General features: G+C 41.8%; 2 protein-coding genes and 1 long non-coding RNA gene across 7 annotated transcripts; 2 read left to right on the top strand and 1 right to left on the bottom strand.

Moving 5' to 3' along the window:
* The first annotated feature begins 22,776 nt into the window (after nt 1-22,776).
* SLC35G2 (solute carrier family 35 member G2) lies at nt 22,777-70,908 on the top strand. The gene is made up of 2 exons (XM_089671948.1): nt 22,777-23,145; nt 66,368-70,908. Exon 2 carries the CDS (start codon nt 66,384-66,386, stop codon nt 67,620-67,622), a length of 1,239 nt encoding a protein of 412 aa, XP_089528074.1. The 5' UTR covers nt 22,777-23,145; nt 66,368-66,383; the 3' UTR covers nt 67,623-70,908.
* Nucleotides 70,909-99,525: 28,617 nt separating this feature from the next.
* On the bottom strand, nt 99,526-106,620 carry LOC149467272 (uncharacterized). The gene is made up of 2 exons (XR_016311949.1): nt 106,239-106,620; nt 99,526-99,742 (listed from the first exon to the last, which is right to left on the bottom strand). It is a non-coding gene; the product is annotated as an uncharacterized LOC149467272 (long non-coding RNA).
* Nucleotides 106,171-263,688, top strand: NCK1 (NCK adaptor protein 1). 5 transcript variants are annotated; one of them, XM_089671945.1, is made up of 6 exons: nt 106,171-106,557; nt 168,251-168,321; nt 187,763-187,807; nt 205,973-206,216; nt 250,900-251,609; nt 262,813-263,688. In XM_089671945.1, exons 4-6 carry the CDS (start codon nt 205,991-205,993, stop codon nt 263,005-263,007), a joined length of 1,131 nt encoding a protein of 376 aa, XP_089528071.1. In that variant the 5' UTR covers nt 106,171-106,557; nt 168,251-168,321; nt 187,763-187,807; nt 205,973-205,990; the 3' UTR covers nt 263,008-263,688. The 5 variants fall into 5 exon arrangements, with proteins under 5 accessions (XP_089528071.1, XP_089528070.1, XP_089528069.1 ...); XM_089671944.1 differs by lacking the exon at nt 168,251-168,321 and adding an exon at nt 107,538-107,871; XM_089671943.1 differs by lacking the exon at nt 168,251-168,321 and having other exon boundaries at nt 106,172-106,557.
* The last annotated feature ends 24,670 nt before the right edge of the window (nt 263,689-288,358 follow it).

Here is a 288,358-nt window from a genome sequence, read left to right as displayed (position 1 = left end):
CTCTGCCTATGTGAATGACAAGCCGACAGCAGCCGTGGCTGTCCATGGGTAAACACGCATGCAGAGGTTACCTGCGGTTAGGGATGGATGATTGCCGCTGGATGCAGACAGATCCATCCAGGTTTGGACATCCATCCCCAACAACCGGTGACTGCTCCATGTGTGATCAGCATTGGCTTCTCTCAGCATGTCATTGTTTAGTACAGGCTGAGCTGCTGCTGATGTTTGCATGCTCCTGTCATCGAATCTTCAAGTCCTTGCTGTTGGTATCCAGTCCCTAATTGCCCATATGGAGATAGGCGAGTGGTCACTTTATTCAAATATGGATATTTTCATTGAACTACATTGGTATTGTTTGGTTGTACGAGTTGTTCTGTTAGTCAGCTTGTAGGCAGGGACCTAAAAATGCTGCTGTTATGTAGGTTTTTTGTAGAATATTGTATTGTTATGTTCTAAGTAGTGTATGCGAGTGCCTCTTTCACATGGGCGTTCTGTATGTCCGTTTTTCATCTGTCCATTTACGGATGAAAAACGGACACCCATGTATTTCTATGGACTAGCGCATGTAAACGGATGATCATCTATTTACATCTATTAATGTCCGCATCTGTTAACTCCCATTTTTGCGAACGGAAGAAAATTCTCTGTTTCTTCAGTAAAAAAAAAACAAAAAGCAGAATGGACAAAAAAACAGATGTAAACGGATGTAATCTGATGAAAAATGGATGTCAACTGATGAGCGGTCCGTGTTTGCATTGGTAAAGGGTCCTTTCACATGGAGCGGACCTGTTTAGCAGATCTGCTTGCTCAGCAGGGATCTCTCCACTGATCCTCGCTGAGCAAGCGGATGACAGCTCTGTGTCCGCTCTACTGGTGCAGAGCAGACAGATGGGTGGTCGGATGAAAATGGACCACCTGCCTTTTTTCATCCGACCTGATCCAATGGACGGAAGGAGAATTGGATTTCTATCCGTCCCTTTTTGGTGGATCGGATTGGATCAGATGTCGGTGGGTGTAAACAGACATGTCCGTTTATACTTGCTGCGCCATAGAGGAGCATGAATGTTCCGATCGGGTCTGCCTGAACGTCCATGTGAAAGAGCCCAAAGGATGTAAAAAAATGGATGTAAACTGATGAAAAACAGATGAAAAACGTACGTATACTGATTAAAAATAGATGTAAACTGATGAAAAATAGATGTAAGCTGATGAAAAATAGATGAAAAACAGATATAAACTGATGAAAAATGGATATAAACTGATGAAAAACTGATGTAAACTGATGAAAAGCTGACGTGAAATGATCAGTTTTTTCTTGTAAACGTAACTGAACTGATGAAAATAATGGAACACCATGTGAAAGGACCTTTACAGAGTTATTGAGTTTTCTTCTTACTGTAGTTATGTGGATCTCCAGTGTTCACGTGTTCCAGGTTTGGAAACATTTAAAAACATTTAAATACAGATCATCATTGGCAGTGGGATGTGGGTTGGTGTATGGGTAAGGAAAATAACCCCTGCAGTATGTTAGTTTGTTTTCTATGAGGTATCTTCAGCAGGAACATGGCCGGGTTCTGGAGTACGGACTGAACCAGATGTGGATCCTTTATTGATGGACTTTAATATTTTGAAGGTATGATTCTAGAATCTGGGGAAGGGGCACCAGGGACAGCACTACTACTAGTATAATGCAGCACTGTTAGGAAAAGTGATGCGTAGGAGAGACTGTATTTCTGTAATGGATGTAAGGAAGATGTTCATAATATGATATTAAAGGCTTAAATTTTTTGGTTAAATAACAAACGCATCATACCTACCTGCTCTCTGCAGTGGTTTTGCACAGAGCAGTCCAGATCCTCTTCTTGGGTCCCCCGCTGGCGCTCCTGGCCTGTCCTTCCTATCAAGTGCCCCCACAGCAAGCAGTTTGCTATGGGGGCACCCGCTGCTCCTTGTGTCCATTCTCACACAGAGCCGTGGCTTGGCCCCCCGCCCTCTTCTCATTGATTCACTGGCTGTGATTGACAGCAGTGGGAGCCAACGGCCCCTGCTTCTGTTTCAGCCAATGAGGAGAGGAGTCCCAGGATTGCCGAGGCTCCAGTGCACATCGCTGGATCGAGAAGGGGCTTAGGTGAGTATAAAGGGGGCTGGGGGAGCTGCTGCACAAAGAAGGTTTTTGCCTTCATGCGTGAAGGTAAAAAACCTTGAGCATTTACAACCACTTTCCGTTCGAAAGAGAAATCCTGCCTGGTCTGCAGTAATTAACTTCCAAAGGGGTGCATGCAATGTGTACCACACAGTACAGTCACAACCAGAGGGGAAACATTTCCACATTAAGATACGGTACAATTGTTCCATGTGCAGCAGAGTTAACCCATGCAGGTGGTGTCACCATTGCCAGTGAATCAAAGTACAGGTGTCTAATTATATATAGCAGCCAGCCAGCCAGGAAATGGGGTGACTTGGCGAGGGTGATGGAGGTCCCTGGTAGTGAAAGAATTGGGGGTCAATGTGTTCCTTCCCTAGGGGCGGGTACTCCAACATTGGGTCCAACTGCAGTATGGAACATCCTAGAGACCTATCCTTAGTTGTGTAAGAATATGAGGCCTTGGGTAATTGGTGTTTAGGGGCTGATTTACTAAAGGCAAAAAGGCTGCTCACTTTGCAAGGGAAGTTTCCCCAGAGCTTAATGAATTCTGTGAAATTTGCTGCAATGAATACCCAATCACATGCAAGACAAATAAAAAAACATTTTTGCTTGTACATGACTGAACAATTGCAGTAGAGCTTCACTTTGTTTACTACTCTCTGCTTCTCCTGCAAAGTGAAGAGTTAATGTGTTTTTAGTAAATCAACCTCTAAGACACTAAACACCTATTACTCCAAACTTTTCTGTAATGGCTAACTGTTCTCTAGACATAGAGTAACAAAAATATTGTTTGTTAAGCTTTAGAGGCTCCACTCCACATTTATCCCATTAAGTAAGTCCCTAATGAATGGAAGTATCAGAAGGTTTCACCTTCCAAGCAAAAGTCCATCCAAGCAAACCCCACCACTGACTTCTTAGCTGTTCTGGATGAAGGTCTTGACACAACTTATACAGCACAAATTTCCATGCTTGTAAGGTCAGATGTGTCCCAGTCTCAGGGGTAGCTAAATAGGGCAGCACAGTGGATAAATTGTTAGCACTTCTGCCTGGCAGCACTATGGTCGTTGGTTCAAATTCCAGCCACGGCACCACTTGCCTGGAGTTTCCATGTTCTCCCAGTGCCTGTGTGGGTTTCCTCTAGGTACTCCAATTTCCTCCTACACTCCAAAGACATGCTGGTAGGTTAATTGGATCCTGTCTAAATTGGTCCTAGTATGTGTATGTATGTGAGTTAGGGACCTTAGCTTGTATGCTACTTGAGGGTTAGGGATTGAGGTGAATGTACAATATATATAAGTAAAGTTCTGTGTAAATTGATGGTGCTATACAGTATAAGTACCTGTAATAATAAATAAACTACACTCACCACATCCCAGAAAACCTTCAGTCTCACAAGTGCTCAAGGATGAGTACTGCTTATCTTCACAGGCAGCCCCCTTGCATGTTTCTTGGTGTGCCATGATGGATTCTTTTCCAGTAGCTGAACTTTTCTTACAAATGGAGCATGCATGTCCACTTACAGACAACTGTGTCAGTTTTTTGGTGCCCACCCATATTACAAGAGCCTGCTCTTGACTACAGAAACCTAATCAGCTGCAAGGGACAGTTTCCCATACACCTTAGAAGCAACAGGGGTTAGACAAAATTATGGAAACACTAGGTAAAAGAACAAAATCGTTACCTAATATGGTGTTGGACTGCCTTTGGCATGCAAGACAGCCTGAATTCCATGGGAAATGACAATTATACATCTTGGATGGTGGATAATGGAATATGATACCACTCTTCATACAAAAATTGTTCCAGTTTTCACAGAGATGCTGGAGGCGGAAAATGACCCCGAAACATGTTCTCCAAAAGTGACCATAGTGGCTCTATGATATTGAAGTTCCACGACTGCGGTGCCCAGGGAAGGTGTGAGACTTTATCGGCATGCTCGTCAAACCACAGTTTGACAACACCAGCTGTGTGATCAAAGTATTATCGTCTTAGTAAATGGCGCTGTCTTCTGGAAACAATGTCTGCACCATGGGGTGCACATGGTCGGCCAAAATTTGTACATAGACGCTGGCCATAACTCTGTCTTTCAGAGTGATGATGGGGCCTACAGAATACCAAGATATGGGTGCCCAAACTATAATTGCGACACCACTATGCTTTACCATTGGCACAACACAGTCCTGGTCGTAAGCTTGGGACAGTGTTTGCCAGGGGCGGACTGACCATTTGGAAACTCGGGCACTGCCCGAGGGCTCAGGGTCAGTAGGGGGCCCCATGAGATGCCCCTGGTACCTTTTTCATAGGCTTTTTTGAGTTTGGGCAAGGACACAGGGGCCCCATGATCCCCTATTGCCTGGGGGCCCCATGAGTTGTCAGTCCGCCCCTGGTGTTTGCCATATGTAAACATGTCCGTTGGTTGGGAAAGGCAAGAAGCTTGATTCATCGGACCATATTGTAGTCTTGCATTGATTGATAGACCATGATTTATGGGTGTTGCACCACTCTCTCCTCTTCTGAGCATTTATATTGGTCACTAGTGGTTTGGCAATTGCATCTCACCTTTATGGAGTTCCCACTGCACAGTTTTTCAGACACGGGCTTTAGAAGACTGAGATTGAGCTCTGCAGTCACTACTGCAACAGTTGTTTTTTTATTTCAGGTCACAATCCTGCGCAATGTCCTTTTGTCTCTTTTGGCCAGTTGACCATGTCAGCCGCGCTTATGCTTATAAGACAAAGTTTTCCTGGAAACAGTATATACTATCTTAACCTTTGCTACTGCAAAAAAATTGGCAACTTCAGTCACAGAGGCACCTGCTAAGCAGACACCAACAATTTGCCCTCTTTTAAACTCAGTAAGCCCTGACATGACTCTGTATAACTATTAGCTCACACAGTGAACCTCACTCTCATTTTTATTTTGTAATGTCAGTTGTTCCATTTTGCACGTACCTCCATTAATTCCAAAGTTGACCGAAGAGTAATTTTACATGTTACAAAGTTCCCCAAATGTCTACATGCTTCTTTGCTTAGAAGCTGATATCCTGGATTACCCTTTTCTCACCACTCAATAAAGCTTATTGGTTCAGCAATAAATGTTTACTTTTCTTACAGTTCTGCACATTACAATATGCTAATAAAGTGTCTCAGTTCTGTAGTGAAAGCATGTGTTTATTATCCATCGATTACAAAACAACAATATGTACTGTTTTTTTTATTAAGGCTTAATTCTATTTAATACTGCTTGACCCTGAGTAGTGTGAAAATGTACCCATCATCCAAATGTATTCACTTCACCTCACTAACCTCTGCACAGCCTGTCTTAAACCGGCTCTTATTTCTCATTAGGAAACACAAGCACTCTATATATTTACTCTAAATGTATGCAATATGGTAGAACTGCAAAGGGTTAGACTGATGAGCCAAGAATCATATTCTCCTGGGGGTAATGTTAAAATAATGTCAAATTTGTTTCTTGCAAAAAACAGGGTTATTTACGGTGGGAACCAAAGCTAGTTGAAATGCCAGTCTAGTTGTTAATTTTAAACGTATCTCACAAACTAGAGATTCATTGGTTATATAAACTGCAAGCATAGCAAACATTGTGGATCTGCATGGAATACAATATCTTTAAATATAAAATATCAGATGTGGTTAAAATAAACTCTAAAGCTGGATACAAATCTGTGTATTGAGGTAACCCATGGTAAAAAAAAAAAACATATATTTTCAATAGAACCCCAGACCACCAAGCCTGTGTACCACAACATACAGTATAACCATTTCAGTGTACAGAAACACACAAACATGAACCATCTATGCAGTGTGGGGAGCTGCTTAAAAAAAAAAGATGCAAATGCGTAAAAATGTCTATTGCTGTGCAGTTATGGCTGACTAGTTGTGCTGCTATTCCATGATACAATTTCCATTTCTCATCAATTTTTCAGTTTTATACCTATGTAGCACTAACCCCTTGGAAGTCGCTGGCGTTTGGGTCCCCCTATAGTCCTGTACAGCCAGGCAACACACATTTCCTTCATTCACACTTGCATCAGGAAACAGTAACCAGTCCTTGAGCTTTGTTTTGAAGTTTTATTAGGGGATTTGAACTGGGATAGGGGTAAGGGTATACGGGATGCCCAAGGGAACTCTGAACTGAGGACAAACTCCTTAGCAACTATGTACAAGTCCTTTAGTCAGTGAAGTCTCCAGCCCTCCAAGTGTACCACCTCAGTCCCCAGATGAAATCTCCTCTTCACCCAGGTGCCTGAAGGAATCCCTGGACAAGGAAACCCAGAATCTGCCACTTTTAAATCAGTAGTCCCAGATGGGCGCTAGTCAGGTTTCTCACCGCCCTCTCCCCATATCCGGCCCAGGATGTGTGGGATTATTCACTCCTCTCTTGCAAGCATGTGGGTTGGTGGCTGCCTTCAGGCCTTATGCTGGTCTAGCTCCTTCCCTGCTTCCTAGGCTGTCCTCTCTCAGGGAATGGTTGAGGATGAGAGATTCTCCCTTCCAGATCCTCTACCCATAGGTAGGCCCCTCTCCTGGACCTCATCCCAGGCTCCACACTCCATCCTGCTCACTCCATCTTCCACTCAAACACTCCCGTCCTCTGAGCAGGCTCTATCACTCTTAAGCGCTGTCCTGACCCCATGCCAAGCCTCCTGCTTGGAGATTGGTTAGAATGACTTAAGAGTGCAAACCAGCTCCTCCCCACCCCGCCTAATGAATTCTAGAGACTTCTCCAAATCTCTAGATCAGGGGGAGGTATCTGTGAGCTGATCAGCACAGTCTCTCAGCGCTGACCCAAAATGTGACCTTCTGACTATCACCCAGGCTGCTACTCAGCCTTCTAACTAAGAAATATAATAATCTAGCTCCCCCTAGCTAACTAGGAGGGTGCTACACCTATAGCACGGTCTTTCAATACTGTCATTCCTTCTCTTCTAGATATTGCCAACACCTCAAACGTGGGAAGTGCTAACAAAATTGTATAAAGTCTGGTATAAAAGCCAAATTCCAGCATAAAAAAAAAGCTTTTTCCCATCTCCTCTCTGGATCCCTCCTAAACTTTAATATTTGAATTATTAAATTCCATGTACTGTAGTCACTTGACAAATGTTATCCTTTTTCATCCTTTCAGAGTTGAGTTGTGAGTGTTTAAATAGTGCTTACACCTTGCAATGTTTTGGAGTTTGAGTTCTGTTCTGTGTATGTGTAAACTGAGCATGCATGATGCGTGATAACGCTGAGACTAGGGGTGTGTCCATGACACATAGATCTCTCTCATAAAGCCCAGGAGCTGAATGAGAGAAATCTAATAGATTCCTCCATCAACTCTAAAGATGTGATAAAATGAGTTTGGTACTGCTTTTAAAGTGTTTTTGAAAGCACAGATCATAATGCCCCCAAAATTTCAAAAGGTAAACAACATAGACACACTGGGGTTGACTTACTAACACTGGAGAGTGCAAAATCTGGTGCAACTGTGCATAGTAGCCAGTCAGTGCCTAACTGCAGCTTGTTCAGTTAAGCGTTAAAAAACAAACAAACTGGAAACTGATTGGTTTCTCTGTAGAATTACACCAGGTTTTTCACTTTCCAGTTTTAATAAATCAACCCAATAAACTATTTGGAAGTCAGCCATAAAACGTGAATGTCTAAATAGAAAATAGAGACAACCAACAGTTGGTTTTGTAATGCATAGCCATACACACATAGATCGTGTTGGCTGTACGAGAGCAATCTAGTAGTTTCCTCTATCAACTCTAAACAGTATGAATGGAGGAATCTCCCCTGCAGGCTCTTGTATTCAGTCAGCCGCAGTGGTTACTGGACACATTGGACACCCTTGGCTGCCATTGTGCTCTTGCTGGGCTTTTAATGTGTTCCTTTGCCTTTAAGGAGAAATGGGCTACCTCCAGACATACCTGCTTTATATGCTCCAACATGGAGACTTTCAAATATAAGAGTTTGGACCTCATATTACAGAGGAGTCTTGGTAAGGCAGTGCTGCTTCCACATACTGTATATTTGCAAATGTGGCCACTAAAACCTCTGTCTTTAACATAAAATGATAGTGTCATTTTGTTTTTTTTACAGGCTAGCTTGTAAGTGTTCTTGGAAAACGTTTATTTCTTTGTGCTTTGCACCTTCAAAAACTGGTGTGGGCCATTTATGTTTATCATTAAATAGCAGACCTTGAGCTCCCAGCAACAGAGTGTGCCTAGGTCAAAGGAATCTCGAAGACTGATGTCATCAGTTTGCTGCAATCATTAGGAAGCATTTTCTCAGTCTCCTCTTCTCTGGTGATCACCCAGACTGTAATACAGTCATGGCCGAAATTGTTGGCACCCTTGATATTTCTCCAGGAAATCATGTATTTCTCACGAAACGTATTGCATTAACACATGTTTTGCTATACACATGTTTATTCCCTTTGTGTGTATTGGGACAAAACAAAAAAAGGGAGGAAAGAAAGCAAATTCGACATAATGTCACACAAACCTCCAAAAATGGGCTGGACAAAAGTATTGGCACCCTTTCACAACTGCGGATAAATAAGAATGTTACAAGCATGTGATGCTCCTGTAAACTCACCTGGGGCAAGTAACAGGTGTGGGCAATATAGAAATCACACCTGAAAGCAGATAAAAAGGAGAGACGTTCACTTAACCTTTGCATTGTGTGTCTGTCTGTGCCACACTAAGCATGGACAACAGAAAGAGGAGACGAGAACTGTCTGAGGACCTGAGAACCAAAATTGTGGCAAAATATCAACAATCTCAAGGTTACAAGTCCATCTCCAGAGAACTAGATTTGCCTTTGTCCACAGTGCGCAACATTATCAAGAAGTTTGCAACCCATGGCACTGTAGCTAATCTCCCTGGTCGTGGACGGATGAGGAAAATTGATGAAAGATTGCAACGCAGAATAGTCCGGATGGTGGATAAGCAGCCCCAAACATGTTCCAAAGACATTCAAGCTGTCCTGCAGGCTCAGGGAGCATCAGTGTCAGCGCGAACTATCCGTCGACATTTAAATGAAATGAAACGCTATGGCAGGAGACCCAGGAGGACCCCACTGCTGACACAGAGACATAAAAAAGCAAGACTACAGTTTGCCAAAATGTACTTGAGTAAGCCAAAAGCCTTCTGGGAAAACGTCTTGTGGACAGATGAGACCAAGATAGAGCTTTTCGGTAAAGCACATCATTCTACTGTTTACCGAAAACGGAATGAGGCCTACAAAGAACAAAACACAGTACCTACGGTAAAATATGGTGGAGGTTCAATGATGTTTTGGGGTTGTTTTGCTGCCTCTGGCACTGGGTGCCTTGACTGTGTGCAAGGCATCATGAAATCTGAGGATTACCAAAGGATTTTGGGTCGCACTGTAGGGCCCAGTGTCAGAAAGCTTGGTTTGCGTCCAAGATCCTGGGTCTTCCAGCAGGACAATGACCCCAAACATACGTCAAAAAGCACTCAGAAATGGATGGCAAAGAAGCGCTGGAGAGTTCTGAAGTGGCCAGCAATGAGCCCAGATCTAAATCCCATTGAACACCTGTGGAGAGATCTTAAAATTGCTGTTGGGAAAAGGTGTCCTTCCAATAAGAGAGACCTGGAGCTGTTTGCAAAGGAAGAGTGGTCCAAAATTCCGGGTGAGAGGTGTCAGAAGCTTATTGATGGTTATAGGAAGCGACTGATTTCAGTTATGTTTTCCAAAGGGTGTGCAACCAAATATTAAGTTAAGGGTGCCAATACTTTTGTCCAGCCCATTTTTGGGGTTTTGTGTGACATTATGTCATATTTGCTTTTCTGCCTCTGTTTTATATTTGTTCCAATACATACAAAGGGAATAAACATGTGTATAGCAAAACATGTGTTAATGCAATACCTTTTTTGTGTGAAATACTTGATTTTCAGGAAAAATATCAAGGGTGCCAACAATTTCGGCCATGACTGTATATAACATATACGTGGGTGGCTTTAGCAGGGGACTCATCTGTCTCAGACAATTGTAAACTCAACCAGGAACTGCATGTGCATTTGGATTTAGTTGACTGTGTCATTTCTGAGCCAACATTTCAGTCCAAGAAATAGATGCTTACCCCTGAACAAAGTTGGCTCCATTTTTCTGGAAATAAAATCAGATGAAGGCATTGACAGGGAGATTACTGTGATCTGTTGGAGAGGTAATAAATACCTGTAAAGACTTGTACACACAGGCTAATGGGCCACAAGCAGGAGCTGGCCGGCTTTCAGCCTGTGTGTACAGTTGTCTGTTCTACAGAAGCTGATCTCATGACCTGCTTCTGTTGAACAAGCATGCTGGAAAACGAGCATCCAACCCGCATCCAATCAGCGCTTGCAGCCAATGGCTGTGAGGGCTGATCAGTGTCTTCTGGCAGGGGCATGGGGGAGTCCCTCTGTCAGAATACAACAGCACAGCAGGGGAGATTGCCGCACCAACATTGCTTTTGTTGGTATGGTGATCTGTCAATTTTTTATTCATTCAGTCCACTGGGTTGAGTGAGTATGTGTACTCAGCTTTCTTCACATGAAAAATATATATCTGTAGCAAAACACTGTACTGAGATGTGTTAATACATTTATATCAGTACATACAGTACATTGTTATAATACTGAATGGATATTATGGAAGAACATTTTGATTTTTACAAAATTACAAAACTGCAAATTCAAACAGTGGTTATTAGGTATAAACAAAATGAAGAAATTTAATTTGGCCAAACTATAGATGAAAAACAGCTTTTTGATGAAACACTGTGGAGTCCATGGGGGAGGCAAACATTACGTGAGTAGGGAAGGCTGAACGTTATGGTAGGGCAATTTAACTATGCTGACCCTTTTCTTGTACCAAAAAAAAAGCCTTTCAGTAACCTCATGAGTTTACATTTTCTGAAGAAAGAAAAAACTGACAGTGAAAAGTGAAATTTAAAATGACTGTACTCAAACAACAATTAAATACACACAAATAGGAAAAAATAAATACAATGAACCCCCCCCCCCCAAAAAAAAAACACCTTACAAAAATTGCTTTTCATTCAAGCAAATTTTACCTAAAGAGCTCAACAAGCAAAACTGAGAATGTTGTAGATGGTGAAATTGGAAACAATTTTAACAAAACTACTCTGTTCATCCCAGGGGCGGACTGACAACTCATGGGGCCCCCGGGCAATAGGGGATCATGGGGCCCCTGTGTCCTTGCCCAAACTCAAAAAAGCCTATGAAAAAGGTATCAGGGGCATCTCATGGGGCCCCCTACTGACCCTGGGCCCTTGGGCAGTGCCTGAGTTTCCAAATGGTCAGTCCGCCCCTGGTTCATCCTGATTATTACATCTGATGCTTGCATACAATGATATCCAGGGGAATAGATCTCTCATACAATGATGTTCATTTGACAATCCATTGTCACTGCAGAATTGTATTAGTTTGTTTTCTCTTATGTGCGTAACATGCTGATGACGATGATGATGTTACTGAACATTATTCTGGTAGTGCAGTGTTGGATGAAACCTTCTCCTGTTAGTGGATTCAAGGCTGTGATACTATCCGACTCAATCTTCACCCAAACAATGCAGCTGGTCTGATGGAAGCATTCCCAATGATGTCCACACAGAGATAAAGCATTCATGTGTGTCATTCTTGTAATAGGGGTGCCAGTACCAGTATGAATTAGACCTATATGATCGGGTCAGTGTGGCATGTTATAACGTGACAACTATAAAACAGGAGCTTTTTACGGGAAAGAAAAGCAGTTTGTGTGACCTTCCAGAAGCCTGAAGTTACAAGCGTGGCGTTCAATCACACAACAGTAGATATAAAACTGTATGACATTGACTGGAAATTTTGTATTGGATTGCTTTTTAATATGAACTGCTAAACAAGAGATTTGTATCTGTGCAATTCAGTTGCCAATCTCTCATAATCAAGCAATGGCTCAACTCTGCTGCTTCAAAGAAAGTATTTGCAATTAATCTCCTTTGCTCTATAGACATGATTGGGAGAAGAGATTAATCACTCAACAATTGCTCATTTCTGAGATTCATTGTATGTGTAACCCGGCAAGATCAATCTGAGGAGTAATCTCTCAGCAATCACCCCAAAATCTCCTGGAGAAGTACTAAATAGGGATTTTATCTGTAGGAGATTTAATCACACATGAATCCCTAAACTTTAAAAATAATGTATAGTATTTTATATTTCTTATTTTCATTTGTTGATTCAGGATTAGAATCTAACCTTTAAAATACTTTTGATTGGTAATATAAATAGGTACACATGAAAATAGCTTGGTGTTTACAGAGCCAAATAGCTATATTCAAATTACACACAGTTGAATTATTAAGAGTTGTGGAAGATGGGGTTTATGGAAATTATTTTAGACATTCATAAGGTAAAAGCTACTGATGTGCTCTCTCTATATAAAACACAAAATGCTCTGCAAAACAAGTGTCATTGCTTCCTATCCTTGGTTGGCTATATCACTTACTCCACTGTGTCATGGAGCAGGCCAGACTTATCTCCTGATATGGACTATGAACATGTCCTCATCTCTTCATCTTCATTACATGGGAGGCAGGGCAGTTAATAATTTACAGAATAGAGCTTCAGGTAAGCTTGTATAAAATCACAAAGACGCTGCATTTCTGGGAAGATTGATTAGCCAGTTCCTGCCTGCTCATAGTACATTTACTGCAGGTGAGCAGCACAGGCAGGCTGGATCACATACATGTACTTTGAGAGGCCGGGGTATCACGTGATCTAATGATCAAAATGTAAACACGACTGTTATAAATGGGCTTCATTCATAACAGTTGTACTTAGTATTGTAATTCTGTGAGTGGCCCACAGCTATCACATGGTACCTGGGCCAGTCAAAGTACCCTGCACCATGTGATAGCTCTGGGCTAATCACAGCACACAATAGTAATCACATCTGTTATAAGTGTAACCCATTCAAAACAGTTCAAAACATTGCATTTACAGTTATCGCCACTGTAACAGCAATAAAAAAAAAAAATCCCTGATCACTCCCCAGAGTGGTACAGTGTCACTATGGTGACACTGAAGTACTCTGATGGAAATATGTTGAAAAAAAAATGGCAAAAAAAAAAAAAAATTAAATGTTAGCAGAAAGTTTTTTTAAAAAAAGGAATAAATGGAATCCCTGATCACCACCACCACACCAGTTATATAATGATGTACTGCACTGGTGACAGTATGTAAAAAAATGTGAAAAAAACTTTTTTTTATTTAATTTCTTCATTTTCTAAAAAGAGGTCATTTGAGGGGTATTTGTACGGTTCTGACATTTTAATGGCCCCAAGAAATTAGATCAATATCAGTACAAGCAATATCAGGCAATCAGTACATCAGGATCAATTTTCAAACATATACTGTATATCATAGTTTTACACTCTATAACTTTCACACAGACCAATTAATATACACTTATAGAATTTTTTCTTTTTACAAAAGACATGTAGCTGAATACATTTTGGCCTAAACTTATGAATACATTTTCTTTTAATGGATATGTTTTATAACAGAAAGTAGAAAATATAATTGTTCCCCAAAATGTTCAGCCTTCTTTCATTTATATAGCAAAAATTTAAAATCCAGTGGTGATCAAATACCACTCTAAAAAATCTCTATTTGTGTGAAAAAAATGATATGAATTTCATTTGAGTGCAGAGTTGCATGACCTCGCAATTGCCAGTTAAAGTAGCACAGTGCTGAATAGCAAAACATGGCCTGATCATGAAGGGGATAATACCTTGCACGGTCAAGGAGTAAAGAAAATGTAAAAGCAACATTTCATATTCCTGATATGTCCCTGATGTGACATGTACTTGAATGGAAAAGTATCCTGTTCTCTTTGTATTTCTTCCTTTGTGTGAAATACCTGGTGTTACTGCCAGTCCCTCTGCTTTTCTATTAAACACTGACCACACTAGGCAGAAGAGCATAGCATGGTCTGTGTTTTGGCTGTGCTGGAACTCATTGGGTTTTTTTTACTAAAGCTGGTTCACTCAGAATCTCGTGTCTGTCTGCATAGAAACCAGCTTACAGGTTTTATTGCTCAAGCTCAAATGAACAAACCAGGGGCGGACTGACAACTCATGGGGCCCCCGGACAATAGGGGATCATGGGGCCCCTGTGCCTTTTCCCAAAGTCAAAAAAGCCTATGAAAAAGGTACCAGGGGCATCTCATGGGGCCCCCTACTGACCCCAGGCCCTCGGCATGGCCTGAGTTTCCAAATGTCTGCCCCTGGAACAAATTGAGGCTAGAAGCTGAGTGACTACCATGTACAGGTGCACAGGATTCTGAGTGAACCACCTTTAGTAATAAACCCCAGTGTGCTTTCCTCCGATGATCAAACTTCTGCTGACACCGCCCCCCCTGCACAGCCATTCATGGGGAAGACCAGTTGCTGCTGTTTCTCTCCCCTAGGTCTCATGAAGCTGAGAACAAAGAGTATGTGATCACTTTTAAAAAAGAAAAAAAAAGAATTTACAATGTTTCTTGTATACACAATTTTTTTTCCTTTCATATCCATTTTAAACTGAATAGGTGGCTTTACAATGTGATGGTTTACATATTATTCCATTTTTTATGAATAAGTTACATTTGACATTCAAAGTGAATACATACTGTATATCTTTAAACATGCAAATTAGCACAGACTGGCACACAATGCTACGTGTTGTGAAAAGCATCAAATGTCAAAAGGGATAGTTTATCAGTTACATGTGCAAGTCCAGCATTCACCAGTTTTCTATAGCTTTGTATCTGGGGATGGAGGGGGGAATAATAGGGGCAAGCAAAGGAAAGAAGCATACACTTTTGTTTTTAAATTGTTACTGAACCCAGGACCCTGCATTCACTATGTCTGGTCTCCCACAGTACACACAACATGGAAATGCAATTATTTTAGTAAATATAAACTGCTAAATACCTTTTCTAATCAGCTGGCCCTGGGACTCAATCATGTGACTGGACCACAGTGCCCTTAGATTAGCTAAGAATATATATATTCCCTTTACAAGGTAGTAAGTATAGGGCTTAGAATGGCGGTGGGAGTAGGTTTAATTTGGTTCTAAACCCTCAAGGTTTTTACCTTAATGCATTCTATGCATTAAAGTAAAAAACCTTCTGTGTCACTGCCTTGCCCCCTCACCCCCCCTCCTTATACTTACCTGAGCCCTATAGCAATCCAGCTCTGTGCATGAGAGCTGCGGCTCTCCTGGCTTTGTCCTTCCTCACTGGGCAGATCAATAGCAGTGGAAGTCATTAGCACCTACTCCTGTCAATGAGGGCGCAGGGGCAGGGTAGAGTCTGCTGTCTGTGTCAATGAATGCAGCAGCGGGGCTCAAAAGTGAGCCTGCACGAGTGCCCCCATGGAAATCAGCTTCTTATTGGGGGCACCAGCAGGAGGGTAGGAGCCAGGAGCATCGGTGGGGAACCTGAGAAGAGGAGGATTGGAGCCGCTCTGTGCAATTCTAAGTATAGACATGTTTGTTATTTTTAAAAAAATCTCTATCAATGACTTTAAACTTAGTTAGGTTTTCAAGGGACTTCAACTTTAACTCATTCGACCAAAACAGGCATGCAACAGGTAAACTTCAAAAATTGTATACACAGTATATCTGCAGTATTTTCTAGCAATGGGATGCATTTTCATTAGAAATACTTATTAGTTGCCCCATACACCATCTTTCCTGTAACAGGTAACTGAAAAACTGAAAACAGGTGCCTTGAGCCCTGGTTCACACTGATGTGGTGCAGGAAATGCAGTGATTCCTGTGCACTTCCCACACCACATAGCAATCACACTGTTCTGCAATCTGCTGCGGGTGTCAATGGAAAGTTAACGACAGCCCAAATACCGTGCATGTACCTGAATTGGATCACATAGGTATCAACACCCATGCCATCCAGGTCCAGTGCAAACTGAAAAAAGCTGCCTGCATCTTATTGCTGATAAATATGATTCAAAATGAATGAGCTCAAATTGCACTGCACAGAATCGCATTTGATTTGCATAGGAATGCAGTGTGATTCCTGTGCGATTTACATGCTGTTCACAGTGTAAACCTAGGCTGAAATCTGCAGGTGCTGTAGGGCCCTCAGAGATTTTGGAAAGATTTGCTTAACACTTTCTCAAACAATTAAAGTCCTACCATCAGTCAAATGTTCTATTTTCGGTTTGGCAGTTGAAAAGAATTAAAGAGATACTGCCACCTTGCCCATTCAGGGCAAAGTGGGAGTGTTCTTGTAAGGCCCCCCACCCAAAAAACACAGGGTTTCAAACTCTTTCACTATCCAAATAGAAAGAAAAAAAAAGGTTTTGGCTAGAGTTGGGCTTTAATCAGTGAAGCTGCTTGAGATGAAGGTTTGAGCACTAATTATGTTCCTCTACACTTCTCTCTGCATTACATTGCTTTGTAGGCAGTCATGAAAAGCAAAATGAAATAATGCAGATATTGTAAAATTTACAATGTTCCATTTACACCACCATCACTACCAATAGCTGGAAATTCAGATGTTTTCACTCTTTTAAAATAGCTATTGTAGAATGTTGCAGAGAAGCTGAATGGATTATGAGCTCTCAACTCTGTTCCATGGTTGACACAGCAATTATTTAATAAGTCTGTGTCCAGACTGAATATTATATTAACATTAATCTGAACTCTGGCAGCCTTGTGGTAACGTTACTTTATTTGAAGCTGAACTCCAGGAAACTTGAAAATCCTCCCTTGCAGTGGGGCTGTGCCTGCTCTGCAACGTTAACTGCTCATTTAGTCTAGGCTAGGGGACAGTAAGATGATTTTCTCTTACTTGATCCTCAGCATCCCTGGGAGAGGATGCTTCTCCACTCTCTGATGGTGGATTGTCCCTCTGTTTCCTCACATCCAATGCAAGGGTATGGACCCTGCATCAGTCTTGATGATGTAAGTACCTTAGACCAGTGTTTCTCAACCTTTTTTCGGTCAAGGCACTCTTACAATTATGGACAGTCTGAGGCACCCTTTAAAATTATGGACAGTCCGAGGCACCCTTTAAAATTATGGACAGTCCCGAGGCACCCTTTAAAATTATAGACTGTCCTGAGGCACCCTTTAAAACTATGGACAGTGTTCAGGCACCCCATTCTAAAATAGAATGTGAAAAACTATTCTAATAGTTTACATAACACAGCAATATCCACACACATAGAACACTCAACATTAGAGGTGATTTATTCTCCCAAAGCAAGTACACTTTTGCACACTGGTACTGACTAGTATTCCAGTGTTTCTCTTCTCCCTCAGTTATTCTCCATCACTGAGCTAATGTGTCACCAGCACTGATGGAGAGGGACAGGGGAGGGTCAGCTAGGATGCTGTGCACACTGCTGACATTCTCCTTATCAACTGATGATGTCATTGGTTGTCAGGACGCTTTAGCTAGAAGGTCGTAATGGTGCATAATGAAAACCTGTGGCTTTGTGTAACTAAAAGGCAGGCTTGTTCCCCCCGCTGGCTTGTATACGAGTTTTGGTAAATTTTTATATATTTTGCCAAGGCACCCCTGAAGAAACCCCAAGGTACCCCAGGGTGCGTGGGCACCCTGGCTGAGAAAGGCTGCCTTAGACTGTCGGAGCATAGGGGAAAAGAGGTTATGGAGACTGGTTTAACAGCACAGAGGAGCGGAGGATCTGGTAAGTATTGTAAATCTACTTTTCCAAGTCCCCTAGACCTAAATGAGCAGTTGGGGCAGCCCAACTGCAAGTGTTCTGGAGTTCAGTTTCAAACCAGTGCTCTAAAGCTGAACTCCATGTTTACTTTTACTTTACATGATTGTAAATGCTCTTCTTATAAAATGCCAAACAGGCTTATACTTATCTGCTCTGTGCAATGGATACTGATGTCTAAACATTTTTTTACCTTAATGCAAGGAATGCATTAAGGTAAAAAAAAGTTTAGATTTTATAACCAAATGAAATAGTTTGTTCGGGCCAAGCTGGCTTCTTCTGATTGGCTTAGGTGGAGATCAGGGTGGATGAAGTTGCAATCTCAACCTCAGCCAATGAAAGGAATATTCATTGAATATTCATTGATAAAATACAGGGCTTTCTTTGAATGGCTGAGCAGTGCTCAGTTAGACTCATTTTTGTTCTGAAAGCAGACAGGAAGTCTCTACTGCTACTGAAACTCAATGCTGTATAATGTATGTAGCTACATACAGTTTATACAGCGCTGAAAGCAAATGCATCTATTAGTAAAGGAAATAGTTTGTTTGGGTCAAGCTGGTTAAAGCAAACATGGAGTTTGGCTTTACAATTAAACTCCAGGCAGAAAAAAATAACACCAATCGTTGCAGTAATGTATTTGAAACACACTGCATTAATACTGGTTGCAGGATGTTAATTAAACACAAGATGGCAGTGCTCTGCAGTTCAGTCATTCACACTCTATTGAAGAAAAGCCTTGTTGAACTTTTATGCTGACAGCAGGACTTCTGCACTCGGTAACGTAGTGCACAGACTATATTTCCCAGAAGAGCTGGCAAAGGGTCTGGAACATATATATTGAGAAGCCCGGGAACTTTACAGGAAATAGATGCTGTGAGGCAGAGGGTGAGTGCGTGTAGAGAAGGCCATGTGAGACTACGGAGATCCGTTCTGGATCAGGCCATTTTGGGGAGAAGGAAAGAAGGACTGCAGGCGGCTGGTATTACTGACATGCAGGACAGTCAATCCTGCAGGCAGGCGGTTCGTAGTGCTGTCATCAGCATCACTTCTTAATGAAGAGACCAAGAGAGCACGGGGGCCCCCCAACAGAGAGACTACCTCTTACATTGCAAAGGCCACAAACTGGGTGAAAGAGTTCCATAATCCAGATCATCACAAATTGCAAGTGACTGTGTTAATTTCAATTGTTCAGGTCAGAACACCTTACACCACAGATTGTCACAGTGAGACCCAGACTACCTATCCCATTTTGCATTATGGCCTACTACTTTAGTGTCTCACTATTATCTTGAAACCACAGGACATGGCTTCAGCACGTGATCCTGCAGACAGGATTACACTAGTATCTAATTTCAAGCCTCTTCCAGCTCCAAAGGAACTTGCTTCACCAGACTAGTTTACCTTCCATAGGGGTTCAAACTCTGCTGAAATCTGCTTCCACCCCTTTCTTTGATTTTAGCCAATTCTTGCCTTCATCCTTTGTGTTAAAGAAACCTTACCCAGTTTCAACATCACTCAAAGGGGCAATCTTTCTGTGGCTTCACCACCTTGAGGACATCTTGCTCTAACACAAGGAGGGATCTAAACCTTAATGTGCGCCAACTAGGGCCCCATCAAGTACACATATTTGTCACCATTCTTTAAAGAAATACAAAAGGTGGCACTGTTGCTTATAACAAAAGTATTAATCTCAAGAATTAAACCTAGTAGCCAGCAACTGAGAACCCAATAGCGAGTTAACCTGCAATCTTGATAGTTTACTTCAGCTCACTTGAGAGATATATCAGAAGGTGGAATTGATGTTTGAATTATGATACTGCAGTACATTTGGGTTTGCTTAAAGTGATACTGTGCCTTCTTACTTTGTTGAACCTTTTTGGGGCGTTTCATTTTTCTTTTATGCACATCTACTGTCATTCTTGTTGTGTTTGAACTCTTTCTACTTTGACCTCAACACAATTAGAATATTTGCTCACCTTAAACTGTGTTTTTTTGTTTTTTTTTTTGTTTTTATGGTTCAAAGCCAGGGAGTCCCCCTGGTCAAAGTTTCTCAGTGGTGTCAGCAGGGGCTGTATTTCCAAAGTAGGCTCAGAACAGACAGGGAACCCGAAATACTTAGTGGTTCTTAAGGGGGTATCTCTACATATTCATTACAAATATTTCATTTTTTAATGTACTTAGTTTGCGTACTTGAATTGGACTAAGTTTTAGACTCCTGTAATCCTCTGTACAATAGAACTCTAGGAGAAGGAGCAGAGGAACTAGGTTTGCTTCCTGCATATGTGCTAACAAGAGGAGAGGACAGTCTGATGTGCTTGTCAGCCATTGCTTCTTCACTGTCCAGTTTCAGACAGGGGGAAGGGCAGTAATCTGGCTGTACTGCTTAACTAGCTTAGCTTAGCAGAGAAAAGTTAGGTCACCAGCCTGCCTTTTGCAGGACTAGATGAATATAAATATATGTATATCATCCATGGATTTAGCTGTTTTCCTAGAGTTCAGCTTTTTAAGGAAAAGGGTAACTTTGTGTATGCTTTCCTATTTTTATATAGGATCCCCATGTAGTGCTGCTACTCATTTGTAAAAGCAGACCACCCCTTTCCTCCCTCAGACAGGCCTTCATGAGAATTGATGCTGTAGCTGCATGACGTCCTCAGCTGTATATCCTTCTTCCTATAAGAGGGTGGCTATGTTTGTTCTTTATGGTCCCACTGTATGTAGGAACATAGCCACACTCTCTTGCCTTCTCCTGAGATGGACTATGTACTATGCATTTTGGATCATAAGATTTGTAGAGTTCATAGACCAGTATCCATGACTGCAGCTAATGTTCCCTGCTCAATTCAAACAATTGGAGGTGAATGGGGAAAGGTAAGGTGCAGGAGCTTATGGAGGACATTACAGGTAGCCAAAAACCCCAGTAAAATTATTTTCTAAAAAAAAGATTACAGGACCATTGAATAGCGGATGTGTACTGATTATTTTTGGGGAATAAGGATATTGGAGAAAATGGGAAAAAAACACCTTACACCCAGCTTTTGCAGAACAGTGGGTTAAAATTAACATCCATGCAGCAATATCCAAAGACCGTTGTATAATCCAATTCCTAGAAAAAGGCACAGTGCAGAAGCATCATTTTGCAAGATTTAGGATCCTCAGCATTCTGGAAATCTTACTAGATGGACCATGACATCACCCTCTCCTTGGTACCAGGAGTGGAAAATTGGTGAAAGGGAAGTATATATTTTTTAACCACTTAACAACTCTGGAAGGTTTTACCCTCTTCATGATCAGTCTATTTTTTGCTATTCAGCACTGTGCTACTTTAACTGCTAACTGCGCGGTCATGCAATACTGTACTCAAATTCAACTTACATATTTTATTTTCACGCAAATAGAGCTTTTCTTTGATCACCATTTTTTTTTTTTAAATTATTATTATATAAACGGAAAAAGTCCAAAAATTTTGAAAAAAAAATATTTTTTACTAAAACGTATTCTATAAAAACTTTAAAAAAATCAAATTTCTTCATAAATAAGGACAAAAATGTATTCTGCTACATCCCAATAAGTGTATATTGATTGGTTTGTGTGAAAGTTATACAAACTATGCTAACTATACTGTAATTTTTGTTTCTTTATTTATGCTAGTAATGCCTGTGATCAGCAACTTATAGTGAGACTGTGGTAGGGTGGTGGGCAGTCTGACACTAACTTGACACTGAGTGGGAACTGACTAACTGACACTGACATCACCAGTGACACTAATACAGTGATCAGTGATAATACTATACACTGTCATTGTACTAATGACAGGGCTGGGAAGGGGTTAACATATCAGGGTTATCAAGGGGTTAAGTGTGTGCCTAACAAGTGATAATGTGTGTAATGTGTGCTGCTTTTTACTAAAATCTATTTGTTCCTTCTCTCCTGTACAGGGAGGAGAAACAAAGAGATCTATCTCTCTGTACGGAGCACTATGTTGCTTGTCAACACAGGGCTCTGGGCTGTGATTGGACACAGCTGATCAGCAGCTGCCAGCCATTAATAATTGGCCAAGACCTGCTGACAAAATCCCTCGTGCTGTGTCTAATCACAGCTGGAGTTTGCGGGGGGCACCCTGAACCCAGTAGCAGGCAATGGCGTTCAGGTACGTCGTTGTGCTTGTAAGAGCTGCCCATCTGTAGTACAATGTATGCAGGCAGTTCTAAAGTGCTTCAATTTCAACAGCTTTTTGGGAAAAAAAAGCATCTATATTGCACGTGGTTTGCATCAGAATAAGTGGCAGAACAGAAATACCAACGATGTTACCAGTACCTAGGAAACAAGTCAGAAAATAGGATTAATGAAGTCTCTATCTATAGATCAAAAGAGTACATCTGTTGTGTGCTCAGATCCTTCATGAAAATGACTGTCCACAAGTCCACTCAAAATCAACCAGTATCCAGAAAAATACATACACTGAAATGACCATATCCACCAAAGAATACAAAATTAATGTTCTGTGCCCAATAATACAAATAACATAAAAAACCCCAAACTAATAATTAAAGATAACTTGGCATCAATTGTACAGACTATATTTTATTTATGATGGATGTTCTGTATATTTTCTGGTATGATAGTGCCATTAGGTAGGCTCTCCTTTTGCTATCAAGATCCACAAAAGAACAAATGTTATGAAAAATGAGCTCTCCTGAATTTATCTGGTATGTCACTAGTAATCTGGGGTTAAACTGAAAACCGAACAAGAGGAATTAAAGGAAACAGAGCATTTCCATGCACATTAGGACAATAAGGGAAAAACAGCTTATGGCAGGCGTGCCAGATGCCCCTAAGCTCCATGGATCATGCGCAGTTTGCCTTGGTAGCATCCATGCAGCTTTATGGGTTTGTCTCAGTCTCCTTTTCCAGCTGCAACCTCCGTCCCTATTTCCTCCCATGCATGTTTGACAAATGAAATGTGAAAGAAGAGCGAGAGAGACACAAGCTGAGGGAGGGGGAGTAAGAGGTGGGGAGAGCTCACCGCCTTCTTCTAATCATCATTTTCCTTTAGCCAGACCAGCAGCTCCCAGTAGACATATAGAGAAAACAGTGTGGGCTTCCTAAAAACTGCGCCGGTTCAGAGAAGACATTACGAAAAAGTCATTAGAAGATGCCTGTCCTCTACTGCAATCAAACCACGTCCTTGTGAGGCCATCGGACACCTCTACAGGCAGCGACACCTGGTATAAGAGGTAATTGTTGTTTAGTGTAGGCTTAGTCCTTGGTTTAGTAGGGATTTGGTGTATGCTTTCCAATAAATCTCTTCTCTTTTGAGGGCAGGCAGCATGCTGTGTCCTTTTGCAATAGGACAGATAATGGGAGGAATTTTGCCTGGGCTACACAATTAACCTTTTATTCTTGGCATGAATGACCCTTTTGAAATTCCTCTCCAAGTCTACATTGAACAATCTGTTAGCTCCAAAGGGACCCAGTTCCAAGCTGGAGGTCGACATGAGCGATGTCCTTGGTGCTGATATTGATTCTCTGCTGTCCATGGTGCTGAAATGCTACTCACCCATACAAGGTTCAGTGATGGTAGCTTGCCTTCATTAACCACTGCAGATATACAGCCAGTGTATGGGGGTTGATCTTTCTGTATATTCTGAAACTGTTAGAAAGAAATGGTGACATAAATCATATTATTATTATTTTCACATAGGGTTTATATAGCACCGACAGTCTGTACAATGCTTTACAATATAAAGGCAGACAGCTGTGCTACTTTAAGCTTTAATTAAATCATCCATTAAGAAGGGTACAAATAATTATTGAAGAATGAATATTATTTTGGATGAAATCTGTTTTTCTAACAAGGCAAAGGGTGGTGTGCAAAGTGCACAAAGTAACCCTTGGCAACCAGTCCTAAATAATGGTGTTTTTACTGTTCTAATCTGGCCATAGGCAAATTGTGATTGATTGCCATGGTTACTGCACTTTATACCTCATCATTGCCACGTAGACTGCTTTATTAAATAGGTCTAAAGATCTAGTAAATTATGTGTAATTAGCTTTTTATATTTATATACTGTATTTATTACAGTATTATAATTAGACATTATAGTAAAATGTACTGCTGATGTCCAGCCCATGCTTGTTCTAAGCAAGCATTTTAAAAAAAAATAGGTTAGAGTCTCGCTGAGTGTGTTCTTGCTTGTTCTTTTTTTATGAATGAATGAATCACTGTGCTGTTTTTTTTTCACCAAGCCTTAAAAATGGATGAGGCTGTAATTGGAATGTGCTTTCTCTGGGTTTTGCTGTCATCTCAATATTTAGTGTAGCAAATGAGGCTATAAAGCAGTTTTGACGTTATTATTTTCAGCTAGAAGCAGAGCAGGCTGCATAGGCTATAATAATAACAATAATGACATTTCCTTCCAGGTTGAAGCATGAAAACAGGGCAAGGATTAACTTCATCTAAGAGAAAGTAAATCATTTAGCATTTATGACATTGCTCAGTATAGTTTGTAGACCATAATAAAATCAATATGTTGGAATAACATATGGTCATGGACTTTGTTCTAGATTTGTAGAAGTGATGATAGATCGTGTAGTTTGAAGGATTGTTTGAAGTCAGAACATGTAAACGGTAACATTTAATACTAACGTAGGGTAGCAATACACACACAGATCTCTCACTAGAACGGTTGGTGAATAGAAATGTGTCCATACCCAATCTGAACACTGCACCCGAACTGAGTCAGTTTCACAAGGTACTGAACAGGGAAGGCTACTTTTCTTGTCTTTTGGATACAAATTATAAATGAATATTAACAGAGATTTTCCATTGCACTGTAAATTGTGTTTGATAACAGGCATTTGTGGTGAATGCAGTTGCTCATTATTGCTTATCAATTATGTGGTCCAGTTGTCACTGAAATAGAATGATTTGAACAGTGGTAGTGAAAGGCATGCTATGTATTACACAGAGTACAATTAACGTTAAATGCATAGGTCAGGCAAAAATATTGTCCGTCATTCTGGAAAATATATTGTAGTCAATTTTTGTATAGTCCATTCACTGTATATGAACCAAATCCAAGAAGCTGATGGAGATGCTTACATTACTCGTGCACTGCAATCACTTTAAAGAATAGTCATTTCTTTTGTCATTTGCCATTCTTCCAATGTTCTGCAAAGTACAGGTTTCCTAGAATATCCAACAGTCTAAGCCATGAAGTCATGCTGGACATGAGAGGCCAGAAGCAGATTTACAGCAAATGTAGCATAAAGAATTTAGAGCAGCTTCAGCAGACATTGAGGTATGCTGGGTGTCAATGAGCAAATAGCATATAAGGTTTTACAGCTGTTTGCAAAATGACAAGCTGAGTCTGGAGGAGAGTGGATATCATCTGCTTTTACATTATGCGTTTATGGGTATTGTCTACGCACAGCTGCACATATGACGTAAAATGGTACAGTCACAGTATTGCAAACAGTTTCAAATGTTTGCTGTGGTAGGTCAAGCAGGATAGGAAGTTGATGGTTAACTGATTTTCCTATATCTGTTTGTAATATATTCAAAGACTTAACCCTATCAGGCATGACATTTAGACTTACAGTTGGACTTCACAAAAATCATGTTGCTCTTAGAGCTTGTTCACATGTGTGTCAATATAGAGTGTTTAAGCAGCATTTCTTCTGCATTTTTAAAGCTTCATAAAAGCCTTTAAGTGCCTGCCATGAATATTACAATGGGCACCACACAGTGCTGTGCACACAGGAGTGGTAGCGGTGTGTTATGTTAAAACTAAGCAGCATGTCGCTTTCAGGATGCTTTTCAGCCTCCTCCATTGATTCAGTGGTAAAGCTCTATAACTGCACCTTAACCACTTCAAGTCCGGACACTTTCACCCCCTCCTGTCCAGGCCAATTTTCAGCTTTCAGTGCTATCACACTTTGAATGACAATTGGCGGTCATGCAACACTGTACCCATATGAGTTTTGGTTTTCATGTTTGAGACAGATAAAACTTTATTTTGGTGGTATTTATTCACCACTGGGATTTTAATTTTTTTGCTATATAAATAAAAGTCCAAACATTTTGAAAAAGAAGTATTTTTCTTATAAAATTTTGCAAATAAATAATCTTTTTTCATAATATTAGCCAAAATGCATTCAGCTATCTTTTTTAGTAAAAAAAAAAAAATCCAAATTAGTTTATAACCAAGAATAAAACAATTTTTCAAAAATGTTTTTACATTTTTATTTTTTTTTATATTATTATTAACATACTGTCACTCTAGCAGTACAGTGCCACCATAGTGACACTCTACTACTTGTGGGGGGTAATGAAGATTGTTTTTTTTTTACACGGATTGCTTTTACACCCATAAAGGCTGTAAAAGCAATCGGTTCTCCTTCTCTTTGACTGCATTCTTGCAGTCATTGAGAAATACTGTGAGAGCTGTGATTGGTCACATGTTATGAATAGCCTTGTACCATGTGACCTCTGTGATCATTCACAAATTTCGGACGTAGTAAGCAATGATGTCAGGATGTCATCTTGTTTACTACTATTCATGTGATCACTGATTGACTAATCAGTGATCACATGATCGGGACCTCACACAGAGGTCCCGTACAGCGATCGGTGGACACATGGAGCGCGCACAGGCAGTGAATGCGGAAGCCGTTTAAAAACGGCCACCCGCTCCTGCACTGCTCCCGTCCAGCCGTTTATGTACATGGGCTGGATGGGAAGTGGTTAAAGGCTTAGTTTACCTTTTTGGGCAGAATGTCACTTTTCATAATTAATAGAATCTTTTTGCAATATAATTACTGGCACAGCCATTACAATGTACCTATGTCTCACTTACTTCATCCACAGAAGGTTATGAATTTCATGTTTCATGTTTAAAACATTCTTTGTGCTTGCATCACTTCCTGTAGATCATCTCCTTTCATTCACTGTGTTGTCGCATTACAGAAAAGGGTTAGATTGGAGTGCATTACCAGTCTGGACTAGACCTCTCTCATTACTATAACAGCACCTCTTGTTTTATTGTTACCCACTTTCCTACTTCTTCCCTTAAAGTGACCATACACATTACAATCTGATTGTACAAGCTCCTTTAGATCTCCCATCAGCTATGTAGTACAAGGACCTGCCTGATTTGATACAAATTGAATAGATTGTTCAGGTGTGTCCTCCTATTCCATAGTTGTGATAAATCCAAAGGAAATTGTACAGAGATTGTACAAGAAGATTGCATAGTGTATGACCATCTTTATACAAGTACATAGGAGGGAGTGAATGCAGACACTCAGCTGTCAGGCCCCATTCACATCTTCACATAGCGGGAACTCATGTTCCTGCATGTGTTTTTTTGGGGGGCATTTGGGATCATTTCCCCTCGTCACACATAGGGTAACCCATTCACTTGAATGAGCTGGCCAACACACTACTATCTCCCTAAAGAAGCTGCAGAACTTTTTTTAGAGTGGAGCATGGTGTGTTTTTTACTGTGCTTTTTGGGGCGTTTGCAGCGCATTTCTGAAACGCACTGCACGACCTGCATTTTCTGTGCCATTTGCCATGCATTCTGAAACACACATGTGAATGGAGCCTCAATGTTCTTGTGTAAACAAACCAATTTCACTTTCAGGCTCCATTCACACCTAGTGTACTAGAAGCATATGTTTTCTGGCTCCTTTTCCTGTGACATGTATAAGTCAGCGTGTTGATTTCATTGGGCTGCCCTACACATGCCAAAGTAGCTCATGGGACATTTTGATGTGTTGTCGCTCGTTTTTTCATGTGGCAAAATGTGTGTTTGCGTCTATGTTTGGTGTGCCGTTAAGAATTAATGGCAATAACAGAGCAACTAGTTCATTTTAGGTGTATAAAGGTAGCTATACACGATTCAATCTTTGTACAACCTCCTTTAGATTTACCAAAACTTTATAATAGGAGGACACTCCTATCTATCCAATCACTCTGTATCCAAACAGGTAGGTCCTTGCACTACATAGTTTATGGTAGATCTAAAGGAGATTGGAAAATCAGATTGTATAGTGCAGCCTTTCTCAACAAGGGTGCCCAGGCACCCTAGGGTGCCTTCAGGCTTCTTCAATGCCCAAAAAATGTATACAAGCCAGCAGGTGGATCAATTCTGCCGTTTAGTAAACAAAGTTATAGGTTTTCATTGTGCATTTTTATGACCTGCAAGTTATCAGCTTCCTAACAACCAATGACATCATCAGTTGAAAATGAGGACGTCGGGTGCATGCACATCATCCTTGCCTGGCCCTCCCCTGCCCTCTCCGGCAGCACTGGGGTCACATTAGCAAAGTGAGGGAGAGAAAATGAAAGAGACACAATGGAATACTAGTCGGTACCACTGTGCAAAGGTGTATTTGCTTTGGACAAATAAATCACCTCTAACGTTGGGTGTACTGGATGTGTGTAGAATAGTGTTTTACATTTTAGATTGGGATGCCTTCAGATTGTGCAGAACCTTAAAGGGTGCCTTGAGATTATCCATAATTTTAAAGGGTGCCTTGATGGAAAAAAAGGTTGAGAAACACTGCTATAGTGTATGGTGAGCTTTACAGAACCCAGGACATATTTCTCCTGTTTTCAATACTATAGCTCTATATACATAGGCTATCTGATCGCTCAGCTCCTGCACACTCTGCCAAATGAACAATCTATGGCTGTGTATTTAGTGAGAATGGTATTTACTGACTGCACTAGAAAAACGCTCACCTAAGGTGCTGGGTGATAGTGATCTGCTGGAAGGGGGGGGGGTGGGCAGATGCAGGGTGTGTGCTAATGAGGTCAGCTGGCGAACTCCTTCCTGTGTCACATTCTTAGGTCTGTTCAGGAAGTAATGAAAAGTTTTTTTATTTCTGCAATATTGGTACATAAGGGAGCTGAAATTTTGAAAAAAAAAAAAAAGGTAACCTTTGCCTTTAGCCGCACCCTATAGCATTTATGGCAGGTTAGTGAAACATTTAAAAAGTGTTACCTGGGTGCTGGGGGAGAGGCAGTGGGGGTTTCTGTATCCCAGAATGCACTGGGAAATAACAGAGAACTAGGACACAGCAGTTTGGGCCACTTTCTAGTTGTACGGAGCAGTTGTGTGGTAACACCATTTGCTTCTGTGTGCAGGCATCATGCCAACCAGGAACACTGACAATGCCAGGCAGGAGCAGGGACATTAAGCATTATTGTCAGTGGCAAAGTGTTTTTTTGTCTGCAAAGTTGATAGAGAACAAGCCAAGTGTCAGAAATCAATGTATACAAATCCATCTTGCACAGAATTCACAAAAATGTCTGCTATCACACCACAATAGGGTTCCCCCCTCATCTCTTTAAAACTGGACATATATTAACTTCTTCCCTGCAGCACTATAGCTGAAGAACGGCTACAGCACGGTTGTCTAGTTCTGGGACGATGTCCACGGACGTCATTCCAGAACACACCTCCTGCGCGCCCCTAGCGGTGCACACCCAGCGCTGCCAGTGGTCGCTGTGTCCTACAGACACTGCTGATCACGTGATACTGTAAACGGCCAATCACAGTGGCCTTTTACCACGTGATCAGCTGTGTCCAGTGACACGCTGTCACAGCGTAAGCAATTGTCAGAGAAGTGATGATCACTGCCCTAAAAATCAGTGCCCAGCAATGAAACCCACATGTGCCCACCACTGTCACCCACCTGTGCCCTGCAGTGCCACCCATCAGTGCTGCCCAACAGTGCCGTCAGTCAGTGTCACCCATCAGTGCTCATCAGTGCCACCTATCAGTGCCCATCAGTTCTGCCTATCAGTGCAGCATCATCACTGCCACCTATCAGTGCAGCATCGTCAGTGCCAGTTCATCAGTGCTGCCTATCAGTGTCTCCTATCAGTGCACATCAGTGCTGCCTATCCATGCCACCTCATCAGTGCCGCCTATCAGTGCCCATCAGTGCTGCCTATCAGTGCCCATCAGTGCTGCCTATCAGTGCAGCCTCATCAACGCACATCAGTGAAGGAGGAAAATTACCTGTTTGCAAAATTTTATAATCGAAACAAAGAAAACCTTTTTTTTTCAACTTTTTTGGCCTTTATTTTGTTTATAGTGCAAAAAATAAAACATCCAGTGGCGATTAAATACCCCCAAAAGAAAGCTCCATTTGTGTGAAAAAAAATTATAAAAATGTCATATGGGTACAGTGTCCTGTGTCATTCAAAGTACGACAGGCTAAAAGCTGTAAATTGACCTGGGCAGGAAGGGGGTGCCAGTGTCCAGGCAAGTGGCTAATTCCACAGATTCTGTGGCTGATTAAGGTGGTAATTAAACTCACCTAGTGCCTTACCTGCATTAAATTAGCCTCAGAATCTGTGTCCTTATTATGTGTTCAGTTTTAAAGGGATGAGGTGGCAAACCTACATTACAACCTAACCATGCCTCAAAAACATGTCATGAATACTACAGGCACGTTAATAAGCATTGCTTCAATCTTCATAATCATCACATGTGCGAATGCACTCTTAGCTGACCATTGGTGATGGGCCGAACTTACCTGGATTTGATGTAAACAAAAACAGTGGTGGACATTTTCTGGGTTAATATGCTAGGGATTGTCAAACAAATGGCATGAGGGTTTGAGCACTGCCCAGAGGAACACATACTAAGATAGAAAAACTGTTTAAATTCCTTTTAGCGGGGATCAGAAATTTTAATATTGCTTAAAGTGAAATATTTAAAATCCAAAATTGCATTAAATAACATGCCCAGGGGATACCTTAACACTGCCTGTGAAGTGGCACATCTATGTGATGTATATAAGCTACTACAGTAAAAAGTATGTTTAAATAGCTGGAAAAATGACAGCTCCCAGCTGATTTGTTCTGTTCAAAGCAGCCAGGGATTACCTTCAACTACACCTTTATTCTAGATCAGGGTCTGATATAGACATTAATGGGGGACACCCACACAAAACAAATCTAGCATGGAGTCCCCCCACCCCACACACACACACACCAGTTCATACTAGGCCCTTTGGTTCTGGTATGGATTTTAACCCCATGGAAAAATAAGAAAAAAAAGTGTGCCCCTCCCCCCATGCAGCCTGGCAGGCCAGGAAAGGAAGGGGGCAAACTTCCAACCCCCCTTATAAACCATACCAGACCAACATGAGGGGGTAGCTTGACAGGGGGAACTCTGGCAAAGCACCTTGTCCCCATGTTGATGAGGATAACACACTGGCCTTGTGGTTGTGGAAGTCTGGGGGTGGAGGGCTTATTGGAATCCGGAAGCTCCATTTAACAATAAGGGGGCACCCAGATATTGCTTTTCCCCATGTGAATGAATAAGGGGTAGATAATATAATGTATAAATAAAGAAAGACATACTGTTTGACAAGACCTCTAAAACAAAAATGTCCCATGATGTACACCCATTGTCAATCACATCATCCAGCATTGTAGATTCACATCACAATACCCAATGCCCACCGAAAGAATAAAACACACCAACTGCTGACACACATCTGTTCTTGTTGCTTCACTCCGCTTGAACGACAGCTGTTATAAACAAAAGAGTGTGGTCTCCCAGGCTACATCTTTCATCATATATGAATAAATGTATGCATGCTTGGATAAGGGTCCAGTGTGGATATTTGGTGATATCCAAAGGATTTTTTTTTTATTATTGCATTAGGTTCCTCTAGAAATTCATACCAGAGCTGGAGAACCTGCTATGAATTAATGGGGGAACCCTCACACTGTTTTTTTTTAACTATTCCAACCCCTTTTGTTTACATGGTCAGAATTCCTGGCCATCTAACAGTATGGAGTTGGTGACGTCACTTAACCTCTTCCCACCGGCCATATGCATATAAGCAGCCTCTTGGCAGTTGGTCTTTAATGTTGAGCGGCTGCTTATATGCATCTATATGTAAACAGTTTACTGTGTGGAGAGCGCAGTCCCAGCACAGTAACTAAACTGTCATGGAAAGCTCCCGATGCATACTTACGAACAGAAGCTTTCGATCATGTGACTACTGTGACAGCCAATCACAGCTGTCATATGATTGGAATGCCCACCTCTGTCTTCCCATCATTTCTATCTACATAAAGGGCCCAGAGGCGGCAGCAGTGGTGGAAAGGATTAAGGACTTGGTGGTGTCTGCACCTGCCATGTATACTAGCAGTGTAATACCCTTTGAATGGGTAGATGTGTTCGGACTAAACCTGAAGCTCATTTCTAATGAATATTATAATTGTTCCCTGATACATGTAAAAATATGTTTTTAACTGTTTTCTAAGTCGATTTTTCACACACATATTAAAAAAAATTCCGTATTTTTCGCTCCATAAGACACACCTGACCATAAGACGCACCTAGGTTTTAGAGGAGAAAAACAAGAAAAAAAATATTCTGAACCAATGGACTGCAGACACAGTATAGGGGATGACCAGAGACTGCGGACACAGTACAGGAGATGACCAGAGACTGCGGATATAGTACAGGGAATGACCAGAGACTGCAGACATAGTACAGGAGATGACCAGAGACTGTGGACATAGTACAGGGAATGACCAGAGACTGCGGACATAGTACAGGAGATGACCAGAGACTGCGGACATAGTACAGGGAATGACCAGAGACTGCGGACACAGTACTGGAGATGACCAGAGACTGCGGACATAGTACAGGGAATGACCAGAGACTGTTGACATAGTACAGGAGATGACCAGAGACTGTGGACACAGTACAGGAGATGACCAGAGACTGCGGACACAGTACAGGGGATGACCAGAGACTGCGGATATAGTACAGGGGATGATCAGCGACTGCGGACACAGTACAGGAGATGACCAGAGACTGCGGACACAGTACAGGAGATGACCAGAGACTGCGGACATAGTACAGGGAATGACCAGAGACTGCGGACACAGTACAGGAGATGGCCAGAGACTGCGGACACAGTACAGGAGATGACCAGAGACTGTGGACATAGTACAGGGAATGACCAGAGACTGCGGACACAGTACTGGAGATGACCAGAGACTGCGGACATAGTACAGGGAATGACCAGAGACTGCGGACATAGTACAGGGAATGACCAGAGACTCCAGACATAGTACAGGAGATTACCAGAGACTGCGGACACAGTACAGGAGATGACCAGAGACTGCAGACACAGTACAGGAGATGACCAGAGACTGCGGACACAGTACAGGAGATGATCAGAGACTGCGGACACAGTACAGGAGATGACCAGAGACTGCGGACACAGTACAGGAGGAGACCAGAGACTGTGGACATAGTACAGGGAATGACCAGAGACTTCAGACAGTAAAGGAGATTACCAGAGACTGCGGACCTTTGGGGAGGGAAGGGGAACGGGTACCTGAATTTGACAGGTACCCGCTCCCACTTCCACAGAGTTGTCCTTCCTTCTTCCTGTGGCGGCTTCTGTGACAGCCGGGTGCCCACTGCGCATGTACGAGAAGCGCTGCGCTTTGTGAATGTCCAGGAGCCTTCTGGCACCTGTCATGTGTCCCAGAAGACACCGGACCATTCGAAAAGCACAGAGCTTCTCGCCCATGCACAGTGGGCACCTGGCTGTCACAGAAGCCGCCGCGGGAAGACTGCAACGCTGGAGCGAGGAACAGGTAAGGTCCTGCAGGAGAGAAGAGCTGAGCGGCCGGCCCAATATTCTGACATGGTGGTGGCAGAAATACCGGACCGGCTGCTTTACATTCGGCCCATAAGACGCACTGACATTTTCCCCCCTTTTTGGGGGGGAAAAAAGTGCATCTTATGGAGAGAAAAATACGGTAATTTTAGACTTAGGTAATATTCCCAATCATTTTCTATCACCCAATATATTTTCTAAAAGCAAAGACCCTGGAGAATAAAATTGTGGTATCTCTAATTTTTTATGTCACACAAAATTAGCACAACAGTTTATCAAGTGCAAATCTTCAGTAAAAAAATACAACGAGGTTAATTTCAGGGCAAATTACCACAGTATATTACTCCTATGCATATCACTCCTATGCATAGTGTTATGTAACATGTAGCGCAACCAATATTTTTGTATGTAGGTGTCTCTGATATGTTCATTTATATGTGAATGTGCAAGTACAGTATGTAGGAAGGAGGAGGGCTCAAATTTTGTATTGGGGGTAGAGTTAAGTGCTTGGATGTAACTTTCTTTTTTAACTCTTTTGTCACTAAAACTTTATATCACATAGGGGACCAAAAGTCATTATGTGATATAATGTTATGACAGATTCTCTGTAATGAGACATCAGGGGTCTGCTAGATGCTTGATGTCTCACCTGCCCTCCATTGAAGCTAATGAAGTGCAGGTCGCTGTCACTTTCCTTGGCTACAATAGCAGCAGAAACTGGAAGTGAAATTATACCTGTTACTTCCAGATTTTTAATAGGTAGCGAAGATCAGCCATTGGATGCTCGCTGGTTTCCCTACCTGGCGACTCCCACCATGCATGATAGGGGCGGTCCCACTTCCAAGGTTCCATAAAAGTGATTGAGTGGCTGTATATTTGGCTTGTGGGATATACAGTGAGGAACAGAAGTATTTGAACACCCTGCGATTTTGCAAGTTCTCCCACTTAGAAATCATGGAGGGGTCTGAAATTCACATTGTAGGTGCATTCCCACTCTGAGAGACAGAATTAAAAAAAAAATTCAGGAAATTACATTGTATGATTTTTAAAGAATTTATTGAATTTAAAGAATTTATTTGTCTTGCACTGCTGAACATAAGTATTTGAACACCTAAGAAACAGCAAGAATTCTGTCTCTCAAAGACCTGTTACTGTGCCTTTAAAAAGTCCACCTCTACTCCAATCTGCCAATCTGCTTCTAGCTTCAGCTTGTTCAATCAAGCTTTGACAATAAAACCTTGAAACTGATTGGTTTCTATGCAGAAGTGAGCCTGATTTTTCACTCTCCAGCTTTAGTAAATAAACCCCTATATGTGTAAAGCCCTTTGTAGCCACTGATGTATGCCATTGGCAGTAAAAGAGATTAAAACATAAAACGTTCTTTTATTTTTTTACTGGGTAATCCTTTTGGTAACATACTTCCTGTCCTAGGGTGACAATGCCCACTCACTGTCCTGTATCTGTGGAGGAGCAGCATTTTCATCATAGTCTTCTCCATTCTAATTTTGGCCTGCAGCCTACAGACTTGAAAGACAGCCAAGCTGACAATGCTGCTGCTAATTGCAGGGCAGTGGCTTAAAGTTGTCAGTCTGCAACAGAAAGGTTCTGCTAATGGCAGAATCCCCAGGTAAGGTACTTTACAACAGATTTGCAAAAAAAATGATTTGCTTTAGAAAACTGTACACAGTGAGGCATTGTTCCAAACATGCTGAAAAATAGATATAGGGTTTGTATACACTTTGAGTATAGTAGGTACATCTTATTATATTGGGACTGGATACATTCATAGATACTGTAGGAAGTTCTCATTTATTGCAGGCCATAGACGGGCCGTTTATCGGCCGAATTGTCGACCGATAAACGAAAAATCGGTCGGTGCCGTTGCCGATGCTGCCACCAATGTCCACAAAAAAACGGCCGTTTTTCGTGGATTTTCCTGCATGACCGATAAAAATAAATGAGAAGATCTGCGAAAAACGGCCGACGGGCTGGCCCCACTAACGACGTGAATATCGGCCGATTTTTTGTGCGGACGAAAATTCGCCTGTTAAACGATGGCCTGCATAAGGGTTACCATATGCAACCTGCCCGCACAATCAACTTTAGATTTGCCACATTAACCACTTGCCCTCCAGAAGATTTACCCCCCTTCCTGACCAGGCCATTTTTTGCGATACGGCGCTGCGTTATTTAATTGATAATTGCGTGGTCATGCAGTGTTCCACTCAAATTAAATTTATGTCCTTTCTTCCCAAGTATAGAGCTTTCTTTTGGTGGTAATGATCACCTCTGCATTTTTTGTGCTATAAACAAAAAAAGAACCGACAAGTTTGAAAAAAAAACAATACTTTTGACTTTTCACTATAAAAGATATCCAATAAAAAATTTTAAATAATAAAATTTCTTCATAAATTTAGGGCAAAATGTATTCTGCTACAAGTTTTTGCAAAAAAAAAATCCCAATAATTGTATATTAATTGGTTTACATGAAAGTTATAGCATTTACAAATGGCGTATATATACAGGAATCTTTTTTTTTTTAATAGTATTAATGGTGGCGATCAGCAACTTATATCGGGACTGTGGCGGGCATTCTGACACTGGGTGGGAACTGACTAACCGCTGACATTTGCAGTGATACTAATACAGTCATCAGTGCTAATGAAAAGCATTGACACTGTACTAATGACACTGGACAGGAAGGGGTTAACATTAACGGGTTAACAGTGTGCTGTGTTGTGTTTTACTTGGGAGACATGCTGCTCTGATCACCGAGTTCTGGCCAAGAACCCCCAGCCAGGGACCGTTGATTGACATATCCAGCAGCAAATAGCAGCTACCCTACCCAAAAATGCAGAACCACGTATATTTACATGATTTTGCGCAGCGGAGCCGCACAGTAGCAGTATATCTGCTATAGGGTGGCTCTTAAGTGGTTAAAAGAACACACCTGTGATAGCTGTAATATTTTTTTATTTTTTACATATTGATTATCAGATATTTGTCTAGCATTAATATAAATGTGTAAATAGGGTACTATGTGTAATCCTAAACTCTGACCTATCTATTCTGCCCCAAAGCCAATTGCTGTCAAAAGCTTGTAGACTTCACCTCCGTAACATCTCTAAAATGTGTCCTTTTCAACCAAGGAAACCACCAAGCTACTCGCTCACTCCCTGGTTATCTCTCGCCTTGACTATTACAACTCCCTTCTCATTGGCCTACCTCTCCACAGGCTATCCCCTCTCAATCTGTCCGGCTATCCCCTACTCTGGCTGCCTTTAGGCGATCCCTGAAAACTCATCCCTTCAGGGAAGCCTATCACACCTTCGAATAGACATTTACCACTTCCAACAGCTCATCCCCGCAGTTATAACCTTTTGTACCACTTGCCTCACCCTATTAGATTGTAAGCTCTTATGTGTAGGGCCCTCTTAATCCTCTTGTTCTGATTGTATTGTAGCTGTACTGTCTCTCTTTATATTGTAAAGAGCTGTGTAAACTGTTGGCACTATATAAATTCTGAATAATAATAATAAAGAGTGTGGTAATAATAATAATAAAGAGTTTGCTCCAGAATATTTATTCTGAACAGAGAAAGGTGTTTTTTCAACTTTCTCCAGGTTTTGGGTTCTGGAGTTTGGAGAGTTCAAAGAGTTTTGGGAGGGAAGAAATCTCCAACCTAGTGTACAGGTCTTGCAGGAGACCGGCAGGCTGTGAGTGCAGATGCACACAGCCCTTTTATTGAAAAACTTGGGCATAGTTCAGAGCTCCTGTTGGGAGACAGGTGTGCTCCGCTCAAGAGACAGAACGCCATGCTGGTGGAAAGGTTCCTTGTTCATAGTGCTGAGAGAGTTGAGACAGCTAATTGAGTCTGGAAGACTGACAGAGCCTGGCTGACTCTGAGTCCAGGGGACTGAGGGAATCTGGAGGTCTCAGGGGAGTGACAGGGCCTGGGGTGTCAGGAGAACCCCTATCGAGAAGCCAGGGAGTGGGCCTGTGCAGCAGAGTGCTGCAACCAAAAAGCCAAGGTCAAGCCCTAAGCAGTGGTACTGCTGAAGAGAGAGCCAGGTGGTTTGGCATTTTCCTTGACCTGTTTTTGCTTGTATACTTTTATACTAACTGCGCTATGGGCTTCTGGCTATTTTTTTTGTTTGTGTGGCTGTACCTTTGCATGGCCAAATTTTAGGTAAACCTGTCAAGGTGAGAATATGAGGGCTGCAAATAATGACTGCTTCTTCTGGGGCTACCTTCAGTATTTCTGCTTTACTACTTGGTCACTGCCCAGAAACAAGCATGTACAAATAAGGTGTCCTAAAACTCGATATGAACATCAGTCAGTGACTCAGTAAGAAGTAATTGAACATTGCGCAAATCCTTTAGGTTATACATAGAATAACAGGAGTGGATGTACAGTATAAAGACTGCAAACACAGATATGCTTAACAATCAAATGTGCAATTTCAGCCATTTCTTAGATTAATGGTACACAGATACTGATCAGCAGCAAGTTAGATTTCATGTGTAAAATAAATGCTCCATGTTGACTGTAACATAGTCTCTCATCATTGATACAAAACTGAATTTTGCATAATCGTTTTTCATGAATACTTTACTATGATTCATTGCATTGTTACAATGGCCAAAGCTGCATTTCTACAGGCCTAATGCTTGTACAATTGTGGCTTTGTCTACTCTAACAGCTCAGGCATTTGAATAGTCTAAATAGAAGGTATTTATGTCAAAAGTTATTATTCTCAGCTGGTATGAATAGTTTCTTACAGGCTCAGGTTGTATTACATAGAAGAACGCATTATAATTAAAACAGTATTAAACTCAAAAACAAAAAGTTACCATCGTGCAGTTTACCATTCATTAAATGTAGTAACTGCATTTGTTTTCTTTTTAGAGTTATTTTCCTTTATTTTCACCTGGTGAGCTCCAGCCAGTAACATATGTCCTGTCTTAGGGTGTCACCACTCTATGGAGAAGCAATGGAGACACCTTTGGGTAGCAGCATTGTCAGTCTGGGGAGACAGTAGTATTAGATGCACTAGCAGATTTAGATGGAGTTTATTAAAACATTTACAAAATCTACAGGCATAAGGTTTATTTACCTTTATACATTCTATGCATGTAGGCAAAAAAAACATTCCTGATCATCTCCCCCCCAGTCTCCCCCCTAAATACTACCCTGTCTTCTCTTTTGATCTAGCACTGTGCTCGACAGCAGCAGTGCTGCTCTCTCTCCTTGCAGATACAGTGGCAGCAGCGGGAACCATTGGTTCCTGATGCTGTCAATCAAATCCTGTGAGGAGGAAGCAGATGGCAGGGCTGAGCCGCACTGTTTGTCTATTGACAAACAAAGCCCAGCTCAGGAGTGAGCCCACATATCTGCCCCCATAGAAAACACTTACTATGGGGGCAAACACAGAAGAAGAGGAGCCAAGAGCACTGGCAAAGGACCCCTGAAGTGGAGGATCAGGGTAAGGAATACAAATCAATTGCACAGAGCAGGTAAGAATACCATATTTATTATTTTAAGAAAAAAAGCTGAGCATTTACAATAGCTGTAAGACGGGTTCACACCATTGTTCACACCATTGATTTGATGGGTTCACATCATTGATTTGACGGGTTCACACCATTGATTTGTCATGCGATTTGACAGTTTCAAATTGCATGACAAGTCTCACTCTATTGTCCGCAATGGAGCCGTTCATATTGGCACCAATTTTGAAAGTAGTCCCTGCACTACTTTGTGCGATTTCAGGTGTGACTTGCATAGACATCTGTGCATGAAGTCACACAGATGTCTTCCAAGTCACACCTCAAGTCGCACTGACATGTGACTTTGAAATTGTGCAACTTCAAGTGAAGTTTCATGATTTCAAAGTTGGATCCGGTGTGAACCCTGGGTAAAGCTAAACTCCAGCTAATAAGTTTGAAGCAGTTACAGTAACAGTGTTTTTTTCTTTTTAGGATAAAGGTTTCATATAAATGATAAAAACTGACCATTGTAAGAACCCATCAGTGTTAAATGGTTATGATGGCAATTGTCACTTTGTCTGGATAGCTTGGTCTGGTAAAGGAAATGGCAGACTTACTGGCCAGATGACCAGGTGAAAATAAAGGAAAACCAAAAATAAAACTAATACAGCCACCACATCTATGAATTGGGTAAGCTGCAATATAGTATATTTTTGGTTTTGGATTTAATATTGCTTTAATCAGTTATCTCTTTGGCATACCGTAGTCAAGTCTGATGCTTGCTATGACAAAATTATTGGGGCTGATGTACCAAAAGTGTAACTAAAGGCAAAACTTTTTATTTTTTAGTTTTGGATAGAAGGGAGATGGATTAGACCCCCTGGAAGGTTTTTATTGCTGCCTGTCACCTTTAGGGAAATTAACCCTTTCTATTTGTCATGTTTACCATTATTAATGATAGTGAAAGAAAATCTAAAATTTTGGGTTGTCCATAGAAAAGTAAAAGAGAAAATCTTTCAATGAGGACATCATGACAATCCTTTCTGTTTTGGCTATGGGACAGAAGTGAAGGGAAATCTCCCCAATGACAAAGTTGTGGGTTCTTTTGTGAGTTGGCATATTTTTACGCTTTATACCATCTTAGCTCTTTATTACCACTAAAACTGACAGGGGTTCTAATCCATGGAATCTATTCCACTGGATCCTATCATGAAATTAAGGGGTCAATTAACTAAAGGGTACCGCATGCGATAACACTGTCAAGAGACTCATTTGCATAAATTATTGCATTTGGTGACAAATTGTCCAATTCACAAAAAAAAAAACGATTCTGCGGGTGGACGCCATATTGCGTCCTTTCAGGCATGCGCAGTTTGCCTGCCAGCAGAGCCGGACACGGCCGATGACAGATCTGTGTACCGGCTCATGCCATCCATTGTATACAAGTGTGGCTAGCTATGAATGGTCACAGCGATCAAATGCATGAGCTGGGCCAATCACAGCCCAGCTGTGTCATGTGATTAGCTGTGGCCAAATCACAGTTAAGCACAAAAAACGATTTCATTCAGGTAAATGCTTGCTTATAGCGAAGTAATTCTTAAAAAAAAAAATACTGATCACTTCCCCAAAGTAGTACAATGTTACTATGATAACATTATACTACTTTGGTCATAGTGAAATATGAAAAACAAATCTTAAAAAAAGATAAAAAAATGTAATAAAAAATAATAAAACATTTAAAAAAAATTATCAATTTTTTTTTTCGTATTGTCACCAGTCAGTGTCCCTGATCACCGCCATGCCAGTTATATGATGACGCTGTACTGCACTGGTGACAGTATGTGAAAAAAATAGTGAAAATCATTTTTTTTTATTCATTTCCGAAAAATTATGACAAAAAAATTACAACTTCAAAAAACTTGCCATGCCTGTTATGAAATACATCGGACTGTCTACTCTGCAAAAAGGGGTCATTTGGGGGATATCTGTACTGTTCTGACATTCTTGGACCTCAAGAAATTAAATTGGCTGTCAGTACTTCAGGATTGATCAATATTCAGATCTATACCATAGTTTGTGAACTCTACAACTTTCCTACAGACTAAATAATAAATACTTAGTTGGGTTTTTTTCACCAAAGATATGTAGTAGAATACATTTTGGCCTAAATTTATGATAAACAATTATTTATTTGCAAACTTTTATCACAGCGGTGACTAAATACCACCAAAAGAAAGCTCTATTTGTGTGAAGAAAACAATAAAATTTTAGTTTGGGTACAATGTTGTATGACCACGCAATTGATATTTTACTGCAAGATTTATTTGCTGCAAAATTCTTAGTGAATTGCACATTTGTAAAAAATTTACTGTATGTGTTATTTTACCTCATTTTTTCAGTAATTATTTAATTCTTTGTGAATGTCTAAATGTCGAATGGTACCATGAGTAAAATACCTCACATTGTGATGAAATAACTCATGCTTTATTTTAGTAGCATTTCTTTTTGAAAAGCAAAGAGTTATTTTATCTCAGATTTTAAGAGGAAAATAACTCTTTGTGAATTGAGCCTAGGAAGTGAAGGTAAATTTGTAAATTTCCCCAATGGAACACATGGTGACAAATACTGACAGGGGTTATAACCCTCCCTTACTCTACCAAAAATAAAGAATAGCCTATAGTTCTACTTTAATTAAAGCAACTTGAGAAAACACTGGGCATACATTAGCTCCCTCCAAGGACTAGAGGCCCAGACATCCTTATTATAATTCACAACTGACTTTCATACTTTTGCTTAGGACACCTGTATATCAGTGAAGGTTAAAACTTAAAGTGGTTGTAAAGGCTGAAGGTTTTTTTTTTTAAAAAAACCTTCTGTGTGCAACAGTGCCCCCAGCCCCCTCAATACTTACGTGAGCCTCATTGTGACCAAGCGATGTGAATGACAGCCTCGGCTGTCCTGGGTCTCTGCCTCCTCATTAGCTGAGACAGCAAGTGGGAGCCATTGTCTCCCACTGCTGTCAATCACAGCCAGTCAGCCAATGAGGGGAGAAAGAGGGCGGGGCATCCGTGTGTGAATGGGCACATGGAGCAGCAGGTGCCAACCACAGTAAGTTTGCTTGCTGTGGGGGCACCTGACAGGAGGAAGGTGCCAGAAGAGCCTGCGGGGGACCCGAGAAGAGGAGGATCCAGATTGTTCTGTGTTTGTTATTTTCCAAAGAAAAAAAATTTACCTTTAGAATTGCTTTAAATCACAACTATCATTTCTCTAATGCAGACTTTCACAAACTTTTTATCCCCAAGGAAACCCCTGAAAAAATGTTTAGCTCATAAAACCCCTGCTAAAATTAATTCATCAGGGATTAGTGGGAAGAATGCCTCTTGTATTGGTGGGAAGAATGCCTTTGTAGCACCCCTTTGAGACCCGTAGGCATGGTGGCACCTCCAGAGGCAGAGATGGACCAGCATCAGAACATTTATTGGACAGCACACAAGGAGGTGAGGGTTAGGAGTCCCAGATACCCAAGCAGATCACTTACAGAGTCGTCCATGTCCAGCTTCACAGTGTCAGAAAGTGGCACTAAAGCTTCATTTGTTTTTTTAATTAACAAGCTTGTCTATATTTACCTGCTCTGTGCAGTGATTTTGGAGTATCCCTGATCCTCTTCTTTTCGGGTCCCCATCAGCGCTTCTGACTCCTTCCCCTCAAGCGGTGCCCCCAGGGAAAGCCGCTTGCCCTGGGAGCACTGCTGCATGCTCATCCCCGAGCTGCTGCTCTATGCGTCCATAAGACACATAGAGCTGCGGCTTGGCTCTACCCCCCCCCCCCCCCGCACTCTCTCCTCATTGGCTCACTGGCTGTGATTGACAGCAGTGGGAGCCAATGGGCTCTGCTGCTGTCTCAGCCAATGCGAAGGAAGAGTCTCCAGACAGCAGAGGCTGTTGAGAACATCGCTTGATCAGAGGGCTCGGGTAAGAATTTGGGGGGCCGTTGCACACAGGTTTTTTAACTTCATGCATAGAATACATGAAAAGTAAAATCCTTGAGCCTTTAGAACCACTTTAAGCCATTGCAGCATCACTGTAAATAGGACCCTAGATGATGCACAGACTTTGCTGTCTCATTCTAATTCCAGTGCCCTCTGCTTTGTTTTTTAGGCTTCAGTGTGTTCTTCTCCACAGGCCCTTGTGACAACACTGGGTCTTCATCTCAGCTCAGCTTACCCCATGGACAGGCAGGACAGCTCCAGGACCACTTTAGGTCTATTTCATTTTTAGAACACAAGGCAGGCCCCATTCAGGTTACTGGGCTTAATAGATAGTTCAGTCTAGCAGCAAATAGAGAGATCACAAGGCTTGCCCAAATATTTATATCCCCCCCCCCCTCCCCACCATGCATTAGTGGCCCGAACCTCCTAATGGGTTGGCTGACAGAAGTATAAATATTTATAACTCAGTCTTCTTATGATATCTCATACTATTGCCAGTGGAACCAGTGACACCTACTGGCAGTAGTGAGAGATCACAACCCTACTGAGCTTAGGGAAACACCAAGAGAAAAACTATACAAATCAGTCTGAGCTGACTGCTATCCAACCGAAAACTAAATATAGGTAATAGCCCCTGTTGAAGATAGGGTGCTACACCCCCTTCACAATGTGGCTCAGAATGTCACTCTTACAGCCTGCTAAAAAGATCTGCCAAGTGGCATTGTAGCTGGAATTTTGCAGGCAATCAGATGGGAGGTAAATCAGCCACAGTTTAACTTCAGTACAATCAGCCCCTGACAACTTCTGGAGGGACCCTGGGGTTTCACAGAACCCTGGTTGAGATTGGCTGCTCTAAAGCTTTGTTTGATTTGTACAGGCTTGCGGTAAAATGCTAATATAGTATGACCCTAACCAGGGCTTTTTTTCAGCAGGAATGCAGGGGAATACAGTTCTGGCACCTCCAGCACTGAATGTATGTAATGGAAAGGGGTGCTGGGGTGTGCTGGAGGGTCTATTGTTGCTGGCTGCTAGGGTATTTATTGTTGTGGGAGGGTCTATTGTTGCTGGGGGGGTGTATTGTTGTGGGTGGGGTCATAAGTTGCTGGGAGGGATCTACTGTTTAATGAGGTCTATTTTTGCTGGCTGCTGTGAGATCTTTTGTTGCTTCTGGAGGTCTATTGTTGCTTGGGGGAACCTATTATTGAGAGAATACAAATTATTTAGCACCCCAAAATGAATGGTTCTATATTCTCTAAAAGGGGCAGTACTGAGAGGTGGGTCGGGGGTGGAAGCAAGGGACGATGCTCAGAAGTGGGTAGAGACAGGAGACAAGAAGTGACTCGAAGGAGGGGAGTACCTGTACCTATTGCCTGAGAGAAACAACCCTGACCCTAACAGCACATTCAGAATTTCATTTAAAGCCCACATCTAACCAGAACCTTTTTCAAGCTTTGGATAGTGTGGGGAATGATCAAAACTTCGCTTTTTATTTTTGTGTGTGATGCCTATCGAGGAAATTTTCACAAATTTCCTGTACATTTACTGTCATTGGAATTGCCTAATGGGACAGAAACTGCAATAGAAGTTTCAACCCAATGTCTGCCGCCAACCCTTCAGCTGTATCATTATTGTGGAAGTGTCGTTTTTGGTCTAGTGCCATATGTGAACTGGCCATGTAGCAAAGACCCAAAGGATCCCTGATAATATAAAAGAGGCTTTTATTGAGTTGAGTGCTGTTATCTCTATGTCAAAGATCACATTATTTGTCAGAAATAAGTATGATATCACAGCACTTATTTCTCTGCAGTGTTTGTGCTGTAAATCCTTTTAGAAAATAACTAGGGCCCCTTGCCAAGTGTGACTTTGTACAGAAAGAAGCTGAAATGTGTAAATAACACATTTATATCAAGCGTATCACATGCATTATTGATTGGCACTTGATCTATGATATGAAAAAGAGAATTTAAAAAATTGGATGACTGCACTATATATTGCACATTTTTGTAAATCTATACTTCTCTATATTTAATTAAAAGAGGTAAGACAAAAAGGGAAACCGATGGTGTGTTCAGAATAGGCAGATCTCCTTTTCACTCAGAACACTCATCTATTGTTTGGTGTATTTCACAAATGCGGTAATTGTAGGTCCAACCTAATGTGAATGTAGCGCCACCCCCAAAGGAGCTGCCTGGTAACTTTGGGTCCCCTGTTCTGCACCTCAACTCCAAGACCAATCTTGGCCTCTTTAGGCACACCTCATTGAAAAAAAACACTATAGACACAAGTAGCAACACAAGTGTGTATGGTACCTTTCACGTGGCTATAAGATATTGACAATAAATGAACCCACACCAGTTTAGTGGTAAACACTTTTAGTCTATTGATAAGAGTTTAACCCACAGCGGATAAATTAGAGTACAGCCTGCTAAGTGAAACATTTCCTAGGTAATAATGGTAAAGGTACATATTTATATATTCTGTATGTGTGCTTGTGTGTGTGTGTATATATATATATATATATATATATATATATATATATTTCTCAGCATAAATGAGTGCACCCCAACAGATTTGTCAAAACTTTTCCTTTCCATTGATTGCAAACAAGATTTGTTAATTTGCACACAAAAAAAAGTATTTTTTCTAACATTCATTCAAGACCATGTTGTAAAAATGAATACACCCCAATGAAAAATCGTTTAAAGCAAAACTAAATTTTAGACAACAAAATCCTAATTAACAAGAATTCAACAACAGGTAAGTCTAATTATTAACTAAACAGGTGTCCAGCAGACAGTTGATTATAAAAGGACGTTACTTAACAAAGAGAATCCCTTCCCATTTCATGCTGTCAACAACGGCACCACATGGAAGAGAAAATGTCACAAGGCCTGAGAAAGAAAATAATTTCTTTACACAACAAAGGTGAAGGCTACAAGAAGATCAGCAAAGCTTTATTTGTCAGTCAGAATACTGTAGCAAAAGTGATACAAAAATTTCATAAAGATGGAACTGCAACCATTTCACAGAGACATGCCGTCCATGGAAGTTAGCACCTTGACAGGAGCGTCTTCTGATGAGAAGGGTTGAAGAAAATTGTCATGCAAGTTCACTGCAGTTAGCTAAAGATGTAGAAAGTCAAACTGGAATGATTGTTTCCAATGACACAATATGGTGTACAATGCAGAGGAATTACATGCATGGGTGGCATCCAGGAAGGAAGCATCTCCTAAAGCCCATGCACAAACAGCATGTCTAGAATTTGCCAGGGCCCTTGCTGAAAAAGAAGAAGACTATTGGGACTCTGTACTCTGGAGTGATGAGACTAAGATAAATGTTTTTGGAACTGATGGTTTCCAAACTGTATGGTGTCACAAAGGTGGGGAGTACAAAGAAAAATGCATGGTGCCTACAGTGAAACATGGTGGTGGCAGTGTCCTTCTGTGGGGCTGCATGAGTGCTGCTGGTGTTGGGGAGCTGCATTTCATTGATGGTATCATGAATTCACAGATGTACTGCTCTATATTGAAAGAGAAGATGCTACCATCACTCTGTGCCCTTGATCTTTGTGCACTTTTCCAACATGACAATGATCCAAAACACACATCTAAGGCCACTGTTGCGTTTCTGAAGAACAGGGTGAAAGTGATTCAGTGGCCAAGTATGTCTTCTGATCTGAACCCAATCGAACACTTATGGGGAATTCTGAAGAGACAAGTTGAGCATCACTCTCCATCCAGCATCCAGGCTCTAAAAGAGGATGCTCTTTAAGAATGGGAAAAGATTGATACTACAATATGTCACCAACTTGTTCATTCCATGCCTAGGAGACTTGGTGTTGTCCTTACAAATCATGGAGGTCAAACAAATACTAGATGTAGTAGTTTTTGTTGTGGGGTGTATTCATTTTTGCATTATTATTATTACATCGAGTTTATAAAGCGCCAAAGGGTTTGCTCAGCGCTGTACAATAGGGGGGGACAATACATGGCACAGTACAACAATAACAAACAACGTACGAAGGGTAAGAGGGCCCTACTCTTTCGAGCTTACAATCTAGGAGGGAGGGGGTAATGGTTCAGTAGGAAGTGGCTGAGGGGAATGAGGGGTGGGAGGAAAGAGGGAGAATGGCCGTTAGGTGAGGGTGGGGTAGGCTTCCCTGAAGAGATGGGTTTTGAGGGAGCGCCTGAATGTGAGGAGGGAAGGCGACAGTCTGATGGATTGGGGCAGTGAGTTCCAGAGGATGGGGGAGGACCTGGAGAAGTCTTGCAGTCGTGCATGGGAGGAGGAGACCAGGGGGCAAGATAGAAGGAGGTCCTGTGAGGAGCGAAGGGTACGGGTAGGGCGGTACTTGGGGTTCAGGTTGGTGAGGTAGTCAGGGGCAGTGTTGTGAACGGCTTTGTAGGTCAGGGTTAGAAGTTTAAATTTGATGCGTTGGGCAATCGGGAGCCAGTGGAGGGAGAGGCAGAGGGGGGTGGCAGAGGTGGAGCGGGTGGTGAGGTGGATGAGTCTAGCTGCTGAGTTCAGGATGGTCAGGAGCGGGGAGAGCCTGCACTTGGGTAGGCCGGTGAGAAGAGAATTGCAGTAGTCAAGGCGTGAGATGATCAGGGAGTGTACTAGAAGTTTGGTGGTGTCAGGGGTGAGGAAAGTACGTATCTTGGCAATGTTGCGGAGATGGAGCCTGCATGTGTTTGTAAGTGACATGAGGTTGGAAGGAGAGGTTCGAGTCAAGAATGACGCCAAGGACTTTGGCTTGCGGGGCGGGAATGATAGTGGTGTTGTTGGTGATGATGGATAGGATGGGGGGGGTGTGGGCAGGGGCAAAGACAAGGAGCTCGGTTTTGGAGAGGTTGAGCTTGAGGAAATGTAGCGACATCCAGTCTGAGATGTCGTTTAGGAGGTGAGTGATGCGGGGGCGGAGATAGTGGGGGTGAGGAGAGGGGTGGAGAGGTAGATTTGGGTGTCGTCAGCGTAGAGGTGATAGTTGAAGCCGTGGGAGTGTATGAGTGTGCCCAGGGAGGAGGTGTAGATGGAGAAAAGAAGGGGTCCAAGGACAGAGCATCAACCCATTTGCATAAAACTGAAGATTTTGTAATCTAAGTTATACTATTAACCTTACTTTCATGTAATGAGCTAAACAAATGTTCTATAAAACTCAGTTTTGTCAAAATTTTGGAAATTGTTCATGTTCATTGAGATATTGATTAAAATCTTACTTTTCAAAAGGGATGTACTCATTTATGTTGAGTACTGTATGTATATCTATCTCTATATCAATAGCAAGAATCAATACGTAAATACGTAAGTAAATCAGTAATAAGCAACACAAGTGGACTCTAAATGTGTCTAAGTTGATATCAGTTCCCTGGTAGTTTTGAGTGCATTCCAAGGAATGGGAGAAGGTAGGGTACCACTTTAAATAGTAAACACGCTGGGCCTTGGGGTGAGAGGGCAGTCTTTAGCTCTAGGTCTTTACTGGCTAATCGTTGGAGATTGTTGGCGCATTGTCAGGGAGCGAGGAGCCAGACACACAAGGAGGTGCAATTAAATGTAGGTTTATTAATATAAAAATAAGACAAGAGTATTGCAAGTCCAACAGCGGAAATTGTAGCCAAAGCCGGGGTCAAGAGCCAGGAAGAATCGTCGTCAGAGCCGGGATCAGGAGCCAGGAAGAATCATTGCCAGAGCCGGGATCAGGAGTCAAGAAGAATGGTCACCAGAGCCGGGGTCAGAAGCCAGGAGGAGTCTTAGCCAAAGCCGAGCTGGTATCCAGGAAAGCAATGAGTAGCTAAACAGGAGCTTGCTATTGTGCAACAGACAGGACACGAATGCAATGGACAGCCACAAACAGCAGACTTATATGTGATAAGCTGCCATCTCCTGGGGAAGGAGCCGCAGAGGGCTGAAAGCATAAAGGATCCCACAATGCTTTGCAGACACCTAAGATGGATGCCAGCACATGGAGCAGCATAAGGTCTGAGGAAAGGTAGGACCTTGACACGGATGCTGCATCCTTGAATAGGGCCTGCAGGCAGTATTAAGACTAAAGGATAACAGGGTGGGCAGTTCCTAACTTAATCCCTGTTTTGTCAAGCATACTGTTGGACAGGCTGATTCGGTTTGTTTGCAAGCTGGTTTGTAAGTTGAGCTGGGAATTTTTCTCTTTTATTGTTTGACATATATCACCCTTCCATGTGCTCCATGCTGTGAAGGCCAGTTATAGACTGGGGCAGTGGCCATTTTTTGTACTGTTGACTTGTTGGTGAGGGGGCACACTGGATACCTTGGCTGCCGGGTTGGGTGTCCAGTGTGCTCCTGTATGTTTATGGAGGGGTGGTGTCCCTCAGGTTCAACTGTCCTTGGCCTAACCATTAAATACATGTGCCTCTACTATGGGGACTCTCGAATTTGTAGAGTTAGGAACTGCAGAATATTGGGGTGCCGTGAAGAGGTTCTGCAGCTTTTGCATGTATTTGCACATGTGTGCTAACTAAACCCCAGTTTTGTAATGCATACTGTTAGACAGGCTAATTTGGTTTGTTTGCAAGCTGGTTGGTAAGTTGGGAATTTTTCTCTTTTATTGTTTGACATGTGTCACCCCTCCATGTGCTCCTTGCTGTGAAGGCCAGTTATAGACTGGGGCAATGGCCATTTTTTATACTGGGCAGTTCCTAATGGCTCAGTCCCTGGGAGCAGTAGTGGGTGATGGCCGACAGGCCCTCTCACCAGACCCAGAGAAACTTCAGCAGTGATCTATCCTGCATGGACAATTGCTCACTCTTGGTTGCCCGGGGCAATACCGGTCCATGTTGCACCACGTCTGTATCCCAGAAGTGGCTCAGTCTCTCACTGTCTCTGGTGGCTTCCTCTCCCTCTTGGCAGCCCTGGTCTCTGCTGATTGATCCTCACTGCAGGGCAGACTGGGGGAAATGTTATGGGCTGCATGTTTTTGTGACTGTCCCATGATCCTCCTGATTTGTCCCTGGTGTGCTAGGATGAGGGAGGGGGAACGTTAGAGCTGGCAGTGAGCGCAGCAAGAGCGGCTCCTTCTCCCATCTCCCATGCTGCTGACAGGAGAAGAGGGGGAGGTGAGCGGGGAATACAATCTCTGCTATAACTGCTTACAAAATATTAGCTGAAGTTTAGCTTCAATATATTAGTGTATTAAAATACTAGTACATCAAACACTCCTTCCCAACCAGACTGAAAATGCTTCTGCCCAAAGGTGCCCCTGTGCTCCTTCATCCTTAGTGGGGGCACTCTAATACAGAAGGTGTATTACTGGCTAGATCACCAGCTTAAAACACAGGGAAAATGCCTAAAAAAGAAAACTGATGCAGCCACCACATCTAATGATTGGTAAGGTGCAACATACTACATTTTTTGGGTTTAATAGTGCTTCAAGTGCTCCTTGCATTCACAGATTATAAAAGTAGTCTGTATTCTATTTCCTTAGGGTTAGGGCTTCCTATTGTCCCTGTATACAGCAATGGTAATTAGAAATTCTCGATATGATGTTCAAAGATTGAGGTTAGAAAAGTGGTACAGGTAGAGAGGTCATTAAGCGCAGGCATACTAAACGCGTCAAGGTGGAGTGACGTCGAGACGTTTTCCCGGAAACCGGAAGTTACCTGGCGGCCATTTCTAATAAGGGAGAGATCGAGCAGGAGCAACGGGACGTGTCTCCCTGGATGACCGTGAGATTCCTACACCTTCTGTACTCCCTCTAATGCGGTTAAAAAGCTTTGGCAATGTGAGCAGTTTTAATAAAGTGTATGTTACTTATTTTATTGGCGGTATCACACTATGTCCTGTGTTTTTTTGTGGTGACACTGGGAGCAAAGTGTCTAAGGAATCCAGAGAGTGGGGTGGCTGCGTGATACAGCAGAGGTTCCTGAGTGGATCAGCCTGTGAATTTCCTGGATGACTACAAAGCCCATTATATTGGGAAGTTGGTAAGGGTATCCTCACTTCTTTTAGAAGTAGGTACACCCTTTTATATTGGAGTTTTCTGTGATGTGGCACTGAAATAGTGTTATGCACATTGAAGTGGGTTTTCACTGATCACGTGTGGTTCACGTTTTTCACAACTTTTACTTATTTTCACTGGATGAAATATAGATAAAGTTTATTTGATAAAGGTTAATGCACTATATGAGTTTTTTCTTTTTTTTGAGGTGGACTAATTTTGAACACCGTTGGAGTTATTGATGGGACATTTTGCGTATTTTCATAAAAATCATAGTGGACTTTATATTGGTAGTGGATTCATTTTATAATAATTGGGTATCTATATGATTATATTTGCTTTGGAACATTTGTTAATAACACTGTCATATATATAATTTCTTGTACAGTATGTCATACAATGTGATGCTCTTACTTTAGAATCACTCACGCTGTGACAATCTCACTTCCTGTCTAGCTAGATTTAGTCTAAATTAGGCATGTGCAGTCCATTTAGTTCGGAATCGAAATTCGGACACATTTTCCATTATTCGGAGATTCGGATCTATCCGAATTATAGTAGTAATGAATTTAAATGAAACTGAAATAACTAAACAAAATTCGGTTGAGATTCAAATTGATTCGAATTCAAAAACACATTCGAAAACAAATTTGAATTTGAAAACAAGAAAAGAATAAAATAGAACAAAAAATAAAGAAATAGAAAAGAATAGAGGAAAAAAGAACAGAATAGAAAATAAAAGAATAGAACAGGATACAGTGGAAAATAACAGAGTAAAACAGAACAAAATAGAATAGAAAAGAAAAGAAAAGAGTCCATTAGAATAGAATAGAAAAGATTAGAATAGAACATCAAATAATAGAATAGAAATTCAAAGAATAGAATAGAAAAGAATAGAATCAATTAGAATAGAATAGAAAAGGCTAGAATAGAAAATCAAAGAACAGAAGAGAAAAGATTAGAATGGAGAATCAAACAATAGAACAGAATAAAATAGAATATAACTGCCTTCCGAAATTAAAATTTTTTTATAGAATGAGTTTGTATTTGAACAGAATACATTAGAATAGAATATAAAATAATAAAAAAGAATAGATTAGAAAAGACTAAAATACTTTACAAAAAATTGTGAGCTGCGCTATGGTGACGTGAGTAATGATCAACAAAGGCACTGTGAACATTTTGCTGAAATAGAAATTTCCAATATGATCAGCAACAAATGTTTTCATTTTGCACATGTCTAGTCTAAATGTACGCCTGTTCTATTGTTTGTTTGTTATGTACACCTATCATATTTTATTTTTGAAGAGAAATAATTTTTAATGAGTAGACATTTATTTCAATAATTATGTGAAAGTAAATTTTCCCGAGACCATCATTTTTACAGGAATGGTGTTGCATATTTTGCATATTATTGTATAATATGCTACTGGCCTTTGTTGATCTGTAAATTGGAAATTGCGGTTTTCCCTGCTTAAAGAAAGAGTAGATGATATATATATATATGTGTGTGTGTGTTTCCTATAATTATGGTCTTATTATGGTTAAAAAATAAATTATTATTTTTTTATAGAGCTCAATAATGTAAGTAGAAATTTACATATGCAAGTGAATAAGTTAGAATAGTGGCTCATTAAAGTGTTACTAAACCCAGGACTATATCTGGTCTCCCACAGTACACAGAACATGGAAGTGCAATTATTTTAGTAAATATAAACTGCTAAATACCATTTCTCATCAGCAGTTAGAGCAGTCTTGTGACTTCTATCAGTGTTCAGCAGAGCGCATGTTAAAGCTTGTTGGAGGAGTTTTCCTTTTGCTCTAGGAGGATGCAGAACCCCTGACCTCTGTCTGGACAGTGCTGATTGGCCCTGTGCTGATCACATGCACTCTCCCAGGAAAAAAAAAAACCCTCTCTAGCAATACACACCAAACCGAGCATGTGCAGAGTGACTCCACATGATATGTCTTATCAAGAAATTATGTGGGGACACTGGAAGAAGGGGAGGATCAGTCAGGATCAAACATCCTTTATACACAATGCAGAGGATTAACCCCTTAGGGTCCACAGTGAGTATAACAAGCATGCTGTACTGCATATACAGATTGACTTTACTGTTGTGGGTGTAGTAACACTTTAAGTAAATGGCTTTATCCAAAATGTATAAGAGAGGCAACTCTAGCTGTGCTTTTTCTGTAGACAACTTGTAGTGCTTGAAGAATCCTTTGCAATGTATTAAAGTAGAATTTGGGGATAAACCTAATTAGTCTTAAAAATACTCCTAAGGGGGGACCGGAACATGGCGCTGTGAGCAGCATGAGCTCCAGGCACCTGCCACTCACTAGAGCCTAGTTCCTGACAGCCCAGAGCTTACAGAAAGGAGGACCCGTTGGCCGCGGTGCTCGGCGGTAGGACAGTCCTGGCTGTGGCCTTGTGGAGCTGGGGGACCCTGCAGGAGCTGGGCCCCTGGTGAGGCAGGATGGCCGGCAGTTGGAGACAGTTGTGAGGTCCACAGGAGTTCCAGGATCTCTGTGAGCTGGGAGCAGGAGGCAGCGGCTGGGAGTGCCCAGGTGACTTCTCATGTGACAGGGAAGTCTTAAGCCTGGGTTCACACTAATGCAGTGTGGAATTTGCAGCGGTTTCTGTGCGAATTCTGCACCGCATCACAATCGCACCTTGTTCATGTGAACCACTGTGGGTGTGTATGTTAAGTTAACAACACCCCGAAATCGGTCCGCAAAATGCGGTGCGATGTGCAGAATCGGATCGCATGGGTGTGAATACCCATGCCATCCGATTCTAGTGCGGACCAAAAAAAGGGTCCTGCACCTTTTTGGTGCGGATGCGGTGCGATTTGAGACATACAAAATGTGTGGCTCAAATCGCACCGCACAGAATTCGCATGTGATTTGCACAGGAATGGGGTGCGGTTCCTATGCGAATCACATGCGATAAGCTGCACCACACAAGTGTGAACCCAGGCTTAAGATTCAGGAGAGCAGGAGGCTCTGCGGATGAAGAGGAGACAGGGCTCTGATGGGATTCCACTCTGTGCCGGGCCACTAACTGCAGGAGACCCAGAGACACCCCGGGGGGGGGGGGGAGTCCAGGGATGGGAGAGGAGGAGAATCCCTAGGTGTCATCCGGAGCAGTACGGTATGTCCTGGGTTTTTTTCTTTTTTCCTTTCTTCTCTCTCTCTCTCCACCGCCTCCCCCTGGTCCTCTCCTAGCTGAACCATGGTTCCTTCGCCCCTGCTCCCTTCCTCCCTGGTTTGAGATAAGGAGTGGGAGGGAGTGAGGGGTAGAGAGAACTTTTGATTTGCTGGGTTTCCAGGAGGCCGAACATGCTGTTAAACTCCAATCAGACTAATGATACGAGTTAGGGATTGTAGTGGGTGTGCATGGTTTGAGTCTCACCCCAAATTAGGAGTCGCTAATTGTTGTGGTAATAACCCACAACAGATTCCAGGGCTACAGGTAGGCCATCAGGATTTTAAGGGAAAGGGAGAGTGGGAAGTGTGGTGGTGGTAGGGTGAACAGAAGGGGGAGAGGGGAAAATGGGGGGATGCGGGAGGTTGGGGAGGGGGGAAATGTCCATATCTTAAGTTATCTATATCTGTGCCTCTCTGATGGGAAATTTGGTAGGGTAGTGGAATAGCACCAGAAATGAGCGTGATTAAGTTTATGACTTACAATGTGAAAAGATTAAACTCTCCGTCAAAAAGACATAAGATAATGAGGGAAATTCACCAACACTCTATAGATGTAGTGTTTCTACAAGAGACACATAAAACTCATGATACAAATGTTAAGCTGTATACAAAGTATTACCCAATGTGGTACTATACTGATTCTCCAGTTAAAAAGGCCAAAAGAGTAGCAATCGGGTTTTCAAAAAAAGTTAGTTTTACCCTAGAAGGGAGATTGGAGGACCCAGAGGGCCGGTTTCTATTCCTGAGAAGAAAATGACAAGGATTTGAATATACATTAGCTAATATTTACTGTCCGAATAAAAACACAGTAACATTCTTGGAGGGTGCGTTAAGAATACTTTCTGAATTTAAGAAGAGTAGTCTGGTTGTGGCAGGAGATTTTAATTTGTGTCTAGATCCTTAGTTGGATACGTCGTCAGGTACGCAGAAGGAAGGTGGTAGAAATGTAAAACTATTGGCTGACATTTGGAGAGTGAAAAAGAAAGAGACTATTGGATTATATAGTGATCGAGCATAGACAACTGGAGTCGTTGGTTAGTTCTAACATAGAGGTTATGTCCATCCCTGATCATGCTCCTGTCACAATGAGACTACGAACAGGAGGGGACAAGGATAAAATAGCTATGTGGAGATTAATTGAGATGCTTATACAAGATCCTGAAATAGAAAAAAGGCTAAGGCAGGAAATTGAGCAATTTTTTGAGCTCAATGAGTCAGAAGAGGTTTCAGTCACCACAATCTGGGAGGCACATAAAGCATATATCAGGGGAATATTGATTTCTAAAGGGGCAGAAAAAAAAGAGAGAATGGGGGCAAAAAAATAAAGATGATGATGCAGGAGCTCTATAAGTTAGAACAGTTATATAAAAAGAAGATAGGTACAGACTTATATCAGAAGATAATATTTAAAATAGAAGAACTAAAAGATCTTATGGAACAGGAGTCGAGAAGGATACTTAATAGGGTCTCAAAAGAAAGATATCAGTGGGGCAATATACCCGGAAAATACTTAATGAGGAGGCTAAAGGAAAAGATATCTAAAAACTTCATAGAAAAAATTAAAGATAGTAAAGGAGAACACCACCACTAATACTGCTAGTAGGTTCCAAAAATATTATAGTAGGCTGTACGATATGTGAGCCCCAGAAATCAAAAATAAATAGAAGACAAAAAAAGAGAAATAGGCAGAAATACTTAAATGAGGCGGAGATGCCAAGAATAGCAACAAAAAAATTAGAAGCCCTAGAAAGAGCTATTACTCCGGAAGAAATTACCTTGGCCCTAAAGAATACGGCCACAGGAAAGCGCCCTGGTCCAGATGGATATACTGTGGGCTATTTTAAAAAATTTAGAGATCTCTTGTTCCCTAAAATGTGTGGTTATATGAATGCAATAGGAGAGGGGTTGAAAATGAGGGAAGAATCCCTGCAGGCATATATACTGTAACTATCATACTTAAAGAAGGGAAGGATAGCTCACAGTGTGCTAGTTATAGGCCCATATCTTTACTAAACATTGATGCAAAATTGTATGGTAAGGAGCTGATGCCGGAGTGGACACACTTGGATCAGGTAGGATTCATTCCCGGGACAGAAGGAAGAGACAATGGCCTGAGTTCATTGCTCCTCTTTCAAAGAATAAAGAGAGAGAAACAGCCGACAATTTTCCAGATGATTGACGCCGAAAAGGCGTTTGATAGGGTTGCCTAAAATGTTAAAGTGGATAAAAGGGCTCTATAACAGTCCGTCAGTGGCGGTTAAGGTCAACGAATCCCTCTCTCAGTTTTTTAAAATGTATAATGGTACTAGAAAAGGATGTCCACTCTCTCCTTTGTTATTTGTACTATCTCTGGAACCTGTCCTCCCGGAGGGTTGAAGTGTTCGCCCGACCACCATCTGGCCATAGGCTGGGTGGCAACTGGTTAAAACAGTATGCGAGCTATCAAATTTGAAAATAAACCCCGCAAAGTCATAGATTTTAAACATCAATATCTCAAAGCTAGAGAAGCTGAACTTACAAAAAGATTTTTCAATTACTTGGAGGGAAAAGAAAATAGGCTACCAGGGAGTAAAATTAACTCCTTCAATAAAAGGCCTATAACAGGAAAAGTATATCCCATTAATATATGAAATAAAGGATGAGCTGGGGAGACTTGCAAAGGGAGGAGCCTCCTGGATAGGTCATATAAACCTGGTAAAGATGGTGATAATACCAAAAATCCTCTATAGGTTTCATATGATCCCAGTGCATCTGCCTGGGTCTTTCTTTGGGATAATAAGGAAGATGATGTTCAGGTTCATAAGGGCAAATAAGAAACCGAGAATTAGTTATGAGGAATTGTGTAGGAGAAAAGGGTTTGGGTTTGCCTAATATTAGGAAATATTATTTAGTGGTAATATTATCACAAATAGTGGCTTGGACATATTGTATAATGCACAAGGGAAAGGTTGGGTAAATATGGAAGGGTTTTTGAGTAAGGCATAGTTAGGGAAGATTGTTTGGATACCAAATAAATTCCGTATATTGGATTTGAATATTAGTCCATTGACTAAGAAAGTTTTAAGTGTTTTTATAAGCAAAAGGGATGGAAATATAATTCAATATTGACCCCTTTGGTTTGAATGGAGTGTTTCCCCTCAGGGAAGGACAATATTTCTGGGAAATGGATTAAAGATAAAAATGCACATTTGAAAGATATATTAAATAAAGGGAAAGTGCACACTTTTCATGATTTAAAGAAGAAAAAAGATTTATTTTTCACATTAGATGAGTGGCGGTACTATCAATTAGGTCATTTTGTTTCAAGGCTCCCACAACCAATGAGGACGCCGGAGGATCTGTAGCCATTTGAAAATTGTTGAACGTAAATATAGTTCCAAAACAAGTCACCTCTAAGATCTATAAGATTCTTATAGATATGGAAGGAGCTGATCCTCCCTTTTTCTTGGAAAAATGGGAAAAGGAATTTGGAACAAAACTGAATGAGCAACAAAAGAATAACATATTTAAACTATCATATGCGGTAATGAATATGAGCACAGTTGAAATGAATTACAAATGTCTGGCGAGATGGTATATTACACAGAGTGTGGCACATGAGAAACAAGTAGATGTTTCACCTTTATGTTGGAGAGGATGTGGGAATAAGGGAACAATGGTACATATATGGTGGGATTGCCCGAAAATACAGGACTACTGGAAATAAATAATTCAGTATATTCAGGAAATATGTGGGATCACCATACAGAAAGACCTGTGGATGTATTTATTTTATAACTTCAAGCCTTCAGTGAAACTGCATAAAAATAGTGTATTATATCATTTAGTCAGTGCGGCTAAGGGTTTGATTCCTAAGTTTTGGCAAGCTCCGGAGCCGCCAAGAATAAATGATTGGATAAATAGAGTTGAAAATATTTATAGGATGGAGGAGTTTTATCATACAGAGGAGGATAAAATAGAAAAATTCAGGAAAACGAGTAGTTGGTTAGACTTTAAAACATCCAAAAGATATCTGGAACAGGTTGGAGTTTAGAAGAAAAGTTTAGAGAGAGTTCAACGGAGTATTTGAAAGGGATAGTGGAGGTGGGAGGGAAGGGACATAGATATAGATAGAGAAGTATGAAAGGAGATAGATATTGGGCAGGGGGATGTGGACAGGAGTAACTGGAGGGGGGGTTGGTGGGAGGAAGGGGGGGGGGGTAGGGGATAAGGTGATGTAAAATGGAATTCATGTATATATGAAGTTTTTGTGTATAAGGTTGTTCTATTATATGTACGGAAAATTTTAAATAAAAGATATAATAAAACAAATACTCCTAATACCTGTGTAAGAAAGATATATATATATATATATATATATATATATATATATATATTTACCTATTTTCAGCCTGCTCCAGTCTGTTCACGTGATCCTGCTCCCCTGTGTCCCCCAGCAGCAGCTGCAGGGGAGAGGAGGAACCACTGACAACAGATGGGCCATCATAGTAAGTCTATGGGTGACGTCACCACTCCAGGCTTTAGGTAATATACATGTCACACTCCCTTAGTTAGGCTGTTAGGTAAATTTAGATTTTGGCCTCTTTTGTAATTGGGGGCAGGGATGTTTTTGTTTGGCTGTTCAGGGTTTCACAGGCTGGGAGTTTGTTTGCTTCCCCCTGCCTCTAGAAGAAGTTTTTAGAGCTTAGAGATGGAGAATTCAAATACCTGGCCTGAAAAGTTAGTAGGGCCTGGCCAATCACTGGGGAGGTGTGCCCAGATGGTGGCTGGGTTCCTGTTAAATAGTCTGGAGCCTTGGGTGGATTGTCTTTCTCCCCTTATGGGGATGAATCTGCAGGTTGTGAGGAAGGGGGACTGTTCATCCATTGAACCCCCTGACAATTCTGAGCTAAAGACTGGGCTACCTTGATGGAGGCTGTGACTCTGGACTGTCTTTTCCCAGGATCTTGTGAGTAGAGCCTTTTTGTCCATGCCTTTTGTCCTCCACTGTGAATCATATTCTACCCAAGCCCATCCTCAGGTTAGTCTGCTTCAGGGTCATCAGCCGTGAGCCATGGACTATTCAAGACTGCTTCATGCCAGTGCTGCTGTTGCTTAGTGAAGGTTGTCCTCTACCATATACAATTAGAAACAGTACACACACAGTCAACAGAAATACACTCCGAGACAGTGCACATGTAGCCAAAGACATCCTTTAGAGCACACAAATCGCATGCAAAGTCACAACACAAAGACAGACCATATGCTTGGTCATAGCACACAGACAAATTGCAAAATGGCACAGTACACAGACAGACCACACACAGACTACACACAGACAGACTACACACAGGCATAATGCATACAGTGAAAGACCAGGGACAGATTGCCCATTCATTCACAGTACAACAACAGACTGCACACTCAGCTGGTCATAGATGGATAGAGTTTCAAATGAAAATCCTTAGTAAAATTCATACGAAAATCCTCAGAATATTTGAATGTTGTTCAAAAGATTTTGTTTGCTTTTAATATTTGATTTTGGAATAAATGGACTTTACAAAAGGAAAACCACATACACTGTTAGAAATTTGCTTGTTCGAAAAAACATTTTCATCTTGCTCTTTGGAATTTTCTTCTCACTGCGCTTGAAAATTAACATTGATTCTGCCCACTAATTATTCTAAAAATGAACAAACTTTCTTATAACATTCTTTTCCTAAGAATTTTCCTTTGAAGTTCTACCTATCAATGGTCAGATTTAGTCCCAACATACACGCAGACAAAGAGCAGGTGCACAGACTGCACAAGGACACCACAGGCAGTCCCGACACAGGCAGTCCCGGCACAGGCAGTCCCGACACAGGCAGTCCCGACACAGGCAGTCCCGGCATAGGTAGTCACAGCATACTCGCAGTTGCAGCACACTCAGTCACAGCACAGACACAGGCAATCAGTCACAGCACAGGCAATCACAGCACAGACAGTCACAGAATAGGCAGTCACAGCACACAAAGGCAGGCAGACCGCACGCAAACACAGCACAGACAGTCATGGAACACAGGTAGACCACACACTTAGTTACAACACACAAGCAGACTGCTCCAAAAATACGCACTTAATGACAACACACAGGCAGACAGTTCAATGACCGTTTGAATGTTGTTCAAAGTTTTACCCACCAATGGCCAGCTTTAGTCCCAACACACAGACAGCAGGTGTACAGGCTGCACAAGGATAGCATAGGCAGTCCCAGTGCAGGCAGTCCCAGCACAAGCAGTAACAGCACACTCAGTCGCAGCACAGGCAGTAACAGCACACTCAGTCTCACCACAGGCAGTAACCGCACACTCAGTTGCAGCACAGGCAGTAACAGCACACTCAGTCGCAGCACAGGCAGTCACCACACACAGTCACAGCACAAGCAGTCCCAGCACAGGCAGTCACCACACACACAGTCACAGCACAAGCAGTCCCACCACAGGCAGTCACCGCTCAGACAGTCACAGCACAGGCAGTCACCGCTCAGACAGTCACAGCACAGGCAGTCACCGCACAGACAGCCATCACACAGGTAGCCACAGCACAGGCACTCAAAGCACACACAGTCACATCATGCTCAGTCACAGCTCAGGCAATCACAGCACACTTAGTCACAGCACAGGCAGTCACTGCACAGGCAGTTACCGCACAGGCAATCATGGCATTGATGGTAACAGCATGGGCAAGTAGGCCACACCACACACAGACACAGAACAGTCATAGAACAGAGACAGATTGCACACCCAGCTAAGACACACAAGCAGACTGCTCCCAGACCAACACACAGACAGACAGCAGGTGCACAGGCTGCACAAGGACAGAACAAGCAATCACAGCACAGGCAGTCACAGAAAAGACCATCACAGCACAGTCACAGAACAAGCAATCACAGAACAGGCAGTCACAGCACAGGCAGTCATAGCACAGACAGTCACAGCACAGTCACAGAACAGGCAGTCACAGCACAGGCAGTCATAGCACAGACAGTCACAGCACAGTCACAGAACAGGCAGTCACAGCACACTCAGTCACAGCACAGGCAGTCATAGCATAGACTGTCACAGCACAAGCAGTCACAGCACGGACAGTCACAACACAAGCAGTCACAGCACAGGCAGTCATAGCACAGATAGTCACAGCACAGTCACAGAACAGGCAGTCACATCACAGTCACAGCACAGGCAGTCATAGCACAGACAGTCACAGCACAAGCAGCCACAGCACGGGCAACCACAGCACAGTCACAGCACAGGCAATTATGGCCCTGATGGTCACAGCACGGACAGTCACACACAGCTCAGGCAATCACAGCACACTCAGTCACAGCACAGACAGTCACAGTACAAGCAGTCACAGCACAGGCAGTCATAGCACAGACAATCACAGCACAGTCACAGAACAGGCAATCACAGAACAGGCAGTCACACCACACTCAGTCACAGCACGGGCAGTCACAGCACAGGCAGTCATAGCACGGGCAGTCACAGCACAGACAATCACAGCACAGTCACAGAACAGGCAATCACAGAACAGGCAGTCACACCACACTCAGTCACAGCACAGGCAGTCATAGCACGGGCAGTCACAGCACAGGCAGTCATAGCACAGGCAGTCATAGCACAGACAATCACAGCACAGTCACAGAACAGGCAATCACAGAACAGGCAGTCACACCACACTCAGTCACAGCACGGGCAGTCACAGCACAGGCAGTCATAGCACGGGCAGTCACAGCACAGACAATCACAGCACAGTCACAGAACAGGCAATCACAGAACAGGCAGTCACACCACACTCAGTCACAGCACGGGCAGTCATAGCACGGGCAGTCACAGCACAGGCAGTCATAGCACAGGCAGTCATAGCACAGACAATCACAGCACAGTCACAGAACAGGCAATCACAGAACAGGCAGTCACACCACACTCAGTCACAGCACAGGCAGTCATAGCACGGGCAGTCATAGCACGGGCAGTCACAGCACAGGCAGTCATAGCACAGGCAGTCATAGCACAGACAATCACAGCACAGTCACAGAACAGGCAATCACAGAACAGGCAGTCACACCACACTCAGTCACAGCACAGGCAGTCATAGCACGGGCAGTCACAGCACAATAACAGCACAGGCAATTATGGCACTGATGGTCACAGCACAGACAGTCACACACAGCTCAGGCAATCATAGCACACTCAGTCACAGCACAGGCAGCAAGACCACACACAGACACATAGAACACAGACGGGCCACACACTCAGCTAAGGCAGACAAACAGACTGCTTCCAGAACACGCACAGGCAGACAGTAAACGTACAATTACAGTGCACAGACTGCTCTAAGACAAACAGCACACATACAGAATGCACACTGGCACAGTACAATACAAATATGCATGTATGGCAGTGATGTACTAAATATTTTTTATTTTTTTGCCCAGACATACACTGAAAGCCTTGGTTCACACTAGAATGCAGTACGGAAAACCCGCAGATTTCCTGCACCACATAAGAATCACACTGCCCTTTTAATCTTCAGCGGGTGTCAGTGCAACCTTAATGACACCCCAAATGCAGGTCGCAAACGCAGTGCATTTGTCTGCACCAGATCGCATGATACAAAATGACCATGCAATCCAGCTGTAGTGTAGTTCCCAAATTGGTGCATGCACAACTTTGGTGTGATGAGGTGTGATTTGAGCCCATTCACAAAGAATGGGCTCAAACTGCACCACACTGAATCACATGTGAATTGCTCAAGAATGTGTTGTGGTTCCTGTGCAATTCATATGCGTTTCATAGTGTAGACTGAGGCCGAAGCTATTTTGCAGGCAGTTGGACATGTACAATGTCAAACCAAACATTTGGCGTTAGGACTCATGTACACAGGGCGTTTGGAAAACTCTTATGAACGATGAAAACTGACTGCTGGAAAACGTAGGCTAAAAAAATGTCAGTTTAGCTGCGTTTGCATACCGCATTTAGCCGCGTTTATGCACGTTTGCATTTAGAAGCGTTTTTAAAAGATTGTGCCACCAGGCCCCCCCCCCCCCAAAATACTCTGACTTTCAGGCACAACTCCTGCTTACACACTTGAGTGGTATGGAAGTGGGGGGCTCACTAGGTACCATTTTCAGAATGTTACTATTTGCATAGTAATATCTGTGGGACTACCATCTCCCAGATAGTTTAGCTTAGAGATTTGAGCTGGTAAGGGCATAGTTTAATAACTAAATATAAGCACGGTTAACCTGATCGGCATTCAATGCATTTAATTGCAGTAACCATAATGATACCATCATGCTGTTAGCATAAAAATACACACCTATTAATATCAATAGCACAACTCCTGGGACATATGAATGTACATCTCAACCAGGGGCGGACTGACCATTTGGAAACTCGGGCACTGCCCTAGGGCCCAGGGTCAGTAGGGGGCCCCATGAGATGCCCCTGGTACCTCTTTCATAGGCTTTTTTGAGTTTGAGCAAGGACACAGGGCCTTATGATCCCCTATTGCCCAGGGGCCCCATGAGTTGTCAGTCTGCCCCTGATCTCAACTCACACAGAATGTGCCAGCAACATTCACTATGAAATTTCAACAAAGGAAAAGGTTTGTTTTTGCTTTAGCAGAAATGTGAAAATCGTAGAAGAGATGCTGTAAAGTTTATTTTACTGATATTGATTAAAATTTCTTCTCCTAACTGTATAACTCAAAACTATTTTTCTGTTGAGATACATTGTACATTGATACATTTGTATTTTATACAGTATCTCTTGGGTTATCTAGCGGAGAGTGCACATCTACTTCCCAAATTGCAGAAATGGAGATCCTGTTATTTTACACAGGCGTGTTTCAAACTAGCCTAGCCTCAAATACAGTGCCTTGAAAAAGTATTAATACCCCTTGAAATTTTCCTCATTATGTCATGTTACAACTAAAAAGGTAAATGTATTTTATTGGGATTATATGTAATAGACCAACACAAAATGACACATAATTGTGAAGTAGATGGAAAGCGATACAAAGTATTGACTCAGGGGGGCTGAATACAAATGCACATCACACTTGAAATATTTATTTATTTAGACCATTTATCATTTTCCTTCCACTTCACAATTATGTGCCACTTTGTGTTGGTCTATCACAAAATATCCCAATAAAATACATTTACCTTTTTGGTTGTAACATGACAAAATGTGGAAAATTTCAAGGGGTGTGAATACTTTTTCAAGGCACTGTATTTACATATTCAATGAAAACAAATGATTACATGTTTTAAGGCAAATTTCACTGTAACAGAACACACTGTTATATGTACCCTATTAGTCAAAATATCTTAACAGAAGACGTTTATGATTACTTACGGTAAAAGCAGGGCCATATTTATACTTCATATTTATACTTTCCCTTAAGGCCAACTGTCCTGTGATGCCCACAGCCTAACCCAATCAACTAGATAGCTTTAGCATTACACTAATAAAAACAGCTGTCATAACCACACAAGACACAAGAGGTTGGGTGCAGAGAGGCTGAAAGAGACAAATTGCCTGCTCTGCCTTTGTACACGTAACTTCAAGCTATCACCGAATATTGTTAGCAATTTGATTCTCAGTGTATGAATCCTGGGTGGGAGAATAGTAAGTGAACAGTTTACTGATCTAGCAAGAAAAATGCACAAGCCATGCAGAAAAAGCACAAGTGAGGACCCAGACAGATTGCATAAGCAAACCAATATTTATAAATAGACAAGTGCTACATAAATAATGTGCATGAACACAAAGGAAGCTTGTTTCACAACATGCCCCTAAACCAAACCGTTATATTTTGTATATTGGACCTATAGTGGGTGCTATATTTTCCACTAACTTTACAAAGAACACAAAAAAGCACAAAAACCAATAAAATTCCAAAAGTGAGTTTAGGTTTTGAAAGAAGTGACAGTCCTTTCTATTCCTCTATGCTGTGACCCAAATAAGTGAATAATTTTGTATTTTCACCACATCCTGGCGAGGTATATATAAATTGCTCACTCACCAGACCTTTTGACCCCAATTAAGGTGGTCAGATGCCCTTGTTGGTCATATAGGGAACCATCCTCTCAGGCTTTCCTAGAATGTTGCTCCCCTCCAGCAGCTCTCCATTGATAAGGCCAAAAGCTAAGGCAATGGGATTTTCGGCAAACTCTGATTCATCTCGGTATTCAATGCGAGCTAATCCTTAAGGAGATGTGGTGTCAGGCCACTCAGATAAACCAGACAGATATAAAATCTTTCTAAGTGTAGCATTTATTACATACACATTTTGAGCAAAAAACAAACGATTTTGCACTCACATGGAGCGGTGCCTATAATATGCCTAGATTGCACAAGCAGGCTATGCAAAAATTTGGCCACTATTAAAAGCCACATTATTTTATTATTATATAGAACAGAATAAAAGATAAAATGCAAAACACTGAAAATGGATTTACTGTCACGAGCATAAACTATTACAAAAATATTTTTAGACAGAAATTAACTATAGGATTCCACCTACTGTTTGTGTAGGTATGAAATTCCATGGAAACTTAGCAACGGATTTAATTTAAACTACATATTCACTGTAACTAATAAAGCAATGTTTTATTTCATTTACAGATTTATTATTAAATAGAATAAATATGCGAACTTGATATTCTTTGAACATTACTCTTTTTATGTGTATTTTAAATGATTAAAATTGCATGACAAGCCAACCCCACCAAAGAAGTGGTTTTAGGTAGTAAACTTTGGGCTCTGGATCTTTTACACAATTTAGAAGGTCCACAACCAAGACTTTCCTGGGGTTGTTTGTACCTTCATTACTCTCTTACAAGACAATAACAAGGGTTTTTCCCTTTAGAGGTTGGATTAACAAATTGTTTTGTGCCATTATATAGAGATTCCAAAAACATTTTTTATATGGAAAATTATGTCTATGCCTGTGTCTATGTCTAATTAAAATCTATGGAAGGATTCTCCCTAATTGTAGACTGTTAAAATAAGTAATCTGCTTGCATTTATAATTGTCCTAATCCCTGTTTAAATCAACTGTATTGTTATTTTTGTATAATTTACAGGTGAGGATTTGAAGACATGGATAGATCTCCATCCAAACCTTACTCATCCAAGAAAAGGGTAAAAATACACCCCAACACTGTGACAGTTAAATACACATCCCATTATCCACAACCTGGAGATGAGGGATATGAAGATACCAGTGAGGAAAATGGGGGATTTGTAGAGGAGAACCCCAAGAAAAGATTACTAGGAGATGCAAAGAAGAAAGGGAGAACCTTGTTTGGGACAATGGATGCTCGCCCAAAACAGATGCAAGATCCTGACAATGATCTTGCTCAGCAGTTACAAAGCTTTGCAGACAGCTCTATATTTCAGTCTCGGAAAATGTGGGCTGTACTCTTTGGGTCAGCATTGGCTCATGGATGTGTAGCACTTATTACTAGACTGGTTTCTGACCGTTCCAAAGTGCCATCACTGGAGTTAATATTCATCCGTTCCGTCATCCAAGTCCTCTCTATAATCATGGTGTGTTATTATAAAGAGGCTCCTTTTGGACCTCCGGGGTACAGACTGCGGTTGTTATTCTATGGAGTGTGCAATGTTATTTCCATTACCTGTGCCTACACCTCATTCTCTATTGTCCCTCCAAGCAATGGCACCATCATGTGGAGAGCAACCACCACTGTTTTTAGTGCTGTTCTGGCCTTCTTGTTATTGGATGAACATATGCCAAATGTAGACTTGATCACTGTTGTTTGCAGTGTGTTTGGGGCATGTTTGGTTATGATTCCAAATATTGTTAATGAAGAGAACTCCTTCCTTGGTGTCTGGAAGGAAGCATTTGGTTATACAATGACAGTAATGGCTGGACTTACAACAGCACTTTCAATGATAGTCTACAGGTCCATCAAAGAGAAGGTCAGCATGTGGACTGCTCTTTTCACCTTTGGGTGGACTGGGAGTATTTGGGGAGCATGCACAATGTTTGTCCTTCAAGAACCCATTATTCCTCTAGATGGAGAAACCTGGGGCTACCTTTTTGCAATCTGTGTATGTTCTACTGTGGCATTCCTTGGTGTTTATTATGCTTTATATAAATTTCACCCAGCCTTGGTCAGCACAGTGCAGCATTTGGAGATTGTTGTAGCCATGATCCTGCAACTTCTTGTCCTACGCATGTTTCCCAGTGCTTATGACCTAATAGGCGGAGCAGTCATAATAATCAGCGTCTTTGCATTGGCTGGCTACAAACTGTATTTAGGAAGATTGGGTAGACAAGATTATCAAGAAATTCTAGACTCTCCCATTAAATGAGGGACAATTTCTTTGGTTGGCTGTCTTGTGTTTGTAACAATGTTGCCTACTATACATTCCACCACTGAAGTGACCAATCCTGAGATTTCACTGCAAGCGTGGAGGCAGTAATGAAAAAAGATAAATATAAATATTTAGATATATTTTACATAATTTATTTTCTGTTACATACAACTAGTCTAATATAAGAAATACTTTTACCAACTGCCTCATTTAGGAGATTTATGTAATTTTTTATGGCATTGAATCTTGATGAGATTGGTTGCAAAAAAAAAAGTATTTTAGGTTGACATAATAAGCATATCATTTGCTATTTAATATCACAAACTCACTCTTTTTATAATTGTTATGGTTGTTTTCCTATATTGCCTTATAGTTGGAACACATCTTTTAATCCTGATAGCTTCTATGCAGGGCAGGCAGCACTAAAAGGCTTCAGTGGGTTACTGTGACATGCTACCTTCCTAAAAGAAAATTGACATTAGGAAACCATAGATGTTGCCATTGCTGAGCTGTCCTCCTGAAAATGCCAGTTGTCTGGGTGTCATATTGACCTTCCTACAAAAAACACTAAACTACCAACCCAGAACATGTATAAAGATAAGGACTTTTGACATATCACCAACTGATCTTCATACTATAGCCAAGTAAGTGATTTAGAAATTGTTGAAATGGGTTGGCCATCACAACAAAAAGAAACTAGGAATTTCAGAAGGAGAATGGCAATTGCAGATCTGATGTTTTTCCAGTGACAGCTTCACTATAAGCTATAGCAAGACCATTTTCCAAATTATGTTCGAAAAGTGCTCAGGAAGGTAGTGAGTTAATTACATGATTGGGGTGAACACTGGGCTATCTACATTCTACTGTTTTCAAGGAAACCAAATTTGAACAGGTATAGTATAGCATACAGTAGCTAGCTGTAGATTGAATAAAAAGGGTACATTTTAATATAATTCTATCAATTATATGATATATTTTAATCTACTGTATATTATTACATATAAACTTTCATCAGACTGGAGTTTCCTAGGACAGTTAAATCTGACATCTAGTTGGTTGACATGGGCTACTACACATCATTGTTTACTTATAGATTCACATCAAGTGAGTCCCTTAATATCATTTTCATAGACTTCTCAATACTATAAATTGAGTCTTCAAGAACCACGCACAACCCATTTGTTTTATCTAGACAGACCCGACACATAATGTGTTGTTCATTGTATGGTTATAATTTGTAAGGCTTTTAGTTTTCCTATTTTGTTTTCCCATTTTATGAACCAGATATTGCTGTTAATTCCTTTCCAAAAACACCAAAGTGGTGAAAATTTTTCTTTCAAACAAAATGCTGGAAACTTTGTGACTCATCCATAAACTATTCGATGTGCCAAATATATTTATTTTTCAGAAATACAGAACCCTCAGCAAATAGCAACTGTCACACATGGATGACAGACTTGACTGGAGGTTTATGTCTTTGTCTCCTGCCATGCAGAGAAGACACATTGCAATGCTGTTTATATGATGTATTTTAGGAGCAGTGTTTTAAAAGCAGGGAAGTGTTTTTGTGCACATTGTGGCTTTAGAAAATAGAACTGCATTAATTTTATCTCATGTTGGACAGTTGGTCAAAGAGTCTATGCAGCACAACCTCCTTTGAATATTTCATGAATAACAATGTCATTGTGTAATTATAGATACTTTCATGAAAAATGTGTTTGGATGGCCATCCTCCTAGAACTACCATTTGATCTGGCAGCATGCCTTGACCCATAGGTGAGGGTGTCACTGTGGGTATAGCCTAAAGCTGGATCTTGTCATCCTTAGCTCCCTTAAACCTAACACACATTGGGAGCCCAACCCCTGACATTTGTAGGGAGACACATGATGATTTTGAGCACTTGAAAGATGTTCTAAGGCAAATGCCTCTAGGATGCAACCATAAAGTCTAGTACACATGATGAGAAAATCAGACAAAATGCTGCTTTCAGAGTGATCCCCCGATCTGACTGTTACTACACAGCTTTCAAGAGCCGATCACGACAGTTCATGCAAAATTATCCGAAGGGACAAACACAAAAATATTTCTCGTACCATAAGCAGAACAAACAATTTTCATTTAATCAGTACAGTATTCGTCCAAAAAAAGTCGAGTGACCAAGACAGCGCATGCTCAGAAACAAAAGAATACATTACAAAACAATACATCACTTCTGATGTTGAATTCTGTTCTACGAACATATTCATAACATTAGTAACCTATTCATTTTCGATATGAGACTAGTATGCAAAAAAAAGGATTATCATTTGTCTGATATTCTCAACCTGTGTACGAGGTTTAGGGGTTCCTCCAAACCAGACTTGATATTGTGTATCCTTTGTTATTTTTCCTATTTATGCAATTATGACAGACTATCTGCCCATACACATACAGTGGAGCTGATAATGTGGATCTACCCAAATGGAGGAGCCATCATTGTATAGTTTAAAACTCTGGTCAGGAATCTTGTGATCCACTAATCTAGCATAAACTGAACCTTTTTCTGACCAGTGAGGGCACTAAGGTATTTCAGGCTGTCAACAAATAGAAAAAAGACAATGAGGAATGATTATGAAAAGTGTGCTAAGCTTCATTAGTTGTGTGTCATTGGCATGTTCTATACCATATCTAAATACTACCTGTAATTCCACAATTAAATCTCTGCATGTAACATTACCATACTAACACACTAACAGCTATAACTTGTAGCTGTGCCTTGGATGAAGAACCCTACTTTGATATGTCCACATAAAAAATGATTAAAAAGAGTAAAACAACTCTTGTCTGGCTCTTAGACCACTTGAGCGTTAGGCAGGTGTCAATTTGTTCTTTCATTGTGATCACTGCCAATCAATATATATGCTGATTAAAACCACAGACTGGAAGTATTCACTTCTGCAGGCTCTGGCTGGTCCTTCCTTACACTTCAAAAGCAGTATCCAGAGCATGGATGATTATCATCGATGGGACATATCTTACAGTCTGGGACACATAGGATGGATATTTTCCGCAAAGTAATATTCTCTCAAAGCACATTTTAAAGGCACACTCACATAGGTGGGACAATGTTAAATACAAAATAATTGTCAACTAAGATCTGAATGATAAAACACACCTATTACATGTGATTTATGTCTTTCCTTGGTGTCACTTTCCTAGTCTGGAGGGAATGTAAAGTAGAAAGTAACTAAACGGAAAGTGATAGCAGAGTCAAATACTATGACCACCTTCATTGTGAAACAACACATCAGCACAGAGAGAAGTGATTGTTATGTAGAGTTCTTTTTGTATATGAATAATTCAGCTCAGTCCACACTTTCTTGTCCCAGCACCAGGGAGCATGAGCATGAGAAAATTCTATTTTAAAGACTGCTCTTTCTATGGATCTCATCATGGCCTTATATAGTTGTAATGTTTCCCATTTTTAATTTAGCCCTGGTGCATGAGGCTCCAGTATTCAGGCAAGGGTGGAGGATACAGGCACACTGTCCTGTCCCGCTGCCGGCAGCTTGTCAAAGTCTATGAGAGGCTGACAGCTGCTGAGACTAGACGGTGCATCGAGTGGTACTTACATTTAGTGTAGTATGCTCCCAGGGACAAATGCCTAGAATGTGAGTAGTTTTCATTCTGGGCAATTGTCCTTGGGCGCTTACTAACACCAAATGTTCGCATCGTTTGGTGCACCTTCCAGTCTCAGCAGCTGTTGGCCTCTCATAGACTTTGACAGGCTGCCGGCAGCGGGACAGGACAGTGTGCCTGTACCTTCCACCCTTGCCTAAATGCCGGAGCCTCATGCACCAGGGCTTAACACCCAGTGTTCATGAAGTCATAAGCTGACCATAGATGATTTGAATCTCGGCCAGTTCAGCAGGGACTGGCTGAGATTCAAACCATGTATGGGCAAGCTAAATGTACCCAAGATGATCAATTGATCAGCTTGGGTACAACCAGCCAGTCGGATTTAACATGCGATTATTGCAAGCAGCTATTATAGCTGCTAGCAGTAATCACTGTGTTCTCCCGGCGGGGTGTTGGGGGGAGCTGTCCTTGTCAGGAGAACACAATAGCTTCACGGGAGGGACTGCCCCATTGACACTGGTTGTGTTGATGGGAGAGTCAAGCGATTTCCTGCAACAAAAGAAAATCGCTCCATCTATGGCTGGCTTTAGTCATGTCACTGCCCCATACTACAGGTAATAAGCAAAGATGTTTTAAAGGTTTAACACAAAGTAGATGAGTACAGTTTATTGTCAAATAATTTAAAGCATTCTTTTCAGTGATATAGTAATTACTGACAATATTTGCCTGGTTGATTAAACATGTATGCTTATACAGTGTACTTTATCCTCCTATACATTCAGCTTTGAACTATTCTACGTGTAGTCTTTTTTTTTTTTAAAAGGAAGTGTTAAAAGTAAAGGTTCATAGGAAATCTTTATAAGCTCATTGTACTGGGAATCCTCTGTTCATTCAACAGATTGCTGCATTTTTCATAAACAAAGGTGCTTTTAACCAAGTAAAAGACTGAAGAAATGCTTGTATATCCCAAACCATGTGTCGGTAGAGAGATCACGAGGACTAGATGAAAACACCCAGCTCACTGCCATGTTAAGACAACATTCCACCAATCTGCAATGTATTTTTCTAACGTTCTAGTGAAGGAGTGCCATGTTTTTTGTCTATGAGTGTTAAATGCACAATAAAAAAACATACTTGAAAGTGCTGAGTAGTGTTTTAATACAAAAAAAAAAAAAAAAGATTGGGTTGATTTGTGGATGCCCCTAAACACGTGTGTAAGTGCGTGTGTGTGCGCACCAAATCCAAAAAAGCAAAGATGGCGGCCACTCTGATCTGTTTGAAACTGGAAAAATTTACACATGGGCAGGGCAATGTGAAAAACAGCACACTTTCAAGCTGGCTAGCAAAAAAAAAAAAGAAATTTGCTAATTTCAGCTTCCCACATGACAGTGCTGGTGCCTAGAAATGGGTTATTCGGGCATGTAGTATTAGAACATTTAGCCCCAGTTCACACTACTGTGACTTTGCATGTAACTTGCGTTACATAAAGTCACAATTGAAGACAATTGAAAACTCATTTATTTCAATTGCTTCAATCAATGCGACTCAAGTCACAGCGACTTTGAAAAAGGTTCCTGCACTAATTTGATGTGATTGTCATACGGCTTGAGTGCCATAGACTCCTCAAGTCGCATGAAAGTCACAAGCAAGTCGCACTGGAAATTGCACAACAATGTGTGTGAACCGAGCATTAAAGAAAGCGGGCAAGTTACATGCTCTCCATAGTACTCGTAGTACTGGGTATTTCCTTTTTTATCCTGCTGAGGTGGGGCTGGCAGTAAAGTGGATCTTCTAATAATCTGAGCTCTAGTTCAGTGACTTAAAGCGGAGCTCCAGTCACAATATAACAAAATAAGTTAGCTGCTGACTTTTAAAAAAAAGACCTTCACCTGTCCCTCGATCCCTTTGTGTCCTCCCCGCAGCTGGTTTCACCAGCCGTGCTCTCTCCCCAGAGCCGGCATCTTCAGTGTGGGCACCTGGCTGTGACAGCTTGCGGCTTCACAAGCAGGAGCCCACTGCTCATGCGCCAGTAGTGCTGAACTTTCTGAATGGTCCTGTAGTCTTCTGGGTCCTGTCAGGTGTCCCAGAAGAATACAGGGGGGACCAACTTCCACTTCTAATCTTACTGCCTAGGTCATTACAGCGAAATGGAAGCAGGTACTTATCAAGATCAGGTACCCCTCCCCATCCACTCCCCAGAGTTGCCCATCCTTAATGGGGAGCGGGGGACGAAGCCTTAAAATGGAACTTCCCCTTTTGGGTGGAGCTCTGCTTTAAAAGAGAAGTTGGGCTTTTTTTTTTTTTAGAAATCATACTTACTTAAGTGGATGCAGCATCAGTCCAAAGCTGCATCTGTCCCCCGCCGACTCTAACTGGAGTGTTGGACTGTGAAGGGGAAGGGAATAGCTGGCTCAGGCTCTCAGTGGATCGCTGAGAGGCTAACCTAGGTGCCGGTCCAAGGATCTGGGTGGATTCTGACTTTAAAGTTGGGATCTTTCCCCACCCTGGACCGACTGAGTGACGTCAGCCGACAGCGGACAGAACAAACAGCAGTCCAGTGATCCACAAAACCCTAAACCCGCCTCAAAACCCTAAACCCACAGTTCATCCTGGGGCGAGACAAAAACTCTTATAAAACATTGTCCAATTTGACCAAATAAGTAAAACATTCCTTATCTTCAGAAAACTGTATAACTAATATCAAAGATGAGCTTGGGTGTTCTCTGAACTCATCCCTATTCAAACTATCAAATCACACTTTTTTAAAATCCAATCTGATGGGTCATTCCCTGCCCTGCAGCAGACACAATCAAAAAGGCAGGATACTGATGAAATCAGTGAACTTATATTATTTATTTATTTCAGGTACTTATATAGCGCAGTCAATTTTACGCAGCGCTTTACATATATGTTGTACATTCACATCAGTCCCTAACCCTCAAGGGATGTACAATCTAAGGTCCCTAACTCACATTCATACATACACATACTAGGGCCAATTTAGGCAGGAGCCAATTAACCTACTAGCATGTCTTTGGAGTGTTTGAGGAAACTGGAGTACCTGAAGGAAACCCACACAGGCACAGGGAGAACATGCAAACTCCAGGCAGGTGGTGCCGTGGTGGGGATTCAAACCAACAACCCTAGTACTGCTAACCATTTAGCCACTGTGCTGCCCATATATGGACACATTCCCTTATTTAGTCAATGTCATTGGCATGTCATATAAGGGCACTGACACCATCAACATCCCACAGTGTGGTGCAGCTGATTGGATTAGGAAAAAGAGTGATTCGATAGTCCAAATAGTGACAAGTTCAGATGCCTAAGCTCATCTCCAATTAGTGGCCATTTGTACTGTGTAGGATCCAAAAAACGGCACTGCTCAAAGCTCCACTTTTTTCTCCCCAGCCACAGGTATATCAGGTGTTGGCCTAGGAAGCCTGTCTACACTTTTTAGTGAGAAGTGATGTAATTTAGAGTGTGGCTCCTGTTTTGTTACTGTCACATATTTGCTGTTTATCTACTGTATTACCTCTATTCCCAAAGATCAGCAGGCGTGCTAGTACATGCAGTTGCATAGCTTTAACTGTGTACACCCCTGTCCACTGCCTTTGCAGCTTAAGGGGGGGGGGGGCGTTGGGATCAATTAAAAACACAACTCAGCTGTGTGTTTTTACCTCCCCTTTTGAGGCCTTTCCTTTGTGTGCCTTTGCCAGCCTTCCTGTACCTGCGTTATTCCCTGTGAGCTTCAGCCTGCCATTTGTTACTAGCACCTGTGCACGTCTTTCAGTGTGTCTCTGTGTACTCCTAGTCTGCTCCCTGCTATGTGTCTCTGTGCGCTTCTGCCTGCTTCTAGTGATGTTTGTCTGTCTTTGTGCGCTACTACTACCTCTCAGAGAACCGGTGTGTCTTCATGCACTACTGTGTGTTTCTGTGCACTCCTGGCAGCTTGGACTGTACTACCTGTTGACCTGTGATCTCAGCATCTCAGCATGGCAAGGTTCTCTTACCTGCTTATCAGTTCCCAGTAGCTGCTTGCTTGGGATAGAGAGAGGGCCAAAGCCTGGGATCAGTCTGTAACCTAACCCATCTCCACCTTCAGAAACTCTAGAGAAGAAAATGCAGTTCCATGGACTCTGTTCTTGGCTCTTCCAAGGGCCTTCACCTCCGCTGTATGTGCGGGAATGTTGGGTTCTTCCCATCAGTACCAATAGGTATCCTCCCTGTGTTAGTCTCCTTATGCACTTCAGCTGTACCCTGGTACCTGTATTCCCTGAGACCTCTGTGCACCTCCATGTCCATCATATGTTCATCATATATACTTTCACCCTTGTGTTTCTATAAGCCCAGCGTTTCACTGCTATCAGATATACCTGTCCCATATCTCCCTATGAGTCAATCCCTGTGCTGCAAGTGTCTTTTATTAGTACTCCTGCCTGCCTGTAAGCCCAGCACCCCAGTGCTGCACTATACTCCTGCCATTCTGCTGAGACCAGAATTCTGTGCTTTCTCAGATTCTCGTCTCTTGCGCATCTTTGTACCTGGTTAGCCTGCATAGATGAACTCTCTGAGCACACCTCCATCCAGTGTAAAGGCTGCACAGAGGATCCATGAATGACACCCATACTTGACATTTGTTACATTTATATTGTGTGCTTTAAGAGACAAATCCAACTATTTTTTTGAAACAATCTACTGAGTCTACTGGAACCCATTCATAACTATGTAGAGGTTTCCTCCCATCACAAAAAAGTGCCCTTATGCCTTTTCAAGTGAACAACTGTCTACTCAACTTACTATACTGTACATACTGTATATATTTATACAAGTTGGACATTGTGTGTATGTATAGCCAAAACATTTTTTTTAATTAGTAGATAGAATAAGGAGAACTGAAAACCCCCATCATGTTACGTTTTGCTATTTTTGTCCCACTGGGTAGTTTGGTCTTTACTTTCTCACCACTCCCCTGTGTAATACTGAAGCCATGTTTGCATGGTCAAAAGCAGCACTTTTTCAGTTGCATTCAGCTTGCATTTGAGAAGCTTTTGAATTCCTTCAATATTATTTCATTTTACCTTCTTCTAAGCTGCATAGGGCTGTTCTTGCATTCCCATATACTTCAATCAGGAGAAAAGCAGTTCTGAGGCAAACAAAAAATTGCACATACAAGCTTATAAAGAGTAACTGAAAGCGGTTATAAGGAAAAAGGTTTTTGTTTTACCTTAATGTATTCTCTACATTAAGGTAAAAAAAACCTTTCGCCAGCTTGACCCCATAGCCTCCCTTTAACCGCTGACCCCAGCCCAATCTCAATCCGCCATTGTGCATGTCTGCAGCAGCTCTTCTCCCCTTTCTCTCTTCTCACTGGAGACTTGGCAGCAGTCCCTGTGAGGAGGGAGTAGGGTTGAGGATAAGCCATGTTGTGTGTATCTATGGACGCACACAGCCCAGCTTGGGAGCATGCCCACATGCGTACCCTCATAGCATGCTATGGGAACACTCAAAGAAGAGGAGGAGTGGAGAGTACCAATGGGGAACCCCAGAAGATGTGGTTTGGGGCCACTCTATGCAAAACCATTGCACAGAACAGGTAAGTATACTGTACAGGGGCGGACTGACCATTTGGAAACTAGGGCACTGCCCGAGGGCCCGGGGTCAGTAGGGGGCCCCATGAGATGCCCCTGGTACTTTTTTCATAGGCTTTTTTGAGTTTGGGCAAGGACACAGGGCCCCATGATCCCCTATTGCCCGGGGGCCCCATGAGTTGTCAGTCCACCCCGATACTGTAACATGTTTATTATTTTAAGAACTTTTGCCTTTTCAACTGCTTGAACTCTGGAAGCTGTGCCCAATAACAAAGGCAAGCAGATAGCAAATGAATGGTCACAAGGCATTGTCTGTGGTGTCTCTGCAGCTAATCTCTCCATTATTGACTTACCCTGCCTTCTGCTGCCTTGTGTCTCTGAGTGGATGCTGCCATCTTGGTAGAGGCAGGGTTTTACTTACTCATGTCAGTCTACAGCAAGCAGAACAGTGAACAGCACAGTACTGACATCACCAAATCTTACACCAAACCTCCTGAGACTAGCATTTAGAGAATTACCTTAGATCTCACATTGCAGATAAACAGAAATGAAGTTATAGGTACAGAAGTGCATAGGCACTCTCACATACCAAAAAGCAAACTGCTATTTTTCAGGAGGAAATCAAGATGAAAGATTTATTTTTCATGGTACTGCTTAGGCACAATTAACATTTCTCAATGTTCCATAAAATTTAACAAATTTTCACTTTTTTTAGTTCAGGTCTACTTTACTATAGCCAGCAGACTGAGATAGAAAAGCTGCACATCATAGTTGGTTTAGAGAGTATAGAAATAGAAATTTGGTTTCGGGTACATCTATATGTTCAAGTTGCTTGGGTTAACAGACTGGTCCTATGCCCCCTAAGCCTTTTATGCATCAGTACTGGCCAGTGAAGGTGGAAGAGGACAGGCCAGGTTGTTAACAATCTAAGGAGTATAAGCATATCAATTGTGCCTAGGAATTCTGGGGTGCTTAAACTGAACATAGGGTCCCTGCAGTATTGACAGAACTGGATTAGAAGTATTGACATTTCAGATTTGTTTACACAGTCAGTTTTATTCTATGGCTTTTGTGTCGCTTAAATCACATACTTTTTATGTACTATACAAAGTGTTGCTGTATTAAGGATACGAAAACTAGCAACTGAAAAACCATGCCAATCATGAATGTGTAATAGCTTAGGGGTCAATAACTGCTATGATACTAAGCCAGACTGTGAATGTGCTGTGAAGAAATGAAATCTCTTTTGGATGCGCTTTAAATAGAATTCTCATTAAAAAATTATAATTAGTAAATTCAGGTATACCAGCTGCTATGCAGAAATGTGCTACAAAAGGGCAAGGTATAGAAGCAGAGCCCCAAATTAGCTTTTTTCACTTATGATTGCTTTGTTTCAATCAGCTAAACTGTCTGATGATTTGAACTGTCATTTAGTGGAAACGGTTTTTTTTTGTTCTATTTATTTATTTCAGGTCCTTACATAGCACCATCAATTTACGCAGCACTTTACATATATGTTGTACATTCACATCAGTCCCTAACCCTCAAGGAGCATACAATCTAAAGTCCCTAACTCACATTCATACATACACATATTAGGGCAAATTTAGACATGATCCAATTAACCTACCAGCATATCTTTGGAGAGTGGGAGGAAACCAGAGTACCCGGAGAAAACCCACGCAGTCACAGGGAGAACATGCAAACTCCAAGCAGGTGGTGCCATGGTTGGGATTTGAACCAGTGATCCTAGTACTGCCAGGTAAAAGTGCTAACCATTTAGCCACTGTGCTTTTTGGGCTTTTTTAGTCACTTTTGCTGGAGTGCATCATACACAGGTGAGGTGCACCAGATCACATACAGGTTTCAGGCATTTTTGATGCACATTATTTAAAAGAATTGTGTTATTTTTATGCTGCCTTATTAAAAGACATGCTCCAGTAATTTTGTAAATATTTGTTTACAACATACATTGGTACATGTCCCCCATGGCAGTGCCCAGCTACCCATGCCTGTTTTTACCAAAAGCTTGCATTGAGGCCCTGAGAAAAGCCAAATAATATTATACAATTATACAGTTCTGCTCCCATAGACTTCAATGTGATTCAGGTGCTATGTTCGGGTTTTGCTAATTTTTTCAGGTGTTCAGTGAACATTCAGCAAACTGAACTTTGTTCAGTTCGTTGATCTCAAATTTGTTAAACAGTTGTTGTAATGACAATAAAGCAACACTAGGACAAGAGGCAGCACAATGGGCATAGCACATTGGGGCAGATTTATTAATGGTAGCCATTGGCATGGTAGCCAATCAGCTTCTAACTTCAGCTTGTTCAATTAAACTTTGGTAATAAATCCTGGAAGCTGATTGGCTTCTATGCAGAGCTGCACCAGATTTTACACTTTCCAGTCTTAGTAAATAATCCCACTGTGGGGGAAATACGTGATCTGTTCATCGGTTCCTGAGGCTTACATTGTGAAATGCACATGTAACACTAGATATTGAGCCTGAAGATGCCCACAAGATGGCTGTGTTCATTACTTTGACTTGCTGTAGCTCTAATACAAGTGTCCAGAGTGATCTGGCAGATGTGGTCTCGAAGGAGGATCTTGCATATAGTAAAGCTCAAAAGGAGAAGTACGGCCAAAGCTCTTTTGGCCATACTTCTCCTATGGGCCACAGGAGTATAGTTCGTTCTGCACTCCTGTGATCCATTTTCAGCTAAATGCCACTGTTAGCTGATGTCACAAAGCCAGTCCAGGCTCTGAAAAAATCCCATATGGGCTGGATACACCAGGAAGCCTGGACCGCCACCTGGCCTAACCTCTCAGCAATCCGCTAAGAGCCTGAGCCACCCCTCCCACCCCCTCCACAGCCCAGGGGCAGAGTAGAGAGCCGGAGACTTACAGTCCTGGCTCTCTTCTCAGAGTGGAGGGTGAGAACTGAGCATTCAGTGGTGTTTGATTGCTCAGTTCTCTGTGCAGAGCTGGCAGGGGACAGATGCACCATAGGTTCGATACTGCATCCACCTAGGCGAATATAATGTTGCTGTTTTTTTAAACCCCATACTTCTCTTTGAAGTCACAATAATAAGGCCAACAAGTACCAGCCAAGGGGAGGGAAATTATAAAATAAAAAGCCCGGGCAGGAGCTGGGGCAGTTGGGGGAGAGAGGCACCATCTGGGAAGGTGTGTGGAATTGTGCTGTTTGGACCAGGGTTGGACGGCATTCTACAGGGCTACATCGAACCGAGGAGCAGACTGCTGTGTTGAGTGCTGAGCTATAGAGTCAACCCATGGGAGATCCTTTATTATCTGTAGTAATTGCTTGAGTTGCATGCATCCTAATCGACACAGCTGCATCGCCACTTAAGGGCCCCCCCAACTGCACAGACAGCTCACAAGTAGATTGGGTGAGAGGGTACCTGACTCACACTGTTCCTATACTCAACAGATAGTTCTCTTGCCATGTAGGCCTAGCAGGGCCTATACCCTTCATTGACACTTTTCCCCAATAGGAGTAAAACATATTGCTGACATTCACTACTGAAAGTTGTACCTATCAACACCAGGGACCGCAAGCAAAATTGCCACTAACCCAGACTGCTGACTTGGACTACAACCCCCTTTTGTATCATAATTTGTTGCATGATATCTCAGTATTAACTTCTTCCAATCCCCTCTCCACATTACACTCTCTCTGATTTAAAGGGGCATACCTACTGAATGAGGCTAACCCTTTGCACATCTGCTTTCTGAACTCCACACCCTAAAACAACATCGCACTGTTTTATCGCACCAACGTTAATGGGCTCCAACTGATTCGGCAGAAGTTGATATCAAGGAACTGTTCAGACATCGTGACCTGCCTGGGGGCAGCACTGGTTTGCTGGTAATTTAACAAACTTTCAGGCCTAAGCTTAGCCTCTCCTGACTTAGAGCCCTCAAGTGAACATAGCCTCCGGTACTTATTGGTAGCCATACACAGTCACTTGGGGCATAATATCTCAGTCAGAGAGCTAATGTTTATGCTCGAGGTACCGCAGTACATGCTCAGTCCAATCTTAAAGGTAACTGCATTGTATTGGTATTGCACTGTTTTCTCAACCCTAAATCATTGAACTGCTGTATTGCCTTTTCTCTCTGGTCTGCCAATACAATCTGTTTATTTTTCTGTAACTGCTGGGAGACCCCAGCCAATGTATTCTGATGGTGTCGCCATGAGTAAGGTTCTTGCCTAGGACCAGGGAAAGAACTACTATAGGTCTGATTATTTAATGATAATGATGTCATATTTCAACAAATGATTACATACTTTTTTTGGAAACAAACCAAGCCTTCTTGTGAAGATATTGTCTCGCAAAATATTACACCAGTAATCTATAGACAAAAAAGAACATGAAAAAAAATTTTCTTTTTTGAACAGTGTTAGTTTAAAAAAGTAGATTTACTGTAAATAAAATGATATATTTTATTCTATAATTTAATCAATTAAAAATTACATTAAAATAATGATTTTTTTTTAATGTACTCATTTTCTTTTTATGCTACACTGAATATTAACATAAAAATAGAAAAAGAAATCTAAGGAGTGAAGGGCAAGAATTAATTATTCAGGGATACTTACAGTTAATTAAGTGTTAATAAGGTGTTAAATAGAGATACAATTGAAATTAACAAATGAAATAGAGAATTCAATGAAGCAATGGGGTTTATTTACTGAAACTGGAAATTGCAAAATCTGGTAAAACTCAGCATAGAAACTAATCACCTTCCAGATTTTACTGCCAAAGCATAACTGAACAAGCTGATTTTAGAAGCTGATTGACTACCGTGCACAGCTGCACCAAATTCTGAGTGCATCTGTTTTAGTAAGTCTACCCCAATACCTTGTCACATTGTATTTACTCAATTACAATTGCAGACTATCTGCTATTGTCATTTTAGGCTAGGTTCACATCTGGGGGGTCAGGAAACTGTGCATAATTGCACGTGTTGCCAACCCAGAGTCAAAACATGATGGTCTTTTGCAGACATACATGCCTTATTGAAAATGCGGTGCATTGTGGGGTGTGCAAAATGGCTGGTAGCCTACCAGCCTTCCAATATAAACCAATAGCAGTTACTGTAAGCTGCTAGAAATAGACTAAAACCTGACTTCAGAGTCTGTATTGTGATCATCGAGGATTAATTGCTCCATAGTACATGCAGCTGCAATGGCCATTGAGTGTGTGTTTTAAAGCTCTTCTACTGCTTGCTAGGATTCTAGGAAACACTAATGTCCATAGTCAGGGCATAGGTGCAATTTAAGTTTGATTTTGAGATCGCTATATACAAGTCTGTTTTTTTTATTACTTAAAGAGGAACTGAATTGCAGCAACTGTACCCAAAAGGAAAGTAGAGGCCAAAGGATTAGTCACCAAAAAACTAGAAAACGAACCCCCGGAAAGAGCATGGAGCTGCCACATCCCTAAACCGATAACATCTTTGAAAGAATATAATTTTATTTATACATGGTTAAAAGCAACTAACATATGATACCCTAAAATATGTGGTTCCAGTATGACATATTCATCATACAATAAACATCAATCCTTATAAAATATTGTTGATCATAAGTTCAGAACTAATCCTTGTGATAATCGTGCGCATAGGGACATCGATGCTGGCAACCATTTTGTCTCATGACCTGCAAATCTCATTCTCACTCCTTCCCCTCCTCCCTTCTGAAAGGAATGTGGTCTGTATGTGAACTGGGGTCACAAGTGCATAGGCACAGCTGAATAAGCTCCATGGTTGTAATCCCTAATTAGCCCGGTTCCAGAATGTCTGCTTGACAACCACTTTCCTCTGCCCGGTCGTAAAACCATAACTCAGTTGGTCACGACCTGTAAGCATGACAGCAGAGGGTGCCATAAATCGTACATCCCACATGAGTCATTTTTCATACAAATTCATAAACTTCAGTAGGAACTGGGCACATTGATATGAAGTATATATTCGGATAGGTAATTTTAATATGAGTCACATGACACCTTACATCCTTATACAGCGCCCTCAAGAGGGTAGAAAGCAATATCTTTTATCCGGAGTAGCAGGATATGTTACAGTTTAGTATCTGTGCATTTGGAATATGATTCTACATATTAATCTGCCAGTTGCTAGGATGCTACCTGTACCTATTGAAGGTTATTGACCGTAGTATGAACTTGTAAGGGATTTGGTCATAACCTTGGTCCCCGCCTAACACCCATTCCCAAATGAGGCGATTGGCTCTTTGTTTCAGGAGACACCCCTTTGGGATAATAGAAAAAAGGCTGACATGCCTGGAGAAAGTAAGATCTCTCCCTTTTAATATCAGGAACCATCTTTGGGAGAAAGGCAACCTTTTTGTTCGGATGATTGGACTCTGCTCAAACCAAGGACTTTTGCAAGTATCCTGCCTTCTGAAACTTCTTTCTTTTATTTCTCTGTTGTTTTATTGCTCTCTTTATATATATTTGTTACATCTTTTTCTGTAAATATTTTAATTACACCATTTTGACCTTTTTAGTAATAAATACTATTTTCTGAAAAGTGTTAAAACTGTCTCTAAAGCTTTTAATGCAAACTAAAAGAATTCCTTTCTCTGAAGAGTGCTACTATATGTATTAATCCTCTGAATACATCTGTCTGTGGTGGCAGTGTGTTACAGACGCTTATTCTAAAATCATAGTGTTACTGCTAAGATTTGTGAGTTTCCTCCTTCTCTGTAAAAAAAGGTGGTGGTGGCAGTGTGAAGGGTTAATTGCGTAATTAACCTGACCCAGTAACAATCGCTCTCAGGCTGCTGGCACATACAGTACATTGTGGTCCAGTGAGCTGGAAAATCTTTGTGCAGGGCGCAGCTGAGAGTGGCATTGTTATGCAAGTGACAGTGCGGTCTGAGATCGGCTGGTCCTTCGGTGACAAGTTGGTGAGAAGGGCTGGGGTCTGACGCCGCGCACCGTCACAATCCTCACACAATATCCAGGTGTAAACCCCAACATGTTTTGATCAAAACAGTGTAGATCTTCTTTAGGAGCCATGGCCAGATATCATCCAAACAACATAATCAATCATCAAAAGAACAAGATTTTACATCATAGCAAAACTGTGAGCTTGACTCCCTGAGGGTTCCTTGTTAGGTATTCTGGTCTGCTTTGGTGTTCAGTGGTCTGGAGGGAGTGTATGTTCTTTTAATGGTTACAGTCATGTTCATTCATTATTTATGTGAATTGTAAGTACATACATCAATCATTTTGAGAAAGGCATTGTATACACAGTTTTGCTATGATGCATAATTGTGTTCTTTTTATGCTGGAGATGTTGGAGGACTGTGATATTTATGAAGGGGAGTTTCCAGGAAGTAGACACAGAACTGAGCCTCATTACCACACACACATGAACTGCTGTTGCTGTTGTATTTCACCCACACCAGAAGCAGAGACTATTAGTCTTTATTAGTACAAGTATTCTTATGTTCTAATAGTTTAAGTAAAGCTGCTGTAGGAGAAGCTCAGTACGTGTTGGAATCAGAAGAATGTCACATGCTCATGTTCATATGCATGCTCATGATTTTAAACAAAAGCTCGATGCAAAACGGGCATTAACACCCATGCGCAAACGTATGCGCGTGTGCTCAGAACGTATGCACATGCACATGTGCACACACACGGCCGACATTGCCAGTCTTCAGCTACTTCCTGCTTATCCTGAGCCTTGACCTGCTATACCTGTCTACCCATGTACAACTCGGCTTGCTCCTGACCTGTCCTTGGATTTCTGCTTGCTGTTGCTGGCTTTTATCCTAAATATGCTCCTGTCTTGTGCTCCTGTACCTCCCTATCCTTCTGTGTACAGATCCCGGCTTGCATCCTGACTCTGTCCTCTGCCTGATGTCTCTGCATCTCGCTGCCCAGATCTTGATGACCTTTTGGCTTTTGTCCTGGCTATGCTCCTGTCCGCCAATCAAGTGTCACTGTATTTCAGTTCCCTGTTCCTGCCTGGTGTTCTATAATCATCTGCTTCCTCCAAACTCCTGCTTGTGCTGTCTGTCTCAGAAGCCCTTGTGCCACTCTGTGTCTTCCCAATTCCTGTCATCACTACCAGGGGTGTTGGATAAGAGGTGCAAGAGAAGCCCCCTCTCCAGCTTGATCTCCACCAGATATGTGACAGCTGCCCACAGTTTCTTGAGTCTGTTTCTGAATCCTTGTGACAGATTTACACTATATTGCCAAAAGTATTGGGACACGCCTCCAAATAATTGGATTCAGGTGTTTCAATCACCTCCATGGCCACAGGTATATAAAATCAAGCACTTAAGCATGCAGACTGCTTCTACAAACATTTGTGAAAGAATGGGTCGCACCCAGGAGCTCAGTGAATTCAAGCGTGGTACCATGATAGGTTGCCACCTATGATATTTCCTTGCTATGAAATATTCCACGGTCAACTCTTAGTGGTATTATAACAAAATTGAAGCAACTGGGAACAACAGCAACTCAGCCACAAAGTGGTAGGCCACGTGAAATGACAGAGTGGGGTTAGCACATGGTGAAGAGCACAGTGTGCAGAAGTTGCTAACTGTCTGTAGAATCAATAGCTAAAAACCTCCAAACTTCATGTGGCCTTCAGATTAGCACAACAGGGCATAGAGAGCTTAGTGGAATGGGTTTCCATAGCCGAGCAGCTGCATCCAAGCTTTACATCACCAAGTGAAATGCAAAGCATCGGATGCAGTGGTGTAAAGCATGCCACCACTGGACTCTAGAGCAGTGGAGTTGTGTTCTCTGGAGTGATGAATCACACTTCTCTGTCTGGTAATCCGATGGATGTGTCTGGGTTTGGTGGTTTTCAGGAGAACGGTACTTGTCTGACTGCATTGTGCCAAGTGTAAAGTTTGCTGGAGGGGAGGCTATTATGTGGGGTTGTTTTTCAGGGTTTGGGCTTGGCCCCTTAGTTCCAGTGAAGGGAACTCTTAAGGCATCACAATACCAAGACATTTTGGACAATTTCATGCTCCAAACTTTGTGGGAACAGTTTTGGGATGGCCCCTTCCTGTTCCAACATGACTGCACACCAATGCACAAAGCAATTTAGTATAAAAAGTATAGCAAGCACTACAAAAATGTCTTTATAAGCTGCTAGAACACCAAAAAAAGGTAACCAACCAACCTTTCAATGAAAAATAGAAAAAAAGAGGGATCGGTGCAGCGCTTGAATAAGAAAACATAAAATGAGTACTCAATTCAAATATCCTAAGCGTATATATAAAGGCAGAAAAAGAGAAAAACGGAAATAAATACAATAGTACACAATGCGCTATTCAGTTATTGATAACAAAGCACACAATTGTCCAAATTCCCATGTCAATTAATATAGGGAATAAATAGAATGTTGTACAATCCGGAGGTGAAGATCCTTGAAACAAATAGAATGCGCACTCACCAGACGTGCGTATAAAATACGCATGTAGAGAGATATAATCTTCAAAACATCTCGGTCATTAAGGTTCTGGTCAGGTCGCACTCTACATCATCCTCTGTCTCACCGTAATCAACAGTTACCAGGGTTCATCAAACAGTATGGGCGTCAGAGTTCTCCTTGGTCCAACCAGGCACTGTGGGAGATGGTGCTCTCAAAGAGAGCCCAATAAGGGACGCCACATAGTGTGATGTTGTTTTGACACAAGTTTATTAGTCAAGATAAGGCAAAATAAAAGGTGTTACTGACCATAAGTAATAGCTGGCCACGTGTAGTGGCTAGATGTCCATGTGCTGTAGCCCACTGACGCGTTTCGTGCGATGCACGTTGCGATGCACGTTCTCAAAGGGTGCACAAAGCAAGGTCCATAATGACATAGATAAGTGAGTTTGGGGTGGAGGAATTTGAGAGACCTGCAGACTGAGTCCTGACCTCAACCCGATAAAATACTTTTGGGATGAATTAGAGTGGAGACTGAGAGCAGGGCCTTCTTCTCCAACTTCAGTGCCTGACCTCACAAATGTGCTTCTGGAAGAATGGTCAAATGTGCCCATAGACACATTCATAAACCTTGTGGACAGCCTTCCCAGAATAGTTGAAGCTGTTAGAGCTGTAAAGGGTGTGCCTACTCAATACTGAACTCTACAGACTAAGACTGGGATACTATTAAAGTTCATGTTCGTGTAAAGGCAGGCGTCCCAATACGTTTGGCAATATAGTGAATCTCTGTCCTATTGTTATTATCTCACATGCTCAGTGCCATATAGCTATCTCTGTGTTACTGTATGTGTGTAGGTGTCACCTTCAAGGATATTAGTAGGTGAGCCTGTTTATTGCAGCTCTTGTTATTTTAATTAACCCTGTCCCTTCTGGTCTGGTATTCTATAGCTATTTTAAGCTCAGGGCTCAATAAACAGCACAGGCTAGAGCCAGGGTAGGCATCCATTGGGCACTTGATAGTTAGAGGTCCACTTGTATGACAGATTAGAAGTTACTATGGACTAAGACACAGAATAGATAGCCTGACTCTAATTTCCAGTGCAGCATCAAAATTTTGCTGTAGAGAATCTGCATTCCAGGCTGGTTGGACAACAATTGAAGGATCTCCCTGTCACAATTGATCTTGTCTTCAGGTCTCGGACACAAGGACTGATGCCATATTACAATCATCCTCAGCGGCACATGCAACTGAATTTTGCTGCTACATTCAACTGAAGGTATCTTTATTAACAACTATATATATCAGGGTTATGTGCATAGTTCCACCAGGACCCTTGTTGGGCACTTTGTTGATAATATTGTACACCGGATGTATGTACTTTTGTTAATCTTTTCTTTTATAAAGCTTGTATTATTTCCATACCAGTATGCACCTACAGTATATACTTATGTTATAGGCTGGTAGCTCTTCTGCTCCCAATTACTTTATTTAGATTACTGATTAGTTTACTCAGAAAGGGAATCCCCTCTATTAACCACTTGCCTACCAGGCACTTATACCCCCTTCCTTACCAGGCCAATTTTCAGCTTTCAGCGCTGCCGCACTTTGATTGACAATTGCGCGGTCATGCAACATTGTACCAATATGAAATTTTGATCATTTTTTTCTCACAAATAGAGCTTTCTTTTGGTGGTATTTAATCGCCACTGGGCGCTTTACTTTTTGCGCTATAAATTAAAAAAAGTGCAAAAAATTTGAAAAAAAAAAAAAAGTTTATTTGTTTCTTTTATAAAATTTTTCAAACAGGTATTTTTTCTCCTTCACTGATTTGCGTTGATGAGGCGGCACTGATGGGCACTGATAGGCGGCACTGATAGGCAGCACTAAAGGGCACTGATAGGCAGTACTAATGAGGTGGCACGGATAGGCGGCACTGATAGACAGCACTAATTAGGGGTCACGGATAGGCGGCACTGATATGCAGCACTGATAGGCGGCACTGATAGGTGACACTGATGATGGGCACTGATAGACGGCACTGACTGGCATCACTTCTGGGCACTGACTGGCGGCACTGACTGGCACAACCCCTGGGCACTGACTGGTGGCACTGACTGGCAGCACTGCTAGGCTGCACTGGTGGGTGGCACTGGTGGGCAGCACTGGTGGGTGGGCACAGGTGGGTGGCACTGGTGGGCACAGGTGGGTGGCACTGGTTGGCACAGGTGGGTGGGCACAGGTGGGTGGCACTGCTGGGCACATGTAGGTCGCACTTCTGGGCACAGGTAGGTGGCACTGCAGAGTGGCACAGGTGGGGGCACTGCTGGGCACAGGTGGGGGCACTGCTGGGCACAGGTGGGGGCACTGCTGGGAACGGGTGGGCGGGGCTAGTGGGCGCACTGCTGGGCGGAACTTGCGGGTGTCACTGCTGGGCACCGATCATCAGGGCACTGATCATCAGTGCCCTGATGATCGGTGCCGATCCCCGCTCTGACAACTGCCGGTTCTCGGCAGTACTTTCCTCACGATCTGACAGCGTGAGGAAAGTGCAGCCGAGAACCGGCACTTGCATTTCCCTGTGATCAGCGTGTCATTGGACACCGCTGATCACGTGGTAAAAGGCCGGTGGGATCGGCCTTTCACCACATCACGTGATCAGCTGTGTCCGTAGGACACAGCGATCACGGAGATCGCCGGGTGCGCGCCCCCTGGGGCGCGCAGGAGAGCGCGTTCTGGGAGGACGTCATATGACGTCCACTCAGAACTGGCCGGCCGCGGTGAAGTCGTCATTCGGCTATGCGCGGTCGGCAAGAGGTTAACAGAGGTCCTGTCCTGGGTGGAAGCACTGCCAAATTTTTTATAAAACCCACTCTTCCACTTAGCGAAGGTTCTGGTTCTTTTATTTATCTACAGGTTTAGTGCACTATTCTGTTGGGGAAGGTGATTTCTCATAACCTCCCATAAAAGTATTACAATACTGATGTTATAAAATTATACTGTAACCATAGAACTCCTTTAACTATATAGACCTTGCTATGCTGGAAATCTATACATCATCCAAAGTTATACCTAAAGGTGAATGTATTCACTGCTTTACCAGTTTCTGAAACACAAAGGTCTCTGTATTGTAATCGCCAGAAGATGGCTTCAAGTCATTATGATGGAATGACTCAGAGAATAGGAAGGTATTTGCATTTACCCTTGACACGCAGCACGCTCCCAGCACAAAGATTGGGGTATCACTGAGAGCCCCAGGTCCCATTCTAATGATCGGGACCCAAAACTCCCAATTCTGGGTCACATGATTGCTGTGATAGCCTCTGATTGGCTATCACAGTGCTCAGCCACTGTACAGCCCGCCCCCCCTAGTTTTTTTCTATTTCTATGAATGGAGGTCAGAGATACATCGTATCTCTCTCTCTCTCCTTGCATAGAGGGAAAAAAAAGACACATAAATAAATAGTAAAAAATTAAAGAAAAAAATAAAGAAAAAATACCTAGACCAAGGTTTGATCTAGTTCAGTGCCAGGGTTATTGTTTGAGTCAAGATCAGCGTCAAAGGTCAGAATTGTTTTTTTAATTGGTATCAGTGTCAGAGTGTTTGAGATAAAAAAAAAACAAAAAAGAAAATGCACACTATTGTTCCTGGGCTGTACTGTGGGTACAAACAACAAATAACATACACATATATGGTATTGCTGCGATCATCAAGAGCTGGTAAATTTATTTTGGGTTGTTCTATGGTGGTAGGTTATGGTAGTAACAAGAAACATGCAGCTAAATATACAAACATTATGTTTTTTTACTATTTTAGGCCAGTTTTCCTTTGACAATAAAAATAAATCAGGAGATATCCATTTACCACCAAATGAAAGCCCAATGTGTCTTGAAAAAAATAAGGTATAATTCACCTGGATAAACAAAGTAGTTGTGATGATATGTTCAGTTTTACTAACACCAGTCACCAATGCAAGATTGTGCTTAGGCGTTAAGATTTGTTTTACCCTTAGGCGTGAAAGGGTTAAGTCAGGAGCTGATTGGTTACCATGCAATTTCAGCAATGCTGAGTTAAATGAACTGCAGTGCATGTGCAGGAGTGGCATCATCATGTGCATCATCACAGCCAGGCCAATGAAAAGAGATTCACCTTCTGTGTCTAATTGAAGAGTATAGCTGTCTGTGGATGGTGCCAAGTGAGCAAGTAACCATACAGTCCGGACAAACTGAGTATAAGGAAGCATGTAAATGAATAAAGTGGCATTTGAAACAGAATAGTCTATACCTGAGCAAGCTGCAACAGATACCAGTTTTTCTTTAAATAGGGATATCTTACATAGGTTTCCAATAGTGGAAAAAGTCAGAAAGAAAATCTAAAAAACTAAACTGAAAACTAAACATGTACAAAATAAATGTATATCATCACCTTTTGCTGTAGTTCTCACAACCAGTTGCTGCTGGTGTTGGTGCTATCACTCCAAAGGATAATGGGCAAATGGTAGTTTATTACCTATATGCATCATTTAAGATATTAATGTATTGGATTTACCTTCATTACGTATTGTTTTTATATCCATTTTAGATTTTTCTAGTGTAATGTGACTATTATTACCTATTTTTTAGCGCTGCATTTTTATTTTTATTGTAAATGGTAGTACTGCAATTAAAAACTTACCCGGGGGCCCACTTGTCTGTGTTTAATACTCTAAAACTGCCTGAATTACAGGTAGATATCCCATTTTATGCTGTGGGATGGGTGTGAAGCAGTGTAGTATGGAAGGGAAACAATCAGAGATGTGCGCAATGGAAAAAATTGTTTTATTTCGGATTTGTTCATTAATAACTTTGCGAAGTCATATTGTGTTAGAACGTTAGAATTATGTGTTAATGATTTTGTTTTGTATATTTGTTATTTTCAAATCAACTCGAATTTTGGAAGACGGCTCTATTGTTTCTATTTTATTTTTTTTCAATTCTACTCAAAATTTGAAATTCTAATTTTGGAAGACTTCTATATTTGTTCTACTCTATTCGAAGACAGCTATATTCTTTCTATTTTATTCTATTCTATTCGAAATTCAAACTTTGACTATCATAGATTATGGCGCAAAACCAAATACCCTTGAGCGTTCTCCCTCTACAAATCCGCCTTCCTCACCTACTCCTCCTCCCTCCATGCCGCCAAACAAGCCTACTTCGTAACCCTCATCAACACCCTCTCCACCTGTCCTCACCGGCTCTCCACTTTCAACTCCCTACTCTCTCCCCCCCCCACCCCCACCCAGTACCTCACTCACCACCCACGAGATTGCCAATCACTTTCAAGTCAAGATCGACGCAATCCGTAAAGACATCGCCAATGCTCAACCTACCTCCCCACCTAGCCTCTCTCCCACTGTAACCCCATCAACTCTCCCTTCCTCTGACCTCGCAACCAACCTATCCCCCACCACACCTAACATCCCGCACACTATAACCTCCCCAACGCTCCACTCCTTCAGCCTTGCTACCACTGAGGAGGTCACTAAGGTCTTCTCAGAAGCCCGCCTCACCACTTGCCCCCTTGCCCCTGTCCCCACACAACTCCTCCGGTCACCCTCCTCCTCCATCCTACACTCCCTCACCCACATCTTCAATCTCTCCCTCTCTACTGGTGCATTCCCCTCCCCCCTAAAGCACTCGCACATCACCCCCATACTCAAAAAACCCTCCCTGGACCCCACCAATCTGAACAACCTTAGACCCATCTCCCTGCTGCCATTTACTTCCAAGCTCCTTGAGCGCTTAGTCTACAATCACCTAAGCGCCCACCTCACTGACAACGACCTCCTCGATCCACTACAGTCTGGCTTCCGTCCCCTACACTCCACTGAAACCGCCCTACTCAAAATCACTAATGACCTGTTAACCGCCAAAGCTAATGGCCACTACTCAGTCCTCTTACTCCTCGACCTTTCCGCGGCCTTCGACACAGTTGACCACCCCCTCCTCCTTAACAAACTACACTCTCTCGGCATCAGAGACTCCGCTCTCTCCTGGCTCTTCCTATCTATCCCAGAGCTCCTTCAGTGTTACCTATAACGCTGCCACCTCCCCCTCTCTGTTTGGGTCCCCCAAGGCTCTGTCCTCGGGCCCCTTCTCTTCTCCATCTACACCTCCTCCCTCGGCAAACTGATACACTCCCACGGCTTCAACTATCACCTCTACTCCGATGACACGCAAATTTACCTCTTCACCCCTCGCCTCACCCCTTCAGTCTCTGCCCGTATCACCCACCTACTGAATGACATATCAGACTGGATGTCGCTCCATTTCCTCAAATTGAACCTTTCCAAAACTGAGCTCCTGATTCCCCCCCCCCACCCTCTCCATCACGACCAACAATGCTACCATCAGTCCCACCCCGCAAGCCAAAGTCCTAGGTGCCGCTCTAGACTCAAACCTGTCCTTCCAACCCCATGTCCAATCGTTAGCAAACTCATGCAGGCTCCACCTCCGCAACATCTCCAAAATACGTACGTAGCTAACCCCAGACACTACTAAACAACTCGTTCACTCCCTTGTTATCTCACATCTGGACTACTGCAACTCCCTTCTCACCGGCCTATCTCATCACAGACTATCCCTGCTTCAGTCTATCCTGAACTCAGCGGCCAGACTCATCCACCTTACCAACCGCTCCGCTTCTGTCATCCCCCCTCTGTCATTCCCTCCACTGGCTCCCGATTGCCCAACGCATTAAATTCAAACTACTAACACAGACATACAAAGCTATCCATAACGCTGCCCCAAACTACTTCACCGACCTGATACCCAAATACCACCCAGCCCGTACTCTTCGCTCCTCACAAGACCTCCTACTTTCTAGCTCCCTGGTCTCCACCTCCCACGCCCGACTGCAGGACTTCTCCAGGACTTCCTCCATCCTCTGGAACTCACTACCCCAATCCATCAGACTGTCACCTACCCTCCTCACCTTTAGGCGCACCCTGAAAACCTATCTCCTCAGGGAAGCCTGCCCCGCCCTCACCTAACAGCCGATCTCCTCCACTCCTCCTAGCACTCCATCCCCCTTAGCCACTTCCTCCTGTACCACTATCCCCTCCCTCCTAGATTGTAAGCTCGAAAGAGCAGGGCCCTTGACCCCCCTCATGTTTTGTTTTGTTACTGTATTGTCTCATGGTCTGTCCCCCACTATAATGTACAGCGCTGAGCAAACCTTTTAGTGCTATATAAATACTATATAATATTAATATAATAATAAGGCAGCCTTATTCTTTCTATTTTATTCTATGCTTTTTCTTATCTATTTTATTTTTTCTATTCTCTTCTTTTATTTTCTATTCTATTCTGTTTTATTCTATTCCACTCTATTTTGTTCTTTTACTTTCCATTCTGTATTATTCTATTCTGTTCTATTCTATTATTTTCTACTCTGTTTCATTCTATTTTGTTCAGTTTTATTCTATTGTTTTATATTCTATTCTACTTTATTCTGTTTTGTTCTATTCTATAAAGCAGCCTAAGTAGGAGTCATCATCTTATTTCACTTTTATACCTTACTCTATTTATTGCATTATGTTTCCACTTTGAAATCTGGATAATTAGTTTTCTTTTAATTTATTTTGGATTTGTTGAAATTCATTACTATTGGGATTCGTAAATTCGGACACATCCGAATCTTTGAACAAGCAAAATTTAGTCTGAATTTCAATTCGTAACAAAATGAATTGCACATATCTAGAAACGATAGGTGCTCATTCACACCTAAGTCTGTACATTACCACACATGCTACAACTCATATGGGACAGTGTAAATCCAGCCTTAAGGATAGGGGGGCTGAATTATAAATAAATACACTCCCCCACTTCTGTCATTGTCCTCATTCTTTACCCTTTTCCAACCAAGTTTCCATGTCTAAAATATGCATAATGTTGGGAACTGAATAGGAGCCTAAGCCAACATCCCCCTCCCCTCTAATAAAACACAAATGTGTGTTTCTGTTCAAAGAAGAATCCCAGATCTGAAACATGTAGATTGGATAGAAAAAAAAGCTATAAAAAAACAGACCCATGAGCTGCTATCAATTCAGAATCTGCACAGATGGGTACAACGAGCCACAGAAAATAGTTAAACTGACACTGAACTCTGACTTTTAAATATATATATATACACACACACACACATTTAAATAAATATATATATAAACTGAACTCTTGTTTTTAAATATATAAATATATATATATATATATATATATACTGTATATATATACACACACAAGTATGTGCTCTAAACTACAAAATGTTCCTTCTAATGTTCTCGGTCTCCTTCAAATTATTATTATTTTTTTGCTTCTGTGATCTCACTTCCTGTTAGTGGGTGGCTATATTCATTCTCCATGATCCCACTGTAAGTAAGGACGTAGCCACCCTCTCTTCCTCAGTCCCAATATGGGACTATGGGATTTGTAGTGTGCATAGAGCAGTGCACATGATCACAACTAGTGTACACTGCTTGTTCCAAACAAACAAAATAGAGGGGGAAAAGTGAGAGGATCAGGAGCTCACGGAGGACATTACAAGGAGGCAGGAAAACAGTAATAAACAATTAAATGAAAAAAGACAGGGCTATTAAAGTGGAATTTCATCCACTGGATGCTTTAGGCATCATTTCAATTCTCTCCCCCTCTGCAATGTAAATATCATTTTTTTTTCAACCTATTTTTATTTTATATTCTATGTAGGCTCTGTCGCCGCACCCTAGCTGTCTTTCTGGCTTAGACCAGACCAGAATGATGTCTTCTGTGCTCTGATGTCTCCTGGGAAATGTACATCATATAACCCAGAATGCGTCAGACTCCATTCTTGCGGCCAGAGGTGTGTCTACAGGGAGCCAGGCTACCTGAACCAAGAAGAGGTGCCTGGCACCCAAGACCCAATGGGGGAGATTTACTAAAATTGGAGCACTCAGAATCTGGTGCAGCTGTGCATGCTAGCCAACCAGCTTCTAACCTCAGCTTGTTCAATTAGAGTTCTTTCACATGGGCATTCCGTTTTTTTAATCAGTTTAATCACGTTTTCTCCAAGAAAAAAGGGATCAGTTTACATAATTTTTTCATCGGTTTACCTCAGTTTTTCATCAGTTTACATCTGTTTTTCGTCCGATTACATCTGCTTTCCATTTGTTTTTCGGCCATTTCCATCCGTTTTTCATCCATTCTGTTTTTTTCAATGGAAGAAAAATAGGCCCCTTTCACACGGGCGTTCTGTTTTTTTCATCAATTCAGTCACATTTTTCCAAGAAAAAACAGATCAGTTCACATCAGTTTTTCATCAGCTCACATCAGCTTTTTATCAGTTTACATCTGTTTTTGTCCGTTTACATCTGTTTACATTTGTTTTTGTCCGTTTTCATCCATTTTTGTCCGTTTACATCTGTTTTTAATCAGTTTTTTTTTTTTAACGGAAGAAGAATAGGGTTTTCTTCCATTCAAAAACAGATGCAGACATTAACAGATTTAAACAGATGTGAAGGCCCTACTCCTCCCAGTGACACCAATGATGTCAGAACTCTTTCCACTGACAACAAGAATGGGGCACTATTCCTCCCACTGACACCAACTATACTGAGCGGGCATTGTCACTACTAGAGGATTACTGCAGCAAGCTCCAAAAGCTAGGTAAGAGACAGCTACGCCTGGCCATCAAGAAGGTCATCTCTATGTTCAAAAGCCACTTATTCCAACCATTGATAGGTTGTCAAGCTAGAATTTCCTAAGTGCGATTCACTCTTGGAGGATATATCCCACCTTTAAGCTTGTTTGACTCTTAAGCCCTATCAGCTAAGAGTCAGTCCATTTGGTGAGTGCGGGCCATATTGGAAGTCACGGATGGTGTGGGCAAGTTAGAGTTTTTGCCAGCACTGTTTTTGATTGGAGCACATTTTTTCACTATTGATTTGGGACATTGTACTTCTATCTATTAATTTTTTTATATATTCACGTATATCTATTTCACTGATGAAATTTTTTTATTTTTTTCATTTTTGAGCTGTGGTTTAGTTAGATTGAAACAGACAATCATCCGTTTACATCCGCTATTAAATAAAAATACATGGGTGTCTGTTTTTCAGCCATAAATGGACAGATGAAAAATGGACATACGGAACACCCATGTGAAAGGGACCTTAAGCTTTGGCAGTAAAACCTGGAAGCCAATTGGTTTCTGTGCAGAAGTGCATCTGATTTTCCACTCTCCAGCTTTAATAAATAAACCCCATTGTGTGTCAGCAGCACAGCAGTTCACAGTAGGACAACACTAGATTTGCTGGCTAGGTGAGTATGTGAATTCTGTATTATACCAATAGAAAAAAGGGGAAAAAAACATTGTTGGGGGGAGCAGTGACATTTAACTTGTGGATGTGTATGGATTATTTTTGGAGAATAAGGATATTGTTTAATATCATTTTAACTGAATATTACACCAAGGAAAATCCCTGCTAATAAGAGGGCCAGCTGACATCACCACTGTCAGAGTCCAAACCTAGGAACAAAACAGTAAACAGGAAAGAGTGATTGTCTCCTACTCTAGGGCCAATTCACACGTGGCAGTTTTTCTGCATTAGAAAGAATGTTTTTCACTATTTGAAAATGCATCTCAAGTAGAAATCATATTCATTACGAAAAAAAAGGCATGAGGAATTTTTGTAAAAGACCCTCTCAGGGATAAAAGGAATAAAGCTGACCCCCTCCCTCCCAAACTGACTGCTGTCTTAGGCCCCTTTCACATGGGTGGCCTCTGTTGAGATCAGCAGCAGATCTGTCCACTGATCCCCTGCTGATCAGAGCAGAGAGGGTGGATGATAGGTCTGTGTCTGCTCAGTTTATGCAGAGCGGATATGGACAGAGCCCGCTCTGCCCTCTGCTCCACCTAAACGGAAGAAGACGGATCACCTTCCATTTTTTTTTTAGCGGACCAGGTTGGACGGGAGGCTTGAAACTGTCAATGGACATAAATCCATTTACACCTGCTGGTCCATAGGGGTGAAGGGACCATCCGATCAAGTCTACCTGAAAAACTGACAACTGGACCTGATCGGTCCCTTTGTGCGAAAGAAGCCTTAAGAAAGCCCTATCTAATTGCCTTTAAAGAGGATGTTCATCCCTTTCCCTAAAGTTCCCTGCTCCCCACCCCCCTGCCCACTTCCCAACACAATTGCAGAAAAAATGTTTTTATACAAAAAAGAAATACCTTGTTTTTATTTTTTTTGCTTACTTTTAACCACTAATTCTCACATGTACAAGATTTCACAAACTGCCCCTTGCGAACTACAGTGGGTAAAATAAGTATTGAACTTGTCACCAATTTTCACAGTAAATATATTTCTAAAGGTGCTATTGACATGATATTTTCAGCACATGTTGGTAACAACTAATGCAATTCATACATACAAAGAAACCAGAACAAATACGTTCAGAAATTAAGTCGTGTAATAAAATGGATTGACAGAGGGAAAAAGTATTAAACACATGAAGAAAGGGAGGTGCAAAAAGGCATGGAAAGCCAAGATACCTGCTGAAATCAGTAATAAGGCTAGGTTCACATTTGTGCAGGTGGTGCTGCTGCAGATCCACACAAAAATCCGTGCAGCCGCACAAACCGCACAGAGGAATGTGGACCCGTGGGTAGGTGCCATTAGTTATAATGGTACGCCGCCCGCACTGGAAAACGCAACCGTACTGGGAACCAAGATTCCCGTGCGGGCTGTGTTTTCAGAAGAAGTGCAGGGACTTCTTCTCTGCCTGTCATGGGGCATGGGAGTCCATTCAAATGAATAGGCTCTTGTGCCCGCGCAAAATGCGGCCCGCACATATGTGCACCAGGGCTTGGAAAGCAATCTTGCCCCTTGTCAGTGCAAACTAATATCAGCTGGTTCAGTCTCAACTGATGGCCTATAAAGAGTCCACGGTGTCACACAAAAAACATTTCATGATAGATAAAAGCAAAGTGAGCACTGTTGGGACCAAAATCCATAAGTGGAAAGAACATCATTTCACCATAAACCAGCCACGACCAAGCTCTCCTCGCAAGATTTCTGACAGAGGAGTGAAAAGAATTATCAGAAGAGTTGTCCAAGGGCCAAGGACCACTTGTGGGGAGCTTTAGAAAGACCTGGAATTAGCGGGTACAATTGTTTCAAAGAAAACAATAAGTAATGCACTCAGCCACCATGACCTGTATGCACACTCACCACGCAAGATTCCACTACTGAAGAAAAAGCATGTTGAAGCTCATTTGAAGTTTGCTGCACAACATTTAGACAAGCCTGTGAAATACTGAGAGAATATAATCTGGTCAGATGAGACCAAAATTGAACTCCAAATTTGAATACCATAATACACACCATGTTTGGAGGTCATAATCACCCCAAAACCACCATACCAACAGTGAAGCATGGAAGTAGGAACATCATGGTGTGGGGCTGTTTTTCGGCATACGGTACTGGCAAACTTCAAACATGTCATTGAAGGAAGGATGAATGGAAAAATGTACCATGACATTCTAGATACAAATCTGCTGCCATCTACCAGGATGATGAAGATGAAATGAGGGTGGATATTTCAGCAAGACAATGATCCCAAACACAAAGCCAAGGAAGCTCACAATTACTTTCAAAGAAAGAAAATAAAGCTGCTAGAATGACCCGGTCAATCACCTGACTTGAATCCAATAGAAAATCTATGGAAAGAAATAAAGATCAGAGTTCATAGAAGAGGCCAATGGATCCTTCAAGATTTGAAGACTGTGTGGAAGAATAGGCCAAAATCACACCTGAGCAACGCATGCCACTAGTTTCTCCATACAGGAGACATCTTGAAGCTATCATTACTAACAAAAGATTTTGTACAGAGTATTAAATGCCTTTAAGTTAGCGTGTTCAATACTTTTTCCCTGTGTCATTCCATTTTATTACACACGACTTAAATTCTGAACTTATTTGTTTTGGTTTCTTTGTATGTATGAATTGCATGGGTTGTTACAGACATGAGGTGAAAATTTCATGTCAATAGCACCTTTAGAAATATATTTACTGAGAAACATAGTGACACGTTCTATATTTATTTTACCCACTGTATATAAACAGACCCATGGCATGTCTACACATGTGCTAGCTGTTGAATCAAGATGGAGGTTCTGGGGAAGTACGGAGCAGGGAGAACTTTGCCTGCAAGCAAGACAACACTGGACTCTTTGAACTAGTATGTGTTTTTTTTATTTTGTATACAGAACAAGTGTTAGGGGTTTACAGTATATTTTCATTTTTGATAGATAGAGTGGAACGTCTCTTTAAGCCGAGGCCACTTCACTCCCCGGCCTTCTCTATTTTCTTACTGCTTGGGGTCCTTTTCCGGGTGTTCACCTCACAGCCTGAGTAAACAGACAGCATCCTGGGCAGCTCATTCATCTCTGTAAGCACATACAGTTGTGTTCAAAATAATAGCAGTCAGACATCACTAACCTGATCAATCACTGTTTTTGGTAGAAATGATATTTCTACATGGCAAATAATTTACTAGCAAGTGTAGTAGTGAAATAGAAATCCAACAGACCCAACAGTCATGACATGCATGCTGCTGATTCTATGTAATTGAATCACTAATTGAAAGGGGCATGTTCAAAATAATAGCAGTGTGGAGTTCTATTAGTGAGGTCATTCATTCTTTGAAAAACAGGTGGCAATTATTGCCCTTATTTAAGGAAGGAAGGCAGCAAATGTTGTACATGCTGGTTACAGTGCATTTCTCTCTGAAATGCTGAGGAAAATGAGTCGTTCCAGACATTGTTCAGAAGAACAGCGTACCTTGATTAAAAAGTTGATTGGAGAGGGGAAAACATATAAAGAAGTGCAGGAAATGATAGGCTGCTCAGCTAAAATGATCGCAAATGCTTTAAAATGGCAACCAAAACCTGAAAGACGTGGAAGAAAGCGAAAAACTACCATTCAAATGGATAGAAGAATAGCCAAAATGGCAAGGACTCAGCCAACAATCAGCTCCAGGAAGATCAAAGAAGTTCTAAAGTTACCTGTGAGTACTGTTACAATTAGAAGACGCCTATGTGAAGCCAAGCTATCTGCAAGAAGCCCCCGCAAAGTCCCACTGTTGAAAAAAAAGACATGTGCTGAAGAGGTTACAATTTGCCACAGAGCACATTGACTGGCCTAAACAGAAATGGCGCAACATTTTGTGGACTGATGAAAGTAAGATTGTTCTTTTTGGGTCTAGTGGCCGGAGACAGTTTGTCAGACGACCCCCAAACACTGAATTCAAGCCACAGTACACTGTGAAGACAGTGAAGCATGGTTGCACAAGCATCATGATATGGGGATGTTTCTCATACTACGGTGTTGGGCCTATTTATCGCATACCAGGGATCATGGATCAGTTTGAATACATCAGAATACTTGAAGAGGTCATGCTGCCTTATGCTGAAGAGGAAATGCCCTTGAAATGGGTGTTCCAACAAGAGAACGACCCCAAACACACCAGTAAACCTGCAACATCTTGGTTCCAGACCAACAAGATTGACGTTATGGAGTGGCCAGCCCAATCCCCGAATCTTAATCCAATAGAAAACGTGTGGGGTGACATCAAAAATGTAGTTTCTGAGGCAAAACCAAGAAATAGAGAAGAACTGTGGAATGTAGTCCAATCATCCTGGTCTGGAATACCTGTTCACAGGTGCCAGAAGTTGGTTGACTCCATGCAACACAGATGTACAGCAGTTCTCAGAAACAGTGCTTATACAACTAAATATTCATTAAGTGATTCAATGGAAAGCAAAATCTTCAAACATTTTTCAGTTTATATAGTGAATGTTTGAGTTTGTAAAGAAGAATACAAACACTGCTATTTTTTTGAACAGTCTAATATTCACTTTTCTTCATTTTTTTTACAGGAACAACACAAATGTGATATATTTTTCTGCATGTTTTGATTTGGAATAGAATGTGTAGTGTTCCCAATGCATTTGTGTGTATGGAAATAAAAGCTATTAGAGGGATTTTGAGCTGTATTCACTTTTTTCAACACACTGCTATTATTTTGAACACAACTGTAAATGCTCAGATGTGCAGTTGCCAGCATCACTGACTTTACAGGCAGCTGTACCCAAACACGTGTACTCATGGGCTTAGAAATGTATGCTTCTATTCACAATGTACAACCCTCCATGGCTCTGTGAATGAATCTTTTAAAGAGTAACTCTGTTGAGAAAACAAATCTCCTCTGGGGCATCAATGTATATTACAGGGATTTTAAAGTATAACTAGAGGCAAAACGTATTTTTTTATTAGTATTGGATAGAGTGGAGAGGGATTAGAACACGTGTCAGTTATTGCTGTCTGTGCCCCCATTAGTGCCTGTTCACATATGTGCTGATTGAGTGCGGTTTAACCGCATCCAATCTGCACGACATGTCAAAAAACATTACTTCCTATGGTGCCTGTTCACATACAGTCAGGTCCATAAATATTGGGCATCGACACAATTCTAACATTTTTGGCTCTATACACCACCACAATGGATTTGAAATGAAATGAACAAGATGTGCTTTAACTGCAGACTGTCAGCTTTAATTTGAGGGTATTTACATCCAAATCAGGTGAACGGTGTAGGAATTACAACAGTTTGCATATGTGCCTCCCACTTATTAAGGGACCAAAAGTAATGGGACAATTGGTTTCTCAGCTGTTCCATGGCCAGGTGTGTGTTATTCCCTCATTATCCCAATTACAATGAGCAGATAAAAGGTCCAGAGTTCATTTCAAGTGTGCTATTTGCATTTGGAATCTGTTGCTGTCAACTCTCAAGATGAGATCCAAAGAGCTGTCACTATCAGTGAAGCAAGCCATCATTAGGCTGAAAAAACAAAACAAACCCATCAGAGAGATAGCAAAAACATTAGGCGTGGCCAAAACAACTGTTTGGAACATTCTTAAAAAGAAGGAACGCACTGGTGAACTCAGCAACACCAAAAGACCCGGAAGACCACGGAAAACAACTGTGGTGGATGACCGAAGAATTCTTTCCCTGGTGAAGAAAACACCCTTCACAACAGTTGGCCAGATCAAGAACACTCTCCAGGAGGTAGGTGTATGTGTGTCAAAGTCAACAATCAAAAGAAGACTTCACCAGAGTGAATACAGAGGGTTCACCACAAGATGTAAACCATTGGTGAGCCTCAAAAACAGGAAGGCCAGATTAGAGTTTGCCAAACGACATCTAAAAAAGCCTTCAAAGTTCTAGAACAACATCCTATGGACAGATGAGACCAAGATCAACTTGTACCAGAGTGATGGGAAGAGAAGAGTATTGAGAAGGAAAGGAACTGCTCATGATCCTAAGCATACCACCTCATCAGTGAAGCATGGTGGTGGTAGTGTCATGGCGTGGGCATGTATGGCTGCCAATGGAACTGGTTCTCTTGTATTTATTGATGATGTGACTGCTGACAAATGCAGCAGGATGAATTCTGAAGTGTTTCGGGCAATATTATCTGCTCATATTCAGCCAAATGCTTCAGAACTCATTGGACGCCGCTTCACAGTGCAGATGGACAATGACCCAAAGCATACTGCAAAAGCAACCAAAGAGTTTTTTAAGGGAAAGAAGTGGAATGTTATGCAATGGCCAAGTCAATCACCTGACCTGAATCTGATTGAGCATGCATTTCACTTGCTGGAGACAAAACTGAAGGGAAAATGCCCCAAGAACAAGCAGGAACTGAAGACAGTTGCAGTAGAGGCCTGGCAGAGCATCACCAGGGATGAAACCCAGCGTCTGGTGATGTCTATGCGTTCCAGACTTCCGGCTGTAATTGACTGCAAGGGATTTGCAACCAAGTATTAAAAAGTGAAAGTTTGATTTATGATTATTATTCTGTCCCATTACTTTTGGTTCCTTAATAAGTGGGAGGCACATATGCAAACTGTTGTAATTCCTACACTGTTCACCTGATTTGGATGTAAATACCCTCAAATTAAAGCTGACAGTCTGCAGTTAAAGCACATTTTGTTCGTTTCATTTCAAATCCATTGTGGTGGTATATAGAGCCAAAAATGTTAGAATTGTGTTGATGTCCCAATATTTATGGACCTGACTGTATGTCCAGTGCACTAGCGGAGCAGATTCAGTGAGATTAAATAGAGTCATGTCCGAATTCTGAGCTCTTCTGTGCGTCCCTCCATGAATATGCCTCCCCAGACCATCAGTGACCCACAGGGGCGGACTGACAACTCATGGGGCCCCCAGGCAATAGGGGATCATGGGGCCCCTGTGTCCTTGCCCAAACTCAAAAACGTCTATGAAAAAGGTACCAGGGGCATCTCATGGGGCCCCCTACTGACCCCGGGCCCTCGGGCAGTGCCTGAGTTTCCAAATGGTCAGTCCGCCTCTGCTGACCCACCACCAATACGGTCATGCTGAACGATGTCACAAGCAGCATAAGGTTCTCCACAGCTTCTCCAGACCCTTTCATATCTGTCACATGATCAGGTGAACCTGCTCTCATCTGTGAAAAGCACAGGGTGCCAGTGGTGGACCTGCCAATTCTGGTGTTCAATGGCAAATGCCAATTGAGCTCTATGGTGCCAGGCAGTGAGCACAGGGTCCATTTGAGGACGTCGGGTTCTCAGGCCACCCTCATAAAGTTTGTTTCTGATTGTTTGGTCAGAGACATTCACACCAGTGGCCTGCTGGAGGTGATTTTGTATGGCTCTGGCAGTGCTCATCTTGTTCCTCCTTGCACAGAAGAGCAGACACTAGTCCTGCTGATGGGTTAAGGACCTTTTTCGGCCCTGTCCAGCTCTCCTAGAGTAACTGCCTGTCTCCTGGAATCTCATCCATGCTCTTGAGACTGTGCTGGGTAGCACAACAAACCTTCTGGCAATGGCACATATTGATGTGTCATTCTGGAGGAGTTGGACTGCCTGGGCAACCTCTGTAGGGTCCAGGCATCGCCTCATGCTACCAGTAGTGACAATGACTCTAGCCAAACTCAAAACTAGTGAAAAACAATCAGAAAAGATGAGTAGAGAAAATATATCAGTGGCCTCCACCTGTAAAACCATTCCTGTTTTGGGGGTCGTCTCATTGTTGCTCATCTAATGCACCTGTTGTTAATTTCATTAACACCAAAGCAGCTGCAACTGATTAACAACCCCCTCTGCTACTTAACTGACCAGATCAATATCCCAGGAGTTTCATTGACTTGATGCTATACTCTGATTAAAAAGTGTTCCTTTAATTATTTTGAGCAGTGCATAATAAAATAAACACCAACAACAAATTTGGATCAAAATGGCCGTGGCCCTTTATTATAGGCAATATTTTAATGATTAAAATAACTAATATGACCAACATCTTAATCATATTTAACTAACATACCATATTATATATGATACACATACAGCTATAAGTTATCTTACAACAAAAACTTTACAGTCCCCTTTCCATAGATAGGGACAAATGCTTCATAATCAGAGCAGCGACATGGGAGGGTAGGATGATCTTTCTTCTTCAGTCTTCCGCCGCTGAATAAGTGCTGCTGGCAAATTTTATATTCAAATATGTTTTGACAGCTCGTGCAGAAACCATTATAAAGACGTGATAACTGAATATCTCCATCACACTTTAAAATATGCAAATTACACTTAACTGCTACAGCCTTTTGTGGTCTGTCAGGATACAATAGGTGGAGATGATGCTTGCCCCACCCTTCACCTTACAATCCCAGACTTTGGGTTGTCCCCAGAAAAGTAAGATGGGAAATCTTCCAATGGGAGCACTAGTTCTGGTGACCTGGGGGGCTCTAAAAGATTCCCTTAAAGTTGTAAACCCCACACATGAACAAACCAAAACCTTCTATAGTGTGTACTTGTCTCAGTTAAGATCACTAGTTATTTCAGTCTGCTGCTTTATTACTCTGCTATTAGCATGTGTCAATCTGACAGGTTTTCCTGACACCAAGAGACAAATGGTGACAGGGGAGGGACCTCCAGCAGATTGACAGCCTCAGCTGTTCCTGTGAGCGGTGTGGAGGGGTGTGTCCAGGGGTGGACTGACCATTTGGAAACTCGGGCACTGCCCGAGGGCCCGGGGTTAGTAGAGGGCCCCATGAGATGCCCCTGGTACCTTTTTCATAGGCTTTTTTTAGTTTGGGCAAGGACACAGGGGCCCCATGATCCCCTATTGCTCAGGGGCCCCATGAGTTGTCAGTCTGGTCCTGGGTGTGTCTTTTCCCTCCAATCAGCTCTCAGAGATCTACACACTCAGCTCTGCAAAGAGTAGCCTTGGCTGCCAGTCCCTTTTTTCTGAACTCTCAGGCAAGCATTATAAATTCTGCACTTTGAATGTATGTACAGGAGAGAGGGATGTAGATAAACAGGTACAACCTATGTAGGATTTGTTTCAGCTCTGTATGACCAGAGGCCAGTCACTGCACTAGGTATATGTAAGGGTTACAACCCCTGTCATTTGTAGGGATGTTCTCTCTTCCTATTTTGGCTATGGGACAGGAAGTAAAGGTTAATCTCCCCAATGAGACACAGATGGCAAAAGAAAAGACCGCCTACTTCCTTATCCTATAAGAAACACACAGGTTCACATTAGAAAGAACATATAGCCTCATGATAATGCAACACACGGGTTTCTACAATAGCCTTGAATCTTCTGGGACACTACAAAGCCCAGCATGCCATCCACAGCCATCCTCCCCACAACACACATGCCACAAGCTAGCGCACACATTCCACGCATGCGCACTACGAGCGGTTACGTCGTCCCAGCATTCCTTTTTAAGGGACCACCTTCAGGGGCGTGGTCGGCGGAGCCAGCCATGTAACGTCATCACCGAGAAACGTCTGGCTTTGAACAGTCTTTCATAACCCATAGGAAAGGCTCACCGGCCGTTTTGTACCGCGTCACTGGATGCTCCACAGAGCCGCACTGATCTACAAAGAAGCTATCGAGGACCCCATTGCCGTGTTTGAAGGAGAAGAGCAGGCGTGGCTATGCTGAGGGGCGTGGTTGAATCTAAGGCGTGGTGATTGAGTTCAGCCGCTGGTGGGGCGTGTCCAGTGGATGCGCTTGCCGGGGTGGGCGGGGCGAGGCTGGGTCGGCTGTCTGTGGTCAGTAGAGCTGGGCGCTCCGGGCGGTGTGTGACTGAAGAAGGAGCGCTGGAGGCGGCGGGCACATATAGGACGGAGCCGGGGGAGTCTGCAGGTGAGTGCGGGAACCTTCCAACTCCATATAGAGCCTGACACAGGGGGTGCCGTCCCACAATACTGTGCGTGAGGCCTGCGGGGCTGACAGTGCTGGAGCCCCTCACTACAGGAGACACTGAGCACAGTCTCTATGTCTGTGTGTGCATGACATGGACAGAGGGGGGGATGGATCACAACTGGAGCAGCTGGCCATGCCAACCAATCAGCTTCTATCTTCAGCGTGTTCAGTAAGGTTTTGGAAATGAAAGCTGGGAGCAGATTGGTTATCATGGACAGCTGGTTCGTGTTTGATAGACTGTGTGGACATAAGCTGAAGTTGTGTGTTATAAACAATGGGGGGGGGGGGGGTCCCTATCAGAAATGGAGCAACCAATCAGATTCTGTCTTCCTGAAGCTAGAGGTTGATTGGTGTGTACATAGTCTGTATACTACACACAATTTGAATGGCTGACAGCTGTCCCTGGTGTACACTCAAGCTCCATTCACACCTCTGTGTTCCTGGAAATACGTGTAGATACATGCAGTGTGATTATTTCTTAGTGGCACCCCGATGGCGGCTAGGAAATACGCCCAGGTCGCTGCTAAGAAAGATGCAGGGGTTACTTTGTTGCATGTAGTAGGGTGAAGGATCTGCCTTATACTGTCATATGACAAACGCGCCATGTCGTGCAGATGTGAATGTGGCCACATGGCAGGCGATGTCGCAGGATCTCTTTTATTCTGCTTCCCTTATACAGGAATACGGAGGTTTGTATCATTTAAAATCTGTTTTTCATCGTTAGGACGGAGACATAATTGGCTTAGATGGAGTGATGTAACCCATAGCAACCAGTCAGGGTTTGATTTCCACTGCTATGTCTGTAGTAAACTAAAGTCTGACTGTAGAGATGTATAGTGTGTATAACACACACCGATCAGCCATTTCTTTATGACCACCTACATAATATTAACTAGGTCCCCCTTTCTCTGACATAACAGCTCTGACCCGCCGAGTCATGGACATCTCTAGACCTCTGAGGGTATGCTGTGGTATCTGGCACCAAGCTGTTAGTAGCTGATCCTTTAAGTCCTGTAAGTTGAGGTGGGGCCTTCATGGATCGGACTTGTTTTTCCAGCACATCCCACAAAGGCTCAATGGATTAAGATCTGGAGAATTTAGAGGCCAAGTCAACACCTCAAACTTGTGTTCCTCAAACCATTCTTGAACCATTTTTGCAGTGTGGCAGAGCACATCATCCTGCTGAAAGAGGCCACTGCCATCAGGGAATGCCATTGCCATGAAGGGGTGTACTTGATCAGCAACAATGTTTAGGTAGGTGGTACTTCTAACAGTAACATCCACATGAATGACAAGACCCAAGGTTGTCCAGCAGAACATTGATCAAAGCATCTCACTGCCTGTGCCAGCTTGTCTTCTTCCCATACTTCATCTTGCTGCCATCTGCCCAGGTAAGTGATGTACACACACCCGGCCATCCACATGATGTAAAAGCAAACATGATTCATCAGACCAGGCCACTTCTTCCATTACTCCTTAGTCCAGTTCTGATGCTCACGTGCCCTTTGTAGGAGCTTTTAGCTGTGGACACGGGTCAACATGGACACCCTGACAGGTCTGTGGCTACATAGCCAAATACACAACAAACCGTAATGCCCATTTTTTTCTGTTTTCAACACATCAACCTCAGAGGCAACATGTTTACTCACTGCCTAATATATCCCACCGACTTTCAGATGTCATTGTTATAAGATAATTGATGTTAGTAACCAATCAGTGGTCCTAAAATTGTGTGATCTATTAGTCTGCCTATGTCATTTTTTAATTGTGTGTGTGTGTGTATATGTGTGTGTGTGTATATGTGTATATACATACACATAAAATGTGTGCCTGTACCTCTTCTTTACTCTTCCTCAATGATTAAACTTAGGGCTCATGTACACTGCAGCTGATAAACTCACGTTTAAGAGCTGTTCAGCGTTTTTTTTCTGCAGCCCCTGAACTCTCCCTAATGTTTTCCATGTACACATCATCGTTTACAGGCAGTTGAGTTTACAATCGTTTTTTTTTTTTTTTTTTGAACGCAGAAAACTTGCGTTCAGTAGTAGATTTTATCAGCGTTTAAAACGCGTCTAACCGTGTTTATAAGTGTTTGAACATTTTTTTAACTCTTCCATTTCCAGATGCGGTCCAGAGCCTTTTTTCATCATGAAAAATGCATGCAAAGTGTTTTCCCAGTACTCAAATGGACTGTTACACCATACTTTGAGGTTTTGCGTGAAAATAATTGTTAGACACTGCTGCAATAATTTCTGCATAGAAATGAGCTGCCACACATCCAAACACAAAAAAGACAGCGAATCTCAACAAATACTTCAGTGCTTTCTGGGCATTTTGGTAGGTCTCCTTAGGTTATCTATTAAAGCGCATTAATGCGGTATGCAAACGCAGCTAAACAGACGATTTTTAAATCTATGTTTTCCAGCAGTTAGTTTCCATCGTTCAGAAGTGTCCCGTGTACATGGGCCCTTAGGGTTGGAATCAGAGTTGTATTTTTGCCAGATGCTTATTTCTTTGAAAGCAATGGAAACGCATTAAAACATACTTCAGTGTACATCGATATGCCACTTGTTGCGCTTCCATTGAGTCTATTGGAAATCATATCAGGCAAAAAAAAAATGCACGAAGTGTGAATGGGTCTCAGCGCTATGATCGATTTATAGCTGAAATGGCTTCAGCAGCATGATATCCCTGGAAATTATTTAGAAATGTGGGCAGGGATATCACGAAAAATGTCTATAGTAATAGGGTTTGTGTGTGTATATGTTCACATTATATGTTTGGCCTCTTTGGTGGTAAAAATAGGTGGCTGATCCACAGTTTTTATCAACCACCCACCTCCAGTTGAATCGTGACAGCCACTCGGGTGATGCGAAGCATCATTGGGTGGCAGTTTTAACTCTGCATGTCGAGTTTGGAAGGCAGCGCAGCAGCTTTGCCTCGTGAGTACCTGCCAATCGCCTCTGAAAAGCCATCCACCCTTTTATTGCTTTTCAGAGGACCTTTCTAGTAATGGCTTGAGGTTGACAATAACATCTAATGTCAGGAGAACTAACACCTGGGGGACCTTGAAATCCTTACGAAGTAGACCCTTATAGGTTATTACTGTCCGTATACCTCTGGAAGCCTTGTCAGGTTGCAGAGCTTCTGGAGGAAAGGACTTCCCTCGATTTTTACGCTTCACTCATGTTTGTGTGCTTTTATATCAGTCCAGTTACATCTGTACGTCGTCACTATGTAGAACATTAGTGTTTTTCCATCTTTTCATCATACACGGTATGTAAACAAGCAGGATTTTGTTTGTACAAACCTGAGTATTAAACATATATGATATGCAGGACCTGCGTGTGATCCATGAAAACCATTCTGCTGGCTGTCACATTGTGACCACACATCCAGCCACTCTCTTTATGGGCAGCTTTAGGGCTCGTTCACACTTGACTGTTTTACCAACGCTTGCCAAACGCCCCTATAGCGCTTGGCAAGCGTTGGTCCGGCATTTGCGGAGCGTTTTTTAACGCTTGGCAAACGCCGCATGCGCGGTTTAGCGGAAGTTGCTAGGCGTTTGCCAAGCGTTAAAAACGCCCCACAAACGCCTATAATGAAGTTTGAATGGTGTTACCGCTCCACAAACGCCCCGCAACCACACCGCAAATGCCGGCCGAGCGTTTGCAGAGCGGCACCATAGACTAGAATAGGAGGCTTCAACGCCTCTTGACTCGACCAGAGGCGGCCGTTTTGCCGCGATGCTAACACTCCCGTTAGAACAGCACCATGTGCTGCAATGTGCAGATATGTCTGAGGCGTTTGGGAAGCGCTTCCCAAACCCCTCTCTGCCGCCTGCACACAACGCTAGTGTGAACATAGCCTTAGGGTTATGTGCAGTGGGTTAAAGAAGAACTCTCATGAGCGTTTAAAATTGAATTACTGTCCTTACATTCATCTCTAAATACCTGTAATAAAGTGGAATTAAAGTTTAAGACTAGCTATGCCCAAAATGTTCCCTCCATTCTCCTACTACCTATCCTGCCTAACCTGTGTAAGAAAAAAAAGTGTATGCCTAGCTATTTTTAGTCCAGTCATGAGATTCTGCAGCTCAGGCTCCCTTTCGTGTTAGGCTGGAATCCCACATTAAAGGATATTTTCATCTTTCGTTGCATAATACACCCATATTTAGTGTGTAACATGTTACGCACTGATCGGCCCTGCTCCTCCCCATACCCTGTTGTGACAGCTGGGGGAAATCTCTTCCTTGCTAGCTGTCAGTTTAAAAAAAAAAAAAATGTGGCTGCGCAGGGCTCCACCTGCCCACCTAGCCATGTCATTCATTCACAGTGTTCTGTGAATGAATGAACTACAAGTCCTGACAGCCTTTGTGGCTGATGGTTTGTAATTCTCAGTGAACTGAGAATGTCAATGAACAGTTCTCAATGTACTGTTTATTGATTCTTCCTGTCAGTATATCTGCTTGCTCGTACATTCCGTATGGGCCAGCAGATTTACTGACAGGTCTGCAGGAGACCTGCATGGCACCAACGATCTGCTGATCGCTAGTGCAATGCTTTAGAGGCTCCAGAAACAAAAAAATAATAAATGCACATTTTTTTATCTGCAAAAAAGCATTTATTATTTTTTGTAAAAAGGTGAACTTATCCTTTAACTTCTCTAATGAAGAAATATTGAAATGTAAAGAAAATCCCCTTTTATTCTTTGCTTTACAGCTTCTCTGCTCATCCTCTGCCCTCCTATTCCTTCTGTACTGAAATGTATTCTAATTGTACTGTCTCCCTTATATTGTAAAGTGCTGCGCAAACTGTTGGCGCTATATAAATCCTGTATAATAATAATAATCCTTTGCTAGAAGCCCAATTTGTGGATGTTACTAACTGTATGCTCAGTTTGCATCACCCCTTGTATAGGGAACACACCTGGGGCAGGAGCTGTCATGGCTAGAGGACTCCCACCCAGTTCCCCTGCTCCACACCCTCTATCTTTTTATTTGTTGCTAGGATGTAGGTGGCTGGGAATCAGAGCATCATTGGTTGTTACGGTGCAGGCAGCTGCCTGTATCCTAGCAACCGATAAAAAAGAGATGAAACTGGAACTGGCACACCCTCCCCCTGCATACTGTACCTAGTGATAATGGTGTGAACCTCCTGCGCTCAAACACTATTAGTGTAAGCAACCTAATCCATGCAATTGTACCTAGTGATGCCTCAGGGAAGTGCCTGGTTTTTGAGGCAATGGTCAGAAAGTAGTATGCAGAGCACTGTCAACCAGGTATTGAGACAAGCTAGAAACAAGGGACAAAGGGCTATGTGCAGTTCGTTGCTTGAGGGACAGGAGCGAAAGAAAAAGTGTGGTGAGGCAATGCTGACCACACTGGTGGCTTTCTTTTGGCTGAGCTTACTATTGAAGTCTGTGTTGCTGTTCATTGTAATAAATTCCATCCATTCGTGTTCCAGACTGCTAGAGTTTACATGCTTGTAGCGGTTGAACATGACTACAGGCAGTGTCACCTAGCTGTCATTAAAAAGCGATACAGTAGTTGATTGCTACATAGTTGTGGCTATTGTGAACTATTGCCTGTGTAGTGTGTAATGGACTATTGGATTGCCTGCTTTGTGTTTTGCATGTATACAGTGTTCACATTGCCAATTAAGGATGCGTTGCAGGTCCATCTTGTCCACGTTTTAAACTGTAGTTAATACACACATCAGTCACGTAGCCTACATACCAGACTTATAATGTTGTCTGTAAGTATTTCCATTTGTTGACAAAGATTGTAAATTGTGATTTTTGAGCCCTGTGAGAGTAGCAATTGTCCTCTCCCTAATTCCTGCATAATTTCACAAGAGTTGACTGCCCTTACTGTACTCAGAAGAGGAAGAGTATAGCATTGTTGTTTCCCCTAGAGGCAGGAAACAGCTCGAGACATGAAATAACTAACATTTCTTTTAACTCTGGTCCTTGTGTAAAGTTTATAGTTGTAGGTCAGAGAAAATAATATTTCCATATAAGTTCCAATACTATTAAGCTTCAGGTGGTGCATTTTTCTTAAAGCAAACCTGTTTGTTCCCTTTACATTCACAAACTGGCCTTAGGACTACATGCTGGCACTTGGCCTAAACACACTCTGTATTGCCGAAAGTATTGGGACACCCCTACAGATCATTGGATTCACGTGTTTCAATCACTTCCATGGCCACAGGTGTATAAAATCAAGCATCTAGGCATGCAGACTGCTTCTACAAACATTTGTGAAAGAATGGGTCGCTCTCAGGAGCTCAGTGAATTCAAGTGTGGTACCGTGATAGGTTGTCACCTGTGCAGTTTAAATCTAATACTGGGATGCCATTAAAGTTGCATGTAAAGGCAGGTGTCCCAATACGTATAGCAATATAGTGTACCTTTATTAGAATCATCGCCAGATAGGAAAGGTGAAGACTGCTATTGCTTCCTATCCTTTATGGAAATGCTCGCTTCAGTAGTTTTTTAGGCTCCATGCACACTAGTGTGGGGTTTTTTTTTTTTTTTTTTTTTTTTTTTTTTTTTTTTTTAGCTCAAAAGAAATGCTGGGAAAAACGCTTTATAAAAAATGCAGGTAATAACAGCTTTTTGTAGCGTTCAGAAGTGTTTAGGAGCATTGGGCAGCACAGTGGCTAAATGGTTAGCACTTCCGCCTGGCAGTACTAGGGTCGTTTGTTCGAATCCCAGCCATGGCACCACCTGCCTGGAGTTTGCATGTTCTCCCTGTGCCTGTGTGGGTTTCCTCTGGGTACTCCAGTTTCCTCCCACACTCCAAATACATGCTGGTAGGTTAATTGGCTCCTGTCTAAATTGGCCCTAGTATGTGTATGTATGAATGCAAGTTAGGGACCTTAGATTGTACACTCCTTGAGGGTTAGGGACTGATGTGAATGTACAATATATATATATGTATGTGTAAAGCGCTGTGTAAGTGGACGGTGCTATATAAGTACCTGAACTAAATAAATTAGCGTTTTTACAGTACATGTAGAGGAAAAGGCTAGAGAAAAGCTTTTAGGAGCGTTTTAGTGGCGTATGTATTTATTTTTGTCTGCTGAAAATAAGGCTCCAGGAAACTCTACAAAACCACTGTTTTCTTCTCCTAGACACTGAAGCTCAAAAAATGCTAATAGCCTAAAGTAGTGTGCATGGACACATAGGATTGCACGATTTAGCTTCTAGGAGCAGAAGAAAATATGCTAATCGCTTCTGGGAGCTTAAAGTGATTGTAATGGCTGAAGGTTTTTTACCATCATGCATTCTATGCAGGAAGGTAAAAAACCTTCTGTGTGCAGCAGAGCCCCCCAATACTTACCTGAATCTCATCGCAGTCCAGTGATGTGAATGACAGCCTCGGCTGTCCCGGGTCTATGCCTCCTCTTTGGCTGAGGCAGCAAACAGGAGCCATTGGCTCCCGCCTCTGTCAATAACAGCCGGTCAGCCAGTGAAAAGAGAGAGGGGGCTGGGCCAAGCCGCTACTCCGTGTGAATGGACACACGGAGCAGCAGGTGCCCCCATAGGAAGCTGCTTGCTGTGGGGCACCCGACAGAATGGAGGAGCCAAAAGAGCCTGTGGGGATCTGAGAAGAGGAGGATCCAGGCTACTTTGTGCAAAACCACTGCACACAGTAGGTAAGTATAGACGTGTTTTGTTATTTTACAAACAAAATGAACCTTCAGAATCGCTTTAGAAGAACGGTAGTGTGCAATGGAGCCTCACTGTTTCTAGGACAAGTTTGCAGATAATGGCTCGATTTCCCCCGACTTTTCTCATCTGTGCATTTTTTTTTTTTATAGATCAGAATAACTGACAAGATCTTCAATGGCAATGCCTGTGTTTCTCCAATGACAGGTTTAGAGCCTCTTCACACCCCAAATCTTCCCCAGCACAGTCCCAGTTTATGAACAAGGCTGTTCTCTTTTGTCCTATTTAGTCACTTCAGACCACTACATACTTTTCTTAATTTTTTTTTTTTCTGCTACATGCTGCAGTGAATAAACATGAATAGAATGTCATTTTATGACTTGACAATAAAGGTGTGGGGGGAGTAAGCAATGCACTGTAATTGGTGCTTTAGCACTGAGTGCACTCCAGTGGCAGCACACAGCCGTTAATGTGTACCAGCCCTTAAAATGTCTTTTTGAGTGTCTCTGGAGCTTCAAATCTTGGGGCAGAAATTGTGAAACACACTGTCAGACTGGGGCTGATCTATTTCCTTCTGCAGATTTTCATTGGCTAGTAAGGTTGCCTATCCTATTGATGGCCTATATTGGCCAAACATGCATGGAAAGTCAAGATTTGCCTGTAACTTTAACTACCTATATCTTTGGATCTAATGATTTTAATTTGCAGTTTTCACTGAAGATAAGCTTCTGATTACTTTTTGTTTTCCTAGCATATGCATATTTTTTTGCTGGATGTTTACCCTTGTATACAGCAGTTTGTCTGTCAGGTAGCATTTGGGCAGGGGGGGAAACAGCAAAATCAGTGACATTTTTTTTTTTTTTTTTTTGCAACTTCACTAATTACTGTGAACTCTTGACCTGAGGTAACCTTAGAAACCTCAAAATGTGACCCAGCACAATGTGCTATATCACATCTAAACCCATAAAAATAGAGAGACATATGGCCATCTAGGAAGTCCCCTGTTGAGTTCCAAGCTGCTATGTCTTTGGGTTCTTTGCTTGTAACATTTGTCATCTTCTATAGAGAGATTTTTTTTTTTTTCATCTGCTTAGTGCAATAATGTCTTTTAAGTTAGTTTATTTTTTTTATGATTAACTAGAGCAGTACCTTTTTTTTAAATTGGGAAAAAAAAAACCTCGCCTCCTTCCTGTGTATGTTCCCCTGCAGGCTCTCCATTCTGTGGTCCATCAGCTGTTTTCCTAGTTTGATTGACACCCAGCATCATTTTACCCTCTCCCGTGAGCCCAGGGCGCAATGGACACCCTTTCTGGGAAAGTGTCATAACAGTGGCATGGGCACAAAGGAAAATGCTGCTGAGAATGACACTCATCTCATATCAGTCTGTGAGCACTGGGAGGTAAGGGGAAAATCCTTGGGAAGTCACGTCTACAGCCAGAAGACTGTCAGTTTATCCTATGTGGCCATTGAAGCCCTCTGATGCAGCCCTTCAACTCAAACTACAGGAGTTTTTGTGCACCACACCCACAAGATATAATAGAAAAGAGCAGCTAACCCGCAAGTAAGCCGCACCCACTTTGAGGGTAAACCGCAGAGAATCGGTGTGAAAGCAGCCTTATAGGGGGCTCAGGACAGTAAGGACTTGTTCACATTTGCAATTTGGAGGTCAATAACACTGCATAGTTGAGACTTTTTTTTTTTTTTTTAACCCCCCCAACCACTGGTTTAGTATCAGTGACCCCAACCCATGCTCAAGGGGGTCCGTGTGTCCTCCCTGTCAGTCCGTTTTACAATTTGACAGGAGGGGCAGTGGGGGGTTACATATACAGGAACCGATCCTCTACATCAGTGGTCACTAAATGGCGGACTGCGGTCTAGAACTGGACCGAGGGACAGTCCCGTCCAGACTGGGTGCCCTCCCTCAGGCCCAGGCCCGAACTGGCCATATGGCACGTCAGGCTTAAACTGATCAGGCCGCACAGCGGGAGGTAAGCTGCAACCGCGGTCTGAACAGGGGTAAATCAGACCACGGCCACCGATCATCTCCCGCTGTGCGGCTATGCCTAAAGCAGGGCTGACAGGAGGAGCGGAAGTGATGGCTCCAGATGACAAGCAGGAAAAGCCGCTGACACAGGGACACTTCCTTGGCTGGCCGCTGCACTGAAGGGACAACAGCTCTGTAGAGGTGGATGGGGCATGTCTCTTTGCTGGAGGGGCTGTCTGTTTGCCCAATTGGGTCCAGCAAAGAGACATCCCAATCCAGCAAAGAGACAGCCTAGTCCAAGAAGGGACATCCCTATCCAGCAAAGAGACATCCCGTTTTTGCTATATATTTGTTGTGTTGTGTTAAGGGGCGCTGTGATGTAAAGGGGGCAGTGATGTGAGGGGAAAAGAGGATACTGTGGGACTTCTTTATAGAGGGGACTGTGATGTAGAGGGGTCTACAGTGTGAAAGGTATGCTAAAGATCATAATGTACCAGGGAACTGTGATGTGTTCTATTGCTAGAGATTCGGACCTCTGCTGGAAGGACATTTTGCTGATCAGACCTCCGTAAATTTTAATTCAAGATCCCTGCTCTACATTTTCTTCCTGCAACCACAGAAATTTGGTTTCTCTTTCGTCAGAATTCAGCGGCTGCAGGAGGAATATTTTCATTGTGCTATTCAAAATAACATTGAAAATTTGGAACCGAGACAGGTAAACAAATTACTTAGTGGCTCTTGCTCTTTAAAAGGTTGAGCACCCCTGTTTTACAGTATCTCACAGAAGTGAGTACACCCCTCACATTTTTGTAAATATTTTATTTTATCTTTTCATGTGACAACACTGAAGAAATGACACTTTGCTACAATGTAAAGTAGTGAGTGTACAGCTTGTATAACAGTGTAAATTTGCTGTCCCCTCAAAATAACTCAACACAGCCATTAATATCTAAACCGCTGGCAACAAAAGTGAGTACACCCCTAAGTGAAAATGTCCAAATTGGGCCCAAAGTGTCAATATTTTGTGTGGCCACCATTATTTTCCCTCTTGGGCATGGAGTTCACCAGAGCTTCACAGGTTGCCACTGGAGTCCTCTTCCACTCCTCCATGACGACATCGCAGAGCTGGTGGATGTTAGAGACCTTGGGCTCCTACATCCTTCCGTCTGAGGATGCCTCACAGATGCTCAATAGGGTTTAGGTCTAGAGACATGCTTGGCCAGTCCACCACCTTTACCCTCAGCTTCTTTAGCAAGCAGTGGTCATCTTGGAGGTGTGTTTGGGGTCGTTATGTTGGAATACTGCCCTGCAGCCCAGTCTCCGAAGGGAGGGGATCATGCTCTGCTTCAGTATGTCACAGTACATGTTGGCATTCATGGTTCCCTCAATGAACTGTAGCTCCCCAGTGAAAATGTCCGTGCTGCAGCTCAGTTTCAGGGTCTTGGCAATCTTCTTATAGTCTAGACCATCTTTATGTAGAGCAACAATTCTTTTTTTCAGATCCTCAAAGTTCTTTGCCATGAGCTGCCATGTTGAACTTCCAGTGACCAGTATGAGAGGGTGAGAGCGATAACACCAAATTTAACACACCTGCTCCCCATTCACACCTGACAGCTTGTAACACTGAGTCACATGACACTGGGGAGGGAAAATGGCTAATTGGTCCAAATTTGGACATTTTCACTTAGGGATGTACTCACTTTTGTTGCCAGTGGTTTAGACATTAATGGCTGTGTGTTGAGTTATTTGAGGGGACAGCAAATTTACACTGTTATACAAGCTGTGCACTCACTACTTTACATTGTAGCAAAGTGTCATTCCTTCAGTGTTGTCACATGAAAAGATATAATAAAATATTTACAAAAATGTGAGGGGTGTACTCACTTCTGTGAGATACTGTATATGTTCTGTCAATCTTCCCAAGTGGCAGCCAAATACCTACCTTTGCAGAATGAAGTTCCGGCCTTGTCCACCTCTTACTGCTCCTGCTTGCCACCTTCTTAGTTCATTGCTACTGGATGGCTATTGGCAGCCATAGAAATGAATGGGTATGATTGGCACAGTAGGTGAATATATAGCTAGAACTTCTTTTGCATAGGTTGTTAGGCAGGGCCACACAGTAAAGAACTCAGGAATAAAGTGAAAGTGTTTGGGGGGTGGCTGATTTCATTCCTCCATTTTAAAGTTTATATGTTCATTTAACATATTTTGCGTATTTGTCTGAAAAGGCCTCCCATGTGTGGACCGCAGACTGCTGCTGAATGCTTTCAAAGACATTCCCTTGGATGAGGTGTCAGCAGTCCCAACTGACTAAAAGCTATCACACAGTCGGCATGCTATAGTATTTCTCTTCCCACCTCTCTCAACAGCTACATGCAAGGAGGTGAGGTGAGGGGGTGGAGGAGCTGGACCAGCGCAGACAGTAATTACACTTCCAGAAGAGAACTGGGTTCTCAATGACATGGTAATGGGGAGGGGGAACTGTGGCAGTGCTAGTCAACTGACTCTTCCCAGATGAATTCCCTAGCAAGTTCGAAGGAATGTTGTAAGTGAAAAAAAATTGATTATGGAAATGACAAATTCTGCAAAAAAAAAAAAAAACCCATTGAAATTACATGATTTGTCTAACCTGCATTTTGGTGACGGCATCTAAAATGGACAGTTAATAATTAATTGTTTACTGCATGTCAGGAATGTACTTATATAAATAACAGTACAATATTTCAGAAAAGGTCTGCCATTTATCTTTAACCTATTGCCACCTAACTAACGCTTATCTGTTGTAGCAAAGAGGTTGGCCTTTAATGTGGAATTCTGGTTTCCTTTCAACAGTCCCCCTCCCACTCCTAATACCTCTACCAATTAACCTATGTAAGAAATATATGCTTTCACCTTTTCATGCTGCTCCATGGAGCAATGCATGCTTCAAAATTTTATTTGTTGGAACTTTTATCTGTTGTTATCATAATTCACCTCTTCACTCTGCACCTTGTGGACTCCCATTATTCAGCAGTGCTGATGTTGAGCATGGTATACCCATCTTGGGATGTGTTTTTAGAAGATCTTTTGGAAATTTACTGTGAATTCCGGCACTTTAAGCTTGTCAGCTGGGACACTAAGGCTGCATTCACACTTGAGCGTTTTGTAGCTTGAAGCTCCAAAAATCTCAACTTAAATCATTTGTTCTCTATGGTGCCGATTCACACCTGATCACGCGAACAGGCACCATAGAGAACAATTGCTGTTTCAATTTGGTGCTTTTTTTGAGCTTCAAGCTATAGAACGCTCAAGTGTGAATGCAGCCAAATTTGGTGTTTTCTCAGCCACTCATCAAGGGGAGCTGCATATAACAATCCCAATTTACCTGTCCATTTGCTGATACTTATGTTTTTTTATTTGCGTTTATTTTATTTTCTTGTAAAATTGGACATGGCTATGAAATGTTAGAAAATTACACTGCCCAAAATTGTTCATAGGCGACGCCTTAAAAACCTTCACAGGTTATCAGCTTAGAGTTAACTGTGAATTATATCCTCTTTTTGTTGATACCAATACTTGCTGTTTACCTCATTTGCTATTTACATACATGTGCCCATGCATGTTTGGGGAGGGGGTTGCTTTTCATTTTTTTTCCCCCAATTTATTTGAACTTTTTTTTTTTTTTTTTTTTTTTATCAAGTCAAGCGATGTGATAGCATAGGCTGCTGACAAGTTCTCCTTGGGAATACTCTCTTTGGGAATACATCAGGGGTTTATTAGACTCCTGATGTCATCTGTCCCTACACGTAGCTAATCCACCATATATTGTTCTTGATCGGCTGCTTTCTGAATTTTTTATATTTGCAGATGAGATTGGGCAAGGATGTTCCTCAGTCTGCTCCCACTTGGCATCATGAAGTGGCTTACTGCTGTAGTTTAGAGCCTGGGGACCATGGCGGGTGGCACCTTCTTGCCACTGTAAAACTGGCCAGATGTACATGAAAGCCAATTGCCAGCTGAAAAATAAAGGGCTGCAAGATGTTGTTTTCGAGTGAAAGTCTGTTTTCATGGAGTGTTGTAATAGCACCGGCTTTTTCTGTTGACTTGGTCCAAACCATGGCCCAAGCAGAGCTAGACAAAGCTGAACGCTAGGCAGATACACAGTTGAATTAATTGATGTCAGTTGGGATGCTGCATCTGCATGGGTACAGCCGCAGCTTCTGGTTTGTTATCCCTGCAGGTGCGGGTCCCCAAACTCACAAAGTGCATGTTCCTTGACATCAATGGGGCTGCCTGCACAGGGATGCATGGAACACCTGTGCATCACCATGTGAGTAAACACGGCCCTCCATGGACATATGCTTTAGTGTGCCCTGTGTGAATGAGGACTAACACAACAATATGCTGTTGATTGCTGTTGTGATACCTTAAAATACAACTAAAATTAAAACTTTTTTCTTTGTTTTGGATAGAGTAGAGAGGGATTACAATACCTGCCAGTTTTTATTGCTGTCTCTGCAACCCATTAGGGAGATTCCCCCTCTCTATTTGTTCTGTTTACCATTATCATTCAAAGTGAAAGTAAAAGAAAATCAAAAATTTGGGTTTGTTGAGATTAGTTCTGGTGACCTGGGGGGATGTAGGGATGGAGATCTACAGTTACAATGCTATGTGATAACTGGTAAATGCAGGGACTTTTTGGAACAGATACTGTATATTTACTCTTTCAAACAGCTGCTGAAATTGCTATATGCAGTTGGGCAGAGAGATGTGGGCTTCTGGCCCACGTTGGTACATATGGTTGGTTGACATAGATATATAGATAGAGATGTGTGTATGTATATGTGTGTATATGTATGTATGTATGTACGTACGTATGTACACACTGCTCAAAAAAATTAAATGAACACTTTGAAAGCACATCAGATCTCAATGGGGAAAAATATCATGCTGGATATCTATACTTATATAAACTGGGTAATGTGTTAGGAATATAAGGATGCCCCATCGTTTGATGGAAATGAAAATTATCAACTTACAGAGGACTGAATTTAAATTGCAGCAACTCAAAATGGTACTCAGTAGTTTGCGTGGCCCCCACATGCGTGTATGCATGCCTGACAATGTCGGGGCATGCTCATAATGAGACGACGGATGGTGTTCTGGCGTATTTCCTCCCAGATCTGGACCACGGCATCACTGAGCTCCTGGACAGTCTTAGGTGCAACCTGGTGGCGTTGGACGGACCGAAACATACTATCCCAGAGGTGTTCTATTAGATTTAGGTCAGGTGAGCTTCCTCCAGGAACTGCCTGCATACCCTATAGCCACATGAGGCCAGGCATTGTTGTGCACCAGGAGGAACCCAGGACCTACTGCACCAGTGTAGGGTCTGACCGTGGGTCCAATACCTAATGGCAGTCAGGGTTCCATTGTCTAGCCTGTAGAGGTCTGTGTGTCCCTCCATGGATATCCCTCCCCAGACCATCACTGACCCACCACCAAAATGGTCATACTGAATGATGTTACAGGCAGCATAACTTTCTCCACGGCTTCTCCAGACCCTTTCATGTCTGTCACATGTTCTCAGGTTGAACCTGCTCTCATCTGTGAAAAGCACAGGGCACCAGTAGCAGACCTACCAATTCTGGGGTTCAGTGGCAAATGCCAATCAAGTTTAATGGTGCCGGGCAGTGAGCACAGGTCCTACTAGAGGATGTCAGGCCACCCTCATGAAGTCTGTTTGATTTGTCAGAGACATTCACACCAGTGGCCTGCTGGGGGTAATTTTGTAGGGCTGTGGCAGTGCTCATCCTGTTCCTCCTTGCACAAAGGAGCAGATACCGGTCTTGCTGATGGGTTAAAGACCTTCTACGGCCCTGTCTAGCTCTCCTAGAGTAATGCAGGCCATAGATGGGGAGAAAAACTGCAGATTTTTCTTTTAAAAAACGAAAAATCGGTTGTTCAAGTGGCCGACGTTACCATCAATGGTAAAAAAAATCGGCCGATTTTCTACCCGTCTAGAGCCGGCAAAAAGTGTCCCTGCAGAGAGCTCTGCTATTTCTTTGACAGTTCTTTGACAGTTCCTTGACATTTATAGAAGTTGCAACAATGTATCTATTTGTTTCCATTTAGGATACAGATGTTTTTATTCGGAAACAAATAGATACAATGTTTCAACCGCTGTAAATGTCAAGGAACTGTCAGAGAAATGTCAGAAATAGCGGAGCTCTCTGCAGAGACACTTTTTGCTGGACTGGAATTCTTCTTATTTTCATCCTTCTTCTTCTTCTTCATCCTCATCCTCTTCTTCTTCTTCATCCTCATCCTCTTCTTCATCCTCATCCTCTTCTTCATCCTCATCCTCATCCTCTTCTTCATCCTCATCCTCTTCTTCATCCTCATCCTCTTCTTCATCCTCATCCTCTTCTTCATCCTCATCCTTTTCTTCTTCATCATCCTCATCCTTTTCTTCTTCATCATCCTCATCCTCTTCTTCTTCATCATCCTCATCCTCTTCTTCTTCTGCATCCTCATCCTATTCTTCTTCATCATCATCCTCATCCTCTTCTTCTTCTTCATCCTCATCCTCTTCTTCATCATCCTCATCCTCTTCTTCTTCCTCATCCTCATCCTCTTCTTCTTCATCATCCTCTTCTTCATCATCATCCTCATCCTCTTCTTCTTCATCCTCATCCTCTTCTTCTTCATCCTCTTCTTCTTCCTCTTCTTCTTCTTCATCGTCTTCTTCTTTTTCTTCTTTTTGTCTTCCTCTTGCAGGTCACTGCTCATGCGCAGATTTTTTATCGGTAAAAAATCGGCCGATTTGCCCACTAATTGCCGCGAAAATCGGCCGATCGGCAAAATCGGCCGATTTTTTTCCAACTTTACCGAAAAAAAAAACGCCCAAAATACCGAAAAACGGCCGACCAAATCGCCCACTAACGATCCGAAAATCGGCCGATTTTATTTTCGGCCGAAAAATCGGCCGATTTTCGACCCATCTATGGCCTGCATTACTGCCTTTCTCCTGGAATTTTTTCCATGCTGTTGAGACTGTGCTGGTAGACACAGCAAACCTTCTGGCAATTTCACATATTTATGTGCCATCCTGGAGGAGTTGAACTGCTTGTGCAACCTCTGTAGGGTCCATGCTACCAGTAATGACACTGACCCTAGCCAAATGCAAAACTAATGAAAAACATTCAGAGAAGATGAGTAGGGGTAAAAATGTCAGTGGCCTCCACCTGTAAAACCATTCCTGTTTTGGGGGTCGTCTCAGCGTTGCCCATCTAGTGCACCTGTTGTTAATTTTATTAACACCACAGCAGCTGAAACTGATCAACAAGCCCCTCGGCTACTTAACTGACCAGATCTATATCCCAGGAGTTTAATTGACTTGATGCTATACTCTGATTAAAAAGTGTTCCTTTAATTTTTTTGAAGTGTGTGTGTGTGTGTGTGTGTGTGTGTGTGTGTGTGTGTGTATATGTGTGTGTGTATGTATGTACATACATACATACACACTATGTTGGGAAAAGTATTGGGACATCCCTGCATATAATTGGAATCAGGTGTTCCAATCCCCTCTATGGCCACAGGTGTATAAAATCATAACACCTAGGCATGCAGACTGCTTCTAAAAACATTTGTCAAGTCCATCTGTGAAATTTTCTTGCTACAAAATATTCCACAGTCCACTGTTAGTTGCATTATAACAAAGTAGAAGCAACTGGGAACAACATCAACTCAGCCACGAAATGGTAGGCCACATAAAATGAGAGTGCGCTCAGCACATGCTGAAGCACACAGTGCACATAACTCACCAACTGCAGAGTCAATAGCTAAAGCCCTCCAAACTTCATGTGGCCTTCAGATTAGCACAACAATAGTGCGCAGAGAGCTTCATAGAACGGGTTTCCATGGCCAAGCAGCTGCATCTAAGCCTTACATCACCAAGTGCAATGCAAAGTGTCGGATGCAGTGGTGTAAAGCACTCCACCACTGGACTCTAGAGCAGTGGAGACGTGTCCTCCGGAGTTACGAATCACACTTCTCTGTCTGGTAATCTGATGGACATGTCTGGGTTTGGCGGTTGCCAGGAGAATGGTACTTGCCTGAATGCATTGTGTAAAGTTTGGTGGAGGGGGAATTATAATGTGGTGTTGTTTTTCAGGGGTTGGGCTTGGCCCTTTAGTTCCAGTGAAGGGAGCTTTTAAGGCGTCAGCATACCAAGACATGGTGGACAATTTCATGCTTCCAACCTTGTGGGAACAATTTAGGGATGGCCCCTTCCTGTTCCAACATGACTGTGCACCAGTGCACAAAGCAAAGTCCATAAAGACATGTATGAGCGAGTTTGGGGTGGAGGAACTTGACTGGCCTGCAGATTCCTGACTTCAACCCGATACCCTTGCATCCTTCCTCCCACAGACACCAATGCCAGGCTGTTTCTTCCCACTGACACCAGCATGGGGGGGCCATAGACAGAGATACAGACATTCAGCCTCCCAATCACCACTGACACTGGGTAATTTTTTCCTCCCACATACAATGACAACTTTTTAAGCCACACCCCATTTTCAGAACATTGCAGACATGCAGTCCTCACCTCAACCAGATAAGACACCTTGGGATGAATTACAGCTGAGAGAGTGCGAGCCAGACCTTCTCATCCAACATCAGTGCCTGACCTCACAAATGCGCTTCTGGAAGAATGGCCAAACATTCCCATAGACACACTCCTGAACCTTATGGACAGCCTTCCCAGAAGAGTTGAAGCTGTTAGAGCTGGGATGCCATTAAAGTTCATGTGCGTGTAAAGGCAGGTGTCCCAATACTTTTGGCAATATAGTGTGTGTGTGTGTGTGTGTGTGTGTGTGTGTGTGTGTATATATGTGTGTGTATGTGTGTATGTGTGTATATATATATATATATATATATATATATATATATATATATATATATATATTGCACAAGCCGTTTTGTATTTTAATGGTATTAAATACGATCTTTCCATTTCAATCAGCAGCTGATGTAAATTTTTTTTTTTTTGGGCAAAATTCAGTATGGCAACATGTAGTCTTCATGTACTATGTTCAGGGCTGGGACAGGGGGGCACGCGCAGAAGGGACAGGAGCCCTGGGTGCAGCAATTCACTGGTGGGAAGGGTGTTGTAGAAGCGGAGTGCAGTGAGATGGCGTAGCTCCATGCTGGCTAAAGTCAGCCAGAGGGTAGATGTCGGCTGAAGATGCCCAGCAGATTACCGCTGCTGGCCGTAATAGAACATACACATACAGAGCTGCAGGGAGTGCTGCATTCTGTGGCGGTCCCTGCACTTCTCCTGCATCCGGCCAGCACTAGCTTAGAAGACCTACCCACCTAAGGCTCCATGCACACTGGGCGTTTTAATAACGCTGGTAATGTTAGCTGTGTAAAGTCACGTTAAAAACTTGAGTTTTTTAGCGTTTTGCATCGTGTTTTCGCATTTGTGTTTTAAGTTTTGGGTTTTTTTTACCAAACAAAAAATTTTTTTGTCAAAAAAAATCCAAAAACGCTGGTTAGAGGGTTTTTATAGCTTAAAATCTCCTCTAGAAACCCACTAGTTCTGGGTTTTTTTTTCCAGCCAAAAAACGTCTCAGCCAAAAAACGTTGTTTACATTCTGTGTGTATGGACACATAGGACAACAAGCTGGGAAGTTTACTGGCTGTAGAAAAACTCTCAAAAGCCAAAAACAGCCGCTGTAAAAACGACCAGTGTGCATGAGGACTCATACTTCACTGTCAGTGAAGTGATCTCTGCCCGACAGATGACTCACTCAGAGGTCAGGACAGGAAGAGCGTATGGTGCCGATACGATGCAGCGGGGCGCACTGTGCTCCGACCGACACACTGCACCCTTGGATGACACTCTTGAATGCAGGAACACTTAACCCCTGCTGGCCAGTGTCCCCTCCTCCTCTTCCACCTCCAACAGTAACCCACCTTCCTGCTCTCCACCCTAAACAAATAATCCCCCTCAATGCCCAGGGCCCACTTTTGATCTTACACAGAAGTCCACTGATATACCCCTGGATGACAATTAATTAATGCCATTAGTCAGTAATATGTGACAGGAAGAGGTATTGCCATTGATCACAGATGCATTAGTGACCAGTGGCAGTTAGTTAACCTTGTACTATATTATTTCCGCCAGTGTCCATGTTAATTGACCTCTATGCTGCAGCATGAAGTGGTTAATAAACACTGCCACTGCCCACTAATGTAGCACAAAGGGATTAATTAAAACCACCATTGCCCTTCAGTGTAAAACGGGTCTCTGGCATGTGGGGGTAGAAAATGCCCTGCCATCGGTAGGCGTAAACAATGTCATAGGCTTGGTGGTCGTTGGGAATAAAATAAAAAAAAATTACATCATCGGTGTCTGTGAGAGAATTGGTGCCCCATCATTGGTGTCCTTGGAAGGAATAGTGCTCCATCATTGGTATCGGTGAGAAGTATAGTGATCCATCACTGGTGTCAGTGGAAGGAGTAGTGCCCCATCACTGGTGTCAGTGGGAAGGGATAGTTTCCCATCACTGGTGTCAGTGGGAAGGGATAGTTTCCCATCACTGGTGTCAGTGGGAAGGGATAGTTTCCCATCACTGGTGTCAGTGGGAAGGGATAGTTTCCCATCACTGGTGTCAGTGGGAAGGGATAGTTTCCCATCACTGGTGTCAGTGGGAAGGGATAGTTTCCCATCACTGGTGTCAGTGGGAAGGGATAGTTTCCCATCACTGGTGTCAGTGGGAAGGGATAGTTTCCCATCACTGGTGTCAGTGGGAAGGGATAGTGCCCCAAGGGCCAGATAAAGGCAAACTGGCACATCTGGCCCGTGGGCCGCAGTTTGGAGACCCCCTGGGGTAGAAAGATTAACCATTCAAAACACAGCTAATTCTAACATTTCTCACATATTTACAATTCCTTGAAAAAGCATTCATCCCCCTTTGAAATTTTCCATATTTTGTCATGTTACAACCAAAAATGTATTTAATTGGGATTTTATGTGATAGACAACACAAAACAGCAATTTAATCTTCATATAAATACAGCTGTTCTGTGAAGCCCTCAGAGGTTTGTTAGAGAACATTAGTGAACAATCAGCATAGTGAAGGCCAAGGAACACATCAAATAGGTCAGGGATAAAATGGTGGAGAAGTTTAAAGCAGGTTTAAGTTATTAAAAAGATATCCCGAGCTTTGAACATCTCGTGGAGCACTGTTCAATCCATCACCTGAAAATGGAAAGGTATGGCAGATCTGCTAAGACATGGCCGTTCACTTAAACTGACAGCCCAGGCAAGGAGAGCATTAATCAGAGAAGCAGCCAAGAGGCCCAATGGTAACTCTGGAGGAGCTACAGAGATCCACAGCTCAGGTTGGAGAAACAGGACAACTATTAGTTGTGCACGCTACAAATCTATGCACTCCACAAATCAAGAGTGCCAAGAAGAAAGCCATTGTTGAAAGCTATTAGAAGTTCCATTTACAGTTTGCGAGAAACCATGTGGGGGACACGGCAAACGTGTGGAAAAAGGTGGTCTAAGCAGATGAGACCAAAATTGAACGTTTTCGCCTAAAAGCAAAACGCTATGTGTGGCTGAAAACTAACACTGCACATCACCCTGAACACACCATCCCCACCATGAAACGTGGTGGCAGCATCATGTTGTGGGGATGCTTTTCTTCAGCAAGGACAGGGAAGTTGGTCAGAGTTGATGGGAAGATGGATGGAGCCAAATACAGGGCAATCTTAGAAGAAGACCCTAGGGCAGAGGTTCACCTTCCAGCAGGACAATGACCCTAAACATACAGCCAGAGCTGCAATGAAATAGTTTATATTAACGCATATTCATGTGTTAGAATGGCCCAGTCAAGGTACAGACCTAAATCCAATTGAGAATCTGTGGCAAGACTTTAAAATTGCTGTTCACAAACACCCTCTATCCAATCTGCCTTTTTCAAGGCGCTGCATGTAAAAATCATCACTTTTGATGCTAGAAAATTACTTGGAACCTCCAAATATTGTATATCTTCTGAAAGCAAAGACCCTGGAGAATTAAATGGTGGTAGTTGTAATTTTTTATGTCTCAGTATTTGCATGGCGGTTTATCGAACACAAATTTTCATGGAGAAAACATGTTTATGAATTTTACTGCACACACACAGAATATAATACCATTTTTTTTTAAATGTGAAAGATATTAAGCCAAATATATATATTTTTATGTTAAACTCTTCCATTTACTGCAGTATACCACAACTATTAGTACTATTTCAGCACGTGTGTACATTTTTCGCCGTGCATTCTTTCCTGTGTTAAAATACAAATGTAGGCATCCCCTGTAAAATATTTCATAGGACATGTGAAACAAGCAGCAGTTTCTTCAGAACAAAAAAAGGTAAGAATCTGCTATAAAGTTTGAGTGATCAATGTACATTGAAAGGATTTTTAACAAAGGGGAGGGTTTTTTTTTTTTTCTAACTCTTGAAGTTTTTTAAATTATAAAATGTAAAGGCTTTTTTTATTTGCTCATTTTTTGTTGCTTTTATACATTTGACATGCTTTAAAGTGATGGTAAACTCTGCTTTTTAATTTGCATACATAGATAAGCCTATAATGCTTACCTGTAGGTATAGTGAATATCTAAACGTGTACCATTTAAGAGATATTTACATGTGTAGCAGCGGTAGACCTCACCAGCGCATGTGCAGTGCGCTCTCAGTGGACAGCATACTGGAGTATCCTGTCCATTGAGAGAGCTGCGCCACGACCATGACTCCCGCGCATGCACTGAACTGACATGTCATCGCAGCTCGGCTGGCCGGAGTTTCCAAACCTGGAAGTCAGACCGATTTTATTAGGTAAGTCTGTTGTTATAATGTGCTAGTATGTGGTGCATACTATCACATTATGACATGAGCCAGCAGTAGAACGTGTTTTTATTTATTTTTAACACTGTTTACTACAGCTTTAAGACATTTAGAGAAGGTGCTATAAGAGCCTAAGAAATCAATTTTTGCCTAACTTATTACCTCATTCTATTTGGTTAGTGGTTTCTGCACTAGGTGTTTCCTTTTTAGATGCTCTAACGTTTTTAGAGAGGAATTCGCACTAAATGTGTCCAATGCTAAGCCCATCCTTTATAGTGAAATCTGAGATTACAGCTAGAAGGTTACAGGATCCCAGTAGGTATTTGGTTTTAGTGTACATACATCCCCTCATGCACTGGTGTTGTGATGTGTTCTTATCTGTGTAAGCTCCAGTTCACACTTGTTCGACTTCTGCTGCAACTGGAGTTGCATGACTAGGGAAATCACATTATTTTCATAGGTGCCCATCCTAATTAATGTGACTCAGCGCAGTGCGAATTTAAAAAGTGGTTCCTGCACTTCATGATGGATTTGTACACAGAAACTTTTATGCCCATGTACATAAACCCTTCTTTTTTCTAATACATGTGGCAATTGAACACGGTGCCTGTTATCTGTGTTGATAATTAAAGCAGTGAAACGCAAAACCAAAAATGTAATCTATTACAGTTTACCAATCATTAGATGTGGTGGCTATATAAAAGGTAGTGCAGCGCTTACACACAAAATATACACTTGCTATAATAAATTAATATAAAAGTGACCAGACACAAGTAAAACTAGCGATAACCGTGCCCCCCACATGTCCACTCTAAAACATGGTGTGTGAGATATATAATACAAATGCACAAAGTTCTCAATATGTGATGGTGCCTGCACCGCAATAAATCTTCATCCAAAGTGCAAAATTTATAAAAGTCTGGTGATGGTGAGTGACACTCCTCCTCTGGCTGATTTGCCCCCTCACCTTAATACAACGGCCCAATGTACCTACACTCCTTCAAGATCACTAGTGGGATCTTAATCACATTTGCTGTCCGATCAACTCCTCCACGCCTTGCATCATATAGGGTTAAAACACACTGGACACCTTGGTTCCTGATCTCCGCTGTGCTCATCCACTCATCAGGGTAAAAGAATAAAAGACTCTGTTAGTGTAGTATTTCCAGTATTCAGTGCTTTTAATAGTAAGTAAACTAGCACTTACATTAGGTGAGCACTAGCGTGCTTCCCTCCATGGTAGTCCGATACAACAGGTAGCCCCTCCACACAGTAAACCGTTCCACTCATGTATGGGTGTACTGCATGAGTGAATCACCGGGTGTACCAAGATGGAGTAAAAACCGGAAGTATGTCACCGCTCACCGGAAGCTGCTTTCTCACATATCGACGTTGCGTCACTGCGCTTGTGACTACTTAAGGATATCATGAGTGGTTAGCAGCTAGTTGCTTATATAGGGGTCTAATGGATCAGTCACATTAATTAAAATTATATATACGGCGGCCATTTTCTTGGAGACCGTGTGTCCATACTAATGTATTAGACGGTCGGCCATTTTCTTATGGACAAACACTGATTCTATTCATACTAATCCTAGGTATACTGGAGGCTAAATACTGTATTACAATATAACGATAAACAGACCTAACATAAGGATAGCTGGGCTAGCCAAGCCACTCATTAAATTGAGTACTGCTCATATATAAAAAGATAGATTCAAAAACTATCTTTACACTTATAAAAAATAAAATAAATAATATATATATATATATATATATATATATATATATATATATATATATATATATATATATATATATATATATATATATATATATATATATAAATTTTTTTTATATAAAATTTAAAAGTACTGGTATTAAAAAATAGTTTGAAATACGATTTTTTTTGGGGAGATTCTACTATACCACTCTTACAATAAACCCATACATTGACAATAGATACAATATAAATAAGACTAAAAAGTGTGTGTATATATATATATATATATATATATATATATATATATATATATATATGACCCAATGTTTAGTCTGCTTCTAAATCAATCAGTAATTGCTAATGAAGCAGTTCAGATCAAATTCAACATTTAATTCCTTTGGTGCCTGGGTCCCCATATAATAAATCCATCTGGATTCGGCTTTACTCAATGATTTCACTTTATTGCTGACTCTCCAGTGGTTTTTGTACTTTTCAATTCCCCAAAATTTGAGTTTCAGAGGTTTTGTTATGGGAAGTCACAAAGTGCTTCGAGACACTATGTTTTGGGAATCCTTTATATATATTTTGGACATGTTCCCTGATCCTCTTCCAGAGGGGCCTTTTTGTCCTACCAATGTACTGTAAACCACACTCGCACTCCAAACAATATACCACTCCCTCCGTTTTACAGGATATGAAATCTTCTATCTCATATTCTTTATTAGTGGTAGTGGACATAAATTTTGTATGTTTTTTGTTGAAGCCTTTAGTGGCCTTACAGGCAAAACAGTTACGACATGGGTAAAACCCTTTTAATATCTAGAAACGTACTGGTATTCTTCTTCTTGGGAGGGTCAGGCACATTTTTAACTATCCTAGATCTAATATTAGGAGCCTTTCTATAAATAAACCTGGGATAGTCAGTAAGTATCTTGCTGAGAACTGTGTCTAATTTTAAAACATTCCAATGTTTAGTAAATATACGCTCTATATTTTTATGGTGACTATTGAAATCCAAGATAACAGCTGGTTGATCGTCCAGATTGTCTTTCTTGGTCACATCTTGGAGTAGTGATGCTCTTTCCATATTCCCAACATCTTTGATCTTTTGGTTGATTACCTCACTTGAATAGCCCTTATCAATAAAACGGTCACCTAGTATTTTGGCTTGTTCAGAGTAGTCCTCATCTTGGGTACAATTCCTGCGTATCCTCACCAGCTGTCCTTTAGGTATATTCTGGAGCCATGATGAATGATGGCAACTCCCCACCAGTATATACCCATTTCGGTCTACTTGCTTAAAAAAGGTCTTAGTCACAAATGTCCTATTGATTAGTCTTATGTTAAGGTCAAGGAAATCAATTTAATTTTTATTATATGTCCAGGTAATATTCTGGTCATTTACATTAAGTTTAAGAAATGTCAGTAATGATTCAAGGTTCCCTTGCCATACAATCAGGACATCATCTATGAATCTCTTGTATAGTGATAATTCACTTGGGTGGTCGCCATAAATAGTCTCTTCTTCCCAATGTGCCATAAACATATTGGCAACACTGGGGGCAAAACATGCCCCCATTGCAACTCCTTTGATTTGTTTATAATTATTCTGATGCCAAAAATAATTATGACTAAGGCAAAAATCAAGGCATTCAAGGAGGTATTTTCTCTGTGACCAAGATAATGCTGTATAATTTCTGATCCCCCATCCCACGGCCTTCATTGCATCATCATGACCAATAATGGTGTAGAGTGAAGCTACATCTGCACTTGCGATATAGATCTCGGACTCAACAGTCTGAAGGTCTAATAATTGAATAAGGTGCTTGGTATCCTTCAGATAAGATTTGGTTTGTTTGACTGCAGGCTGAAGGTATAAATCCACATATTGGCCCATTCTGGCTAACACTGACTCTATCCCATTAACTATAGGTCTCCCTGGTGGTTTAGTAATATTTTTATGAATTTTGGGCACCGTATAGATAACAGGTATACGGCAGGTGGTAGGTACCAGATATCTAGACTCCTTGCTATTAAGTATGTCTTTATCCTTCCCTCTTTTGACTAATGATTCCAATTCTTTATGGTATTTTATTGTAGGATCTTTGGGTATAATTTCATTGTCATTTAGTTGTGTGGCCAACTCTTTATAATAATATTCCTTTGATAAGACCACTATGGCTCCCCCTTTGTCCGCTGGTCTAATGACAATTTCATCTCCTTTACTAAGTCTTTTTATACCAATTTCTAGACCCTTGTTCCTCCGGATATGTGGAATTTCCATTTTTTCAAGATCCTTAGTTACCAATTTCTTGAAAACGTCTTTTTGACTATTATTACTAATTGGGGATTAAAGAGACTTATTTTTTAGATTTGTATGGATAAAACTAGTTTTGGTATCATCATCCGTTATTTTTTTTAGCATCTGGTAGGTTCAGGAAGTATTTCTTAATATTAAGTTTCCTGATAAACCTTTGAGTGTCAACATATACGTCAAATTTATTTATGGGTTTTGGGGGTCAAATTTGAGACCTTTGTCTAGGACTATCAGTTCTTCCTTAGATAGTGCCGCTCCACTTAAATTAAAAACTCCTTGTCCTACTGGTCTCGCTTTCTTTTGTTTTTTGATGCCTCCCCTACACCCCCTCCTTTTGGGGGACGACTTCTTCTCTCTATTATGGGACTGCTTTCCTTCATGTCTCGATCTAAAAAATCCCTAGATTCATATTCAGATCTCAAAGGTTCAAACCGATTGTAGGTCTGTACTGGACTTCTATCGTCATACCCCCGTGATTGCCATCCAGCTGTTTGGTAGAAATTATCATAAGGGGGTCTATTCTGATATGGCGGATGTTGTGAGTATTGGTTGTGCCTAGGATGTTCATATGGTCTATTCGGTGGATAATAGGGTCTTGGACCTTGGTAAGGTCTTGGGCCTTGGTGAAAGCTTTTCCTTTTGGGGCCTCTAAAATTATTGCCCCTAGGGTTATACGGTCTATCATTTTCTTGCCGGATAATAATTTCTATTATTATTAAATGTATTTTGTTGGTTTAGCTGAGTTCTTCTTATGGGTTCCTTGTGTGATATGTTTTCTTCATTTCTCCTAATTTGAGGTGGAGTGGTTTTGACCGAACTAGTCTCTACATCATTATTATTTGTTTGCCATTTAAACACTTGGCCTTTCCTCAAATCCAAAAGATCTTTTTGATATTTTTTAGATTTTCTATATTGCACTTCTTGGTCTGCTTTCTCAAGGTCTTTATTAAGGCGTTTAGTGAGATTAATCATCTCAGTAGTATCTTTAAAAGGTTCTAATTTGCTCTTAATATTATTAATTTGAGTGTCTAGAATTCTCATTTTTTTCTGTTTCATGAGGAATTGGACTAATTCAAGTCCTTTCTCATGGAAGAAGTTGAACCATTCATCAGTTGATTCCACATCGGTGAGACCATCACTAATGGGTATATCCCATCTAATTCTTCTTGGTACTAATTTATCTTTCAGGTACTTCTCATGTGTGATGTCCCACCATGTGGAGATCTTTTTCTCCATTAAATGTCCTAATTTGCGATACATTGTGTCTAAATCTCCCATTGGGCCACTATGTGGTTGATTAAATACTTCATCTAAATTGAGAGTTCTATTCTCAATGAAACCAAAAATATCCATTGTAGCTGCTAGAGGCTGAAGTAGGTACACTAAAAAATGCAAATGAGTATGAAATCCTCCTGCGCTTAAATGAATAATCTAAACAATTTCCTTGAAAAAAGCTGCCAGCACTAGGTCTGATACCCAACAGAAAATTTACACTATATAAAAGGTAGTGCAGCGCTTACACACAAAATATACACTTGCTATAATAAATGAATATAAAAGTGACCAGACACAAGTAAATCTAGCGATAACCGTGCCCCCCACACGCCCACTCTAAAACATGGTGTGTGAGATATATAATACAAATGCACAAAGTTCTCAATATGTGATGGTGCCTGCACCGCAATAAATCTTCATCCAAAGTGCAAAATTTATAAAAGTCTGGTGATGGTGAGTGACACTCCTCCTCTGGCTGAATTGCCCCCTCACCTTAATACAACGGCCCAATGGACCTACACTCCTTCAAGATCACTAGTGGGATCTTAATCACATTTGCTGTCCGATCAACTCCTTCACGCCTTGCATCATATAGGGATAAAACACAGTGGACACCTTGGTTCTTGATCTCCGCTGTGCTCATCCACTCATCAGGGTAAAAGAATAAAAGACTCTGATAGTGTAGTATTTCCAGTATTCAGTGCTTTTTAATCGTAAGTAAACTAGCACTTACATTAGGTGAGCACTAGCGTGCTTCCCTCCATGGTAGTCCGATACAACAGGTAGCCCCTCCACACAGCAAACAGTTCCTCCACTCATGTATGGGTGTACTGCATGAGTGAATCGCCGGGTGTACCAAGATGGCAGAAAAAAACGGAAGTACGTCACCGCTCGCTTAGTATGGACACTCGGTCTCCAAGAAAATGGCCGCCGTATATATAATTTTAATTAATTTATGTGACTGATCCATTAGACCCCTATATAAGCAACTAGCTGCTAACCACTCACGATATCCTGAAGAAGTCACGAGTGCAGTGACGCAACGTGTCGATACGTGAGAAAGCAGCTTCTGGTGAGCGGTGACGTACTTCCGGTTTTTCCGCCATCTTGGTACACCGGGTGATACATGAGTGGAGGAACTGTTTGCTGTGTGGAGGGGCTACCTGTTGTATCGGGCTACCATGGAGGGAAGCACGCTAGTGCTCACCTAATGTAAGTGCTAGTTTACTTATTAAAAGCACTGAATACTGGAAATACTACACTATCAGAGTCTTTTATTCTTTTACCCTGATGAGTGGATGAGCACAGCGGAGATCAGGAACCAAGGTGTCCAGTGTGTTTTATCCCTATATGATGCAAGGCGTGGAGGAGTTGATCGGACAGCAAATGTGATTAAGATCCCACTAGTGATCTTGAAGGCATGTAGGTCCATTGGGCCGTTGTATTAAGGTGAGGGGGCAATTCAGCCAGAGGAGGAGTGTCACTCACCATCACCAGAGTTTTATAAATTTTGCACTTTGGATGAAGATTTATTGCGGTGCAGGCACCATCACATATTGAGAACTTTGTGCATTTGTATTATATATCTCACACACCATGTTTTAGAGTGGACATGTGGGGGGCACGGTTATCGCTAGTTTTACTTAGATGTGGTGGCTGCATTTGTTTTCGTAGTCCCTTTTTTTTTTTTTCTCCACCTTGTGATCTGCTCGGTAACACACTCTGGATGAATAAGCACAGGGGCATCTTTGGACAGCAATATTGTCAGTCTGGGGGGAGGGGAGTGTTAAATTGATTTGTAAAATTAAAATAAACACATGTAGTGGATCACAGTGCTCAGTACTCAGCTGCTTACATTGCCAATCAATGACCCTTCATAGAGATCACATAATGTGTAAACAAAACTCATGAATGGCAGCCATTCATGACAGCTTGTTTACTGTTGTGATTGATCATATTATGCAAGGCTATTCAAAGTGGCCTTGTACCTTGTGATAAATGTAGCCAGTCATGGCATCACAATAGTAAGCAAGCTGTCAAGAATGAAAGTCATTCATGACAGATGAAACAATAGCTTATAACTGTAATAATCACTGTTATAAGCTTGTCAGTTTTGAAAAATAAAAAATACTGATTATATCCCCAGAATAGTACAGTGTGACTATGATGACTAGTGGTGCACCGAAATGAAAATTCTTGTGCCAAAAACAAAAATTCAAAATGCACTTGGCCGAAACCGAAATGAGCAGTTTTTAAAAATGAATATATATTTTTTTTGAAAAAAATACGCGGATTAAAAAAACAAATATATATACCCCAACTTTTTTTGTGAAATATGAAAGAGGATGTTACGGCGAGTAAATAGCCAACATGTCACGCTTTAAAATTGTGCACGCTTGTCGAATGGCGTTTAAACTGCGGTACTTAAAAAGCTCCATGGTTGATACTTTAAAAATGTCTACAAATTAGCAGTGTAAAGTTAGAGGAGGTGTAGTGCGAGAATTATTGCTCTTGCTCTGATGTTCGTGACAATACCTCGTGTGTGGTTTTGAATACCATTTAAATATGTGGGCAAGACCTACGTATGCGTTCACCACTCTGTGCGAGCACTGGGGGGGATGGGGGCACTTTAAACTTTTTTTTTGTAATTTATTTTTTGCACTTTCCCTTTTAAAAAAATTTTTATTCACTTTTATTCATGCATCCCTTGTGATTGAAATAATTAGCGACAGGTCCTCTCTATGGAGAGATATGGGGTCAATAAGACCCCACATCTTTCCTCTGCAATGTAAAGCATTGGATCCAAAAAAAAAGCATTGATCTAGTGCTTTGAAAAAAAACAAAAAATGGCGAACGGGAAGTGACATCGCTCCGGTCCTCCAAGGGCATAGAGGTGATTGGCGGCCATCTTTATTTCACTCATCTCTATGCCCAGCGCCTGGATCGATGATTTCTCGCGCAAGGTTGAGTACTACCGAGCGGCAGCTGCGAGGGGCGAGATTTTTTCTGCACCTGTATCGGTGCTTTTTTCATTTCGGCCACTACCATTTTGGTACATCCCTAATGATGACATTGAACTACTCTGCTGACAATATGTAAAAATTGTTCGTAAAAAAGAAAAAAAAATTAAGAGAAGGATAGACTTATTTATACTCGCGTAGGTGGATACTGGAGGTGGCGGGTAGGGCTGGCTCAGGCTATCAGTGGACTGCTGAGAGGATGAGCCAGGTGGGCCCAGGCATCTGGGTGGATGATAACAGGTCAAAGGAGTTCAGAACGAACTGCACTCCTGTGACCTACAGAAGAGTAAGTTGTGTTTTTGTTTTTTTTTCTTAATATACTGCCACCAGTCAGTATCCCTGATCACTGCCACACCAGTCATCATGTGAGAGTACTGTCCTGTACTGGTGACACTGTGTTAATCTTTCTTTCCTTTCCAAAAAAACTGTGACACAAAATTATTACAACTTCAAAAAACTTGCCATGCCACATACTAAATACCTTAGACTGTCTACTCTCCAAAAAGGGGTCATTTGGAAAGTATTTCTCCTGGCGTTTTTAGGGCCTCAAGAAATGTGTCTTTCAGTACATTAGAATTAATCAATTTTTGGATATTAAATATATAGTAAACTCAAAGTTGGTCATACATTTAGTCCAAAATGTATTCTGCTACATGTCTTTAATAAAAAAAAAAATCCCAATAAGTGTATTTTGATTGCTTTGTGTGAAAGTTATAGCGTCTACAAACTATGGTATAGATCAGGGGTGGGCAAACTTTTTGACTTGAGGGCCGCAATGGGTTCATATATTGGACCCGGGGGCCGGACCAAGAGTAGATGAATGATGTGTATGTGTCATCCATAGTAAGTATAGTAATATTCCCCCATATAGTAATTCATCCCCCCTATAGTAATTCATCCCCCCTATAGTAATTCATCCCCCCTATAGTAATTCATCCCCCCTATAGTAATTCATCCCCCCTATAGTAATTCATTCCCCATATTAATTCATCCCCCCCTATAGTAATTCATCCCCCCTATTAATTCATCCCCCATATTGAGTCCCCAAATCCCCCCTGTGTCAATTCACTTACCTTTGCTCCGCGCGTTCCTCTCGCCGTTCCGGTGTAGTATGAAAATCTGTCTCCTATGAGGATCTGTCCCCCTTGACGTATCTGCGCATGTGCCAGTTTCAGGCATTAGCAGCCGATCGGCGATCTCCGGCACATGCGCAGATACGTCGAGGGGGACAGATCCTCATAGGAGACAGATTTTCATGCTACACCGGTCTTCAGTGCGGACTGTGAGAGGAGCCCAGCGGGAGCCTAGCTCCGCGGGCCGGATTAAAAGGTCCGCTGGGCCGTATACGGCCCGCGGGCCGTAGTTTGCCCATTGCTGGTATAGATACTGTAATTTATGCCATATTTTTGCTATAAGCGCTGCACTAGTTTAACTGACAATTGTGTGGTAATACAATACTGTACATAAATGAAATTTTGTCCTTTTTGTTACACAAATAGAGCCTTCTTTCGGTGGTATTTGATCACCTCTGGGGTTTTTTTGTGCGCTATAAACAGACAGAAATTATAAAATGGATATTTTTTTTTTTTAATTTTCGGTCATAACAAAATATCCAAAAAACTCAAATTTCGTCATAAATTTAGGCCAAAATGTATTTTGCTTACATGTCTTTGGTAAAAAAAAAAATCCCAATAACTGCATATTGGTTTGTGTAAAAGTTATAGCATCTACAAACTATGGTATAGATCAGCAGTCACGAAATGGCGGACCGCGGTCCGCGAACGGCCCCAGCAGCGCTGCCGCCCGGACTGCCAGCCCGCAATGACAGATCAGCCGCTGAACCGGGTGGTTGTCATGGCAACGTGACATCACCTGACCACCCCTTTTCAGCTCATTTTCTTTTCAGCTTCCTCTCCCTGCCTGTTCACAAGTGTCCAGCAAGGATCCTGGCAAGCTCCTGTCTGCCCTCAAGGTAGGGTGTAGTCTTACAGGGGCACACTGATGGGCACATTGAATGTTAAGGGGCACTCTGATGGACACAACATAGAATGTGCCCATCAGAGTGCCCCTTAACATGACGTGTGCCCATCAGAGTGCCCCTTATTTTATGTTAAGGGCACTCTGGACACATACTGTGGAAAGGAACACTCTGATGGGCATACCTGATGTGATGGGATTACATGATGTAAAGTTGCACTCTGGCGACACGTAATGTAAGGGGGCACACTGATGGGCACACCTTATTCGGACCTCGGCCAGAAGAAAATTTTGGTTACCCAACCTCCTTGAATTTTAATTAAATACCCCTGGTATAGAGAATGATAAGCAGTCAGAAAGTAAAAGCTATGTAAATTCCACATTTCTTGAGGTGCTAAAACAGAGCTTAAAATTTCGAGTATAGACCTACTAGCCAGGCACAAACCTTACTCACCACCAGTTGCCCCACCCAACCTTGCCCAGGTGTGCCTCCAATATCCCCTGTGACTGTAATGGGCATTGACAGTTATTCTTTTTTGAGAAATCTGGGGTCTATTAGACTCTAGATATTTCCTCTGCCCTTACATTATCTAATCTCACCAAGATCGGTGTGATCAGATGCTTTCCCAATTTACAATTGGCGCTGTTTATGTCCTGCGAAACTGAAGTGATGAAATTCTCATAGCTTCTGATTTCTTAGACTATAGAAATGATTGGCGCCATTCCGGCCTCCAATCAGCTCTATGGTTAGCTGGCAGAAACACCGGCTGTATTCTCAGGCTCTTCAGATATCACGGGACTGCCCGAGAAGGCCGTGGAAGGCAGCGGGTTGGGGGCATCCTGCTGCTTGTAAAAGCAATCCTGCAGCTAATTAGCCACTAGAACTTCCAGAAAAAGTGTGTGGTATGCCTACCATTAGAATATACTGCCCTGCATCCACCCACTTCTAATGGTGGGCACATATGAAATGTTCTCCTTTTTTCTTTTTTTTTTTCTTTTTTTGATCGTTCAGCACGTGGGCTGAATGGGGAAAAAACAAGAACCTAACAGATGCCTCTATATGCATCGGTTGATGTGGATAGAGAAATCTCTGCCCCCCAATTTTTCTTTAAATATATACCAAAGCATAGGGGCCGGCCACCCCAGGCCCCCATGCTTTGGCATATATCTGTCATGGATCCCCCACACGCCACGCCCACAGCGATTAGCTAACTTTGGCACGCACGTGTGGCCATGACTTGGGGATACGAGGGAATAAAGGGGACTTATTTTTGAATATATAAAACTGTATATAAGATCAGCCGTGATACCCTTTCACAGCCCACACTACCTTTTGGCCACCACCAGATGGAGACTCCTATCCAGCTGGTCGACCACACACTGGCAGATACAAATCTTACATACAATCTGGTGCACTGACTAGAGTTGAGGACCAGCTTAGTAATTACCCACCCTTCTAGAGTCCCTCCAGCTACCCTACAGCCTAAACCCCAGTGTTAATCACCCTCCCACTGTCCACCCCCTGCACCAGACACACCACAAAAAAAGGTAGCCTGCCACCACCCAACAGTTTATCCGCAGAACGGTCTGCTGGGACACCCCACACACACAGATCTCCGTCTGGTTGATCTGTTATCTTTTACAATCTGCACGCAATCTGCCCACATGCAGTGCATCTGCATACAGATTGGCAATGAGCTTGACCGAGCGTTTAAAGGCACTAAAATACAATACAATCTAATCTAATCCAATCTCTCCAATCTAATCTCTCCGAAGATATGAGCACGTTCTTAAAGACACAGAAGTCACTAATTAATTTTAAGATTTAATTTCCCGAAAGTGGGCAGTGCATAAAATATGTACAAAATATAAAAAGTTACAGAAATACAAAAAATACAAGAAGACACACAAATGACTATTCACTATAATATAAAAAGGGAATAAAACAGAATAAAACTTTTACCAAGATCTATCCTGTGACTGGAGCAAGTCAGAGCGTCAGCAATTCGTCAGTCAAATTGAACTGGCTCCATACGAATCACAAATGTCCCAATGCCCGGGTACTCCTTTTATGGGGATATGGACATAGGCGAGATATTAGTCCTCAGCCAATTGACTATGGGGGGTGCTCCTGTACCTGCCCACAGGATGTTCTGGATGTTGGCCTGCCTAAGTTCAATCGGACTAAGGCCGGCTTGAAACACCAAGTCGGGGATTGGATTTCTGACACCAGCGCATCGGCCCGATCGCGACAGTACCAAACACCATTCGACTGTCCCAATCCAGCGCCACCTAACAATTTCCTGCATTTTCCTGGCCTTCTGCCTAAACCACAAATCTGATTTTTAGTGCCGATGTAGCCTACAGAATCCCCTAACAGAAGGGAGCATGTTAATCTCTCTGGGACTAATATTTTAGCTTTTATGAGAGATGAAACATACCCCTTTTGATGTATGGATATACTCCTTTTAGAGCTTCCAATGTCAGGCAGACAACCTGTCTGGGGCCACTTCCTCCAAACCGGTTTCACCAGAAGGTGACAACCTTATTAACACAAAGGTGTCACATCCCGGAAGTCGGGCTTTTCAGCCTAATTGATGCTAAATGATGAGCACTGTCTGAGTATCTAATTTCCCCAATGACAAAGACTGAATATACATCCTTAACGACAATGGAATGTCTCTACAGAATATACATACTTAATGACAATGGAATGTCTCTACAGTTACGATTACATATTGCTACTGATCACATCTTATATACTCAAATCTGTACATTTGTCACATGCACGTTACTCCTTTTCTTTTTTTTTTTTTTTTTAAACTGCGGATGAAAAATCTCATCCAACAGCACTGCACACACACTTATGTATATTCTGAGAGCAAGTTCCTGTTGCTGTCAGAATAAACAGGTCGGTGCTGCAGCTGAATGGCATTCCTGCAAAGAAAACAGCAATGGTTAACAATAAAACAGTAAAATTGTAACAGTAGAACAGTAACCTCGACAACAAAAAAAAACTAAAACTATTTTTGGTTTTTAAAATTAAAACTTTTTTTTTTTTTTTTGTAACTTGAATTTAAACATGTTGTAAGATCTCTCAAAATGCAATAGCCAGTTTCCTGACTAGCTAACATCTTTCGAGACCCTGTGAAATATGTACACTGAACTGTGCTGTGCTGTACCCTATACTAATAATCCACTAGTGTGTGGTAGCGACGGAAGCAGTCCTTGAGGCAGAGACCAGGTTGGCCAGGACAGGAGGGACAAAAAGCAGGTGTCACGCCTAATTCCATGTTTGCTACAGACACATCTTTTTTGGCATGTCCTTTAGGTTGGGGTACCAGGAATGGCATCGGGAAAATACCTTTCATGCAGTGGGCTAACTGCATTTGGATTGGGGGTTTGGGCCACAGCACCTTTTGGATACAGAAGGGTCGTCATGATCTCTTCCTTGAATTTTAGGAAGGATCCACTTCGTCCAGTTGCTTTGTAAAGCACAAAAGCATTATATAGAGACAGTTGAAATAAGCAAAAAGCCTTTTTGTACCAGCGTCTGGCTTTTCGGGAAACTAAGTACGGCTTCATCATCTGGTAGTTGACGTCCACTCCTCCCATGTTAAGGTTATAGTCGTGGACACGGGCTTCTCAACAACACCAGCTGCCGTGGCAATTTGGATGGTCGTGTGTGCGTGAATGGAAGACAGGGTGAAAACATCCCGTTTATCCTTCCACGTCACTGTGAGCAATTCCTCATTTCTCAAGCAAGCTTTTTCCCCCTTTCTAAGATGGGTATTTACAAGTCTTTGGGGGAAGCACTGGCAATTAGGTCGCACGGTGCCCCATGCGCCAATTCCAAGATTGTACAAATGTCTAAATAGTGGCAAGCATTGAATAAATATTGTCCACGTATAAGTGATACCCCATATGGAAAAAGGATGATACCAAGTCCCAAACTATCTTGCCACTGCTCCCCATGTAGTCTGAGCATCTGGGGGGCTCCACTTGACTATCTTTTCCCCTGTAAATCCGAAGCTTATATATCTTCTACATCTTGACCACATATTTGGCATGCCTGCTGGGGAGAAATTGTTTGATTACAAGGCGGCCAGAAAACGAATGAGGGATTCATCAACACAGATGTTTTGCTGGGGAGTATAGACATCTGTAAATTTTTGGTTGAGGTATTTTACGAAGGGCCTAATTTTGTGGAGCCGGTCAAATTCAGGGTGACCCTGTGGACGTCAAAGTGTATTGTTGCTGAAATGCATAAAGCGCCTTATATTCTCATATCTATGCCTGGCCATGACAGCAGAGAACACTGGCATATGATGAATCTGGTCTGAGGACCAATACAGCCGCAATTTTTTTAGTAATGCCCATATTGAGGGTTAGGTCCAAAAAAACGTTAAATTCGGAAACTATAATGGGTTTCCATACAAGTGGTCTGGCAGGGTTTGAATTCGTGCTGGCAGCGATAAACTGTTGTGCATATAAATTCCTTTGATCCACAATCAATGCATACAGATCTTCTGTGAAAAACCACTCCAAAAATCAAGGGGAGTAGTTAAATGTGTTTATTCCACCTGAATTCCGGGTTTGGCAGTGAATGGGGGAAGAATGGGTGTTGCAGAATTTATGGACTGGCAATCAGGATTTGCAAGCACATCCAAAAGGATACTATGGGCTCTACGAGCCTGTGTGCGAATTCTTGGTGGCTGCGGGACACTACTTGTGCTCACCAGCGCACCAGCTTGTACGGCACTTATGGGAATCGCCACGTCACCAAGTGATACTGCAGTGATTGTATGTGAAAGACCAGGATGTACTAGGCTGCTGGTGCTTGCCAGCTCACCAAAAGGTAGAGCGTCGCTGGTACTGGCACTGCTGCATATGAGAATCATTATGCTATTATAACATCTCAGCAACCTGGGAACGGGGTTGGGTACGCCTGACCTTAGCAGGGACCTCCTCTCCATCGTCTGACCTATCTGTCAGGTTGCTGTCTACAGGTTCGTATTCTGAGGCGGATTCTGTCAGTGAGGCTTCCCCTTCACTCTCACCTGACATGCTCAGAATCTTGTAGGCCTCTTTACTAGAGTACCTTTCGTTGGACATTTTGGCCACTAAATGTATAGGTACCTAGTGCGACTCACAGGAAAAAGAGTACCCGGCTGTCAGGGTCTGCTTGAACTGCTACAAAAAAAATTTACCAGCAAGTGCTAACAGAGATCATGTCTGATTCTGCGAACACTGTGGTTTTGTGTGCAATATATCAAGTGACCGTGATCTACTGACACTGCACTTGCTGTGGGGGGTGGGGAAGGGGGTAAGCGCAGGGGCTAAACACAGGTGCCGGGGCTGATCTCGCTAATGCTGTGTTTTTGGGGACACTATACTAATGTGAACGCTGGTATAGTTCTGATCTGATCAAAGATATTGATCTGTTCACACATTATACTAGCAATGGAGGTTTATTGTGTATGTGAGCATGTTCCTGGCAATGAAGGGATTAAATGTGATGACTGGTGTAATGACGGGCAATCTGACACTATCTGGGAGGGGCGCTAACTGATGCTAACGCTATCTGAAGTCACTGGTGACATTAATACAGTGATCAGCAAAAAATCTGTATACTGTACTAATGACACTGGTGTCAGGGCAGTGAACTGGTTAAATGTGACCTGAAAGTGTTCTGTGTGTAAGTGTGATGATTTACTCACTGTGTCATCTTTCTAATCTCCCTGGGACGGAAAGTGCCTAGAGAGAAGATGTCGTCATTTCCTGTACCTGTTTAAGTGTAAACACAGGTACAGGAAGATCTGTGATAGGCCAGGGATCGATCATTTGTTGTTACGCCGAACATCACTGGCCTAAATCGGATGATTGATCCCTTGGGGACCGAATCGCGGCACCCGCGGTTAAGTAAGGGGTACCCATGACCTAAAGCTCCGGATATAAGCAATCTCTGAAGGTTGCAGGCGAATGATCTCCGTAAGTACGGATGTGTGGAGAGTGAGGGTGGGGACAGCTTAGGTTAGGGTTAAAAAGAATAAGTGCACTCTGTCTGAAATTGCACATATTCTTTAAAGCTGAACTTAAGAGATTTTTGCACAAGACCATATATTCCAAAAACAACCTTCCCATAGGGTTATGTGTGCATTTAACCCATTTTATGTCTTTTATTTACTTGTAAAAGCCTCCTTTCTGTAGACACCCCAAGGAGCTAAAAGTGCTGTGGGGTGCTGCCATCTTGGATGGGAGGTTAGCTGACTTGAAGCTATCTCAAGTGACGCGCTATATTTCCCTTCGCTGCTCTCCTGGCAGCTGTTTAAAAAGTTATGTAGTGAAGATGGCAGTGGAGGAGCTGGGCCTGCATAGACTGTAATTAGAAACTCATAGAAGTGGAGAGGGCTATGACACGACAGGATGTGTCGGGAATGGTTACTATGCTATGGAATCTACTCTTCCTTCGGTGGTCTAATTCCCCAGCAAGTTCAAAGTTTATGGAAAGCAAAGACTCTGCAAGTAAGCATTTTAAAATATTTGTTTTTTCTTTGCTTTTTCAATCTGCAGTTTTTTTGGTTGGTGACGGGATCCCTTGATCACTTTTAATCCACCTACTGAGGGAGAACTCTTACCACAATGTGGAAGTAAGCATAGTATACTTCCACATTATGACATAATTACTTACTAGAGTACCCCCTCCTGTGCTGGCAGATCCAGGCTCAGAGTTGCTGTTTTTGTTTCCTGCTTCTGCCTACTTTGGTTGCTTCTCCTGTTTTGCTTCATTCAGCTCTGATAGTGTAGCTCCTGTGCATGCACATGGGTTATGTGTTTGTTTTTTTCCCTCCGTAAACGTTTTCATAGAAATTCACTTTGTTACAGTATAAGAAAACCGTTAGAGTTTCAACTTATTGCACACAGGTTTTACATGACATATACCAGGAATTATCCGAAGGGGTAAGCTGCTCACGTGCGCCATGCAGTGTACACACAAAATAAAAAAAAATTAGGATGTTTTTGTAGAAGAGAATTTTCATGTATCTTCACTTGATTGACTACTAGTACTTCTCCTTCATTGTGCTATTGTACAAGAAGTGTGAGTACTTAGGCTAGTTGCAAAAAAATAACAAACTTGTCATACTTACCTGCTCTGTGCAGTGGTTATGCACAGAGTAGTGCCCCAATATTCCTCTTCTCTGGGTCCCCACTAGTGCTCATGGCCCCTCCCCCCTTTTAAGTGCCTCCATAGTAAGCCGCATGCTCTGGGGGCACTCAGGCATGTTTGCGCCTGAGCGTTTCTGTGTGTGTCCATTAAACAGAGTGCTGCTTGGCCCCACGACCCCGCTCTCTCCTCGCTGGCTGTGATTGACAGCAGCGAGAGCCAATGGCTCCCCTTGCTTTCTCAGTTTGTGAGGCGGGATAGAGCTGCTGCACAGCACTGGATCGAGATCGGGCTCAGGTAAGTATTGGGGACTGAGGGAGGAGCTGCACACTGAAGGTTTTCTACCTACATGCATAGAATGCACAGGTAAAAAAAAAAACCTTCAGCCTTTGGAACCTTTTTAATAAAAACATTTTTTAAAAAGGTAGCTACTTTTATTTATTCATTTTTTTTATCTGCCTTGAGTTCTGTTTTAGAATCACCCATGTAGCCTTGGACTCAGTTTTGCAATGGGTGTGTGGAGGATTGTACAGCTGTAAACTGATTGCATTTAGCTACGGAGAAGTCAACTCCTGGCGAATAAAACCGGATGTGTGAAACACTTAGGAATGTGGATCCTTTTCTGTTCATGAGCTGCCCTTGAGTACTTGTGGGCACATTCTCTCATGACATAGTGTCTTGAGAGACCCTTGTAATTACTTAACCCTTCCTTAATAACAGGTTTGGCTATTGTATATTTCTTCACTCCTAGTTTTGATGTACTTAATAAACATGTCTACCCCTAAAATGACTATTTGGAAAGCTGAATGAGTAGTTTAAATATTATCTATACCCAGACCATTTACTTGGGTATATGTTGGAAGACTTTGTTACATACAGTATACTTACTAGTTTTCAGGTTTGAGAAAATACATTTTGGCCTGAGGTTGTTGGATGTACAGTGGACTGCTTTGGCAAAATCTCCCCTTTTACATAGAGAGGATTGGAGAAACTGAAATGTTCTCCATGGTTTACTGTTGACAGCTGGGATATTATTATTATACAATATTTATATAGTGCCAACAGTTTGCACAGCGCTTTACAATATAAGGGGAGACAGTACCCTTACAATACAGTTCAGTACAGAGGGTATAAGAGGGCCCTGCTTCTGGCTTAAAATCTAAAGGAAGGGGAAGATGGTAAAAAGGGCTATAGCTGCAGGAGATGATCTGATGGAGGTGACTCAAGTATGCCTTTTTAGGTGGCTAAAGGTGGGCAGGGGTAGGAGCTGACTGGACAAACTGGGGTAAGGAGTTCCAGAGCATTGAAGAGGTTCTGGAAATGTCCTGGAGGCAAGCGTGGAAGGAGGTAACAGGGGACCTAGACAGCAAGACATCTTGAGAGGAGTGGAGAGGACGATTTGGGCAATATCTGCAGATGAGGTTGGCAGTTTAGCTGAGGGCATTGTTGTGAATGGCTTTGTACCTTGTGGTTAGTATTTTGAGTTTTATATGTGAGGTAGTAGAAGCCAATGATGACGTTGGCGGGGGGGGGGGCAGCAGTCACGGATCGGTTTGTAAGGTGTGAAAGCCCGGCAGCAACATTCATAATACACTGAAGGAGGGATAGCCTGTGTAAAGGTAGGCCAGTGGGGAGGGAGCTCATTGGCCTCATGCATTCCTAAATATCTCCTTTTTACTGCTTTTAAAGGCCAACTCCAGTGTTATGGGGAAAAAATACCAAATAAAAAAAGTAATATAGCAAATACAATTTCTGTATATTACATTTGAATGGTAATAAAAATGACTTTTCCTTTTCTATCTGCAGCAATGTAATTTTTCTGTAAAATGCAATGCGGTATGACAACTTGAAGGCCTTCTGTACCCAGGTGGTGTGGAGCAGGGGTCTCCAAACTTTCTAAACAAAGGGCCAGTTTACTGGCTTTTAGACTTTAGGTGGGCCAGACTGTGGCCATTGGGAGTAGAAATTGTCCTGCTTCATTGGGAGTAAATAATGCGTCTTTGGCATTAGGGGACGAATAGCCTATTCTTGGTGGAAGTTGGAGAAATAATGCCCCATCGTTGGTGTCAGTGGGTAAAATAGTGCCCGTTGTTGGTGTCAGTGGCAGGAATAGTGCCCCATGGTTTGTTTCAGTGAGAGGAATAGTGCCCTATTGTTGGTGTGAATGGGAGGAACAGTGCCCCATCGTTGGTGTCAATGGGAGGAATAGTGACTGTTAGTTGCAGGAATTATGCTCCGTAGTTGGTGTCGGAGGAATAGTGTCTTGTATAAGTGGGAGAAAAAAGTGCCCCAAGGGCTGGATAAGGGCAAGCAAAGGGCCGCAATCGGCCCCCGGGCCATAGTTTGGAGACCATTGGTGTAGAGAACACCCTCAGAAATTTAATTTCCTGCTTGTGTGATTAGCTCACTGATTTTCCCAGAAGTCTGCACTAAGATACAAGTCAGATTTTGGGCATCCCCTGCAACAAAGAAGTGCATTTTGGTGTGATATTCCTATTGGGAGATCACATCTAAAGGGAAGCAGACCCTGCCACTTTCCACATTAGAACCCTGCAAGTGCAGCAGCTGATAATTATCAAATCACTCCCATTCACCTTCATTTTACACATGGACACAGGCAAATATTTCTTCCGAATAACAAAAGGTAGGAATCTGTGTCAATGTTTGAGAAAATCCTTTCAATTTACATAGATCACCCAGAGGAGAATGTGTGTTGTGTGGTTTTTTTTTTTTTGTTTTTTTTTTTCTCAACAAAAGTGGAGTTAGTTTTTAGAGCAGACGTTGCAAAAAAAAAAAATCTAAGATGTCCATATTGGGTAGCCCTTACCAAATAAAAAAAATTCTACGCTCAAGTGAAAATACATTAAAAATGGAAAGCAAATAGTTATATAATGTGTCTTTTCATCCTGGCTTCCAGCCATGTCCTCTAGGTTCTGGTGATGTCACTGGGCTTATCATGTTTTCCAGGGTTCTGCAATCACTCTGGCCTACCTGTGTGTCCTCTGAAAGCTGTGGAGTAAGGCGTATGTGTTTTGTACTTTACATTTTTTTTTATTTTCAATTGAACCTAGCATTTTTATTTTAGGGGAGAAGCGGCTTTTTCATGAAGGAGAGCTTGCTTTTTTAAGCAACGTCTGCTGTCAAGAGTGTGATTAAAGTGGTTATAAAGGCTGAAGGATTTTTTATCTTCATGTATTCTATGCATGACGCTAAAAGAACTTTCTGTGTGCAGCATCCCCTGCAGCCCCCCTAATACTCATCTTAGCCCGATCACTGTCCAGCAATGTACAGGAGAGCAGAGGCTCTCCTTGGTCTTTCTCCTCCATTGGCTCAGACACCACAGCGGAAGCCGTTGGCTGCTGTCAATCAGGGCCAGTGAGGAGGGGGTGGGTCTGAGCCATGCTCTGCTTTGTCCTATGGATGCAGAGGGGGCTCAAGAGTGAGCATGCACTGTAATCTATTGTATAAGTAAAAGTTTGGATCTTGTCCTAGCTACAGGTAATGATTTTCATTGAATACACAACTACGTTCATGTGGTGGTTGTGTTCATATTTATTGCCTGTACTTTAGGCTTAGGCTGGCCATACATTGTACAATTTTCTTTAGAAAATTGCTTTAGATTTACCTAAAACCATATAATATGAGGTCAAACCTAATCAACACTTTCAATTGTACCCAATTAGGCGGGCCCTTGCTACACAATTGAAGGTAAATCTAAAGAAAAGTGGGCAGAAATTGGACAGAAAATTGTATAGTGTATGGCCAGCCTTAAGCCCTGGGCTTTAGGTTTAAGGATGGTCTATGGGCAGTCGGCTTACACTGACAGTCTGCAGGAGCCATACATTACACCCACCATCTGCTGATTGCTGCTGCAATGTTTTCCAGGTTCCTAGAAAAAGAAAAAAAGTACACATTTATTTTTACTTGCAAAAATGTGCATTTATTTATTATCTTTTATTTTAAAGGTGAGCTTATCTTTTAGTGGAGCTTGATTTGGCAGCTCATCATGCACTTGTATTTCTGTATGTGAGGGTATCCTGAAGGAATACATTCCCCCCCATTATGGCTGGTGCCTCATTTACGCGCTCATCAGATGCATTTCTGCTTAGTATTGAGAGCCCAACACTCCCCTTTCCTGATGAGCATCCAGTCAATGCTCATTACACTGCAAGGTCTCTCCCGGGTGCAGTGCTGGAGACAGGCAGGGAGGTTAGGAGGCGATAAACAGCGCAATGTAAAAAGTTTCAGTTGAAATAAAGCCCCTTTCATTTTTAAAAGCCCCAAGCATTCCGAAAAGCTCCTCTGATTTAAATATGGTTTTGGTTAAAATGTATTTATTTTTTTTTATCAAGACAAGTAGATTGTTGTGAGTAACAATAGATTGGGATCCCGATTTAGTCCCTTGTACAAGTCGTTTTTAAAAACAAATTCCAGGCACCTGGACTACTGTATCATGAGTCTTGGAGGTATAACTAGTCTTAGGCAAATCACACCTGTATAGCATCACCAAGGATGTGATGTTCCTGCCCTTGAACTGGCTCAGATGCCAGAGGTCAAGCAATGGCAGCCTTTGATAGGTGGTAGTCCTAACTTTGTCATATAACAGCCAGCTGTCACAATTTTCTTTATAGGGGTCTGCTGACTTCTAGAGTGGAGTGATGTGCTTTTGAATTTTATGGTATTTTTTTTTTTTTCAATTATCTAGCAGCTGTTATCTGAGAGGGACAGCTTATTTTCGTGTTAGAACAGTCTTTTACTCCCCACATTTGATTGGGTGTCTTGAAATCGGCTAATGGTGAGCCCCCATCCCTGGAACAAGTAAGGTGATGGAGGGGTATGGTTTTGATGTCTGAGTTGACCTTCTGCTGAAGGCATTTTTCTCACTGCTTTCGCACAACTGCAATCTATACAATCTGATGGTTAAATACAAATATTGTTGTAACACTTGCATGACTGCTGCTGTCCCCTGAGTTTTTACTTGTCCATGCCAATATTTTTGTGATTCTGTTGCCCTTATGTTCTCTTCTAATGAAGACATTTCAATTTGGGACCTCCCAAACATGGAATATGCTGTATGTACCTCCAGAGAAAAGACCTTCCCTTCCTATGAGAAACATTTGCAGCAAGGTTCAAGTCATGACATTGTAATTCCAAGAAGCTTCTGTTTGGCTGAGGTTGAGGCTCCTGGATAATGGGAAAAGTACCTATGTTCGTTTGTCCAACATGGTTTACAACTATGTTTATAGTTGAACTGCTCGCTTTGATTTTCTTTCAGAAGGATATTTGGACCTGTATGAAAATGTGTTACATGAAACTATGATTTTGAGGATTATTTTTGGATGCCTTTTAAGTTTGAATGTTGAGTGCCTATTCATTATTCATATTATTAGTCTGAGCGAATCTGTATAGATTTTCATTAGAAAAAAAGGAAGTACATGGTTAAGGAATTAAAGATAAAGAAGCTGCCCACTCTGTAAGTGATCAGATAAGCGCTTAAAGTGGAACTTTAGACAAAAATGTAAAGTGATACTAAAGTAAAAATAATTTTTTACCTTAATGCTTTCCTTTGATTAAGGTAAAAAAAGTTTTTTTTATTTCTATGCCCTCCCCTCTTCACTGTGTGAATGGGAAGATATGGGAGAATACATCCAGCACTGTATATGGCTGTATCTCTTTTCCCCTCTCCTTCACACAGGACTTGAGCAGCAGCAGGAGTCATTGGCTTCTGCTGCTGTCAATCAAATTCAGTGGGAAGGAAGTGGGGGGGCGGCTCCATAGACACACAGCTTAGGAACATGCGGACACCGTGTGCCCCTATAGCAGCCATTTGCTATGGAGACTCACGAAGAAGAGGAGGAAACAAGATTGCCGGCTGGGGAACTGAAAAGAGGAAGATTGGTCCCTTCTGTGCAAAGGTGAGTATAACATGTTTGTTATTTTAATGAAAAAAAAACTTTAACAGTTTAAGTCCTGCTAGTTCACTTCAGATTTGTAGGTAGAGATATGCAAAAACATTAAAAAGTGCCTATGCTGTTTTAAAATCCAGCAATACATTGTCTTGCTCTGCACATGTTCAGTTGCTGTCTATTTTTAGGCACTGTGCTGAAATTGTAGAGGCCAATCTGCTGACAAACGAGCCTAAAGATTTTCTGCTGCTCAGGGGCTCTGGGTGTCACCAAAGTCAACAAAATGGCCTCTGGCAAGAAGAAACCGAAGCAATACTTTTGGCAGTTTGCAGCGCGCACAAATTTTAGTAGCATAATTAATAAAATGGAATGTACTGTATGTTCCTTGCTAAAGAACATTATATTTTATCATGTTATGGGTGAAGTTCCACTTTAGAAAACTGAAGGTTTATTATCACTTTAAATTGGTTGTGAACCCTTACATATACCCAGTGAATTGACTGGGCTCAGGTGATAGAGATGAAAAATCCTCCTGTTGTACCTGTCGATCTGCAGTCTTCTCTTCTCTACATCCCTTCAAAGTGCTGTATTTATAAAGCTTGTAGAGTTGTCAAAAATAGGGTGCAGAGAGATGAAGTTACTCTGCTGAGCTCAGTGAGGAGAGCTCTGAGAGCTGATTGGAGGGAAAGGACGCACCCTCCTCCACACAGCTCACAGGAACAGAGCTGAAGCTATTAATTTGGTGCATTTCCTTCATTTGTCACCATTTTTCTCCCTGTCAGGAAAACTTGTCAAAAGTGACACATGCTGATAGCAGAGGAAAAAAGCAGCAGACAAAAATGCCACTTAGTACTCTGGATTGAGACAAGTAGACACTATAGAGGGATATGCTTTGTTCATATTTCATGTCTCAGGTTTACAAAACTTTACTTTTTTTATTTTTTTTCTTTTGTGAGCTGGTCTGCAGATGTCAAGGAATACTGTAATTAAACTATTATATACCGCAGCCATGAATCTGTGTCTCATGTAGCCAAATACAAAGCATCATGGCACCTCAGAGACTTCATTCTACCTTTGTCTCTTTTCTGTAGGTTTTGTGGCAGACAGTGGCCATCATTTAGCTGAGACATACAGTAAATACAATAATGAATAAACCAGTGCAAACATAGACCTCTACACACCATCAATACAAAAAGTGCATCATAATAAAATTAATAATTAATATTAATAAAAATCAATAAAAGTTTTTTGCACAGTGCACAGCAGCAGTATAGAACCTGTGGGAATCTGTTGGCGCAGGAATAATAGTTTATATATACAGTAAATACAGCACATACATTAGAGGAAACTGACGTTTTTGCTGGCGTAATATAACATGCAGTCATTCTTGTGTCTTGGGTATTTTTAAAATTCCCTTGAAATCAGTGATGTCCTAAATGTTGAGTTAAAGAGAAACGTTTTCAGATGCTTCCTTTGTGGTTCCCCTTTAATTGTGCAATCTTCTTTTCATCACCATGGTATACTTACCAGGATCCTTTTTTAGAGAAGACAAATATGATGTCAGTCCTTTTTTTTTTTTTTTTTTTTTTTTTTTTTTTTTACAGCATGGATGCAGCTTTTGCAACTATTGTGTTTCCAACTGTAATTCCCCATTTGTGTACAATGGACAGTTGGTTTGAGGTTAAATACAGCAACAGATCCAGTGTCCATGGGAATGCAAAAATATTATTGTATTTTTCTTTTAGGCCTAGTTCATACTGGCATTGAAAGCAGGCATTTGAGGGGTGTTTTTAGTGCTCCTTAAACTTCAATGCAAATGATAATATGGACAGCGCACAAACCTCAAAATATGAATCGTTTGCATCGCTTCACTTCAAAATTTAAGCCTCATGTCGAGTTTGACAGAATTGAAGCCTTTCAACACCTTCCATTGTAGTCTATGGTAACGTGCCGCAAAAACACTGGAATGTGGTTTTCAGCTTGGTTGCAGTGTGTTAATATTGAAGTTTATTTTTTGAAAAATGGCTTTTTTCTGCTGCAGTTTTAACGAGCGTTAAACATTAGTCAAACATGTATCAACGTGCATTACCGCTGTGCGTGCGTTTAAGAGTCAGCATATTGAGTCAAGTTTGAACAAGCCATTAGGCGGCAGGTTTAAAAATGATCTCCAGGTATGGCACCAAAGTAATTATGTATACAATATACATGGCCGGTGCCTCTGGAAACTGGATATCACTGCAGCAAACACTGCCACTTCATTGATTTCCACTTGCTTCTGGGTCCTATGCTGAAGCAGTTGGCCTGATGTACTGTGAACAAAGGAGGTTTTCCGCTCAGAGTGGGCACCATGCTTTGCATTTGTAAATGAAAGCAAAATGTTCTCTGGTCGGATGAAGTGGAGAGGGATGGTGACATCACCTTCATTTCATCCAGCCACAGAAGACTTTGCATTCATTCACAAAATTTCTAAGCATTCTCTGGTTCCCATGCCAAACAGCAGGCCAGCCACTCAGCGCAGGACACAGAAGGAAATGGAGATCACTGTAGCTGTGCTGTCTACTTCAGTGATTTCCAGCCAGGTATGGTATATACTGTACATAGTTTGGTCCAAGCTGGAGCAATGTAAATATGTATAATTATACCATGCCTGGAATTCCTTTTTAACTTTCGACACAATTGTACATATTTTCCTGAGCCGCATACCAGTCTGTTTTTTGTTGCCTGTTTACAGAGATCATTAGCTCAAGCTGAAGTTTACAGACCGATCAAAATGTCGCATTTACACAGCTCAGTTCAATGTTTTAAATTGACTTAAGCTGTGCACACATCATACAAATTTGCTCAGTGGGTAGTCTTGTTGGCCCCCTCCCACCTGATATCCTTCGATTGAAAAATCAAAGAAGCTGGGTGGAAAACTGTTAGCTGAACAACTGCTATGTGCAATCAATTGCTTAAAGCTAAACTCCAGAAACAAATAATGTGTTTAGAGATATTATTCAATAGCAGCTAAGGATATAATGCAATTTTGTGGCTGCCTAATATCTTTACAAACCCAGATATTGCCTTGTAAATGTAGCTGTAACATCATCATTGGGCTGTACATAACCTGTGAAGAGAACAGAGCTGTAAGAGGGGCCCAGCAGCTCCACCCACTACTGGCTGCCTGCAGAAAAGTATAGGAGGGGCGGGGACAAAACCGGTCACCCTGCACAAGGAGAAAGCGCAGAGGTGACCAGTTGTTATTACAGTATTCTAATGTACAGTGAATTACTGCACAAAACAGGGAAAAATGCACAAAGCAGGGGTGTGTAAATTATATCGCCCGGCAGGTGGATTTTTTTTTTTTTTTGTCTAACCCTGCAGCGGGCAAGCACGTTTTATTTATTTATTTTTTTGCAAACACACGTCGGGCGCCTACGCATGAAAACGTGAATTGCGATACACATGTTACATGTCGCCATGCTCGCTGCAATGAGCGCAATATTTCTAGCACTAGACCTCCTCCCTAACACTGAACTGATGACCTATAAGGGGCTTTAAAAGTATCGCTTACAAAAAAATTAAAAATATAGGGTACGAATGTTTGTCGCCATTTCTCAAGTGCACGCAAATGTAAGGTTTGCCATGTTGGATATCTATTTACTCGGTGTAGCCTCATATTTTATATTCTACCAAAAACGGGTAATTTGCCTTTTTGTGCCCTAATAGTAACGTAAGTGTTTTATACTGAAATATTGCATTTCCTAGACCTTTGTGGTAATATCGTGTGGCATAAAACAATTGGAACTACCAATATTTTTTTCTCTAGGGTGGCTGCTTTCAGAAAATATATTATGTTTTGGGACTTTTGTGTAATCTTCGGGTCTAAAATTATTTTTTTTAAAACGTGTGCAAAAATGTCTCTGGCAGCGAAAGGAATAAGGATAAGTCCACCTTCGGGAACGTGTTCTACCCATTTTTGGGGTGGAGCATGTAACATGTTCCCACTCCTACAGTGACTTGGCAATCTGATCCCTCTGTGTGACAGCAGTACAGGGAGAAGTTCCACGTACAAGCTGCCACTGTTTGAAAAGTGCGCAGTTGTGGGCGCTCCGCCAACATGGCTGCAGCATCCATTCACAGAGTTCTGTGAATGAAACAACCTATGAGTACCAACATTCTTTGCGAATGTTGGCTTGTAGTTCCCAATGAACTACTATGGTGCTGTGGAGCACTGTGGTAGTTCATTGATTCTTACTGTCTATGTGAAACTGCCTGCCTGTACAATGTATGGACAGATGGATTACACTGATAGTCTGCTGGAGTCCTGCATGGCACCATTGATCTGTTGATCGCTGGTGCAATGCTTTGCAGGCTCCTATAAAAATAAATAAATAAATGCAGTTTTTTTTTTTTTTTTTTTTTCTTACCTGCAAAAAGTGTTTTTTTTTTTTTTTCCCCTTGACTTCTGTTTTAAGGCTAAATGCACACGGTTGTATTGAAGCATAAAAATATGCCCAGAGTAAAATCATAGCGTTTTTATGCTCCATCCTATGCATGTGTGTTTGAAGCTTTAGTGTATCCTAGTATGAACACGTACAGCCATTCACTTAAATTGCTGGTTGAAAGTGCCATTTATATCTTTCAACACCTGTGTGATCAGTCAATAGAAACTGGCCGATATTCAGCCCGTGTGTATGAGGCTTAAAACCATACTAAAGGCTTACATTTTTTTTCTCTAAAAATAACAAACATGTCTTTACTCACCTGCTGTGTGCAGTGGTTTTGCACAGATCGGTCCGGATCCTCCTCTTCTCGGGTCCCCTGCAGGCTCTCCTGGTCCCTCCCTCCTGTTGGGTGCCCCCACAGCAATCAGCTTGCTATGGGAGCACTCGCTGCTCCGTGTGTCCATTTGCACACAGAGTCATGGCTCGGTCCCACCCCTCTATATTCTCATTGGCTCACTGGCTGTGATTGACAGCAGCAGAAGCCAATGGCTCCTGCTGCTGTTGCAGCCAATGAGGAGAGGGAGTCCTGGGATAGCCGAGACTCATGTGCACGTTGCTGGATTGAGAGGGGGCTTAGGTGAGTATTTGATTGGGCTGCTGTGCAGAGAAGATTTTTACCTTCATGCATAGAATGCCTGAAGGTAAAAAGCCTTGCACTTTTACCACCACTTTAAGATGGGATTAAAAACCTCTATATTTGCATTAACCGCTATGACCTATAGTCCTGTCTGGCTATGGCTAATAAGTGTTGTGTATGTTTAGTGTGTTAGTCTCATGTGCACATTTCAGAGAAAAAAAAAAAGAGGAACTTTCATTTTTAGGAATTTTTTCATTTGAAAAGGAAGTTGGTAATTTTCCTGTGTTCTTAAAGAAGTATAATAGGCATTCCACATGTTTAAAAAAGGGTAATGTGGAGGTAACATCCATCTACAACTTCAATTTGGGATGCCTGACAGAAATAGGCTTCCAAACCTGCATCGTAAATGTGTTTGTCACCAAGCTTTACTCTGATTGCTTTGGAAGCTTCTATTTTTGAATGAAAAATACAAATTTTAAATATATTTTGTGGTTGGGTATATGTTTATTAATATTTTTGGTTTCTACTATTTAGTGGTGCACTGAAATGAAAATTCTGGTGCCAAAACCGATACTGAAAATTCAGAATGCATGTGGCCAAAAACCGAACCGAAATGTCTGCGTATGTGGGCGTGAGGAGGCTCAAATTTATTTTTGTATTTTTTTTCTACTTTCATGTGTATATATATAATTTTTTTTTTTTTTTTTTTAACTTATGATTTTATTGCTATCACATAGGGGGCCAATAGTTCCAATGTGATGGCATATGAGTGACAGGTCCTCTTTGTATGGGGGGAGGGGGTGGGGGGCAGGAGAGGAGCAGTGTTTATAGTGAGGGAGCAGTGTATACAGAGAGCCTCCCTCACTTGCTGTCACTATATGTCAGTGCTGGTTTTTAAATGCAATTGGCAGCTTTTTTTTTTGTTTTTCTTCACTATATCTCACAGAATTGGCTGTCACTTTCCCCTGAGTGAAAGGAAACTTGAGAATTAATCTAAAAGGAAACTGTTTCTTTTATCTGGGGGAAAGTGACATCTAATTCTGTGAACTATAGTGTAGAAAAAAAAAATCTGGTAATTTCATTTAAAAACCAGCACTGACATATAGTGACAGCCAGTCATGTATACGCTGCTCCTCTCCTGCCTTTCTCAGCCGCTCCCCCCCTCACATCTGCAGTACACACCATCTCCTGTATCGGTTAAATTTTTCCTATTGGCAAAATGCTGATAGGTCTATTTTCGGCAAATGTGTTTCGGTGGCTGAAATTTCGGTGCATCCCTATGACTTTTTTAACATTCATTTTTGTGCAGGCAGTTTTTTCACAATCAGTTTGTATTAAACTGAAAAGCCTTGTTTTCAGACCTCAATCGCTCAAATTGAAATATATACACAGAAAATTGGACAACTTTGTGTAACATTTCAGTCAAAGGGAGCCTAAAGGCAGACATTGCCTGCTGAACTGGCTTTTTAGATAACTCGTATGGCTCTGGGAAACCTTTTTCTCTAATATTTAAGTAAAATATAGTGTATATCCCCATCTTTTTTCTCTATTTAGGTATGTTCACGTGTTTATGAAAAGAAAACCAATCTAAAACCGTTTCAAAACCTAAGAATATTCCTGATTCAAAAACCATTGTAGTTTTCCTTACTTCTCTTGTGATTGCTCTTTAAACAAATCTTTTCAATTTGCAAAAAATGGCCAAATATATTGCAAGTAGTTCAGGGGGTATCCAAGACAAATGGTAGCCCTTTGTTTTACTGTTAGCAAGAATCCCTTCTTCCCAGACGCCTTGTAAGAAAATGTGAAACCCCATTTTACTGTTCACAATGCTTGTTGGACTAAGTGCTGCTTCACACTTGTGTGAATCTTGATGCAACTTGAGTTGCACAGGTTCGCATGGCAGGAGAAAACACATTCTATTCGATGGTGCCAATGCGACTCAGCATGGTGGTGTGACTTTGGTAAAGGCTTCTGTGCTTCTTTGCTGCAATTTGCCCTATGGATTATGCAAAGTCCCATCGAAGTCACACTACGTAATCACACTGAAAATTGTGTCAAAGTTGCATTGCAGCAGTGTGAATCTAGCCTAAAGCATGATAATTGAGGTACATTGTCATTTCATAGAGATTGAAAGGAATTTATGGATGCATTGTAATACCATCTTTCAACAGGAATTAACACTACTGGTCACCATATGACAGGATTTCTGGAAATCTTAGTTAAACTGTAAATGAATGGTAGACCATGCATGCATAATGTGTGTGGACAGCTGCTTGTAGTCTCCAATAGATTCATGTGACATGGTGATAATGCAGGAACACAATTGCACAGTTGTCACCTTATTACAGGAAGTGTATTATGGGAAGTGCCTGAACAAGCATCTTCAAATGAGCAGCACCAGATATTTCATTAATGAAAGCTTAAAAAGGTTGAAAACAATTTTTGAAATGGCATTACCATGTTAAAGTGACCCTTTTGCCAGAAAAAAAGGGTTTTATAACTCCTGTTACCTGTCAAACAAGGCTAAATATACTCACATTTCTGGGTGACCACACTGTCTAATATCGATTGGATCAATAGGACTGGTCCCCTGCAGTCTGCTAGGATACAAACACACTCTCGGGAGCATTGATTCCCTGCAGCTATCACTAGTAGACTCACATCACCAGTGTATTTCACAGTGATGAGATTAGAGAGAAAGCAGTAAGAGCTGTGAGGGACATCCTAGAACAACACTTGTGAAAGTTTCGATTTCCCAGTGGACTTTGATCACTAGAAGCGATCCTTCAAAGTGGTGTTTTGCAGTGCTGACCCTGTGAATGGTGAGTTACTACTTGCCCACTTTTACAGATAACAATTTTTGCAATTGAAGCTTAATTGAGATTTTAGTGATACGGTTCAAATCTCCTTTGAGGTCTCTTTTTAAACATTGTATTGATATTGACATAATATATTGATAGGTTCCTTACATTAGGCACACTTGTGTTCTATCAGTTTTGTAGTGTTAACAGAGCTACAATTATCACTTTACTGACATGGGAGAAGGCCCAGAAACATTTTTTTGTTCGTTTCCTCCAGTAAAACCCTAAGCAGCACCTTTCGTTTAGTTCTTTTTGTCTCCTAGATGAGTTGCCCATAGCCAGCTTTGCTGATTGGGTATTTATTTTTAGTGGCTGTGCTTGTAATGAACATACTCCCTGTAATTTCATGAGAAAATATTTGTTTTATCACTTTGAGAATGCTTACACTGCAGATGCCACATAACACACATTTCACCAGTGTATTGGCGCCATGCCCAATCAAAAATAGCTGTCAGTCACCATTTACAGGATGAGTAAACAAGCAATTTAAAAAAAATCTACATTAAAGAAAGCAGAGGGACTGATTTAACTAAAGATGTCAACACAGTTAACTTAGTAAAGTGAATTTTCATTTTGGAAAATGAATGTTCTCTGAGCTTACGAAGTACTGTGAAGCTTTGTTCAATTTAAATACTCATTTGCAAGGAAAATTAAAGGCTAAGTTTATCTTTTCCAAAAACGTTAAAGGTAAGCTAACGCCGCAAATGCTTCCAACTTCCCCGATCCCCGCTGCACTAACTACACTGATGAGTCTCACCACCGCCATCAACCAGGGTAAAAGGCTTTACACTTCAAAGCTTCACGTCACGCATCATATTGCATACAGTGCCCTGCCAGGTGCCCAGAACTGTATGTGCCGGGCGGCGGGCGATACAAATCCAGTATCCCTGCCTCAGTTGTTAAATGTCATGCAAATCCTGTCGTTTTCAACTTTTTGACATGTCCCACCCTGACAAAAGTGCATGATAACTGTTGGATTTAGCATTCCTGCTGTGCAGTCATGTGCCCTCCCTCTGTTCTCCATCCCGATCTAGGGAGTACAGTGGTAGGGGCTGAGATTCTGATGTATGCAAGATGGTATAGGAAGGAGACATGACTGCCCAGCAGCACTGTGCAAAGAAGGTATTTAGCATTATAATAAAAAACACATACACTGCACTTAATATGGACCTAAAACAGGATAAATGTATTTAACTTTGACTTTACAACCACTTTACCAAAGAGGAGGGGAGGAGCAGCTGCAGGGGAACTGTGTTACAAAGTCAAGGCAGGAGGGGAGGGGCGGGGAGGAGTTTGGCTTCACAGTTAACACACAGACCACAGAAATGACCACATGAAATGAGGGAGGGGGAGATGCAAAGATGAGAACAGGATGATGGCGGGATGTAAACTGACCACGCTATTATAGATCAGCAGCCATGACTAGTGTGGTCAGTTCACATAGGGGAACAGACAAGATCAACCAGGTATTTTATAACATGGAAAGGGACATATGACACTGCAAATGTACTATGCTATATATCATGCCTTTTCAAAGAGAGCAGTTTTTTTTTTTTTTTTTTTACAACCACTTTGTTATTGGGATCCAGCTGTTACTTCCAGATTCTTGCAGCTGGCCCCCTGATGATTAGGTGAGAGATCGTGCATGTGCAGTCTCCCTATTCTTGTCTTCGGGAGTGAGATATTGCACAAATTTTATGTTTGTGCATCACTTGCCTCCTGGGATATTTAATGTGGGTATTCTAGGAGCTATAGAAGGCAGCTGATGCATCACACTTGTCTTTTAGTGAGAATTGAGTGGAAAAGAAGAAACAAAAATGGTAAAAAAAGAAAAACATGCTTTTAGTGTTGTGGAGGGGGAAGGATTTTAATAGTACAGACATTTTTATTTTAGCTGAAAGTCCGCTTGAAAGCGTATCTGTGGTCAAAATGAAAAATCATATATTAATTTCTACATAGTATGTCATTTTCTAGCCTACTCCTATTACTCTGAACAATCTTGAAGTTTGTAAACTTAGTCTGTGAAAATTCCCACACATCTGCTTCCTTGAATTCTGTGACACGTAATCACTATGTCCTGTGAGTAGGCACTGCCGTGTCACATATTTCACAGAGTCTGCCTTCTGAGCTACAGAGGTGCTGAGAGGAGGAGTTTCAGGAGGCGGAGTCAGTACAGGAATCATTGCTTGCAGGCACCAAGGTTCCCAGGGTTAATGTAGTCATTTGAAAATGAAAGTTGACCAGCAGACAGGCAGAACTCACAACGTGGAGACTTATCAAGAAGCTTATAGTGGATTGTCAGATATAACTATTTTTTGTATTGCTGTTTCAATGCTGATGTTAATAAGGCTCCATGAACACTAGCGTGTTTTTTTTAAGCTAAAAAAACACTGGATAAAAAATGCTGGTTTTATTTTTTTAACCACTTCCCGACCGGCCGTTGTTTATAAACGGCCGGACGGTGGCAGTGCAGGGTCGGGTGGCCGTTTATAAACGGCCTCCCCGCACCCTGCTTGTGCGCGCTCCCTTGGAGTGCGCAGCACCGCAATCCGGTGCCTGCTGTGTCCTCCGGACACAGTGAAACACTGATCGTCAGACGGGACCTCTGTATGAGGTCCCGATCATGTGATCACTGATTGGCCAATCAGTGATCACATGCAAAGTAGTAAGCAAGATGTCACTTGTGACATCATTGCTTACTACGTGTAAAATCTGTGACTGATCACAGAGGTCACATGGTACAAGGCTATTCACAACACCCTTGTACCATGTGACAAGCTGTGACCAATCACAGCTCACTCAGTACTTCTCAATGAGTGCAAGAATGCACACAGAGGGAAAGAGAAATGATTGCTGTTACATCCTATATGGGTGTAAAAGCAATCAGTGTAAAAAAAAAAAAAATCTTCATCACCCCCCACAAGTAGTACAGTGTCACCATGGTGACACTGTACTGCTAAGGTGACAGTATGTAAAAAAATAAAAAACATAAAAAAATAAAATAAAAATGGAAAAAAAATTTTTTAAAATTATAATTTTTGGTTATATACTAATTTGTATTTTTTTTTTTTTTTTACTAAAAAGATAACGGAATATATTTTGGCAAAGATTTATGATGAAATATTTATTTGCAAAATTTTATTAAAAAAACACTTTTTTTCAAACTTTTTGGATTTTTCATTTAATAGCAAAAAAAATAAAAATCCCAGCGGTGAATAAATACCACCAAAATAAAGCTTTATCTGTCTCAAAAAAATGGTAAAAAATTCATATGGGTACAGTGTTGCATGACCACGCAATTGTCATTCAAAGTGTGATAGCGCTGAAAGCTGAAAATTGCCCTGGTCAGGAAGGGGGTAAAAGTGTCCGGTCTGGAAGTGGTTAATAGCATTTAGGAGCGTTTAGCTTTTTTTTTTTTCTATCGTATTAAAGTACATGTAGGCAAAAAAAAATGGCTATAAAAATGTTGTTGGGAGCATTTTAGTAGTGTTTTTTTTTTTCTGGAAAAACGCTCCCAAAACTCTGCAAGTACAATATTTTTTTTTTCTACTCCTGAAGTTTGAAAAATGCTACTAGTCTAAAACAGTCTGCATGGACATCATAGGATAATACTATTTAGCTTTTAGGAGCTGAAAAAACTGCTAGTGTACATTAAGCCAAATTAAAGTGTATGCTTCCTTTGATATCATTATGTATCAATAAGTAAAATTAGACGTCATATGAATTTAGATTTATATAAAGCTGTTGTAGAAACAAATATCGTACACTTGTATCAGGATGTGTGTGCTCTGCGACAGTCTGTTTTCAGCCTCTAATCAGTTCCAGACCTAGTGAGCTCAGACTGTTTGCTGTCATAAATATCCACGTGTCCATGATGAAACGTCTCACTTTGAGCCAATTTTTCTTTTTTTTGCATAACAGAAGAGATTTCTGCTTTCTTGTGAATGTTTGTGTAGATTTCCAGAGACAAATCTGTGCAATAGTTTACATGTTAAAAAGTGAAGCATGGTAAATAAACAGCAGATATCTACCTTCCTTAACAAGTAGAGGAAAGAAATGTTTTGGGAATTTGTGATTGCATTAAGGATAGTAGATGAAGCAATGCCAGTCATTGCTGTATGGTCATTGACCGTTTGTACAGCCAAGATAGGACAAGGACAAAGCAGAAAAAAGAATTCCCTGTAAAAGAAGCTCTATATTTTTCTTATCAACATTTTGTGAGTTGTTTGCTCCACTGCTGCTATTCGGCTGGGTGAAATAACAGAGGGACCATGGTGCGTGGAAGGGGAGAAGGTATTCCAAACACCTGGAAGTGTGTAATGCATGCAGATCCCAGCGAGCATCATTGTGGTGGTGGATCAGCCTATTGGCCACTGCCTGTTCTTGAATAACTGTGGAGAGTACCAGGGCCCTCATTGATTAATCCTGACATAACTAGAGGTGGAAGCACTGATTGATACCTTCTAGAGCAGGGGTGTCAAACTGGCGGCCCTCCAGCTGTTGTGAAACTGCAAGTCCCATCATGCCTCTGCCTTTGGGAGTGTTGCTTGTAACTGTCAATCTTGCAATGCCTCATGGGACTTGTAGTTTGACAACAGCTAGAAGGCTGTCAGTTTGACCCCCGTGGGGTTTCCTTCATTAGTGGGCAGCACAGTGGCTAAATGGTTAGCACTTCTACCTGGCAGTACTAGGGTCGTTGGTTCGAATCCCAGCCACGGCACCTCCTGCCTGGAGTTTGCATGTTCTCCCTGTGCCTGTGTGGGTTTCCTCTAGGTACTCCGGTTTCCTCCCACACTCCAAAGACATGCTGGTAGGTGAATTGGATCCTGTCTAAATTCTCCCTAGTATGTGTATGTATGAATGTGAGTTAGGGACCTTAGATTGTACGCCCCTTGAGGGTTAGGGACTGATGTGAATGTACAAATATATATGTAAAATGCTGTGTAAATTGACGGCGCTATATAAGTACCTGAAATAAATTAGTCCAGTCATTGTCGGAGCATCAGATTGGCTTGTTTACAACTATCCTTATTCATGCCTGGTAAAGTAACCCAAACTGTCATCAAAACGTACATTTTGGGCCTGATCAGGCAATAAAGGGTGTTACTGTATATTTGTGGGTTACACAGATATATACATGGATGTTTATGATTTGTCTAAATTTAGCGCAACTCACCATGTCGTTACAGATGTTTGCTGCCATCCATTTAGGCCTAATTTGAGGCTGAGATTATTCTTGTTCTTTATTAGGAGTATCGGACATATAGTCATCTATGTGCTAGAAAATATCTGTTCCTTCTCAAAACTGAATAAAAAAGGAACTTTTGAAATCAGGAAATATACCCAGTTATCGCTTTAATATCTTTTTAACATCAGTACCCAGAGGTTGTCTATCCCTTTTTTTTTGTTTCCTGCTGATTAACAGCAACGGGGCTGCTTTGGACGACTTGTTCTCTTTCAGCCTGATCCGCTATGATGCGCCTGCTAAGGAAAGGGATAGTGCACAAATAAAAAATCTAAATCTTTCAAGATGTGTTGGAAAATCTTATGTTCCTGCTCAGAAAAAGCTGTATTTTTTAAATTAGTTTTTATTGTACCTGACCTTAAGGTAGAACACCATAGAGCAGGGGTGTCCAAACTTTTTTCAAAGAGGGCCAGATTGGATGAAATGAACATGGTGGAGGGCCGAACATTTTTCCGAACATTCTTTGAACCATTACAATTAAATGCAAATAAATTATTTTATGCCAAATTAATTGCAAACGACATACTTTTCATTTCATAACATTAAGATCAACTGACAGATGAGTTTTCACAATGTATTGAAAATAAATTTTAAAAAAACTTACCTGCACTAATGTGAAGGGTGTAAAAGGTAGCTGGAGCTGAAGTCTCTGCTCGGCAGCCGGGAGGGGAAGAGAAACACACTTCACACTGGAAGCCCGACCCTGACGTCACCGCCCTCTGTCGCTCCCAGTGCGGTGCAGTCACGCATGCGCACTGCTCTCAAGCAGAAGACTGTCTGCCACAGAAGGGAGGGCCGTGCGACAGCCACATTTACACAGACCAGCGAGAATGTGCCGCAGTCAGGCATGCGCACTGCCCTCTGCTCTCAAGCAGAAGACTGTCTGCCATAGAAGAGAGGGCTGTGGGAGGGTCACATTACACAGAGCAGGGAGGGCTGTTGGAGGGCCGTATTAAACCGATCCCCGGGCCGTAAATGGCCCACGGGCCGGACTTTGGACATGCCTGCCATAGAGGAACATGACCTTCGGCACAGTTATGTTTTAATTATAAAGAAAAAAAAAACACTGAATTTTTATGTAAATCCATGTTTATAATAACCTCTTATAACACTGTGCATAACAGCTTTCTGAGAGAGGTTTAACACTGAGCCATTTAGGGTTCTTTAATTTTACACAACCAATGTGCTCCGGCATCCTGGGGTTCCTTGAGGTTTCGTCAGAAGTGCCTTGGCAAAATTCCCTAAAATTGCCCAAAAATTGTATCCAAGCCAGCAGGTGGATCAAGTCTGCTTTTTAGTTGCACAAAGATAGATATATATATATTTTTATTGTGCACCATTACAACCTTCTAGCTGCCGATGTCCTAACAGCCAGTGACCGGTTAATAAAGCGGACATCAGGCCCCTGCACAGCATCTTTGTTTTTTTTGTTTTTTTTTGCCTATTCTCTGCCCCTCTCCATCAGCACTGGGATCACAGAGAGAGAAACTGAGGGAGAAGAGAAACACTGGACTACTAGTCAGTACCGGTGTGCAAAGTTTTTTTTGCTTTGTAAGAATAAATCGCCTCTCATATTGGGTGTCCTATTTGTGTGGATGTTGCTGCATTATGTAAAACTTTTAGTTTTTTTTTTTTTACATTTTAGTTTAGTTAAAATTTTAGTGTCTCTACATTGTGCAAAATTTTAAAGGGTGCCTTGACTGAAATAAGGTTAAGAAACACTGCTTTACACAGTGCAGTCAGTTTGAATGAAGTATGGTGCAGGGGATGATTTCAGCAATGTGCTTATGTTCCTTTAGTGACCACTTACTGGTAGGATGTTCCTTGAAAGGCTAAGACAATTTTTTTGGTGTCTCCTTCTCGATCCAAGCTAGGACCGAGAAGAAGGGAACACCCAGAAAACGTGTCCAGAAAGTTTAAAGGCTAAGCTTGCCTTTAACTGCTTCAAAACCAGTACTTTTACCCCCTTGCTGCCCTGACCAGTTTTCAGCACTTTCACACTTTGATAATTGCGTGGTTGTGCAACACTGTACCCGAAACCAGGGGCGGACTGACAACTCATGGGGCTCCTGGGCAATAGGGATCATGGGGCCCCTGTGTCCTTGCCCAACTCAAAAAAGTCTATGAAAAAGGTACCAGGGGCATTTCATGGGGCCCCCTACTGACCCCGGGCCCTCGGGCAGTCCTGGAGTTTCCAAATGGCAGTCCGCCCCTGCCGCAAACTATAGTTCTATCGTTTTGTTCACACAACTAAAGCTTTCTTTTGGTGGTATTCAATCACCACTGGGTTTTGTTTTGCTAAATAAAGGAAAAAAGACTGAATTAAAAAAAAAAAAAGTTTCTTCGTTTTTGTTATAAAAATTTGCAAATTTATAATTCATAAATTTAGGCCAAAATGTATACTGCTACATTTCTTTGGTGAAAATAACCAAAATCGGTGTTTATTATTTAGTCCTTAGGAAAGTTAGTCCACAAACTGTTATATATCTGAAAAATGATCAGCACTGATGGCCTATCTCATTTCTATCTCAGGACAATACAGATGCCCCCAAATTGCCCATTTTTGAAAAGTAGACAGCCTGAAGTATTTTGTAAGAGGCTTGGTAAGTTTTTTTTTTTTCAAATTTAAATTTTTTTTTCTCATAATTTTTTGTATAATAAAAAAATGTACATACTGTCACCAGTGCAGTACAGCATCATCATAAAACTGGTGTGGCAGTGATCAGGGACACTGACTGGTGACAGTATGGGGAAAAATGTATTTATTTAAAAAATTATTATTTTTTTTTTTTTTAGAACACACCGTGACCATAGTAATATACTGTTACCATAGTAACATTGCACTACTTTGGGGAAGCAATCAATATTTTTTTTTTTTACACATAATTACTTATAGCAGTGTACCGTGTGATCACTGTAACCAATCACAGCCAACAACACAATTGTATACAATGGATGGCATGAAAAGAAGCCATCCATTGTTTACAATTGCCATGTGACCTGCTGTGATTGGTCACATGGTACTGGCAAATGGGCCGGTACACAGATCAATCATCAGCTTTGTCCGGTGGACACAGCTGGTGAAAGATCTTGCCGTAGTGTGGAGGCGATCCGGGAGGATGATGATATCCATCCGGATAAGCAAAAGTCACGCCTGGCCGTCATTTTACTATAGGCCGGGCAGGAACTTGTCATTTGTGCATCGATTATGTTTCAAAAAATAATTTTGTCAATCCAACCGGAAGTGGGAAAGGGTATCTGTCAAAATCAGGTACTTGCCCCTGCCCCCCCCCCCCCAAAAAAAAAAACAATGGCAATTGTTTAAGAGGAGGGGGAGAATGCACACAAGCAGAGTGTTCTCTTTTGGGTGAAGTTCCACTTTAAATAAGTATTAAAACTTAAAATTTATTTAGCAGTCCCCACAGTTCAAATTTGTTTTATCTGCGTGTTTGGCTGTTATACTGATGATAACCTTTAAGTAGCTAGTTTAGATTTAATTTAAAGAAATAATCTGCATCTAAATACATTCTACAATGATATTTGTGGTACACTTTTTTTTTAAACCAGCTTGTTTTAGTGGATCTTTGAAAATCCTGTGATTTTATTTAGATGTTTGTTTTAGCCAAATTACGCCCAACCACTGATGATGTAATTGCTTCTTGAACATTAACTCTACCATCATTTAGCCCTAATACCAGGTATTTCCTGCTATCCTAACCGAAAATTCAGTTTATGTAATCCCTAGTGTTCTCTTGCTGGCTTTGCGAGCCGAGATAAAATTGTACAGGAAGTGTAACTATTGCGTCTGTTTGGATTTCTCTTCTTTCTGTTTTATATGAGCCAGTTGTGTGAAATGCAGGTGCACAATAAGGCATGTGTGAAACCAGTCTGTTTAATTTTTCATCTGTATCATAGTCGCTGCTTGTGGGTGCAGAGTGGGAGTTCCTGTGGTTAAACACATTTTATATTGCTGTGATGTAACAACTGTGAAGTTCTTCAAACTGTAATTTAAATAATGTTTTGCTGGTCTGCGCTTGGGGAAAGGTAGCAAAAAAAAAGTATGTCTTAATAAATTGCTACACTAACTATATGTGATTAAATGTTATAAAAAATTACCTTTCCTTTTTCAACCTGTAGTGTTGTAATTTTCTGTAATAAATGCAAGATGGCAACTTTGAGCGGAACACCCCACCCCCCCACCACCACCCCCAGAAAATGTCATTTCTTGCTTCTGTGATTGGTCTGCACTAATATACAAGCCAGGTTTTAGGTATCCTTTGCAACAAAAAATTCATTTTTGTTGAGGTACACCCAAAGGGTTAGTCAATTATACAGGAATGCATACCCTGCAGTTTTCCTCATTAGAACACTGCAACTGGATTAGCTGACTGATAATAAAAAAGTCCTTTTTCATTATCATTACGAGTCCCATACGTGCAGTACAAGGTGGTGCGGTGGCAAGCACAAGTAGTGACCCGCAGCCATCAAGAATTTGCACACAGGCCCCTAGAGCCCATAGTATCCTTCCAGATGTGCTTGCAAATCCCGATTGGTAGCCCACAAATTCTGCAGCACCCGTACTTCCCCCATTCACTGCCCAACCCGGAATTCAGGTGGAAACAGCAAATTTAAATACTCCCCTTGATTTGCAGCAGGCATCATCCTGGTATCGTTTTTTCAGCCGGCGAACTGCTTTCATGTGAGAGCAATCCTAGTGGCTAATTAGCTGCAGGATTGCTTTTACAAACACCGAGCTATGATGCCCCCCCTCCCCACTGCCTTCCACGGCCTTCTCAGGCAGTCTCGTGCCATCGGGGGAACCTGAGAATGCAGCCGGTGTTTCTGCCAGATGACCATAGAGCTGACTGGAGACCAAAATGGTGCCAATCATCTCTATAGCCTAAGAAATCGGAAGCTACGAGCATTTCATCACTTCAGTTTTGCAGGTTATAAACAGCGCCATTTATAAATTGGGAAAGCATCTGATCACATTGATCTTGGTGAGATTAGATAATATAAGGGCAGAGGAGATATGTAGAGTCTGATAGACCCCAGATTTCTCAAAAAAGAATAAATGACAATGTCCATTGAAGTTATAGGGGATATTTGCATTCCCTGTGATAGCATTAAAAGTGATAAAAAAAAAATGAAAGGGAAAGTGTAAAAATAGTTTAAAGAATCAAAATAACTTAAAGAAACAAAAAAGCATCCTTGCCCCCTCCCCCCTCATGCGCACCTGTGTGCGTGAGTGTTGACCCTGTGCCGGTATGTAAACAGCGGTTGAGCCATGCATGTGAATTATCGCCACAAACATCAGATCAAGGGCAGTAATTCTAACACTAGACCTCCTCGGTAAATGGATATTAAAAAGATATGCAGTTTGTTGCCATTGCACGGGGCATGCGCAGTTTTAAAGCATGTCATGTTTGGTATCTATTTACTCGGCATACCATCATCTTTTATACTTTACCAAATAATTGGCTAATATATTGTGTTTTTGTGCATTAAAAGGTGTATTTTTTTTTTTAAAAAAAAATTTGCGTTTGAAAAATTGCTGTGCGAGTACTATGTGATGTAAAAAAAATAGCAGCACCCACCATTTTATTCACTAGGGTGTCTGCTTTAAAAAATATGTTTGCGGGTTCAAAGTAATTTCCTAGCAAAAAAAACTTTTTTTTTTTTTTTTCCCATGTGAACAAAAAGTGTCAGAAAAGGCTTGGTCTTCAGGTGGTTATAAGAGTGAATGATGTGTGGGATAAACTTTTTATGCTGGACAATAAAATGTCCCCCACCCCCTCCCCAAAACAATCCCTTTTTGGGAAGTAGACACCCCAAACTATTTGCTGAGAGGCAGTTGAGTCAATAGAAGAATTTATTTTTTCTACCACAAGTTTTTGGAAAATGACAAAAAAAGTTTATTTCTTTTTTAACATGAAATTCACTTAAATGATTTATTTTTCACACATGTCATGGGTATATGTGGAATTACTCCTCAAAATACATTCTTCTACTTCTCCCGAGTATGGGGGTACCACATGTGAGAGACTTTTTGGCAGTCTATCAAAGTACAGGACCCCAAAATCCAATAAGCACCTTCAGGCTTTTAAAGGGCTTTATTTCCTCATTACACTTTCTGACTACCTATCAGTTTCGGAGGCTCTGAAATGCCATGATAGCACCAACCCCCCCATCCCAAATGACCCCTTTTTGCTAAGCATGGTGAGTATTTTGCAGATCTTGTTTGTTGCCACAAGTTTTTGGAAAATAAAGATAAAAAAAACAAACATTTTTTTTCTTTTCTTTTTTTTATATTTAAACATATTGTGAGAAAAAATGAGATTGGTAAAATACTCACCATGCCTCTTTTTAAATTCCTTGGGGTGTCTACTTTCCAAAAAGGGATCATTTGGGGGGGGGGAGGGGGGGTCGTGCTATCCTGGCATTTCAGGGCCTCTGAAACTGTGATAGGTAGTGAGGAACTGGAATGAGGAAGTTACGCATCTTCAGGCTTTCAAAGTGGTCATTGGATTTCAGGATCCTGTATGTGGCTAGGCTCCCAAAAAGTCTCACATGTGGTACCCCCATACTCGGTAGAAGTAGCAGAATGTATTTTGGGGTGTAATTCCACATATACCCATGGCTTGTGTGAGAAATATATCATTTAAATGACAACTTTGTGTAAAAAAAAAAAAAGTTTGTCATTTTCCAAAAGCTTGGGGGAAAAAAAATTATTCCATGGACTCAATATGCCACTCAGCAGTCAGCTTAGGGTGTCTACTTTCCAAAAAGGGGTCATTTGGGGGTATTTGTACTGTCCTGGTATTTTACCACCTCAAGAAATGTGATGGGCAGTCAAAAAGTTTTTAGATGCTATAAATTTCATATACACTTATTGGGATTTTTTTTAACCAAAAATATGTAGCAGAATACATTTTGGCCTAAATTTATGATGAAAATTTGGGATATTTTTTGACAGAAATGAGAAAATATTTAGAAAAATTTTTTTTTGTTAAATTATGTTTATAGCACCAAAAATAAAAAGCGCACAGGTGATCACATACCACGAAAAGAAAACTTTGTGAAGAAAAAGTATGGAAATTTAATTTATGTACCATGTTGCATGACCGCTCAATTGTTCTTTAAACTAGTGCAGCGCTGTATACCAAAAAAAATGGCGTAAATTGCAGTATCTATACCATAGTTTGTAGACGCTATAACTTTGACACAAAGCAATCAATATACACTTATTGGGATTTTCTTTTTACCAAAAACATGTAGCAGAATACATTTTGGCCTAAATTTATGACTAACTTTGAAAAATGAAAAAATATTGTTTTTCTTCCAATTTTTCGGTCTTTGTTTTTTGTTTATAGCGCGAAAAAAGCGCACAGATGATCAAATGCCACCGAAAGAAAGCTCTATTTGTGTGAAAAAAAGGACGTAAATTTTGTTTGTGTACAGCATTGCATGACCGCGCAATTACCAGTTGAAATAGTGCAGCACCGAATAGCAAAAAGAGACCTGGTCATCAACCAATTCAATACTAGGCAATTTGACACCTTCCTGCCCATGCCAGTTTTCAGCTTTCAGCGCTCTCACACTTTGACAATTGCTCGGTCATACAACACTGTATCCAAACTAAAGTTTTATCATTTTCTTCACTATAGCTTTCTTTTGGTGGTATTTAATCACCGCTGGGGTTTTTATTTTTTTGTTGCTAAATTAACAAAAAAAGACCAAAAATTTAGAAAAAAAACACACGTTTTTTCTTTGTTTCTGTTATAAAAGTTTGCAAATAAATAATTGTTCTTCATAAATTTAGGCTGAGATGTATTCTGCTACATGTCTTTGGTGAAAATAACCCAAATTAGGATGTATTTTTTAGTTTGTAGGAAAGTTATAGAGTTCACAAACTATGGTATAGATCTGAATATTGATCAATCCTGAAGTACTGACAGCCAATCTAATTTCTTGAGGTCCAAGAATGTCAGAACAATACAGATATCACCCAAATGACCCCTTTTTGCAGAGTAGACAGTCCGATGTACTTCATAAGAGGCATGGCAAGTTTTTTGAAGTTGTATTTTTTTGTCATAATTTTTCTGAAAATGAAAAAATTAAAAAAATTTAGTTTCACTATTTTTTTTTTTTTACATATTGTCACCAGTGCAGTACAGCGTCATCATATAACTGGCATGGCGGTGATCAGGGACAATGACTGGTGACAGTATGAAAAAAATAAATATATGTGTGTGTGTGTGTGTGTATGTATGTATATATATATATATATATATATATATATATATATATATTTTTTTTTTTAAGATTTTTTTTTCCTATTTCACTATGACCAAAGTAGTACAATGTTACCATAGTAACATTGTACTACTTTGGGGAAGTGATCAGTATTTTTTTTATTGTTTATTTTTTTTACACAATTTGCTTATAGCAAAGAATTGCATTTACCTGAATGACATTGATTCATTCAAGGTTTTTTTTTTTTTTTTTTGTGCTTAGCTGTGATTTGGCCACAGCTAATCACATGACATGTGCATGTGATTAGCTGTGACCATTCACAGCTAGACACTAGTATACAATGCATCCATTGTATACTATTGCATGGATATTGCATGAATGAAGCCATCCATTGTATACAACTGTCATGTGACCTGCTGTGATCAGTCACAGCAGGTCACATGGTACCGGCAACGGGGGCCGATACTCAGATCTGTCATCGGCCGTGTCCGAGGCACACGGCCGGTGACAGATCACGCCGCTGCGTGGCTCTGCAGGAGCACAATCTGCGCATGTGCAGGAGGACGCCATATGGCGTTCACCCGGAACGCTGATGACATTTGCTGGCTGCCATTTGGACATAGGGCGGGCAGCATATGGTTAAGAGTAGTCAATCCTCTGGAGGACAAGTGGTCAACTTCAGATTAAGGGAATCTCTTGCCCCCAGGTCACCAGAATGAATGTCCCCATTGGAAGATTTCCCCTACTGATTACTGTTCTGGGGGCAACCCTAAAATGTCCGGGTTTTCCTTCCATTTTCAATAATAATGGTAAATAGAATACATAAAGAAAGGGAATCTCCCTAATGGGAGCACAGGCTGCAATAAAAACCTGAAAGGTATTGTAATCTCTCACTACTCTGTCCAAAGTAATTAAAAAAAAAAAAAAAAAGTTTTACCTTAAGCTCTGGTTCACACCAGTGCGGCTTTGAAATCGTGCTGGTTCAGCGCGATTTCAAAACTGCAGACCAGTTTGATTTGGATGTTCTGCTAAACGTTGCAAGGCACAGTGAAATCAGTCAATGAAAGTCATAATGAAATCACAGAAAAGTAGTGGAGGAACCTTTTTCAAAGTCGCCGCGACTTGATTAGCAATTATTTGAGTGGTCCCATTGCTGCAAACTGGGTACAACTTGTCATGTGATTTTGAACTGTCAAATCGCATGACAAATCGTACTGGTATGAACCAGGGCTTAGTTATACTTTCAGAGCATAAACAGATACAGCTCTGTGAAAATTTGTTAAAATCTCTGCTTGTTCATTGATCACCCAGAGGGTATTTTTTTTCCAACAAAAGTGGAGTTACTTTTCAAAGCGGAATGAAAGTGATATTGAAGGCTTTTTTTTTTCTTTCAAATAACGAACATGTCATACTTACCTGCTTTGTGCAGTGGTTTTGCACACTGCAGCCCCGATCCTCCTCTTCTCGAATTCCCCGCTGGCGCTCCTGACCCCCAGCTCCTGCCGAGTGGCCCCAGAACATGTAGCTTGCTATGGGGACACTTAATCAGGCTTGCTTCAGTGCTGCTGCTCTGTGTCTCCATTTACACACACACACACACACACACACACACACACAACCATGTGAGGAGGCCCCGCCTCCTCTCTCTCCTCATTGGTTCGCCAGCTGTGATTGACAGCATTGTGAGCCAATGGGTTTCACTCGGCTAATAAGGCGGAAGAGCTGAGGCTATCATACGCAACCCTGGATTGCGATGGGTCTCGGGTAAGTATTAGGGAGTGCTGGGGGGGGGGGGGTGACTGCTGCACAGAAGGTTGTGTGTGTGTGTTTTTGTTTTTTTTTTACCTTCATGCATAGAATACATGAAAGTAAACAACGTTGAGCCTTTACAACCACTTTTAATTTTTTTTTTAAGAATTAGCCCTAATGTGCTAGTGTGCACAGTATGCCTGTCAAACTATCCCTTTCAGTGCTGTTGTCACATATGATCTTTTCCCGGTGTTCTTTCACTACTGGTAGCATGAGGCCATACCTGGACCCAGAGTTTGCACAGGCAGTTCAACTCCTCCCGGATGGCACATCAATACGTGCCATTGAAAGAAGGTTTGCTGTGTCTCCCAGCACAGTCTCAACAGCATGGAGGAGATTCCAGGGGACAGGCAGTTTCTCTAGGAGAGCTGGACAGGGCTGTAGAAGGTCCTTAACCCATAAGCAAGACCTGTGCCTGCTCCTTTGTTCAAGGAGGAATAGGATAAGTACTGCCAGAGCCCTACAAAATGACCTCCAGCAGGCCACTGGTGTGAATGTCTCTGAATAAACAATCAGAAACCGGCTTCATGAGGGTGGCCTGAGGGCCCGATGTCCTCTAGTGGGTCCTGTGCTCACTGCCTGGCACCATAGAGCTCGATTGGCATTTGCCATTGTACACCAGAGTTGGCAGGTCCGCCACTGACGCCCTGTGCTTTTCACAGATGAGAGCAGGTTCACCCTGAGCACGTGACAGATGTGAAAGGGTCTGGAGATGCCATAGAGAACTTTATACTGCCTATAACATCATTCAGCATGACCGTTTTGGTGGTGGGTCAGTGATGGTCTGGGGAGGCATATACATGGAGGGATGCACAGACCTCTACAGGCTAGATAATGGCACCCTGACTGCCATTAGGTATCAGGATGTCAGACCCTACACTGGTGCAGTGGGTCCTGGGTTCCTCCTGGTGCATGAGAATGCCAGCCTCCAGCCTCGTGTGAGAGTATGCAGGTAATTCCTGGAGGATGAAGGAATTGATACCATTTTATGGCCCCCCACGCTCGCCGGACCTAAATCCAATAGAACACCTCTGGGATATCATGTTTCGGTCCATCTGACACTGCCAGGTTGCACCTCAGACTGTCCAGGAGCTCAGTGATGCCCTGGCCCAGATCTGGGAAGAAATACCCCAGGACACCATCCATCTCATTAAGAGCATGCCCCGACATTATCAGGCATGCATACAAGTATGTGGGGGCCATTAAAACTGAGAACCATTTTGACTTTCTGCAATGAAATTTCAGCAAAATGGACTAGCCTGCTCCATCGTTTCTTCACTTTGATTTTCCAGGTGTCTTTCAATTAATAATTTTAATTTCCATCAAATGATGGGGCATTCTTACATTCCGTATTTATTTATTTTTTTAATGGTGCACTTTTTTGTGTTGCGTAGTGGGGAGGTTTGGGATGATGGAAAGCGAATTTCTAGAATGAAGGTTCACCTAGAAGTCCTGGCCTGGGGAGTGGGAAATAAAGTTTCCAGGTTGTGCTGCTAATTGGGTTACTCAGTGGGTATGTACTGTTCATTCCCAGTGGGCTTAAAGTGGAGTTCCACCCAAAAGTGGAAGCTCCCCCATATTTGGCACTTTTTGGGGGGAGCTAATACCTGGATTTGCCACGGCAAACTGAGCCCACAGTTCTGCCCCCCTCTTTTCTCCAGCATGGGCACCCGACTGCAAAGCTGCAAGCTGTTGCAGCCTGGTGCCCAAAGTTGAGATGTCAGCACCGGCGAGAGAGGGGGCGGCGCGTGAGAGCACATTGCTGGACCCTGGGACAGGTGAGTGTGTGTTTATTAAAAGTTAGCAGCTACATGACTGGAACTCTGCTTTAAGCTGGCCAGAGATGGATCAAATCTTGGCCAGTAAAGCAGGGATGGGTGGAGATTCAAAACAACTATGGGCGGGCTTGTTGTATCCAATTCGATCCATAGATTGATTTGGGTAGTGCCATCCTGTTGGATTTTTTTTACATGTGATTACTGCTGGCGGCTATAGCGGCTAGCAGTAATCATTGTGTTCTGCCCACTGGGAATGCTCCCCGCCAACAGAACACAATCGCTCCACGGCAGGTATTCCCCCATTAACACTGATGTGTTGATGTGTGACTTCAGTGATTGTCTTTCAAATCCAATGATCTATGGGCTGCCTTGGTAAAAAAAAAATAGGCGGTTGAGCAAAAGCAGTTGGACAGGGGTATACACATGTTGTCGCAAACATGATCCAGCACATACACCCCCCATCGCAGCAATACTGCCACTGAATGCAACATAAATAAAGTAAACCTGTCGCAAATTTTATGCAGCAACTGCTTTCTTCATGAGTAAACAATGATTAATGCACTGAAATTATGTATCTAAAGGAAGGAAAAAGAGGTGAAACAAATAACTTTAATAGTTTTCTTTGGCTACTTTTCACATACCTGTTGATCTTGCCAGTGCTCAAGTTTGGTTGCCAGCTTTATGATGTAATGATGTAAGGTGGCTTTGGAGTTCTCTACATATTTGTCACTTTCCACAAAGTTGCTGCAGAATTGCAACACTGTTTCCCCTCCAAGGCTGGTTGGGAAATAAAAACCAGCACATCCCCGCTGACAGAACAGAGCTCTGTGTTGTTTAAATTCAGCTGGTCCCTGCTGGCAATATTTTTTTTTTTGTTCATGCAAGAGTGGTGGGGAAACCAGCATGCAATCTTTACAGTAATTGCACCACATTCCTGTTCAAATCGCATGCTTTTTTTTGTAGTGCAATTTGCACCCATTCGTTTTGTATGGGCATCGGGAGCATTTAATTTGAATTGAATTACCCACACCCACATCTTCAATCTCTCCCTCTCCTCCGGCACTTTCCCCTCCCCTCTGAAACATGCACACATCACCCCCATACTTAAAAAGCCCTCCCAAGACCCCAATGACCCGAACAACCTCAGACCCATCTCCCTGCTCCCATTTACATCTAAACTCCTCGAGTGCCTAGTCTACACCCGCCTATGCTCTCACCTCAACGACAACAACCTCCTCGATCCCCTACAGTCCGGCTTCCGTCCCCTACACTCCACCGAAACTGCCTTACTCAAACTCTCCAACGACCTGCTAACCACCAAAGCTAATGGCCACTATTCAGTGCTCCTACTCCTTGACCTCTCTGCGGCCTTCGACAGTCGACCACCCCCTCCTCCTCAAAAAACTACACTCCCTCGGCCTCAGAGATTCTGCTCTCTCCTGGCTCTCATCCTACCTGTCACAACGCTCCTTCAGCGTTACCTATAATGCTACCACCTCCCCCTCACTCCCTCTCTCTGTTGGGGTCCCTCAAGGCTCTGTCCTCGGGCCCCTTCTCTTCTCCATCTATACCTCCTCCCTTGGCCAACTCATACACTCTCACGGCTTCAACTACCACCTCTATGCCGACGACACACAAATCTATCTCTCAACCCCCCACCTCACCCCCTTGGTCTCAGCCCGAATCACACACCTACTGAGCAACATATCCGACTGGATGTCGCTCCACTTCCTTAAATTGAACCTCTCCAAAACTGAGCTTCTTGTCTTCCCCCCAGCCCGGACACCACCCCCCACTGACTTCTCCGTCACATCCAACAACGCTACCATCAAACCCGCCCCGCAGGCCAGAGTACTTGGTGTCATTCTGGACTCCAACGTATCCTTTCAGCCCCAAGTCCAATCTTTAACAAACTTGTGCAGACTCCACCTCCAACATCGCCAAAATCCGCATGTTCCTAACCCCAGACACCACTAAACAAGCTCATCCACTCCCTCATCATATCACGACTCGACTACTGCAACTCCCTCCTCAGTGGCCTGCCTCGCCGCTGGCTATCCCCGCTTCAGTCGATCCTGAATACGGCTGCCAGACTCATTCACCTTTCCAACCGCTCTGTCTCCGCCACCCCCCTCTGCCAATCCCTCCACTGGCTTCCGATTGCGCAACGGATCAAATTCAAAATCCTAACACTGACGTACAAAGCTGTCCACCATACTGCTCCGTACTACATCACTGACCTAATATCCAAGTACCGCCCAGCACGCACACTCCGCTCCTCTCAAGACCTCCTTATCTCTAGTTCCCTGGTCTCCTCCTCCCATGCCCGCCTCCAGGACTTCTACAGGGTGTCACCCATCCTCTGGAACTCCCTGCCCCAACCCATCAGATTATCACCTACTCTCCTCTCCTTTAGGCGCACCCTGAAAACCCATCTCTTCAGGGAAGCCTACCCCACCCCCTGCTAACTTGCCGACCTCCTCCACTCTTCCTACCACTCCATCCCCCACAGCTATCTCCTCCTGTACCACCATCCCCTCCCTCCTAGATTGTAAGCTCGAAAGAGCAGGGCCCTCAATCCCCTCATGTTTTGCATTGTATTGGTATTGTTCTGTCACATGTTCTGTCCCCCTTTGTAATGTACAGCGCTGAGCAAACTATTGGCGCTTTATAAATACTGTATAATAATAATAATTATTATTTGAATGGGACACGCTTTCCCCATCACTTTGTGTCCTATAGCCAAAATGGGAAGTGAGAAAAAAATCCCTCCAAAGTGAGGTAAACCATAGTTTTCACCAGAACTTAGTGTCACTGTTGGAACACTTCCTCTCTTTGGGATTTTTTTTCTTCTTTTTTTTTTTTTTTTATTTTTTTATTATTACTTTCAGTGAGATTGGTAACCATGACAAATAGAGAGGGTGAGTCTCCTTAATGAGGACACAGACATCAATAAAAAAAAACTGTCTACTTGGTTCCCACTATATTTGACACTAAAAAAAAAGTTTTGCCTTTTAGTTATACTTTAAACTTGCATTGCTTTACATTTCATTAAATAGCTTCAAAATGATTCAAATCATTCATAAGAGTGAAAATAATTTCTAAGTTGGTGTAAAATGCTTTTTGCATTAGAGCATTAAGGTATTAGCAGATTTGTAGAGTACTTCAGCAAATTTTAGAAAAACAGGACGCTGAAGTTAAAAACTGATTTTTGCCAACTTTCCTTGAATTGGCGGAAAAGTAGTTTTGTATTAAGTTACTTGACACCTTGCAAACATTTCTGTTCCCACTAGACTGGGCCAAATGACAAACACAACACTGTCTTGTTGAATCATGGTTAGAGAAATTGTTTTGCTGGTCCATACTAACCCATCTATGTCTTGCTGAAGACAGATGACCTCATTTTTTTTTGATTTTTGATTTTATTTTTTTTTTCTTCATTTTTGCCTGTTTTTAAATATGGTAACTCTGTTAATAGTACATTTCATTAATAACCACTTTTGCTCCTACACCTCTGCACCTGATCACTTATGGAACAGAGAAACTTTTTAGTTTTTAAAACCATGTTGGTATATCAGTTATTAGTCTCAGTGAAGTTTTAAACTGCACCTGGTCTGAGTGGCTGCTGCAGGTCTTGGTCATATTTACCTGATCCCCATCACAATCCAGTGCTGTGCATGAGAGCTGCAGCTCTCCTGGCTCTGTCCCTCCTTACTGGGCAGATCAATAGCAGCATGAGCCATTTGCTCCCGCTCCTGTCAATCAACCCAAGTGATGGGGGGTGGGGCCAAGTCCTGCTGTCTGTGTCAATGAACACAGCAATGGACTCTGGAGTGAACCCGCATGAGTGCCCCATGAGAATCTGCTTCATATTGGGGGCACCAGCAAGAGGGGAAGAGCCAGGAGCACCAGTGGGGGACCCAAGAAGAGGAGGATCTGGGCTGCTCTGTGCAATTCTATTGCACATAGCAGATAAGTATAGACATGGTGGTTTTTAGTGTGTGTGTGTGTGTGTGTGTGTGTGTGTGTGTGTGTGTGTGTGTGTGCGCGCGTGCTTTCTTCCTTTACAACCACTTAAATTGCTTCTGCATTTTCATCATTTTGGAAAAGTAGGTATTCTAGCTATTGCAGTAGTTTGCAAATGTTGTCGATTATTACTATACAGGATTTATATAGCGCCAAAAGTTTGTGCCGCGCTTTACGTGAGGGAAAACCGTTACAATAGAATTGAATACAGGAGGAATCTGAGGGCCCTGCTCATTAGAGCTTACAATCTAAAAGGGGAGGGTCAAGTGATACAAAAGGTAATAACTGTGGGGGGATGAGCTGCTGGAGAAAATACAGTACAGTTGTTGGCAGGATAGGAGGTAGAGGCAGGATAGGCTTCCTAAAAGTGGACAGACTAGGAGATAGTTGGACAGCTTGGGGTAGGGAATTCCAAATGATGGGAGAAGCTCAGAAGAATTCCTGGAGGCGAGCATGGGAGAAGGTGACAAGGAAGCTAGAGAGCAGTCTTGGGAGGAATAAAGAGAGCGGTTTGGTTGGTGTTTTGAAACTAGGTTAGTGATGTAGCTGGGGGCCAAGTTGCGGATGGCTTTGTAAGTTAGCATTTTGAATTGCGTTGGGTGAGTAGCAGCCAATGCAGGGATTGGCGGGGGGGCAGACACGGAACAATTGGTAAGGTGGATGAGCCTATGAGCCTGGCAGCAGCATTCTTGATGGACTGGAGGGGGGATAGCCTATGTAAACGTAATCCAATGAGGAGGAAGTTGCAGTAGTCAAGAGAGAACCTAGGAGGCGGTTAGGAGCTTTGTGGTGTCATTGGTTAGGAAGGGGCATATTTTGGAGCTGTTGCGGAGGTTGAGATGGCAAGCTTTGGAAAGTGATTGGATGTGGGGACGAAAGGAAAGTTCCAGGATTACACCTAGCACCTTGGCATGTGGGGACAGTTTGATGGTTGTGCCATTGATCTTGATTGAGAAATCAGAGGAAAGGGCACATGGGGGAGGAATCATTAAGAGCTTTGTTTTGGATAGATTGAGTTTGAGGAAGTGTTGTAACATCCAGACTGATATGCTGGGGTCAGTAAGTTAGTGATGCGTGAGGAGACTGATGTTGTGAGCTGATAGGTAGAGAGAGATTTTGGTGTCAGCGTAGAAATGATATTGAAAGTCATGGGGGCCATCAGCTGACCCAGGGAAGAGATGAAGATTGAGAATAGGAGAGGTCCAAGAACAGAACCTTGGGGGACCCCGATGGAGAAAGGAGGAGAGGAGGAAGTAAAACTGAGTGACACGGAAGGTGCGGTAAGATGAGAACCAATGAAGAGCACAGTCACGGAGACCAAAGGAGGGGGTGGTCAGCCGTATGGTCCAGAAGTAGGAGTACAGAATAGTGTCTATTGGTTTTATCTGTTAGTAAATCATATGTGAGTTTTTTAGGAGAGCAATTTCTGTTGAGTGTTGGGGGCGAAATCCAGGCTGAAGGGGATCAAGAAGGTGGTCACTTGGTGACCAGGCATTCAGAGAGTATGGAGGAAATGGGGAGCAAGAAGATAGGGCATTGGTTAACCTCCCTGGTGGTATTCCTGAGTGTAGCTCGGGGTAAAGTTTTAGCACCACATGTGGGAACCCCCAATCTACACTCGGGAATGCCTTGCAGCATGGCTCCGGCATCCCTTCTGCACTTACCTTATCCTGCGTTCCCGCGATGTCCCTCCTGCAGCGTCCCCAGCCATGTCCTCCAGCTGATGCCGGCATCTGTCTTCCGGATTTCGTTCCCTGCGACATCAGGATGTACAAAGACGGAACTGGTGGCAAATTTAAAAATGTCAAAAAGTGACATTCACTAAATACACTAAAATCACATAGTAAAACATTACTGTATCAAACCATTTCACATACATTTTGTCCCTAGTGCTTTGTCTTGTGCCCTGCCTGCATTTTATTGTTGTTTCTGCCTTGAAACTGAGAAATGTCCATGGCGGCCAAAAAGCGTCCCTTTAGACCAGCTAGAGAACAGCGATCGTAAATCAGAACCACTTGCAGAATTGAATGATAATTCGTGGTGAAATTTGTCATCAGACACTGAAAACGATTTTGTGACTTTGCTCAGTGATGTGCGAACTTGGTGCTCTATTTCAAATTTCAGTGTTTTTTTGGTTTGATTATATTATTGAATTAAATTTATTATTATAATAGTTTTTATGATTATTAAATTATAATTTATGATTTCGTGTTTCAAATTTTAACATACCCGGGATGTTTAATAGACTCTTGTTCAGACAGATTTCAGTGAGTTATTCCTAAAAATGACAGGCCTACAATAAAAAAAACTACATATTTCCATGCAGAAAAATGTGCCGCTTTGAGCACAGAAATACTGACGTAATCAGACTGCTAGGGAGGCTATGATCGGTGGGATCGGTGTGGGGGTGACTAGTGCATGTTTTAGAGTGTCGGGGAAGATGCCTGGGAGAGAGTGAAAATGTGAATTAGAAAGTGTAGGATAGTGGGTGGGGGGGGGGGGGTATTGTAGAGTGCAGCTTTCATCGTGAATTGTATCAATCTTATTTTTGACGTGATTGGCTATCTCCTGGGCAGTGAATTAGTGGACTGTGGTAGTGGAAGACTAAGTAGAGAGTTAAAGGTAGAGAAGAGTTAGTGATAAAATGGGTCTGCTTGGCAGTGTGGAGTCATGAATTGTATTTTTGGAGGACAGTTTTATATTAGATGGAATCTTTGCGAGACCTAGTCTTATGCCACAGATGCTCAAGAGTGCGGCTGCGGTTTTTGAGACTTCTGGTGTTGTCTGTTTTCCAGGGCTGTAGGGGTCAGTACCTGATTCTGTGTGTAGTGAGAGAATTGAGCTTGTCTTGAGGACTGGGATCTATTGTAGTCAGAAGTAGCTAGATTGGGGCAAGACGGGTGAGATTTTGTCAGAGGTGATCAGTAGCAGAGAAGAGAAGGGTTAACTTGGTGAAGGTCTCTGGGCAATTGTTAGGTGGTTGCAGGGAGAGGTGGTGGAAGACTGGGAGAGAGCGAAACTAATAAGGTGATGATCAGAGAAAGGAAAAGGTTTGTTGGAGAGGTTGTATGGAGTGCGTAGGTAGGAGAATACAAGGCTGAGGTTGTTGCCATCAGAATGAGTAAAAGCATGTACCCATTGCTTCGGGTCAAATTTGGAGGTTAGACTAAGAGGTCTACAAGTAGCAGGAATGTTAATATTAACAGGGATGTCGAAGCTGCCGAGAATGATTGTGGGAATTTTAGAAGAAAGAGAAAAGCAGGGTAGCCAGGCAGAGAAGTCATCAAAGAAAGTTGATACTGGTCCTGGGGGCTGTAGATTACTGCAATTCTTAAAGAAATTGGAGGAAATAGATGTATACAATGAGCTTCAAACGATGAGTGGGACCGAGAGGAAGGAGAATGAAGAACCTGAAAGGTGCTCTGTGGGGATAGGAGGATTCCCACTCCACCCCCCTTGTGTCCACTGGGTCTGGGGGAGTGAGTCCAGAGATGGCCACCATGGGGGAGGGAAGCAGTAGAAGCAGTGTTGGATTCATGATGGCAGGTTTCGTGACAGTAAATAGATTAAAGGAGTTGGTGACAGAGGTCATGAACAGGGGTGAGTTTATTGCAGGCAGACTTTACGGAGAGGAAGGAAAATTGAATGGGGAAACAAGGTCACCTGCAGTCTGGTGTATTTCAAAGTAGCTTGCTGTGGACCATCGCTTCATGCAGTCACCGAAGTGCAAGAGCAGAAGTACTACTTAATTAACTAATCCCACTTTATTGGAAGAACCCCAACATGTGTTCCCCTAGCATGCGTCCCCCATAAAGGTGAAATACATTTATACTGTGGTCAGTGGGTATGGAATTTGCCAATTAATCATTCAATCAGACGTTAATATAAGACACACAGCGAGCAGAGCAACCTTTCCACACCACACTCAAACTGCTAGGACTAAGGACCAAGAGGGCAGGGTTGTAAAGATTAAGATCACTCATAATTTAGGTAAGGAACTTAAGGGTTAATTCACTAAGTTAAATAATGACTGAAAAAATTAGGTAAAATAACCCATGTGGTAAATCTTTTGCAAATGTGCAATTCAGACTAAGAATTTTGTGGTAAATAACTCTTGCGGTAAAATATCAGTATTGTGGTAACTGCAGCATATTTTCATGCGGTAATTTATCACATGGTAGCTGGTTGTTAACACCTTGGCACTGACATAACACAAATATGTGGCCTCACAGAACTGGGCTTTTTTCTTTGGGGCTGCATATGTGTGTACCTGTCTTTGTGCTGGGAGCACGCCACAGCGCGCTCCCAGCACAAAGACGGGGGGGTGTCACTGAGAGACCCGGGACTCCTGATTCTGGGTCACATGATCTCTGTAATAGCCTCGGATTTGCTATCACAGTGATCAGTCCATTGGCATGGCATTCTGACACTGGGGGAAACTGACTTGGTGTCCCTGACATCCCCAGTGACACCAATAGTGATCAGTGCTAGTAAAAAGCACTGACACTTTACTAATGGCACTAGGCAGGATGCGTGCTGTTTGCTGTTTTACTAGGGGCTGTCTGCACGAGATGACCAGGAGGAGAACTGTTCTCCCCCCTCGTCGGAGATGCTCAGCAATCACCCACCGGGACCCAGTGAATGACAGCCGCGGGTAGTGTGCACGCTCGCCTTGTGCGCGTCCCCTACCTGGAGATGCAAAATCACGTGTGTGTATATAAACAAATATGCAGCGCTGAAAATAAGTAATAAGGTGAGTAAGGCGCTCGCACCAAGTACTTTATTACTTATTTTCAGCGCTGCATATTTGTTTATATATCTGTATAGAAGGTAAGAGGTTTCACCTTCATGCAAGCGGCTAAATACCTAGTGCTCGCTTGTTCAAAGTTTGATCCAGTAAAGTGCCAGGGTTAGTGGTTGGGTCAGGGTCAAAAGTCGGAATTTGTTTTTTTTTTTTTTTTTATTTGGTATCAGTGTCATTTGGTGTCAGTGTGTTTTCGGTAAAAACACCAAAATGTGCAATATTGTTTCTGGGCTGTAGTACAGGTACAAACCACAAATAACATACACACATATGATATCGCTGCGATCGTCAAGAGCTGGAAAATTTATTTTGGGATTTTCTTTGGTGGTAAGTTATAGTAGTAACAAAACACAAAGCTAAATAAAAAAAAAAATATTCTTTTTACTATTTTGTGCCAGGTTTGCTTTGATAATAAAAACAAAAATAAGATCCATTACCATTTACCACCAAATGAAATTCCAATTTGTCCTGAAAAAAAACAAGTTATAATTCACCTGGATGTACAAAGTACTTGTGATATGTACGGTTTTACTAACACATGTCACAGTTGTAAAATTTTACTTAGGCTTTAAGATTTGTTTTACCCTTAGGCGTGAAGGGGTTAAAGAAGCTGACCGCTGCGTTCTTAACGGATGACTCATCAGCTGTCAGCGGGTTTCCTGCTGACAGCTGAATGTAAACAAAACATTCTGACACTTAAATAATTAAGAAAAAAAAAATAGCTTGGGCGTTAATTGATGTGGTGATTAACCTAAAATCAGTTCTGGTATCGCTGTTTTACTAACCTGACAGCTTATTATTCTAAAAAGGAAACCTTTTTTAAAGATTCAATTTAGTTAAGCAAGAATGAGTCCGATTCCTTACATTTAAAGAGCACCTGTCATTTTAGATCCATTATGGCAACGCCTGTTAGCCGGCATCCACTCCCCTGTGGCCGCCATGTCCCTCACCTTGTTGTGTCCCTGCTGCATCACCAGTCATCCCATTAAAGGGAATGGGACTGTTGGTGAGTCAACAGCGGGGTCAGAGGACGAGCCGCTGCAGGACCGAGAGATGACAGATTTAAAAATTATGATATGGTTTAAATTGAGCCTTTTCACTAGTGAGTTATATCGTGATTTAAATCAACTTGATTTAAATGAAATCCACCTTGATACAGATGGATTGTATCAGCAGTACAAGAGATGCAAGTTTACCAGAAAGACATTGAGAGCAGTCAGTCTGTATTCAGTTTAAGGTGGATGGGAAGCAGCAGTTACATAGATGCAAGTTTACCTGTGAAGGGAGAGAAGAGATGCTCAGATGAGCAAGAGCAAAACTGCCACTTAATTAATGAACCCCACTTTATTGATTGTTTCCTTTGTTTTACAGGTGGATCTTTGATTTCAGAAGAGTAGAAGATTTGATGTGGCGAAGGTATGTATTTACTCATGGTTTTCATTTTATGCATCATATTTGCAACTGACAATTCATTTTTGCTATGCTCTATTGCTTCAGATGTAATGCTTTGCAGTGCAGAATTGCCATTGTTTCCACCATTTTACCTGAAGGTCCACAACCTGTATGTTCTGGTGTGGTTTGTGTGCCCACAAGATTGCTTCTGCACGAAGTCCTAGATTGTAAGCTCTAACGAGCAGGGTCCCCTGTTTCCTCTTGTACCAAATTGTATTGTAACTGTAATGTCTACCCTCATTTTGTAAAGTGCTGTACAAACTGTTGGTGCAATACAAATCCTGTATAATAATAAAGTAGTGTCCTGTACCTGGATAGGTACTCTTGGATTAACCAGTGCAGAGTAGGTTTTAGCTGGAACAACTCAGGCCTTGCTTTGGACTAAGCCAGAATACCACTGCAGCTAGTTCATGATCAGACTTTGCTTCTACTTAACATATAGTATAAGCGTGGGTGCCGGAGACTAGAGATGTGTGTGCAGTTATAGGTTTTGTGTATCCCTTGTACCTTTTTGTTATATGATCTTGGATACAGTTTAATAAAAATCTAAGGGATATTCACACCAGATACATTGGGAGGCTATTCCAGCACCGTCTCACTGTACCACTACCACAAGACAAGGCAAACTGCCATGTCTCTGGGGTGGCCGGCTTACAGTACTGTGTTGCGGTGGTGTGTGCTGAGAAAGGTACTGCATGCAGTACTTTTTTCCAGCTCAGAGCAGTCATTGCATGCCAGCAGATAGAACTTTATGAAATGTCACTGTGTGATATTTAAAAAAAAAAGTGAACAGTGCGATGGGCTGGGATCAGCGTATCAGTTCTGCCTGCAAAGCACACCGTTCACTGTGTTGCAATGCAACAGCTGGTTTGAATAGACCCTTATGGCTATGTGTCACTGAATGCAGAGCACACTAGATTAAAATTTGCTTTTATAAGTCATACTCTAGCTCTTTTGAACATGCCAGTGAATTGTAATATTGCAGCTCTCATAATATTGCAGTGCTAAAAGCGGGTTTTAGGTAGATTTGTAAGATTAAACTCCGGCATCTGGACTCATTGTAGTTTTTTGTAGCACAGACCCATGTGTGTCTTTATTGCCCTGGTACCCAACATTTTCTCTTTTGTATGCTGTTCACTTTTCAGAGTTTATGCAGGATATTCTGATGCCACTGACCAGCAATACAGAGGGAATGGTGGTGGAATGGTATTATTAAAGGCACTGACGCACACTTCAACTGGTTTATTATTGCGGTCATTGATACCAATGCTGTGGGTTATTGTGTGGTTACTGACACCATTGCTTAGGGTTATTGTTGCATCTGCTGACATCATTGCTGGGGGTTATTATTCCCACTGACACTTAATTTCTCTTTTGAGTGCTTTGTAGTAGACTGTGTGAAAAAGAAACACTAAGGCATGGAGGTACATTATAGCTGATTCATTTTGAAGGTTTTGCTAATTTAATGCAGTGCATCTCAATGCACAAAAACATGCTGCTGTTGTGCGGACCTCTGTAACGGTCAGGGACCACACTTGAGGTCCTCTGTAATTTTCAAGTTGACCACCACTGCTGTAGTGCAATGCGTCAATGCTTTATGTACTAACCACTGTCCTTTATTTCAAAGTTTAAAAAACGCTGTGATGCCGCTCACATATCGGTGTTTTGAATTGTACGCAGAATCACCGCCATTCTGTCCGCAATTTGAAAACGTGCTGTTAAAATGTGAAATCGCTCATCAGCGTGTTCAAGTGCCATTAATTTCAATGCCTACTGAAAATGTGGTGTGTTTTTGCTGCGTTTGCCGCATGATTCTTCATATGACAAATGTGCTGCAATTGCGCAAACAAAATCGAGTGACGTGTGTAGAAGTTGTTCCGGAAGTTCTTTTGCGCGACACGTGTCATTTGATTTTGTTTGTGCGATTAAAGCACATTTGTCGTACGAAAAATCGTGCGGCAGTTGTGAAAAAAATGCCCCACGTATTTAGGTGGCATTGAAATGAATGGCACCTGAACATGCTGATGAGCGGTTTCACATTTTAACAGCACATTTTGAAATCTCAGGTAGAATCACTAAGATTCTGCCCACGGTTCAAAACGCCAATATGTGAACGGAGTCTAAAACCAGTGTATGCATACCTTTAATCACTTGAGTCCCTGGAACATTTTCACCCTGAACCCCTTGGAGTCCCAAAGCTTTTTTTTTTTTTTTTTCTTATACCTTTTTAGCAGCAACAAATCTCTATAGCATGTGGAAACATTGTTTTTAATTTAATCCACTACAGACATTCCTATAGAGCACAATGTAGCAAGAGCAGATTGCTAAATATGCTGATCATTTCAGCTCCTGGGTTTAGCTCTGGACCCTGGTTTTACAGACAGCCAGCGGTTTCAGCACTAGTGCTGGCAAGGGCTTACAGGTGGTGCCGAGTCCTTTTGCTGTTGTAAAAATGGCCCTGTGATAAACAACCATTTTGTAAAATGCTCCCAGGACTAAAGTTGCTAATAAACGTGTATGTAAACTAACCAAAACATTTATCTATCCATCTCTCTCTCTCTATCTCAGTATACAAATACTGGTTTGTTTTTACATTGGATTTGCTTCTTTGCACCTCTGTGCTTTTCCACCCTTTTCTCCCTAGGAACTTTTCACTACTATTAGGGCTTGTGTACTGGTTGTTTTCCTGCCTTTGAGGTGCGTTTGGCATGTCAACACAAGTTAATTTCCATTGACTTTAATAGAGTGGTGTATGTAACAGACTCCAACAGACCTTCTTTCTGTTGCATTTCTTTAGATACCATGATTTATTGAATTGCATGTGAATTGCAGACAAAACAATGTAATTCAGTTGGAAGAGAGAGGGGCAGACTGGGAGACAGGATTGCTGCATGCAAATCTTTTTTGCAGATAAAACCATTCCTTTTATGGGTTTCTCATCTTTATTTAGCTGTCTGCAGTGCCTACAGGCATTGGAAAACTCTTCCTCGATCAAGCTGTTAATGGAGGATTGAATGTGTTGGCCACCTTTTAGTATGACTGATATCTATCTCCCTGTCTGAGCCTTCTATGGAGCAATTGATTAGAAAGATTTATCTTTCTTTGGCAGGTTATTATAGTCCCCTGTTAGGTTGGCTTTAACGATGTCACGCTCCCTTCTCTGTAGGAATATGTCTGCTTGCTCTGCAGTTGATCGTTAGGTGCTGTAGGCAAAACAACCCTTCAGTTTGAAATATTTTGGTTGTAAAGACTGCTAAATGTCAGTGTTTGAATGAAGTGCAAGCACCATGATTAATTTCAGAGAATTTTGTTATGCAATTCTCAGCAAAAGTGAAGGCCTTCCACAATTGCCTACTGGTTCCTTAGTTTGATGGGCATCCTTAGTGTCCACTACAGCATTTTGGTAGCTCGGGTGTAGACTTTTGCAGAAAAAGTTGAGATTTGTTAATCAAAGCTCATCAGGTTTTGTATACGTGCAAGTTGATTTAATTTGATGATTTTCTTAATTATCTAGAATAAATGTGTCCATTAACTATTTTTTTAATAGCTATTTAAGTTTTTGTATTTTGAAAACTTGTCCCTGAGCTGTTTATCATCTTTCTGGCAAAGGTCCACTCCTAAGGCTCCATGCACACTAGCAATTTTTTAAAGCTCCTAGAAGCTCTCATTTAGCATTTTTTTCTTTTTTTGCTGCTCCTAGAAGATATAGTGTTGTTCTATGTGTTCATGCACACTACTTTAGGCTGTTAGTGTTTTTTGAGCTTCAGCGTCTAGGAGCAGAAAAAAATTGTTTTTGTATAGGTTTTTTGTAGTGTTTTTCCAGCAATAAAAATAACGCTACTAAAACGCTCCATGTACTGTAAAAACGCTAATGTTCCTAAACACTTGTGCTATTACCAGCGTTTTTGAGTTAGTGTGCACCGAGCTTTAATCTCCAATATAAAAATCAGTGCTGTAATGCAGTGAACAAATGTGCTTTTCTGCCAAGTCTTAAGGAGACATAGCCAAAAGTGGCAAAGAGGATACAGCTCAATAGTTTGACTGATACGGCAGTTCTGCTTTTTGTATTATTTGTTACTTTCCTCTGCTGTGTGTTGCTTAACTTAATGTGGTCTGCTTCTTATGAAATGTTTCAACATTCTTTAAAATACCTATTCACTAAGTGTTGACAAGCTATTATCTGCATTGTAAAAGTTAGGCAACCTGAAAACTACACCATGAGGAAGCAGGATAACCAGTTGATTTTCTACAATGTGAATTCAATAGCATTTCCAGGATTTCTTAAACCACTGCTTCTCTCTATGTGTAATAGAGGGAGTTTCCCATCATCTAGCAGGACTGAAAGGCCCTATGCTGAGAATATATTTAGGGGGCACACAGGGTGTTAAGTTAATCAACGAAACATTTCATCACATGATGAATAAGCTTTATTGGGGCATGCAAAACCATTGGACCATGCAGAGACATCAGATGGCAGCACAATGAAAAAGAGCTGCTGTATAGTTGGGTAACTGCAAATTGTCCCCACACCCTCCTACATATGTAGCAGCACATCCTATTAAACTTTACCTGGCATGCTAACTATAAAGGTATACCTGACATATTAGAACCAAAACACACACCTAAAGTAACACTGACAGCACAGGGGCTTTATTGGGCCCCTGGCACACAAGAGCCATAATTTACTGATGTTTACTCAGGAACTTGTGATGCCTGTGTGCAAGGGGCCACAATACTGGCAATGAAGAATTTTTCATCTATACTCATCTGTATGCCTATACACCTTTTTAGAATTACAAACCTGCTGAAAGAGTCACTATACTTAGATTTTCAGTAGGCTGTTTTTTAAAATGCCATCTGTTCTCTGAAAATCCTTTTTACTTCTGGGTGTTTGGAAAACATTCTGGGGTGTCTTCAGCTGGGTCATATGTCACTACAGGACGTATGAGCTGCAGCAGAAACTACACTATGCAATTAGAAAAATGGATATTTAACCAATATGACCAGGTGAGTACCTGCATTGGCCAGGGAGCAGTAACCAGGCATTGCTTCAACAAATGGGCCACTTGATGACTCTTCATCTAGAAGCCATTTAATCCACAGGTCTTCTTGAAATTCTTGGCACCTTTTCTTGTTGTTCTTTGCTGTCTGGGTGTTCAAATTGTTTGCTACCTGGAGAACATGCTGTTGAAGGCCTCTGCCTGTCTTGGGTGATTTCTGATCTGATAAAGTTAGAAGCTGGTTCTTTCTCTAATCTTACGGAAATTCTCACTACAGATGCCAATCTGTTGGGCTGGGGGAGTCGTCAGGATGTTGACGGTTCAGGGAACTTAGTTAACAGAGGTATCTAAACTTCCCCGAAAGATCCTGAATCTCAGAGCCATTAGACTGTCCCTTCAGCGCAGTAGTCTGAACCTTGGAGGCTTCCAATGCATGTTTAATCACACAAAACCACAGCAGTGGCAACATCAACCATCAAGGAGGCACAAGAAGTCAGGCAGCAGAAAAGATTCTGACCTGAATGGTGTGTCCCGTTTTGACCTTGACTGCAGTACAGTTTCCAGATGTAGAAAAGTGTCAGGGCAGCTTTCTCCGCCATCTATGGCTGGATTAAGGAGAGTGGTCCCTTCTCCTGGAGGTGTTACAGGAACTTTGTCGCAGGTGGGGGACACTGGATGTGGACCTGTTGGTGTCCCAGTTCAACAACAAACTGAATAGGTTAATTGCCATGTCCAGGGATCCTTGGCCTTTCACAGTAGACAGCTTGGTGACTCTAGGATCAATTTCTCCATATCTATGCTATTCCACCTATTTTCTCCAGATTGCTCCTCAGATTAGAGTTGCGGTGAGTTCTGGTATTTTCTTATGGCACCAAACTAGCGCAAGAGGACTTTGTACTCAGACATTCTCCATATTCAGGCAAACTTACCTTGGCCCCTCTTGGATCATGTCTCCAAGCCTGATCTACCATCCTGGTTCTCAATTTCTGGCTTTGACATCCTAGCTGTTGAAGCTCAGGTCCTGAGGGACAGAGGTTTATCAGTCATGGTGATCCTGACACATCTACATGCTAAGAACCTGAACTTTTTGCAAAACATTCCATCACACTTGGAAGGCTTACTTTGCAAGGTACGAGCTGAGAAAGTTTCATCCAAGGTGATATTCCATGAGACGTAACCTGGTTTTTCTCCTGTCAGGTCTGGATCAGCATCTGTCCTTGACTACCCTCAAAGTAAATATTTTGGCCATGGCTATCCACTTCCAGCATCCTTTGGCCTGACTCCCTAGGGAGTTGCTCATTAAGCTCCTTCTAAACGCTCTTTATTGACTCCATGGGATCTCAGTCTAATATTGTCATTCATTCAAAAGTCTCCATTAGAGCCTATCCTGGACATTCCCTTGGCTAACCTTACACTTAAGGTGGTTTAATATTATTATACATGATTTATATAGCACTAACAATTTGCGCAGTGCTTTACAATGTGAGGGCAAACAGTTTCAATACAATGGAATACAGGAGGATTCAAAGGGCCCTGCTCATTAGAGATTACAATTTCCTTCTCTTTACCTTACGCTAGGCAAGTTTTGAAGTATCTTGTAAGGAGCACTTCCAGGTATTACACAACAATAAAGGTTGTTCTAAAACCCAAGGGTTCTTTTCTTCCCAAAGTGGTCTCCTCTTGCCTTAACCAAGATGCCTTCCCGGCATCTTTCTGCTCCGCTACTAAGCACCCAAAAGAGCTACACTGTTTGGATGTGGTTCGTGTTGTACACGTTTACCTGTCAGCTATGGCTTCCATTAGACTTGCCAAATCTTTGTTGTCCCTGAAGGCTCTTGCAATGGGCATCCTACTTATTGTTCCACCATTGCTAGCTAGGTGGATTCAACAGGTCAGTGTTCAAGCCTATTCCCTACAGAAGACTTCTGTAGGTAAAATTAATATCTCACTGTTTAGGAGATATTTTGGAGTGCAGTAGCTCGTGACATCACTGGTGCATGTGCTCTGAAGCAAAGGCATACCTGTGACGTTCCTTCAGAGCATTGTACTGTGCCCAGGGCTCCCATGTGGGAGTGTTGTCATTGTGGCTCGGCCAGTCAGACAGCTGGAGCCCGAGAACCTGGAAGGAAGACCGGTTGAAGATGGAAGCCCTGCCAGCCATTATATTGCTTTGCAGGGGGAAATCATGTGTTGTTTTTTTTTTATTTGCTACTGCTTTAAGGCTCACTCCACTAGTTCTGTGAGAGTTTCTTGGGCCTTTCAGCATTAAAATTCTGTTTTGCTGAATTGTAATGCTTCCACCTTGTCCTGTGTTCACGTTTCCTACATTTGACCAATTGGATATTCAAGACTGTGCTGATGCCAGCTTTGGCCATAAGGTGCTGCAAACGGCTGTAAGGTTTTGGTCTGATAAGCTTGTCTGTTTTTTGTGTGCATACGACTAAGCCTGTTTTTTTTATGATCAAGCAGAAAAGTATTTTTGACTTTCCTGTAACATCCATTTCTTGGAGTACAGTACAGGACACAGGACCCTCCTGTCTTAATTTTTTTTTTTCCTAGAAAACTTAGATTAACTGTCAATGGGATGGGTTATATGGGATGCCCTAGCAGTTCTGTTTGCCACTGTCCAGTCACCTGAAGGTATCAACAGATAACCCATCCGTCTACGACTAAGCCTATGTCCTATACTGTACATCAAATTGATTTTTATAGGCAAGTCTAGAGTCCTTTTTGTTTATTTTTTTTTCTACTCTGGAAAATGTGATTTGGTAATGCCAGCTTGTGCTGTGGTTTTTTTTTTTTTTTTTTTTTTTTTTTTTTTTTTTTTTTAAATTCTGTTAAACCTGGACAATTCAAACACATCATGTGATATAAAACTGTGCAAGCAGAGGCTACGTTCAGTAAAACCTGCATGTTGAAACTGTTCCAGAAATCTAGCTGAAGATAAATGTAAATCTTGGCTTGCACTGTAATGAGCTTAGCCTCAGTTTTCCCAAACCTCCATATTGGTCCTTTCATGTGATGAGTAGTATTGTTGACCAATAGAGAATATCAAGAGATGGAAGTGGTGTGGCCAGGGGCAGACTGACCATGTGATCAATGCCCGGGGTCAGTAGGAGGCCCAGTGAGAGGCTCACTGGGCACAATTCAGTAAGTGATATCTCACCGCATCTGAGTATGTGGTAGAATACCGCATAGCATTTTTTTTTTTATTAAGTTTTAATTCACCAAAAAAAGCTACTAAAATACTGCATGAGTTATTTTATCAAGTCGTGGTATTTTAGTAGTGAAAACCATGCGTTAATGTTTCAGCTGTCTGCGGGGTTCCCCACTGACAGCTGAATACAAAAGAATTGCCGGCAATTAAAATAATTTAAAAACCGGCGTGGGGTCCCCCCTCCATCCATACCAAGCCCTTTGGGTCTGGTATGGATTTTGAGGGGAACCCCCATGCCAAATCACCTTGTCCCCATGTTGATGGGGACGAGGGCCTCTTCCTCACAACCCTGGGCTGTGGTTGTGGGGGTCTGCAGTTGGGGGCTTATTGTAATCTGGAAGCCCCCTTTAGCAAAAGGGCCCCCAGTTCCCAGTACCCCCCCATGTGAATGAGTATGGGGTACATGGTACCGATACCCATTCACAAAAAAAAAGTGTAGTGTGAAAACAGACACAGGAGACAGTCTTTAACAAGTCCTTTATTAAAAGGAAAAATAAAATGTCCCCCGAAGTAGATCCAACATCAATCACGATGCCTGCCACTACCTGAAAAAAGGAAAAAGCTCTGCTCCCAATGCTGGCTCCCGGCTGTTTGTCTTCTACGCTGGCTTGACAGTTCTTAAATATGTAAGGGGCAGGGGCACCCGGGGACATCCCGTATGACCCCACCCCTTGTGGCTTCCTTAACCGGGGCATGCTGGGTCAATGATGTCACAAGGAGGTGGGGCCACATGTGTAATGTCACTGAGCAGGCAGACGGTCGGGAGCCAGTGTCTGGAGAGGAGCCTTTTTTTTTGTCATCCTTTTCTTTTTTCGGTTATCGTGATTGAAGTTGGATATACTTCAGGTGACATTCTTTTATTTTTATTCTTTTTAAAGGACTTGTCAAAGACTGTCTCTTGTGTTTTTTTCACACTATGCTTTTTTCTTTTTTTGTGAATGGGTAGTGGTACCATGTACCCCATACTCATTCACATAGGGGGAGGCCGGGATCTGTGGGGGCCCCCTTGCTAAAGGGGACTTCCAGATTCCGATAAGCCCCCTGCCTGCAGACCCCCACAACCACAGGCCAGGGTTGTGGGGAAGAGGCCCTTGTTCTCATCAATATGGGGGCAAGATGCTTTGGGGGGGAACTCCCCCATGTTGAGGGCATGTAGCCTGGTATGGTTCGGGAGGGGGGGGCGCTCGCACGCCCCCCCCCTTTCTGACCTGCCGGGCAGCATGCTCGAGTAAGGGTCTGGTATGGCTCTTGGGGGGGACCCCACGCCATTTTGGTGTGGGGCTCCCCTCAAAACCCATACCAGACCCGAAGGGCTTGGTATGAATGGAGGAGGGACCCCACAACCTTTTTATTTTTTTAATTATTTTTAATGCCCTTTTATATGCAGCTGAGCTGTAATATGTAGGTGGGGTGTTGTGTGGGTGTGGCTTTGGCTTTAGTGTAGGCGGAGACACAGGGGGCCCCATTATCTCTTATTGTCCGGGGGCCCCATGAGTTGTCAGTCCGCCCTTGGGTGTGGCTGAACTCTATTTCTACAGAAAAAGATTAGATTGACATAAATTTTTTAAACTACTAATGAGCTTAACTTTTTTCCACTGACCTTAACTTCTGTGTATGCAGTTGTAACATTGTAGGCTTAAATTGCCCGGAGTGATGATAGATTTGCTTTCAGACATCATCATCATCTGAGTTCAGGAGTCGCAGTACCATATTTCACCATCAGATGGTGTATGTAAAGTATGAAATTGCAGCTGTTGCTCCTGGCAAGTTTAGGAAATTGAAAAGTGTGGTTTACTACACATAATCTGTCAGACTCCTGAAAGTACCTGTGTTCCTGCTATATCTTTAATTTTTACAAATACAGTGAATGTTATGTTCTAAATAAGCTATTAAAAAAGTTAGAATAATGGTCCTTATTTATGAAACCTTTGTCTCTTCTAAAGTAATATATTTCATTGGTGGTGTTTGTTGGATGGTATCTTACTATTGCGTGGCTTAGCGTACTTTTACAGCGGTAGAGATGAAGTACTCCAAAGACTTCACCGCTTAAAGCGGAGCTCCACCACTAGGCGATTTGAAGTGGAAGTTGTAGTAGCTGCTGACTTTTTTGTAGCTGCTGACTTTTATTTTTTTTGTACAGAGTGACTGAAACTCTGCCTTAAAGTGTTACTAAACCCAGAACCCTGTATTCACTATATCTGGTCTCCCACAGTACACAGAGCATGGAATTACAATTATTTTAGTAATATAAACTGCTAAATACCTTTTCTCATCAGAAGTTAGAGCAGTCTTGTGACTTCTATCTGTGTCCAGCACTAGCTAAAGCTTGTAGGAGGAGTTTTCTTTCTGCTCTAGGAGGATACAAATCCCTTGACCTCTGTCTGGACAGTGCTTTTTGGCCCTGTGCTGATCACATGTACTCTCCCAAGGAAAAAAACAAAAAAAAAAATCTCTCTAGCAATATACACTAAACTGACCATGTGCATGTGGCAATGGGTTTAGTCAGTCTTATCAGGTGGACATTTGAACAAGAGGAGTGGCAGAAGTCAGGATCAAACATTCTTTTTTACACAATGCAGAGGATTAACCCCTTAGGTTCCACAGTGAGTATAACAAGCATGCTCTACTGCATATACAGACTGATTTTACTGTTGTGGGTTTAGTAACACTTTAAGCTCCCGGCTAATTTTGATATTCCTCTCCTACATTTAGAAATCCACATTTTTTTTTTTTTGCTAGAAAATTACTTTGAACCCGCAAACGTATTCTATATATTTATATTTTTTTTCTTTCAAAATAAACCTTGGATAATGCGCTAGGTGTTAGCGCCACCTGTGTGCTTCCTTTCCTAAAACACACACTGCACACTATGTAAAACGCAACACAGCACACAGTTAACCCTTTGATCAACCCAGTTAACCCTTCCTGCCCAAGGTCAATAATTCAGTGACAGTGCTTTTTATTAGCACTGATCACTGTATTAGTGTCAGTGGCAGTTAGTTCCCCCCCCAGTTTCAGAATGCCCGCCACATAAAAAAAAAATTCCGGTATATATACCGCCATTTTGTAGATGCTATAACTCTCATGTTCAAGTAATTTACACATATTGAGGTGGTTTGTTTTTTGTTTTTGTTTAGCACAGACAAAAGAGCAGAATACATTTTGGCCTAAATTTATGAAGAATTAATGAATATGTTTTATAGCAAAGTCCAAAATGTTTTTTTTTTTTTGTTCATAGCGCAAAAAATTAAAACCACAAAGGTGATCAAATACCACTGAAAGAAAGCTCTATTTATGGGGAAAAAATGATAGAAATTTCATTTGGGCGCAGCGTTTCATGACCACGCAATTGTCAGCTAAAGTAACGCAGTGCTATATCGCCAAAAAATGGCCTGATCAGGAAGGGGGGTGAATCCTCTGGAGGGCAAGTGGTTAAGAAAAGTAGCGGTATCCTCCTCCCGGGAGCCTTATCCTTCAAATTGTGAGAGGAATCTTGTGAATTGGTACAGCATTTATAGTAAGCATTCTGCAGCTGCTCTTTGCCTGTGCCCAATTGCTCATCGTTTGAGGGGAGTATCGTCCATAATAATGAAAGTACTAGCAATCACTCGGCGGCTCTTGTTACTAGACCTGATTATGTGGTGACACCACTAGTGCTATCCAGTGATCAGAAACAGTGTGCAGGAAATGCCACATAATGTCACATGTGTGGAAGTGCTCTGCCATTGCTGATAATGTCAAAGGGTTATTTGTTCTGCAAGTTTAAATCTAAAAGTTTGAGGAATTGATTTGCAGTGTTTAAAGTGTGGGTCAGTACCTGATTCGTTAAAGAAACTTCAACCTCACTGTTGCTTGTTCTATTCAGATGTTTAGCACCAATGTGTTCACTTCTGTCTTTTGACTAAAAAAAAAAAACAAAAGAAAAAGCAGCTGTGGAAAAGTGCACTGCACAAAGCTGCAGCACGAGTCTGGGCTGTCATGGCAAGAAACGTTCTGACACTACTGTGTATCGATCTGCTTTTTATCCTAAAGAAAGAGCCTCTGAAAAGGAGGGCTACGATGATGACAAACTGCTGCAGCTAGAAAGATACCTGCACATGTCCGCTGCAGCTTTACAAATCCTGCAAATAAAATGTTATTCCTATTGGGCAGTAAGATAGGCCATCATAGCGAGGTGTGGGACTCAACTGCAAGCTCTGACTTTACCTGGAAGTGCCAGAATGGCCATTTCTGCAGGCTTTCTGATACTACTGGAGGAGAGGACACAGTTGGTTTTGTGAGAAAGTGGTGGGGCTGATGATCTCCTTCTACAGCAGGGAAAGTAGAAAGTGTCAGCACATTATTAATGAGCAAAACTTTTCCAGTGTGAGGGGGGTATTCTTCAGTATGTAGCAGTGCAGTGGGCTAGTTGCCTGGATACAGCAATGTTCCTTCTAACTTTTCTTTCCAAAGAGGGAGAGAATTTATCACCAATATGTATTTATTTTTGTATTTTTGCTGTATGTCTGTGTAGTCACATAGAGGAAGCAGTGTTTCTTGGGCTATGTTGTAGGGGTTTCTTATCCTCTTATTGTACTTTGCTGCTTGAGGTCTGAATACAGGAATGAAAACTAAAAATGACCTGTACTTTCTGAAATGAAAGCACTATTAAGCCTAAAACCAAAAATGGAATACATTGCAGGTTACTAATCCTTTGGATGTGGTGGCTGCATTGTTTTCTTTTTTTTAGCCTACCCCCCCCCCCCCTTTTTTTTTTTTTTTTAATTTTTTTTTTTTATTTGGTGATCTGGCCAATAAGACACTTCCTGTATTAGAGTGCCCCCACTCTTTGGACAGCAGCAATGTTGTCCGTTTTGGGGGGAAGGGGGGATAGTGCTAGATGCGCTACACTTGTAACTGTTATGGTAACTGTTTTGTTCCCTTTTGGGATAAAGGTTTTACATAAATAAAAGCTGACTATTATAAGCACCCCTGTCCGTGTTAAATGGTTTGTTCCAACCCTGTAACTGCCATGTCTGCATGGCAGCTTGTTTTGTAGAAAAATAGACTTACTGGCTAGATCACTACATGACAATAGAGGAAAGATAACTTAAAAAAAAAAAAATCACATCTAGTTTTTCAAGTGGACCTCATTAGAAAGTCCATAGAGCCCTATGAACAGGTGAGTGAAAACGGTCTTGTGTCTGTTTTTTACACCTGCCCACTTTCGGTTCCACCCAGAGGTAGCCTGATGTAAACGGACAGAGGAGTCCATTTACACCAGAGAGCTCATAGAGCTCAGCAGGGTCTACCCATGTCCACTCTGCATAAACTGAATTCGCACGGATGTGACATCCGTTTTGCTTGGCTCTGATCATCAAGGGATTAGCTTATGGATGTTCTGTTGATCGGAGTGGACCTAAGAATTTGTAAGCTGCAATACAATGTTTGCAGTTTGCAGTTTTCTTCCTTCTTTACGCTTTGGAAAATTTACATTTCTACCTTTTAAAGATGAACCTCAGTTTCCCCCCCCCCCCCCCCCCAATCTCTTACACTGACAGTTGAGTTGTCGTCAAAGAACATGGCTAACCAGAAAATGCAGCATTGTCTGATGTAACGTGCTTCTTTGACTCCACACAGTGTGTCCCACACCACCATCTTTTCTTCTGGCATCATCAGGGGTCGGCTGTCTCTTCCAGGTTCTTGCAGTTGGCTCCTTGATGATGCACCAGTCCACATGTGTATTGTACCAGAAATTGTCTGACGCATGTGCAGTGTGCTGGAGGTTTGCCTTGAAGCCTCCTCAGGCAATTGATTTATCTTCGGGGAGGGGGGGGGGAGATTTCATAAGTGAACCAGAAAGTCCTGCTGAAAAGTTATTCAGGAAAAGAGATATGGGGGGCATAAGGGAAGAAAAGGTAACGATTTCAAAAGAAAAAAGAAAAAAAGGGACTTTACTGGTACAGTATTGGACATATTTATTTGAAATACGCCTTACAATGACATAATTTAAAAACAATATATGGCTAACCAGCCCAAATAGTAGTGGCATTGTCTTCTAATAGCATTGTATCCTTCAAAGGTCGACGCGTTTCACTTGTTAGCTTCTTCAGGACCCTAAAATTGGAGGCGAAGAGATCAAATGCCTTAGCTCAGAAAATATACATATATGCACACACGTAAATCATTAATCATGCAATATAGATTCCACAAAAAAACATAAAACTTAAAAAATAAACTGTTCTCAGCAAACTCGCATATCGCCATAGACTGTGATAGAATGTGACACAGGAAGTCAGAATGGTCTCGAGTGAGCATCCATATCCAATGCCCCTTCCAGTGTCCCAAGTCAAATAGTATCCTATTCCAAAGAACAAAGAGAGACTATCCCAATGAAGGGGGAGAGAGATGGTGAACCCAAAACACAAAGAATAATATGTCACTTAATCAGGAGGCAAATAACGGATATGTTCATATGTAAATTGATCCATACAGGGTATATCCCATAAATGCATTCATAGATATCGAAATATAACAATAGATGAAAATCAATATGGAATTGTCAGTTTCTTAGGGATTTCAAAAAAATCTGTCACGCCCTTCCCTAACACTCATATCAATAAGGCAAGAGGAGGTGCATAGAAGGTCCAATGCCCAGCCTCCATATTTTGTGATATGAACCTTCTCCTTTAGGTGACCACATATATCAGTACAAGATATCTTCTTTATCAGTGGCTCCTGTAATAGAACAAATAGAGCCATGCTCAAGAATCTCCCAATATCTCCTCTGTCTATCTTGTCAACCTATATCTCTCAAACCTCTAGATCACTCCATGTCATAATCTTCCCGCCGTATGTGCTTTCCAATGGGGCCAAGAGCAGCATCCGCCGGAAACACCTCATGAATCCCTTACATCACTAAGTAAACCACATCCACAATCTAAATCGCACACCGCGCATACAAAACCTTAAATCACTTCCACCCTAAGCAAACACAAGGTGGAAGTGCAGCACATCCATAATAAGAGTGCCCACACTAAAATCCACAGCCTGGCTTCGCAATATTAGGATTGATATCTTTAGGATAGAGAAAGATAAAAAACAATCTCAGGTGACACCTGTATCCTATTTGAGAGATTTCATTTGACTTCTGTAGAGAGGTAAATTCTCTCGGACAGCTATCACGAGAACATGTTTCCCCATTGGAGGATATACCCCTTTATTCCTGTTCTGGCAACAGGTCAAAATTTTAGACTCTTTATCACTTTCAGCCCAAACGACGAAGGTCACCAGTAAAAATAATGAGATGGATTCTTCTAAGTGTGGACACACATGGCAGTTAAAACCTTACAGGGATTCTAACCCCTCACCCTCATAACCAAAATTAAATCCGTTTTTCACCTTATCACGTTTCGCCCTCAGTAACTCTTGCCGTAATGTGCCAGTGTAGGGTTTTACTTTACCTGGCATCTGTTATACACTGAGCTGTGCGTGCCTGGGTATCTTTATATATTTGGGGATAACCTTTATCAAGCAGGAAACAGGCGATTGCGTGAAGGGTTTCTATGACACTCTAAAATTCCATCATGCCTCCGCACAACAAATATTGGTGCAGGTGAGAGATTCATGTACCTGTTGGAAACAGGGACATGAATGTGGGGCAAGCACCACGTGGTGGGGCACTAAGGCGGCCACTCCTCGGTGTATCTGAGCTCCCTCCTAGCCAATGCTGGTGTCACACAGCCATATTTTGTTTTCCTTGAGTGGGTGGAGCCTGATGGGGATTCAGAGACCTTCGTTCTCCAACAGGTCTGCTTCTCCTGTGATTGACAGCAGGCAGTGGTGGATCCATAGCTAGTAGAAAGCCTGCTATTGGTTAAAGAATCCTCCCATAGCCCGTCAGTCTCTGCTCACTATCAGCAGAACGTGTTGCAGGAGTCTGTTTGCTGTGAAGCCGACAGTGTTCATGGGAAGCAGTGACAGGTGGGAGGGGCAGCAGCAGCACACGGTGTGGGCACAGCCCCACAGCAAGGAAACATTTGCAAGTTTCCAGGAATTGGACTTTAATAATTTATTGTTCCACATCAAGTTCTCTTTTTAGTGGATATTCTTTATCTTCCTTTTGCTGAGAATTATAAAAATGAAAAAACCCTCTGCAGTTTAAAGTTTTTTTTTTTGAAGGTTTGTGTTTTTTTTTTTTTTTTTGTCAGCCCACGTAGTAGTAACAGCAGCCCATTCCAGATATTAGTAAAAATAGTTTTCTGTAAGCTCAAGATCCGCTTCTCCACTTCCTGAGGCAGCTGTTTTAAGTATTGTCTGATTAGCCCTCGAAACAGGAAGCTCACAGTTCTATTTCACTGCAAACAATACTCAACAGTCCAGGGCCCCTCGATGTACTCTTCAGACATAACAATGTGGACATGCACCTCAGCTAGCATTGGACACTTTCTATCCTCTTACAGTGACAGCAACATTTTCCAAATGTCTTATGATTTTTACTTAGTGTTGCTATAGAAACAAAGAATAACGTCTGTTCCAGTTATTTTTAAGTATATACCAGGTATCTTAAAGTGTTACTAAACCCACAACAGTACAATCAGTCTGTATATGCAGTAAAGCATGCTTGTTATACTCACTGTGGAACCTAAGGGGTTAATCTTCTGCCTTGTGTAAAAACACTATTTGATCCTGACTTCTCGGATCCTCCCCTTCTTCCAGTGTCACCCTCTTTTCTCCTGATAAGACATATGGTGTGGAGTCAATCTGCACATGCTCAGTTTGGTGTGTATTGCTAGGTGTGGTTTTTTTTTTTTTTCGGGGAGAGTGCATGTTATCAGCACAGGGCCAATCTGCACTGTCCAGACAGAGGTCAGGGGTTCTACACCCTCCTAGAGCAGAATTAAATCTCCTTCTACAAGCTTTAACCAGTGCTTGGCTGGACACTGATAGCAGTCACAAGACTGCTCTAACTGCTAATGAGAAAAGGTATTTAGCAGTTTATATTTACTAAAATAATTGCACTTTCATGTTCTGTGTACTGTGGGAAACCAGATATAGTGAATGCAGGGTCCTAGGTTTAGTAACACTTTAACTTGCCTTCTCTGCTTCTGTCTATTGCCTCAAATCCTGTGCTGAAAACATCTGTAGGATGCCATTGCTAACCTTTTCTCCTAAAATTGCTTATCCTCTCAGTCTGACTCATTCACTTCTTTACTTTGAGTACCTAATTGGCGCTTACTAGTATGTAGACCAGGAGTTGGCTTCACCTGCTGCATTCTTGTTCTGGGTCAGTGACATTAAAGTCAAAGGCATCCAGACAATTAGCATTTTCAGTAGGTTCTCTCAGTATTGGCTTTCTTTAATTATTACCAGAGTTTCATGAATTCTAGTTAATGGTGTATAGTTCTCCTAGATTGTAAGCTCCAAGGAGCAGGGCCCTCCTAACCCTCTTGTATTGCATTGTATTGTTGCTGTATTGTCTCCCATTATATTGTAAAGCGCTGAACAAACTATTGACACTATATAAATCCTGTATAATAATAATAATGTTGATTCCCCAGGTGTCATTTTGTGTCTTACTTTAGATGCAAGATCTTGGAATGTATACCCAGGACTCCCCATCTGTCTTAAACATTAAATGTTATCATCTTCTCCATATTTTTTTGAGGTTTTACGAAGAAATCAGTAATGGTGTGGCTAGGAGGTGAAAATGCATAGGGTGGTTGTGTGGTGAAAATGTTTTAGGGTTAAGTCTAGAATACTGACCCAGAGCTCAGTGCTAAAATTGCATGGGTGAAGCCGTTCATGTAACTTTATAGTGTAATTGAATTTGTGAGGCAAAAAGCAAAGGGCTCATAGTTGGGATGTACCATGTATTGGAAGGGTAAAGAAACTACAAACACATCATTTTTTTTTCTTGGTTTATCATTACAGTGCCCAAAAGATTAGAAGATGACAGAAGAGGTGGTTGTGGTCGCCAAGTTTGATTATGTGGCCCAGCAAGATCAAGAATTGGACATCAAAAAGAATGAGCGACTCTTACTCCTAGATGACTCAAAATCCTGGTGGCGGGTGCGCAATTCCATGAATAAGACTGGTTTTGTGCCCTCTAACTATGTAGAGAGAAAGAACAGTGCCCGAAAGGCCTCCATTGTGAAGAACTTAAAAGACACATTGGGTGAGCACTATGTGCAGGAATCGCTGCATTGTTTAGAAGTTTTGATATCCCCTAGTTTTTAGATATGATGGATCGTCTATTGGTATTGCAAACCTTTTATCTCCAAATGCTTGGTATCAAGGTTTCCTATTGATTGAAATTGCCTAAAGGCAAAAGGCTTCCATTCAGCAACTCCGTTTACCCCCTGCTAGCAGTGACCTGGTGGTATGCTGAAGGAAGATGGACGCCACTCAAACCGACCCGCATGCTTTGACTGAAGAGTGTCTGTGTGGGCCTTGGCCCTCGCTCTGGCCACGCCTTCTGCCACATTTCATTGATGGGCAGGAGGAAACTTGCCAGAGGCATGACTGGAGTGAGGGCTGAGGCCAACACGGACACAATTCCGTCAATGCATGTGAGTCTGTTTGAACGGCGACCACGTTCCTTGGTTCTTCCACACTCCTAGATAAGTGTTGGGACACCCATTCCCATTTTCAGAGCACCTACACTCTTACACTACATTGCCTAACTTTCAGCGGTGCCGCAAGTCTGTTACATTATGGGTGGTATGCCATTTTTATAATCCCTGATGTAAGTGCAAAGTAGGTTCTCTGAAGGATGGAAGAAGAAAAGTGCAGAGACATGACAGAAGCCCAGTTTACACCTAAGCTATTTGATGATTCCCAAAGCTCAACATCAAGATTCCAATTATATTCAGTGGTTCCCGTTCACACTTGACCATTGTGTTGCATGACGCTTGTAGCTCAAATATTTCACAGTCTTGAACTTGAACAGTAAATGGCCTGTATGAGGTCATTGAGGGCTTGTTATAAGGCATATTTATTTTATGCTTGCTAAGAATATATGCATTTTGAATTTCCATAGCATAGCCACAGTTCTACTGTATCTAACCCACTTTATTTGTGTCCTAGTGTTTTTAAAAGAAACTCTGAAATCCTAATATTAAGCTCTTAAGCCAGAGATGAAATTGCGGTGCAGCAAATATATTGACATACTAAACATAATGACATTGGCTGATATGTCTTATTCCAGGTCTCAAGCTGCTATGTAATTTGATTTCATACTTGGTTCAGACTCTTGGCTGTAGCTTTGGTCCAATTACGCGTGCATGGGTTGACGATGACCTTCAAACAAATGTTTTCTAGGAAGAAACATTTTTGGCAGTTGCACATCATGATTGGCCTGTAACCACTAGTGGCATTGGAGGTTATCTTGGTTCAGCAGTTTTAATAAAGAGCTAGTCATCTTTGTGGTATTCTCTATTGGTAGCTGTTGTATGTTTTTATTGCAAGTGTTGCATCTGTGTGTTCATTCATGTTATCGATTATTATACATATTCATTTCAAAGTGTCTTGTTCCATTTATGCAGTGCTGGTGAGCACAGTACTATCACTGTGCTGTATGAAGGGATGAGTGACATTGCACACCACTAGCTCAACAGGTGGAGAGGAATGTGCATGGCCTTAGCCTTGAACTCCAAGCCACATCACAGTCACTGTCCTGCTATATTGCCAAGGCTGAAGTAGAACAAATGTATTTTCATGAAGGGATTATAGGTAAGGTGAAATTGAAGAGGTTCCTTTCACTACAAAGTGAGGTGCTTACGGTTTTCTCAGAAGGAGGCAGTAAACTGACGTTGCTCACATTTTCAGAAGGCCTCCAATCACCCTTGTTACAACTATGCCTTGACAAAAGCATATGTTACATATGTAAAGAATACATTGGCCTTAGATTTTAACTTTTTGACTATTTGTTTCTAATAATGAAAAATGTCTGAGCGCCCCTATAATTAACCTCTATTTTGGAATTGATTTTGTAGAGTGTATGGTGGAGGAATGGATGATGTTGCTACAGAGTTGTACAATGTAGGTTACTATTTTTCTTCCTGTTTTTTATGAAACTAAAATTCCCATCATGTGTTCTCATGCAGCAATAAGGAGCCTCTTTAGGCCTCAAGCACAGTTGGATTTTTTTTTAACTGCTCCTAGGGGTGTCTGGCATTTTATTTTCTGCCTGTAAACACCCCTATGTGTCCATGCACATATAAACTTTTAGAAGTGTTTAGAGACAGAAAAAAAACCACTGCCAGTGTGTGTAGGGGCAGCGACGTTTTGGCAGGAAACAGTGCTTGACGCCTGTAAACTTGCCTAAACGTGTAAATGCACCTATGTGCTAGACGTGTTTAGTGCTTGAGCTGTAATTCATTTCGGTTGCCAGTATAAACTATTATTCTGACCAATGAAATGAATCAACACCCAAGCATTTGATGCATCTAAACAAGTAAGTTCCTTTTCACACGGGTGGACTCTGCTAGCTCAGTGAGCAGGTGGTTAACAGTTCTGTGTCTGCTCCGCTTATGCAGAGCGGACACAATAGCCTGTTTTCCTCTATGGGTGGCCAGATGGAAACTGACAGCCTGTCTGTTTTACATCTGTGATTTGATTAGTAAGACGGGTGATGAACAAATCCCTATATGTCTGTTTTCAGCAGATTTGATTGGATCAGATGCAGGCGGGTGTAAACGGACATGTCCGTTTACATCTGCCGCTTTATAGACAGCCATGGATTGTCCGATTGGGTCTGCCTGAAAAAACAGGTGGACCTGACCGGTCCAGATGTGTGAAAGGAACCTTACATATTTTTGCACATGTCGTGTTTTTTTTCAGCCAAAACACTGCTGCCAGGAGGAAAGGCTTCTTCCTGAAGGGGCAGAAACTATGTCCTAACCTATTTGGTGGGCAGTACCACTACCAAAAGCAACCCATTTAATTTAATATGGCTGATCCACAACTATGAGCCAAACTTTAGGCTTGTGGGTTCTGCACTTTGGCTATCAGAAAAAAAAAGGGGGAGGGGGGCATTCAGGAGGTGACAGTATCGCCCCTTGAACACCTGCCAGCCACTCCTGTACTGCTGTCTGAAAATCAATCCCATCACAGATTTGGTGTGTTTTGTTTTTTTTTTTTTTTTTCTTCTTTTAGACCGCTGCAAGTGTAAACGGGACCTTAAAGAATCCATTTTAACAATGTGACTATTTATTGCAAATCCTCAAATGTCACTTTTGGATTTGAGCCTATGGTCAAAAATGTTAAGACTAAAGGAAATGTGTTGGGAGTCAACTATTGAACTAAGCCCTAATTGTAAATTATCATATTCGGCAAATAACAAATCTATGCCAGACGAGGGTGCGTGTCCCTACGCACCATCTGGCCAATTGATGAATCTAAAATATAACCTTTATTCTAGTGGTGCACCAAAATGAAAATTCTGGTGCCGAAAACGAACATTCAAAATGCACTTGGCTGAAAACCGAAACCGAGATGCACAGTTTTTAAAAATGAATATATATTTTTTTGGGAAAAAATACAGTTTTGATTTAAAAAAAATATATACTCCAATTTTTTTGTAAAATATGAAGCAGGATCTTACAGCGAGTAAATAAATACCCAACATGTCACGCTTTAAAACTGTGGTACTTAAAAAAAACTCCATGGATGATGCTTTAAAAATGTCTACAGGTTAGCAGTGTACAGAGGAGGTCTACTGCGAGAATTATTGCTCTTGCTCTGTCGATCATGGCGATACCTCACGTGTGGTTTGAACACCATTCACATATGTGGGCATGGCCTTCATATGCGTTCACCACTACATGCGATCACGGGTGGACGGGGGCACTTTAAACTTTATTATTTAAAAAAAAAATTTTTTTTTTTTTTTTTTTTTTTTTTTGCACGGTCTCTTTTAAAAGAATTTGTAATCACTTTTATTCTTATCACAAGAAATGCATGCATCACTTGTGATAGAAATAATTAGTGACAGGTCCTCTTTTTTTATGGAGAGGTTTATGGTCAATAAGACCCCACATCTCTCCGCTGCAATGTAAAGCATTGGATCAAAAAAAAAAGCATTGATCTGCTTTAAAAAAAAAAAAAAAACATGGCCGGAACCGTAAGTGACATTGCTCCGGTCCTCCAAGGGCATAGAGATGAGTGGAGGCCATCTTAACTTCACTCATCTCTATGCCCAGTGCCAGGATCGTTTGGTTTCTCAGGTAAGGCAGAGAACTAGCGAGGGGTGGGGTTTTTTCGGCACCTGTATTGGTGCTTTTTTTCATATCGGCCGACGGCCGAAAAGGGTGTTTGGCCAATGAAATTTTGGTGCATCTCTACTTTATTCAGCTATATATGAAATGTATGCTCAGCTGTAATGCCTATTGGAGTGGAATGTACTGCACTATACAACAATATGACTGGATACCATTGCAGTTATTTACCTTACATCCAAATGGTTAATAACACCAGACCAAATTGAATACCATACCATTTTAGATGAAGTGACGGCATAAACGGACACTGTAGTTTGATCATAAGCCTATCGGCTTAAATATATATTCTCTATTAAGGAAATGGAGTTACCCCATGGACAAAACTAATTAGATATTGTAATCTGTCTTGCTACAGATATGTAATAGGGGTACACTTATCCACGGGCCTAAATGTCAGCCTCTCATGGACAAGCCCCGTACATCACCATATCCAGGCAAAAATACCTCACTGTCTTGAGGAATGCAAATGATAAGGGGGGAGAAGGAGTAAATACCATGTGCATTCAAAAAGTGCTCCCAAAGACCCCCTCCCCCCCCAAAAAAAAACTCTACATGTTTCATTCCAAAAACCAGAGCTTCAACAGGAATTGCATGGTAGGAATTCACATGGTAGCAGAATCTGAATAAAGGTTACATTTTAGATTCATCAATTGGCCAGATGGTGCGTAGGGACTCTCTCGTCCAGCATAAATGTGGTGGGATAATGCACTCACCGTCCACTTTATTAGATAAACCTGTTCAATTGCTTAGTAACACAAATTGCTTATAAGCCAATCACATGGCAGCAACTCAGTGCATTTAGGCATGTAGATGTGCTGAAGACGACTTACTGAAGTTCAAACCTAGCAATAGAATGGGGAAGAAAGGGAATTTAACTCACTTTGAATGTGACAGGGCTGCTGGTTTCAGACGGGCTTTTCTGAATATTTAAAAAACTGCTGATCTACTGGGATTTTCACGCACAACCATCTCTAGGGTTTACAGGGAATAGTCCAAAAAAACAAAACAGAAAATATCCAGTGAATGGCAGTTGTGTGGATGAAATGCCTTGTTGAAGGTTAGAGGAGGATGAGCAGACTGGTTGCTGCAACATTCAGATGGTAGGGTACAATTTTGGTGTAAACAACATTAAAGCATGGATCCATCCTGCCTTGGTTAAGGCAGGCGGTGGTGGTGTAATGGTGTGAGCGATATTTTCTTGACACTAGCAAGGTGTACCAGAAAAAGTGGCTGATGAGTGCATGTAACCTATTTATTGCTGATCTCCGGAATGCTAGAACCTGGATATCATGCTAATTGAATGTTACATCACTTTGAGCCACTGACCTGGAGTACCTATGCAGGTCCGTAGTTGACTAAGTAATGAATGCAGACACAGCCAGAAAACTAGTATTCTAAGAAGTAGGTCAGCAGTAACATCCCTTAAAGTTACTCAAGTACAGGTTACTTCTGAAGTGTTATTTGATGATTGGTATAAAGTGCAGGCACCTCTAATTATAACGGCTTTTAGTGCCTCCCATCTGCTTGGAAGCGTCAGAGCTTTCCTGCTTCTTCTTGACTTTGCCCCATACATTTCAGTTGTCAAATCACTATGATCGGCTGCCTCATTGACCAGTAACAATGTGTGGCAGGCAAGCTTTAACACTACTAGAAGTGCTGTAGCTCGGCTGAATCAGAATGGCCCAGAATTTCGGCCTTGCAGAACTATTGACAGGTATGGCAGGTACAGTACATGCAGCCATTCAGGTACCTGCATGTATTGCCTATCTGCAGCTTTTTGTCAGTAGGTAATTAATTTCTCTCTTTTACATGCACATTTAAACAAATAAAAGAGGACAGTTTCTTTCCATCTGCTTGAAAATAGGGCATGTGTGTGTACTCCAAGAATCAGACAGATTTTTTGTCCTTAACCACAACATGCCAATTTAAATAGTGTGCCAAGGACATACGTACAGAAAGTGTTTTGGGTGAGTGTTGCTAATGTCTAGCCATAGGAAATTCTTGAGCTTGTTAATTAAAGTAATTATAGATGCACAATCACAGAAGACCCAAATCAAGATCCGAAAAAGCACCAATTACACAAATCCACGCAATTCCTCTAGCTATAACAATGATAAATGTGGCAAACCCCTCTCATAGACCTTAGGTAAGGATTTGGAAAAGAAAAGCCTGCAACATAACAAATGTGCATAATGCAAGGCAGCCTTTTTCATCCTCCTACCCTAGAAGAACCTCTAAACTTTTCAAGTCTTGGGGAACCCCTAATCCACTGGGGGTTTGTGGGAAAAATGCCCTTACGTTGGTGGGAATAGTGCAACCCTTACAGCGGTGGTCAGAGTGCCATTCTTAAAGACAGTGTTATGATATTGACTTTGCGAAGTGGGTTTGGCCCTGAAACTATGCAGGCCTCATCAAATATGAATTCATTAGCCATAATCAAAGGAAACCTTAACAGTCTCTGGAGGAGCTCTGGTTGAGAATGACTGATGTAAGGTCTTATTTGCATATCCCTTCCCAGATCACCTCTGACCTGTAAAAGCACTGACTGCTGACTTATTGGGGTTAACATACATACATACATATAGTTTTTAAAACTGATCTCAAACCATACAGCGGAATTAACGTTACCAATACTGAGGGCCCTATTTATTAAAAGCAGCATTATGGCCTTACAGCGCTTTAAAAAAAAAATTGCGGGCACATTTGTTAAGCACAGGGGTATACTTTAGGGCTTGTGTCGATGAAAGCAGCTTGACATCAGTTTGAGATGTTTGTAAAAGCATTCAGTGTTCATTGACAGGCACATGTAACATTCAATTGACTTCCTTCTGACTTGCATTAAAGGAATAATGGTCATGTGTGTACATGGCTGACTGTCAGGTAACCATTAACCACTTCCCGCCCGCAATGTACTGTGGCCAGGCGGCAGCTACAGGCAAAGCGGAGTACTCATAAATCGCTCTGGCTGTACTAACACAAGACCAGTTCCAACCAATTACAGATCACTATCCTGAGCTGTCAAAACTTAACTCATTCATGACAGTTCATGAATGAGTTAGGTTCTGACGGCAAGCTTGGTACTGCAGGAGAAATTATCTTTATTTCTCCTGCAAAGCAAAGTGTAAAACAAAACAAAAATCCCTGATCCCCCCCCCCCCCCCCGAAATAGCGTAGTGCCGAACAGCAAAAAATGGCCTGGTCTGGAAGGGGAGTAAATCCTCAAAAGGGCAGGTGGTTAAAGAATATGTAAACCTAACATTTCATATTCCTGATATGTGCCTGCTGTACCATATACACTTATATGAAAACGTAATCTGTTCTTTGTATTGTTTCCTTTGTGTAAAATCCCTGGTGTTCCTGCCCCTCTGCTTTCTTATTATAAACTGACCACGCTAGGTATGATAACACAGAGTGGCCATTTTTCTAGCTCTGTTGGGAACTCGGTTTGCTCTCCGATGATCAGACTTGTGCTCAAATGCCCCCTCCCCCCACCACCACCACCTTTCCTTGCAAAGCCTTCCACTAGGAAGAGCAGTGTGCTGCTGTTTCTATTCCCTGAGATCTTACGCAGCTGAGAACAGAGGGTATAAGATCATTTTCTAAAAAAGGGAGAAAAAAAGATATTTGTACTGTTTTTTTGTTTTTGTTTTTTATACGTATACATAAATGTTTGCTTTTCAGTTGTATTTTAAACCGAATAGGTTGTTTTACAAGGTGAGGGTTCACATAAACCATAACCAGTTCCCTACCGCGCTATAGCTGAAGGACGGCTACAGTGTGGTTGTCTGGTTCTGGGACGACGTCCATGGACGTCATTCCAGAACACATCTCCTGTGTGCCCCCAGCACCAGGCATCCTGTTCCGCCAGTGATAGCTGTGATCTATGGACACAGCTGACCACGGGATACGGTAAGAAGCCAATCACGGTGGTTTTTACCATGTGATCAGCTGTGTCCAATGACACAGCAGATCACTGGATAAATACAGTTGCCGGTTCTCTGCTGCACTTTCCTCACGCTGTCACAGCTTGAGGAAAGTACTGCCGATAACCGGCAATTGTCAGAGACGTGATCACTGATCATCAGGGCACTTATGATCAGTGCCTTGATCATCAGTGCCCAACAGTGCCACCCACCTGTGCCCTGCTGTGCTGCCCAGCAGTGCCACCCATCAGTGCAGCATCATCAGTGCCTCCCAGTGCCTCCTCATCAGTGCTACCTATCTGTGCGGCCTCATCAACGCGCATCGGTGAAGGAGAAAAATTACCTGTTTGCAAAATGTTATAATAGAAACAAAGAAAAACTTTTTTCTTTTTTTCAAATTTTTTTGCATTTTTTTGCTTATAGCGCAAAAAATAAAACACCCAGCGGCGATCAAATACCACCAAAAGAAAGCTCTATTTGTGTTAAAAAATGTATAAAAATTTCATATGGGTACAGTGTTGCATGACCACGCAATTGTCATTCAAAGTGTGACCGCACTGAAAGCTGAAAATTGGCCTGGGCAGGAAGGGTGTATAAGTGCCTGGTAGGCAAGTAATTAAAGTAGTTGTGAAGTCATTGTAAAAAAAAAATGTATATTCTGATCGCTAAAAATAGATTTCAATAATCCATAGTTATAAATTATACAAAAAAGTGCTTTTACACTCTTTCAGAACCTTTGACAAAGGTTACATGATCGCTTTGCCTTCTTCAGCACATCATGGACTTGCAGATGGGCATCACCACCTCATTATGACTAGGGGATGCGAGAGTTTGACAGCGAAGCTGCAGATTCTCTGGCTAGGGAGTTGCTGAGGGATTGGCGGCAACATGGCTGAAAACCGACTACAGAATATACAGACACGCTTTGAGCTTGCACAGCATGCCTGTAATGCTTGACCCGGGAGTAGAAGGGACATAAACTGACCATGCTAGAACGCATTGGCATCCGTGCTTAGTGTGGTCAGTTTACAACCAGGAAGAGAGTAACTGTCAGGATAAACCAGCTATTATAGAACGAGTACAGGAAATAATAATATAAATATATGAAAAAATCAGTTTACAGCCTTAAACAGATTTAATTCATTTTCAGCATTAGACTCCTCAACGTATTTCAGCACAAGTGTAAACTAGGCCTTGTGTAACACTTGACGAGCTGAGCCTAATGTGTTTATTTAAAATCAAGATTTTTCATTATATTTGTAATTTATCTGTGTGTATGGCATCAGGTTTCAATCATTTTTATCTTTTGTAAACAAAAACCGCACATTCTGTTCACTATTGATTTGTGGTCTGATCAGGTTATCTTGGTTGCCAGAGCTGAGAACTGGAGTTGAGTCATTTTTCTTAATAATCTCAGAAATACTATTTAGTAATATTATTTGGACTTGCTGCTGTGCCTCCTTGATTCATCTGAATTTGTGAACTTTAAGTCCTCATTCATATGGGCCTCCTGCTTTTTATTTTACGTACAAGGGAAATTGTTCTGGTTGTAGTAAATGTAGATGCATTTATGTACCAGTTGGTTCACATGCGTTTAATTGTTCCACATTAGACTTTCTCCCCAAACTCACTTTTTATCATGCATTTTCCTGTATGTGTTTAGACACTTGCATTGTGTAATCTGCCCCTGGATGCATAGATTTCTATTTTTTTCTAAACTTAATTATACTGAATAGACCTGAAAGTATCTAGTATATACACAGTGTGTATTATACCATTTATATATATATATATATGCATTTTAGAACTATTCTATAATTGTATGTATCTCATGTGAAAGAGGCCCTAGGCTCGATTGGCACCTTTCTATGCATTTTTTGCTTACTGTCATTATCAACAATCATGTATTTTACAGTAATGTGCTGCTAATATTGTCCTACAGCGGGGGTGCTCAACCTGTGGCCCACGGAGCCCTCTGATGTGGCCCTTGACCCCAAAACAGGGAAGTGCACGTCTCTTATATCCTGTGAGTTTGGTGCACTTTCTGAAAGCACACGAAAACACCTGAATGCAGGAGTGCACCACACCCACAAAATAAAATAGAAATTGATCGCAAAGCACAGCTAACCCGTAGGAAAGCCCGTAGTGTGTAGAGCATCAGTGTGAAAGCAGCCTTATAGGGGGCTCAGGACAGTAAGGGCTTGTTTACTTTTGCAGTTTGAGGGGTGGTAAAACCCCACATTTGAGACATATTTTAACCTGCAGCCCCCTTCTCATCATTGTGCCCCTTTACACATTAAAGTGCTCCTTATCACAGTGGCCCATTACCTTATCACAGTTTTCCTTTACACATCACAGTGCCTCTTTCATTTCCAACCTCCCCTGCACCGTCCTACCAGGGCAGAGACATTTATCAGCCTGGCTGTCCTCTCTCGGGCCTCTCCCACCCAGCGCCGGTATCATCATTTAGTGGCGGAGGACAGGAGGTGATAAACGTATATTATCAAGCGGGTAATCGCTGCCCTGCCCCCACCCACCTAGTAAAAGGACACACAACTGTCAAGTGGCGGTCCGGACAGGACTGTTGCTTGGTCCGGGTCCTGACCACAGTCCGCCATTTAGTGATCCCTGCTCTAGCAGCTACAATACATGTAAAGCACATCGGAAAAATGTATGTGGTCAGTCTTCCCCTTCTTTATCATACCTGTTAGTAGTAGGGAAGAGCACAGCAAGGATTGATCTACAAAAAGAGCTCCTTTTTTTTTGGTTAGCCATCGGTAGTGGAGGGTAAATGGTCTTTAATTCAGCATTTGCCGAAAAGATCATTCATCTACTCCATAGCCATCCTCAGAAGTCTTCATTCTGCGGATGACTTTTTGCAGCCTTGCCTATATGGTGTCCGTTGTCACACAGCCAGTTTCTATCCAGAATGACTGTCATAAAATGCTCTGCCATGTAGTTCTCGGGTTTAAAAGGGTGATGTAATGGTGTTGCTACTAGTGAGCACTGCCAGTAGCAGAAGTATGTTGCTTATGACTTCTTATAGTATGCATTAGAAACTGCAGCAAGTCAGATGGAGCCCACTTAATTTCCTGGCTGGTAGATATTCAGCATCATCTAGCCCTTTCCTACCCAGCCTGGCTGTGCTGGCCCATTCCTCTCATTCATTGGATTTCAGTTCTTTCAATCATAGAGGCTCAGCATCTAAGAACTACTTGTCCAAGGTACTAAATTGGGGTCCTAATCTATTTGTCCCTCATGATAATCTACTTGTCCTGATGAAAAAAAATATGTAATTTTAACCAAAGCATAATTAAATCTGTGGTGCTTTTATTAATGTAGATATTCAGAATCCTCTATCCCTTTCCTAGCCAGCCTGGCTTTGCTGGCCCATTCCTCTCATTCATTGGATTTCAGTTCTTTCAATCAGAAGCTCAGCATCACATGTGGGCATTATCTAGGGCAGTGTACATGTTAATATGTCCTGCCTAGGAATGTCCACTCCTCCATACTGGCACCTAGCCATCAAGGCGTTTTCACATGTCCACTCCTCCATACTGGCACCTAGCCATCAAGGCGTTTTCACATGTCCACTCCTCCATGCTGGCACCTAGCCATCAAGGCGTTTTCACATGTCCACTCCTCCATACTGGCACCTAGCCATCAAGGCGTTTTCACATGTCCACTCCTCCATACTGGCACCTAGCCATCAAGGCGTTTTCACATGTCCACTCCTCCATACTGGCACCTAGCCATCAAGGCGTTTTCACATGTCCACTCCTCCATACTGGCACCTAGCCATCAAGGCGTTTTCACATTTTGCCTAACACCTCCCAAGAGCCAGCCAACTGCTTGCAATGGGTCTGAGTGCTGAGGCAAGGTGCTGTGATGTTTTCAGGAATCTGTGTGCAGCACCTTACTGGCCTCTCCTACCAGTCATGATCTGAATGAATTAAATAGAGAAGCATAGACACCCATTGGGCATAGATCAAGCTATGTAATAAAAACTGAAAGATTTTTATTTACAAAGGTCATTAGTATGTATTGGGGGGGTACACAAAATCTAAGCAGATAAAACTTCAGCTTTGAAATGTTTCAACCCAAATTAAAAAAAATGTCGTCTGGCAGACCTCAGCACTTACTCTCTGGGCTTACATTTTTTCTAACTTTGTGGTTGCTTTCATTTCCAGCTCTTATATTGCTCATGTCCATGCTTCCTCTTTTCACTCAGTCCCTGCTAGTCCCCTCGCGCTGCATTTACCCTCAGAATGAGAGAGCCCCTAAGCCTAGGGTAGCAGGCCACTAGCCGGCTACCCCCTCCTCCTGCCTCCAAGCGGATTTATTGACAGCAGCTCCACTGCACTCATGTAATATGAACTGTCTGGAATGGATGGCAAGTTTGGGGAAGCACTGCTGAGACTTTGACCAAGCAGCTTTGTAACATAGGAGCCGTAATTGCTCAAGCAGAAATATATATAAACTTTATTTGGGAATGCTGTTTGGGTTCATTTCTATATGTTTACTCAAAAAAAAAAACTGTAACTTTGTTACTACTTTAACATTCTAGAGCGCTAAACAGAACTGTAACTACAGAACAGGCTGGAAGGCTGGAGTTGTGTTTTAAAGCTTCAGTAGTTGTTCATATGTGTAGTCAGACATGGAGGTTGTGGTAGCAGCTGAATAAATTACAAATTTCAGCGTCATGCTTCATTGTACTCATTTAAGTCAGCTGTGCACTTTGATGACCTCATGCAAACAAGTTATGCAAATAATCATTGCAGACCTGTGGTAATGGCAAGTTTGACTTTGACGGATGAGCCAGTTCCCTCCAGGCCATGTGTATGCAAGCTCTTATCTACATGCTTACACAAGTCAACCTTGGATTCAGTCTCCAAGACATCTTTGAGGTCAGCTTCCTGTGAACTTGCCTCTCTCTCCTTTAACCCCCATGATATTTTAAGGCTCCATGCACATGGGGTGTTTTGATAACGATGGTAAAGTTAGCTGTGTAAAGTCACGTGAAAAACGTGAGTTTTTCAGCTTTTTTTTTTTTTTTGGCGGTTTTACATTAGCGTTTAGCAGCATTTTCCTGCGTTTTTTCACGTTTGCATTTTTGGGCGTTTTTAGTGTTTTCTTTTTTTTTTGCAAAAAAAAATTTTTTTTTTGTAAAAAAAAAAAAAGTAAAAAAAAACTCTGGTTTGTGGTGTTTTCCAGCATTACAGCATTTTTACAGCTAAAAAACCTCCTCTAGAAACCAACTAGTCCTGGGTTTTGTTTTTTTCCAGCCAAAAAACATCCCTGCCGAAAAACATTGATTACTGTAACGGAACCGGACCCAGACTGCGCTAGGGTATTTCCGTTAGACTCCAGCTTCCCTGTCCGAACACATTCCACGTACTCCACCACTGATCATACAGGAAATAGACCGCCCCAGACTCTTCTTAAGACAGGAAGTAAACTCCTTTATTTTTACACAAACACAAGATATATACACAGGGCGGGGAAACACAACCAGGAACAGGAAACACATCATCAGGCCCTCCTATCAGTGGGAAGGGCTACAGGAAACACCCCCCCCCCCCCACCCAACCAAGACACAGAACAATGGGATGCAGCACATGGCAGAGAACAATGGATAACCACCTGGCAGAGAACGAAGAACAATCCCCACACAAATACACAATACTATGACATTCACATTCACACCCTGTACCCCTTCACAGGCACAGGGTGGGTTAAACATAATGAAGGGAACATGAGCTGACACAGGGGTCCCCCCAGCCCCAAAAGTCACTCCCGTCACAATTACAGTCTGTGTGCATGGACACATAAGATAACATGCTGGGGGTTTACTAGCGGTAGAAAAAAACGTCAAAATGTATGCATGTGGTGTGAGCAAGAAACGCTGTCCTATGTATTTTGGCTATTAGATTATGGTGTACAGTGCTGTGGAATGTGCCTGTGCTGTCATATAAATGAATAAAAGCGATGCTTTGGCATCTCTGTGATTCAGCCATTGGAAATAAAGCATCCATTCATCTGTATGTGGCTGGACAATGATTTAACAGCATATTGAAAGTTTCCAGCAGTACTTTATATTCTCATGTTCAGGGCTGGATGCAAGTCTGGCATCAGTTTTAGACTTTGTTCACATATATCCTTTTTGCATGTGATGCTTTTTGCAGGTTTTTTTTTTTTTTGCATTTTTCTATGAGTTTTTGATGCATTTTTACTGCGAGTGCTGATTACATTTTTTGTTCTGCTACTATACTGTATTCCCTACTTCCAAATAAAAATACTACACTATTAGCACCTCATTGTGTTTGGCTTGTTATTAACGAGCCTCCAAGGTGGAGAGATCCTTACTTTTCTGAGGTGTTTATCCAGTGGTCTGAGGTTTCCCTGGAGTTGTCCCTGGATGCTGAGAGGGTCCCGTGAGAGAGATTGGAGTTGCCTTGTATGCTGACCTCGTGTGGGATGATTCCACCATCCTTACCTGTACCCAGATGACCACAATGGGATAATATATATACATGCGCTTTAATTTTGTGCTTCTGCTGAGTGCAATCCTGTTACCGGTTTCAATCATGGATTTCACCAGCACGGATCACTTGAATTTTGGACTTTATTTATCTTGCTGATTTTATGTCATTATTCATTATACACCAAAGTCACTTTATATTTATTATCACTTTCTTATGTGTCATATGACGGTTCACTATATACTTACTGAACACTTATAGCGCTAGTAAGAGCCCACGTTAGATATATTTTGTTTCTTTTCAGTGCTGCATTTTTATATTTATATATGCTAGAGATGGTTTGCACCTAAATGGAAGGGGGTCTGCTGTGCTGGGGAAGAGGTTTATGGGAAGGCTGGAGGAGTATTTAAACTAGGATCGAAGGGGGAGGGAGAATTAGCTTATAATGGAGTAGACAGATCAGACAGGGGTCAGTACTTATTCGTGGGTGGGATGGGGGGAGGGCTATGGCAGATAAGGTTCCCGTGTTACAAATAACCATTGGAATTGGTACCATTTGTATGAAAATAAACAAATATGCAAACTACCTGTGTATAAGGTGTCAAAGAATTAAAGTGTTTGTTCACCAATGCCAGAACTCTGCCAAGCAAAATAGCTGAGTTGGAACCTTAGGTGCATGAGCAGAACTATGATTTAATTAGTACTGCTGAATCTTGGCTTCATTCTTCACATGACTGGGCCATTAATATTCCTGGTTATGTTCTCTTTCGGAGAGACAGGGTAAAAAGGAAAGGTGGTGGTGTTTGTCTTTGTGCGAAGTGATCTCACAGTGAGTGTGAAAGAGGACCTAGTTGATGGAGAGTGTGATGAGGCTGAAGCATTATGGGTGGAACTGCACATTGGGGTGCGTACTACAAAGGTAATCATTGGAGTTTGTTATAGGCCTCCCAGTGTTAATAAGAAGGTGGAGACTCCGCTCCTTGCACAGATCGAAAGGGCTGAGATAGTGATAATAACGGGGATTTTAACTACCCGGAAATTGACTGGAGTAATGGCACTGCAGGAACAGTTACAGGGCAAAAATTTATAAACCTACTACAAGACAATTTTATGTTACAGTTCAGAGAGGCCCCAACTAGGAATGATGCTCTGCTGGACCTGGTAATCTCAAACCATGCAGAGCTTATTCCAAATGTCCATATAAAAGAACATCTGAGTAGCAGTGACCATAACTTGATTTCATTATTAGCTGTAAACAACAAGCACATACGGGAAAAATAAAAACGCTCAACTTTGAGAGCTACTTTTCCAAGAGCTGCTCTCCAACACTTAGACTGGGAGGGAACATTGGCATCGATGAACACAACACAGAAATGGGAGTTCTTCAAAAAGACAGTATGTGAACACACTGCAAAATATACCCATGGGCAACAAGTTTTTAAAAGGCTAAAAATCGAACCTATGTGGCTTACGGACAAAGTTAAAAAAGCTATAGATAATAAGAAAAGCGCTTTCATCAACTAAAAAAATGAAGGAACACTATCATCGTTTAAACAATACAAAGAATATAACAGAATATGTAAAAAGTCAAGTCAAGGCTGCAAAAAATTAAAACGAACAACAGATTGCAAATGATAGTAGGATGAACCCCAAAAAAATTCTTCAAATAAATTAATAGTAAAAAGGTCCGGTCCGACCATGTAGGCCCTTTACAAAATCATCCAGAGTGGGTGACTGGGGACAGAGAAGGCAAATTTCTTCAGCTCTGTGTATATAAAGGAGCATGGGGGAGCTCTTGTCCATAATGGGCATGGTAATGACACAGCTCCAGATGATCCACATTGGCTTACAATTGATATGATCCAAAAATATTTAGACAGAATAAAGGTGAATAAAGCATCTGGACCGGATGGCATATACCCAGGGGTCCTTTAAGAATTGACATTTTAAAGCCATTGTTTCTAATTTTTAGGGACTCTTTAATGACTAGCATAGAACCAATGGATTGGCATAAGGTCAGCGTGGTGCCTATATTTAAAAGGGATCAAAATCTTTACCAAGTAATTACAGACCTGTTAGTTTAACTTCTATAGTTGGGAAGATACTGGAGAGTTTAATAAAAGACCACATAGATGAGTTCTTGCTAAAAAAAAAAAAAAAAAATCTGATTTCTTTTTATGAGGGGGTGAGCAAAACCTTGGAAAACCTTGGACAGAGGGGTGGCGGTGGACGTGGTATACTTGGATTTTATAAAAGCGTTTGACACAGTTCCCCACACACGGCTAATGTGCAAGGTGAAGTCTACAAGTTTGGAAAAATCTGTATGTAAATGGATAGAAAACTGGGTAAAAGATCGTATTCATAGAGTAGTGGTTAATGATTCATACTCTGAATGGTCTAGGGTTGTAGTGGTGTACCCCAAGGTTCAGTGTTGGGACCCTTACTTTTTAATATATTTATAAACAATATGGGGTCTGGGATTAAAAATCCCATTTCAGTCTTTGCAAATGACACCAAGCTGTGCAGTGGAATAACGTCCTTACAGGATGTCTCCAATTTACAAGCCACCCTCAATGCACTGTTTAATTGGGCAACTATGTGGTAAATGAGGTTTAATGTTGATAAATGTAAGTTATGCACTTGGGGGCTAAGAATATGCATGCATCATACATACTAGGGGGGTACAATTGGGGAAATCCATGTTGGAGAAGGATTTGGGAGTTCTGGTAGATCACAAGCTTAATAATGGCATGTAATGCCAAGCTGCGGTTTCTAAAGCGAGGAAAATCCTCTCTTGTATTAAGAGGTATAGACTCCAGAGAGAGAGATATATCATATTAGATTGTAAGCTCAAAAGAGCAGGGCCCTCGAACCCCTCGTGTAGTGTATTGTTACTGTTTTGTCTCATGTTCTGCTCCCCTTGCTACTGTACAGCGCTGAGCATACCCTTTTGGCGCTATATAAATACTGTATAATAATAATATTACCCCAGTAGAAATCATTAGTAAGACCTCATCTGGAATATGCAGTTCCGTTTTGGGCACCAATTCACAAAAAAAACATTGGGGAACTGGAGAAAGTACAGAGAAGGGCAACCAAACTGATAAGAGGCATGGAGGAGCTCAGCTATGAGGAAAGATTAGAGGAACTGAATTTATTCTCTCTTGAGAAGAGGCGATTAAGAGGGGAAATGATCAACATGTATAAATACATCAGTGGTTCATATAGTGAACTCGGTGTAGAGCTATTCACCCTGAGGTCATCAGAGGACAAGGGGGCACTCTTTATGTCTGGAGGAAAAGAGATTTAATCTCCAAATACAGAAAGGTTTCTTCACAGTGAGAGCTGTGAAAATGTAGAATAGACTCCCTCAAGAGTTGGTTCTGGCCAGCTCAGTGGATTGCTTTAAAAAAGGCCTGGATTCTTTCTTTTATACACAGAATATAACCTTTATAGGTAAAGTTGATCCAGGGAATATCCAATTGCCTTTCAGGGGATCAGGAAGGATTTTTTTCCCCTGCAGGAGCAAATTGGATCATGCGTTGCTATGTTTTTTGCCTACCTCTGGATCAACTGTGAGTGTAGGATTATAACTTTTTTTTTTTCTTTATAGTTGAACTGGATGGACTTTTGTCTTTTTTCAGCCAGACTAACTATGTAAGTATGTATGTAACTCTGCCTCATAGCCCAGACATATGAAGAATATGGGAGATTGTTGTCACATGTATCACACAGCCAGTACTTGCCAGATATTCTTGCAGCTCCTTTAATGTTGCTTTAGGCCTCTGGGCAGCCTCCCATCAATTTTGGAGGGACATCCAATTCTTGGTAATGTCGCTGTTGTGCCATATTTTCTCCACTTGATGACTATCTTCACTGTGTTCCATGGTATATCTAATGCCTTGGAAATTCTTTTGTACCCTTCTGACTGATACCTTTTAACAATGAGATCCCTCTGTTGCTTTGGGAGCTCTCTGTGTACCATGGCTTTTGCTGTAGGATGTGACTAAGAAAGGAAAGGCCTACTAGAACAGCTGAACTTTATTTTGGGTTATTCAGAGGCACTTTAAATGATGGCAGGTGTGAAAGGTGGAAAACGTTCTGAAATTATTTATCTAATTTTTTTACATCACAGAAACCTGACATTTGAACAGGGATGTATAGACTTTTTATATCCACTGTATGTGCTTGGGTGTAACTCTGTAATTTTTTTTACTTCGCTTTTATTTTTTTCAATCACATAAGGAACAAAGAGTCCCCTATGTGATGATTTTTTTTGTGCCAGGTTCTCTGGGACATGCCTCCCCCCTGCTCCATTGAATGTAATGCAGTGCAGCAGAGCTCACTGCATTACATTCTTTCCTGGCCTTGATGGCCAGGAAATCTATCAATGGGGACCCAGAAGTGACATCTTACATGTCGCTTCTAGGTCAGGACAAGAAGCGGGAGGAGAGCAGACATGTGTCCGCTCTCCTCCCTTCCATCTACCACTGTGCCTGTCCTGGGCCCACAGATGGGTAAGTGGAGCACAGGATACATAGCGCAGGGGTCTGGCATATTAGCGTGGTGTGTGGAAGTAATTATTCATTCAATTAGCGTCTGAATGCTTCCACCTTGCAAGCACTGCCCGCAGCAGGGCTATTTGTAGGAAAAAACTACCTGCCTGCTGCCCAGAGCTACCTGCCAGGCGATATAAATTGCGCATCCCTGTCCTCTCCCCCCTCTTATACTTTTGGATTCTTTTCTTTCTTTGAGGGGGCACCGATTTTCTGACAGCTACCCTCTCTACTTCTGCCCAGATAGCCTAGGCGACCCGAGTGGAAATTCACACCCCCCTTATTTGTGGCTGCTGACTTTTAATTTTTCTGGTTCCAGGGTTCCTATTCAAAGACCATTATTGGAAAGAAAAATAGTCAATGACAGTATTTCAGACCTTTTAGATTATTCTCCACATTTACCACGGTCAAGCTGTTTAAAAAAAAAAAAAAAAAAAAAAAAAACGTGACGGGCTGAGATGAGCTTTAACACTGTCAGACGGTCCTGCATAGCGCATGACTAGGGCCCGCTCACATGGTGTATTACTCTTTATTAGGTCCCCTTCTGGACAAACAAGCATTAACTGCCTCCTGCCAATGCACAGATGAGGCCAGGCAGGACAAGCGATGTTCTGGGGGGAAGCACTGGTCCTTCCACTTCTGGCGCTTGGGCTGTGGAGCCATGTGATCTGTGACCTGATCACTGATTTGATGTACTGGGCCGCTCTAATTGGCCCTGGTACCATGTGATCGTCATTTAGCACATTTCTGCAATACAAGTTTTGTCTCTTAAAAAACACTACAAATACAAAACACGTTGATATGCCAGAAATTCAGTGTGCTCCTAATTTCCTGTTTTAAGCTGACAACACCATTCATTGAAAAAATAAGGTGGTCTTTGACAGAGGTGCCAAGCAAGCAACTCAAGTACAGGTCTATGCACACTCCCAACACTTTTTATTTGATCTGTTAAATATACCAAGAAAAACAATTTTTTTGATCTGTTCTTTAACTGCAGAAATATTTGTAGATCCTGCCAGAAATCCAGTAGGTTAGTAACCCGCTTGTGCTTGCTGTCTGTGATCCAACTGCCAACACTCAGCACCAGAGATAGGTGAGAATAATGCTGTTTTATGGAGATGGGGATAGTTAAATGTTTTCTGTAGTACTGTGAGCTACAGGAAAAGTTACTAGCAGAATAATTAATGAATGAACTAGATATATTTTTACAAGGCAACCTGCCCGTTTACCATTTGTGATGGTCTAATTTACTCCAAAAAAGACCAATAAACCTAAAGAGGGAAAATAAACATGTAATGTGAAATGCTGCTAGTCCCATTTACCAATGTGTGTATAGAGACATCTGTTCCTGCACAGTACTTATGTAACATTATCAGCCATGCAGCCAGCTGATCTCTGTGTGAGCCAACGGATGCTGATCACAACAGACAATGCGCTTTTCTTCTGTGGTTTCTCAGCTGGGTGACTCCTATCTTTCAACAATATGATTTTGTTTGGACATTTGCTTATGTAAATTAAATCTTTTTAGATTGTGTGGAACTACTAGTGCCGGCATAGCCTCCGACATGAAAGAATTGTGGATGAGTTGCAGAAGGTCTGTTCCAGCTTCTGATTATTGTGTATAAGTAGGCTTGCTAGCTGTTCTGGAATCCAAAGGGTTAAGGAACTGGGAGGACTGGCCAATGCAGTGACTTTGTTTCCGTAGGAAGGGCCCGGTCATGTGACTTCTTCTATCCAGCTTCCCCCATCACAGGGGCAGGAAATTTTAGGGTGGACTCCAGAGATAGCAGTTCCAGAAAGCAGACTCTCTATGAGAAGAATGGATCTTCGGAACGTCTTCAGACACTGGTTCAGTAAGTCTCTGTCCTGCAGGGTTATCAATAGTCGTCTCCTTCCCTCTGCTAGGACAATGCTTCTCTTTAATCACTGCTTTCCCAGTGCATTGTGGCTGAGAACAGTCCCTCCTCTTTCTTCAGTGCTTTGCACAGGATATCACTCTCTGGGTGGCATGCTCCAGTGCAGGTGAACTTTCATTCCTTCTAGGAAGGGCTGTGCCTTTCTTTACTCATTCTGTACCTATTCCTGAGTACTTAGGGTGAAGTTTGAACATCTTGTAGTTTAACAGCATTTAATTATTGAACGTGTTTGTAGAGGTGACGAATTTCTCGCCTCATTGCCGGATTAGTTTGTATTTCCCATAAAAGCTACAGAAACTGTTCTAAAACTTTTTGTATAAAGAGATACATGCCCATATGAATACGTGTGTTAACGGGCTTATTTCATGCATTTGTTTTATGGCCACCTTTAAATTAATGCGCTGTGGTGACATTCCTTGTCATTGGCACCTGACACACCGTTGTGCGTTGTAGTGCATTGTGTTACAACTTGTGTGACACAGACGATCTGGTGTGTTGGCAGCTATTATTTTTTTAATGCACGGCTTAGATGCGACATACATTAATTCAAAACGTAAATAATTCCGAGTGTATAGTTCTTTGAAGCAGGGTGGATTTGATTTAAATCAAACTGATTTAAATCACTAGTCAGTAAGGCTTGATTTAAATCCTAGTTTTCTGCATAGACTAATTCTTGCTGGTATAACTTTAATATGCAAGTAGATGAAGATTTTTAGAATAACAACTTTTCATATTAGTTTTTTTATCCCCAGTTTAATAGGCTAATCATTCATATTTGGAAAACTTTTCTGTTGTACTTAGGAGAAAAATAATCATTACCTTAATAATAACAATTTAAATAGATTTATTCAACTGAAACAATAACATTCCAGCATATGTTATTTGCTTAAACATCCATGTTTGTTAACTAATTTGGCTAAACAAAATATATATATTTTAAGAAATTTAGACTGTCAGCCCCTTCCTCCTCAGACTTAGTTTCACTTTCTTCTTGTGCAGATCTATTCCACTCCAAACAATCAGAAAAATATTGTTTCTATTATATTCACTGAACTTCTTGAAACTTAGCACTGAAGGGGTTGATTCTGTATTCATAGGTTTGTAGAAGTTAGGATTAAGGTCTTTTTCTTAACTCTGTTCATGTTATAACATTTTTGCTGTGAAGAAGAGGCATGTGATCTCCGCTGAGTCAAATTCAGTTTTGAGAACTGCAAAAGTAAACCAAACATCTGTGATATCTTGTAGGCAGAGAAACTGCCCAATAATCGTACAAAAACCTCTGGAAGAGCATGACATTGTGAATGGATTAATTTAATTTACCAAAAAAATTAAACATATACAGCCTTATTCTACATAATTAAAAAACGAATCTTTATTTCATGATGAAATAACCTTTGGATGATAATATATTTTCCTCAAAAAGCATTTTATTTAAAAAAATCCGATTTTAAATTAAAAAAATCCAATTTTTTTTTTTTTTTTTTTTTTTTTTTTTTTAAAATCATTGATTTTTATCCACCCTGCTTTGAAGTGACCCTGTTGCTACAGAGCAATAATAAAATGTGTTTATGTATGTGTGTGTGTGTGTGTGTGTGTGTGTGTGTGTATATATATATATATATATATATATATGTATATATGTGTGTATATATCTATGTGTGTGTGTATATATATATATATACACACACACACACACACGCTCTTTGTTGATAAAGTTCAGTTAATTGCAACTCATGTTAATGAAGGGGTATTTTGTGTAAAAGTAGGAGTTTGAGGCATGTGTTTAAGGGCTTGTTCACACTTGACTGTTTTCCAACTCTTGCCAAACACCCCTATAATGTTTGCGGAGCGTTTTTAACACTCTGCAAACGCCGCATGCGCGGTTTAGCGGAGGTTGCTAGGCATTTGCCAAGCGTTAAAAACGCCCCACAAACCCCTATAATGAAGTTTGAATGGTGTTAACACTCCACAAACGCCCCGCAACTGCACCGCAAACACTGGACGTTTGCGGAGTGGCACCATAGACTAGAATAGGAGGCTTCAACTCCTGACTCGACCAGAGGCGTCCATTTTGCCGCGACGCTAAAGCTCCCGTTTGAACAGCACCATGTGCTGCAATGTGCAGAATTTTCCCAGGCATTTGGGAAATGGTAAAAACGCTTCCCAAACGGCGTTCTGCAGCTTGCTAACAAGTCTAGTGTGAACGTAGCCTAACTCTCCTCAAATTTCTAGTGAAATCTGGCTGAAATTAACACCATGGACAGCATTCAGTGCTGTTCACATTAGTGAAGCGTTTGTTGCTGCACTTCAAAAATGAAGCTTCATGTGGAGTTTGGAAGGAGTTGAAGCATTCCATTCAAGTCTATGGTAATGCACCATAAACACACTGGTACACATTTGCAGAGTGTTTGCAGCACGTTTAGGCTTTGTTCACTACAGCCCAAAAAAAAGCATCTAGGGTGCGTTTTTATCATGCATCACATGCGCATAGGTAGTTTGGGGATCATTTTTATTGCTCCTTTAACGTCTAACTTAAACTCAACGAACAACTCACATTAACACTATAGGCATTTTGGTAACCTTCAGTATTTTGAGCAAGTGTTAACAAGGCCTTAATAGCATCCCTATACATGTATACAAGTAAAAACATACATATTTGTGGCAGGTTTCATTTTGGAAATATAGTGCTTGCCATATGTGTGTGTTAACTTTGCTAATCCCAGCTTAATTTGCGGAACCCAGCATGCTTCCATGTCTCGTCATATCAAAGCAATATGTGATTGTAATGTTATTGTGGTGAGATACTGCCCCATGTGCAGTCATTTAATAAAGCAGCCTATAGATTATGCAACTTTCTTTACTACCACCATGGGTGGAAAGAGAGGGGGGAAAAAAAAGCTAGATTTCCAAATCAACACAGTCACTGTTGATAGGGGATTCCCTCCCGCTGTACTATTGTTTTGTGCTGGCGGGGAGCCTAGAACACGATTACTGCTAGCGGCTATAGCCACCGGCAGTAATCACATGTAAAAAATCAGACAGTCTGCTTGTATCAAAGTCAGTCAATGGGTTGCCTTGGTACAACTAGCCTGTCCAAAGATAGACTGAATCTCAGCCGGTTCAGCAGGGGCGGCTCAGGTCTGAATTATGTCTTCAATCCTTCCTAAAATGAAATTACGCATACCACCTAAATGAAACTTGTGAACATTCACACTTGTATCTTCCTGGTGCATGTGCTTTAAATTATACTGATTAATAACCATGCAGTGACTGTGGGCAGCCTATGTTCATCAATGGAGATGTGGTGGCTGTAAAGACTCACCTGCACATCTGAGTTTGACAGGTACACAGCCCCAGATGCACAATGTTTGCGTTCGTGTCCGTGCACCTGTCCCTGCATTCCTGTCAACTTCAGATGTGCAGGTGAGTCCATACAGCCTCAGTGTCTTTGACACAGCACCACTGCATACTAAAGACCTGGGCACACAAGTCTGCATTTGCTGATGCATGGATGTAAATGTTTGTACTAATGTTTTCATGCATCCATCATTCATGGACCCTTTTGGCCTCTGCCACTATTTATTTAAGGCCAGCATGTAAACATCAACATATGCACTGTTGAATACACAGATTACCGCAGCACAAATGTTACATGTGTACATCAGAAGGACAAGCAGGATCTTGCTGGCAGCAAAAGCCTATGTAGGGACATGAGACCTTAGACTGTCACTGTTAAGTAGTGGATACGTGGGGATTATTTTTGAAGAATAACATTGTTTAGTGTCACTTTAAGAAGTGCAGAGAATATTGGAGAGAGTGACTGTTGTCATCCTTGGAATAGAAGCTGTATGCAGGATACTCCTACTACTTCTTGTGCCAGCTCCCTGTGACATTTAGTTTTTAGTTTTCTATGAAGATGTGAATAAATTCACTTTCCCAGTAGGCTAGAAACCTCTGTGCCATCGTTCATTCATAGCTTCTCGAGCCATGTGGAATCGGGCTGTAGAGCAAGTATAGGCAGTGTGGACACAGAGTGAGGGGGGAGGGATCGGTCATGATGATGAAACACAGGTTAGTGGACGTTTGCAAAGACAGGAAAGTGTCAAGCTGTGTCTGCTTATGCCTTTGCATTGTGACATTTATAAATGAAATATAGTCAGGCATCCTGTCGCAGAATGCAAAGTGTATTAATGTAATTTTCTTTATTGCACTTTAGTTTTCATGTGTCAGAAGTACAGTTGGCTTTTTGGTTTGTCAAACCAAATTTAAGCTTCTTTGTAATGTTTGCATCTGATTTGTCAAGACTCTTTAGGCTGTATGCTAATGTAACAGGGGTTAACGCAGTGTCTAATCATATCCGTTAAATTCAGACTTCAGGCACTTTGAACAAAGCTGGGTCACAAGGCTCCAACAGATTTTGGCAACCAGTTGTAGACCGGAAATGGATGTGAAGTCAGAACTCCAAGCAGGATTAAGAGGCACAGAGAAGGGGTTAAGCAAGTTTTTGTGTCTGCCTCTTTAGGATTAAGGGCTTTCTCCGCTTCATCCAGTTCATGATAATACATGCTGCAGTGAGGACGTTTTAACCAGATTAGTAATTTGTAACATATGGCTTCTCTCCAGTGGAGGAGTCACAAAACACTACCTCATTCTAAACCCTGTCCTGTGCGCCACACAAACAAGTCCATTCTGCACTCTGTAGGTTTTCTGAAAGTTTCATATCCTGGGCAGGTTTGAGAGTCATCTGTTGGATGAGCCAAGTAAGTTCCCTTGTTGATTGGGAGTTTGGCAGTTTCAGTTTGAACTAACGGACTAGTTTATTTGCTACTGTTATGCCCCCACGTGGCCTTTCCTGGATATTAAAAGTCATGTGATACTTATGTAGCGCTACCCTCTTGAGGGCCACTGAAATTTTAGGTCCCCCTAAGCTCTGCACAGCCAATCAACATGCATTTTCCATACACAGTCCGTAAATAGTCCATGAGATTGCTTTTTGTTGTGTTATTAGGGGTTGACAACATAGATCGGGTCTAGGGGTGTATGGGATGCCCAATGGAACTGAAACAACTTGGAGGACAAAATCTTAGGCACAAAAATCCAGAAAAATCATGAAAACCAATCCTAGGCTATCTACTCATTCAGGAGTGGCTCTAATCTTCTGAAGAATCAGCATACAGTCTTTGCAAGGAACACTCATTCCCCTTAAATGAACCTCCTCAGCCAGTTGGATGAGAAGATTTTCATCCGGGGTCTATCTTGAGCATTTCCCAGTGCAAGGGATTCTGAGACACACAAGTAATGCAATCCCAGGGAGAACTATTTGGATATTGCACCTGACTGCCCTCTCCCTTCTTTGGCTCAGGGGGTGTAGAAGTACTCACACTGTCCACCGAACTCCCCTTGCTGTCCAGGCTCTTATATTTAAGGGTTGACCTAGCCACCATATCAGGCCTCCTGCCTGGGGATTGGCCAGATTCCCCTACGTATGTAGATCAGCCCCTCCTCTCCCCACTTACTGGCTTCTAGAAACTTCTCCAAGTTTCTAGAGCAGGGGGTAGGTATCAGAGAACTGACCTGTAGAGAGCCCTTTAGCCTTAACATGAAGTAACCTCGCTGACTTACTCCAACACTGATTCATACCCAGGCTTCTAGCAAGCCTCTAACTATGCACACACAAAAAAAACTATCTTACCCTAGAGGGCGTTACACTTAGTGGTTGTAAACACTCAGGTATACCCAGTGAAGTGACTGTCCTCAGGTGATACACAAAATCATCCTACATAGGTTGTACCTGTCTATCTGCAGTCTTCTCTTCTCTACACCCTTTCAAAGTGCTGAATTTATAACGCTTGTCTGAAAGTTCAAAAAACGGGGCGGACAACAGAAGTTAGAGCAGTGCTCAGTGAGGAGAGCTCTGATAGCTGATTGAAGGGAATGAACACACCCCCCCCCCCCCTTCACACATCTCACAGGAACAGAGCTGAGGCTGTCAATCTGCTGGAGATCCCTCTCCTTTCACCAGTTTTCTCTTGCTGCCAAGAATACTTTTCATAAGCAGCAGACAGAAATGACAAATGTGCTGGTTCACATTGATGCAGTGCCTGCGATTTCTGTGACAGGCGCAAATTAAATGTGATTTCTGAGGGGACTGGGTATAGCAGGAGATGACATTTGCAATACATCCGCACTAAACTCTCACAGGACCCTTTTTTCAACCTCATCACATTCACGCAGCAATAATGTGAACAGGCCTCATTGGAAATAATGCTTTTTAACATTACATGCAAATCTATACTTTTCTCAATGCTCTGATCCACGTAGAATTTGCAGCAGTGTGAACTGGCACTTAGCGGTCTTAATTGAGACAAGTACACACTATAGAGGGATATGCTTTGTTCATATTTCAGGTTTGAGGTTTACAACCACTCTACAAGTGGGTGGGAGCAGGTTTAAGCTTAGTTAAGAAGCAAGCTGAACTTTAACTTTAAACTCCTATTCTATTTACCCTGTGAAAGGAAGATGTGTATATGTACCTATTCTGAGAGAGATTCGGTCCGGGTCACATGACCTCTCCATCGGGCAGCTCCAGTAAAGAGGAGATATCGCTGACAATGGCTTCAGAGCCTGGGCTTTGATGTTGCCCATAGGCTTACTAGGAGGGGCATTCATTGTCGGATGTCCCTCCTCTACGCTGAAGCTGCCGCTGATCACGTCACTGGACCTGGTTGCTCTCAGAATAGGTCAGTATACACATTACTTTCACAGAATGGATAGAATAGGGTTTAGAAGGGCTGGGGCTAACAGATTTAAACTTGGTTAGGAATAGGCTGAACTTTAAAACAGGCAAGTTAACTTGTCCCCAGTTTTGCTTTTAGTCTTTCCTCAATACTGACTTACCGTGTGTGTTGCGCACTGTTTCTGTGTGCATGAGGTCATAGTGGTAGAAGTGGCACTTTGCTTCTTCAGGTTTAAGCTGCCCCCTGGTGATTTAATTTGATTTGTCAAGACTCTGTAGGCTGTATGCTAATATAAAAGGGGTTAAAGCTGTGTCTAATCATATCCATTAAACTCAAACTTCAGGTACTTTGAACAAAGATAGGTCACAATTGGTAAGGGACCATTCAAAAAGCAACAGGAGATTGCAGAAAATACAGATTCAGAAAATGAATGAAGCAGAAGCAGGAAGATCCTTGAACTGCAGGTACTCGGGTACTGCTTTCTCGCCAGCAAGGAACATAGTGGTCAGTACAGTAGTAACATCACCAAATCTCAGACTAGCATCCAAAAGTAGCGGTGCCTTAGATGGTCTCACACTGCAAGGTTCGAAGAACGGGTGGCTGCAGAAAATACAATACTGTTCTTCAGGAGGAATTCCAGAAAAGATGCTAATTGTTGCAGAGAACCACATGGGTACAATTAACTTTCCTAGATGTTCCCTAGAAGACAGCAGGTCTTCACTCTTGAGTTTGGGTCCACTTTTAAGTAGTGTTTTTTTTATCACAATCAATTATGGCATGATCATAAACACAAAACTAGTTGCACAGATTAAATTGGGTACAAGTAACCAGTGATGGGTTATCTAGGTGACAGGAAACATCTGTATGTCTCAGGAAAAGCGTTACAATGTGGGATCACTCAACTGGGACAGCCATTCCCCTCCTCCCCTCTGTTAAGAATGGTCTCCATTATGACATAATAGATTTCCTCATGATGATCTGAGCATCAATTTACAGAGTGTGGACAGAAGCCCGGTTTGTTTTCTAGCCTTCAGAATAGTTTCATTTATAGTCTATAAATAATGGTTTGTATTTACAGTATAGCAGAAGGTCCTACATAATGACTACGGTGCGTTTCACAAAGAAGCTTTTTTTTAAAAACAATTTCAACATTTGGATCTCATTTTATGTTTGTGCTGGACTCATTCTAATAAAAAAAGCCATCTCTTTGGACTCATTCTAATAAAAAAAAGCCATCTCTTTGCATTCGTTTTATCCATTTGTCAGCGTGGATATACATGGACCTCAGAAGAGTATAGTCTAAGCATACAGGAGTTTGTGTTTGGAGCAGTCTGTAAAGCAAACAAAAAAAATCATTGCAAAATTCAGCCATACTCTAAATTTTTGCATATACCAATAATGTTTACTGAGAGAGATAGATGGGCCTGCTATTGCTGATATCACCTTCTGAAATATTAGTTTCATGGCATTTGGTGACTTCAACACTTTCGTTAAGGATATAGATCAGGAGTTCTTGTTGACTTAGAGAAAATAGTAGGCCCCATTGCTTAGCTCTCCTCCTGAAAATGCTGACTATATGGCTGTCGTGTCGATCCTGTGGCTTTATTACATTCCAAGTTCCTTTTTTTTTTTTTTTGGTGCAAATATGCAGCTTTGTGTGCTTTAAAGAACAGTTGAATGTTGAACTTCAGGATTTCTGGACATTAAATGGTAAAAATTACATTATATTACTGATGTGTATGTTCAATATGCTGAGTAAATTGACAACACTATAGAAGTACCTGTAATAATAATTATTATAGCTGTTCAATGGTCATGAAGCCTCTAGCACATATACTGAAGAGCAAAGAAAAGGATGAAAATGTATACAAGCGTACTGAAGGAAATGTCAAACTTGCCAAATGCTGGAAAGGCAGTCCTTTAACATCCCTGCAGCTTTGGAACCAATGGTTGAGTTTTGGGGGCTCCTCCCATTTTTAATAAAATATTTTAGTATTAGGCTGGCCATACATTATACAATTTTCTTTAGAAAATTGCTTTAGATTTTCCAAAAACCATATAATATGAGGTCAAACCTAAACAACACTTTCAATTGTATCCAATTAGGTGGGCCCTTGTACTACATAGTTGAAGGTAAATCTAAAGGAAATTGGACAGAACATTGTGTAGTGTATGGCCAGCCTTAGTTACTAAAGTGTTTTCAATGCATGCAAAGATCGTTTTGTTCTGATGTCTTCTTCAGCTCTGCATCCTTGTTTTAGGTCCGTGATTTAAAAAGCACTGAAGCCACAGATAGTCCTTAACCACTTGCCTCCCAGCCACTGTAGATAAACAGCGGCAGGGCTGCACTGGCAGGCAAAACCACATTTTAAAATGTGTGTTTTGTAAACAAATAGGGGGCGCGCGCACGCCCTATCTGTCCCGCCGATCACCGCCGTAGATGTGAGTCGCCGGGTCACAGCCGGTCCTCCTCTCCCGACGACTCACATCCTTATCTCCCGGCGATCGGCAGCAAACAGTGACAGACAGCACAGCTGCAGTAGCTGTGCTGTCTGTCACTTCCCTGTCAGCTCGAGGATGAGCTGATCAAGAAAGAACAGTTTCTCTTTCTCGATCAGCCTTGTCCCGTCCAGTACACACCCCCACCCCCTAGTAAAACACTCCCCTCGCTCCTATAACCCTTCCCTGCAAAATAGTTAACCCCTTCCTCCCCATTGCCATTAGTACATTGTCAGTGTTTTTTTTTTTTTGCACTGATCACTGTATTAGTGTTTTTGGGGATGTCAGTGACCCCAAGTCAGTACCCCCCAATGTCAGAATGTCCGCCGCAGTCCCGCTATAAGTCGCTGGTCGCTGCCATAAGTCCCTGATCGCCGCCATAATTCGCTGATCGCCGCCATTATTAGCATAAAAAAAACCTAAAAATCCCAGTATCTTTCCCGCCATTTGTAAACGCTATAACTTTCACATAAACCAATTAATTTACACGTATTGGGTTTTTTTTTTTTTTAGAAAAGACATGTCGCAGAATGTATTTTGGCAGAAATTTATGACTAAATTTGATTTTTGCATTTTTTTTTTTACTGGACATGTTTTATAGCAAAAAGTCCAAAATGTTTTTTTTTTCCTCAAAATTGTCAGCCTTTTTTTTTATAGCGCAAAAAATAAAAACCGCACAGGCAATCAAATACCACCAAAAGAAAGCTCAATTTGTGGGGAAAAAAAGGATGTAAATTTTATTTATGTACCATATTGCATGACCGCGCAATTGTCCGTTATACTAGCGCAGCGCTGTATAGCAGAAAAATGGCGTAAATTGCAGTATTTATACCATAGTTTGTAGACGCTATAACTTCCGCACAAAGCAATCAATATACACCTTTTGGGATTTTTTTTACCAAAAACATGGAGCAGAATACATTTTGGCCTAAATTTATAACCAACTTTGAGTTTACTATATATTTTTTATAGCTGAAAGTAAAAAATATTGGTTTTCTTCAAAATTTTTGCCCTTTTTTTGTTTATAGCGTGAAAAATAAAAAGCGCACATGTGATCAAATTACACCGAAAGAAAGCTCTATTTGTGTGAAAAAAAAGACGTAAATTTAGTTTGGGTGCAGCATTGCATGACCACGCAATTATCAGTTGAATTAGTGCAGCGCCGAGTAGCAAAAAGAGGCCTGGTCATTAAGGGGGGTAAATCCTCTGGAGGTCAAGTGGTTAAAGCCACACAACATTTTCAAACAGAGGGTCACTAAGTGATAGGGTGTGTGTATGTCTTAGCGTAGACTTCTTTTTAAAAAGTACATTATTGTACAATGTAAAGCAGAGCTTGTCAGATCCTAGGATTCAGGTCAAACCCAACCTAAACATACATGGTCTGATTACAAGGTGTCATTTTAAATTCTATGCATTCCTTAGGTGGTGTTTGTTTTAAAATTGGCTTTTAATGCAATATGCTTGATTAGTTTTGAAGCAGTGCTTAAAAATATTTATATATGTATATTTTGGAGAAGGTGACAGTGGGAACTTTTGACTGCCTAATCTGCATAACAACTTGTTATGGAAAAGGATCCTCCTACACAGGGTGACCATCATCTGCAGAATGCAGCTGTCTGACACAAAAATCTAAGGCTTTGTATTGATTTGTCTTTTATTTGAAAAAATGATTTTTATGTTTGACTTGTGTGTCCATTTAGCCTCATAATGACCAGATGTTTGCTCCTGAATGCCAATAATATTGTTTGACCTGTCTTACAACTAGCTAATTTACAGGTGTGTGGCATTTTTTTTCTTAACTAGTTATAAACATTATTATAATATACAGTACATCTCTGATGGCTCGTAATAATTCAGGTGGGTAGGTGACTATAAACATTTTTATAATGTCAACCTCTGATAGCTTCCTTACATTTTCCCTGTTAGAAAACTTTAATCCTTCTTTAAGTTGGCTTTCTAAAGAGTCTGCTTACTCCAGTGTCAGCACATTGTCAAGAGAACATGAGAAAGTTGTACCCTTTTAATCCTTTGGAGCTCAGTGGTTGAGGTCATATGTCAGTTTAGCCCACAGCACAGATGGAGCAAAGAGTTCCCATAATTCAATCTTTACTGAGCTTTGCTTCTAATGAGGAACTCAGATGAAGATGTGGTGTGACGTTTTTTGGGCTTTTTTGTATTTGTGAAATGTTCTAATGCTTCCCAAGTTCAATATTTTCTTTCACATCTGGACAACTAGAATACAGCTGCTGTTGTGTAGTTGAGATTAAAAATTCTAGGCAGCAGAATGTTGAACAGTAAAGTAGGTTTGTATCATTACTGCCTTAAAGTGTTCCTAAACCCAGGACCCTGCATTCTCTTTATCTGGTCTCCCACAGTACACACAACATGGAAATGCAATTATTTTAGTAAATATAAACTGCTAAATACCTTTTTCATCAGAAGTTAGAGCAGCCTTGTAACTTCTATCAGTATCCAGCAGAGCACTGGTAAAGCTTGTAGGAGGAGTTTTCTTTCTGCTCTAGGAGGATGCAGGACCCCTGACCTCTGTCTGGACAGTGCTGGTTGCCCATGTGCTGATCATATGCACTCTCCCAAGACAATATGTCGTATCAGGGGATAAGAGGGGGACACTGAAAAAAGGGGAGGATCAGAGAAGAAAGGTTCAATCAGCTTTTAACCCCTTAGATTTCACAATGAGTATACAAGCATGCTTTACTGCATATACAGACTGATTTTACTGTTGTGGGTTTAGTAACACTTTAAAGGAGTTTCTATGGTTGCAATACATAGAATAATTATTTTTTACAATCCATTGTCCGCTTACTTGAAAAATCTCTTTTCATGTTGTGAGTGCTGCCTGTCTACTGGTCATCTCTTTCCACAAATTCCTGGATTCCCTGCATGCTTTGCAGCTTCTCTTGTGCTATTTAATTTAAATTTTTAAGAACTGTACATCCAATAGTGCCTTGCTGCCTACAAGCAGTGATTCCACATGCTGAAACACCTTCGCTCGGCACCTCCATAATTCAGAAGGTAGTTTCTGTGTAATGCATGACACAGCAGTACCTGCTCACAGGGCATCTTCATAAAGTACGTTTACAAACTTCAAGATCACTCAAATACAGTGGATATAAAAAGTCTACACACCCCTGTTAAAATGTCAGGTTTCCGTGATGAAAAAAAGACAAAGATAAATAATTTCAGAACTTATTCCACCTTTAATGTGACCTATAAACTGTACAACTCAAAAGAAAAACAAACTGAAATCTTTTGGGGGGGGAAGTAAACATTAAAACATTTAACCGCTTGCCGCCCTGCCACTGTGTATATACGTGTGCAGGGCGGCAGTGGAGCGCAAAACCACGTTTAAAAACGGGTTCCGCGCTCCCGACACTTTCGCCGGCAGGGGGCGCGCGCTCCCGCCGACCCGCGGGTGACACTATTTGATCCAGGAGGGATCAATCATTAGATTTCAGCCAGTGATTTCTGGCTGAAATCACATGATCGGTCCCTGTCCTATCCTGTCCTGTGTTGACATACACACAGGGCAGGATATGATGTCATTCTTCTCTGCCTGGACACATTCCGTTCCAGACAGAGAAGAAGACATCCAAAAATTGAGTACACAAGCACTACACTACAGTTAGAACACTCTAGGACACATTTAACCCCCTGATCGCCCCCCCCCAGTTAACCCTTCACTGCCCTGTCACCAGTGTTACTGATCAGTGAAGCGATTTTTACTGATCAGTGTCGCTGGCGACTTCCGATAGAGTTAGCGCCCCTCCCAGATAGCGCCAGATTGCCCGCCAGTACACCAGTAATCCCGTTTAACCCCTTGATCGCCCCCCCCCCCTCCAGTTAACCCCTTCACTGCCCTGTCACCCAGTGTCACTGATCAGTGAACCAATTTTTACTGATCACTGTATCAGTGTTGCTGGCGACTTCCGATAGAGTTAGCGCCCCTCCCAGATAGCGCCAGTTTGCCCGCCAGTACACCAGTAATCCCGTTTAACCCCTTGATCGCCCCCCCTCCAGTTAACCCCTTCACTGCCCTGTCACCCAGTGTCACTGATCAGTGAACCAATTTTTACAGATCACTGTATCAGTGTCGCTGGCGACTTCCGATAGTGTTAGCGCCCCTCCCAGATAGCGCCAGATTGCCCGCCAGTACACCAGTAATCCCGTTTAACCCCTTGATCACCCCCCCCCCCCAGTTAACCCCTTCACTGCCCTGTCACCAGTGTCATTGATTACAGTGAACAGATTTTTACTGATCACTGTATTAGTGTCACTGGTGACTTACGATAGTGTTAGCGCCCCTCCTAGATAGCGCCAGTTTGCCCGCTAATGCACGGGATTTTTTTTACCAAAAACATGTAGCAGAATACATTTTGGCTTAAATTTATGACTAACTTTGAGTTTACAATATATTTTTTATAGCTGAAAGTAGAAAATATTATTTTTTTTCAAAATTTTTGTGGTTTTTTTGTTTATAGCGCAAAAAATAAAAAGCGCACAGGTGATCAAATACCACCAAAAGAAAGCTCTATTTGTGTGAAAAAAAGGACGTAAATTTTGTTTGGGTACAGCATTGCATGACCGTGCAATTATCATTTGAATTAGTGCAGCGCTGTATAGCAAAAAAAGGCATAAATTACAGTATCTATACCATAGTTTGTAGACGCTATAACTTTCACACAAAGCAATCAATATACACTTATTGGGATTTTTTTTACCAAAAACATGTAGCAGAGTACATTTTGGCTTAAATTTATGACTAACTTTGAGTTTACGATATATTTTTTATAGCTGAAAGTAGAAAATATTGTTTTTTTTCAAATTTTTCGTGGTTTGTTGGTTTATAGCGCAAAAAATAAAAAGCGCACAGGTGATCAAATACCACCAAAAGAAAGCTCTATTTGTGTGAAAAAAAGGACGTAAATTTTGTTTGGGTATAGCATTGCATGACCGCGCAATTATCATTTGAATTAGTGCAGCGCCAAACAGCAAAAAAAAGGCCTGGTCATTAAGGGGGGTAAATCCTCTGGAGCTCAAGTGGTTAAATAATGTGGTTGCATACTTGTGCACACTCTATTATAATTGGGGATGTAGCTGTGTTCAGAATTAAGCAATCACATTCAAAATTGTTACATAGGAGTCAGTACACACCTGCCATCATTTAAAGTGCCTCTGATTAACCCCAAATAAAGTTAATCTGGAACTGGACGTCCCTCCAAAATTGGTGAAAAGACGAGAAGAAAACTGGTCTAAGAGGCTGCCAAGAGGCCTACAGCAACATTAAAGGAGCTGCAGGAGTATCTGGCAAGTACAGGCTGTGTGGTACATGTGACGACAATCTCCTGTATTCTTCATATGTCTGGGCTATGGGGTAGAGTGGTAAGATGGAAGCCTTTTCTTACAAAGAAAAACATCCAAGCCGGTTAAATTTAGCAAAAACACATCTGAAGTCTCCCAAAAGCATGTGGGAAAATGTGTTATGGTCTGAAGAAACCAAGGTTGAAATTTTTGGCCATAATTATGGGCAGCACAGTGGCTAAATAGTTAGCACTTCCGCCTGACAGTACTAGGGCCGTTTAGTTCGAAACCCAACCATGGCACCACCTGCCTGAAGTTTGCATGTTCTCCCTGTTCCTACGTGGGTTTCCTCCGCGTACTCCAGTTTCCTCCCACATGCTGGTAGGTTAACTGGATCCTGTCTAAATTGGCCCTAGTATGTGTATGTGTGAATGTAAGTTGGGGACCTTAGTTTGTAAGCCCCTTGAGGATTAGGGACTGATATGAATGTACAATATATATGTAAAGCGCTGCGTAAATTGACAGCACTATAGAAGTACCTGAAATAAATCCAAAAGATATGTTTGGTAAAAACACTGCACATCACCAAAAGAACACCATACCCACAGTGCAGCATGGTGGTGGCAGCATCATGCTTTAGGGGTGGTGCCAGCTGGAACTGGGGCCTTAGTCAGGGTAGAGGGAATTTATGAACAGTTCCAAATACCAGTCAATATTGGCACAAAACCATCAGGCTTCTGCTAGGAAGCTGAACATGAAGAGGACCTTCGTCTTTCAGCATGACAACGACCCAAAGCATACATCCAAATCAACAAAGGAATGGCTTCGCCAAAAGAAGATTAAAGTTTTGGAATGGCCCAGCCAGAGCCCAGACCTGAATCCGATGGAAAATTTGTGGGGTGATCTGAAGAGAGCTGTGCACAGGAGATGCTCTCGCAATCTGACAGATTTGAAGTGTTTTTGCAAGGAAGAGTGGGCAAATATTGCCAAGTCAAGATGTTCCATGCTGATGGACTCATACCCAAAAAGACTGAGTGCTGGAATAAAATCAAAAGGCGCTTCAACAAAGTATTAGTTTAAGGGTGTGCACACTTATGCAACCATATTATTTTAGTTTTTTATTTTTACTCCCCTCCACCTAAAAGATTTCAGTTTGTTGTTCAATTGAGTTGTACAGTTTATAGGTTACATTAAAGGAGGAGAAAGTTCTGAAATGATTGATCTTTGTCTCATTTTTTTTACATCACAGAAACCTGACATTTTATCAGGGATGTGTAGACTTTCTATAGCCACTGTATATAGGAGTAGGCTAGAAATAACTGAGCTACAATGTTGGAATTAATAATTTAAATTTTGGCCGCCGATGCATTTTAAAGCAATCTATTGCTGTACAATAATCCATGCCCAGTCGAACTAGCAGGGGTAGAAATAACTGAATTTCCGTGGGCCTTTACATGACTTCTGCAGACTAACTCTGGTCATGGGAAATATGGTAGACCAAGCTGGATTTTCCTAGCCATAGTTGCCTGTGTATATTGCACCTGCCGCTTTAGTTATGCAGATAGCAACTTGAGATCCTGAGGTTATGTTTTTACCAGTACAGGACACAGGTTTTCTAAAATCATTACGACTTGGTTATATGCAGGGACACCTCGTATGTATCTCCTCCCAATCCCAGCTAGCATTAGTTTTTCGCTAGTGTCCTTGGGCGATGGACCTCTTCTTTCTGCTGAGATTTTAATCTCACTTGCTCTCTGGATTATATTTCAAACTGGTACAAGGTGGGGTGGGGGTGTGGAGCTTTTCTGTAATGCTGCCCCATTCTCACACCCTACCCTTCTATTTATTTATTTATTTCAGGTACATATATAGCGATGTCAATATATGCAGCGCTTTACATACATATATTGTACATTCACATCATCTGGTTATTCTTTTGTCTCATTGACCAAGCCAGCCTCTTAGACTGCCACAGTGTTGGATTTCATGGCCAGAATTTCTGACTTCTGACCTTGAAGAGACCCTAGACACAGCAGGGTCACCGCTGTGCCGCTCAGGCCTCCCATTCTGAGTCTGCCTTTGACTTTGCACTTGAGCTAGACATGGTGCTGGAACAGGAGCAATCAGCTGAGGAAGACTACTTGCGTTCTGATGAGATAGATCAGGATGATATGCCTGCTACAGACATTCTTTCAAAGATAAAGGGGACGATTGGCACACTTATTGAAGCTGCACATGGAATCTGCTGAAAAGTATCCAGTATGGGGTCCCTAAAATTTCCTTCATCAGCTAAAATCTTTCAGGTGGATGCATTGGTCACCATAATAAGACAACTATGGAGCTCATGAAGAATAATCCCCTGATCAGGCCAGGTAGATAAACAGAGGCCCTCCTTAAAGTTGTCCTTGCATTGATGGGTCCTGCCATGCTACCCCAAATTAAAAGGTTTGTGCCTCTACCGGGGGGGGGGGGGGGGGGGTCTTCTACCCTGAAGATTAGGAAGGCTTCTTTCATTCTCTCAATCCAAAGTCAAAGCCAAAAAACATACTTTCATAGGAAGACATAGTCTTCAAAACAAGCCAGGGCTGGCTCTAAGGTCTCTTCACAGTGATGGCTCACCTTCATGTCTGTAAGTGGAGGGATTTTTATTTCCCTTGTGGTCCAATAATATTTTTAATGCCTGGTTCCAGAGTGTCTTTTCCAAGGGCCACAAACTGGAGTTTCGCACTCTTTTTCCTTCCAGCTTCATACACTCCAACTTTCCCCTTCATGTCCAACAGCTCCATGATCAAAGGCTCTTTACCTCTGTACCAACAGGAGAACGCTTTTAAAGTTTTTTCTCAAATGGTTCCGAATAGAGGATTTCAGCCCAAATTGGCTCTAAAACTCAACTTTTTGAAATGCCAGACTTGTCATTGCCTCACTCCTTTGGGATTTTCTGGCCTCAATTGGCATTTTGGGGTGCTCATCTGTGCATTCACATTTTTCCACCTCATCAACACTATCAGCGTTTTGCAGTGGGCAATCGGCATTACATATATTTTTGTAATAAGATACAATTTTAGCTTTTATACTTTGTCACCATTTTGGAGAATGCTTGTTTGTGGCACTGATAACAATATTAGTTAACAATCGGTTTTAACAATATTTGATAAACATTTGCACAGCTATCCAGATATACAAAATAAACCATGTGTACATGTTTCTAGAAAGTGCAGTATACGGCTTGGGGGTCCTTTTCACAAACTTTCAAGACTCTACGCTTGTGAAAATGACAAGTACAGCCATTCAACAACACACATGCTTCCATAGTAGGGAGCATGAGCGTTGATGAATAAAGAGCTGTTTTATTGTGAAAAGTGGGTGGGGGGGCTGTCGGACAGCTGGAAACCACCAGAGTGCTGTTCACTTGGCAGACTTATTTTGATGCCGACCTAAGGTTAAAACCAAACTTATGCAAAAACACCTAAAATAAGAAAGGAAGGAAAAAATATCAGGACTTTCTCTGTGCCAGCCAGATACACAATCATAGATATATTAATGGGGAAAAAAAGTGTTATAAATGTAGTGTAACAACAGTTGTATATATCAAAATACAGTAACTACACATTTCTTTATAAAGCTTGCTCCCCATCTGTTCCTCAAGACGTTTCACGGCGAAAGCCGCTTCCTCAGAAGGCCATGAGGAGCAGAACATAAATCTAAAAAATTATCAATATGCATATCAAAAAAGCAAGATATAATATATATACATAATTCTACAACCAAAGATCATTGTCAGGTGGGGGAGCAATTTTATTAATTTATTACAAATCTTTATATATCGTCAACAATTTTATGCAGCAATTTAGTTATATGGTAATATCGCAGAAACGGTCAAGATTTTAGGTACGTATATAAGGATTTAAAGAGAGTGGTGGTGGACATCAGAGAATGGAGCCTGGCAGGGTGTGGGAAAACAAAAATGCTGGAGTTGAACTTTTAATAGTAAATGTAGTTAGCTTTGTGTCAGAATTGTTGGTGTAGCATGTAACACTTAACCTGGAATGGACATATTTTTTTCTCTCATAGGCTGTATATGCAGAAGTTAATGTTTACATGGTTCAGCTGCAAGCTAGAAATAAGACTGCGCCTCTTAGGAGGTGTTTTGTAAGAAGATTTTAGCAGGATGCCGCTGTGCACAACAGGAAAAAGACATTAAAGTCTCAGGAAAGAATGTTTGAAATAATTCCAGCAACCAAATGTTAAACAGCTGAAATGCATCCGGCGTCATTAAGACACGGAGGCACGATCTCTAGTGGGTGATTATCAGTTGTAGGAACACTGCTGAGAGTCCTGTCATCACAAGTCAGGGAGTGGCAGGATTAATGGCTCTTCGGTAGGATTGCTTCAGAGCTGGCATAGATTTCATAGGTAGAGGCACTTTGTTGCATATCCATCAGGTCATTAACGTGTATTGGGAAAAAAAAAATGAAAACACATATGCAGTACGTCTGTGCAATATATACATCTTTCCTTGTATTTTGTCTCTTTAAAATCTCTGCAAGTACAGAAGTATATTTTTTTAACTGCCTTCATCTCTAAAGCCCAGTTGGGGGCTGACAACACATTTTTTCTGGACTGAGTGTTGTCAGCTATGCCAAGTTTCTATTACTATATTAATGATCTACTCCCACTCTTAGATCTCTAAAATATAAAGGTTAGTCATTCTGTAGTCCTTAATAAAAACTTGGAAAGCAGACCATAAAGGAGTATATAAGGAATGTTTTTATTGCTACGGTTTACATACATTAACCACTTGTCCACTGTCCCCGTTTTTAAATGGTGGCTGGTAGAACAGAGATTTAAACACACGCCCAGCTGCCATAGCAGTTAGAACTATATTTAACCAGTTCCACCTGGCCTATAACCAAATGACGAGATCTGTCACTCGCTGTGTCCACTGGACACAGTGGATCACCGATCAGTGTACCAGCCGCTGCAGGTGGTTTCATATCTATTGTGAGGCAAGCAAGGCGTTTGCCTTCAACGGCATTTTTCAGGGGACCAGCGCTGCCATCAGACCAGTGTCGTATCATCCATGGGTGCGGGGTGTTAACTGAACATGTGCCTCTGACGTACACTGCACCCATGGATGATATTGGCAGGTGCTACAGCTGCGGCAAGGGTTAAGTGTCCCCGCATACAGTGTCCCCTCTGCTGGTCCCGCACCCTTAGCTCAGTCAGAGCCTCTTCCTGGCGACCTTCTGTTCCCCCTCCTCGAGGTGGCTCTGTGAGGATTCTACTCTGGTGAGTAGTGTGTCCCAGTGCTAAAGTGTCCTGCCCTGAGCCAGGCTTGCCCTCCCCCCATATCTGACAACTTTCCCTGGGTGTCTAAGCTGTTGCAGATCTTCTTTAAGGGGAGCAGGGTGGGTCTGCTGGTTGTTGTAGTGCAAGGCAGTGATTGGCAGCTGTGGGGTTCTCAAACACCCCCCTCCCTGCCTCTCCACCCTAAACAAACCCCCCCCCCCCCAGATGGTTGCTTATAACAATAAAATACAGTACACTGGCATAAGTACTCATTATTTTGGCAACTTTGGGTGCCGCATCCTCTGGATTAGAGGATGTTGATCGTCGGGCATATTGGCACTCAGTTCAAAATCCTGCATTTCTGTGCATATGGAATGGGTAACTGGCAATTCTAGAAAGGCACCATCAGTACCGAAAGATATATTCAGGTTTTAGAGCAGCTTATGCTCATGCAAGAATGGGACATTCCTCTCCTAAAACTCCAGCAACTGATCTCCTTAGTTCCCACATGTTTACATAGTGTTGTTAGGAAGAGTGGATACTACACCGTGGTTAACATAACCCTGTCCCAACTTTTCTGGCAGTGAGGTTGTACTTTGTCAAATTTTTATTGCCCAGTCCCAACTTTTTTGAGACGTGTTCCCTTTTCTATAAAATGGTACATGTTCTCAGTTTTTTACCATTTGATATGTTTTCTATTTTCTTTTGTAAGTAAAATATGGGTTTGAGATTTTCAAATCATTGCATTCTGTTTTTATGTAGATTTTTACACAGCATCCCAACTTTTTTGTAATTGGGGTTGTATGTGCAAAACCTGAAAGTTTTTATGGTAGAAAAGTGGTTAAATTGACTCTCTATTCTATTCTCCTATCCATATATATCCACTAATTTAAGGAGAAGTACACCTTACTTGGCTGTACTTCTGTGAATGAACTGCACTCCTGTGATGCATTTTCAGATGACCGCTTACCTAGGTAAGTATGATTTAAAGAAAGAGAAAAACAAAACCAATACTTCTCTTTTAATGGCCCTGTATTTTTTTTGTTTCTTAAGTTAGGTTCACATCATTGTCTGCATGCTGCATTTGCACTGGCACAGCAGCCCATTCTGTCAGGGACTAAGGGTCTCGCCGCGGCGCACAGGTCTGCGCATGCGCAGATTGCCTAGGCGCACTAATGTGCAGGCAGTAGGACCTGGGCGTCCGCGGCGGCAATTGCGGCCGCGCATGCGCACTCGCCTGGCACCAATGACGGTGCAGGGCGCACTATTTAAACTGGCCAGGCGGTGATCACGTTGCCGCAAGGTCTAGTTCCTGTACCTGAGTTCTGAAGTGTGTTCCTGTTGCCGTTCTTGCTTGTCCTGATAGTTGTTGACCTTCTCCTGCTCTGACCCCCGGCTCGTCCCTGACTGCTCTTCTGCCTGCTGCTTATACTATTATTGGACCTTCCGTTGCTGAACCTTGGCTTGTGACCCGGCTATTCTCTGTCTACTGCTTGGTACCTACCTGCCTCCACTATTACCGACCCGGCTAGTCTGATTACACTTACTCCTGACTGTCATCCATCCATCCCGCTCGGGATCTGGACCTGTCAGCCTCTTCACATCAGGCTCACCCCTGGCACATACCCTCAGCGGGACCCCTCTACCACAGTTGGATGCACTCAGGGGTCGCGACCTGGTTTCAGTCTTGCACCAAGTCCATCCCCACCATCGGGGGCTCTGGTGAAAAGGCAGACTGGGACTTAGACTCCGCGTCCTGGGGAATCCCATTCTGTGGATCACTAGAGATCCCGCCGGGCGGTGCCTGACCCATTCATTTTTCACCTTTTCAAAATCTTTGCCTCTTTTGCATTATGCGATTTCATGCACTCAAAAACATTCTGCTTTTTCAGATGCGTGGGGATGTCATTAGGAATTAATGGCCCACCAGCGCATCTGATAGCAGTGCATTTTGTCTGCGGGTGCTGGAATGCACGCAATTTACAGGCATTTCTGCTTAAAGCGGAGTTCCAGTGAAAATGTAACAAAATTTTAAAAATGGACACTTACCTGTTCCTCGGTACCGCAGTGAATAACTGCTTGCATACAGGGCACTTTTACCCCCTTCCTGCCCAGGCCAATTTTCAGGTTTCAGCGCTCACACCTTGAATGACAATTGTGCGGTCATACAACATTGTACCCAAACTAAAATTTTATCATTTTCTTCACACAACTAGAGCTTTCGTTTGGTGGTAGTTAATCACCACTGGGGTTTTGAGTTTTTGCTAAATTTAACAAAAAATATTTTGAAAAAAAAGTTTTTTTTGTTTCTGTTATAAAAGTTTGCAAATAAATAATTATTCATAAATTTAGGCCAAGATGTATTCTACTACATTTCCTTGGTGAAAATAACCCAAATTAGGACATATTTTTTAGTTTGTAGGAAAGTTATAGAGTTCACAAACTATGGTATAGATCTGCAAATTGATCAATCCTGAAGTACTGATGGCCAATCTAATTTCTTGAGGTCCAAGAATGTCAGAACAGTACAGATATCCCCCAAATGACCCCTTTTTGCAAAGAAGACAGTCCGACGTATTTCATAAGAGGCATCGCAAGTTTTTTGAAGTTGTAATTTTTTTGTCACTATTTTTTTTTTTTTTACATATTGTCACCAGTGCAGTACAGGGTAATCATATAACTGGCATGGTGGTGATCAGGGACACTGACTGGTGACAGTACGAAAAAAAATTTTATAACTTAGAAAAAAAAAGGTATTTTTAATACGGTTTTTCTTTTTTTTTTTTTTTTTTCATATTTCACTTTGACCAAAGTAGTATTATGTTACCATAGGAACATTGTACTACTTTGAGGAAGTGATCAGTATTTTTTTTTTTTTTTTACACAATTTGCTTATAGCAAAGAATTTCTTTGCTATAAGCAAGCATTTAACTGAATGAAATCAATTCATTCAGGGTTTTTTTTTTTTTTGTGCTTAGCTGTGATTTGGTCACAGCTAATCACGTGACACAGCTGGGCTGTGATTGGCCCAGCTTGTGCATGTGATCGCTGTGACCATTCACAGCTAGATATTTGTATACAATGAATGGCATGAAAGGAAGCCATCCATTGTATACAACTGTCATGTGACCTGCTATGATAGGTCACATGGTACTGTCAACGGGGCCGGTACACAGACCCGAGGTACATGGCCGGTGACAGATCACGCTGCTGCATGGCCCTGCGGGCAGGCGCCATGCGCATGCCTGAAAGGACGCCATGTGGCGTCCACCCAGAGGGACGAGCTGTTTGCCCGGCCGCCATCTGGCTATAGGTGTTTTATTCCCACGTTTTATAATTCTCAAGGATAGTTAATGCATCTAAAGCCGTTTTTTTTTTCCTTTGCATTTGTATAGAGTGCTCTGGGTTCAGAACTTGTGTTAAGATTTATTGCTGTCTGTGCCCCCATTAAAGCAGAACTAAGCCTTCCTTTCCTTTATAGCCACAGAAGCTGCAACCTTAGCCTCTATTTGATCTGCAGCATAATTTGGTTGAGAGCACAAGCAACTGTGACCGTTAATGTTCACGGCATGCTTTGAATGGAACGGTTTTGGGATCAGTTAAATTGATGAGGGTTAGTTCCACTTTAAGGAGATTTACCCTTTTAATTTGACCTGGTTACCACTATCGCCACAAACACCACTATCAACAAAGTGAGTAAAAAGTCTAAAACTTTGAAAAACCAAAATATGGAAAATAAAAAAAACGGGTTTTACTAATTCCCTTCTGTATACAAAAGGTTTGATCTTTAGATATGATTTTAAGAAATTTTATTACAGTAATTTTCTGAATGTTTTTATTTTGTGTTTGTATTACAGGTATTGGAAAAGTGAAGCGGAAAACGAACATGCCTGATTCCTCTTCCACAGCAGATGAAAGCTACTCTGACACAGAACGTCTGTATGATCTTAACATGCCAGCTTATGTTAAGTTCACATATACAGCTGAAAGGGATGATGAGCTATCTTTAGTGAAAGGCACGAAGGTGATTGTAATGGAAAAGTGCAGTGACGGCTGGTGGAGGGGCAGTTACAATGGACGTATAGGCTGGTTCCCCTCCAACTACGTGACTGAGGAGAATGATAGCCCCTCTGGTGACCAAGTAGGAACTTTATCGGAAAAATTGGCAGCAGTTGTCAACAATCTCAACAATGGTCGCTCACTTCATGTGGTCCAGGCATTGTATCCTTTTAGCTCATCCAATGAGGAGGAGCTTAATTTTGAGAAAGGCGAAATGATGGATGTGATTGAGAAGCCAGAGAATGATCCTGAATGGTGGAAATGCCGAAAGAGCAATGGCCTGGTGGGTCTTGTACCAAAGAACTACGTCACTATAATGCAGAACTTTCAGTCCAGCTCAGGTTATGAGCCATTGCCTCCCCGCTGTGATTATATAGGGCCATCTGTCTCTGGACGCTTTGCTGGCCATCCGTGGTATTATGGAAAAGTTACACGGCACCAGGCAGAAATGGCACTCAATGAACGAGGACATGAGGGGGACTTCCTAATCAGAGATAGTGAATCTTCGGTAAGTGCTAATAATCTGCTTTTCATGCTCAATCAAAGCTCATTAAAGCTTGACAGACTGCAGGAGCCATGTAGCCTGTAAGCTCCAAAAGGACTACAACTAAAGCCTAAATTTTAAGTTTTTTCATATAGCTAAAAGCCCATGTTTTCAGGTTCTATAAAGTGCCTTCTGGTTGTGGTACCTTTCTTTCAAGCTTAAGCTTTCTTCGTTGATTTCTATTCTACTCGCTAGAATAACAAAGCAAAATTTGTTTGTTTTTTTTTAAATCCTAGCAATGTTCTATCTGCCAATTATAGTGAAAAGGCTTACTTTTAATATTTGCTTTTAATCTGCTCTAGTAGGCCATTCATCAAAAAGTAATTTATAGGTGGGATGAAAAATATTTTCAAGTATAAATTAAGCAGACCTTCTAGGTCCAGTTTGCATTACAGTTCTGCAACAACTGTATAAGAAAAAATATATAAAGACTGGGCAAAAATGCATCATTCTAAGAAAGAAAATATTTACTTGGGAACCTGGCCTCCTCTAGGAGGCATGGGTCATGTTATCGCGCTTCACTACACGCGAGGAGATGCTCAAATCCTGTGGGAATGCCCTCCTGTACTGTCTTCTGCCCTGGTTTCAAGGACCCAGATTCCTCTGCATGGGGAGGGGGTCACATTTATTGCTGTGTTCACTGTATGTCAGAAATGATCTAAGAACAGAGTGTGTCTTCCAGAATGACAAAACTGTGGTTTCACAATGTTTAAAATCCAAAATCCAGTACGAAGGTTGCCAAACTTTTTTGTATGCTTTGCAGCACTTCTCCTAAACCTAGTTGAAATAATGAAAAAAAAAATCTAGCAGTCAGCAATGGCAGGAAAAGAAGCAGCATTAGGCAGACATCAGGGCACCTACTGCTGATTCTTCCCCGGCAAAGCATAATACACTCTCTTAGAGATTGTGTATGTGTACCTGACTATGTGGAGGTCAGGTTCTTTGTGTGTTCATTTACTAGATGTCTTTTGAAGCTGGCAGGCCATGTTACAGTTTAATTGTATACTTTACTATACATTATTACATATTTAGATTTTCTATGGAAAAGTCAACATTTTAATTGTACAGTGCAGGACAGGGGTATTGATTCTTAGACCATGGGTTATACAGTATGCCTTTAAATTGAGGTGATTGCTATGGCGAAAGCTTTGCCGTGACCACCCCTCAATGTGTCAAGTCAATATAACCCCACCCACTCTGAGGCTCCAGTTTTTGCAAGTCTCCGAAGGTGATGCTGCAGAATATTTTCTTTTTTTAACCAGTTTTCATTCTTTTTTGAACTGACACTACTATCAAGGTCTGACTGCTGATTGCTCATGAGAAGTTTCTGGATCAGTTACCCTTGATGTACATCTTGGATGCCATACCTGGACCCTGCAACAGTGGCCTCAGACTGTAATATTTGCTTTGGGCGTTTGGATACTTTTGATGCTCATGAGTTATCCTCAGGATATTTTACAGGTCCAGGGCCATGGTCCATTTTTATAGCACCCAATCCCTTTGGCGGTATGCCAGTCATTATTATTATACAGGATTTATATAGCGCCAACAGTTTGCACAGTGATTTACAGAATGAAGGTAGACATTACAGTTACAATACAATTTGGTACAAGAGGAAACAGAGGGCCCTGCTCGTTAGAGCTTACAATCTTAGAGGAACAGAGGGCTCTAGTCATGACAGGCAAAGCCTGGATTCTGGGTGAGACCAGCAATTCTGACAAAGTAACAAAGGCTTTCCCTGTACCTTTGCAATAAAAACTAATACTGAACGTAATATGTTTCGGCTCTATTATGTTTATGCAGTTATTTAGCGCTTGTATGTGATAAAATATATATCCACTTTTAATATTAACCGTAAGGTGTTAACTTGCCACCAGATTAATTGCAGGAGTAGTCAGTAATGCCGTGGCCTTGGAAAAGGGGGAACACCCCCCCCCCCCAAAACACATTGCCATGGCAACAGAATGCCACCAGGTGTATCAGCCCATGTGAAGGGTTTTTTTTATTTTTTTCTTTTCAGCATATGTTATCTGAGTTTTCCTCCAGCTGTGTTTGTAACTGGCTGATTTAAGCAGCCTGTTTACAGTGCTTCACATGCAGTACAAGCATCCACTCTTTTTGGGCTAACCCCAGTCCCTGGACATTTTCCGGGTCCCTGGCAACACAGTGGGATTGACAGGCATACAAGTGCCGGCTCTATTACTTCCTCCAGCAGCTCAGTCTGTATGTGCATGTGATAGGGTGGCTAAAAGTCTCTACACAAATCCCTCCACCAGATCTCATTTATAATGGATGTGCTTGTACATTCACTGAAAAAAATTGACTATACTGGTTTTAACTTTTTAATTAATAATAAAAGGATTAACTGCTCTAGGGTCTGCGCTTTCTTTCCTTTTTTTTTTTTTAAATATAATTTTATCCTACAAGAAGCACGTTATGGGGTAATTTACACTTCAAGTGTTTTTGCCCGAGTTGTCATTGTCTCACCTATCCAACCTTATAGGTAACATTAATAAAGTTTTTATACCGGTTTTATATTTGGTGTCTTTTTCTTCCACCTGACTACCAGAAGTTCCTTTTTAGCTGGTGACATAGTGCCTATTTGGCTCTTCTTTGCACTTACGGCTGCCATCTTCCGCCGCCAACATTCGCCGGTCGTTTGCTGTCTCACCTGTTGCCTGATACTTCAGAGACGCAGCAACAAGAACTCCGCACTTGGGTTATTGTGAATCCACTGAAATACCATGAGTGGAAGATCCTCATTTAGCAATGGTAGATTACAGGTGCTTGGGAGTGGGAGCACATGGTACAAACAGTGCAGAAGTCTGCTGCAGGCCCTGAGGAATCCCAAGTACCTATCAGGTTGATGGCAGTTCTCTTGCTCTGGAACAAGGCTGTCCACGAACACTGCTCCATCCCCCTGATTCAGGCTCACCAACAAATACACAACATGCAGCCTGTCTGTCTGAAACTAAATTTTCTGCCATTAAATCTGATCTACTCCAGAGGCCATCACTAGTTCTGGGCACAGCAGGTGCCAACAGCCATAAACTTTCTCCAGCCCCCTCCCCCCTTCCCCCTTCCCTAATTCTATCCCTGGATTACATCCTAAACTGCCAATTTGCAAGAAGGCTATGGGGACTCGGACATTTTTCCCACTAATGTTTCAATAAATTAATCCTTAATCTTTTTGCCACATGGTGGCTACAGTGACTTTGTTCTTCCCCTACCTTACATGTATGATCTGTTCACCCTTCCAGGAGTCGCCATATACGGCAGGTCTAGCCTTTTGTGGCAAAATCTCCACCTCTAAACCCACTGGACCTGGTTTAGAAATTATGTTTACATTGAACATTCATCTGCACCCCTTGAGGTGGGGGATGTCTACTGATATTTGCTCAAGCTTAGAACAGACATCCCAGCCTTTCATTTCACTCTGTCTTTTGGAGAGTTACACAAAAGAGCTGACCTCTCTGTTCCTTTCTACTGCCTCTATTTACTATTCAAAGCATCACAAAAAGCAGACCATTTCCCTACAACTTCCCTTTAGTTATAAGGGGTGGTCATCTTCCTTTTTTAGGAAGAATTACAAGGACTTTCTAAATTCTACATCGCAACCCTTGTCCATTTAGGGAAGCATGTCCTATCATATCCTTAAAAGATCTGTTCTAATTGTTGCAGTAACTAGGCTTCTGCAAGATCTCCTGCAGGTCTACCGCAGTAGCTAAGCTTTGTCTGGTCGCCTGTAGATCTCACTACATTTCACATGTGAGATTTTCTACCTTCTTTAATAGCAAATGCAGCTTTATGGGTTTTATTAACTATCTATACACCCATCAATGCCACATTGCTAGAAAAGCACCAAATTCTGTGGTGCTATTTTATTAGACCCTTAATCAAAATCCTGAGCGGTCTTATTTTAGGGTGTCTTGGATTAATTTTACTACAATGCTCCTGTGGCAGATTCTTTGAATCCTTTGCCCAAATGCTGATGCTTATACTTCTCCCTTTAGGTTGATCCTGCATCCTTCTCTGGCTCCTCACCTAACTGTCCAGGGTACCTGGGTCTAATCCTGATATCGTTCTTGCTCATTCTCCTTCAGCGTGACATTTTTTTTTCTATGCCTGGTTCCATTTTCGGGAGCATACTCTCATTAGCACCCCTTGATTGCCCCTTCATGAGAGGTTTTTTGGCTTATGCTAGTGGATTCTTTTAAGACTGCCAGTACCCTGTTTGTCCACACTGTGTAACTGGGACTCTCCTCCTCACTGTGTGGGGAAGTTAGCTTCACTAGCTAGAGCTTTTTACCTCCTACTGGTAACTATCACTATGCTGTCAGGATTTTCAGGAACTACTTGCGCTGAAGCCCGTCCCCGATAACTTTCTTTAAAGCCTGTTAATCTCACTAGTTGAGTTACCTAGGTCTAATACTGTGGCATTGTCCCTTCCCATCCATCTCTAGCGTACTTGAACTCTATTGCCTCTTTTGTCATCTATTATCAAAACTTAACTAAATGCACAATGTATTTCATATTATTCATATGTAAACTTGCTTGCCAACTCCAACACTTCTAGGAGCCTTCGCAAGCCTTGACGTCACGCCGCCGGATCAGGAGGTCCGGCGGCCACCCTTTGAGTCATACTGGTCAGTGCTTTTAGGTGTTTTTAACAGCCCATTTCATCATCTACAGGCTACAGGCACATTTATGTATGTGTTTCATTTTGCACATTGGTTTTAATAAATCTTTATTTAGCAATACTACACTATGAACACCTTTACTTTTTATACCTGGCACTGAGCCTTCATACCTCAGCCCCAGCATTTCAGGCTTCTGTGTGTGGATCTGAGGAGCAGTGTGATCTGACCAGACCGGTACCCCCATACCAGTGAGGAACCATCAGTGTATTTCCAGGCAGTATCCATACAGGACCCTGGCTACATATGACCTTTACATGCGCATTAAGATTGCGCTTCTGGTAAGTGGGCAATCTACCTATTCCTTTCGTATTGAGATATTGGATGACATCAGAGCTGTTTGAAGTTTTCCTCTGGACCACTCATCTCATTTGTTACGGCTACATTGGACATTTATTGTTAGTTTATCACTTTAAAAGGACAGTTTATATATTTATTTATTTCTTTTATAGTGCTGCACTTTCCATTTTTTGTCGAATTTATACAGAAAGGTTTTGTGGTTCCTTTTAGTGCAATTAGCCGCTTGATAGAGTGCGCTCACTAATCTGCTTATATACTTCTATGACTCCTTGAAAATTGACAATTCCCAGTAAATTCTTTCTGAAACAAAACTTGTTCCCATTCCTCATTCTGCAACTTCTTCTGTTCTGGAATCGCTAAAAACATCTAGCCCTTAGTACCCTTTGGGTCTCAGTGCAGATGTTAGGAAGGGAATATACAAAGAGAGAAAAAAAAAGTCAGCAGCTACAAAATCTGCAGCTGCTGACTTTTAAAATACAGCCCCCGCTTCCCAAAGGTGCCAGTCCTTAATGGGAAGCGAGGGGAAAAGACTTAAAGCGGAACTTCCCCTTTTGGGTGGAGCTCCGCTTTCAGGTGATTCTGCCCTTGCTTCACCCTTTCTGTGTGTTCAAGGGGGCTACTCCCTTAAAAGGTTCTCTGTATGAATAGAGGCTTATTTTCGCTGTTGCCCCTGGCAGCTGTAGTTCTGCCTTGGCTCCACCTATTCTCTTTTTTGAGAGCCATCTTTTTCTTATGCTCAAATGGAACCCGAATATCCTGGAAGTCAGTTCTTGCTTTCCTTGAAGCTATTTGTATAACCTTCTGTGGGAATTTCATTCTGTTCTGCCCTGAAAGCATGTCAGACTGTTTACAGTTCACCTTATGGGTGGGATTAGGACAGTTATCCATGTCTACCATCCATGGCCATCCTTGGGAACTGACCCCCTCTTCTGTTTCCTCACAGGGTGGTCCTTTGTGGGATTTCTCCATCCTCATCCACACGGCAGAGTTAATTTGCATTTTTTTTTTCATTTCCTAGGGCTTCTGCCCTCAGGAAGGACGCACCTCTTTCCCTAATATATAACGTCCTCAACGATGCAGCGCAATCCCATCAAATAATGTGACAGTCTTTAACTGAAAACAATATAGTGGTCTTTCAATATCCAATAAAGCTGTATTCCTCCACCACCTTGATGTGCTTTTTCTTCCTTCCTCTTTTCTCTGTGATAATATACTCTAACCTTGTGCAATGGACCTCAATACAAATCAAGGTCATAACACACTTGTTGCCCCACCTTGGGCATTTGTGGCATCATCTGTTCCTCTTGCTCCTTCCTCCTCAGTATTCCTCACCACGGGTACATCACATGCAAAATGTAGATTGGGACCACAGTAATGATCTTCGAATAGTAACCGTTTATTAAAAGCTCCCAAAATCAACACTTACATTTAAAAGGCACCCACTGTGCTTTGCATCTCAGCATGAATAAGCATGGGTCAATAGTACAGCCGGTGTTCTCATATCCACAGCATGGCTCCAAATCCTGTCCATGGTGGCCCTTGGGAACTGACCCCTCTTCGGTTTCCTCACAGGTGATCTTCTGTGGGATTTCTCTCTCCTATTCTACCCGGCTGGGATAATTTGCGTTTGTTCTTTTCTTAGGACTTCTGCCCTCGGGAAGCAAGTCCCTCTTTCCCAGCCTGAGCACATTTTCTCAGGGATATTGGGATTGTTGGGCTTTTTAATGCATTTAGCATCTGTTTTTTTCTCACAAAGTTGCAGGGCAACCACCTGATTCTCTGTTCACATTTTTTTTTTTTTGTCAGGTTGCTGTTTGAGCCTCTGCTGATGAGTACTTAAAGGTGCTTCTGTCAACTGTCCAAGTCTGCTGACCCTTGTTTTTCTGTGGACTTCTCTTTTGGCTATTTTTTTTCCCACCTCTCAAATTGTTTGGGGACACCTCATGATCTTTGAATCAATTCTTGTGTCCTGCACTATACACTTTTAAATGTTTAAAATCTTGATGTTCTTGTAAATTCCATATCCATAAGACACATGTCCCTTCCCTCTTTTCTCTGCGATCTCCCTATTGCTAGTAAAAAGCTGGAGTCTCATGGAAACGACAGGAATATATGGATAACTCAGCTTTTTGCCAGTACCTAGTCGCGTGAAGGTTGTGGTATATAACCCATGGTGTAGGAATCGATAGCTGTGTCCTGTGCTCCAAGATATGGAATTTACAGATATGTCTAAGGTTTTTTTGTCTCTAATCTACTGGTGTATGTTGTGCCCAAACATATGATTGCACCCATATGTCAAATGGTCAAGGTTGGTAGATATACTTCAAGGGCTGCAGGGACCGAACCATGAAATAACTCAGTCTTCTGCATGGTATTTTGCCAGATTGTCGCATTACTTTGATCTGCCTAATCTGTCACAGCTCAAACCACTTTTCAGTATGAATCTGCATATTTCTGGGCAACTGATGTTGAGGGATCATTTCACTTAAAACTGAATTCCAGGGAAAAATAAAATTGTCCCTTTTGCAGTGGGGCTGCATGCTTACAGTGTGTCTAGAGTACCAGAAAAAGCACTTTAGTTACCTGTTCCACTCTCCCATAGGTTCCCTCTAAGCTATTACACCGGCCTTCAACCTCCAGTAGTTGCAGGCCCTCTGATGTTATCAAGTGTGATGCAAGGCCCATAGAGGCGGCAGTCCCACTGCAAGGAAAGGATTTTTGTTTTGCACAGAGATTTCGTTTTAACGGCTGTCACCACAGTTGCCTATAGTTTTCCTCACTTCTCTAACTGCTTTGTTCACACACCAGAAGTGAAATACCAGGTCCCTGGGTATAGCAAACGTGATTTATCCACATGATACAGTGATGGATGCCTTAGTGAGCAGTCATTATGCACCTGTGCTGTCACAAAGGGGCAGGGAGTGAGTCAATAAATCTGTGCACGTTCTAGGTTAGAGTGGCCTTCAAAGGGCATATTCTCTATACTCCTAAAGGTGAATGCATCAGGGGAGTGAAGGGAGGGTAAGTATTGTATCTGCAACTGGGGAGACGTTGGCTAAGTGAACCTGATGCTTCCCCTGTTTTTTCAAAGCGCATATTTCTTTTAGGGTGGATTCTGTAGCAACGTCTGTTTAAAAGATGAAATCCAATTTAGCTGGAAAAACAAAGTTGGGTAAAATGGAAGCTTTTTGGTTTTTTTTGTTCGCTATCTCTAAGCATATTGTGTTGGGGGATTGTAAAGTGTTTAGTTTATATTTTGTTACATTTAAACTTATACCAATAAGGTACAATGACACCATGAAATTTCCCCCTTTCCAGATCTCTGACTTTGGCTCTTGTATGGTTAGACATACAAGAGGGTATCCTGGCTGTTCCATATTTAAGTTAAAATAATTTATATTATTTAGTCCCCAAATATCAGGGACATAGCCCAATTTTCTGCTGATTGTGTCTGAAGCACCCTGAACAGACTTGTGGGATGATATAGGCACCTTGTATTTTATGCATGAAGGTAAAAAAAAAAAACCTTTTGTGTACAGCGCACCCCTCCCCTCCATCTTTACCTGAGCCCTCTCCGATCCAGCGATGTTCTCGACAGCCTCTTCTATCTGAGGACTCTTCCTCCTCAGTGGCTGAGACAGCATCGGGAGCCCCTCTGCTCCTCCTGCTTTCAGTCACAGCCAGGGAGCTAATGAGGACGGAGCAGGGGGCGAGGCCAAGCTGCGACTCTATATGTCTTATGGATGCACAGCAGTGGCTCGGGGTCAAGCACACAGCATTCCCTAGGGCAAGCGGCTTTCCCTGGGGGGCACTGCTTGTGGTGGAGGTGCCAGGAGAGCCGGCGGGGGACCCAAAAAGAAGAGGATCGGGGCTGCTCTGTGCAAAATCACTGCACAAAGCAGGTAATTATAGACATGTTTGTTGTTAAAAAAAAAAAAAAAAAACTAATTTAAAGTGACACTAAAGCTTTATTTTATTTATTTTTTAATGTATTCATTTTTGTACCTGTCCATTCAAGATTTATTTTTTTAGATGCTGGGGATGATCTACTTAAAAATAAATTCTCCGACTCTGTGTAGACATGAGGGCCAGTGCTGCACAATTTTAATTTATTTTCTCTTATGGAGGCATGTGAACACCTAATAATGAGTTGGAAAATGGAACAGGCTTGGTTGGACCATTGCCAAGACATATAGCTGGGTGATTTAGCCTAAAGCCAGATAGTGTGTACTGAAATTCGTCCGGTTTGGCAGAAACTGGACACAATTTGGTCCAAGTGTCCCCCTGTCTGTTCAACAGAAGCCAGTTGTTAGACTGGCATCTGTTTTACTATCATACTGAGAAAAAAACATTCGAGTTGCTCTCATCACAGTGCTGGATTGAAGTTGGGCTCAGGTAAGTATAAGGAGGAGCTTAGGGGGAGGGCTGCATACAGAAGGGGTTTTACCTTAATGCAGAGAATTAAGGCAACACCTCTGCCTTTAGAACCACTTTATGATCCATATTCAAAATGTACATTATCTCACAGAAGTGAGTACACCTCTCACATTTTTGTAAATAGTATATCTTTTCATGGAACACTGAAGAAATGACACTTTGCTACAATGTAAAGCAGTGAGTGCACAGCTTGTATAATAGTGTAACTTTGCTGTCCCCTCAAAATAACTCAACACACAGCCATGAATGTCTAAACCGCTGGCAACAAAAGTGAGTACACCCCTAAGTGAAAATGTCCAAATTGTGCCCAATTAGCTTTTTTCCCTCCCCGGTGTCATGTGACTCGTTACTGTTACAAGGTCTCAGGTATGAATGGGGAGCAGGTGTGTTAAATTTGGTGTTATTGCTCTCACTCTCTTATACTGGTCACTGGAAGTTAAACATGGCACCTCATGGCAAAGAACTCTGAGGATCTGAAAAAAAAGAATTGTTGCTCTACATAAAGATGGCCTAGGCTATAAGAAGATTGCCACGACCCTGAAACTGAGCTGCAGGGCGGCGGCCAAGGCAATACAGCGGTTTAACAGGACAGGTTCCACTCAGAACAGGCCTCGCCATGGTCGACCAAAGATGTTGAGTGCACGTGCTCAGCGTCATTTCCAGAGGTTGTCTTTGGGAAATAGACATATGAGTGCTGCCAGGATTGCTGCAGAGGTTGAAGGGGTGGGGAGCTCAGACCATATGCCGCACACTGCATCAAATTGGTCTGCATGGCTGTCGTCCCAGAAGGAAGCCTCTTCTAAAGATGATGCACAAGAAAGCCCACAAACAGTTTATTGAAGACAAGCAGACTATGGACATAGATTACTGGAACCATGTCCTGTGGTCTTCTGAGTCCAAGATAAACTTACTTGGTTCAGATGGTGTCAAGTGTGTGTGGCAACCAGGTGAGGAGTACAAAGACAAGTGTGACTTGCCTACAGTCAAGCATGGTGGTGGGAGTGTCATGGTTTTGGGCTGCATGAGTGCTGCTGGCACTGGGGAGCTACAGTTCATTGAAAACCATGAATGCCAAGATGTACTGTGACATATTGAAGCAGCGCATGATCCCCCTCCCTTCTGAGACTGGGCCGCAGGTCAATATTCCAACATAACGACCCCAAGCACACCTCCACGATGACCACTGCTTGCTAAAGAAGCTGAGGGTAAATGTGATGGACTGGCCAAGCATGTCTCCATAACTAAACCCTATTGAGCATCTGTGGAGCATCTTCAAACAGAAGGTGGAGGAGCGCAAGGTCTCTAACATCCACCAGCTCCGTGATGTTGTCATAGAGGAGTGGAAGAGAACTCCAGTGGCAAAATGTTGACACATTGCCCGCGGTTTAGACATTACTGGCTGTGTGTTGAGTTATTTTGAGGGGACAGCAAATTTACACTGTTATACAAGCTGTACACTGACTACTTTACATTGTAGCAAAGTGTCATTTCTTCAGTGTTGTCACATGAAAAGATGTGAGAGGTGTACTCACTTCTGTGAGATACTGCACCTGAAAAGTGTTTTAAAGTAACTGTTGCAAACCTGATCAATTCAAATAATCGTATGCTGAACAAATACGATCATGGAGGAGAATCTTGAGGTTTATTTGATGGTATTGGCTTTAAATTATTTGTTAAAAATGTCTTGCAATTAATGTCTTATATTCTAATATTTTTCTCTTTCTTCTTTAAAGCCAAATGACTTCTCTGTGTCGCTGAAAGCTCAAGGCAAGAACAAGCATTTCAAAGTACAGATGAAAGACAATGTGTATTGCATCGGCCAGCGCAAGTTTACCACCATGGAGGAATTGGTAGAACATTACAAAAAAGCTCCAATTTTTACCAGCGAGCATGGCGAGAAACTTTATCTAGTCAAGCCTTTGTCTTGAGAGCATCTCGTGGGAATTGAGGGGTAAAACTCCAGGTTAGGTGCATTCACCAAAAGACTGGACTCGTATAGACTGGTAACCCCACTAGTGAACCAAAGGCATCTCCTGGCCCTGCTGAGAAGGACATTACCTGTATTGTTACCTTACTCTCACTATGAATCGGATTATGCTATCATTTTATTTTTTATTTGCTTTACACACTTCCACCCCTGTACATCTCCCTCCTTATTTTCTACATTCTGCCTTATTATTGTAACATATCAAAGACTTGTATCAACAACATGTATCTTATCTACATTTGGGGTTCTGAGTGATGGGATTGTGGTTTACCATCTGAAACCAGAACTCCACAATTACATCTTTGTGCTGCTTTTAGTGTTGTCCACTTTGTACTTTGGACTGTGAATCTGAAAGGTGTGTAGTGGCCTGGACTGAATGCTGTTTTCACTGTGGATTTAGCCTTGTACTTTGTCGCACTTGCTGTTTATCAGATTGGCACTGTGTATGACTGATTGTCTCCATCTGTTCCTATCCAGGACATTTCATATTTATTTGTTTACAAAATGTTAATTGCCTTCCAGGTTATTTGCATATTCAAATATTTAATGCACCCACATACAAAATAGTCATACCAAATGCTGTATGTTGTCCTATCCATAAAAAGTCATATTCTATCAGTTATTTACTGTTCTGCTGACTGTGATGCGATTGCAATCTGTATATGGTTGATTTCTCCTCAAGCAAACTCATAATCAAATTAAGTCCTGAGCTGCCTTGCCCAACTTATTCACTTAAGGTAATAAAAGGTATCGGAAGTACTTTCCTTCTCAGCAGATTCTGCTGCTCTGCAGTCCAATAACCATATCTGCTACTGAAGGGAAAACTGATGCTGGCCATATATTTTGGCCAGCAGATTTGTGAATGAGTATTTGCACAAAAATTCTGATAAGTACATTTGAAGACTTGGCGAATGTTTTTCAAAAGTACTTCAAAGTTTCGTATGATTTTAACATTTTGTTAAGGGAACGAATTTCAAATTAACTAAATTTAGAACGAACACATTTACTGATAGAAATGTGTTTGTTCGAGAGAAATTTTCCATCGTTGAAAACGAACATTGACTTGACCCCACTAACGAGTAGAAAATCTAATGTTATGATAAAAAAATTTTGAATGAAATTCTACTAGTATATGACCAGCTTTAGCCAGTCTGATCTGCAGATCTGTTCAGCAAAAATGGTTCATGATTCTGGATTTGGTGTGACTTTGAAGGCACAGGCTGTTCGGAGGCCGCTTGAGTCTTACTTTGACTATAGGTCTGCTTTAGTTATCCTAATATTGGTATTCAAGTATTGAACTTCCAGGTCTCAAAGACACTGATATACCGAAGGGAGGAAAAATGGGAGCTATTGTATATAGCAAAGAGATTTAAATGGCTGCAATACGTAAACTGTAAAATTTTCCATATCTCTTTATGTGAATAGGAATTTAGTAACATTCATGGACAAATATTTAAAAGTTTTTTGATATTATGAGAACTGAAAACACTTAAACTGAAGGTAACGTTGTTAGCATCAGTATTTTACAAGACACGGCTGACTTCCTGTCCAGTAAATGCCATAGAAAAAAACTGCCTACTACTGTTTTGTTGTTTCCTGTTGCACAATGTATGTCTTACATAAAGCAGTAGGGATGCACAACAGAGTTCCCCCGATGTCCATCTCTGATAGAATTCTTAAGGGCTTGTTCACACCATGGTTCAGAGACTTCAGTTTTTCTACATGCAAGGGCACAAGAAAGTCAGTTGTTCTCTATGTGCCCTGTTAACACCACTAAACTGATATCATGTGCAGATTTCTTCTGCAACGTGTATAAAACTCATTGAAGTTTACTGATGTCTCTGCCAGTGGAATCTGTCTGTTTCCCTGCGCGTATGGTGTAAAGGAGGCCTAATCCAGTGATGTCATGTGCATAACAGAAGAGCAGTTCTATTGGATGTTTGTTATTACTGGAGAGCAGTTGTGGTTTCTCTTTTGTACGGTCTTGGCAACTACCAGCACCCTTGGACTTGATATTTTTGTTTGTTTTTTCAAGACCCATGCCATACCAATAGGAGTGGTTTAAATCTATTTGTGTGTCTATTAAATTGTGAATGAAATGTGTTGCTCTCTCACATAATGTGACCTTTTTAATTTTCAATGTATTTATCCTTTAGTCCTTTCGCTGCCAGGTCTGGACACCGTTCGGACCTAACAGCGAGGGTTTTATAAACAATCTGGCGGCTGCAGCCACCAGGATTGTGTATAAAACTGACAAGCAGATTCCTGCCCGTCAGGCGGCTCCGCTGCCAACGATTGCTTCCTTAACCCTTGGCGATGGTTACCACCCTCCCCCACGGGCACAGTCCCCCGCCATGTAACCAGGTTCCGTTTGCTCATCTGCAGACCCGGGGAGAGCCATTGCAAGTGCCAGCGGGTGGAGGGGAGAGCGAAGGAGCGTCCGCTCTCCTCCCCTTCTTTGTGTGACCTGGAAGGTAACGTCCATATCGTCACTTTCCCGGCTATAATTCCAAGGAAAGATATATTGCAATGCAGTTTCCATTGCAATACATCTAATGGATCACAGAGGAGACATGCAGGGTCTTTTAGACCCTGCATGTCTCAATAAAGAGAACCTGTCACCAAATAATCATCACATAGGGAAATTGGGTTTGATTTACTAAAGGTAAATATACAGTGCGCCGCAAGAGCCCTTGCTTTAGATCTGAGGGGAAGCTCTGAAGAAAAAGCTTTGCTGCTTTCTTTCATTCAATCATGTGCAAGCAAAAATGCTGTTTTTCTAATTTCTCTGCATGTTCCTCTCACATCTAGAGCATCTTGGAGTGCACTTGCGGTACACAGCCTATTTAACTTTAGTAAATCAACCCCCTTTGTGTCCCTATGACATGAAAATAAAAAATAAAAAGTTAATTAAAATGTTTTTTTCTTGTTTAAAAAAAAAAAAAAAATATGCACCACCCCAAAAAAATTTGAGCCCCCCCCCCCCTCCCATGTAAGCACATACGAACGTAAACGCATACATCAGGGCACCTACGCGTGAAAACCTTAATTGCAATACACGTTACATTTCACCGCGCATGCCAGAATGAGAGCAATAATTCTAGCACCAGATCATCTCTGTAGCTGTAAACTGATGACCTATAGGGGCTTTTGAAGTCTCGTCTATAGAAAATATACAGATGAAACTCGAAAAATTAGAATAATCATCACAATTATGACAAGTCACGGCTTGAACTATCTTGCTTTGCATGTAATGAGTATCTCATATATTTCACCTTTTAAGTTGCATAACTGAAATAAATTAACTTTTGCACGATATTCTAATTTTTTGAGTTTCACCTTTAGGGTACTGAAGTTTGATGCAATTTCATAGGTGCACACAAATTTAAGGCTTGACATGTTGGGTATCTTATTTACTCGGCACAACCTCGACTTTTGTAATAGCAAAATGGGTGATTTATTGTGTTTCTTTGCCCTTAAATTCACTTGAGTGTGGTTTTTTTTTTACTGAAATTTTGCATGTCTTAGACCTTTGCAATAATACTGTGTGCCATAAAAAATTGGAACATATACAGTATGTCTTTAACACTGTGTCTAATACCTATGTTTATATGCAAGCCATCTTTCATCTGTATAAGAACCTGGTTGATCCTGCCATTTCCATGTACTTTCCATTTTTGTCAACATCATTGCAGCCAATCCTGTGGTTGCCAGTCTTGGTGTACATGACCCCCACTTTCTTTTGGGAGAAGGCTTTGAATTTCTTATTTTGCTACATAAAATAATTAATTGCCAACATTTCAAGCCATTACTCAACCCAAAAATAACAACTGTAATGCAATTCCTTAACTACTTGCCCTCCAGAGGATTTAGCCCCCTTCCTCACCAGGCCATTTTTTGTGATACGTTGCTGCATTACTTTGACAATTGCGCGATCATACAACACTGCACCCAAAAAAATTTGTCCTTTTTTCTCACAAATAGAGCTTTCTCTTGGTGGTATTTGATAGCCTCTGCGTTTATTTTTTGCACTTAAACCAAAAAAACTCGACCATTTTGTAAATCAATATTTGTTTACTTTTTGCTATAAAATATATCCAGTAAAAAAATATTTAATGTCTTTGCTAAAAAAAAAAAAAAAATCCCAATACATGTAAATTGTTTTACGCAAAAGTTATAGCGTCTATAAATGGTGGTATATATACTGGAATTTTCTTTTTAATTATTTTATACTAGTAATGGCGGAAATCAGTGACTTATAGCGGGACTGCGGCAGATTTTCTGACACTGGGTGGGAGCTGACTAACTGCCACTGACATCCCAATGACACTAATACAGTGATCAGTGCTGATAAAACATAAAATAAATACAAATATTTAATTAAATGTATTTTGTGGATGAATAATGGCTTAAAGAGTTGGTTGTTAAACAGTATTCCACATTTCTTAAAAAGTAATTACTTTCAATGAAACCATGTGACCACCATAGTGCCAGTCAGCACTGGGCAGCCACAGGAAAACAAAGAAAACTTCCTAGAGTGATGGCTGCAGGATACATCAGAACATACTGCTTGCTCCGCCCACCAATTACTTCCTGTGGTGTTGAACAAATGAATAAAGGTCACATTCCAATCATATAAAGAGACTAAATGAAGGTATGTGGAAATGTTTTTTTTAATCAGTCTTAATTACTGTATATTTGCTTCTTTTGCTGTACTAGCTGCAGCAGAACAAGTGAGACTCCAAGGCATGGTTGGGAGAGGTGGAAAATCATGAAGGGAAATATTTTCATTGAGCTTCTAGACGGATAAATTGAAGAGGAAGGATTATTTGGTTTACCAGCTTCTGTTCAGATCCAAAACAGTCAAATTTTTGTTGTCTGATGACCCTATCGGTTTAGGCTCCTGCAGATTCTCTTAGTTTTGAAAAGTGTGGAGAAGGATTAAAACACCTGTCAGGTTCTTACTGCTATCCAAGTCTCAGCGGGAGAGATTTCCCCTCACATCCTTGGCTGCTGACCACTATTTATCAGATGGAAAATGAATAGGCCTTTACCAGAGCGAATCAAAGAGAAATTTAAGGCGAAGTTCACTTTTAGAAGAAAAACAAATGCATTTTTTGAAGGTAAAAAAATGTGCATTAAATTTTTTTTTCTAAACATGCAGAGCTGCGTGATCAGCAGATATCTGTGCAAATTTCAGGCTGCTGCACACTCTTTCGTATGGGCAGGCTGGTACCTGAGAGCAGGAGGATCAATGAACTACCAGAGCGCTCACCAGTGCCCTCGCAGTTCTTTGAGAACTACAAGCTGTCAACCAAAATGATTGATGGTACTTGTAGTCTATCCATTTACAGGAAACTGAATGATGTGGCCATGTGGGTGGAGCTCCACACTGCCATGCTGTTTTCAAATTGGCTGCAGATTAGGAGGGGAGATTCCTTCCTCGTCACGGGGGGGGGGGGGGGGGGGGAATCAAGGGTGTGGGGTGCAGATGTTGGAACATGTTCAATGTTTCACCCTAAAAATGGGTGGAACATGTTCTAAAGGTGAACCTATCCTTTTCAAATGATTTTCTTTAGTAGACAAGTGGAAGGCTAAAATTCCTGTAAGATTTGATTTCTATCTGTATCCCTTTTGTCAGGTTTTCCATCATTTCCTGTCTGCTGAGACTGTTCTCTGCAGGACAGAGAGAGAGAGGTTAAATCTCTGTAAAGGAGAAGTTGGTAGCAGTAAAAACTGGACAGAAGTTAAAATCCTTCCACCCTCTATGAAAAGTGGAAAGAAATGTGTTTTTTTTTGCTTGACATACACTTTAACAACAAGAGGGTTTGGTGGGTTTCAGAAGAGAACATTAGTTGTTTGGTTGGAGAGGGGTTACACCAGACAAACTATTTCTCTATTGATTTAACCTGCCAGTGTGAAAGTATTGTTCATGGTGGCTTTTCTCGCTTCACTTTCTTAACCAATTTGCGATTTGATCAAAACAGTGAAATCTGCAAAAAAATTGAATAGCCATAACTTCCCATATGGTCAATATAGACTCAATTTAGATCATATTCAATCAAACTGAGTTGATCTGCCAGGGTGGAAAATTATCAGTTGTTTTGCATCAATAGACAGCACTGAGACACTTTGCTCATATATACGATCAGATTTTGAGATTACATGGTGGAAAGAGATACGATCAATGACCTCTGATTGTAATTTACAATTCTATCTTAAAGGAAAACAAAAGGCATAACTGTTTTTTTCTATTTTGGATAGAGTAAGGGAAGGTTATATCCCCTGTAAAGCTTTATTCTTGCCGCCTTTGCCCAATTGGGGAGATTACCCTTCACTTCCTGTCTCATAGCCAAAACAAGAAGTGAGAAGAATCCCTGTAAATTAAGGGAATCTCTTGTGGACCCCCAAGTCACCAGAACTAGGGCCCCCATTGGAAGATTTACCCTCTTACTTTCCTGGAGATAACCCCAAATGTGGGATTTTTTTTTGCTTTCGTTGTCCATGGTAAACAGAATAAATAGGTTGAATCTCCCTGACGGGGGGTACAGGCAACAATAAAAACTGAAAGGGGATCGAATACCTCTCCACTCTATCCAAAACAATAAAAAAAAAAGTTTTGCCTCTAGTTATACTTTAACTATTGATTGGAATTCACTTCTCTGTGTGTGGCATATTGATCAAATTGGTTGTTGGCTATAGACTGAATATTCCAATTGGAAAATATATGTATTATTTATTGATGAGTGTATGGCCACCATTACACTGAGAAACTCCTCCATTGTCTATATGGAGATGTGCCAGAAAAATCCTGCATTCTGGTGTGTTGCGAAAAATGTCTGGCACGCATCATTGACAGAGTGGAGTGAAGGTGAAAGTACTTAACATGAGTTTCAGTTTTGTAGTGTCGTTGATTGTTCAGAGGCTGCCTTATGACCTGCTTTGGGGTTTTTCTTTGAATGCAGCACGTCCTATTAAGGTACATTTGGATGGCAGGTAGAGCAGATAAAAAAAACCACCTTTTCTTGTTGAACACTGAATTTTGTATTTAAACCCATGTGCTTGAGCAACACTGTGTCCAAATGGAAAAGGTTGCATTTGACGTGAACCACCGGTCTACGTGAGCCCTAAGCCTGAAACCTGAAGATTATATGGGCTTCTATTTTTTGCTCTTTTAAAGCATTTTACAAGCTTTGTGCAGTTGTTTTTGCATGTGTCTCAAGCTTTAAATGTTTGCTTCCTGGGCTGGGCAAAGGGAGGAGAGCAGATCTAATGGAGGAGAGAAGTTTTTCAGATGCAAATGCATTTCCAGGTGCTTCTATTGAAGTCTAAAGGGCCAAAAATGCCTGATTAAGCTAAACAAACAAAACAAAAAACAAAAGCTCATGTACTTTGAACATAGGGTGTCAAGTCTAATCCACTGGGTACTGAAATATGAACAAGCACAATAAAAAACAATGGGATTCTGCATGTTGAGCATAGTCTGATATTAGAAAAACACTACCTAACACTCAGGTGTGAACGAGGGTATAATTGGGTGGCCTTGTCAATGAGGGCATTTGTTTCCCTGAACACTCCTTAAGGGAATTCCACCTAAGCATTTTTTTGTTATCTTGCCAGTCCTGAGTACAAAGCTGGTGATGACGTGGTGCATTTATTTACCCTTTTTATGTTTATGTTCTCTAAATGGTGCCAAAATCTTAGGTCTTTCTAAGGCTAGATTCACACTGCTGTAATCCACAGTTGATTCGATTTTCAGTGCAATTATGTAGTGCAACTTTGATGTATTTTCATTGTCTATAGGGCCAAAATCACGCTGGGTTTGCACCAAAGTAGTACAGGAACCTTTTCCAATTTCACTCCCTGCTGATTTTCATTGATGTGAACAAACAATGTGATTTCCATTGTCATTCGATTATATGCAACTGAAGTTGCATCTGAAATTGCACTAGTTGAACCTAAATCCTAGATAAATCTCTTTACCTTTTTAATAGTGGGAAACACTAACAGATACAAGTATTGCACATCAAATATTATGTTAAAATACTGGTGTAATACAGCAGAGTTTATTCACGGTTCTATTCATAGCACCTATTTTATGTTTTTATTTGAGTGGCTCTTTGCTGTGTTTTAGTACTGGTAGTAAAGTGGGTATTTTTTTATCTTGTATAGTTATTAAGAAGATTGCTAATGGTGTAGCAGAGGATGCTACAAGTGTTTTCAGTTTCACATGTCAATGTTGTATTAAGGTAGCAATTGTTAGTAATGCAAGGTTCCCTTTTTTTTTTCTTTTTTTTTTGTTTAACACTTAATTCCTCTAAGGGGTTGCCCTTTATTTGAAAATGAATTCCATGTATTGGCGCACATAATGGATTTTGTTGAATCATCCAATTAACCATTAATCTTCTTGGCGTTTCTTTCTGCAGTTTAATAGGAGCAGAGTCTTCAGATTTTACATTGCCCAGTTTGAACAGACTTTGTAAGTGAATGTTTGGGGGAAGGGGGGGTATCAAGCAGTGTGCAAGAGCTGCTGCCTTTTTAATTGTATTATCTTTTTAGGAGCAACGTTCCATTATTCCTTTTAAATGCCTGATTTATGACCGTTTTCTGAAAAACAGTGACTTTGGAAGCTATTTATTAGATTGTAGCAGTGTATTGTACAAATATGGGTGCTATGGACTAATATGGATTTGTCTTTGTAGTATTAAAAGGAACTGTTCATTTATTGTACTTTTATATGCACAAAGAAACCAACCAGTGGTAACAACCAGCCACAACCCGTGTATTAAAGAAAACCTGTCATGAGAGAAATACTGTATGTGCTGGTCATCTTCTGCAATGCATACAGTCTGTCATGTTAAGTCACTGACTTGGAAATAGGTAAATGTAATGTTCACCTCTTGGAACATGGTACCTGTTTCAGCTCCTGCTACCTTTTCCACCGATTTTCTACTCCCACCCTGTCCCCAGTGTGACTGCAGGTGGCAGATCTTCTTTTTTTTTTGGGATGGTGCTGGTGAGCATACTCACAGTTCATTCTCAAGCCCTGTAGCTTTCAGATGACCCGTACGGAGGTGCAGGCAGAAAGCTGCAGGGCTTGTCTGCAGAAGCCTGACATTGCACCTCTGATGCACTGCTTTCAAGGCTCCTGCAGGGAAAAAAAAGCTAATTTTTTTTTTCCTACAAAAATGTGCTTTTATTTTTTCTGGTAAGGTGAATTTCTCCTTTCAGATATTGACGTCTTTAGACTTTTATTTGCTGCATGCTTGTTATAGGTCTAAAGTTCAGAAGGCAGGCCTCCATTGAGCCAAAATCTAAAATAAAAAAATCTAAAATTTTGGATCGTGGGGAAAGTTACATTTCTCTTGTGTTTTAATTTCTGACTTTGTAGAGAAAAATAGCACACAAAGAAGTATATTCTGTAAAAGGATCTGTCGGCAAAAAAATAAGACAGATAAGTAATTTCAGAACTTTTTCCATGTTTAATGTGACCTTTTAAACTGCACAACTCAATTGAAAAACAAACAAATATTTTTTTTTGGGGGGGGGGGGGGAGTAAACGAAAAAAAAAATGTGGTTGCATAAGTGTGCACACAGAGATTGCCTGGGGCTCGCAGGAGAGTGCGTTCTGGGAGGGCGTCATATGATGCCCTCCCAGAACTGGCCGGCCGCAGTGCAGCGGTCGGCAACTAGTTAAAGTGTCTATAATTAACCCCAAATAAAGTTCAGCTGTTCTAGTAGGTCTTTCCTGACATTTTCTTACTTGCATCCTACAGCAAAAGCCATGGTTTGCAGAGAGCTTCCAAAGCATCAGAGGGATCTCATTGTTAAAAGGTATCCGTCAGGAGAAGGGTACAAAAGAATTTCCAAGGCATTAGATATACCATGGAACACAGTGAAGATACTCATCATCAAGTGGAGAAAATATGACACAATAGTGACATTACCAAAAACTGGACATCCCTCAAATTGATGAAAAGACGAGGAGAAGGCTGGTCTGGGAGGCTGCCAAGAGGCCTACAGCAACATTAAAGGAGCTGCAGGATTATCTGGCTGTGTCATCCCGCACTAGCCTATTTTGCTTGCAGTCTAGTATCATGGCTGGAGCCAGCAGTGCTCTAATAAGAAAAAGCATATTATCCTTGTGTTGGGCATGACACTAGACATTGTAAGTGTCATTTTACTGTTTTCACAATAAATGTTAATGGTGGTTTTATGTGATGTGCCACCTTCTGTTCTTCCCTCTATTGTGAGCATTGACCAGCATTGGATTGATCCTGGTGGAGGTAAGAGTAGATCCATGTCAGACCGACCATTTGAATGCAGATCAGGCACGAGTTCATTGGATCGATATTGGATTGTGTATACTGCCATCATTTTTTCTTTTTTGGGGGTGATTACCCGATTTCCCTGAAAAGTGGAGGACATTGGGTGCTGGTTTTTATGCACTAAAGAATTTTATAGCACATATGCACTTTTCTTGGCGTTTGATTCAATATAAGGACACTGACAGAAGATTGATTCTATACACTTTCACTTTGATGAATTTCTGGAGTTTCACATGAATTGATTTGTTTGCTTTATATATATATATATATATATATATATATATATATATATATATATATATATATATATATATATATTTATTTTTTTTTTTTTTTTTTTTTTTCACAAGAGACTTTTCTAATTGGACGGACGTTTTTACACTTTATATATCCATTCACGAGACACATTAAAGATCTTGCATTTATATCTGGTTATTGTTACATGTTTTAGGCATATCATTCCACTATTGATTGTGAATCCCGTTTGCCCTATTGTGCACGTTATGTCCCAAGAGGTTCTCTAGTGACTTTTGCTGCATTTGTTTCACATCTGTGGCGTGAGATTCCCCATTTTTCTCTTAAACAGATTAAACATCAGCTTTAAGGGGTAAATAGTTCCAAGGTACTGGGTAAGCAATTTAGCCCTAAAGACTAATTGTTGCCTAAAAATGTCTTCAAATTGCTTTTGTATAAGGCCTTTGTGTTAGCAGAGCAACCACACTTTCTGTTGCTCAGGGAAAAAAAAAAAAATCTGCGGGAGCTGGCAAACAAAACGGAATTACTTTAATTAGTGTGTGTAGAAGGACACCTCTGTGTATTAACCAGTTAGCACTGGCATAACGGGTCGCAGAAGTTGCAGTTGCAACCTGGCCCCTGCTCCAGGGGGGCCCTGGGGACTGCCTGTCAACTCCTCCTTTTCTGTTTCCTTTTAAGCAGAAGCAGATTCCTCCCATGTATCACAATGTGATGTTTTCCTTCTACTTTGCTGAAAGAGTTACCATCCACCCCTTAGTCATCCTACCAAGACTAAATATTTTATCTCCCTCTGCACAGCCCCCTCCTCTCTAGAACTGGATACAAGATGAAGAGAACAGGAATAGTTGAAGCTGTTTGGAGGCTGAGAGTCATATCCCTGTGCCAGTCCAGTCAGTGCTCCGTGTGGGGAAGGCAAGGAATTGCCCTCGGCAGGCTCTGTAGTCCAAACCCTGTACAGGCAGGTAAAATGTGTTCATGTGGCGATTGTTCACCAGGCAGCAGCATTAACTTTCAGCCCTGTTTCACATGGATGCGGTGTGGAATTCGCACCGTTTTCTGTGCGAATTCCTCACCGAATCAGAATTGCACCCCGTTCGTGCGAACCGCTGCAGGTGTGTATGTTAACAGCCCAAAAGTGGTCTGCAAAACATGATGCGATGTGCAGAATCGGATCGTATAGGTGTGAATACCCATGCAATCCGATTCTAGTGCGGACCCAAAAAACGAATCCTTCACCTCGCACCCCACACAAATCGCATGTGATTTGCACAGGAATGCAGTGCAGTTCCTGTGCAAATCACATGTGATATACCTCACCACATATATGTGAACCCAGGCTCACTATGGATACTACAGTCTTGCCTGCAATGTGCTCTGGGAATGGTTAGGACGCTGACTGCCTGTAATATTTGAGCATGTGTAATAGAAATGTCCTTCAGTGTGCAGTAAGCCAAACTTTTATTTATTTTTTTGTATACAGACGAAAGAGATGAACACCTAAAGAAGCCAGGCTGGTTCACACCATGCCTGCAAAGGAATCACATGGGAACGTGCTGTGCAATCTTGTGCAATTACCACTGCATGCAAAACACACTCCTTTGCGATCTGCAGTAGGTGTCAGTAAGAAGTTAATGACACCCCAAACACAGGTGGCAAGCGCAGTGTTTGCCCACACCAGATCGCATGCTACTTTTGTTGCAGTGCATTTTAAAAAGTAGTGCATGCATTACTTGTGGTGCGGTGCAATTTCTGTCCATTCAAAATGAATGGGCTGAGATCGCACTGCGCAGAACTGCATGTGAATTGCACAGAAACTGCAGTGTCACTGCGCATATCACATGCAGTTACTGGTGTGAACCCACACTGAACTAATGGTGGGAGATTTAATGAAGATGAAAAAAAGAAGGCAAGAGAAATTTAAAGAGAAAAAGAGATGGGGGAGAGAAAGACGGAAAGAGAATGAGATAGAAGTAAAGTTTGAGAATTTAAGAGACAGAGACAGGAGAGGAGTAGCGAGCAAGAAGGAAAGAGAGAGGAAAGAATAGTAGAGAAGAGAGAGAGAGTTTAATGATTTCACAGGGGGGATGAAAATAAAAGTAATATATTCTTGCAAGAATTTTTACATTCTACACTGGGGTCTGCTTACAAGTATTCAAAATAATTGTACAGGTGTACCTCGGTTTCCGAACGCCTCGGTTAATGTAATTTTCGGTTCACGAATGCAAATCCATTGAAAATAATGCCTCGGTTTACAAATTTTTTTGCAATAAGAAGCAAGTTTCCCCAGGATGCATTACGCCTGGGAAGTTTATAGCGCCGACCCCGTGTCTTTAAAGCGCACTTTATAAAGTGTTTTGAACAGATAAGACTTTTTTTTTTTTTTTAACTTTTTTCTGACCTCTGGAACAGATTAATTGGATTTCAATGCATTTAAGAATTTTTTTTCGCAATACGAAGCAAGTTTCCCCAGGATGAATTACACCTGGGAGGTTTATAGCACTGGCCCTGTGCATGCTGGAGTCTGTGGGTAGCACGTGGCGTCGAGTGTGGAGATGTTGGAGCGGTTTTTGCATCGAGTTTTGGAGCCATTCTGGAAATTTTTAATCATGTCCCTGTGCAGTATTTATGCCTTTAAGTGCACTTTATAAAGAGTTTTGAACAGATAAAAGAATTTTTTTTTTTTTTTTAACTTTTTTCTGACAAACGGAATGGATTAATTGGTTTTCAATGTATTCCTATGGGAAACCGCGTTTCAGTTTACGAATTTTTCGCAAACGTCCTGGAGAATGCATTAAATTCGTAATCCGAGGTACATCTGTATCTAAATGTGGACAGCTTCTCCAAACTCTTTTGAATTGCCCTCTCAATATGTAAACAATTAATAAAGCTATAAATAACTTTGAATATGTTGGTGAGCAGTGGAAGTGGTGGGTGGTAGTGGGGGGCCCCAGGTCAACTTTTCAGGTCATTGGGGCCCACAAGCTTGAGGCTTATTAGAACCAGGTTTTCAAAATCAAGTGAGGAGGTTGCAGTTTCCTCTGTTAGACCCAGACATCTTCAGGTGTTAAGGTGGATGGATCCCTATTCATTCCTCTGTTCTTGTACACCAGTATGGGTTGCTGTATGCTCTCAACCCTGCCTACCCTTGTGCAGGTATCCCTTGTAATCCTTCTCTCTTTTTTAGCCTGATTTCGAAAGGGGTATCCTCCTTCTTTTTTTTTTTTTTTTTTTTTTTTTTTTTTTTTAACCAGTCTCAAGGGTAATTTGGCTATCTGGGGGATATAATACCGTAAAAGCTTTCCTGCCTTGTGGATAACTTGCTGGGAGATTGACTCACCTGGAAACTTCTTAGATCATGGGATCTCCTTTCTCTGAATCATAAATACATTTTGTTCACTGTGCCTTCATTAATTTTCTGTATTGTAGCAAAATGGCCCACCATGTCACTGGAATACAGAGAAGTGGTGAAATTCTCCTTTGTATGCTGGCAGGCTGTTTTCCTTGCATGCAGAACACTAAAAGACGCAATGGTAATGTCCTGGGCCAGTTAATAAAGGGACTAAGGTGGCATACCTTTCTAGCAGGTATAACTTGTTTTGGATTCCCCAGTCACTCTCAGTTCGTAGCCAAGTGAACAGTTTAACTCCTGCAAGGGTTACTGCTCTTTTTCTTCATGCATTTCTGAGACGTTACAAGCTGTGGTTATTTATTTATTTCAGTTACTGTTCTGCATTTAACTCTCTGTGCTCTATGGTATGTTATGGAAAACTGTTGGTCATGTGTTTTCCTGTCTATAAATATCACATTACCTAGTAGTTTATTTGTTATGCAGAGAAATCCCACAGTTCTGGCCAGTGGATGCTGGATGACTGATGTTATGATGTTTCTCACGCTTCATACGATTCCCAGTAGCCTATCTGATGAAAGCCAGTCCACAAATGTAATACTTTTTAGCTACAGCCCCCTATTATTACATTGTTAGAAGATCTCTGGTATCTCCGAACAATATATATCTCGCCTGTTTTTGCATGAGGGTGCTGGGGCTAATGGTGCCTTATGCCCAGTTCCACTCCAAGCCACTACAACTCAGCATTTTGACTGCATGGAACAAGCAAACCCAATCTCTGGACCATTCTATGCATCTGTCTCCCAGAGCCCAATCCTGTCTGATGTGCATTTCCAATGCAGCATTGGAATTGTTTAGTCATTTTCCAGTGTTTTAGGAGGTGCTCATGACAGATGCCAGTCTATTAGACTGGGACAGGGAGTTCTTCGGACTTTCAAGGTTTAGGAAATTTGGTCAGCAGAGGAATCGAATCTCTCCATCAGCATTCTGGATCTCAAAGCCATTCACCTGTTCATTCAGCATTGGATTCCTCAATTATGTGAGCTCTCAGCAAGTGTTCATTCAGACAATGCTAGACATTGTTTAAGCTATGGTTGTTTTATGGGCTTTTCAGCACCAGGTTACAGAAAAGTTTTACCAGATGGACATTCAAGCATGAGCCGATGCTGGCTTCGGCCATTGGGTGCTCCAGGGCAATCTACGTTTGGGACCTATACCTATAATCCTTACTTTTTTTTTTTTTTTTTTTTTTGCAGTCTTGTTGGCACTTTTTTTTTTCTTGCTGTGTTGCTCAACTCTTCATGTTGAATTACTTTTGAACATCCCAGTTATTGTTCACCTGTGTCCTGCACTGTACTGTATGATCAGGAAATGGGATCCACCTCTCTCTGTTGTCCTCTAAAGAAACAAAAAACAAATGGAGGATTCCATTTGAATGAATGGAAGATTCTTTTTAAGTGTGAAGGGTTATATGGGGGTATGTGTGTTTATATGTTTACCAGTGTCCTATCGCCTAGAGGTAGCTGCAAATAACCCAGTCATTTACGACTAAGCCTGTGTCCTGTACAGGTACTTCAAGAAATGGATTTTAGGGTGTGGCTTGGATATGAGTGAAGACCTCTCTTGCTAGAACTCCTGATTCCCAATCGGCCAAATATGGAAACTCCAGCTTTATACCTACCATGAGCTACCCCAAGTTCTGGAAAAACAAGAGCACCCCCAAGGCTCCCTCTAGCACAGAGATCAGACGTTTCTTCCTGCGGCACTGCAGGAGGAGCCATGTGGCGCCTCACAGTCTACGGCCCAGCTACCTTTTCCTTTCATGTCAACCTCACAGGCATCTAATTCCTTGGCGGGTATGCCTACCATCTTTGACCCTTCCCAGCAGCTTTCCTGTAGCGCAGACCCCTCCATACAGCCTTCGCAGAATGATGCAGACCTAAGAGCCTTGATTTGGGCCCTTCCTACTAAGACAGAAATCAAAGCCTTGGTGCTTCGGCTGGAAGAACACCACCTGGATTACCAACAGCTCCACACTGAGGTCTGCCACCTGGATGGGTGGCTATCTAAGGGGGAGAGCAGTGTCACCACCCTGGAATACAGGATGTCTAGGCTGGAGCAGGGCCACTCAACACACGTGGGTCAACTGCCAAAGTTTCAGCTGGAATAATCTGCAGCTCCATGGCCTTCTGGAGGCTACTGGTCCAGAAAATCTCCAGGACACAGTGACTGCGATTCTACATAAAGTCCTGGACTGCAGTCCACCAGCCACTTTGGATTTCAACAGGGTGCACCGAGCGCTGGGTCCCAAACCATCAGGGTGTTTTCTGCCGCCTACACAGGTACATGCACAAGAAACTGGTAGGTGGGGCCGGTGGACATTGATGGTGCACAGGTCTCTATACTGCCTGATATCTTTAGGACCACCCTGCAAAGAAGAGCTATTTTGAAACCCTTGCTGGAGAAGCTGCGTCAGATGAAAAACGCCTACCACCGGGGATTCTGCTTTTAACTGGCCATCCGCAAAGGGGGATCTGCATTCCTGCTGCAGCGCCAAGCTGATTTGCTGGACCTCTTTGCCTTTATTGACACAGATCTGATGCAGCTGCAAGACTGGCTATGATCCCTGCCTAGTCAAAACCCTCGCTCTACCTTTTATCTGCTTTGCATTCTGGAATGCCACAATGTACACCCGACTGAGAGGAAGGGACTGAACCTCGGCTCCAGCTGATGCACCGGAATTATGTGGAAACCACTGATTGGGCCTTGAATGAGAAATTTACAGAGGTGAGCTCTATCGAGCACACTGAGGCCTAATTGACACCTGGGCTGCTGACTGTCCATCCTACCTTAAGATTCTATGCCTGTTTATGACCCCATGCTCCCCTTTGGCCCTTGCGCTGCTCCGCTTGCTATCTAGGGCAAGTTCTGTGTCACCAATATTCTCCTATAGTTGTTTTTTCACATTTTGTGCTGTTCCTGTACTTTTCCTGTTGCTCTTTGGCTGCCACCTAGAGGAAGGTCTCTACTGACTCTCCAGGATACCGTGGACTCATTAGAGACTTGTGATATACACAACTTTTGATCTGGGATGCATTCATTCACTCAACATCATTTCCCTGTCCCGCATAGGTTTCTTATGTTTAATTAGAGATGGGACTGTTTTTCTTGCCCCTCCCGTGCTCCTATGTCCTTTCCGTTGGGTGGATGAAGGAAGGCTCTGGTCAGTGGGAAATGGCTGTTTGGGGAGTTCCGGGTTGTTGAGCTGGGGCTACTGGCTGGCCGGCTCCACACGCAGTCTATGACATTGTCCCTCGTTTCAGGTCACCTTTGGCTTGCCTGATCTCGGGGGGTGACTGTTGGCTCTGAGAAAGAGCTTGAGAGGTGGAGGTGCTCACAGCTGGAGCCCTGTTGCCCCAATCAGGCTGTATAGGTGGGGTTGATATGGCCCAGGCTATATCCAGGCTCCTGGGAGCTGCTTTCTGAACTGATTGAGGGGTTGGCTGTAGTCCGGGAGGATGCTGGAATTCTCCGGTGTCTTCACTTGCGGACTCCTTGGCCTCCACCTGTTCCTCTGGCACTGACCTTGGTACCTCTGAATTACTTGGCTTTCCTTAGGTGAGGATTACTGGTATCCACTTCCTCCTCCTTCCCCCCTTTTTATTTCCTTTTTCTCTTCCCTTCATCCTCAGACATGGCCTCTGGTAAGACAGCGCTCATCTGTCATGCTTCTATTAATGTTAAAGGGTTAAATACCCCAGAGAAACGCTCAATGGTGCTCTCCAACCTGAAACATATGAGGACCCATCTCTGTTTCCTCCAGGAGGAACAAAATTGCCAACAAAATACCCAAACTTCATGACCTCCTCTTCCTAATGGTGTATCATGGTTGCTGTCCTGACTCCAAATCAAAAGGAGTAATTATTTTGCTATACAATTCTTTCCCTTGGGCTTGCCTCATTGGTGTTATGCAGAAGGTCGTGCTTTATTCATGAATGGGACTATCGGCTGTTTAATGTTCACTTTGGTAAACCTCTATCTCCACAACTCAAACAAGATTACATTTTTGGAACCGGTCCTTGCAAAACTGGGAGAATTCACAGAAGGATCAGTAATCATGGAGGGAGATTTTAACTTCACAATTGGACGCCCTGGATACCTCCACAACTGCTTCTCATATATCGTATGCCGCACTGAAATGTCTAAAGAAGCACCTACATGCTTTCCACATAGTAGATGGTTAGCGAATACTTCATCTGGCCCATCATGATTACACTAGATTTGACCTCTTCCTGCTCCCTCAATCTCTCCTGTCCAGGGTTACGTCTGCGTCCATTGATTCGATCAGTTTCTATGACTATTCACCTACCTTTGTGGATATAGAGTTGTTCTCCACACGGGTCTGGACAGTGCTCTTATGACAGCCTAGGTGACACACAAGGCGTATGTCGGGGGTCCTAATTAAGATTGGCACTTGCCTAAAAGAGAGAGGACTAGGAAAATCGCAGAGCTCCTAAGTAAGATTAATGCATTGGAATCTGTTCATAAAAAATCTTTAGCAAAAGCAGTTCTAGCAGAACTTATGGTTCTAAGAGACCATCTTCGGCTAAAGCCATGCTTCCCCAGTTCAGGTGCTCTTTCTATGAACATAGCAATAAATGTGGCAAGCTCCTGGCATGTGCTCTCCAAACCCATAAACCTTGAACATTTATTCTTAAACCCAACAAAAGGTCCACGCAACTGAGGAAATTGCAGGAGTCTTTCAAAGGTATTATGAATTGCTCTATAACCTTCCCCACGCTGATCCTCCCACTGCTGACTACCAGGATGGAGGCCATCCAGGCATATCTACAAGATTTTCCTTGCCTCTCTGAGACTGACCTTGCCTCCTTTTGGAGGCCTCTCTTTCTGCCGAAGAATTTGCTTTGGCTCTGTCTCACACACAATCTGAAAAGACCCTGGGTCCAGATGGTTACTTTCTTCTTTATTACAAGACTCTTCCCTGCACTTCCTTTCTGCCTATTATGTGCTAGGCCAGGGGTGGGCAAACTTTTTGACTTGAGGGCCGCAATGGGTTCATATATTGGACCCGGGGGCCGGACCAAGAGTAGATGAATGATGTGTATGTGTCATCCATAGTAAGTATAGTAATATTCCCCCATAGTAAGCATAGTAATTCATCCCCCATATAGTAATTCATCCCCCATATACTATTCCCCCCCCAAGTAGTAAGCCAAGTCCCCCCTGTGTCAATTCACTTACCTTTGCTCCGCGCGTTCCTCTCGCCGTGTTCCCGCGCCGTTCCGGTCTTCAGGGCGGACTGTGAGAGGAGCCTAGCTCCCCTCACGTTCCTCACGCTGCCCCGCCTACACACATTCTGACAGCCGATGTTTGCCACGCTCCGCGGGCCGGATTGAAAGGTCCGCCGGGCCGTAGTTTGCACATTGCTGTGCTAGGCACAGACACCGCTTTTCCAGGTGATGTGCTCCGGGCCCATATCACGGTGATTGCAAAGGAGGGAAAGGATCCACTCCACTGTCAAAACTATGGGCCATCTCCCTTCTAAATATCGACCTCAAACTGTTCACTAAAATCCTTGCAATGCACCTGATTTGAGTCAATTCCAACGTTGATCCAGTCTGACTAGCTGGGATTTGTCCCTACAAGGGAAGCTCAGGATAATACAATCAAAGCTGTAAACCTGATTTATGCCACTTGCTCCTGAAATATCCCTATGCTGCTCCTTTCAACTGACAACTGAAAAGGCATTTGATATGGTGAATTGGAACTTTTTGATGGAAATCCTCAAACACCTTGGTCTGAGCCAGCGGATGATGCATTGGATCTAAACTATTCCCATTCCTCTGCCCAAGCAAAGGTTAATGGTCACCTCTGCTCTTCCTTCTGGATTACCAATGGGACTTGGCAGGGGTGCCCTCTCTCCCCCTGATATTCATTCTAACTCTTGAACCCTTTTTTTTATGTAAGGTCACAAACAATCCGGACATCACTTACCTTCGCTTCGACCCTTCCCTGTCTCTAAGGCTTGCAGCTTAGGCAAATGACTTGCTATTCTTCTTATCTAATCCTCTAATCTCTCTACCAAATCTTTTATTGGAAATGAAGATCTACGAGACTCTATCATTCTTCCATGTCCATTATCAAAAATCAGAGGTTCATAATGTCTCTATGCTGGTTTTCTTGACCGCCCTTGTTAAGGCCGACTTTCATTTCAAATGCGCCTCATCTCACATTAAATATTTGGGCATATATCTTCCCAGAAGACTGGAGGACATCTTCGCACTAAACTTCCCACCACCTTTGATGTCAGTCAAAGAGGATCTTTCAACTTGGTAGGCCAATTTATTCTGTTTTGAGCACTGTAGCATTGTAAAAATGAACATCACGCCATGCTTATTTTATCCCTTACAGGCCCTTTCAATCCACATTCCGGGCTCTTTCCTTTTCTGTGGCTAGTTGGGTTCTTCTATGAATACAGAAGCCCCCCCTCCTGACTTACTCAGGCGATACTGCGATTGCTGAAATTGCTGGGAGGAATGGCTCTACCGGATGTCAAACTCTATCATGCATTCTGCCATCTGACTAGGGTGCTGGATTGGTGCCGCCATGGCCCTCTCAAGCAGTGTGTGCAAGTGGAACAGGCCCTGTTGGTGGTACTGCTGGACGCTCTGCTCTCTGACAAAACTTGGCATGTCTGTTCCAAAGTGTTCTGGAGTTCCTCTTTATCTCTGATCCCTTCTTCACTTATCCCTATAGTCCCTGCCTTCAGTCCTGGCCTACGTGATTTAAGATTTCAAGCCTTGAAAACCGGTGGCCTTTTCCAGGCCTTACATTTCAACAGGTGTTGGGTTCAAAGACAATTAATTTCTGAAGACCCAGCATTTGCAGGGTCTTCTGGCAAAAGATTCAGTTCTCGGACGAGAAGGCCTGGCCAAGCCCAACCCCTGTAAAGCAACCCTACACCATAATCTGCTGACCCGTTCTGTCATTTACGTGGTCTACCACTAAGTGGCTGAGTTGCTGTTTTTTCCCAGTTGCTTCCACTTTTATATAATACCACTAACAGATGCAAGTGCAAGTAGCAAGGAAATTTCACAGATGGATTTATTGCACAGAAGGCAACCTATTATGGTACCACACTTGAATTCACTGAGCTCCTGGGAGCGACCCATTCTTTCACAAATGTTTGTACAAGCAGTCCGCGTGCCTAGGTGCCTGATTTTATACAGCTGTGGCCATGGAGACGATTGGAACACCTGAATCCAATGATTTGGAGGGTTGTCCCAATACTTTTGGCATTATAGTGTGTGTGTGTGTGTGTATATATATATATGTGTGTGTGTGTGTGTGTGTATATATATATATATATATATATATATATATGTATGTGTGTGTGTGTGTGTGTGTGTATATATATATATATGTGTGTATGTATATGTATGTATGTATATATATATATATATATATATACACATACAGTTGTGTTCAAAATAATAGCAGTGTGTTGAAAAAAGTGAATAAAGCTCAAAATCCTTCTAATAGCTTATATTTCCATACACACAAATCCATTGGGAACACTACACATTCTATTCCAAATCAAAACATGAAGAAAAATAGATCAAATTTGTGTTGTTCCTCTAAAAAAAAATTGAAGAAAAGTGAATATTAGACTGTTCAAAAAACATAGTGTTTGTATTCTTCTTTACAAACTCAAACATTTACTATATAAACTGAAAAATGTTTGAAGATTTTGCTTTCCTTTGAATCACTTAATTAATATTTAGTTGTATAAGCACTGTTTCTGAGAACTGCTGTACATCTGTGTTGCATGGAGTCAACCAACTTCTGGCACCTGTGAGCAGGTATTCCAGCCCAGGATGATTGGACTACATTCCACAGTTCTTCTCTGTTTCTTGGTTTTGCATCAGAATCTGCATTTTTTTATGTCACCCCACAAGTTTTCTATTGGATTAAGATCCGGGGATTGGGCTGGCATAACATCAATCTTGGAATCAAGATGTTGCACGTTTACTGGTGTGTTTTGGGGTCGTTGTCTTGTTGGAACACCCATTTCAAGGGCATTTCCTCTTCAGCATAAGGCAGCATGACCTCTTCAAGTATTCTGATGTATTCAAACTGATCCATGATCCCTGGTATGCGAAAAATAGGCCCAACACCATAGTATGAGAAACATCCCCATATCATGATGCTTGCGCAACCATGCTTCACTGTCTTCACAGTGTACTGTGGCTTGAATTCAGTGTTTGGGGGTCGTCTGACAAACTGTCTCCGGCCACTAGACCCAAAAAGAACAATCTTACTTTCATCAGTCCACAAAATGTTGCACCATTTCTCTTTAGGCCAGTCAATGTGCTCTTTGGCAAATTGTAACCTCTTCAGTCAGCATATGTCTTTTTTTCAACAGTGGGACTTTGCGGGGGCTTCTTGCAGATAACTTGGCTTCATATAGACGTCTTCTAATTGTAACAGTACTCACAGATAACTTTAGACCTTCTTCCTGGAGCAGATTGTTGGCCGAGTCCTTGCCATTTTGGCTATTCTATCCATTCAAACGGTAGTTTTTCGCTTTCTTCCACGTCTTTCAGGTTTTGGTTGCCATTTTAAAGCATTTGCGATCATTTTAGCTGAGCAGCCTATCATTTTCTGCACTTCTTTATATGTTTTCCCCTCTCCAATCAACTTTTTAATCAAGGTACGCTGTTCTTCTGAACGATGTCTGGAACGACCCATTTTCCTCAGAATTTCAGAGAGAAATGCACTGTAACCAGCATGTACAACATTTGCTGCCTTCCTTCCTTAAATAAGGGCAATAATTGCCACCTGTTTTTCAAAGAATGAATGACCTCACTAATAGAACTCCACACTGCTATTATTTTGAACATGCCCCTTTCAATTAGTGATTCAATTACACAGAATCAGCAGCATGCATGTCATGACTGTTGGGTCTGTTGGATTTCTATTACTCTACTACACCTGCTAGTAAATTATTTGCCATGTAGAAATATCAATTCTACCAAAAACAGTGATTGATCAAGTTAGTGATGTCTGACTGCTATTATTTTGAACACAACTGTACCTCTACAAGATATGTAAATGTTCTTCTTTTGTCTACTAAAATGAACTCCAGAAATCCTTGATCAATAAAAACACATACTAAGGATCCTTACTGGTTTGCGAAAGACATTGTGTGAGTTAATGTGTTCAAAATCTGTGGTGTTACAGATAGCTTTTTGGTAATGTACACTAAAATTTAAAGTGGTGCTGTAGCTTTTTGAGCATGTCTATACAGGTAAACAAATATCAAGTTTCCATTTTGAATTCAGTACTCTTTCCACTGTAGTGCTTTCCTTTGTTTTGTAATAGTATAATAGGGATATATAAGGTGAAATGAAAGACTGGTATACAAAGACCGTAAATCGTTCAGTAGAAACTGGTCGAATTTTGCTTTGTGTGTACTGCTGTCTGTTCAACAAAAGCTGGTTTAACGACCGGCTTCTGTCAAACAGTCATGCTGGAAAACCAGCATTTGTTGAGCTCTTAAAGACATTGGCTGCAGCGCTGATCTACGTATTCTGACAGCAGGGGAGTCCCCAGTTTCAGAATACAAAAGTGCTGTGGGGTACATTCCTGCATCCACATTGCTTGTGTGGAACTGTGAGTTTTTTGTCGTTCAACTGGATGGATGAATGAAGGAAAACTCCCTGTGTATACCCTAATTTAGTGCAGATGTACTTTAAAAAAGTGGTCAGTGTCTCCCTCCCCACTCTCTCAAATTGAGACACTGCTACCTTAGATGCAGCATGGATCCACTGCACTGGATCATGTTTATAACCTTTTAGTGCTAGGGTGTGGCTCAAGGCCAGGGTTTCTCAACTGGTGGTCTGCCACGATCTATCTGTCAATCATGGGCAGCTGACAGGTAGATTGTATCCTCTGCTGACACTCTCCTATCACTTCTCCCACATACAGAGTGGCACAGGCAAGCAAGGAGTGTCTCTATTGTTCTCTGCCAGCCTCTTCACCCCCTGTCCATCCCAGGAGCTTGTGTGTGACATCACATGGGATGGACAAGAGGAGGGCCGGTGGGGAACAGCGTGCCAGATCCAGGACTATTACAGCTGCTTCCCTCCGTAACTGCATGAAATGGAAACTGCTACTGCTCTGCTCCCATGTAATGTGCCCTCCTGCTTCCGTGTACTCTGCCTGCTGATCCCTATATTTTGCTATGCTGGCCTCCTATGCTCTGCCCTGTTGCCCCCACTGTGCACTGTTTATTTCAAGTTTGAACTCAGAATTGAGCATCTGTGCAGAAAAAAAGCAAGCACAGTTTCACATTAAATGGGTAGGTTTTAATATGTATTCTATTATTTAATACTATTTGTAAAAATAATTGTTATGTCAACAGCCCACTGATTACGCCAATGTTTTGTGACGTGTAGATATGAACATTATTTTGGGGGTTCAAGATTTCAAACTAGGGTTCCTCCAAGGTAAAAGGGTTGAGAAACCCTTGTCTAGGCTATGTGGATGAATGGGAGAGCTGTCTTCTTGGTGGATAGTTCTACCATTTAACACTATAGCCCAAAACAATTCTTGTGCACTAAAGCAGGAATTCCCAAATCAGGAAAGACTGTGGCAGCAGAATGCAGGTCTGCATTATATTTGAGGTCTTTGGTAGTTTGTTTTTTGTGATCTTGTACAGTAATATCAGTAGGCATTATATGGAGAGATGGACTATGCACATGTGTGTTGCATCAAAATATTATGTGCAATTTGTTACAGTATGTATGAAGTCTTCTATAGTGCCTTGAAAAAGTATTCATACCCCTTGACATACAAATATAAATATATTTTATTGGGATTTTATGTGATAGACCAACACAAAGTGGCACATAATTGTGAAGTGGAAGGAAAATGATAAATGGTTTTCAAAAGTTTTTACAAATATCTGAAAAGTGTGGCGTGCATTTGTATTCAGCCCCCTTTACTTTAATACTCCTAACTAAAATTTAGTGGAACCAATTGCCTTCAGAAGTCACCTACCGTATTTTTTGCTCCATAAGACGCACCTAGGCTTTAGAGGAGAAAAACAAGAAAAAAAAAAACATTCTGAACCAATGGACTGCGGACACAGTACAGGAGCTGACCAGAGACTGCGTACATACTGCAGGAGCTGACCAGAGACTGCGGACACAGTACAGGAGATGACCAGAGACTGCGGACACAGTACAGGAGATGACCAGAGACTGCGGACACAGTACAGGAGATGACCAGAGACTGCGGACACAGTACAGGAGATGACCAGAGACTGCGGACACAGT

This window comes from Staurois parvus, unplaced genomic scaffold (assembly GCF_062004578.1).
Source record: "Staurois parvus isolate SC_StPar_1 unplaced genomic scaffold, SC_StPar_1.0 ptg000116l, whole genome shotgun sequence".
Classification (NCBI taxonomy): Eukaryota; Metazoa; Chordata; class Amphibia; order Anura; family Ranidae; genus Staurois; species Staurois parvus.
The sequence above is the reverse complement of the archived record's forward strand: the minus strand, read 5'-3'. Positions and strand labels throughout refer to the sequence as shown.

Coding starts and splice junctions, on each gene's coding strand:
- SLC35G2 (XM_089671948.1), top strand. CDS start 66,384: ATGGATAGATCTCCATCCAAACCTTACTCATCCAAGAAAAGGGTAAAA.
- NCK1 (XM_089671945.1), top strand. CDS start 205,991: ATGACAGAAGAGGTGGTTGTGGTCGCCAAGTTTGATTATGTGGCCCAG. Junction 206,217..250,899: donor GAACTTAAAAGACACATTGG/GTGAGCACTATG, acceptor TTTGTATTACAG/GTATTGGAAAAGTGAAGCGG. Junction 251,610..262,812: donor TCAGAGATAGTGAATCTTCG/GTAAGTGCTAAT, acceptor TCTTCTTTAAAG/CCAAATGACTTCTCTGTGTC.